This window comes from Molothrus ater, chromosome 1 (genome assembly GCF_012460135.2).
Source record: "Molothrus ater isolate BHLD 08-10-18 breed brown headed cowbird chromosome 1, BPBGC_Mater_1.1, whole genome shotgun sequence".
In the NCBI taxonomy this organism is placed as follows: domain Eukaryota; kingdom Metazoa; phylum Chordata; class Aves; order Passeriformes; family Icteridae; genus Molothrus; species Molothrus ater.
This window is the reverse complement of record NC_050478.2, coordinates 16,955,292-17,232,107: the sequence shown is the minus strand read 5'-3', so window position 1 is coordinate 17,232,107 and position 276,816 is coordinate 16,955,292. Positions and strand designations below refer to the sequence as shown.

At 40.2% G+C, this 276,816-nt stretch overlaps 5 protein-coding genes across 10 annotated transcripts; 2 read left to right on the top strand and 3 right to left on the bottom strand.

Annotated features, from left to right (window-relative positions):
- Positions 1–29,012: 29,012 nt before the first annotated feature.
- On the bottom strand, positions 29,013–40,569 carry LOC118694415 (uncharacterized). The gene is made up of 3 exons (XM_036395455.1): positions 40,515–40,569; positions 39,181–39,247; positions 29,013–34,408 (listed from the first exon to the last, which is right to left on the bottom strand). Exons 1-3 carry the CDS (start codon positions 40,551–40,553, stop codon positions 32,889–32,891), a joined length of 1,626 nt encoding a protein of 541 aa, XP_036251348.1. The 5' UTR covers positions 40,554–40,569; the 3' UTR covers positions 29,013–32,888.
- A 25,077-nt stretch (positions 40,570–65,646) lies between these two features.
- On the top strand, positions 65,647–130,976 carry APBB1IP (amyloid beta precursor protein binding family B member 1 interacting protein). The gene is given in 15 exon segments (XM_036379146.2): positions 65,647–65,729; positions 80,267–80,338; positions 82,341–82,428; positions 84,208–84,506; positions 90,117–90,194; positions 93,076–93,235; positions 96,828–96,949; positions 103,766–103,840; positions 104,998–105,141; positions 108,567–108,677; positions 121,540–121,549; positions 121,552–121,637; positions 122,597–122,714; positions 126,574–126,671; positions 129,256–130,976. Coding segments are annotated over 14 exon segments (1,998 nt in total). The 5' UTR covers positions 65,647–65,729; the 3' UTR covers positions 129,793–130,976.
- An 815-nt stretch (positions 130,977–131,791) lies between these two features.
- LOC118700873 (protein adenylyltransferase SelO-like) lies at positions 131,792–155,861 on the bottom strand. The gene is made up of 19 exons (XM_036405454.1): positions 155,687–155,861; positions 154,239–154,357; positions 153,893–154,021; positions 153,128–153,192; positions 152,969–153,025; positions 152,771–152,869; positions 148,681–148,748; positions 147,916–148,003; positions 146,995–147,064; positions 146,278–146,350; positions 145,630–145,713; positions 143,198–143,327; positions 142,618–142,662; positions 142,445–142,526; positions 142,263–142,355; positions 138,466–138,545; positions 137,577–137,620; positions 133,682–133,761; positions 131,792–133,365 (listed from the first exon to the last, which is right to left on the bottom strand). Exons 1-19 carry the CDS (start codon positions 155,859–155,861, stop codon positions 133,243–133,245), a joined length of 1,704 nt encoding a protein of 567 aa, XP_036261347.1. The 3' UTR covers positions 131,792–133,242.
- Positions 155,860–178,072, top strand: PDSS1 (decaprenyl diphosphate synthase subunit 1). 2 transcript variants are annotated; one of them, XM_036405492.2, is made up of 11 exons: positions 155,860–156,150; positions 157,696–157,760; positions 158,611–158,734; positions 159,127–159,257; positions 165,932–166,073; positions 167,093–167,204; positions 167,293–167,402; positions 173,050–173,130; positions 173,310–173,423; positions 176,800–176,880; positions 177,606–178,072. In XM_036405492.2, the coding sequence occupies exons 1-11, from the start codon at positions 155,860–155,862 to the stop codon at positions 177,744–177,746; spliced, it is 1,392 nt and encodes a 463-aa protein (XP_036261385.1). In that variant the 3' UTR covers positions 177,747–178,072. The 2 variants fall into 2 exon arrangements, with proteins under 2 accessions (XP_036261385.1, XP_036261393.1); XM_036405500.2 differs by lacking the exons at positions 155,860–156,150; positions 157,696–157,760; positions 158,611–158,734 and having other exon boundaries at positions 159,173–159,257; positions 164,330–166,073.
- Positions 178,073–179,192: 1,120 nt separating this feature from the next.
- Positions 179,193–256,474, bottom strand: ABI1 (abl interactor 1). Of its 5 annotated transcripts, XM_036405479.2 has the most exons (12): positions 256,222–256,474; positions 233,341–233,508; positions 207,390–207,566; positions 197,691–197,705; positions 196,867–196,967; positions 193,580–193,720; positions 191,478–191,578; positions 190,468–190,542; positions 188,708–188,884; positions 185,789–185,875; positions 181,499–181,684; positions 179,193–179,884 (listed from the first exon to the last, which is right to left on the bottom strand). In XM_036405479.2, exons 1-12 carry the CDS (start codon positions 256,336–256,338, stop codon positions 179,709–179,711), a joined length of 1,521 nt encoding a protein of 506 aa, XP_036261372.1. In that variant the 5' UTR covers positions 256,339–256,474; the 3' UTR covers positions 179,193–179,708. The 5 variants fall into 5 exon arrangements, with proteins under 5 accessions (XP_036261372.1, XP_036261371.1, XP_036261365.1 ...); XM_036405478.2 differs by lacking the exon at positions 207,390–207,566 and having other exon boundaries at positions 256,222–256,445; XM_036405472.2 differs by lacking the exon at positions 185,789–185,875 and having other exon boundaries at positions 256,222–256,444.
- Positions 256,475–276,816: the final 20,342 nt, after the last annotated feature.

Sequence of the window (276,816 nt, the reverse complement as noted above, 5' to 3'; positions counted from 1 at the left end):
AAGAGATGGTTGGGACTTGCTGTAAACATGTTTTTGTTGCTCTGAGAAGCTAAAAGGAAATGACTTGTATTAAAAGAGTCAGCTGCAGGCTCCAGCTCTTTAAAGGCAGTCTATAAAGAGGGATGGGGCTGTGTGGTTGGGGATTCCACACACCAGGATTGCCCAGCAGAGCTCCCCAGATGCTCCTTTCTGGGAGGCAATGCCCACCACAGAAAGTGACTCCAGAGCAGTCCCTGCCAAACAGCTCCAGCTCATTTCCCCATTCAGATGAGCCCCTGCTGTTTGTATTGCACTGGCAGCCAGTGGAAGCCCAAGCCTGGCAGCAGTAAAAGCTGTAACACTGTCAGCTCCAGATTGGAAAGCATGGAAAGGACTTGAGGCACAGAACCTTTCCCAGGACTTTGTCTCACATGATGATTTTTCTCTTTCACCAGTATTTCCTTCTGACCAGTAGAGATTCTGGAAATAAAATGTGAAGTTTTTAGGTGATTCTCTGTTTGGATTCCTCTTTCAATGAAGTTGACTTTGGGACATAGGTAGTTTCTTTTCACCAATTCCCAGATGCATGACTGCCACCAGCACATTTCACCAGCATGACAAACCCTCCTGGCTGCAAAAAGCTCAGAGAAACAAGGACAGCATCTCTGCACAGTGCCTGCAGGGAGGACTCCTGGGGCAGGTGGGACTGTGCACCTTCCGTCTGCAGCAGGCACTTTCATCACTGCTGGGATCAGAATATACAGAAATGACTTATGAATCCCCATCCCTTGTCCTTATGAATCCCTTTCCCTTATAACCCTTATGGTTATTGACATTTACGCCAACACTTTGGGCTGCTACTCCAAATAAGTCTACCTATATTAAATTTGGAAGACTGAGAATTAAACTGTATTAATAGTGATACTAATGAGCAGGACATTAATAAAATGTAGAGTACCATAAGTAAGATCCTGTTATTCAGTGAGATTCGTGACAGTTCTGAATAGAAGCTTTAATAGAAATTTTTAGACCTGGAGTTTATCATTGTGTTATTTTCTGTAATAACTTTGATTAAAAAAAAATTGTTTCCTGATTTAAGACTACAGACCCAATAAGCTGCCTCAGGACTTCATATCCAACAGCAAATGACAAACAGCAGCATTTGATATAGTGCAAGTGCCTCCATATCTCACTCTGTCCTTTTACCTTCAATACAAAGGAGTTGCAATGCTGACTCCTACAGAAGTGTTTTCCTTGCTTAACTAAACAGATTACATCTCACATTTACTAAAATTTCAATAGATGTCAGTAACTGAAAGAAATAATCATATTGAAGTGAAATACAAAATACATACAATTTATGGTAGTGGTCAAAATTTTCTGTTCAGTCACACACGTAAGGACTTGTTTGTGCATATCACAGTTCAGTTTGTGTTGATTCATTTCTCCCTTTGCCATTTCTCTTATTTCATGTTTTTATGAGCTGGTGTTGCAGAAAAATCTACAAGCAAATCATGTATTGTTGAAATGACACTGACACCCAAGAGGTATGCACAGATCATCTCACCACTTTGCCATTGGTTCTGAAACAGCCTGCCCTTTTTTTGTCCCTGTGACAGACTTGGTCTTCTACAGATGACAATTTGCAATCACTTTCTTCTGCTAGTTTAGCTACAATCATTATGAATGAAGAGATAAAAATGATCAAACTCAAAAAGCCTTACAGTGATTGGAGCTGATTGCAGATGCCTCAGTTGTAACACAGCTGAAATTACTGATGTATTACAGTCCTTGAAAGCAATTTAAGGGCAGTAACTCTTAAATGAATTGCAGCTATTGATCAGTAGCCTTCATATTTCCAAAGCCTCCTTTTTGCTCACATTGTAGGCAGCCTCACTTGCATCCAGGCTTGTTTTAAGAGTGAACAAATCAAACCACATCTATGGAAAACCTGGACACATTTGGCAGGACAGGTCACCACAGGGTCTAATCCAAGCAGCACCAATGCTGCAGCAAGTTGGACTTCTGCATCACAGAGGACATTGCAATTTAAAAATACCCCTGCTCTCTCTTGGGTACACAAAGAACACCCTTGAGTAATGCACAAAGACAGCATTCTGCAGGCTGTAACAGAGCTCTCTTGGTACTCTTGTTTTGATTGGAAAAGACCTTTAAGATCATTTATTCCAACAATTTATTCACCTCACACAGTCAAGTCCACCACTAGACCAAGAGAGAGCATTGTGCTGTCCATCATCCTTGGTTGTATTACTACGTAGTCACTGAACATGGACTAACTTGATGCTCATGAACAACTGCTGCAAGAAGAGGAACAGCAGAAAAAATAGTCTGAAGACCAAGAAAGGTTCACAGAGAAGGTCTCCTCTCTCATTCAGTGTTTTGGTGGTTGGGACTTTCAAAAAATAGCACCATGAGGTCTCAGGTCCAAACCTAATTTTGTCAAATGAGATCTGAACCCACACCTGCACTCCAATAAAGTGCTCGTTGGTGCATATAGGGGTAAGAAAAGCTCTTAATCCCTTCTGTGGACATGTAATCTGAGTGAAGCTGTGATGGGGTTGGCACAAAACTGGTTAATAAATGTACCCAGAGAGTTTTCTGTAGGTGGCTCAGAGAACAGCTCTGCATAAGTCTGTCCCAGACCTGACTTTTGTCCAGCTGCTCTCTATTGACTCAGACTGTGAAATACAGACTGTCAAGTGACTTGATGGTGTGGTGCCAGGAGGGGCAGAAATCTGGGAAGAACAGAGGAAAGGTAACAGCTGAATTCAAACCAATCTTGACAACCTGGAAAAATAAGATGAAAAAATAGGTTGGGTTTCAGTAAACACAAGTGAAGGGTGTCACTTCAAGCAGGACTGTGGTGAGTTGACCCTGGCTGGACACTGGTCTCTAAAGCCACTCTAGCACTCCCCTCCTCAGCTGGGCAGGGAACAGAGAATTTAACAAAAGGCTCATGGGTTGAGATAAGGATGGGGAGAGATCACCCACCAGTCACTGTCACTGGAAAACAGACACACCTTGGAAAAATTACCTTCATTATTACCAATCAAATCAGAGTAGGATAATGAGAAAATAAAAACTTAATCTTAAAACACCTTTCCCTCCTCCCTCCCTTCTTCCTGGGCTTCGCTTCAGATTTGCTCTACCTCCTCCCTGCAGTAGCACAGTGGGGTGGGGAACTTCGGTCAGTTCATCATGTCATCTCTGCCATTCCTTCCTTCTCAGGAGAGAGAGAATTCCTCACACTCTTCCCCTGCTCCACTGTAGGGTTGCACACACAGGAAACAGTCTTCCACCAGCTTCTCCAACTTGAGTCCTTCCCACATGCTACAGTTCTCCATGAAGTGCTCCAGTGTGGGTCCCTACCATGGAACAGGCTGCTCCAGGGTGAGTGTCCCACAGGATCATAAATCCTGCCAGCAAACCTGCTCCATGGTGGGCTCCTCTCCACAAGTCAACAGGTTCTGGCAGGAGTTTGACCCAGTACTGGCTTCCCACAGGGTCACAGCCTCTTTCAGGGGCATCCCCCTGCTCCAGGGTGGGTTCCTCCACAGGCTGTGGAGGGATCTCTGCTCCCCCTCTGTGGGCTGCAGGGACACAGCTCCTCACCATGGCCTCACCACGGGGCAGGGGAATCTCTCCTCTGGCTCCTGCATCACCTCCTGCCCCTCCTTCTGCACTGGCCTTGTGTCTGCAGCGTTGTTGCTCTCACATATTCTCACTCCTCTCTCCACTGTTTATCCCCTTCTTAAATATCTTATCCCAGAGGCTCTACCACCTCCACTGATGGTCTCAGACTTGAGCAGTGGTGGGTTCTCCTTGGAGCCAGCTGGAATTGGCTCTGTGAGACGTGGGGAAGCTTCTGGCAGCTTCTCACAGAAGCCACCCCTGTAGCCCCCCTGCTTCCAAGACCTTGCCAGTAATCACAGTCATAGATTGAAGGTGCTTTATGTAACAGCCTTTCAAAAAAGGGTCTCAATTATTGCTGAACAATGTTTTATCAGAGAGAAAAAGTACATAGTCAGCCTGGAATATATGAGTGGGAAAATGGCTTGCACCACAGACTGAGTCATCCTTCAGACCTAGTCAACAGTGAGGACTGGCACAGCCTCAACAAGGACATAATACTCACTTTTAGGCATCACACTTCCAGGAAGATGCTAAGAAGAGAACAATAATTATTAGCTATCTAAAAACATATAATCTTCAAAGAAATCATGAAAGTCGAACTGTCTGCCTAAAAACCATGTCAAATTTATGATGAAAGTCCTCTAATATGTAGAAGACTGCTGTAGGGAGGAAGGGATTTTTATTTCTTTGCGGTCACAAAGGCTCAGAAAAGAAACATTGTGTTCAAACTGCATCAGGATGATGCAAATCAATACTAGAAACAGCTTTTCAGTGTTAAAGCTAATAAAGCCTGAAAGCAGATTACCTTGGGAAACCACAGGGCGTTGGAGGTCTTCAGAACAGGGTGGACAAATGTTAAGCAAGAAACAGATGAGCCCACTTGAAGCAGAGGCAAGGATCAGGGACTCTCTTTGAGACTCTCCTGCTGTATTTTTCTGTGCCTCAAGGCAGCAGCCCTGGGTTGATCTGTGACTACCTGCAGTGCCTTTCAGTGACAGTTTCCAAGACAGTCTGTGCTGTGGATCAGCATGAAGTCAATTTTTCAGAAATCCACTGTAGCAAGAAAGCTGTAGAGATCTCAGGTAATGGGTGTTATAACAGATGTAAGGAGCTGTATTTATTGCCCTCCTTTGGCAAAGGCTGACCTGCCTGCTGACCTGCCAGATCCCCAGACTGCTGTTACCCTGCCTTAACTATAGAGTTGGTTGTCTCCTAGATCATCAACTGTTGCAAAACGCAGCAGAAATTTCCTAAAAAATTCTCAAATCTCAGTACCATGAGACAGGTCAGAACCAGAAATCTAGATTTTGACTGAAATATGAATGTAACAAAATAAGTCAAAGAGGGAGAGAAGGGGGTGAGTTTGAATTCACTCCCAGCAGTTCTGGTGGAGGAGTAGCCTGGCTGCTCATCTTGATTCTTTAAAACCAGGAGCAGGGAAACAAACTCAGTCTTCTGAATTTGTTTCAAATTTGCCAGTTTGTCTTGCCTATGTATTCTGACCACACTAACAATTTCTTTACATAGCTACTGTAAGATTTTAAGCAGATAAAGCAGATCATTGGGTTGACAGTCTCCCTGCATTGGCTTCAGGGCACTGGGAGGGAGAAGGAAGGGATGGGTGTAGGACCAAGGTAGCAGGACAGGGTGTACAATTCCCTTGGGTCTGGAGAAGGGGGACAGGCATTGATACTGCACATCAAAGCACAGCCCTGGTCTAGTCTTGGATGAAATACAGAAGCCAGATCCTGCTGGTGATGACTCCAATTCATATTTCCAGGTGGATGATCTTGGATGCTCTCTCACCCTGACTCACCTTGAAAATTAACCCAGGGCAGTTGTGAGCAGGTGATAAAATGCCCCTGTAGTGCCAGCTACTGACAGATATGTGTTGAAGGAAAGTGGCTGTGAATCTCACCCTTCTCCACCCACACAAGCTGAGTTTCATCCAGCCCTGCCCAAATCTATGGCAAAATTCCTACTGACTGCAAATGGACTTGGACAGAGTCTATGAGCTACACGATTTACAGGGTGTCTTGGCTGCCTGAGCTAATGTACATTTGTTTCACCTAACAAATGTCATTTGCATTTGTGACACCTAACAAATCAGCTGAGCCCAGAGACGAGGCAAGGCCTGACAGGCAAATGCCAAGGAGAAACCTGGATTGTCACAGCTGGTGCAAAGCACCTCCTCAGCCACAGCCATTTCTCAGGGAACTCTCCCAGGGCAGGACTCACATGTTCACTTTTCACCTCCCAGCCAAGGGGTTGCCCAAACAGGGAGTTGCTTTTGGGGTCAGCTGGAGTGGGAGGAACCAGCTACTGCCCATCCTTGCTGTATCCTGCCAGGTCCTCATGCCCTGTGGCAGGTGGTGCCCAGTGTTGGGTATTTTTCTGCTTTCTAGATAGGCAAAGTGCTGCCAAACCATTACAAATCACTACAGGACTAATGAAAGGGTTCCTGACCTGAACACGTTTTTGGAGGCAAATTTTGGTTTGTAGATATGACTATCATACATTTAAAGAGGCACCAGGAACTGGGTAACTGCTATGCTCTGACAGTCCAAATAAGAAAACATATCTACATCATTAAAACATTAAGAGGAAAAGAAATAAGAAATAAAAAAAAATGAAGAGACTTAGATGAGGAATAATGGATTTTCAGTTCAATGATATGAGAAAGTTTTTTAAAAAAATCTATTCAAGTTGACTTGAATGAATTTGTGTTGAGGAAACAAAAGCTGGCTCTGTGTCCCTCCACAACTTAATTTCTGATCAACCAAATCATGTTAAAACTAATGTGCTTTTCCTGGGGACTAAATAGTCTATTGAACTTGCCATTTGTACACAGGTAAGCTTCTCAACAAAAACTTGAGAATTAATGGCCCATATTCATCTGAGAAATGACATATCGCAAACATGTTGAGATTGTAACCACACTTCTGTCTAGCATAGCTAGAAGATCAATTAAAGCTGGTTTGATCCAAGCTGTATTTGAGCCCACTTGGCCCTTTTCTCCCTCCATACCTCACTTCATTTCTAGCAGAGTTCCTCCTTTGCCCCAGACACTTGCCAAGCCCAGGGAAGAGTCCATCACAGCCAGCCAGGAAGCAGCTGGAGATTGAGGTGCTCACACACTGCCTCCTGATGGGACCTTGTTTGTGCACTGAATACAGCAACGTGAGTCAGCTCTGTCTTTTTGTACCCTTTTGCCTGTGACAAGTAGGTGAGGGTAAGGCAGCTTAAACCTGACCACTCATCAGCCACTGCACAGTGACTAAAGCTGAGTCTGGAGTCCTCTGCAAAGGATGTGGCTTTTCCTCAGTATAAATTCCCTCATTTCAGTCTCATCAAGTCATAAATTTGTTTCCCACCCTGTGTGACAGTTTCCTTGGAGGTGTGTTTGCAGAGGTGGAGGCAGCCTGGCAGCTGCCCTGCATCACAGAGAGGATTTGGTGAAGCAGTGCAGTACACTGTGACCACCCAACCTTCCTTCCACTCAGACCCTGGAGACCAGACACAGCTCTCTGTGGCTGAAAAGAAGTGAGAGAAAGATGACCAAATGCTGTTGGTTCATTTCAAAACACCAGTGAGTAGAAGAGATCAGAGGTGGGAGCTGAAATGCACAGTGCAGACACAACCATGGCAGGAGGCAGGAGAGAGGGCAGCAGGCGCTCCCACACTGCCACTTGTTCATGCGTTTTTAACTTGCTGTCATTTGCTTCTTCTAAATTGAGAACAGGGTAGGGGGGGGAAGATGTCTGATTTTCTGCAGGTGTCTTCCACTGACTCTGTTTAAGAATTTGTCTGAAGGAGTAGGAAGAAAAGCTCATATTGCACAAAAAATGCTGCAATATCACATTATGCTGAGATCAGTCATTTACCATGGAAGAAAAAAGTCCTCCCCTCCCAACTGCAGACTGTAAAGTATTTTTGAATTGTGCAATGAGACAAATGGTAGCAATTGCCATGTGTTTGCAGCACTTGGGTGCAGAGGGAAATAAAAGGTATCATGTGCTGGCCCTTCTGAACTTGATGGGTTTTTCTCCATGGAAAGGACAATGTTTTCAGACTAGGTAGTTGTTTTCTACATCACACAATTGTGATCTGGTTTTTCTCACAAGACCTTCAGTGAGTGGCAGGTTTGACTGCTTAATAGAAGCCTGAATTTGACAGGAGAAGGGATAGAAAGCTGATATAAGAACCAGACATCAATAATGGAAGAGCTGAAGGGTTTACCTGACACACTGGTACCCATGCGGGAGGGCCACTAAATGTGACATGATTAAGAAGACGGATTTCTTTGTTAGTCTTTCCTGTAATTTCTCTGCATTTCTGTTGCATTCAGAGGACCTTAGAGTTTTGCCATGGTGAATCATTTAGTAACATGAAATTATTTGTTTCATTCTCACCTTCAATGTCATTATTTTTAAAAGAGACAAGCTGATGCAGGACTGTCTAATTAAATTGTTACATTTGTAAGCAGACTAACAATATCTTGGTAGCAGCTGAGATATATTTCACCCTTCATTGCTAGCTATCTGGAGAAAGCTGCTGGTACAGTAAAACACTATTTTATATATCATTACAGTGATTCCTAATTTTTTCCTAGTCACATTTTCATGTAAGTATTTTAATAACCAATATATATAAACTCATTAAATAAAGCTGTTCCTCTCATTTTGTTTTCTTACATTTCTAAGGCATGAATATGTGTCTATTCTCAGTACCTGATTTTCTTGTATTTCTTTTTCCTCTCATGTTTATACTTACATCATACTTCATTCACATTTTACTACTATATGTCAATAAAGATAATGTTTTTATCAATGAGGCACACAACAGAGATAAATAGCAATGTGGAATTAAATATGCTAAGCTGTTAATAAAACCTTAGTTGAACTTTGAAGTTAACTTTCTGCCCAGAAACATTTTATTTTGTGCAGAAGATATTTTACATAATGAAGCTTTAAAAAGAAAAGCTCAAAGCATGGGTACGTGGACTGGTTTGGGGATGAGTGAGTCAGAGAGATTAAGGCAGGGCATGAAGTCAAGCTTTCACATTTCAGGCATTAATTGCCTGCAAAGGAGGAGTGGCTGAAGCATAGGAGGGATGTTAATTTTGGTGGAGACCAACAAAGAGAAGAGAAATTTCTCTTAATTTTTATTGGAGCAGGATTGAGAAATAAAATAAAGCCTGTGAGAAGGTTTTTTTAAAAGTCAAGGCAAGCTGATGTGAGGATGCTCTGCTGGAATGAGGAGAGTGCACTCCCACCACCTCCAGCCAAGCCTTCTGCTGCAAATACCACAGGCAGCACAGGTGAGCATCTCAGCACACCACAGAGCTGGGCAGTGCTTTCCTCCAGATCAAGACAGTGTATGTCAGAAGATGATGTTAAAATTAAAAGTTGCAAGTACAGGAGGTGCTTTCAAGGTAACTCCAGACAAGTTCCTACAGCCTGCCTAAGTTGATTGGTGGTTGAAATTCTGACTGTGTTGAAGTCAGAGACAGAAGTGCTGCTGGCTCCAGAAGTCCCAGGAGCCAATGGCCAATCTCTGCTGCTTGGTGGCCCTAGAGCTGGTTGGGAGTTTTCACACCATGGTCCCAAGCCCCAGTGACAGAGCGGCTGCGTTCGGCAGTGGGTGATGTGGAACCCACCTCTGACCCTGTATTTATCAAGTAATTGCCACAGGCTGGCAATTTGGATTTTTACAAATCAGCTTTAAAGCCATCTTGGGTATGCACAAAGGATAGAAAGGAGCTGAGGCTGTAAAATCAACTGCTTCCAACCTGCTGCTCCCAGCAGAGTGATGGGTGGAAACCTGCAGGCAAGCACAGAGGTGGACAGATTGGAGATCCATGTACTCCAGGGCAGAGGCTGAGAGGAATGCCAGCCACTCTCCAGAAAGCTGGATGCTGATTTATTCTCCAAGGAAGGCAAAGAGAAACAAGAATTTGAACTGTGTATGTTTGCCCAGCCCCTGGACAGCACAATGAACCATTGCCCCTTATTCTGGGTGAACTGTACTGTGACAAAATAATTCTTCACCAAAAATTAAACAAGGAAGCTTGTGTTTCTGAATATAAGAGTGCATGAAATGCCTTCAAATTACTTATAAAATGATGACTTTCTAATGTTTTAAAAGCATTTGGAAAATTTAGTCAATACAGAAGAACTGCACTGCTATATTAAAAAAAAATAGAAACTGGAACATTCATTGGAGACTGTGAGGTCCTGCCTGTGTTTTTTGAAGCCCCATAAAGGCCTCTGTGGCCAGGATTACATTTTCTGTTAATTCTGCAGGGTGGTTTATTTCCTACAAAATTCCATAAGGGTAACAGAAGTCTTTTGAAAATGTTTCATGAATAGGTAACAGCACTGCTCAGAGCCTAATGATATATATACAAAACATATATATGGAAATCAAGTGTTTGTTGAAAGTAAATGGAAGTAAAGTAACTCTGCCAGGGTCAATGAAGCACTGTCTTTCATTCATTACCCTAAGCTGATGTTTTCTATTAGAAGAGCTTTAGATGGAATGTGCCTGAGATGTTTTAAGCAGAAGGACAGGGATCAAGAGAAGATTAGGGTGATGAAAACATTGGAGTACGCATTAGCCCATGTGTCTTCATGTATAGAAAAAAGTGGATTATTCATGTATGCCTTATTATTTAACCGGCATTAATGATTGTTAGCATTTAAAGAAGCTCCAGTAAATCAGCTGCATTTCATGGCTACTGGCTGATCTGCTACTTTTCTCTATATCAAAATAACTATGGAAAGAGCTTAGAAGTATGCTGCAGATTTCTTTCTCTTTATGAGCTACTAAGATTACAAGGACATCTCCACATTTCCTAAGTATGAATTAAAAGAGAGCAAGCGTTGTTTTTTTTTTCCTAGCTGCTACTTTCTTAAAAAAAGAAATAAACACAGCTGTCTTTAGTCATAATATTTAGTAAGCAACAGGCCATGCTTCACAGAGATGAAATGGGGAAAAAAAAAACCAAATAAAAACAAGAACTGTAGTTTTAACTACCTTCTAGTTCCAGTATTCTGAAAAAAAACCCATGTGTTTCAGTTTTTAAATGATGGTTTTAAACTCATTATAGTTTTCTGTAAACTCAGTGAAGACAAAGGTTTTTCTGAAGTGGTTATGACTCAGTTTTCAGATTACTATGAAATTTACAGGGATTTGGCTGCATATGAAGTTACAAATGGAAAGTACTTTGTTAGTCTGATTCTAGTATGGGCAATTACTTTCTTAGACATATGCTTGTTATTTTTTAATAGATTTCAGTTTGTTTTATTTTCTTTGTAAATTAAACTATCATGAAATGGTACAAGAGAAGTATTTATTTTCAGATCCACCCATATTTTACAGCATACCCTACTGTATTTTTCCCCTACTTCTTATTTGGATAAAGTGCCAGAAACAAAATCTTGCAAAACTCAACACTTAGTAATCATGTGGCCATTAGAGTATTTGCTATATAGTGCCTAGTGTGTTCTGAGCACTCACTAATCCTCATTTTCTATCTGGTGCTTCACAGTCTTTTAATATTCTTCTTCAAATAGGAAGCAGGTAACTTCTGCTTTCCTTTCAGTACAAGTGGCCAAATGTTTAAATGACAACATGTAGCACCATACCCCAAGTTAGCAAAACACTATTGATGCTTCTCCCAGCTTTCCTCTGCCAAGCCCTAAAACCACAACACACTGATCATTAAAGTAAATGGGACATTTTAATATGAAGCAAGAAGTTCTCCAGGATTAACTTAGCTCAGTCTTTGCTTCTGGAGTTACTGTGGGTACTGCTGCAGTATCTGTGGATCCTCTAAAAGGTGCCGTGGCCCAAGCTCAGGTGTGTGTTCCCTCTCTCAGCCTTGCAGAGTCACCAGCACTGTTGCTCATTTCAGGATACCAACCAGAAAAGCTATTTCTTCTCAAAAGAACAGGCTTTCCTGTTGGAACAAATGTCCATTGAGATCTGGGCACAGGCACGGATCAGTGAGCAAGAAAAGCAATATCTGGGAGCAGCCAAGGGCTGGAGTGAGGCCAAGCTGGACCATTCCAGGTGGTCCCTGCAATGCCACCCTGCTGGGGCTGAAGTGCCACAGGGTTTGAGCAGCCCTGCTGTCCCTGCTGTGCTGCAGGCCTGTAAGGTCTGCTTCCATCATGTGCAGAATGAAACCATGAGCACCATGAGCAGTCTGCCCCTGGCTCCTGAGTTATAACTCTATTGCATTACAAATGTTTACCTAAGGGGCCTATCTTCTGTTTCTGCTTCTGAAGATACCCCCCTTTCATTAAACATCCCTCTCAAGCCTCTTGCAGTTTTACCCCTACTGTGATTTTCACTCATGTATTTTCCTGCAAATGAATGTGACAAATGGCTGTGATCTGGACATCAGCTTTTTTCCACTGAAAAAAAAAAATCCTAACCATTTCTAAATTTCAATTTCTCACTATTCTGTTTTAAGCAATGGTCAAGCCTCTCTCCTCTACCCAAACCATTCAATCATGTGACATTTATTTCTTGTGGTTTTCTTTTCCTAGGATAGATCCTTAAACATGCAGAGAAAAGTACTGGAGCTTGGATCCTGCAGTACCACATCCTCAGATTTTCAGGGTCTTTCCATAAAGGTGTGGTTAACTGCCAAAGGAATTGCTTTGCAGACCTCAGCACCTTCTGGCTGTTTTCTCCCACTGGTTGCTGAAGTTGACCACTAAAGCCAGGTTTACTTCCTGGTGGGCTATTTCAGCATTAGAGCAAAAGACACCTAGAAAAATGCAGTTGCCAGCTTTACCAAATCATTCTGTCAGACTTATATAAAGCCATCCTACCAATAAATTTAATGAGAATGAACTAAATAGCTTTCTACTGATGTAAAAGGCTTATATATCCAGACACAACAAGGACTTTGTCATACCACACTGCTGGCAAGCGTCTGCTTTTGTCTGTCATTTTCCTTCTGATTTTCTTATTATACTGCTGTAATGAAAAGCACAAATCATCTGGACAGCAATGGCAAGGAGCAGTATCTCACTGCTCTGATGTCACCAAATGACTGTATTTCAGGGCTCCATCATTATACAACTTATGTGAAAAATGCTGACTAGCATTGAAGAGTAGCATGCAAATGAACAGGAGCTGGCTACACAGGTCCCCTCTGAGTCAGCCACAGGGATGGATATTTCAGCCCTGGCTTCACTGGTCCCCTCTGAGTCAGCCACAGGGATATTTCAGCCCTGGCTACTTGGGTCCCCTCTGAGTCAGCCACAGGGATATTTCAGCCCTGGCTACTTGGGTCCCCTCTGAGTCAGCCACAGGGATGGATATTTCAGCCCTGGCTACTTGGGTCCCCTCTGAGTCAGTCACAGGGATATTTCAGCCCTGGCTACATGGGTCCCCTCTGATTCAGCCACAGGGATATTTCAGCCCTGTCTTTGCCTGTGCCCTTCACCCCTGGCTGCCTGCACAGCTCCCTGTGCAGCAGCTCCTGATGGAGCCTTCTGCCATTCTCTGTGAGGGTCAGGGCCAGGGCTTGGGAATTCCCCAAGGGAAAAGTCAAACATTACAGCACAGCAGGGAAAGTTCTGTTTTCCCTGCAGCTTCACAACACTTGGACAAGTGTTTCTTTGCTGTTGCTTTATTTGTCATCCAATTACTTCATGCATCAATCTCTCCCACCTGACAGCAGGAAAATATGCTTTCTGAATTGCACACATTTATTGGGACTTGTATGCAAAATTCCCACAGGAGAAATCACGCTATGATATTGTAGCTTTTTTTCAGGTTTAATTCCCTTTCCTTTAAATTAAGAAGACAGTGGACTGGAGCACTATCTCAGCATTGTTTCCACTTTCTGTAGATACTCAAATCAGCTCCCATCAAACTACATCCACTCACATGCTAAGCAGCTGTGAGCAAGTCTCACTTGGGTCTTTGTGTAAAAAGTCACAGAATGGAGACTGAATCAGGAGAAACTGAGTGACCTTGCTTTAAAAGGCAGATCAACTTTATTGTCTTTAGATGAAACATTCTAGAGAGGGGTAGTGATTGAGCTATGTAATGTGATATCTGGAAAACTGACCCCAATTTCTGGTTACTGACCCTCATCTTTCCTGCTACTGCTGTAGAAAGCTCGAGGAGCTGTGCAAAGGCAAGTGTGAACATAGTCAGACTCTGCCAAAGGTAATGATACGTTTCTACCAACAAAAAAAATTACCTGGGGAAAAACTGATGGGCTTTGGTTTGGAAAATTTTGCAAGTAATTGTTTCTTTTTAAAAAAAATTCAATCCAAAATTATACAAAAAAAAGCCAATGCAATTATTCACTGCAAACTCTTCTTAAATATACTAATATGAAAATGATATTTTGGGCTGAGCTTTCTCCTCTTCCATGTTGTTATTGGTGCATGTAGAAGGACATTGCTGCTTGTGCTCCTGTTCTGCTTCAGCAGCAAGATGGAGTCAGAGGGGCACCAAGAAATTCTCACCAGTGAAAAAATGTAGGGCAAGAAAAGCTGTGAGAAAGGGCAACATAAAACATTCTACTTTCTCACCAGAAGCTGTAATAAACTTATTCCAGGGGCTCTGTGCATCCACAAGGTATGTGCAAGCCTGCCAGCAACAGCTGCTTAAACTGTGCTTTTCTTCAAGGGGGTATCTTGGATAATCACTGCAAAACTGTAATATTCTTATCTCTTATAAAGCAAAAAATTATCATGTCCAGACATTCATGACAAGAACTCTCAGAGGTGGGTTTTTTTGTGAAAAAGTGTCAGGGATATTTGTATATTTAGCTGTCATAGCAACAATTAGAATTTGAAATCTGTGTATACTTCTGTGGCCAGTTCAGCATTGCAAACTAGAGGCTTAATTTGGACTGAGGCATGGGACAAAGCCAACTAGATCAAATCATTAATACAGCTTCAAAATCTGCAACCCCACCTTGAGACATGAGAGACTTTGAGGCACAAGGTCCTCAGTGTGGCCAGGGGCTGTCCTGAGCCTGGCTCATGGAACTGCATGTTGGTGTGGCTGTGCAGGGCAGGTTTCACTCAGTGCAGCCCTTTCTGGACAACAAACTGGATTTCTTACTCTCTCTTCCACAGACCCCTCCCACAGATTTCCTTCACATGCAAAAGCCAGACATAGTCTTGGAGATGCTGTTCTGTCTTTTATCCAGGCCTCCCCCATCAGAGATGGGGCAACAGCATTTCATTCTCTCCTCTGCTGCAATTAATGCAATCTCATACCTCAAGGAAAAGTACATTGCACTATAATTTTTAGAGGCTTATTGTTCAACCCTTTTTCTTTTTCTTTGTTTTTCTTACCACTGAAAAATATATAAGGGTTTTGAGTACAGCAATGTTAATGAGGCTCACTCCACAAAGTTATACTTATCCTGGGGGGAAATATGCTTTCTTCTAGTTCAGAGTGATTTGTATGTGTGCCCATTTCCAAAAGATAATTAGCAACTGCTTGTATCTTTTCATTCACATGTTATTTTAATATATACACACACATGTTGCATCTCTACACACACCTGCACAGAGAGCTTGCACTGTATTGAATAGATACAGGTATTGACAGCCTTCTTTCATTTGCTTACCCATGTTACCCTTCGGAGTGCAACAAAGAGAAACAGTAGCAGTACTGGTAATTCAATTTCATTGAACAATGATATTTGAGTCATTTTTCTAAAAAAAGGTTTGAGAAAATACAATTTAATCAGATTCTCCTTTGAGCAGAGCAAATGACATTTAATTTTTTTCTTGTTGGTTCTTAATTAAGTACAAGGAGTATTGAGTTTCTTAGTTCCTGGATGTTGTACAGCAATTCTAGTGGTTATTTTTGGGCTCATTATATTCACTGAAAAACTCTTTGCCTTTAGAAGACAGAAGGTCAAGTACCCAATGTCAGATTCTGTCACACGTGTAGTCAGTGCCATTGGTTTTGCTGGAAGCAGAATTAAACTTTTATGTGTTGCACTATCTTGCTTGTGAATGACTAATTACCAATTTGTTTTAGCACCTCTTTCAAAACTTACTGAAGAAAACTAAAATCTTTTTATAAAAAACAAATCTCTCATCACATTATTTTAAAAGTCTATGGAACTACCACCATCCACTTCTTTACAAGATACCCTGAGGAAGCTTTGGGAAGCAGAAAATACAAGTGTGAGGTGAGTGGCAGGCAAACACACAGCTGTGCCTCTGAGGCATGTGTCTCCTGAAGGTCTGACTGAAAAGGACCAGTCAGAAGAAAAGGCAGATGGAAACACAGGACTATCCACAAAGCAAGTCTTCAGACTCAGAGATTTCAACAGCTCTTTCAGGTATCTTCTGTGCCCTGATGCAGCTGCCTTTTAGGTGAATGAAGATGGTTGCCTATATCTGAATGCAAGAATTGCACTACAAAGGATAAGTACAAATACACAAATACAAGAAAAACATGGCTTGTGTGCTTAAAAAACAAACAAAAAAAAGGTTAAAATAATTTGCTGTGTATTCCTGTAATACCATGGAATCTGGACATTTTCTAGCAGTGCATCAACTCATGCAGGTAATATTTTGGGTGTGTATTTTGATTTCTTCCCTGCTACCACTCTTGTTAGGGCTCTGTGTGTTTGTATCTGTGAATGTGTGTGTCCTGTATGTTTTGGGATGCTACATGACTGGGCATTTAACCTCCTTACTGCTCTATGCCAAATTTAGACAAATTGATTGAAGAAACACCCAAACTGAAACTCTTCATGACTGTCTATCTTCAGACTTGTCCCCAAGAAAGTTCAATCTTTGTCTTTAAAGAAACAAAATGAGTTTTTGCTCCCCTCCCTATTGAATTTTTAGGGTACTTCTCCAGAGACAGTTTCAAACAGTGCAAATATGATTAATATTTTGGAGGTTTGGCTTTGGTGAAGCATAAAGCATCATTTATGTGTTAAACAGACTCTGCAATTCAACTGAAGAAAGTTTCTGTTCCACTTCATTTATTTCAAACAAAAGTTCAGTGTTGTCTCCTTCTGATGCCTGATGGTCACAGCCCAAATAGCAAGTGTCTGGTTTGAATCTCCTAAAGGCAGAGATACACTGTCCTTTAGTGAAAGCAGATGGGACAGGCTGGGATTCCAGGCAATTACCCACACACAGGGATCCAGGAATAGAGCAGATGATGGTGTTAAACTCTGTCAGCCCCCTGGAATGGATTCTCTTTAAGAATATTCTCTTTAAGAATAGACTCAAAGGAATAATATTTTTCAAAGTCACAGATTATAACACTTGACAGTAACTGAAAAAGAAGATGAACTTATGGAAAACATAAGCTGAAGGCAATACCTCTTGGCAGATGGTTATATTTCCATTCTCAGTGTGCCTGAGATGACCCAGCATAGTAACCAGGCACACCTACAGTGACCTGAACAGCCCATATCCCACCTTCATCACACCCACTAAAGTCTCTTGGACACATGAAGTGATTTTTAGCCCCGCCAGCAGCAAATGACTTGTGTTACTGCTGCATTATTGCACCTTTTAAAGGTGACTTCTGGTCCAAGGTAATGCCCACACACAGAGACTGAACATTGGGTGTTTTGGCATGTCCCCAGTGAGATTGTACTGAGGGATTCTTGTTCTGAAGGCAGATAGAGATTTTTAACTTCCATGCTCCAGATCTGCTTGAAGGGGCAGGAACTCAAGTGAGAATGTTCCAAAGCTGCTTCCAGTGGACATTTCTAGCAGCTTGGCAAAATCTGCAAAATCAGAGGTCTGGACACTATGACTACATTCCTAAGCATTTGAGGGCTGCCAATAGGAAGGTTGCTATTACAGATTATTATGCTGAAATCATAGGTCAAAGTATAAGACAATGTATTAAAGATCACTGCTGGATTTGCAAGAAGAAGTTTTCTGAAAGAAGAATCATTGGGGTCCATATAAGGTTCTACATCTGGTTTTAAGCCACTCCTTCCCAAAACAATTGCCAAAGTGTATCAGCAGAAGGGTGAGGATGAACTGGGATGAAATTAAACACCTTTTTAGATGTAAAGTAATTTTAAATTTGCTTGTTCTTTTTAATTTTAAATAAGTTGAAAGAAGCATTTTAATTTATTAAAATACAACTTAATTAATTAAAATACCTTTTAATAAAAATTAAACATTCCATTTGGAATAGTCAGAAAAGAGCATCATGAGAATAATCACATAGGGGCTTTTCCCACCAACAGTTCTAAAAGTCGAGATGAAATTCTGAAACAACTGCAGGTTGCTAACAAATCAATAATGTGGTGTGATCAGATGTGCTGCATATAACTAAACCAGGGGCTGGATGCTGCTTCTTTTCCTGTTTGCAGCTGTGCCCAGCAGCTGTTCACCATGCAGCTGGAAGGCAAGGGTAGACAGCACTCTTCATTCTTTATGTGCTTCCATGGATTTCCATGTTTCTGCTGTGGACCTGGACTCAGCTATGACATTTATTGAGCAGTTATGCAGTGCTAGTGCTGATGACAAAGCTGCCTTCAAATCCACCTGCCCTGGAGTTTCTGGTGGCTATTTTAAACATTTCAGTGACCTGGTTTACAGCATGGCCTCAAAACCAGCCATAACTTCACACCTTGGAGGTGGTAAACTTTGGCAGAGCATTACAATTCTTGTTCAAGGCTGTTATGAAGGAAGAAATGAGTTTCTTAAACAAGCTTTGCCACTGAAGGCAGCACACAGGCTTGACTTGAGTCCCTGCAGACTGCAGTCCATTGGCACCATACAATCAAGAAGCCTGGGTTTTTTCTGATTGGAGGCAATACAGAAGTTCAATCAATGTGAAATATGGTGCACAGCTATAATATGAACTATAATATGAAAGGCTGTGCTTCCTTGATTCTCACACTTTTACCATGACCTAAATATAATGGTCTAATTGCTTTTTATTGAATGTGGGACTCTGTTTCTTGTTAGAGGCAAGTCTACATTTGCTTTGTTAATCCCTTGCAGCAGTGCCTACTGAATCCTGAAGTTTATTTTCACTGAGATTTCTGTCACACTTGAGCCTTTTTCCCAGTACAGGGAATTACTCTGTTCCCCATATGGCTCCCATATTTCTGAGGTATATTTTTGTCTGTATGTATATATATACACACATATGTTTATGTATATATGTTCTCCTACCCTGCCCCTCAGTAAAGTAGACATGTGTACCATAAAACCTCTTCGTCACATAGGCAAAGCTTTCTTGCTATCTACTCAAATGCAAAGAACATTCTACTGTTTTCTGTACCCTTCCTATAGTACAGCTCTGCTGTGTCCCTGATCAGCTATTTAAATGGGAAATTTAAATATGCTGGGAAATGCTCTAATCCTTTAATAATTTTCAGAGAAATAGAACATCCTAACAAAAATCAGTACATCTGATTGCATGAAATACTAAGAAGTGGGTAGAAGTTCTATTTTTTCCAGGAATTTGAATTCTTACAGGAGAGCTGCAGAGAGTAACTACTCTGCCAGAATTAAACATCTCTGTTAGTGCCTTCTCACAAAAACACATAAGGAGATTTCTGATTTTATCCAACAGCCTACTTAGAGTGTTTTAGAAGACTTGGTTTCAGAGGAGTCTTACATCTAAGGGGAATCTCAATCAAATCTGGCCAAAAGACCTAAATCCCCATTATTTTTTACTTCCTCTTTATATGTAGATACTATATGTATGTGTATCTATGTTTATGTAAAAACAAAGGCAATTAATTGACTCACAAAATACACTGAGGTAAGAGCTCATTAGAATCAAGGTAAATGATGTTCTGTAAGGTATTGGCAGCATGGAATTTCAGAACTGATTTATGTCAACATTAAAGTATGTACACTTAATTAGCATTGATTTTAAAATGGAAAATGGTCTCCCAGGATACTGTAGAGCAATTCCTTATGCCTTAATTTGCAGCAGATATTGCTCTAGAAAACAGAGTTTAGTAGAGACCGACCCATTTTAGGCAAGGGAGATGTATAAATATTAACCTGTAAGCAGGAACTGCTAGGATAATCTTCCTAGATCTCACAGAGAAAAGTCTCCTTTATCTGTCTTCAGAGCTTGCCAGAAAAAAGGAAGATTCTCATTTCTTTTGTATATATTCACATTCCAGCTTTTAGAAAATGGATGGATGGAGGTCTCACTCACACTAAAGATATAATTGTGGTAATATCATGCTCAGATAAGCACTGAATGACTGGGCAGATTTACAGAACAGGCTTTGTGGCCCACATTCTGTGCTTCCTTTTCCATTTCTTAAGCAGAAATTGATTCCTCTGTTCAGTCTTGCAACACCTTAACCCTTTTGTTAGGCATTTTTTCATGGTACATTACCCAGCACAAATGTACAGAGCTGCAAACCTGTTCATGAGCAGAGGTGAAGGCAAGTGAAGTAGTGCCCAGAGCAATGGATCTCAGAGAAATTGAGTGGAAGAGATGCAGGTGCTGAGAATAAGCAGAGCATGAGAATTTGAACTTAGGTGTGTTTTCAACTCTTCTTTTTTCCTGTATTTCCCTTTTATCTTTACATGGTAATTGGGCTAGACTGACAGCGAGAAGAGCCCTAAAACCTGAAGTTTTTATTTTGAATTGGTGACAACAGTTCGAACATGACACATTTGCCTTTCTCCATACATAGGATTGGATCTTTGGCAGCCACCACTCAACACAGAGCAGCTGAAAGGAGGACACAGCCAGTGGCTGCACTGGGAGGATGAGGCTGCACAGTCTCCAGGCTGTGGTGAGCACCTCCTCACAGGAGCAGTCCTTGGGCTTCCATGGGATGTAAACTCTCACTGGCCTGGAAGCAGTGACTGCACAGAGCTCAGAGCAGCAGATCTCTGTGATATTTGTTTTATGTAAAGGCATTGATACAACCATGACACACCAGGATAAAACTGCTAGATAATATCACATAACTCTACATTGCAAAAAGAAAAGATGTTATGGAAAACATAAGTGAAATATACACAGCTCTTTCCAAGAATGTGAGCACAAGGTTACCATGTACATCTGCTGACAGTAACAGATGGCAGCACTAATTGTTGTTCAGGAAGTTCATGTTGTTTTAATTTCCTCAAGGGCAGTGCATGGACATGTACATGATGTGTTTCCATATTACCCTATTTATGCACTGCTTAGAGAAGTGCTGCTGCTTCCCACCAAAGGTGGGGTGACCTCAAGGCTTCTGCTGTAAGCAGAAGAGAGGGCTAAGCTGAGAAAAAGGGGGGCTGGAGGGAGGGAGGTGCAGGGACACAGAGAAGGGAGACACAGGAATAGGCCTGCACCATTCAGAGCCCACAGTGTCAATGTAACAAACAGAATTTTTTTAATAGCAGAATATAGATGGAGCAAAATGTGAGCATGATTCAGTAATGATGCTTGATATTTCCACATCCAGTGGAGAGCAGCTACAATGGTACAGATGCAGAGGTTGCCAAGGAAACAGACGTGTTTTGCTTCAGATGTGCAGTGAAGCACATACTCCAGACATCCATATAGCCTCATTACCACTGCCTCTGAATACCTCACAGGCATTAAGAATGAATTTTACCCTCATAACACCCTTGTAGCGGTGCACTGGTCCTTTATCCCATTTTTAAAGTAGCAAAATCAAATAGCTTGAGCCACCAGCCCAGCCACCCCAGCAGTCTCTGGTGAGATTCCTGAAATCTGAACAAGAACAGAGCATTTGTAGCCATGATCCAGCCAATGGCATGATTTTATATGGTTCAACAATAAACTGCCAGGGAAGAATGTAAAAGTAACAAAACCCCAGCTTATGATACAGGCCAGGGAATGATTCCATGTTCATTTCAAAGGACATGCAACACTTCCTTCTCAGGATGTAGCAGGGAAACATGGATGTAGTTCAAGGCTCTGTACCTCAGAATCAAGTAATGGTACATGAAAAATCTCTTCTCATCTGCATATCAGCAGTTTTATTACAAAATTGGAAAGGTAAGAGGAAATGATAAGGAAATGAGCAGACATTACCCATAAAAGTCTGACATTTTATCAAGCTCTGTTCACTTCTGCCTTCAAACCAGCACAGCTCCCTGTAATCTTGGAAGAGAAGAAAGGGGAAAGTCTTCTCAATTTAGGGAAAATGAAGGAATGGCCCAATTATATGGAAATAGGCCATCTGATATCTACCTAGCGCTCAGGCTGTATTTTCCTTTCTGTATTTCAATTTTTTTTCTAGTCTATCACACATCTAGCAAATTTTGTTCTCTTTAGAACAAAGAAACAATTAGAACCCATTACTCTTATAGTAGAAATTGCTGTGCTGAGACACACATTTGTTAGATTTCTAAAGCAGAAGAAAGAGCACAGGACTCTCAGGGCATGCTGTGGATGGCAGGAAATGCACTGGAAACACAGGCTGTGGTGATGGGCTTTCAGTCCTTTTTAAGAAATCTGGAGATGGCTAGAAAGAGCACCAATAAGAGCCAAATAATCCTCCACAGTGCAGAGAGTAGTCCCTAGTGATTTCAGGCTGTGTGATGGGTTCAGTGTCTCTGTTCTGAGCTCTGAGTGTCAGAACCTGCTCTGAAACCTCCAAAAGCTTGGCAATAGCCTTTCTCCAAACCAGGGGGTTCTCTAAACTGGGGATCAAAGCACAAGGTGAGGAGTGGCAAGGGGAAATGGCGCCTCCTGTCCTGCCAGTCTTTGGCTGGGTTGTCAAAGGTGCTGCTTCCTTTTTGACTGTCTGGTCGGACAAAATAGGCAACTGGCCGTTAATTCACTTTGATGTTTGAAGATCACACATTTGTCTTTATTGATACAGACCTTGCTTCAATAGTTCTCAAAAAGGAAAAAATAAGAGTGTACTAAAAAAATATTTGAAAATCTCTCCTGCCTGCTGTTTTTTAAGAAACTTCTTCATCTGCTCATGAGAAATATTTTACTCAATTTTTAATCAAATTTAAAATATGAACAAGCTGCAAAAAGAAATCAAAACAAATGAGTGTCAAGAGGAGAGAATCCCATCCAATCTACCTTTAGAAACACTCTTAAATATTTCTACCCTTAAAACTTAAGTTCAAAAACATTTCCAAGGTCTTTGATGGAGGAATTCCCAGTTTTCTTCCCTCACACACTCTTTCTTTCTAATAAAGTACCAACACATACTGTTGCATCAAATAAAGTTTAAGTTTAGCTGGAATCCACAGAAAATGAGGAAAGGGAGTGACTGTGACCTTCTCTATTTTCATTCTTACAGCTTCTGCTCTGAGTATTTTCTTTTGTCAGAATAATTTCGTCTTTGAAGACTCCACTGTTGACCTCAGAGCACCTAAGTCACATCAGCTTAGATCTCACATCAAGAAATAGACTAAAGCCCCCAAAATACCTACCTGAAACATTACATTTTTTTGCAATTATTTGTTCATTCAGAAATATGAGAGGAGAAACATAACAAATCTGTACTGCTCAAAACTTCGTACAAGGCAAGCTACAGACAGTTTGTGTCCTTTTGAAAGGGACTTTATGGGGGTTTAACACACAATTGCCATTCATCTAAATCTGTACAGAAATTTTTGACAAATGATTACAGTTAATACCAGCTGATACCTGTTGTGATACACTTAAGGGAATAGAAAAGACAAAAATTTTTAAAAGAAAGGACTAATTCTGTCATTAACTGATTGCAAGTCCGGAGCCCATGTCACTTGCAACAAAACAATTTGGGGCAAAGATTTGTCACAAACACACCTGTTTAATGCCTGGCACCAAAATCAAGAGACAGCCTTTTCTTTGTGCCTAGAGAGTTCTCTCATCCCTCACTCCCTGATCTCCTTCTAAGAAAAATGAGTTAGCTATGAAGGCAAAAGATGCCAATGGCAGATAAAGAGGTTGCTGTAATGACCTCAGCCACACCTACAGTAATTTCTCTCATTTACCTGCAGCATTACCTGCTTACAGCTGATGAGCCCATCTGTCTCCAAGCCAGCAACACCTCCAATCCAGTAAGCAGTCATTTGTCAAAACCTTCCCCAGGGCTGGAAACCTGCCTTTTTCCTGCTCTTATCAACTACCTATTATTGCCACTTTTATGACTGCTCAGCCATGGCAGTGATAAATAAGACCTTGCCCTGCTCAGAGTATTTCATTGGAACAAAATAAAAGTCCTCTCTAGTGGACAAACCTCTACTAGCAGCCTTAAAGGGCACAGAAACACCTCAAGGGTAACATGAGCACAATCAGCATTTAGTGGCCCAGAAACCAGACTAATTCTTTCTTGTCTCTGTTCCTCAGTGGGCTCCAGCAGCCCCCATCCACAGCCTTTCCTGCTTGTAGGGAACCCCACTGCCTGGGCACATACTGCAGCCAGGGCCTGGCTTGTTTCTAATGATGTAGTTTGGAGAGATATTCCTGCACACAGGCTGGGGCTGCTGTAGCAGAGGAAATGTCAGTGTTGGGTGAGTGAGTTTCTGCTTTTGAATGGGTACACCAGGTGTTCTGGGGTGGGGATGGGCCTGGAGCACCCTCCTGGTGGAGCAACAGCCACTGCCACTGCTCATCTCCAAAGACACTGTTGTCAACAGGGCTACAATGCTCCTTTGGTGATGGGTAAGGGTATCCTGATCTTAAAGTCTGGGCTGGGAGCTTGAATACAGACTGAGTATCTGCCCCTGATCCAGACCTCAGTGATCTTGTCAGTAACCATAGCACTGCTGGAGTAAGGATTTTCAATTTACCAAAAATAGTAATTCAAATCCCTGCTTCACAGTGATTATTTATTAGAAGAGAGCAGATCCATGTGGATCTTTCAGATAGCTGGAAGGAATGATTGCAGAGGAGATTTCACGTTTCACTCCATAAATCCAGACACATGTGACCAGGAGCCCTCAACACTTCACCATCAGTGTCAAGTCCAGTGAATTTGTATCTGCTGGTTTCCTGGGAGGCTCTGTGATATGGATACAGATGAGGTGAACTATAGCACAGACAGAAGTCTTTAAGTCAGAAATAGTTTTTATTTATCAGCCAGGAACTACCCACAAGAATACCCCAATCCCTAATACAGACCTTAGCCTGGATACTTGCATTGGGTTTAGCATGTTTTGAAAGCACAAAAACCAAGGGCAACTGTAACAATTCCAGCTTAAGTCTCTATTATCAAGTGATGTGTCCTGTGCTCCTACTGATTTGTGAAAACTCAGCCCATTTCATGAAGACCTCCATGCCTCATCATCTGCAATTTCCAGGCATTTTGTTCAGATATTCAAACCAGGATGGGCTTCTGGGACAAATTTCCCTTAAGTTGCTGTTAGACACTGAATACAGGCAACCTTAAAGGAAAGTATTATCTACCCATAGGAGTACAGCAACGAGCAACAAAATGCTACAACAGAAAAATAACCTCAACACACCCCAGCCATTCCTAAACCTTGGCATGTCCTGGGGAATGCTCAGGTCCCACAAACTCGTTTCTGGAGGGCTGGGCTGCAGCAGGACCCTCAGTGATGTCAACTCCTGACTTTCAGGAGGGGTCCCTCTCCCACAGCCAGCCCGACCTCTTTAATCAGTATTAATATTAATTAATATTAATTAATTAATTAATTAATTAATTAATATTAATATGTGCTCTCCAACCTGTTTCTTATCAAAGCATATTGTGCCCAACCTGGACAAAAGCAAATCTTCAAAGACTTTGATACCTGCATTGTAATTTAACTATGCCTGCAGAGCTGGCCAAATTCTGAGACTGTCAATTCTTAAATATATTTTGTCAGTAGCACACCAATAAAACTGTAAGTATTTACTATCTAATATGCAAGGTAGGACTTGTGTTCTGGCCTCTGGAAACCAAAGAAGAAGACTGGATGAAAGCAGATCTTTTCCATACAGTTGGTTTTGGGAGGAATTGCAAAGGTAAGACAAAAAGAGGTATTCCCTCTCCTCCCAGGATATAAGTGAATTCCCAAGTGCATATGGAAACACAGAACCTGAAAGAAGTTTTCAAGCACATCAATACTTCAAGAGTAAGGGGTGATGCCAAAAGTGTGAAATGCTGCAAGAGCACTGTCATGGAAACAGGTCATCTCTAGGTATGAAAATGCCACCTCCCTGTCTCCTAGGGCTGTACAGGTCCAAACAGGACAAATCACCACTGGTTATGCAGTCTCTGAGCTTTCAGAGGTGTTTATGTGGGGTTTTTGTGGTGCCTCACAGGTGAGCATGAGAGGGAAGCCTGCCGACACAAACCAAGAACTGAGACCCCTGTCACACACCAAAACCTGAGAGAGCAGAAGTACAGGTGCACATCAGGGGTGGAGAGGTGGGAACAGTGGATTTTCAGCCTTATGGCTAACCATGAAAGGAGGATGAAAGGCAGAATGGATAAATAAGAGGGAAAAAAACATTTATAGCAAGTCAAACCCAAGTATTTGCAGCTTCCCACCCAATACAGCTGTCACTGCACACCTCTAGCAAGGACAAAAGGTGGGGAAAGACTTGACCACCCTGGGACAAGGGCTTCAGGAGGCTGAAGCAGGTGAGGATAAAAACTGCTGCCTCAGACAGCATCACAGAGCTTGTACCTGTTGGGAGACTTGCAGTATTGGACACTATTTTTCAAGGACTGGTCAGTGCTCTTTGAAACATATTACACTTGTCTGGCACTTGGGGGAAAAAATATCCTCAAAGATCTTAGCACAAATCAAGCCTGTATTAAAGTTACTGATGTGGCACTAGTTTGAAGCAAAGGTTTAAAGAAATCTAGGTGCTTGTTCAAGAAGAAATGAAATATAGAGCATTTTCAGGCATAAAGGCATCTTAAGCAATTTGTCTTCTCTACTTGGTATAAAGCACACATTTTCATTCTCCTCTCCTAATAAAACCAACAAATGTATTCCTCCTTCAACAAACAGTGTATTTTACAGTATATACTAAGACTTTTTATTTTTTTACCTCCTGAGTAGAGTATGAGTTTTTTGTTTGAGTTTGATGTAAAGCTCCTCTGGCTCTTTACTCAAGACACCTGCATTTAATCTGTGAGTATTCTCAGATGTTTTTTTATACTCTGCAAGAGAAGGCTGCAGTCATGCAACTCAGATGTGATCACCAGTCTAAATCACTCACCAGGCCAAACTTGCTTTGAAAGCCCATATGTATCATATGGACTTCTGAACTGAATACAACTTGTGATTTAAAACAATGAAGCAAGTCAGGAAAAACCAACTGTGACCAGGACACTCTGTCAACATTCCAAATGCACAGAGCTCCTGAAGACACTTAAGTACATGTCTAGATTATTGACTATAATAGAAAAATACCCAAAGGAGAATTAAAGGTACCAGTCAAGTGATGATAACAGGGAGCTCAGAGAAGGCTCATTTATCTAATGAGAAGCAGTTCCCAATATAAACATAGCTAAAAGGTAATGATGAAAACTGAGGTTTTCATGCCAAAACCCACAAATATATCCAGAGAATTCCCAATATAAACTGGTATTTAATTAATCAAATTACCCAACCTAATGTTCCAGCTGAGTAAAGTACTTTAACATATTCAGGATACTCTACTACCACTTTAGTTTACAAAAGTTGACGGGTGGGAAATGCTTCAAAGAGACAGAAAAGAAGCCAAATGTGATGGAATTTTCAGTTGAACAAATGTTTAAATACAACTGATTGAAAGCCCAAGAAGTTCTGACAAAAATTAGTTTAAGTTCCTATATATGGAATTACCTAAACACTGGAGATTGCTTTTTCCTTCTTCCACTTTTCTCCCCTTCTATCTCCATCCCCCCAATATTTTCTTTTTAATTTCCCTTTAATTCCTCTATGTTTCCAGTTAAAAAAATGACAAAGGCAAAAGTTGAAGACATTGATTTTATAAGAAGATGCAGGAACTTTCAAAAATGCTTTTCCACAGTTCTTCTTTTAGAGAAAATACTATTTAACTGAGACCAAGATGATTATATAAATATATACATACACATGTATTGGTATATATTTATGTATGCATGTATATTAACCAAGACTTTTACTTCAAGGTTCTGCTAAAGCCAGGCATTAACACCCTTCTAGCAAGGGAATCACATGCAGCCTTTTAAGGCTACTTTCAAGAGATGCCATCTAACTGGATTGCACTAGAATGTCTGGAGAGCAGCTCATTTCCCCTTGAAGAGCCTGTAAAAAAAGATGCAATCCTGAAGGTCAAGAGGTGCCTGCAGAGCTCCAAGGCAGGGTGAGGAAAGCTCTGCAAACTGCAGCTGGATAAGAAACTCTGGTTTAGCAATAACAATTTTATTATTTAATGCAAATGAGTTTCTTGGATCCCTCTTTTACAGTAATTTGGCTTCCATACAACCAGAACTAGACAGTGAAAGACAGGTCCAGACAGGGAGATGCTGAGGTCCAGCAGATGGGCAACTCAGCTATTTTGGGGCTCACTCACTATTATTTCTGCCAGGCAGCACAGCAAAAGCAGCACAGGCACTGCCACTAACACAGCTGATATCTTCAGAGGAGGCAAACCCTCCAAGCAGAGGAAGGGGCTCCAGGCTCAGTGGCACAGTGTGCTTCTAGACCTGCACATGTGGATGTGGTACAAGGGAACATCAGGCCCCTGAAGAGAAATGTAAGGTGACCCTGAGACAGTCATGGTGGGGAGCAGACAAACATCAAGATGGTTTGGGCTGTTAGGGAAAGGGCTTAAACAGTGTCAGCTGCTGAAGGCCAGAAGAGAAGAGGCAGTTTTGATCCAGCCTGGAGGAGGATGGTCCTACTTTCAACAGAAGTATTTCACAAATACTTCTTTTCTCCTTCCTCTGAATGTTATCTTTGGGTAATTTAGAGTATGTTAATGATGTCTGCAATCCCTTTTTGACAGCACCTCTCTTTCTGTTCACATCCAATAAACAACAGCATCCCCAGAAAGAAGAAACAGATGTACAATCTAAAACACTTGTAAAGTTTCTACTGAGAACACATGAGTTTTAACTTGGCCAGGCCCTGACAGAAGCACAGCTGTGCTACTGCAACAGTCTGACATGGACCCACCCTCCAACACCATAAAAGCTTTCACATGTAACAGAGAGCCTATGAAGCACCAAGGCAGGACAAATTTGGTTTTTTCCTCTGTTACTGGGCCACTAACCATGACCAGGACAAACTGCACTGCTCTTAAGACAACTTTCATCTTTCTTGCTGTTTCAACCATGGGAACAGAAGGCAAACAGATTTCTAGAAATGTCCACTGTTACTGTTCCTGTTTAGTGCCACTTCAGCAGGCACAGGTGACTAACTCAGACAACATCTGTGAAATGCTGACCCCAGGAGAGTCAGTGGTACAAAACACAAGAGCCACCATTAGTCTTCCTCAGAATAGAACAAGAATACCAATGAAGTTTTATTGTTTTATTTATCTCAGTGAAGTTCTCTTAAAACATATTACAATATAATATTAACAAAGGAAAGTGTCTAAACAGTATTTTTAAAACAAGGTAATATTTCAAAGTAGAAATTTTTTTAAAAAGCACCTCTAGAAAATAGTACAGTTCTCACAGTGTACTGCAATCTGCAGAGACCACAGAACAGAGGAATATCCACAATATTAAAATAGACTTCACATATTCTGCCCAGTTTTGACTTGACAGAAAGCATAAAAAATTTGCATAGGTAATAAATATATTCAGGTAAAACCTCTGAACTTGCAAAATGTTTCCCAATACAAACCAATGCAGGTTTTGTAAGCCAAATCTTTTTTTCTTTTGTATAAGCAGCACTATACAACCTAAATTATTTTCCTCCTGTAATGGTCAAGTTTTCTATAACAACAAGTTGTCCATTATCTTCATAACACAGTGAAATAACCACCTGCTTCCCTGTATGTATTAACTTTAACTCTGTAAAGGTAGTATCTACCAGCCTCATACTTACTCTGTTATTTTGTGAATTCTTCCTTTGGAAACATTCTCTGGCAGAAAAGATTGAAGAGCCTGTCTCCAGCTATTTTAACCATATTCATGAATGTGGTATCAAAAGATGCAAAATTAAAGTTTTTATATGAATTCTGTACTTCACAGTATTATATTGTACTATTAATAGAAAAAAAAAAGGAAAAAAAGTTCTAAATTTGTAAATATAATTAATAAGATACCTGTCAACAAAACATGCAATTTACTACAGCAAATGGGATAAGTGCCATAAGATTAGCATTCATTGTGCATCAATTCCTCTTGAACTCTATCTTATTTAGGACATAGTGCACCACTTAATGTTGCATGGTATGAGGCAATATATATCATTTTCATGGATGCAAAGGCTATATACTATGCCATTAATTAGGCTATCATAAATCTGTACTGATTCCAACACACTCAAATTCCTGTTGTTATAACTGAAGTCTGAGTGCCCTCAATGACAGATCCAGGTTTTTCTTTTTTTGGAAGGGAGAGATTCAAAAGAAGCTCAATGATCAGCCTTCTGTTGCTTGAAATAAAGCTAATCTTTCTGTAAACTGCAATTAATAATACATATTAGATAAGACCTTTTCTCCACTCTCTGAGTGCCTTATCTCAGATGACATGAGTAAAACATTATTAGATGCATTATCACGACCAGATGGAGGCAAACTACTGTGTTTCTGCCACTGTGCATCTAAAAACTTACTCTGAATTTAAGAGAAATTATGGGCACACCCAACAGAACCCTCCAAAAAGTTTTATATTGAAGAATTTATTCTCTGGAACTTCAATCAGTTGTAATAATGTTCACTTGTACCTTCCTTGTACCTTCTGTATCCTTTAATAACAGTGCATTTAAATGCAAGTACAACCAGCATGCAGAATACAGGATTGTAGCATCATTCTCTTCCCTGTTTAACTCCACTAATCTCACAATCCCACTCAAATAAAGCATACTCATACAAGTCATGCCATTAGATTTGCTATATGCCACATATAGACAAATATTTATTATATTCAAGTAACATCTGCACTTTGCTAAAGATGTACCAGATTATTTCTAACACCAGATTCTGACCTCTGCTACACAGGTTTAAATCTAGAATGAGTCTTAAGCTGTCATTCTGGTGAGAGACAACCTTCAACAGAACTGCAGAGCACAAACCAGCAAAGGATAACAAGGGGCTCTGTTTGTGCGGAAGTGGCTTCCTTAACTTTTCTAAAACAAAAACATAAGCCTATAATTTTTACCTTTCTCTAGCATTGTCTCTCCCTCAACTCTTACCATAAAAATACCCAGGTGCTCTCTGCAGATCTTCTCCTACATCACATGCACCCTTGTACAGAAAGCAGAATGTCAGAAGAACTTTTACTCCTGTGTCATTTCATCTTTGTTCACTCTCAGTAGACTCCAAGAGTGAAGTTCCCAGAAAAACTGCTCTGCTCCTAGGTAACACAGCTCTTCTGCACACAACAGATAAAGATGCTTTTCATTCCAGAAATCCTTCTCTACCACTACAAAGTGTCCTCTGTAATGATAACAGTATTGTGCAAATGTTGAACACCTTCAGTAGCAGTTTTAATTCATCCTTCCTTGTGACCTTGCAACCACGAATGAGACGCTGGCTACACACAGGCACTGAGATCTCTGTCACTGACAGGCTTTGGGGACACCAGGATTACTGGTTTGTGCACTTACACTGGCTGCAACACAATGCCCAGGGAGGTGTCCTCTGACAGGCTGCTTGGATTTTGCAGCTGAAAGCAAGAAAAACTACTCTTCTCTATTTGGAGCAAGAGAGCAGTTTGTCAAAAACGAGAATCCTTGAGCATATTCTTGAAGAAAAAAACAATGATGGAAAGATAACTTCAGATGTTAAGGACACACTTATAATGTCACAAGTTAAACCAATGACCAGGTAGAAGTCTTGCACTTGGGTTCATTCTATTACAGAAAATTATAGGAGGCCATTATACAGCAAAAACAGTGTAACAAACCCCAAAACAGATTAAAACACAGCAATGTACATATATTTTAGCTATACATACTCAGGCAGACACATTAAAGCCATATAGTGCATAATATTTCTTTTCAGTAGGGTTAATTTAAAGCAGCCTGCAAGTGCATTGCTTATTTCTCTCTTCTGTAGTTACATCTGTGACACAAACATGTATCCTTTTGTAGGAATGCTGAAAGAAAGCTGGAAAGAGACAAGGTTTGTGACAAGGCTCGTCCTTTACTCCTAAAAAAAGAAATAGAGAGAGTGAAAAAGCATTTGTAGAGGAGACAGAAGAAAATGGGATAAAACAGTCTATACAGTTTAGAAAAAGAAAGAATTAGTTTGATGGATGAGTTGGAAGAAGATAAAAATTAGTGTCAATGAATACACTATTTCATTGAATTAACTGACTGATTTGACAAAAAAAAAGCCTTTTAAATGTAAGTACCTGTTTGGCAAAGTAAATAGACTTGTGAATAATGGGTTTTTTTGATCAGAAAAATATTTTGCTGTTTAAAAGTAATGGAATAAAAATTTGCTTAATTTTCAGAAGTCTAATTTTCAAGACATTCTTTTAATACTTGTTTCTTTTTGCCTATGTACTCTTCCTTGTTAGAAGAGACTTCCTTCCTTCTCATTCGGCAACTTTTCACTAGCAAAACTAAAAACAGAGAAAAGCTTTCCTAAATTACTTAAATGCAGATTACTTCCAAATGAAATTAGAGCAGTCATTAGTTCCACTGTTTTTGTTGTAAAAATAATATCCTGGTTTTGACCCAGTCTCTTTCCACAATATTAAGAATGTATACTCCAGTGTTGCCACATTATCACCTATTTGAGGCGTGTTCTCTCAATTTATGGAAAGCACAACTTTTTGTAAGATGTAGACAAATTAGCCCCAAAGTACATTTAGTCTCTTTATTAGCCTGTTGCATGAAAAAAATTAAAGCAGGTTTCAATTATTTGGCTGTGCTCCTTTCAGTTACAGTACTAAATGCTATTTACCCTCAGCTGCAATTTTTTGTGGTCCAGAAATAATAATTTTTTTTATTAAAATAAGGGAATTTGATCTGAATTCCACATTCCCCTGTATGAAGATGGTAACAGAATTAAAATCTTGACTTGAAAGCTCTTGTTTCCTTTAAATAGTGATAATTCAGTTAGGATTATATTTAAATATTCCTAAAATTGAGAGCATTTTGTGGGATGACCTGCTCAAGTCAACACAGTACAGTGTCAAATATGTATAGAATCAGAGCAGAATCCAAGTACAGTTGAAACCCCAATTCCATGCTAACTTCACTGGGCAGAAATTAAGATGAAATCCATAAAATAGATATGCTGGTTCCATGTTCATGAGTGATCTGGTTGATCCTTCCACGCACACAGTCAAGAGAAACTGATATCAATGTTCCATTATGTACTTCAAAAGATGCACGGAGGGACACACTGGTCCATATGCTTCCCTCTGGCATCTGACCTCCAATCTGCTGAGCAACTGCTGTGGGTTGCATGTGATCCATGGTCAGCTGATTGAGAGTCACTTTGAGCACATTGCACGAATGGATCAGCTTTAAGTTAAATGCAATGCTGGCAACTCCCTTTTCAGTAAAAATAAAATACTTCTGAGCAAGCTGTCCAGAAGAAACCAGCTGTATCTGTTTCTCATTGGATGAGACCTGGGTGAAATCCAGTAGTTTGTTTCTCACTGCTCCAGTAGGGAGACCTGTAACAGAAACTGTGGCTGATATGGCACTAGAAACCGCTGAAGGGATCCAGATGAGGCTGAACATACTGATTCCAGAACTATCTCCAAAATAGCGAACATTACACTGCGCAGGAGAAAGTATCTCAAAGCTAACCAGATCTCCAGCATCAACCTTTGTGGCCCCAGAAGCAGATATCGATGTGTCCCTGTAATTTACCCCAGATTTAAATACATTCATTAATTCTCTGTTGGTACCATTCCTATTGATATAAGAAATTAAGGAGAAGCCCTCCCGGACACAAGTATGACCCATGGAATACAATGCTTGATGAAACACAAATTTAACAACGCCAGTTTCAGTGAACTTTATAGCTCTACTATCATGAGATAAACTTAGCATGTAAGGGTCAGAAACAGAAATTATTTTAAAGGTAGGTCGATAGTTGGTTTGGTAATGCATGGCTGTTGACATCTGTGCACTGAGTGCCACAGCACCCGTGTCGTGGGACAACCAAAACAAACTGAGTGGGGTATTAAGGTCATAAATATTTAAGTCTTTGCTTTGATTGCAGAATTGATTAGGGCTCCTCAAATACACAGAAAGAGTTTGGCTGGGCTCCACTTCAGCAGCACTGCTTAAACTAGTGCTCTGGAAATACTTTCCTTCTGGCTGCTCGATCCGAACACCACTCAGTTCATGGTCTTCCTCGCTGCCATTAAGCTTTAAGGAAAGCTGCAAAAAGTTCCTGCAGTTGTGCTTTACTGCAAAATTTAGGTCAGTCCACAACAGACCATGTTGCCTGAATACCAGGCTGCTCTCTTCAGTGGAGAGGATATCACAGGGGAGCTTTCCTTTTATCTTCAAGTTCAAGCCAGAGTAGACCTGAGAGATGCCAGACTTTGCAGAGGGTAGAACGATGTTTGCAGCCCAAGACTCTGAGAGCTTGTTTTCACTGGCTGCTGAGCAAACCGTGTCACTGACAGTGGAACAAGGCACAGCCACCATTCCATCTTCACACTTCAAACATGCTTGGCACTCCTGCATTTCCTTATTAAAGAAATACTCCTCTCCACACATTCCCAAAGCTGCATCTTTCTCAGCAATTCCAAGGCATCGGAAACCACCTGTTCATGGGAAATGGACTATTTTTATTGTCATGCCTTTAAAATACTAAAAATAAGAACTCTACAGCTTCACATATCAAGTATCTTTGACATATATGTAATCATAAGTGAGAAAACAGAAGACAGTTATGATGTTAGATCACTTTATGCTATTAAAGGAACCTTGATAGATTACAGAGGAAATATTAGGCATAACTCACCTTGTCCAAGGCAAGCACAATGGTTTGGAGTGAAAAAGAAGCTACACAGGGGTAATTCTAACCAAAACCTGTAATGTATCAGATACAATGATATTGCTCCAAAGACAGTCTCTTCCTTCTCTGATGTAAAGGCACAGTGACTGGTACACTGAGCAGCTCCTTTCAACTAATGGAGAGTTCCCCTCCACAGGCAGAAATGTGCACTGCCTGCCATGTGCACTGCCTGCCTAGCCATGCTGCAGGGTAGCCCTGCTGTTGCTGTGATTGCTAAAGCAGTGCTTTGCAACCCAAGGGACAAGGACCTCTGGTATTCACTCCATATACAGTTTTTAAAAAACGTGCAAGGGACAAATAGGAAAACCAAAACTGTTAACAGCAGGCTTAAAATCATTATGCAGTAGCCCATGCATTTAAAAAGTGGAAAAGCACTGCCCTAAGACACAGGACACCAGTGGTTGTGATCAAGCTAAAGTAAAGCGCTGCTGCAAACAGTGAGGAGAATATACATGTGCTGTTTGAAATGACTTTGTTTGACATAAAGCAATTTCATGCTGTTAAATGGTACAGCATGACCTCAGTGGATCAAAGAATGCACACCAAAAAACCAAGTTTTAAAAACAGCCTGTAATTTCCTGTGGCAATTTTCCAAGAGCACCACCAGCTGCCAGTGCTTCCACCTGGAGCAACCAGAACCCAAAACCTTTGTACATGGAGATCTCAGGATCTGAATCAACACACAAGATCTGAGGCATCCTAAAGAATAACCACCTGCAGCTTGTGCCTCAAAACTTAATCACTAATGAAGTCATTTATGCTTTTTTACCACCATGATCAAAACTCAATAATCATCTTTCTAATAGATCTTCTTAAATATCGTTTGGTATCTAGATCCTATGTCATACACTTGCATTATTCTTTAGGTGGAAACTTCCTGTACCTTGGCTGGGATTTGCTCTAAGACTGGGAGTACCAGTATTTGATGGATCCCAACAATGGATTCTCCCTTGCTAGCCCAGGGTGGGGCTGGCTATGCTAACTGCTGATGTAGACAGAAAAGCTCACCACACTTGCTGCAAACTGCAAGTACACATGAACCTGGCCCACAGGAGAGGTCAGGATGTTGGCTAGAATTCACTTCTGATACTGCATTATTCAGCAGAGAACACCAACACTGTGTTAATTTATACAGACTTCATATATTCACCCTCATATCACTTTGTCTATTTATACTTCATTCACTTAAGTGATGATTCTCCACTAACACCAATATGTAGGACTGTACAATTTATGATATGAGAATATTCCTTCTAAGATCAGGTACCATTTTATAAAGAGTTCACTGCAGAACAGTAAGATTTTTTCCATTTGAAAAAAAGTCAAGAGAAACTTAACACTTTGCTCCTCTCTGAAAGTGTCTTGTTTTCTTATGAGAAACAAAAGCCAAATAAATAAGATTACATTTCTTTCAACGTTATAGAGGGAGTATAGAAAAAAGTCCCAGACAATCTTTCCCTTTGAAATCAGTTTTAACCATGATGTATTTATTCACACGGTATTTCTTAACCACTTCTGCTTCTCATATCAGTAGCTCCACCATCACTGAGAAATACTGGATGAACTAAATACACACATACAGCTGGTTCACATGGCACAGAAAATCTTCAGTAGTGCCTAGGAACACTTTTTATGCTATTCATTTCTTACAAATATTTTAGTGTGTATTTGAGTGTTGACCAATATCATGTTTCACAAATACTTTTGATGGCTATATGCACTAATTTACTGCCTAGTCTTTTATTGGTTAGAACTGCAGCAGGTGTTCCCCCAGGTTTACTTCAAATAGGTGACTTCAAAGCAGCACCCAGACTGCTCCTTGCTGTGGCCACAGTTGCAAGAGCAGCACCCTACCCTCTGCCCAGAAGAGGTGCAGCAGCAAATGATAGTCAAACATCAGAAACCAGCACAGCAGCATGCTGGGACTGCTTCCTACTGCTCTTTATCACTTTACAACCTCTGCCACCTCTTCCTGGCTCCTTGCACTGTGCTCTGCTGCACCTGGTTTCACAGTGAGCAGTCCAGCGGCACTCAACCTGGCTTTGTGAAATTGAGTCTTTCTGCAGCACATTCCCCAGCCCTTGGCACTCACAGAGGCCAGGTAATTGAAGGCAATTACAGTAAGCTATGCACATATTTATCTGCTGCTACTACTCACAACTGCCCGATGCAAAGGTTAAATTGGCAGATTAGGTATGAGAATCCTTCTCTTTTTAAACACTCTATGTCAGATTTGGATCATCACATGTGGTTCATTACAAATCAGGACTGTCGTCAAGGTTTTCATTCATCTTCCCCCTGCATCCCACAGTAAGTTCTACAGTAAGTCCTCTTAATTTTGCATGGCATTCCAGGGAGAGTGCCTTTGGCTGATTCTATTTGTTGGATAAACCGTCTGACTACTCTCCTATGGTTGTCTAAGAAGGAAATGATGCACCAAACCCAATTTTCACTGATTACATATCCCTAATTGTTAATAACTAGCCTTTAATCAAATAAATAAACAATTCTCATCCCACACAGAAGTGAAAAAAAGCAGTAGGGGAAGAAGGTATGATGTAGAGGAAAGTGAAAGAGTGAAGAAAGAGAGGCTCCTAGTTACACGATTCTTTTCTGTTATCTGCTCTGTCTCCCCTCATACTGCACATTGAACAAGAGCTGCTACAGATGCAACAACCTTTGCGTGCAGCTTGAGAAACCACATTCAACATCTGGAACTCATATGTCACATCACATCCCTGTGTCACATCCCATCCCCTTCTTTACCCAAAACAGACATTCCGTCTCAGCCTTTCTTTTGCCACATTAGTCACACTTGTGTAAGATCATGAGCTACCATGAACAGACAGGCTGAAAGTCACCTCTAACAAAAAATAACAGGAACACTCTCTCTTCCATGACAGATGGGAACAACATTGACAGGACACCAATTCCTGTGCAGGTGATGGGTAATAACTTGCTTTCACATATCTACACACCACCATTAAAACTGGGAGAAGAGGAAGAGAGGGAAGATTCCTTTCCTTCCAAATACATTGCTACTGCCTTTCTGTGGTCTGACACACCATCACTACCCATCTGTTTCCTGGCAGTATTCTGCCCTCACTTAGTTCCTCCTGCAGTTGTACAGACCCTTTTTTGGTCTGTTCCCCTCCACGGAACCCACTGAATAAATTCAACCTCTCCCAAGCCACAGACTAGAGCAACACCAAATTGCTACCACATTAGTGGCTCTCTTTCCTAGGGCTGAGGCCTTGTGGGCTTCCATCCAACAAAACACAAACAGGAGCAAACACAATGTCTCAGTAAAGACAAGGCAAAGCCTTACACCTTTCTGATGCTCTGACTCAAATTTTGTGCTCTAAACTGTCTTGCCTCCAACTGTACACCTCTAACACTCTCCAAAAATGTCTTCCCTCTTCTTTTGTACCTCATGTGCAGCATTTACCACACCAGGCAACACTAAGTGCTCTCTTCCTCAAGTCATTTCCAGGTTACTGCAGTGTTTGTAGTAACACCATCCAAACCAACACAGCTCCTGTCCAGAAGAAGTAAGGACAAAGGAAGAAAACCCACACCCTCTTTTAATCCTTTCCTAGGCTCCCACATTTTTCTCCACCAGTGACTGGGTAAAAAAGGCAAAAATCACTCACAATCAGCTGAAAATAGCCCTTGCCCCTCAAAGAGGCCACCCCTTCTTACAAGTCTAGAAGCCTAGAGGAGGAAAATCATAGCATCCAATGAAGCCCTTCCTGGGTTATTTGACTGTGAGACCTCAGGTACAGGTCACAACTGATGAAAATGCTCTATTTGACCACCGAGTTCCTTTCAAGGTTTTCTGGATGACCAAAAATTCAACCAATATAAAGAAACTTAGTACCTGGATAAAATTTGCTCAGTATGTCTATTAATTTTGCTCTTTTGTGTCTGACTGCCATGAGAATGTAATGAAATAATGAAGTCCGCAGTGCAAAATACCAGACAGTTCTTAAATGTCTGAAAAACTCCCCCAAAGTGTCCCCAAATAATAGAAACTGTTGATCTTTCCTCAGTATTTGACAATATTGTTACTAAGGAGAATAAGATTAATGGAGGGAGGTCTTATAAGAGTCTTCATTAGATCAAATCAGGTATCTACCCTAGTGCACCAGAAGGAAAATGACATCTATTTTTCTCCAAATAGGAATAATATCTTTGATTTGGGCCCTATTTGCACCAGCATAAACAAGAAGGAAGTCAGGTCATAAGAGAAAATGAAAAACAAAGCATATAAACCCCAAGGAAAATAACGTAAAAGGGACCATCCAATGCTTCCAAAGGATATTAACGTCCTAAATACCCCATTGTCCACAAGAGCTGCTATCAAATTACAGATTAGTATTTTTAATCCCTTTGATTCCAGCAAGCTGTGCATGTCATTACTCATCGACATACGAACCTGAGTCCTTATCTATTTCTTTGGCCTGTTCCTGAAGATCTAATTATCCTCATTCTTTATTATCAGAGAATATAACTTACCTGGAGTATTGAGGCATTTTATCCTCTCACCACAAATGCTTGGAGATTCAGTGCACTCATCTCTGTCCTGTAAATCACAAGAATCATACTGAAACAGTTTAACAAGACAACTTAAATTTGAAACAGGCATTTCAGGCTCTGTGGCATCCATCTGTCCATAAAAGGTGTATGCAGGGATGGAGAACAGGTTGATCCCATAAGCATGCTAGAGCAGGACTATTTTGATTTAGATTTGTTACCTGTTTTAACCAGGTATCCAGAACCACTGTGTGATGCCACAGAAAGCAAACAGTGTGCAGATGAGCTGAACAGAGGGGTTGGACATGTAACTCTTGTCATGATGCACATCCCCAAGAGTGGGAAATCAATCAATTGATCTTAAGGACATTGCAACAATTGAGACAGTGTTAGGAAAGGCTTTTAAGGACATTTCATCTGGGAGGAAGCTGCTAACCAAAACACACATGAAAAGTAAATTAGAAAGTAATATTCCCTGCCAGCAAGCCCTCCTTTCAGCCTACAGCAGGCAGAGGGGAAAGAAAAACAGCATACATTTGCCTTTAATGTTAGCATTAAAGAAAATTGAGACTATCAGAGAGGGAACTGGACAGACACATTCAGGTTCTCAGTATCTGGTCCAGCTGGTCAGGCTCACACTAAGCTAAGAACTGGGGGCAACACTTAGCAAACAAGATACTGCTTTAAATATCAAGTCGCCCATTTATCTTAGGACTTCTAAATGACAGAAAGCAAGAAAAGAACCATCTTATTTTGCTTGCATGCTAGTTTTGTGTTGTATAATAAAATGTATTTTATAATAAAATGTATTTAACAATACAAGTATCCATGTTCTATATTTGTATGTTATGTTTAAGAAGGAACCAGTTCTTATATTTATTTTAACTGACAATTTCTATTTCCAAACTTTAAAAGAAATGTCTGACTTATGCTTAATAAAGTTTTCCTGTGCTTTTCAGAGATGTCTACAAGCTCCTGTAGACTCTAATGGAATTAAATAAACAAATTTAGCATGGACAAGTCTAAATGTTTTAGGATGTCTTTTCCTACCACAATGAAAAGAATCAAAGTCCTGCCAGCTGTCAGGTTTGGGGAAGTGTCACACCCAACAGGCACAAACCAGTGCCTCATTTAGAACACTAAATGCTAAAGAGAAACACACAAAAAAACCTTCTGGCATAGACCCATTCAGTAAAACACATGATTCAAGCTGAATTTTTCTAGCTCTCCAAGTAGTTATTTCCAGAATGTTATCACAATATGTCCAACACAATTCTTCATAAGCAGTAACTGAAAGACACAGAAAGATGTTTCACCTGGCAAATCCGATCAGAGTTTGCAGAACACTCAGCCATTTGGAAAAAACCAGCAGGACACAACGTGCACTTTTCACACTGTGAAGGTGTCTTTTGGAAATTGCAAAATTCACCACTTTCACAAAGGCCACAGTCCAGCAAAGCCTCCCCAACGTTAATCACTTTTGCATCCACTTCTACTTTGTGCACAGAGTATGACTTCTGGAGATGATTTCTGACCTGGTTCTGAAGTCCATGAAGATGACTTTCAAAATAATTTTGAATATCTTCTTGCAAACTCTGAAATGACATTTGTTTCACTGTATCAAAAAGCATGCCATACTGGGCTTTGATCAGATCCATTTGCTCATACATTTTTCTTTGCTGTTCAAGAATCTCCCGTTGCTGGCTAACCAACACGTGCTGCTGTTCAGCAAGCTTTTGCTGCAAATCAGCAATGATCTGCTGTTGGCTTTTTAGCATTTCTGTGAATTTCTCATGCCCTTTTGCAAGGTGCAGTTGTAGTATTAGGGCATCTTCAGATGGAACTTCATTTTCTCCTGAAATACAAATGATCTATTATTGTTCAAGCTTGTTGTATTATCTCTTCAAAGGCATTCAAATTTTAGCAAATTAATGGAAAGTCTCACTAAATTCAAGTCATCATTATAAGGTCAGTTTCCTTTACTATCTTTGTAGCCCCTTCATGGAACTACAAGGTTTTCCATTTCATAAGCAGCTCATTAAATCATCATTTGCCCCTGCTTCAGGGTATAAATTAATCACCAGATCAATAACAGATTAATCATTCTTATGTACATGGTCAAACACAGTAAAGAGTAAATTGCCAATTTTCACTGTAGAATTGATAAAATGAAGTGATAAAACTTGCTGTGAATTTTAAGCTATTAAGGGTAGTAAAAGTAAGGGTCAATTGCAAAGAGCTGCAAAAGGAGTCTGTGATACTGAGCAGCAGCAATAAAATGAAAAAAAAGAAATTCAGAGGAGATAAAGGTGAATTGGGGTTCTCACTGAAAAAAAAATCCAAGTTTTTTTTAGATCAAATGTCATACTTGTAGATTATTATTACTCCTTGAAAATGGTCTTGAAGTAATATATCTAGATATAGATGTTGGGCTACAGAGCCATGTAATCATCAGCTGAGTGCCCAACAGAGTTCAGAAAGGCAAATAAAATGCTGGGACTAATTAGAAGAAGAATATAAAACAGAACATAATATATCATTATGACATTACATTAATCAATAGAGCATCTGAGTACAGAATGCAGTCCTGGTTCCCCACCTCAAGTGGGGAGTATAAAAGAACTCACAAGTTCACAAAAAGGCCAGCAAGGAAAATCTAACATATGATACTGCTGCAATATGAGAAAGTAGATAAGACTTTTTAGGATCAGGAAAAAAAAAAAAAGAAACCAAACAACTGTGCTGTATTACAGGTATCCTAGAGCAAGTAAATGTGGAAAGACTCTTCTTTCTTCCAATACAAGAATTAAAGGACATTAAATGAAGGCAGCAGTTCCATAAACACTAAAACTTCAAAAATAAAATCAATTTGGGGTTTAAAGATAGACATGGATCAGATTCAGGAAATCTAAGCAACAAACTGTTGGAGCTGGGAAAATTATCTATGAAAATATTGTGTTGTACTTTCTACAGTATCTGCTGCTGGACACTGCCAGAGAGAATTCTCAATCCATATAATCACTCATCTGTTCTTAAGCAGCACTGATTTTTATTCTTACACGGAAAGAACATGAAGGATGACACAATGAACAAAGACCATATCCAGTTCTTGTTTACAGTTCCCAAATATTTTGCTGTTTGGTTAGTTTTACTCACAGCATAAGGCACACATTAATTTCTATTTTTCAGCATTAACTTAAATATTAGAGTAGTTTGCAGTATACTGGATTTGAGAAAACAAAGACCAGCATAAGAAAACAAAATGCAGTTTCTGTGCATTCCTTCTTTTGGGAGGCCAGTCTTTCATCTGAAGTAAGGTGCACTCACGGTGCTTCTGAGAAATAGCAGGGACAATGGGCTCATCTGATGTGAAATGGGACTACATGCACTCCAGCATCTTCACCTGGCCAAAGTAAGAGGTGGTTCAGCTGCAGCTGGCAGGAGTCTTCCAGACAGCAGGTCTGTGTAACCCCACAGATGGGCTGTGCTGGCTGTGACAAATTCACAGCTGCCTCATGCAAACATGGACACCAGGCTGGGAATCAGCTCGAGTCCCTGGTACAGGCCTGTACACTGGAGGGCTGGCATCAGGCATGGCCTCAGCAAGCATCTGAGTGGACTGCACCTCATATGAGTGGGGCTTTTAACAGGCTGAACAGACTACTTGGTTCACCAAAGCACAGGTTTTTTTCCAGCTGGTTAACTAGAGCAGGGATATTTTAATTACTAAAGAATCACTGCAAATCTATTCAGGCACTGTCACAAAGCTGGCAGACATAGACTGGGGTGGGCCACCCGGTCTCCACCTGTGCATAGCAAATTAATGCAGGGAGAAAAATGGCCTTTGGGTCACCTAGGCAGTATATTCCAACCCCCCTGCTGTCTGAGGAGAGGTCAATGGCAAAGGAACATCTCATTCAGCTGGTATTAGTGATGTGCTGAAATGGTACCTTGACAGAAATGTTCCTCTAAAAACACAGAAAGACAGGAATAGTCACTGACCTGTCTCTTGAACCATTGAATAATGGACTTGTGTTGGAAGAGTTCATCTTCCAATGAAGATGGACTTAGAGCTCATCCAGTTCCAATGCCCTGCCGCAAGCAGGGACACCCTGCACTAGACCAGTTTGCTCAGAGAACCATCCAACCTGGCCCTGAACACTTCCAGGAGTGGGGCATCCATGAACTCTCTGGATAACCTGTTCAGTGCCTCACCACCCTCACAGTAAAGAATTGTTTCCTAATATCTTATCTACACCGACTCTCTTATAAGTTGGAAGCCATTCCCCCCTTGTCATGGATATTCCACCTGTTTGAGTTGCAGCTCTCCTCAGACAATTGTCAATGCATTTCTCCCAATTAGAGATCTGATTATCACATTATTTGTTCTGTTTCAGTAGACAAGCCATGCTGCAATTGCTATACAAACCATGCTCATTTGCAAGATTTGACTCCAGCTGCCAATGTGGATTCCTCTGCAATGCTGTAGGAAACCCACTGACCTATGTTCAAAAGAAGGTCTTAGGGAAACACAGGGAATGCTAGAGGTCAAAAGCAGAGCAGAATGCTGCATGCTTGCCTATATACACTGACTTGAAGGAAACCAAAGACAGGCAGAATGCCTTATTTTTTGTTCATGATGCCAAATATATGGAATTTCTCCTAGATGTTGATAAATTCAGTACACTGTTCTTCCACTCCTAGGAGAGAAAGCTGCCTTATGAAGGTCTGGGTTGGGTTCTGTCTTTGGAATGGGCAAAACATTTATGTATGTCCTCTGTCCAGTCAGGACAAAAGCATGTCTACAGCAAGACTCCTTCACACCAACTGCAGCAGTGGGCACAAGGCAATAGCAGTACAAGAGGAGAATTTCTGAGGGTGCAGTGGTCCTCATCTAAAATCTCACATAAAACCTTGTGTGCTATCATGAGGAGAACTTTGTGGATAATTGGCTAGCTGAGAAAGGCCACTTTGATGTGATACCGTTGGATAAGGATAGGGGAAACAAACTGGGGATTAAGTAATCAATGTCCAATCACTGACAAGGGTCATGGTTGCAACATGAAGATGGGGGAGAAAATCTTTTGCCAGAAAAATGAAGATAGCCTAGGTAGAATAGCCAAAAGAATGTAAACATAGAAACAAAATAATTATTAGAGCATAGAAGTAGGTGTGGTTGATTTAGGTGTGTTTTAACCAATAATGAGCTCAGCTTTTGCAATATGTATAAGCTTCATTAACACCAATATAAATATGTGTGAGCTATCAATAAACTTTGAGATTTGCTGTTCACGCATATTGTGTGCTGCAATTCTTCCGTCGTTCACGACACTATCAGAGGTTTGCTTGCTGTGTGTTCTGTGTCGACAGTGGCCTCCATGAGATTACATGGCTAAGTGGGCAGTGTTGTACACTGCTTTCTCTCCAATGTATAGGACACTTCTCTCTGCCACAGGAAGAAGAATGCACAAATCCATGATCACCACTGCCCATAAGCCATTCTTGATGCATTCAAGGATTTTGTTATGGGCAGCTTCTAACCACACTTCTCTTCCTCCAAAACTTCACCCAGCATCAAGCCTGCAAAGAGCATAAAACTGAAAAAGCGAACTCTGAGTCTCCAAACATCCTCATCCTTTGACCCTTTAGCTTTAATTCCTCTGACTCACATCAGAGGGGACAAAGAACCCAAGCCTAAGGCCCTGGAGATGAGAGGTGCATGTAACTCACCATGTTAGCTGTAACTGCCGATCGTACTGGAGACTGGGCAGCACAGACTGACCAGAGACAGCCAAAGAATAAGATAATGTTTGGAGAAAGAGGTTATGCTGAGCTGGATGCTCTTTGAAAGACTTGAATGGAGATAAAACATATCTGTTTTCAGCACCATCCAAAAGTATTACTCTCTTCTGTACAAGCAGAATGCTCCTGCTATTTGCTGAGGCTTGTATAACACAGAGAAGGACTTTGGTATGGACAAAGAAAATGCAGATATTCTGGGTTCTTCGGAAAAACAGAGGCATGGTATTTATGATAACAGTATGAAGAAGAGTATGCACAGAAGCAGAGAAAAGGGAGGTTAACCATACTGACTTGTTTTCTGTCCACCTTAGGTCACTGAGCATACAGAGGTTCTCCAAGACATCTGGGAACAGTTTCAGGCAAGATGAGGGTAGACAGTGTCACTGCATTATGCACAGTGGAGCTTAAATGTCAGTCCTGGGACTGGAATCACCAAGTGCAGAAGACTTCTTTGGAGGAGATGTCACTTCACTAGGTAGACCTTGGTAACCTAGTGAAGTGACATCTCCTCCAAAGGAGGCTTAGCATGTGCTCTGGTGTCTGAAGCAACCATGGCACTCATTTGCCACACAAATCTGACAAAGCTTAAATTACCTTCTTCATGCTTTTCATTAGCTTTTAACATCAATGGGAAATAAACCACCCTAATATATTTGCTATCTTTCAGACGAGACATGAAACCAGAATCTAAACTGTTTTGTGATTATTAAAGACCTGTTGGTGCTCTTCATGTCAGTAAATGCACAAATCCCTGACCATTAGAGACATCTTCTGCTGACCCATGAGTATAACCACAGACGTACCTGGCTTCCTACAGGGATATCGAATTCACCAGAGCTGTGCTTGTCAATGGACAGGTTCAGAACACTTGTCAAGTGTTCTGAACAATGCACTGCAACAGACACTTTACCACTATTTCCCCCTGGCTATTACAGCGAGACAGTTTGGCACCAATAGCAGGCTTCTTACCAATGGCACCAGCCTGGGTATGGAATGCACCCCATGGAAGCTTTTCATGATAGTGCTATAAATTAAGAATACCAGAAGTACCAGACTGCTAAGAGGGACTTAAACTTAAAAACTGCACTAAAAAAGATTCTGCCACGTTTTACTCAGCTCTACGTCTCCTAGGTGCAAGTGTTTAAGGAGGGGAGATGAAGGGGAGCAGAGAGAGGAGCCACGGCAGTAATTCCCTCACATGATGCGAAGACCAGCGCCGGGTTTTCTTCCTAACTCTCCCAAAACAAGGAGCTGCGGTGCAGTCGCTCAGGTGCCCCTGCATCCGCTCTCAGAGGCGCTGAAGCCCCTCGGCCCAGCAGACACCTGCCCGGCCCGAGGAGACCCAGCACCCAGCACCCAGCACCCAGCGGCTGCGGCTCTCCGTGACCGCACTGAGGCTCCGCGGGCTGCAGGAACCCTACGTGCCCCGGCACGGCGGAGGTGGTGCGGGGTGTGGGGTGTGCCCTCCCGCCCGCGGGTCCCTCATGTCGCCCCGCACCTGGCTTGACGTCGCAGGTGAGCTGCACCCCCGGGGCGCCGCCGCCTCGCTCGGGAGCGGCGTGGGCAAAGTCGTCCCCCGCGAACTGGGCGGCTCTGTCGGCGGCGCGCAGCAGGGCGGGCTCGGGGCAGCCCTCGGCGGGGGCGGCGCAGGCCGGGCCGCGGGGCCGCGGGCGCAAGCGGGGCGGCAGCAGGCGGCACTCCAGGCCCTGGCAGTCGCGCTGGGTGGCGTTGGCGGCGCAGTCCCCGCCGGGGCAGGCGGGGAGCGGGCCGGCGGCCGCTGCCTTGCCTTGCGACGGCCGCAGCGGCGCGGCGCCGTGCAGGAAGGAGCGCGCCGGGCGCCCGGCCCGGCCGCCGCAGCGGGGTCCGCGGCAGGGCGGCGGGGGCGCGGAGCCGCCCTCGCACGGGGGTCCTTGGCAGGGCTCGGCCGAGCCGCCGCCCGCGCCCAGCAGCGAGAGGCAGACGCCGAGCCAGCAGCGCGCCCACCACAGCCGTCTCCCCGGCATCTTTGGCCGCGCCTGCAAGAGAAGAGAGGCCGCGGCGGGTCAGGGCAGATGCCCCTCGCTCTCCGCCCCAGCCCGGGGTGCGCAGAGCCGCGGAACCCCGCCCCCCACACCGCTCTCTCCCTCCGTTGTGCAGGCACCGTCACAGCATCCCAAATCCAGAAAAAACTTTTCACCCCCGTCCCGTCCCTCCCCGGAGTCTCCCGGCGTAACCTGCGGGAAGGTGCGGGGCGGCGCCCGAAGCAAGTGCGGCCTCGGGGCCGTGCTCCTCGGAGCGGCTGCCCGCAGCGGGGACCAACCTCCTCCGAAAGCTGGAGGGGAATGGAAATGTGCAACATTCCTGGGGCTTCGTTAGCATCAGATTTCCCAAGCGCCTCCCTTTAACTCCTTCGCTGCTCCAGCCCCTGCCGCTGCCCGGGGCGGCGGTGGGACGGAGGCGGGTGCGGCCCCCCGGCTCCCGCAGGCGTTCTCGGCTGTGTTATCCCGTGGCGCCCAGACTGGGATATGTACATGTCTTAAAAGGCTGGCTTTTGTTTTTGAGCGGTTTTACTGAGCCTCAGGAAAGGAAAGAAAAAAAAAAAAGGGGGGGGGGGCACCCCAAAAGCCAAACAACCAAAACCTCATACCCAACAGGAGCGAAGTACACGCGCGACGCAGTTTTCAATAAAGAAAATTTGACGCGGCTGAAAAAGTTATGAGTAGTTTGGATTTCTTGGTTCCCACTTCGATGGTCAGGAACCTCCATCGAAGATAACCACGACCGCAGCTGCCGTTTTCTCGGAGGATACCGAGGGCCGCAGCAGAACCGGAGCGAAGGATCGATTTTGAGCAGAGCAGCCTTGGGCTATGCCCATGTGTGTTTGCTTTCCGATAAAGCAGCTTCTCCGGGCTGTTTCTGGCTGCGCTCACACCGAGGTGTGAGGATCAGCATACCTTTCATGTGCTCCGAGGCGTGAATAACTCCCCGCAGCAGGAGCCACCTCGCTTATCGAATCTCTTCCACATGCTGCCGCGGAAAAGCGACACCAAGTATGTGTCCAGCTCAGCACTAACTGCGACGCCGCTTTGGGAAGTCGGCCGGCACAGATACGATAGCTATGAACAGAAGAATTACAGAAAATTCTATTTATTGATTCATTAGCTTCAGCTTCCTTCCATCCACGGGCTCACACACATATAAAACCTCTTCAGAGTATCTTTGCAATGCTCTCACACAGTCCCTTTGCTATCACTTATACAGGAAAGAGGAGAAACAGTATTGTTTTGTTGGTTGGTTGATTTGTTTCAGGGTTTTTTTCCCTACAAAAACTGTTTGAAACTTCTTGAGAATCTCCTTTGTTGATGTTTTTGTTTGTTTTTAATTCAGGGTGATTCATTTACTGTTTCCCTTGCTACTGGGAAAGCATACCAAATACATCACTTGCAAACTGGCTCGCCATTTTTTGACCAAGCATTACTTATGTTGAAAACACTGGCTTGTCAAAACTGAAATGCCCTGTGCAGCAGCAGCAGTAAAGGCTCCAACAGACAGGGGTTGTAGCCCCTGCTGAATTCTGCAGGGCCGGTGACCTGCCAGGTTCTAGAACACCTGCCTGGGACAGGGATGCCTGTCAGCTCAGATTCATGAAATGCCCAACAGCTCCTTGACTCTTTGCCTTGACCTTCAACAGAAATAGATTTCCAGGGTCAACTGCTCCTGAGAGAGCCTGTGTTTTCATATGGCTTGCAGTAGGTCTATAAAAGTGGAGATAAACCTCCACAGTTTGTCCCTCTGGGGAATCCACAGCCCAGCTGGACCCCAGCTCCAGTATGGAGCTTTGCATGAGCTAATTTTTTTTTTCTTCTAAATGAATACTTGTGTGTTTTCTCTAGTTCCTTGATAGATTTTGCAGCCAGTACATTGCTACCACAGCTGTATTTTTGGGGGGATCTGTGCCAGTACATATAAAGCTACATAAGATACAAATTCATCTTTGGATCATCTTCAGAAATGCCATAAAAAAGGCTATAGAGTTGGGGATGATTCCCAGAGTGGCTACAACTTCAGGCTAATAATTCATGAAATAATATGAGACACAATGTTCTCAGACACTACACAGATCAAGAGCAACTCTTCTGAATTTGAGCTCTTTATATACCAATGCGAAAAATAAGAATAGAATTTACCTTCAGACCCGAGCCTTAATAACAAATTTTTTTCTGGAAAAAAAAAAAAAAAAGCTTTTCGATAGTGCCAACAAGAGTATTGATTCACACATTTGACTTTGGGACTGTCTATAACACAGAATGCAGTAGTGAGAAATGCTGCCATTGGTTTGACAAGTAGCATAAACACGTGGATGCCATCCCTTCTGATTGAAAAGCTGTGCATCAATTAAATGGAGGGGGTGACACATGTAAAAATGTATGTTCTGCTGATGTCTAGCATAGGGCTATATATAGCTATATGACTATTTGTAGGTACAGTCTGCAGGTGCATAGGTTTGTAAATACACATAAAGCTGTACCTGTTGTAGTCTTGCTTTCCTTCCCTGCATGGGCACTGTGTAAGGAGGGAGAGTCCCTACTTCATGAGTTTGAAAGATGGTTTGGAGCAATGCTTTTGTTTTTCATGGCATTTTTCAGATTGGCTGCGTTTGCTGGCACAAAAGAAGTGGCTCAGATCAAAGAAATAAGTGAAGGGCTCCTGCATCTACACTAGTTGCAGTTTGGGGAGTGTTCTTCAGACCTGGCAATAATTAAAATTCATACAGAACTGGTTTGTACAGCTACAGCCCCGGTCAGGCACTGGCACCTGTTTGGTGTCTGTCCAGGAAAGAGCATATCCTGTTAGATTCCCCCAAAAAGCAAGCTCTGCAAGTGCCGAAATTGAATGTGACAGGCAAGAAAGACTGGGCTAATTGCTGCAAAACTGCCTGCTGCTCTGAACCAGCACACAAACCCAGAAAGAACCCAAACCAGATTTTCTTAGCTCCACCTTCAAGCAGAGGCAGCAGCTCTCTCGCTCCCCGTGCAGCAGCCGGTGGGCTTTGCCCCTTTCGAGTTCCATCCTACCGAGGCCAGGAGACCCTCGCGGGAGCATCCGCATCTCCCCAGCCGGCGCAGCCCCGGGGCGGAGCGGCCCGAGGCGCTGCCGGGCCGGGGCGGCAGAGGGCAGCAGGGCCCCGCGCCCGACTGGCCCTGTCCCCTCCTGTCCCCTCCTGCCCCCTCCTGTCCCCGGCCCTGTCCCCGGCCCTGTCCCCGAGCCTGTCGCCGTCCCCACCCCGTCCCGGCCGCCGGTGCCGGCGAGCTCGCCTCGCTCTCCCCCGCCGCTCCCGCTCGGGCTCGCTGCCTTTGGGCATCGGGCGCGGAGGGGACAGAGACCCCGGCGGGACGCACCGCGCCCTTAAAGGCCAGCGGCTTTGACGAAAGCTCAGCGGGACGTTTTCTCTGCTTGTTTCTTTGTTGAGGCAGCTGAATGAAGTAAAATGTTCTTTCTCGTGCGCTCTGTGCATGAGCCTTTTTTTTGAAAAGTCCAGACAACCTGCATTAAGCATTTTTGAATAATGTTTGGAGTTGGATGATATTTTGCAATATGGATGACAAAAAACATCCAAAGCAGTCATACGTAACACATTTTATCAATGTGATTTACTTCTCTTTAATTTCTAGTTTAACCATGCAACACTTTTGGAAAAAATCCCTGCCAGGTACCTAAATCTAGACCCCACATTGTTTTCCCACCTTTCACAATCTTTTACAATAGCAATGTTGAACAATTATTTGATCCTGCAGGCCTTACAGACATACTTAACTTAGCAATTTGAATTACTACTTCATCCAGCAGCACTGCTTACAGTACATAGCTTTCCAGATACGCATTTTTCTCTAATCAAAACCCAACCAGAACAAAATAAATATTTTTTGTCTAGTTGTTTTCAATTATTTATTTTTTACAATACTATTTTTAGGCTAAAATTCCAAGTATTGCTGTCATTTTTAGTAAATGTTGTTTACCAAAGAAGACTGATAGTTAAATCAATACTTATTCCAGATGAAAAACATGGGAGCAGTTTTGAGTCTTGCCATTAAAGCTAATGGGATTTTTGCATGAACATTAGCTAAGAAAGAAAAAGAAACTAAGGAGAAAGAAATCCTGCCAGAATGTATCTAACTTGCTATCAGGCAGCATTTGAAACACTCTAATTTTGTTCAATGCCTTGTATCCTTCACTGTTTTTCAGAAAATTAGCAAATTAAAATCCTGAGGTGTTTTCAGTATTTTCAGAACTGCTAAGTTTTTTGTTTAGAAATTCTTTTAAATGTCCACTAGTCTTCAGCACCTTATTTCTAGGTTGGATTTCAAAAAATTAATTCCATACATTGTAAACAGATTCCTAATCAAAGTATAGATGAACTAATAATAGTTGAACTGGTAATAGTGCATGTCAAGGGATTGACAAGTTTTCCCTAAAACAGCCATTACAAACAGTTTGCAATACAAAAGAGATAGACCTCAAACTTTTATTCCTTCCTTCCTTGAATGATTTTAGGTCTTGGAAAATGGCATGCAATGATATGTGATGACTAATTTGCCTGTAACTATTCCTTAGATGACTGAAGCACTAGATGAACAGAGCAGAGAGCTGTGGCACTGAAGCAGTACTTCTCTCTGCTATGTCCTCCATCAAGAACTAGCATCCAATCCCACTAATAGTCAGCCTCCCTTAGATGTCCAGACTGTCAGCCTTTTACAAGTAACAGTTTACCATCTATTTGACATGGGGAAAGAAATGGAAACTCACAGCTGTCCAAAGGGAGAAGACACAGAAACTCCACTGAATAATGACTCTACTAAAACAACCCCCCCTCCCCCACAAGATTTCAGGGTTTCTTGAAAACAATAGAAAAGGAAAACAGTATAGTTCAAGGGACATACTTTGCTGTTGTTAAGCTATACCCAAGAAGAAGTTGTTACCTTGGCATATGGATACGGAGAACTGGAAAAAAGAAGAGCTATTCTCTGTGAGAGGATCAATGCCAAAGATCTCAGATAACACATATTGTCAATAGCTACCTGCACAGAAGCAGCAGCAACAGCTCTGCAGTGTAGCTACAAACAAATGAAGAATCTCCTTTTCTAAGTTTGGGAATTACCTGTTATCCAACCAATCCAATTTTAGGGAATCACCTGAAATAATTTTTGTGAATGTTCATAAAAAAAAGCAGATCAAATTAGTCTGGTAGTAGAAGTTTATTATTCTGTGGTTTCTACATCTATGGTCGAAATAGACCATAGACAGGGAATACAAATCGTTTTGCTGAGAGAAAACTAGATCCTTTTCACAATTTAGTTCTTAATTGTACTAAAACTGAGCAGGAGAATGCATACACTACAGCTTGAAAGTAACAGCATTTCATTGTTTCCACAGCCCAGTGTAATTTCTCTGCAAAACTGTCTGCTGCCTCATATCAGTGTGTCACTGTGCTTCACACTGGCTCATAGGGCTGCACACAGCTCTGCAGATCTGCTCTGTTGTTGCAACTGCTTCCTCCAAGTGAGCTCTATCTGCCCTGTGGATAAGCCTTCAGGCTCTCAGACTTCACATAATCTAGGATTTTACAGCTGGAGTGTACTATGAATACTTTGAATTGGTCAGAGCTAAGACTGCGTTTTCTGAGAAATCTTGCCAGTTTGAAATTTTAATTTGTCCCAATTTAGGAAGAAAACCATTAAAACATTTCCTAGGAAATGGACATCTGCTAACAATATTATTTAGGAAACAAGGATCCACAGCATTTCAAAAAGCAACAATTTTTTCCAAGATCAGTGGAGCCCTGAATACCAGGAGGTCCTTGTATTCCTGGATTCCTGAGACAAGGAAGAGGCCATCACACAGGAGTTGATCTGCCTGAATGGAAAACTGGCAGCTGTCCTGCCTTGCAGAGGACTATCAAAAGTTATCTGTATTCCATTAGAAGGCTCACTGAGATAAGCTTTCATGAAATGTTTCACTCTCAGTGAACCAGCAACTTCTGACAGAAAACATGCCAACAGAACAGTGTTTCCAAGAGATGCACTCATAGCTGGATGACACAATGATAAAAATATCTCAGACTTGGCTAGACTGGCTGGTCAGCATTAGTTCAGTGCTACAAGTCTCAGCCTCCTGAAGTAATAATAATCTTTGAGTCACCTTCCGTTCCCCTAATTGCTGACTGCACTCCTTCAGTAATGCCACGTGAGCATTAGAAGCACAGCACAGAATCCTTGTTAATGGTTTCATACTTGGTTAGAGAGAATCTCTTTGACAGATAATTTTGCATTCTACTTTGAAGGCTTGTAGTTAAACATGGATTACCAGGCTGCCCAGAAATTCTCCTGATCAAAGCACCTTAACAAGGAGTCTTGTCTCTTTCCTCAGGGTCCCTATACCATGGCAATGGGAAAAGCATGCAAATGATGAGGGAATATTTCTCTTGTGTGGCTGTAGAGCAAGTTTTGGAAGACTTTATTGTGTTCCCATGTGTTCCCTTCATACAGAAGATCTGCTAAGAGAAAGTGTGCTTGAGGTACATCACATCAGTGTACATTCAGGCTACCAAGAATTGTGAGGCAGGGTCCCTAGCTGGACAAAAATAATGTGTTTTAAATCAATGTCAGCAAGTGCAAGAGATATCTAACTTATCCACTTTAGCTGCTGTATTTCCTTCCATATACTGTTTCTAATGGCCAGAGGACAACCTCAAATCTAACCTGTTGTTTCTCTTTTTCATTACAGGAGTAGCAGAAACTGTCATTAGCTAGTAATACTCTCTCAGATTTTTCCATTATAAAATCTGGTCTGAGTTTTTTTATACTTTTGCCAGTTTTTAACTGTTTGCATCAATACATTCTCAGGTGTTTGCAAAAAATGTGACAGATATTAATTTAAATCGGCAGCCGTAATTCTTGCATTTCCTAAGTCATGAAGGTTGTATTTTACAGCCTTGATAAAAGGCTGTACATACTTGTATGTTAAATATTTGGTATAAAAATATACCAAAAATATAATATAAAAAAATAATAATATACCAAAAATATAAATTGTGGACAGGTTACCACCTATCAAAACTCCATGGCCCCTGCAAAAGTAAACATATATAATGGTGTAGGTCAGATTAAAATGTACCAATTACTCTTGGAACATCAAAGAGCCTGAAGGGAAAATGGTGCTTAAAGGAAATAACCACCAGAAAAAAGCTAATATGAGTGAAAAAAGAGGAAAAGGTCCTGGATTCACTAGAGTGAATGGTAAAGCAACCACTGCTATAAATGGTGTCATGCAGAAAATCAAAGCAGAAAAAAACCCCTGAACCCTGCAAAATCAGGAACTGGTTGAGTGCAACACTGGATTCATTATCTTTGAAAGTCTTCAAATCACAAAACAATGTCTTTTGAAACAAAAAAATATTTTGCGTACTACAGACTGTATGTAGAGCGGATTTTGTCTTATGTTATAAAGAACAACAGACTAAGAAATCTAAAATTCTCTTCCAAAACTTCTGTACAGGACTTGCCAGTATGGAAGTAGGACAAGATGGTCCTGTTTATATTTTACTTTGGTTGACAGATTCTGTTAAGATTAATTTTCTTGGAACTTAAAAAAAAAAAGCCCAAACCAAAACCAACTGTGTTTGGAATTATATACTTAATATTTTGAAAAGTTTTTGGCAATGTTCCTTCTAATTGATTTATGTCTAACAGTTAGAAACAATTACTATGTCAAGCACCAGCCAAAATGAAGAAATTAAATGTAACCTATGTGATATCTTCCAGTGGACATTTCAGACCAGAGACACACCAGGTCTGAATCTGATAATCTTTCTGTTTGTTTTTCAGACATACAGTCACTAAATGTATAAAATGTTTAAAATGGGGACTTGAACCTGGAATTGAAAATCACAAAATCTTGAGTGTTTGTCTATATTTCACTAATGCTGAAAAATATCACCAGTCAGTCTGGAGGCTGCCAAAGAGAACAAATAAGAAGACAGCTAGATAATTTTTATGCACACAACTTATAACAGTGTAATTTTAAAAAAGCCAGACTGCAGAGCTATGAGAAAGATAGGAATGCATCTTCGTGCCTTTTGCCTTCAGGGTGAAAAATGGAAGAAAACTTCAGTTGTAAGAATTATTAAGACAAGATTTTTTCCTTTCTTTCTTTCATTTTATGACAATTTCTGATTTTCCAGACCAACAATGGGAGAAACAGCACAGGAGTGATGCTATGGAATGCTTATAGGTTTCCAGTTCTTTATCTTCATTCATCCAAGAACAGCTGAGGTTTTTCGTGTAGAGGAAAAGTTTTTCAGACATACCCAAAGGAAAGGGCATAGCTGTGAATAGTTTCTGCAAAGACAGACAGCATTATCGATTTAGATCTGTGCATTTCCATATGCAGCCTTGAAGTTTTAAGAACAGGGGAGTTATTCTTGCAAAAATGAGTAAATTGTGACTGTTTAGGCTACTAAATACTGTAGACTTGATCCTCATTAACCTTATGTGAAGGAGCAAATGTAAATCAGGTGCTCTGTGTTTTCCTACAAATTATAAAAGCTCTTGAAACAAACATCCAAGATAAGCTTCTCTTTTTGCCTTTCTATAAATAAAGATTCACTTTCTCCTTGAGAAAGGAAGTACACTCTTGCTGTTTAAGACAAGCAAATTAACTTCTGTGGCTCCTAGGGCAGAAATCTGCACACCAGGCTCTACTCAATAGTGCTCCAGTGTCTGTTGGTCTCTCAAATACCCTTTGTAAAGAGTTTATGTTGATCTTTGCTCCAAGCTCTGAGACATTTTGGGATCTTTATTCAGTATGGCTATTTGCCCAGCATCAAGTCCTTATTTTGGTAATCCCAAAAATAGGCTAGGATCAATTACAAAGATTTTTCCTCAACAATGTAGTTCTAAAATAAATTTAAAGCCCAAGATTTTGGCAAAAAATTACATTAACAGTCAAACTGGAGATGTTTCAAACACTGAGTGATCGAGACCCAGCTGAGTTTATTCTACTCAAGATAGATTTTCATTAGATAGTCCAACAAGAGTGTTTGTCTTGGCCTCTGTTTCTAGAAATAATATTAACCTAGCAAAAAAAGTTGTTTTCATAAAGAAAAAGGCTGTTGAGCAGGCTAAATATCTGTGTCTTGCTTCTCATGTACTACATTAGTTTCACTTACATCCTGTGTTTGTATTTTCAGGAGCTGCTTTAGAGTTTGAGGGCTGTGGCTAAATCACCTGTCTAGATCTCTGAGGTACTTACCTGGCCAGAGTTTGTGAGAGGGTCACAGTCCAGTGCAGGTATGTTCAGAACACATCTGAGACTTAAATAAGTGTTCTCTCTCCATTATGCCCCATAATGATTTGATTCCTAGACAGTTAAGGTGCAAACTTCCAGGCATTCAGGCACAGTCACAGAGCTAATGGGGCCCAAATATTTTTCATAATCTGAGGCAACATTTAGCTCTTTTGACATTTTTAGGTCATTTTTAATGCCACTAGTATCATGGTTACAAATATCCAGTGGCAGACTTAAAAAACCTCAAGCTCAGGTCTTCCACACCCTTGTTTAGGTCCTTCACTTTCATCTCCCTTGCTTTATTAGCAGTTTATATCCCTTAAGGTAAAGAACAAGCTTCCTTTAGAAGGAAGGAGTGTGAGACCCACAGTTACTAGAGGAAAAGAAGCTCATTAGAGAGATTAAACCTATGGAAATTTTCCTTTTTAGTTGAAGAGGATTATATTTTTTATTTCATATGATCCTTGCAGAGAAAAAGTGGTATATAGTGTTGTCAAGCAAGACTATCTTCACTTCATGAGACAAGAACATATTTGCAAAGTTATAAATGTTGAAGACTTTTTCTGGAGCATGTTCACATAAATGGATGTTCCTTTTGTATGCATGCATCATAAGGCATGGAAAAGGAAAACGTGAATACAGAAGAAAATTATGATTAAAGATGCTGCATTGATCTCTGAAAGTCTTATAACTTTTACAGCAATTTACCACCAAGGCAAAGTTTGCTTTACAGTCTTCAAAAGAAACAAATCAAGTACATACTATGTATGTGACAATACTGACTGCTTAAAAAAGCCAGTGCATGCCAGTTGCTGAATTTACTTGGAATGCACATTTATATGTTCCAGGTTCACTTGCAATATGTGTTTTTCAATTTTTCTCTTTATCCAGCTGTAAACTCAAGCTCAAGTTGAACCTAAGAAGATTTAAGAAAATACTTGCTTCCACAAACTTTCCCTCTTTGCTGTAAACTGGGCATCATCTTGGACTCAGATTTCCAGGCCAGCTGTGTCTAGAGATTGCTGATTATTTTCTTGCAGCACCTCTAAAATAGGTGCTCTCTTTCCATATGTCAAAGCTTGAAGCAAGGCTTTCATTTCACATCCTTATCCTGATGTGGTTTCCTGATGTGGTCTTTCCCTTCTCATTTATTCTTTCTTGCTCTGAAAATTATTTTCTAGGCCTAATACTTTCATTGTTTCATTTTGTCTCTGCATTCCTTAGCTGGCACTGGCTTCTCACTTCTATCAAATAAAAAGTACTGATCTTTTTCAAGTTCCTCCATGTACTCTCCACATTCCACACCATCTCTCTTTCATTATAGACTCATAAGCCCTCATCTCTTCTTTGCCCATTTATTAAAATTTAGGACAGCCTTCACATGTTATTTTTTACATCTAAAACGTCTAAAAAGTCTCTGCAAAAGGTTTTTTTTTAAATCCAGGATAATGTAGTACACATAATTGCCATTCTACTACAGCTACCTGTACTTAGAAAAGTTTCTGGCAGCTGGGGATAATCTAAATGCTATTGCAAAGGATTTTCATTTGAAAATGAGCAAAAACACTATTGAAGAGTGAAATGTGAAGAGTACACAATCTGAATTATGTTCAGATGTAATAGGAGAGATGAAGACTAATGTCACTGTGGCAAAAAGAGAGCAGAATCAGAAACTACAACATACTTAAGAGCACAGCACATAAACACCAGTCATGGTGGAGTGATCATGAGTTGGGACAAAGCACTTCCTCAGCTGCTTTGCTGAAGTACAACCATAAACTACCCCTTGTTCAAGAAGTCCTCGACAAAACTGTTAAAGATATTGAAGTAGTTAAGTCTGTTTGAGAAAGTAATCTCCTTACTTTCAGAGAAACATTATCAGCCAAAGATCTTTCATGCTTATTTTATTTTTAGAGCAGAAGGAACAGCTTTTTCAAGCTCAAGATATATTATTTGACATACTTTCTTCAAAAATTTTACCCCAAAGCCGCATCTTGCCTTAATGTGTCCTGCAACAAACTCTTTAAATTGCACCACGTACATAGCTAGTCCATAGGAACCCTCATCCTCAGGAACAGTAAAGCATGTGATTCTGGCTGAAATACCTAAGCTGTTGAATGATTTTAACTTCTGTTTTTCCTTATTCTCACAGAAAGCTCTGTTCTGGTCAGCAGATGGCTGTATCATTGTGCAACAGTAGTATTTTTTGTTGACAAATGGGCACTCAAGCTATCATATGAGGGAAATATGACAGCATTTAATATATTAGTTATAACCATAGTCTAAAAATAATACAAGTCTATATTGCAATAGTGCAGTGTAGAAACATAAGTTGTTCAGTTAAAGAGGAACTGAGAATTCACTGCCTTCTCCTAACATTAACAAAAATAAAATCTACCAGAGGAAGCACAATGCTATTGTCAAGGTCCTCTTTTAAACATTATTGATCATATTAAATTTCAAAGGGAGCTCATATTCAACTTGTATTGTATGGAAAAACTATATTGCCAACTTCATCTGGAAAACACAGATTATTAGTTCTATCCCAGTAAACCTTTCATTGTCTTATGCTCTTGTGAATCAAGTGAGATGCTTCTTGAGTAAAAGTGACACAATTGGCCACAGCTGGGTTATTGTAATTTCTTTGCACTGTTGAAGGAGAGTCTCACCTTGACTCTTGCTTGACTCACAGACATTTGGTTACAGACCAGCACCAACTACAGGCCATAGAAAGCTGAAGAAAAAAAGATAGAAAGCTCAAGGTCTCCAAATTCTTAATAGAAATATTCAGAGTTCAGCTGTACATTACCTGAACAAAGTAAATACTACCCTTCAGAAAATCTATAATTCTTTTGAGCAAATATTTTATGAACAATAGGGAAATAAACCAGTTCCCTTGCTATCTTATTTATCAGCAGCCATGTAAAGCTGAGATCACTGCTGCAGTGTGTTAAGCTCTAGCACATAGCTTTTCTCTCAGGATTCATCATACAACATTGTGGTAGGGTGGAAACTAAAGAATATTACTTTTAGTTTAAATATTGTCTGGTATCTCACACAAATCTAACATAATCTGAGCTGGCCAAGACAGGTCAAAGCTGCCATGGTATGACAAAACTCTTAGCCGATAATTTTTGCATTACATGTACTTTTTCTGTAGACTCAACTTGCACTTCTAAGACACCCCTTGGTCTGACTCACTGGGACTTACCAGGAAGGATTGAATGTGTAGCCAAATTCCAGCTGTGAATTTCATATGCATGAACTAATTTCATATGCACGAACGAATTTCATATGCACCTCCTTGTCGCAGGCATCTTTTTATGAAAATCCTTTTCTTAGGATTTGTCTTCCTGAGAAGCTGAGAGGCTCCAGGAACAAAATGTAAACAATGGTTATCTGCTGCTGTGGAATGCAACAGGTGCATCTGTGATTGGCCCATCTTGGATGTTTGTAATTAATGGCCAATCCCAGCCCAGTTAGCTTGGACTCTCTGTCCGAGCCACAGACCTTTGTTTTTTCATTCCTTTCTATTCTTAGCTTAGCTAGCCTTCTGAGATGAAACTTTTCCTTCTATTCTTTTTACTATAGTTATAATGTAATATATATATTATAAAATAATAAATCAAGCCTTCTGAAATATGGAGTCAAATCCTTGTCTCTTCCCTCATCCAAAGACCCCTGTGACCACTGTCACACCTCCCTTTGAGGTGGGGCTAGAAGATGAAACTCTTAAAAATAGGTTCCCACAGCTGCTGCCATGTTTAGTATGTGGTCTGAAAGCAAGTTCTGCTTTCTAGTTTCCCCCTTATGAGCAGTAAGTGCCACATACTTGAAATGTTTTTTGCAGGAGCTATCAGGAACTTCGTGGGTAAAACATAGTTCTGATGTCTATTTCTTAAGGTTTCCATCTGTTCTTTGCAGACAGTGTTTACACAGATGGGAAAGAAATGATTATGCAAAAACTCTACTTTGCACTTCTGCACACCAGAAAGAACCATACAGGTAGTTTATAGTGCAGCTTTCCTCATGCTATCCCTCATGCCATATGCACATTACATCTGGACAAATGTCACACACTACACATTTGCTCTAAGCGACAGACACATGGCTGAAAACTTTGCAGCCTAATACTGACATGCAGCTACAGCAAATCAAAAGTGCAAAAAGAGATAACCTAGCATTTGTACTTAAAAATACCTGCTGAGAGGGAAAGGAGGATAAATTCATACTCCGATTTTGGAGATGCTTTCTGACAGAAAGAAAAATGCTGACAATTATCTCCTCAAAGAGTTCTGTGATCACTGTGAAAATAATGGATGGCTGGGAAGTGGGCAGGGGGTGAGCAAATTTATTTTGAACCCTGAACAATAGAAAAAAAATCTCAAAATAAAGTTATAAAATTGTTTGCAACTATTATTGTGTTGTCAAAAGAAGATTATTAACTGTTCCTAAAGCTTTCCCTGGGCCTCCAGGAAATGGGGAAATATTCAATATTCATGTGAATGTAATGAAACAGTCAATGTGTAGCAGGTAATGGAGAACACTTAAACTTTATTTTAAAAAGGTGAAAGTTTAAACTGGTGTGACCAGAGGACCAAATTCCATGCTTGCTCTCACACAAGCTAACACATCCACCTTTGAATTGACAAAACTTCAAGAGAACATTCTACCTGTATAAACCATGCTTACAACATTTTAACAATCAGGAAAGAAAAGTGCATAGGGAAATAAATCCCAGAGGAAAGAAGTGAGTAAGGAATGGGTTGAATAACTTTAAATTAGTAAAATACATAAATAATTTCTTTCTATTAATAAAGTAAGATAATTGTCTCTCCCTTTGTCTTCAAGTACCTTATATTTACTTCAGTAAGAAGCTTCAAAACCTTACTCATTTCACACTTAGTTTAGCATTTGTAAAATCAAATGCTCAGTTTAAAATGATACTTCTCATTAAGCTAACTTTTGCACACATTGCTCTGAGCAATATCAAAAAGCCTATTTTGTACAGCTAAAGAAATTATATTAATAATAAATGCTGACATTTTTAAATGAAGACCCTCAGGTTACAATTTTCTAGTTAATAACGAGTATTGGAACAAGTTAGATAAGATTTCAATATTGCATGCTATGACATATACAGGTTTCCTTTTAAGGGTGCAGCTGATTTCATTTATCATAAGATTAATAAAGGTAATAAATGAGATGTATTGGTCAGGCTTTTCCTGCCTCAGCTGCAATTTATGTTAGATGCTCAGCTCTCACAAGTGAAGAAGGGGGCTGACTTGAACAGATGTCTACAAGGAACAGAAAGGGATATATATATATAGATATAGATATATAGGTATATATAGATAGATATCTGCTATGTATGAACAGTTAGAAGAAATATGGATGTACACAATGATTTTTATATGTGAGAGCAGGAAAACTTTAATCTAAAACTCATTGAGTCCAGTGAAAAAGTCTCTCTCAGGCATCTCTGACTTAATCAAACCTTAAAGAAATTTTAACAGTGTAAATCCTGGATATGTAAATAGTTTCCTAAACATATTCTACATGCAAAAATGGAAGCCATTGACTAAGTCAAGGCCCTATCATACACAGAAGAAAAAGAAAAATGGAAATACATCTTAAAATTGTGATGGTGGATAGAATTCTATTAACTAAGATTTGATCACAGACTTTTCAGAAGTACCTCTAATTTCCTGCAGTTAAAAGTGTGAGTTTGCCAGCTTCACTGCTAACATTTTCAGATTAAAACATCTTCTTCAACTTTTCATCCAGGTTAAGATACTGGTTTGTTTTGCTTTTGGTTTTCCACTGTAAGAACCAATGCTTTTCTCTTAAGAGTAATCGAGAAATAATTCTATTTTTAGTTCTGATTTGCTGAAAGATGCCTTCAAAAGGATAGAAGAGAAGATGGGCACACTTTAGCACACTGAGTTTCAGCTTCTTAATTTGCTATAATTTTAATGAACTTAATATGATATTCTTGTTAACTAGCTTCTGTATACAATGCAGTTGTACTTAAATTTGATTTACTGTGACTTTTTAAATGTTGCTTTTGGTAATTTCTTTGATATAAGCTCTTAAATGAGAGCTCTCCATCTTTCTTGTAAGGAAGTTTTAGGGTTTACAGGTCTTCTGCTGTATTGCACAATCACAAATTTTTTTTTTAAAACCCACCCTTAAATTAATACATATTGGAAGAAGATAAAACTTGTCATTACTACTTCCTTATACATATACTTTTTACTTTTGGCTTTATAAGAAGATACCAAACATTTTTCCAGAATGCTCTGACATTACAGTCTGATGTGGTGATGTGAGTCACTTTTCACTAACTGCAATCTCCTAAAGCTTTCTGGAAAAACAGTGTACTGATGAAAGAACTTATCTGATGTACCCTAGAGGAACATCCAGTCATTGTACCAAAGATTTTCAGTATTTGCGTGGTACTACTTAAAAAGAGGATACTCCAGCTTTTAGATATCACTTCCCTTAAACACATATTCTTAATCCTATTTTGTAGCTTGTATCTATGCCTTTGTCCTCTATGATCAAAACTTCCATTCTTCCACCTGAAAGTTATTATGTTTGAATAACCACAAAACAAACAACCCTTTCAATTCTCTGTGTTTTGCTATGACAAAAGTTCTAATTAATTACACTGATTTATTTTTCTCTTTTTTAATCTTGGCCAGGGGCACAATGGCTTGGCAGTATTTTACATATCTGCACCCTCTCCATTCATAACACTGAGGGCTATGGGCTGATCCTGCATTACTCTGGGCAGGTAAGATCTTAGCATAGTGTCTCATTTACCCTGTAGAGAAAATTAAGGTCAGTCTCTACAAAGTCAGGTGATTATTGTCAGGGTATAAAGTGATCTCAATAAAATTTAAGGGAACACATTTATGGTAAAATGTTTTGGTTTTTTTTCCAAGGGATTGTTGGTTTCCCGACACTAGAAAAATATCTATTTGTTTCCTTTCAAAAACAGATGTTCTGCTTTAATTCTAAATTATCTGCTGCTTTATAGAAACATTACTAAGACATGCAATCCAAAAGGACTGGAGAGGTCAAGAAAACTCTTTTCTTTCTTCCCCAGAATGGGAGTATAATGACAGCATATCCACCCAGTGATCTACTCACCCAAGATAAGAAAAGAACCATTTCTAACTGCACTTGAGTCATGCAACTGTTGAGAAATGCCCAACTGTAACCTGGGTGGAGTGCACGTCTCCTCTCCCATTAGAAAATTCAAAGCTTCTGGAAGAGAGCAGGCAGAATGTAGGGCTGGAATTCAGGGGAAGGATTCTGCTGCACATTCATTTCATCTGACAGAAAACAAATTAGGAAGTTTTACTTATTTCTACCTCCTCTTCCCACAAATTTTGTTTCTCTCTAACATTAGAACACACACTGTTAATCAAGACTGTATCTGCTGTAGCATTTCCCCCACCCTATGAATATGTGATGACCTCCACCCATCCCACTGGAGCACAATCAGTCATGCCCAGATGATGAACACAGACCAAAAACTTGAAATTTTCTGGGGTTTCTGTTCTTTTCCTTTGCTTTCTAGAGGTATGCTGTTCTTATCTCCACTGTTCCTCTTATAGGCAATGCCAGGTGAGCTTTGGAGAGCTGCAAAATATATGCAAATATATTGCAAATGTATGCAAATACTGCCATTCAGCTCTCAGCCTTTTTCAGGATACTTGGAGAGGACAGGAACAACTCTAGAGACAAAGCAAACAAAGGCTACTTTGTACAAGCAGAATACATGTTTTCTATATTATCTTAACAAATATTTTTGTTATGTATTTAACAACAGCTAAATAAGTGTGAAACCACCAGTGTATTCAGGGTGTGACCATGTTATTGGTAGGTCACATACAGAAATAAAAATATACTTTCTGACAACAAAATGCACATCCAGTATTACTCCTTAATACATGCAGAGTGTTCAGTGCTAAGTCCTGATTTAAAATTTGACTTTGGGATAAATTTAAAAAATAATTGCCAATGAATCTTTTGAAATTACATCATTCTTTGGCACCATAATGATACCAAAAAATCAAAAGGAGCAACTGCAAATAAAGTCAGCAAAGACAATATGCAGTATCCATGGAATCTCAGACTCCCTAGTTCCTCAACAAATAACTAATAGTTTAATAACTATTTCCATGATTTTACAAATGTTGTTTGCCAAATTTAGATGCACTTTCCTGAGCCTGGCCAAAAATGAAGCTCTGACCTCACTAAAGACTCTAGTAAATTTTAGCCAGCTTGTCAGTGAAATAATTTGGGCAGAACAATGCACTATTTCCTAAATGCATTCTTAAATATGGCTGAGCTATCTCAGCTGGATTTTTTCAAAGCAATTACCCCTTAAAGCATTGAAACTTATTTGCTGTGCAAAACACAGTGGTAGTTTAAAATGCTACCATCCTTCTGCTGTAATTATTGCATCTCCAGCACTGTTGGAGGAATGAAACACAGGATTTCTTGGCTACTTTGGAGTAAAATCTGGAATTTTAATATAAATTTCCAATAAACACAAGAGTAAGCTGAACTACCTGGTGACTTCTCTAAACTGAAGTAACAGAAGGAGGCGATGGTGACATCTTCACCTTTTTTCACTACACTTCTCTGTCATTGCTTTAGGTATAGAAGAAAAAAAATCTGCGAAAAAGCATTGTTTTGGCAAAGTTATAGGTACCGAAACCAGGATTTTGAATCAAGAGAGAGTTCTATTTTCACGTGGCTTACAGTATGCAAAATCTCTCTTAAACTTGGTGACATCAGAATTTTCTGACACTGGCTTTTTTAACTTCAGATGGAAACGTCTCGATTATTTTTTTCATCCCCAACTTTTTATGGAATATAACGCGTTATAAAATCATTCCTTCTCCATCAATAAAATCTAAGTACCCTTCAAGGCAGCCTTTTCCAAAGGTACGAGGTGACAAAAGAATGCCATGAAAGCAGTTCACTGCCTTAGATGTAGAGTCACTAAAGGGAGGAAAGAAACACAATTCTGTTCGACAACCTGAGCGCGCCTGACAGCGCTGTCCAGCCGAGAGCGGCCGCGGGAGGGGAGCGCAGGGGCCGGGCCGGGCTGGGCCGGGCTGGGCCGGGCCGGGCCGGGCTGGGCCGTGTTGGGCTGCTCGGTCCGGCCGGGGTTTGCCCGGGGGACTCGGGCAGGGCAGCAGCAGCCGCCGCCTCTGGCGGCCCGGGGGCGGAGGGCGGTGCTGCGAGCACGGCGGGGCGGCCCCACTTCCCTCCGGCAGCACCGGGCTCCGCTGAGCCGAGCCGAGCTGAGCCGGGCCGGGTCCCGCAGAGCCGCCCCGCGCCTCCTCGCAGCCTCCGGAGCCGCTGCCCGCCCGGCCGGCAAGGTAAAGCGGGCAGGGAGGGAGTGCCGGCCCCCGGGGGCTCCCGGCGGGGTGGGAGGTGCGGCAAAGCCCGCTCTGGGCAGCGCGGGGGGAGCCGCAGAGGGGACAGCGCCGCGCTCCCTCCCCTCGGGACCGGCGTGGCCTCGGCGGGCTGTGCGGGACCGTGCGGGTTCGCGCTGCCGTGCTGGGTCCCGGTCTCGGTCCCGGTCCCGGTTGTTCCCCTCGGCGGGGTTACCCTGGGTCAGACCTTCCCTGTGCCCCCTCCCTGGGGGAAGTGAGCAGGGGGTTGATCATTGGGATCTGGCAGGGGTGCCAGAGCTTCCCTGAGGCCGGTGGGAAATCCCGAGGGACGCGCAGTGCCCGGTTTCAGGGTCAGCGTTAGGAAAGGGAAGGCAGGCGGGAGAGAGCTGCGGACCAAGAGAATACACCGTGTGAACATTCTAATCAGTCTGAAACTAAGCGTGTAGAAGGTGGTGGGGTTGTGGCCAAACAGCCAGTACAGACTTCCAAGGAGCACAGTTTACATCTCTCTGCTGCTGCTGGTCTTTGGCCACGTGGTGTAGGGAAAAACTCTCAAGTGTCGCCTGATTCAGAGAGCGTCCATCCCGCATAATACCCTCAGCTGAATACCCCGGAGAAGTAACTGAAATGCAATCTCCACAAGCTTGGGGTGGTTCTTCAATCCCTCGTGCACCAAAAAGAGAAGTTATTAAATCCATTCATTATCACACTGGGAAGAGGTATCCGGTGGTGTCTTTTAGGCGGCATGCGATCCAGCTGCCTAACTGATCTTAACTGGCATTAAAATAGTTTTTGCAGGAATACAGCCTACAAACAAAATAAGCAGGGTTCCACCAAACTAGCAGCTTAACTTTTTGACTTTTAAACTTTTCACTTTCTGCCCGAGATGACTCTGATTCTGTGAATAATTTGGCTCCAGTTTGTCTCTCCCTCTCAGGACTCCTGTTTGCAGAACTTGGGCAGTCATTTTCCCTCTTTGGTTCTAGTTCCTCTTTATGAATTACATGACATATGTGTTTTCTCATCTCTTTCAAACCTGCATCCATCTTATTTCACACATGAAATTTGTTGATTTTACCGTTGATCAATTACCCTGCTGGTGCAAACAATGCAGTAAATGTAGTTGGGCTGGATGTAGTCCATCTGTGTCATTAGAGACAAATAGGTGAGCCCCAGTGCTCCCGGGGGCTGTACTATTGACCTGCTCCACCTGTGCTGTCTCCTAATAATTTGTCTCCACTAAATCTACAATTTTTTTTTTTTTCTGGTAACTTTGTAAAGAGTATGAATTTCGGTTAAAACTTGATGTCTGAAACAGAATGTTTAAGTTTTTGCTGAACCTCTATGGTTCTGTTTTCCCCAGTGAGCTTTCTAAGGAGACTATTATATTTAATTGTACTTAATGTTTTGTGCAAGCATTGCTTAAAAATTGAAATAATTTGGTTTGAAATATAGCATACAAATGTCTTTGGGAGGTTGAATCAATGGAGTATTACAAATAACTGAGTTGTCCTTGTTTTATTCTCAGAAAATTCTGATCCATCTGAGAACACAACTGAAAAAATGTACTATCTCTGAAAGGAACATTTAATCATTCCCTATGTCTTCTCTTTCTTTTAAAAATACTTCCTGTGGGTATTACAGACTGTTCTGATGTTTGGAGGCATAATAACTGATGGTTCAATGTAATTATTGAGTAAATTGTGTTTTAATTGTTCATGCTGGAATTTGTGATTATCAGTGAATAGTATCTTCAAGCAGGGTATGATGCTTTTGAAGTGTTTTTTAATTTTGTTATCAAGTGTGTTTATTACAGCAAAGTTTGATTTTTTGCAGATCAAAAGTCACTGTATTTGGGCAGTGTCTAGTAGATCACATGCCATAATTCACGTGCCTGTAAGTCAGGTGTAACCTTGATCTCTTTGTAATTTATTAAGAGACTAACACATTTGGTAGGGTAGCAATTTGCACAAAAGAGGCAACAGTATGAGCAGATGGGCCTGTTGGGTGTTGCAACAATTTAACTCAGTACTGAGCCCCAAGATTTCTTACAGGTAAAAAGATTTACCCAATCCATTAAGATTTTGCTTTTGCTGTGTTTCACCTTTCCTGTTAGAAGAAATGTCTTAAAGCAGTAAGAGGAAGAAGAGGCAGAAAGCTTTCCTTCTCTTGCTCTGCCCTAAGTGATGAAGAGAGAGCTTGGACTTGGGCAACCTGTGGATGGAGGGATAAGCTATTGCATCTCTTTGGCCCTGAAAAATATGTGAGAAAACTACCAGTCTGTAGCACTGCTGCAGATGAGAGAAGGGGTTGCCTTGTTCAAGAGAGGACCTGTCTTTCTTGCAGATTCATTAACATCTGACTTTTGATAAGATGATCTGGGAACATGAATTTTCTTAAAAGCATGCTTCTGTTTCAGAGGTTGCTTTACAGGAATGTAGCTCAATTTTGTTTTCCTGTATATCATTAGGATATCAGGGCCCTTATTCTTTCCTGCTCTCTTTGCAAACTACATGGGTTTTCCTCTCTCACAGACTATTTTTTCCATCTTTGGTTGCAGTATGTCTTGATTGTTTTGTTGTAGGTCAGTCTGACCTGTTCTGATGATGACTTCCCATGGTCAGGTGCTGATCTGGGGTTAAAGTGAAAACAAGAGCTCTTATTTGCCTGCAGCAATATGGAAGTTTTAGCCTTCCTTTGGAAGGTCTCTAGTGACAATGCTAACGTGCATCCATGCAGACCTTCCAAAGCACTTCTTGGGCTTTAGAGGCAGGACTCTCCTCATCCAGCTGTAGACATGAGCATCTGAGTCACATGAGGCTTTGAGTCACCTTTACAGTCTCTTACACAGAGAGATAGATACTGCTAAACCTCGCTTTGGCGGCACGGTTTTAGGCAGCAGCCATGAATCATGCTCTATAAAATTGTCTTCCCTTCATTGTCTAAAAAGAGCTTAGGACAAGCGCATCAGATGCAGATATCATAGAAATGCTATCATATGTCTTTCCATGATTAGGAGTGCTCCATGGCTCTTGGAAAAACAGGCATTTGGGGCATTTCCTTATTGTCCAGCCTATTGATCCATAGCTACCCTAGATATTACCAGTAGAGCTACCAGTGTAGAAGATGTATGTTGTACTGTGAAAGAAACTGGGTGCTATGTTCTTCTCAAGTTTCTGTAGGACACTTTTGAGCAACTACAGCAGCATATATGTTCCTCACACCCCTCAGTTTCAATTTATTGTATTGCTTCTGGGTTTTGAATGAAAAGGAAGCACAGATGACTTTAATCTGACTTAAAATTTTACTGTGCAAATTCACAAACTAGTTTGGTAGTGATAGTTCAAAAATTTTAGGTTCGTCATTAGTTTCAAAGACTTTCTTCCAGTAAAGTGACCTTTCAGATTTGTGGCCTAATTGCTCTCAAATTTTTTTTGCTGCCAGGAACTACTCCAGCCTGCACACATTGATTCAGCATGCTATGAATTTAGGCTCAAATAGATAAGGACTAAAGTCATTAGAAGTATTAGGAGTATTTTGGGGACTAGATGCATTATGAATCCTAGAAGAAGGATGACCTTCAGTGTATATACAAAACATATTTTTCTCTGCTGCTCCATTTAGAAATACAAACAAAATCACATCTGATAGAAGTTTTGCACTGGGTACATCTCAGTGCATTTCCATTTTTGCTTTCACTCTGTATTTGTGATCTAAAGCAGTGGATGTACCAGTGTGCCATGTGACATCAGTATTGAGGGATAAAACTCTCTGGGTCTGCTATCAGTGATGAGCACACCCTGCATGGTTGGTGTCACTACCAACGGAAAGTCCTCAGTTGTCCTCAGACAATCCATCTGATAAAGTAAATGTTATGGTGAAAATCTTGTCATTGTACTTGTCAGGGAGAGTGAGGATGGAAGGGGAGCAAATCTGCCTTTAGCAGCATTGCTGGTCCATCAAGCATAGAGAGAATCACTAGAAGCTAAAATCAATCATACAGGCACTCACTGGATGCTTTTGCTGATAAAAATGGCAAATTACCATTGAAGTCCCAGTTTTAGGCAAAATGATGTGTCTGCTCAAAGGCAACTCACCAGGAAAGTTAAGAAGCTGAGCAGAATGGTTATTTAAACTGCTGGCATCAAGGCCTTATTGGCAGCAATGAAAACATGCTCCTTGGTGGCCTTAGTTGATCCATTTTGGTACTCTCACCGCATCTTCAGGTAACCCAGGCTGCAGACACATGATTACTTTACTTCTGCATCAGAGCAAGATTTTGATGTACTTTGAAGATTTTTCTAGTATTTTCTAACAGTACTGGAAGGCCCCATTCCCTCACTTGCTATGGGGATTTCGTTGAAGCACATAATAAGAAGGATTATCAGCACAAAAAATATTTTTGAAAGGTGATGTGTTTTTTCTGTCTGATTGCAAATTAAAAAGAAAAAAAGACAAAAGCACACACAAAAATACCCCCCCAGTCAAATAGACATTACTGTTTTCTTTGCTTTTTTTATGAAATATTGTATTTGAAATATCTGCTGTAATGTGCCTTGCAGGACATAATACCTGAGATAGCCTTGACCAAGCAAGAATATGTGCCAAAACAAATAACATTCACAAACATTTGTTGTGGTTACAGCTTAGTTTTGTCCCTTAGTGACCATGTCCTCATAACAGAGGGGAAGGTGACAGACCTAATGTTTGAGAGAGCAAATACTAACGAGCCAGTGGTTTTGGATGCCAGTTCCAGGAAGGAATCCATCATAAACATAATTGCAGTTCTGTCCCATGGGGACTATGTTCTTACATGGAATCCAGCAAAGCCTTTCACATCTGTCGTTAGATTGGCCTCTTTTGTCTCCCCTGTGTCATGATGGAGTTGTGTGACCAGATCAGCATTGTTCCATCCCTCCTCCACTTCTGAGGGAAAAAAGAGGGAGGCAGTGACATTTCCTTCTCATGGAAAACCTTACAGAAATGTAGGAATGGAAATGTCACAAGGTTCTTCTCCTTCTGGTGCATTTTCTTCTCATGACTGTTTCTTTGTGCAGTTCAGGGCTCTCTGGGTTGTGACAAAGCAACCACTGCCACACCAATAAAATGTCCTCTCTGTGGGGACTCCAGGCTGCCACTTTTCCTTACACATCTTCATCTGAAACCTGCTGCTTAAAGCTGCATGTAATCACTGCATTGTATAGAGTGAAAAAAGCAGATTTGCTAGGTAAAAAGTTTGCAGCGGGCCTTGGAATTGTACCTGACACTTCAGTCAGTTATAAAACTGAGATTTGTAAAAAAATCTTCATTTCATTTTTCTACTACTCAATATGTTACTGAGCAAGGTACATTGGTGAAATATCTTTAAAATCCATATTAAAGCATTACTTGCTTTATTTGATTTTTTATATGAACTTTATACTAAATAAACAGATGGATTCAATACATTTTTTTACAAATTCATCCATTTGCTTCACTCTTACCGTGAGAGCATTTTATTTAGTGTCTTTTCCTTTTTCAATGTTCCTTTCCCATGCCGTGTGTGCCATCCCTTAAGCTTTTCTGGCAGTAGTAAGAACATGTGATTATAGGAAAGAAAATGGTGATTTAGAACTTTTGCCAGTGATAGGTCATAGGAATAAGTTATTTGTATGGGGAGACAGTTGTGTCATGGACCTTTATAGCATATCTTGTGTTTACCTAGTGGCTCACTGTGGGAGGAAGTGAGAGCTGGAAAAGCTGAGCCGTTGGCTATCCAACATAGCAGTTCCTGCACTCAGATTTGGTACTGTAACTTTTCTTTCTTTTCCTCTTCCTAAGTTTATGCTATTATTTTCGCTATCCCACACTTTTAATATGTCTTGATTCTTTAGGGAATTGAGGAGGGGAAGGATTTTCCCCTCATTTTACCCCCCTGTATGCCTTCCTCTCTCATCTGTGGGCTTCCTTGTCTACTGTTTTCTGCTTGTTGGACAATCTATTAATGTGGGATCAGCCTACTTCATGGATTGTGAAGCTAAACATCAAAATTACATTATTTTGCTGGCAATTGTTTAAAGTACAAGACAGTCTCTTGTTGTCGTCTAAGTTCTGTACAGCAGTGTTGGGTAACAGGAAAAAAAAAACAGGAAGGAAAACATTGCACCAACATCAACAAACTACAGATTATGGGAAGGAATGTGGAAGCTATAAATTTCTGTTACTCAGGGTTACATTACTCTTTTGCTATTCTGCCCTGCCATCATGGCAGGGAACGGGGGAACCTAAAACTGAGGTTCTGATACTGAGTTCTGATAACTTGTATGTCTGAACTTGTCTATACCTGAGTAGAGCTGAAGTCGACATGTTATCAACTCAAAATGGATGAGCCTGAGTAAGCTGGTGGTTCATGAGCTCAGGGGACACACTTCCACCCAGCCTTCTGCCTTTTCCAGGAGAAGATATGTTAGTAGAATGGAAATATTGTTCCTGTGTGCCATTAATCTGGCACAGAATAGGGAATTGGTTTTTTTACTAGTCTGGGTGAGGGCATAGGGCTGAAAGTATGTCTTCTCCTACCATTTTATTCTGTGCAGTTTGCCCTGCTTGTATGGCTCATGAGGAGAAAGTCCCCAGTCTGGACCATTCTGCAGTAAATAATTCTGTGACAAAAGAAAAAAAAGATGACCAAAACTGTAGCTGTATTTCTATAATGTTCTTAGACAAGCCAGACTGAGGCACATTGACTGATGTGAGGATAGTGTATAAAAATGAACAGAAGTGGCACTGTTTTGATTTCCATAGAAACAATTCCCTTTGGGAGCTGACAGGAAGGTACAAAGTGCAGTTCTGGTACACAGAAATTGCTCCCAAGCTTTCTCCTCCTTGCATATGTGCTGGGTTGGTTTCCCCCCCCCCCCCCCCCCCCACCTTTCATAAAGTGCTTTTAACTCCCAGCTCCCCAGCTGCTCGAGTATCTTTGGATCACATTCTCTGGAGCCCAGGATCCAGACTGTGTGTGTGCCTGAGAGTTACTGGGGAGAGGATCTTAGTGAGGAGTCTCACACCCAGCCTTCATGCCCTGTCCCTCTACACCCCTTTACCTCAGCCATAGGTTAAATGTTCTTCCTGTCCTCTTGCAGAACAGGAGCTCTTTGCTAACCCCCTCCTCTGGCCTTGAGTAACTTCTTCCTTACATACTGTGAGTAAGCTTTTAGGTAGTCCCTTGTTCCTTTCAGCTTCACTTAAGTGAGCCTCAGTGACCATTCAGTAATCTTGCCATCCTGCCTCACCCTCTGAACAGGACCCACAGCTGCTTCTCACAGACACCACTCTTGACAAGGGTGTTGGAAAAAATATGTGTTTGGGGCAGTGCATGGGGGGGAGAGGGGATGGTGGGGATGGTGGGGATCCATCACAGAGCTAATGGATGCTGAGGCAGCAGCATCTGGAGGATGGCTTACACTCAGCATCCTGTGGTGCTTTACAAACATATTAAATGTCTGTCCCTCCCCACCCTCCTCACCCCTTCTGTCACTCTCACTGAAAATGGAGTACTCAAATATCACTGGAAAAGATGGCATAGGAATTCCTGTAGTGTTTATTATTATCATCTTGGCAAACAAGTGTCAAATACAACTGCTGCCATCATTTAAGTGAAACAGTGTAGTTTTCAGGTCTGCGAAATCTGGGACTTTTAGACTAATAAAGACTTTTTCCAAAATCAGTCCTCACTGCAGGTTAGTTCCTGTTTGTGAATTTCCAAAATGGCAAAAAAATGAACAAGTTTTCAACAGGTTTAATTGTACAAATGACATAGTTAAAATTTATGTGAAACATGAGTAGGATCTGTGAGTTTGGGGTGCTTTTATCTAACAATGTTTGTGTTTACCTCTGGGTGGGTGATTCTGGAATTAGTAGAATATGAGCTCTAGTACCTACCCCAGGTTAACATTAGAGTAGGACTCTCTTGATTGTATTTATCTGCCACTTTAATGTTAATCCAAAGCCAAATTTCATTTATTTATTATCTAATAAGGTTACTTTGCAGTTGTACAGTCTTCCTGAAGCCACTTGTGTTTTTGTGTGTCACTTTTATTCCCTCATGAATGGAGTCACATGTCACACCATCCCTGAGATAAATATGCAGTGTAACTTCAGGTGCACATAAGCCTACAGTTATTGGCACACCACATTTCCCAGAAGAATAGCGAATATTAGCAAAAAACTGCTTTCAGAATTATCAGTGTGTGCAAGCTTTTTATTGAAAATACACTGCTTATCAATGCTAGGCAAGTACAGTGCTAGAAGCAGTCTAATTGCTTTTGATCCATGCTTTTCAAAATATGAGCTAGTGTTAAAGCAAAAGAGAGTTAAAGCAAAAGAGCCATGTCATGTAGGTAACAAAGAGGAAAGTCAACATGCTAATTACCAAATCTGATTGTGATTTTGAAACCTTGAGGCCAGCTACCATTTCTGTTTTATCAGTCCAAAACTTCAATTTCCATTTGTAGTATCTACTAGAATTAGTAACTAATTGGATTATGTTCCTCTAGACTGAAGTCTGCAGAGACAGATGTTCTCTTGTACTTTACTTCATAAAAGTGAGCCTAAATGTCTGTTAAGGGGTTTTTACTAGATGTGATGAAATAGCTGGTTGAGGAACTTCCATCCTGGCTCACTTAGGAATATGAGAGATGTGGGTAGTATGAGATTTTCCTTGACATCTGCTGTAAAATCACTGTGAGGAACCTAGTTAGATCTGTTTCAGACCTGCAGTCCATCTGGCCAGAAGGTTATCCCCAGCAGTGGCTAGCATCATGTACTTCAGAAAGAGGCAAGAAATCTCGTGCTGGAAGGTATAGTCTGTCTGTTGTGAAAGCTTTACTCTGGCTCCAAATCGGTGGAGTCTTTATTTTAGGTCTTAAAAGATGAGGTTCATCATCCTTGCCTGAAGCTCTCTGCTATGCTAGCACTTCTAGCTGCAACTGCACGTAAAGAAAACCAACTCCTCGTCTTGCTTACTCACCAGTTTTGATGATGAGTTTCACAGTTACACCCTGCATGTTTCCCTGGGAAGGTTATTTGGACTTTCATTTACTACCCCACTGAATTTGTGTTGTAAGTCAGGATGAAATGGTGCCTCAGTACTTTCCCTTAGGTTTTGGTGCATTTTTTTTAATCACACTAGTTTCACACCTGCTTTCTGTGACAATCAGTTACTCTCTTTCCAGCTTTTCACTTTATGGTGAGACTCTGTCATTTTCATCCTGCTTCCCTAGTTTTCTTCTATCTTTGCTGTGGGAGGATCTCCTTTGTGTAGTCTGTAGTACACAAGGGTGAATCTCTGGTTTGAGCAATTTACTCCTCAGGGAGTCTCTCTAAAATAGTAAAGATTTTTTCATTCCACTCCAGAAAGCATTTAAAGCATTAAGCAATAGCATGAAGTTGCTGTGCTATTAGCAGTTGTCTGGTTGGTCAACAGTGTTCATTTTGGTGGTCCTGGTACTCTGACATTTACACTCTGTAGTGCAGAGACTAGGACCTGAAGGTGTGCTTTTGATGTTTCTGTGTGACTTGTCAAAATATACTTCCTGCATTTTTATCTCTGCTACTTACGTATGTAGCAGTTTAAGAATAGGAACAATACTTTGAATGTAATGATAGTGCCTGTAACTGTGTGCCAGATCACTAAGTGGGCTGGTTCCTGATACTGTTCATAGCACGAATCCACTCTAAGTCTTCATCTTCTGACATCATGGTGTTCCTCATTCTTTTTTTGTTGTTTAAACTGCTGAGACTGAGTGGCAGAGGTGAGCATGTTGTTGGTGTTTGCTGCTCAGTTTCACGGAGCTTTGCGCTTCATCAGTGCAGAAGCCTTTTTACCATGTAACTTCCTGTGTAACTTCTCTCTAGCTAGTAACAGGGACTGGCTTTGAGTATTTCTCAGAACTATCAGATCCTAAAATACTAACAGTTCAAACTCTGCTTGGTATAGTACCATATCTGGGGGGGGTTTATGTACACTGTATGGTCACTTTTTCAGATTTCATTTCATTTTTAAATACGTTTTTTTTTGGTTTTGGTTTTTTTTTAAGCAGGATGAATTTTGTACCACTGTTTTTACTCTTCCTGTGGAGTGTTAAAGATTCTATCAAACAATTCCATTTCCTATCTAAATTGGGAAGGTAAAAAAAATTATTAGATCCAGTAGTTCTGCAGGACTTCTGTTAGATAGTAGGGTGAATTAATGAGTCAATATTTATGTATTGCATAAACTAAAAGTGAGACTCATTGGTAGTTAGAATAGGAAGTTGAAGAGAAAATGTCCCAATCTCTTAGATATGAAAAAGGTAGGAGTATTAAATAAAGTAAAATTTTAAAAAAAGTTTTTTATAAGAGCTTAGTGAAGATTTGAAAATGTGAAAAGGGGGGAAATAAAAAACAAGTAGTACTTTTAACTGTGCTACTGTCCAGAAGGCATCAGTTTAAAAACCAGTCACTTTAAAAATACATTACATTTTACATACATGGCTTCCCACAAGGAAGTGGGGTTTTTTTTTGGTTTGGTTTGTTTTTTTGGGTTTTTTTTTGGTGACAACCACAATTTCTTCATTTTATTTAAATTCTGGTTTTTTTCCTCTTCCTTCTCTTTTCTCTTTCTTACCTACATGGCTCTGTAACTTTTTTTCTCCACTTAAATCTTATGCATAGTCTGGGAAACTTAAAGTACTGTTCTGTTTGGTTAGGGGTTTTTTCTGTTTGATTTATTGTAGTTAGTAGTGATTTTAAGAGTTCTTAATATGAGTACAGAATAAAGAAAAACCTGATGGAAAAGTTACAGTAGAGTAGGACTGGATATGAAGCTCAGTATTCTTCTGGGCATTTTGCTAAATTTTTTCCTTTGTTTTGTTAATGCGCCTACACATTTCACCTTGAATTTCTGATTTGAATAAGTTCAAGGCTATTTGTAAAATTCAGAAAGAATTGCTGATCCAAAATGCAGCAACATCCAACAGGATAATTTCCAAATCTGCAAGTTTTCCTATCTGTTTCTTTCTATTGTGGCAATCAAATAAAAGAAATGGATATAAATGGAGAGAAGAAGAGTGTATGGACGGTCTTCTGCAATTCCATGTTGTGGTGGACTCATATTACTTTCTTAAGTTGTTCTAGCTCTTGGCAAGATCTTTGGTGACTATGTAGAGTTCTTATACTAATTTAATAGATCATTCAGTGTAGTTTAACATAAAAAAATTCAGCATATTTGTTGATTATGATGACAATTTTGTCTTCCTAAACCAAATCAATAAAAATTCAAGAGAAAATAAAATACCAGTACAGGCAGTGGCTTGACAACATGGCTTTATCTTTTTTGTTCATGTTGTTAATTACTGAGGAGGGTCCTCAGGTTTGATTTTTACCTTTTTAGACAGTTCTTACTACTCCTCATGATAAGAACTTGCAACTGGTTACAACTCAAGTAATTTTTTTGCCATTTTTATATTTCTATTCTGTAAAAATATAGTAAAGGAGGATTTCATTTGTCAAAAAGAACTTGTATGAGGATCTTTTCCTGAAAGCTGATGTAGCTAGTGCTTAAAAAATCTACCAAAAACATACAAATAACTGGAACTGATAGGATTTCCTTAGAAGATATTTTGATCTCCTAAATCAGAAAACAGGAAAACATAAAATTATTCAGCACTATTTAAACACTGATGAGATACTTGTCAGTATGAACTGCTGCACCATTTTTTGTCACATAACAAATGTATCTTCACTCTGCCTGATCAAATAAATACCATTTGATCTAGCCTTTCTATGAAAATTGATTCTCCAAGTGCCAAGTGTGTAGGAAGCTACACAGTTGTTGATCCAAATAAATGAATTAAGATTCAGTAATCATATGCCACCAGCATAGAGCTGAGTCTACAAAACCAGGATGTTTTGTACAAGGCTCTGTGTGAGAAGTGTGACACAGACAGAGAGAGTGAGTGAGCCATCCAGTGTGGATGTGTCAGCTGGAAAGGAAGCAGATAAGATGACTTTAACTCTCCACTCACTCAGTCCTGTGTGATGTCTGTTCCTTGGGCAGAGCTGTACAATTTCCATGGCTGGGCTAGGATTGCCCTCAGCTCTGTCAACCACATCTATTAAAATGTCTTTAAGAGTATTCACTTCCCAAATCTTTAAGTCTTTGATTTCTGGGATATGAGAGAAATTGAAAGTTGAAAATTCTGTCCTTGGTTGCCTGTGCTTTGTTTAGTTACATCACAATTCTCAAAAAACAGATACTGATTTTAGGGTTTAGTGACCTTTATAATTTATCCATTGATTATGACTCAAGATGCTCTAATTAAATGAAAAGCATAAGACTGAAGAACAGGAAACTTGCTAGTTTTCTTTTCTCAGCAATCTTTATAGTTGTTAGAATTGTTCCTGTCCTCAGTTGATTGCTTTCTTGCATCAGCCTGGTTCTCATCTTGTAAGGTGCTGTGTTTGGTTGCCTTTGGCTGGCTACCAGGTGCTTACCAAGGTGCTCTATCACTTCCCCTCCTCAGCAGAACAGGGAGAGAAATTACAATGAAAAGCTCATGGATTGAGGTAAGAACAGGGAGATCACTTGCCAACTACCTTTGAGCAAAACAGGCTCAACATAGGGAAATTAAATTAATATATTGCCAGTTAATAAGATGGTAGGATCACGCAAAATAAGAAGAAAACTAATAAGATCTTCACCCCACCCTTCCCTTCTTCACAGGTTCAGCTTCACTCCCAACTCTTCTACCTCTTCCCACTCAAGTGGCGCAAGGGGATGGGGAGTGGCCCAGGGGAATGGAGTTTGCAGTCAGTTCATAATGCTTTATCTCTGCTGCTCCTTCCTCTTACACTGCTCCAGCATGGGGACCCTCCCAAGGGAGACAGTCCTTCATGAACTTCTTCAACCTGGGACCTTCCCCCAGGCTGCAGTTCTTCAGCAGCAATTCCAGCCTGGATGCTTCCCACAAGGTGGAGTCTTAGAGCAGCAGCCTGCTCTGGTGTGGGTCCTTCATGGGGTCACAGGTGCTACCAGAAAACCTGTGCTGTGTGGGCTCCTCTCCACAAGCTGCAGTTCCCCCCAGGAGCCTGCTTCAGTGTGGCACACCATGGTCCTCATCTTCATTCAGGGCATGTCCACCTGCTGTGGCAGGAGGACCTCCACAGGCTGCAGTGTGGATATCTGCTCTGGCATGGTCCCTCATGGACTGCAGGGGAACAACCTGCTTCACCATGGGCTTCACCATGGCCTGCAGGGGAATCTCTGCTCCAGCATCTGGAACATCTCTCCCTCCTTCAATACTGACCTTGGAGTCTGCAGGGTTAGGTCACTTACATTGTCCCACTGCTCTTTTACAGCTGCTCTGAAGCATTCTTTACCCTTTCCTAAGTGCCTTGTCACAGAGGTGCCACCAGCATTGCCAATGATCTCAGCTTTGGCCAGCACCAAGTCCATCTTAGAGCCAGCTTGAACTCCTGTCCCTGTCTGACACGGGGACAACTTCCTTCTCACAGAAGTCACCGCTGCAGCCATGCTCCCCATCCCCCAAACCTTGTCACAAAGTCCAATACAGCTGCACACAACCGCAGAGAACTGATAGGACTACTTACTTGTTTAAAGTTTGGCCCTAGTTTGAACCCTGGTTTTATGTGTTTAGTACCACAGTTCTCAGTCCTTTGCAGGCTTGAGCCTCTTCATAAAATGTTTCTAGTCCGTGTCTCTGGTAGCATTCCATGGCAGATACCCTTTTACACTGCTTCTTTCCCTGCAAAGGAACAGATTTATGAGGAGGAGGATTATTACAGAAGCTGTGCCTTCCCCATAGCTGAGCACCACTGGTGTGGGATCCTGTCCTCACACTGCCCTCTTGCAGCAAGTGCTGCAATCGATGGTCATGCAGCATGCACCCATTTTCCTTGTCTCAGTTCCTCACATCTCTTGAGATTAGGTAAGACTGCAGTTCTCTCAGTGCAGTAATAGTTGAAAGAAAAATGGAGAAATACTGAGCCAAAAAGCTGGTCACATACCTAACCATAACCTGATTTTGTACTAGATAACACCCAATAAATTCCTGTAGTATTAGTTATCTAAGCCAAAGAAAAAAGGCATTCAAGATGAAACGTTCAGGAATTTCTCAACATCAAACTTTGTTTCCCTCTCTCCCTCTCACAGGCTGCATTTTTTCTATGTTTAAGATACAACCATAGTTTATTAGCAGGTGACTTTGTATGAAATGTAAATTATAAAAGGAGGTAGTTGGAACTTCTTATAAGCATAGATCTGAAGTGTGTGTTTTAGCATATACAGCATAAGGGTCCTGAACTGTTAGTAGATAATTCTAAGGTATAAATTCAGGGTTTTGCAAGTCATGAGCAATTGTTTTAAAGTTATTTGTGAGCACAATATAAAAGAGCATTGTGTATCTTCTGTTTTTGGCCATTACTGGCTTTGAAATGAACTGAAATGAACTTCTTGTTTGTGGTTTGTTTTTCTTTATCAGATGGAGCAAACCTGTGATGATATAGATGAAATGTTCAGCAATTTACTTGGGGAGATGGACATGCTCACTCAGGTAAATAATTATTTTTTTCCATCCAGATTAGAAAAGTAGCTATTATGTGTTAGAGAAAAGAGGGAACTGTTCTACATTTTTCATGCACTTCCACTCCAAATAAATGCAGTTACGTTATTGTGATAAACCTTCAACTAAATTTCTCTGCTTGAAAGTTAAAACAAGTGGCCCAAAGAATAAGGTAATATATCAGTACAGGGTAGGTTGTTAAAGAGATCTAACTGCTTGTAAAAGACATTTTCTGAAAAAAAAAAAACCCAGCCCAGCAGTTTAAATTCCTCTGGATTTGATCCAAAGAAATTAAAGGATTCTATGAAAGCAGGAAGAGTTTGAGTCTGAATTTTCAGGTATGAAAGTTTAGCATACATGGGTAAATGGGACGTAGCCTGATTGTCAAATGTGAACTTTGGAAATGAAATCAACATTTTGAATATATGTTTAAAGGATTCTTTAGATATGGCAAAATATTAAGCTGCAGTGAGGGTGGCATTCAAGAATTCATGGAGATTTTGTTCCCAATGCAGAATACACTCTTGAGAGTATAAAACAGCATGGGCCATTTTCTAAAGCTCTAATCATGAAATACTTCCTGCAAAAGCTGATGAAAGGAGAATTTTTATTTCTAGAAAAAAAAATCTACAAAGGGAATACATTTGTTGTATTTTAATAAATGAATGATTGAAAACACTTAAGTTGTCATCTTGGATGTATGAGTTTGGTTACAGCTCCTGTTTGGAGGGGGTCTTTCTTCTTGGTGAATGCCAGTGCTTGACAAAATAAATACCAATAATTCTGAGGCACAGAATAGAAATTGTGTTTAAACTGGGTGAAAGCCAAGATTTCACATGGTGTTGTTAGCTGTCAAATCACAATACCTTGTTCCCTTGGTAGCCTTTCTGCTCTTTAGGGCTTTTTGTAGATGTGCATATTTATTTTATGTATTTATATATCTATGGAGGGATTTATGGTGATCTCATTTCATTATTATGCCTTCAAAAGAACAAAAGACTGCTTGTGATAAATTTTACCTCCTCAGACTGGACACAGCAGTGTTACAAGACCAGCGGTGCAGAGTGTAAGAGAGCGAGTCTCTTGTCTCTGAGCTCCCCGGCGCAGCACTGGGTGGGATGGGGTGTTCCTGAATTTGGGACAGGCTTCTCCTCCTCCCTAAAGTTCTGGCATCACATCTCACATCAGCATGGTGGGGGAGAAGCAGGCAGGGGTGTCTGAAAGCCTGAAGACTTTCAGTTAACTGAACTGGATCTGTTAATTCCCTCAGACTCTTAACTTTCAAAACAAGACTGTAGATAGTTTTTCACACTTTTTCACCAGTCTATCAGTTCCTAAAATAAGTGTAAATTATAGAAGCATGCAGAGATATAACAGGACTGAAAAAGAAATGAAAATTCAGAATTGGCTTTTTCTGCTGCAAACTAGGAGTTCTGTATTTACACAAGTTTGCAGTTTACATTGCAATAGCATGGGGTTTTGTTTGTTGTATTTAGGTTTTGGTTCTTTTCAACCAAGAGGACAAAGCAACAGCTAAGTTTCATTTATATTAGTAAATAAAGCACTCTGGAAAGAAAATAACACTGTGGCTCAAATGTGTACACAGCTAAACTCTTTCCACACCCCCCTTCAAAAAACCCAAGGAAGCTGAAAATCAGTCTGGCTTTGCCCACTGTCTCAATTAGAAACAGTCCAGTTCTCTGCTGTTCCCCACACCACGCCCAGGTGTTGCCTGACAGGAGTTGCTGCCATCAACATTGCACTGAGAAGCAGCAAATCCCTTGCCATGACTGTGAGACCGTGCTTGAACCCTTGTCCTGCCCCTAGTTAGTCTTCCTGTCCAACATAAAAAACCAGTGCATGCCATTCTGTTCTTGAAGAAGAATTTATTTCATTAGCTAAATTCTGGTAATTGGTTTTCAAATGTTAATGTATGTAATAGTAATTACCATTACAGTATCATCAGATATCTGTTTTTCTTCTACCTTAACAGAGTTTAGGAGTGGAGACTGTACCACCTCCATGCCCCAAAGTGTCCAACAATGAATATAGCTTTACAGTTGGTTTTAAAGATTTAAATGGTAAGTAGCTGAATGGACTCTTTCATGGCTTTTATACTTACTTAAAATACCTCACAGCAACAAACGAGAAGTAAACCTTTACATACCCTTGATCAAAAACCCCAAACCAAAGAACCCTGTTTTGCTGGAGAGGGAGGTATATTTTTGTGTCTCAATTTAGGAAACTTCAAAGGGAACAATTTTTTGGGCATTTAAATAGAAGTTTAAATAGAAGTCAGTTTAAATAGAAATCAGACTTTTAAAAATGTCTGAGTGTAGAGGAAAACAAACTTGAGAAGTCTCCCAAATAATTTTCTGAAATGTAATGTTTTTAATGTAAGGATTTAACTTGGTGGAAGACAAAGTTCCTCAGTGTGATGTCAAAGCTGCGTAAGCATTTCTGTGCAGTGGAAGTATCAGCTTCAGCTGCTTCCACTTTTCAGTGCTTATTCTCATTTTGGTTTGCACTGCCACTTTTGCATGTACAGCTGCTTGCTGAGGCTGTATGGCAAACCAAATGAGGGGATTTGTCTGAGTTTGAAGTAAAAACTCTTCCTTTGATTTTGTTTGTGATTGTGTTTTGGGTTTTTTTGGGGGGGTTTTTTGACTGGGGGCTGGTTGTTTGCATTAACCTGAGTTGGTTTTCTCCCAGGATCAGTTCCTTGTTGGGCTTCCTAAAGACTCTATCATTAAAGTGGGTAGAACTATGTTAATAGAGAGGATCATAATCCAACTTTCCCACCGTAAAGAAAAACTTTTTAAATACTATATTGACATAACAGGGAGAGCAGAGTAAACTGAGATGGCCTAGTGACATGTTCACACTTTGTCTCATGAATTACTATTCTTTATTGGACTAGATTAGCATTTTTGAGTATCTAATTCAGTGCTCTCCATTTCTCTCAAAATCTCATTTAAAGGTTTTTCCAGTTATTTGTTTATTTATTTCTTAACTGAAATCTTTAAAGAGATTTAAACCGCTGACTCTGTTCAATCTTAAAGAATCCTTCTCTTCTAGAAAGCTTAAGCATCCTACAGGGTTTTACTCCACAGTATCTCTTTACACCATGGCTAGTTCAAACAGCCACAAATTTCATGTGGAGTTCTGGTATAGGATTTTATTTTCTACTCTGTCAGTAGAAATCAGAAAGAAAAAGTTACAATGTTTCTATCTGGTTTATTAGTCACTTTTAAAAGAGACTTTTTTGTTTGTTCCTTGCTTAAAGGAGCCTCAAAAGCATGTGTCACAGATCACACAATTACTGCTGTGCTGCAGATGATACCATGCAGTTTCTTGTCTCTTAACATTCTTTGATTCTGCTTCATTTTAATTTTTGGGTTGTAGAATAGCAATAATATGTGGAGATATTCTTGATCTAGGCCTCAGTTACATGGTTTGTTGTGTGCTGTTCCAGAACTTGCTAAGCATTTATGTATGTGCTTACAGTGTGATGGGAGCTCATGGAATTTCTTGCATTCATATCACTAAGCATGTACCCAGTGACCTTGCTGGATCAGGGCCGTGTTTGTAACATCATAAGGGCCTTAGACTGTGTGCCACTGGAACTGAAGCTTCCTGTCCTGTTTAGTTTTTATTCCTAGAGTTCCTGGTACTCTGAACTTGTGTGACCAGATTAATGGCTGCTTTGAAAGCACGTTTGTTTCTTGAACCCATGTAAAATGTTGTTTCCTTTCCTATGACCCTGTAACCATGCCTTCTGCAATTTAATCTCTGCTGAACTGGAAACAGTGCTTTGCATTGCTCTCACTCTCTGACACATTTAGTGATTTTCTTTACAGAATCCCTAAATTCTCTAGAGGACCAAGACCTGGATGCTTTAATGGCTGACCTTGTAGCAGACCTTAATGATGTTGAACAGAAAACTTCACAAGCCCAGAAAGCTTCTTCTTGCAACCAGCAAAGCAGAGTCACTCAGCCTTCAACAGGCTTGAATAATGACATTTATTCTAAAGTAAGTCCCTATGTTACCATTACTGGACAGTCTGGGGATGATTTGCCCCCTCCACCTCCACCTCCAGACCCTGAACCGGAACTTCTGCCACCGCCGCCACCACCTCCTCCTGAGCCCCTTACTCAGGTAAGTCTGGGTCAAACCTTATTTTAAACATTCCCTAGTTCTTGTCATTTTGCAAGTGGTATTTGGCACTGGAATACCGGTGGATCTCCCAGGTAGATGCATCCTGGGAAGGTTCTGCAATGATGAAGCGTGCGTGAAATCAGGAGTGAAACTTATACTGTTGTGGCCTCAGCAGTTTCTGCCTGTTCCTTGACCTATTGCCCATTCCTTCATCTTTCTAGTCATTATTTTGATAGCCCAATGCAGGCATAATCATTGCAAATGGTTTATTGTAACAGAAATGTATCACTGAATTCTTTTAAGAAGCACTGATCAATTAATATTTTCTTATAGAGAGCTTGGTTTTGGCATCAGTGCAAAGCACGGCCAATGATCTCCACTTAGTGAAGATGTCATTATGTGTGTTCATTGCAGTCTGTGCTATTTGTACTGATGAGAAAATTCTGTGGATGTTTCTCAGCTCCATCCCTGGCCTAAGTGATTTGTTGCAATAGGAAAAGCAGTGCATTTGTGGAAAACTCAACATTTGCTGTAGATAGTTTTGCTAGGTGACCAGGTCCAGGGACAAGCTCAAGAGGTACCTCTCCTGGTCCTAACACGGAATTACTGCTCTTCTTGGTTTGCCTTTGAAAGGAAGTAATGAAGACTATCTGCAATGGGGGACGTATGCTCTTAGAAGGTGTCAAAGTTATCAGTAGGTAACTATTTATAGCTATTTATAGTTACAAATAGATAGTTAGATAAATAGTATATAAATAGATATAGTTATAAATAGAGCAACTGGTTTACCTGTATCTAAAATTTCAGATTTACCACAAGCTCCTTCATGTTAGTGTTTCTTGTGGAGCTGTTTTTACAACTGAAATAAAATGTGATATTTGTAGTATTTTTTTGACGTGGGGTTTCAGGGAGGCAGATAATGTGAGAATTCTGCCCTCTCACAGTCCTGTGAGAAGAGAAAGCATTAAAAGAGTGATGCAGCCCCCCAAAAAATGAATCTGAAATCTTGAAATACACAAATACATCTCTTTCTCAGTATATGTTCACAGTAATTATGACTGAGAGAAGGTGTTTACATTTAGGGAATGGAAATATTTTAGGGAACATGAAAAGTGTCAGCTGGTTTTCCTTAAAACTGTGGTCAATTCATTGCTGTTTAAAAGCCCATGTGAACTGAATATGCATCACCTAACATCACTGCTGCCCCTGTGTTTAGAATCATACAGCAGACATACTCAGCAAAAGGAACAGAAAATTGCATAGGAAAATTGGATATGTCTGATGACATAAAAAATGATTCACTAGATAAAGCTTCATTTGATGCATAGAACCTTTCAACGCTGTTTGAAGAATGAAACTCATAAACATGGGAGGAGCTTTGCCATTTCTGCATCTCAAAGATAATAGTTCACTTCCTGTCTTAAAGGAATATCAGCATTTGCAGAATACCAGCTAAACAGCTTCAAAAGTTGAAGTATTTTATATAACTAGTATGACTGATATAGAAGAGATGCTATCAAGATGAGTTTTATCCATTTCCTTCAAAAATTTCCCATCTTGATTTAGACTCGTGGTCTTTAAGGAAGTACCAAACTTCTAAGTAGTCTGGTTTGTCAGCTGACAAGTATGGTCTGGAAGGGTGGGTAGTTAGGTGGGCTGAGACTGGCCATTCAAGGGCTAGTAAGTTGACATTTGCTGGCTGGTAGCAAGTGGGATCAGCACTGGGGTTTATATTGTTTAATGTTTTTGTCTGTGATCTGAGTGATGACATAAAAGCCCACCTGCAGCTGTGCTAAGGATGCTTTTAATTAAGGACACTGAATATCAGGATCAGTGGCAGACCTTCAATGCAAGGGGACTTAAAACATGAAGACTGAGCCAGCAAAATATTCAGAAACCCAGCAAGGTACAGGGTCTCACACCTGGGGTGTAATAACCATTTGTACAGTTTGGGAAAGGACAGGCTGAGCAGCAGCCCTGCTGAAAAGGAGATCCTGCTGGATACCACAGTGGATAAGAACCTTGAGTGAAAGGTCATCTCAGTGGAGGAGACTGGCCTCTGTTGGGAGGAGTATGACCAGCAAACTAAGGAGTTATTGTTCCTTTCTCTTGGCACTGGTAGTCCCACTGCTGGCATACTGCACTCTGTTCTAGATGTGTAGATTCTGGAGAGTGTCCATCAGAGATCTGGTGAAATGGCCAGAGGCCATCAGGCAGTGATCAGGGCCAGCAAGGACAGGCTGAGGGTGCTGTGCTTGTCTAGTCTGACAGAGGAGGATGGGGAGTGATCTAATGACAGCCTAAACATACCTGAAGGATAGATGCAAAGCTGGTGGAGCCAAATTCTTCCATGGCAGTGTTAGGTCATCAATGTGGAAGGGGCAACAACTACTTATTGTAGCTTTGTAGTTTCAGAGGGGACGTTAGGAAAATTTTTTCCACTTCAGATGGTGATGTAGCACTGGAACAGGTGATCAAGAGAGATCCCAGATTCCCTTTCTTTGGAGGTTTTCCAAGCTTTGCTAGGCAAAATCATGACTGACCTGATCTAATGTTGGTGGCCATCCTGCTTTGGGCAGGAGCCTGACTATGGACCCTCAGGCCTCTCTTCCAGGCAGCATTTTTATTGATGCTGGAATCTAAAGCTCACTGAAATCAGCCATGATGAATTTCTTTCCGTTGAATGTTGCACTGAGATAATTCTTTATTAACTGACATTGTGCATTACCTGAGAGTCAAACAAGATTTTAGAGTGGGAAGAGTATACACTTGCTAAACACAACTGGAATTCTATATGAAAAATATGTAGCCACAAGTCACTTCTCCCTCAGCTGAACTGTTCCTCTGAGACTGATCTCTAATGATACTCTGGTCTCTTTCCAGATTTGGGGAGTGTCAGAGAAGGATAGGAACAAGTTGTAGAAGTATTTCTAAGGAATATAACAGCAGTATTTTATTTCCTCATTAAGGCATTGGTTTGGCTTTTTCCTGCAGCCTGTGCCCCATTTTATGATACAGGTTGTATTCAAATACTAATGGCATACTCACTGTGGCTTACTGCCCACAATATTGCTCACAGGGCTATTACACAGACTGCAGTGTGAATGATGGAGGTAAGAACCATTTAAAATTAATATGGAAAGAATCAATTTCAAATTAATATTCATTGTCTTGATTAGTATTTGTTTTGACATGACATTTCGGCTCAGTAAAATGAAATTCAGCTGTAAGTGGAATGTATTTTGCATCATCAAAAACCACGTTCCTGTTAGCCAGATTCTTGATAAGTGATTCTTGAGCCAATCAAGGCTGAAGTTGTGTTTAACACTTCTGGTTATCCACAGTCAAATAAGAACAGTGTCAGTAGCTCCCAGTGCAGCCATGATATTAAGCTCCTATTTTCTAACCTTTAGGTGTGCCAAAATAAAGAAGTACAGCCTTTCTTTCAGGGAAGCATCGAGCTGTCTCATAAGTTTCCATCAACTCTGACATTTCTTTTTAAAACTGCCCTTAAGCTAAATAAGGGCAGTTCTTATTTTCATTTGCTATTGACATGATGACTTTATGTGCTTCTGTTTAAAGAGCCAGAAAACGTGGTGGTGATCCTGTAGCAGGAAAACAAATCCTGTAGCTTGTCAAAGCATTTCTGTAACACTGCTAAAATTTTGCATCTGATAGTTTATTTCCTTTTTCTGCATTAAGTCAAAGCTTATGAAACCAGAAAGGCTGTCAGGTGAGAGCTCTGTTACACAAATTATACAATGTGAGAACTCTGTTCAACACATGCAGATGAAGCCTGAATTATATCTGCCTAAAATTTTCATCAGCAAGCCTGCCCACACCACACTCAACCACTTTGGTTAAGATGCTTTTCCTGCTTGCTTCATACAAGTGGTAAGGGGAGGGTCAGAGTGTGAGAGGCTGTGTGCTTTTCCCTCTGTACAACCATCAGCCTCACTGCAGCAGCCACCTTTGTGCAACTGCTTGTGTTCAACTACAGAGGCTTTTTTTGGATTCTCTAAGTTAAGCACTGCTGAGCTATAGCAATGCAAATTTCCACACCTGCAGAGAAAAGAAAATGAGATATTTTTAACTGATTGCATGGTATTTATAGTGGAGAATTTGATAACAGGAAACATGCTTGAAGCAGTGAGAAAACAAAAGATGTTTAGTTCAGCAGGAGGGATGACAGTCGGGAGTACTTTAGCTACTGTTGAACATGCCCCTCAACTTGGGATGAATAAGATAACCTTCTTTCTCTTTCTTTGCTATGATTTTATGATATCTCAGTAACAGGGAAGTGATGGCAATGCTTAGTTAGGCTTAGTTTCCTGCAAGTGCATCTTCCATGAGTTGCAGTAAGTTCTCTTGGTGCAAAGACCACTAAAAATTAGGACTTTAGTGTAGCAAATGGAGGCTGAAAGTAACAGAAATCTTGTGTGGAAGCAGAACAGGAACTTTCTCCCACAGTCCTTGACTGGAAGTTGGTAGCCTGTGAGTAGTATAGCACAAAATCCTACCCCTTTTAAACAAAGGAAACTGTAAAAGTAAGAGAGCAACAGGGACAGCAAAAATCAGCAGAGAGGCAAAAAAGCAAATACAAGACAGTCTTCAGTAGAGGCAACAGGGATGTTAAGTTGGAAAGAAACTGAACTCTCCAGTAGTACTGGAGGAGTCCAAGGCAGCCCCAGGAACCACATTCACTTGCTGTCCAAAATGTGCTTTTCCAACTCCAAATGTGACTGGAGGAGAGTTCTGGAGGAGAGATGGCATAAAGGAACAGTCCCAATCTGTGCAGCAGTCACAGAGGCAACACCAGGCAGCTAGTACTACATTTGGTACATGTAGCTAAAATTCCTAGCACCTGGGGATCCAGAGTCTTCTTGGATCACAAATGTCATTGATATTAAGAAAGAGGGATGATACTCATAGAGCTGCTTTGTAAAAGGAGAGCTGGGTGATACTGAAATTTTTGGGATTCTTATTGTGGAATGAACTTGTGTGCTCTGTGTCTGTGTTAATATGAATAGGTCCATTCTTAGAATAAAACCCGACTAATGGAGGTGTTCCTCTCAGTAGGTATCTGTGCAGTAAGAGATCATATGTGGCAAGTCAAAGAATTCAAGTAAATTAATGTACTGAACACAGAGTATAAAATTATAAGTGGTGCAATTGCAAGCCAAAATTTCAGTAAAATCCTACAAACTCTAGTTCTCTTAACTTGATTCTCATTAGGGTTTCTTCCAAGCAGCTGCATCCACAATGCTATTTTACTGGGGCTAGATCTTCCTTAACCTTCTCTTTTGTATCAGCTGTATGTACAGAAACATAGAAGAGTCCTGTTTTCAGGCATTCTTGTAGCATTTGAGGAACATGATCATGTAAGAACTATATGGCTGAGCAGCAGCAGGGAGCATTGGACTTGTAAATCAAAGCTTTGTCTGAAGGATATTAGGTCAAGGAATGATGGAAATTATCTGTGTGTATGAAGGTTGCTGTGACAAGCCTTATCTTCAGGACGTAAATAACACGAAACAACCCTTTTCAAGTAAATGTAAATTGCTGAGATTACTTAACAAGAAGTATACTAAATATCTTGTGTCTTTTCAGGAAGAACTAGAAGCAAAGGCTAAAGCTGACAAAATTAAACTTGCACTGGAGAAATTGAAGGAAGCCAAAGTTAAAAAGGTGAGCCATAAAATAGTAAATGCTACTATAAGAGCTACCACCTAAATATCTGTTAACATTCTTCTTAATAATAAATTTCTTACTAAAATGACTAGGCTTTTCCATATTTTATCTGTTAAGATACTCTGTGGAGTCTAGTCATCCACCTCAAGAGAAGTCTGGGTGAATGCTACTGCCAAGGGACTTAATTTTTACAGGACTTGGAAAGCGTTGCATCTTCTTCTTTTTCAGTGTTGGAGCAAAACCCACTGTTCTGATAAGTTGCTTTAGAGAAAGCAGAGTGTGCATGAAAATGTTGTGCTGATTCCAGGAGTATTAAACTTTTCTTTATAGTGGATACAGTGGATTTAGCTAATCCCTATTAAATTGATGAGGGTCTTCTTGCTAAATCTTTTCACAGAAGTGTAGTAATGTACAAGCATAATAGAAATTATTTTAGACCAACAAATTAGAATCTGCAGGTGTTCAGTAACTCTGAGTAATGGATGTGAACTAAAAGCAGTCATAACCTTTCAGTCTGCTCAAAGAAGACGGGGGGTGTTGGAGCCTGCAGAGCTTCCAGGAAGAATGGAAGTTTCCAATAAATTTGGGAATGTCCAGTCTTGAGGTGGTTCCCACAGAACACTTTACCTTCATGTACAAATGCTCCTCTGAGAGAATCTCTTGGGAGGATTTCACCGATGTTGACTTTGTAAAGCTCTGTAACTAAAGTTATGACTGCTCACTGGTCACCCTCTTTTCCTTGTAATGTTAGCAATTCTCCTTTGGAAGACTTTGTCTTCCCAACTTCTTTCCCCCCTCAGAATATTTGTAACCATACAGTAGAAGTAAGGTTCAATCTTGTGACTATGTCACTATAATGGAATTACTGTGTCATTTTTGAATTCTAAATTGCCTAAATATTGTCAAGAAAGCTGGTTTTCTCTCTTTTACTAAAAGCAGAGGGCAGAGGGCAGGGATGATGGTGAAATGCAAGCTCACAGCCTTGGACTTCAGGAGAGAAGACTCTGGCTTCTTCAAAGATCTTGGAAGAGTCCCATGTGGAACTTCCTGATGGAAGAAGGGATCAAGAAAGCTGGTTAATATTTTAGGATCACCTCCTTCAAACTCAAGAGAGTTCCATCCCAGTGGAAGATGATCAGAAAGTATTGTGAAGCTGATCAGGAGTATCTCCTGTGAGGAGAGGCTGAGATTGCCGAGGGCAGAGAGGGGTCTGTGTGGTGCTTGTCTATCTCTAGAAAAACCTCAAGAGAGGGTGCAAAGAGAATGGAGCTGGGCTCTCTTCAGTGCTGTCCAGTGATGGGGCCAGAGGCAACAGGCACAAACTGAAACACAGGAGGCTCTGAACACCAAGAAACTCTTCTTCCCTGTGGGGGTGGGTGAGCCTGGCACAGGTTTCCCAGGCAGGTTGTTATCTCCTCCCCGGAGATGGTAGCAAACCATCAGACAGGGTCCTGGCCTTCGGTCTCCAGGTGGCCCAGGCAATGATGGACTGATGGACCACCAGAGGTGCCTTCCAGTCTCAGCTGTTGGGTGATTCTGTGAAGATGGAAGCTGCATGCATGTTTCTGAGCAGTCAGTTATAACCAGACATAAATCCCCTTTTCCTTAAACATGTTAGATTATGCATGTAAAACACCTCTTTTTTCTGTTTAATCTGCACTACGGCTCAGATGCTTATTTTACAGAAGATTCTTACAAGGATTGGAATCAAAACAAGTTCATGGCTTTTGTTACATTTGTTTCTGCTTTTCAGAGATAGTGTAGATTTTCTCTTGGGGATCATAACTCTGCTTCTACATGACCTTTTACACAGAATGTCTCTACAGAACCAAAGCTTCTTTTGCACACATTTTAAAATAAAGAGCTATTTAAACAAAAATATGGTAAGTCCTCCCAAATCACCAGCAATATACAGACCTTATAGAGAATTATTGTACTGTTTTCAGTACTAATGGAGCATTTTAAGTACTTTCTTATAATGTACTTCCAGTTCTTTATCACGTTTTAGGTACTTCAGCATTTTTTTGCATTGTTCCTCTCTGAAGAAAGTTCACTGTGTTTCTTGTTTAACAAATACTTGACCATATAAAGAAGTAATGAGTGTCTTAGGTTAATTTGGTCAGTTAGTAACTCATGAGGGGAAGAGGAGGGGATCTTTTCTCTGTGGTGGCCAGTGAAAGAACCCAAGGGAATGGCCTGGGACAGGCCCTCCAGGAAAGTGTTCACAGCACCAGGCCTGACAGAGTTCAAGAAGCATTTGGTTCAAGAGGCTCTTGGGCACATGGAGCAATGCTCTTGGGCTTGTCCTGTGCAGGGCCAGAGTTGGACTCAATGATCCTGATGGGTCCCTTCCAACTCAGCATATTCTGTGAACTCATCTGTTTTCTTATTGATGACATGATTGATTGGACTATGGCCCATCTTAGTACAATCCAGTTCCAGGTTATTTTGTTGACATGGCAAGATTCTTCCATTCTTTTTCTGCTTAAAACTAAATTTTCCACATTTGTTGCTTGCATTAAGGACACTCTGTCCTTTTGCACTTGGTTTCCCTATTAAGCATTTTCCTTAATTGCACATCTAGTAGATTTAGAGAAGAGATTAACTTCTGCTTTTTCTTCATAGCAATTTCACCTTTCCTGAAATCATGCATAGGACAAGGCTTAATTTTATTTTTAGAGAAAAGATCTTTATTTTTGGGAAAATTATAATGTGAAAATTTTGGAGCTGTTTTATTCTCTCAGCTTGCTGTGGGACAGGATGCCTTTGAATCAGTAATAACCTTCAGCCTTTATCTTTCTTATCTGTGTTAGCAGATTCAGAGTAGTCCTTTTGCTGCTTCTGAAATTAACTGCCTGTTCTGTGACTTTGTTCTCAGCTTGTTATCAAGGTGCACATGAATGATAACAGCACCAAGTCCCTAATGGTGGATGAGCGCCAGGTGGCACGGGATGTTCTGGACAATCTCTTTGAGAAAACCCACTGTGACTGCAACGTTGACTGGTGTCTGTATGAGATGTACCCTGAGCTGCAGATTGGTGAGTGGTGTAGTCACATAGCAAATAGATAGAGGGCTGGTAATCTTAAAAGATCAGGTAAGTGTTGGTAATCATGAAGAGATAGTAACATTTCTCCTGCCCATGTGTCCCCCAATGTTGGAACATCACAGACTCTAAGCTGAGGGATGCTGGAGGAATATGTTTGGTGTATTTGTGCTGTAGAAATGAGTCCATTCAGCTGTGCTGGGACCTGCAGAAGGTTCCTTGCTTTTCACCATTTCCATTATTTTATTTTACACAAAATGAAGGAGCCATGTGAATTTCAAGGTGATGACAAACCCAAACACACCAGTACTCAAATACACTTTTTGAAGAGAGGATGCAGTGCTGGAGTGCTGTCAGCAGGCATGTATTACATACTGGCTAAACAAATGTCATTAAACAAGACTCTGTGAGAAGTGTTTCAGTCATTTCTAATGCTCTTCATTTGTGGTAATTGTTTTTTCAAGTGTAGCTGTGTACAGGGCACTGCTCTGTGATGGGGCTGCAGCTCTGCTGATGGTAAGTTATGACTGCTGGAGTAATTAACCTGGCCTCCAGGTACTAGGAAACAGCTGTGCAAAACTTAGGAATTGTTCTGTGCAACCTAATTCTTGTTTGAAAAAGGCTTCAAGGTTTCTTTCATTAAGAACACAGTATTCCCTAATTGTGAAATATTTACAATCTTTTTATTTGCCAGCCTGAAAAGGTATTGACATCAAAAGGAGAAGAAAAATTGCCACTATCTTTCAGAGTCACATTTGACCTAGAGAAATGGGAAGTTGTAAAACAGCCTTTAATATTCTCAGTTCAGTCTCCAGCAGAGATGGGAAAATTCTCAAATAAAGTCAAAAATCAATATTGCACTTTAAAAGAGCCCCAGGTGTAGTCATTCTGCTAAATTAAACAATAGAAATTCAAAAATAACTGGAAAAAAGCCTGACTGGTCATGAGCAAGGAGATGCTCATCTGCTTGCAAGAGTGGTGCAGAAATTTACTGCCAAACTATTCTTGCTACTTGATTAAGATAATGGTGCTGCATTCTTTTGTAGCTGCTTATCTTTACTAAGAAAAACTGGAAATGTCATTTGACCCTAGAAATCTGACAAAACTCACTGAATAATTTTGGAGTGTTTTCCTGTCTTAGAAAGTTGCTCCCTTTTTGTCCAGTATGACTTGGACAAACATGTCTGAGTATTAGGATGACATCACAAAAAGATTGTTTTCTGAATCTCCATAGTCATTAAAGCAAATGTACTTGTGTTTCTGCATAATCTGGATAGATATTTGAATTTCCCATCGTGCAATTAAAACTGAAGGTATCAAGGAGATTGTTTGCTACAAACATAGGGGTAAATGGTTGGAATTTTTATGTGAAAATTAGTTGTGCTACTTTAGTCCCAGCTAATGCTAGGTGATTTTGGTTAGTGTTAGGCTATTGGTATAGTAAGGAATTACTCTCATAATGAATAAAAATTATTTTAAAAGCCAGGACAGAAGAAAAATACTAAAGGAAGTAAACTTGTATCTTGTTCAAGAAAAAAGGAAAAATCTATTAACTCCTGATGCAGTGATCTATTACCAGGTCCAGATCTGATGAGGATGGAGCCTTTTTGTTTGCAGAAGGCAGTTTCAATATGAATGGGGTGGTACATGTTCTTTCTTCTGCATCCAATGCACAGCAACATGCAGTTAATTTTGTTCAAAATCAGAACAATGTGAGCCATTCTTTATTTTCATCAGTATACTTCTTGGCTCCTCTAGATAGCTTTATTACTATCAGCACAAAGACAGAACTTTTCTGCTCTTCATCTTTCTGCCTGCTTTCCACATTAGTATTAAAGAGAATAAATTATGTTTACTTAAGGAGCAAATCTGAGCAGCAAATAATTCTTGCTGAACTGAAGGTCCAAGCTACTTCTGTATCACAAGATCCTTACAGGTTGTCTTACATATGTGGTTATTTTGAAAGACTATCATTGTAAATAAAATAAACTACAGTTTAAAATTAAATACATGTTAAATATCACAAATAATCTCAGTAGTGAGATGGTGATGTAACACTAGGCTGTAGGTGCACCAGAATCTATTGCAATAAAGACTATTGCAGTCTTATAATAGGCATCCAGATTTGACTTTTTTTAGGTAAATTAATTATTAAAAAGACCCCCCTGAGGATGATAAAGTCACATTTTTCATACAAGAAAATCCTGGTACAGCAAATGAACAAACAAAAATATATGTGGCAAAAATTAGTGTAACTGTCTGAGAATTGTTTCATGCCTGTCTTGAAGTATAAGGTACTGGTCACCCTTCAAACCATTACTGGGGTTTTATATAGTGCTTCCTATTTCCAGTGCATTGCAGAAGTACCAGTTGCTAAATGAGGAGTGTTATCTTGTTGGTGTTAAACGTTACTGGGTACATGTGAATGGGTCTTGAAGCTAATCTCATTCTGTGAATTTAATTAATTCACAAGATAGAGGTTGGATGGCATGTATTAAACCCTTGTCAAAAGTAACAAGTGTTAAGAAAGCCTACAAAACGTTTGTTTTGTTACTTCCTCTGATGCTAGGCCAGTCTAGGCCATTGAAAGATGTGATCACCAGGAATGAGAGTATGGCTGTTCCCAGGAAACTGCCAAAATTCTACTGAAAATTGGAGCTGGGTGAATTCCCTATCTCAGTACTGAATTTGTAGAAAAGTACAGGTTGGGACACTCCAAAATTACCTGTCAAGTTATGCTGAATTCCTTTTACTTTAAAAGGAGTTTTATGTTGAGCAATTTATATATTTTATCTAAATAAAACTGAAGTGGTTTTAGAGTTAACTCAGTTAATCTCAGCACACCCTGTGGCTTTCCTGGGTGGAGGAGTGGAGTTCAAAGCAGATCAGGAGGGGGCAGAGCTGAAATTAGGTCTCCAACATCCCTGGTAAGGTTAACTACAGAGATACTGGGTGAACCAATATATCTTGACATTAGTTCTATCTTTGTATTTTTTCTACTTCGCTATTTCTGGTTTTAAATACAGTTGCTTAAAACCAAACATTTTCTTTTCAGTGCATAGAATTCTTCCTGCTGACAAAAAGCAAATCTTCATTGTAAAGAAGTAAAGTAAAAAGACAAATAAATTAAGTCTTTACTTTTCTTTTTTTAATTCATTAGCCAAAGTTTATCTATATCACTTCTTCCATCCCCCAGTCTGCAGTACTGCAAGCCTTAATAAACCCCAAAATCAATCAAAAGCAGAAAGCCATGAAATACATGGGTGTAACTCTCTGTTCCTGGTGGGCCACTGCTTCCATCCCTTGCAGTCTTCAAGCAGCAGCACAGAGATTCAGGAGGAATCCAGGAGCATGGCACAGCTACATAAAGTGTCTTCTGCAGCTGCTTTGCCCTTCCATGGGACACAGTTTCCTGTGGTGTGTGACAGGTTCTGCTCCCATCCGTGCAGTGGAAAAGAGTGCTGGACTGTCCAGCCCTGAGTGAGGGAACATCAGATAATGATTACATTCTTACACAGGAATTTCTGCAGCCTCAGGAGAGGGCAGAAACAGTTTGAATGTCTTACATTATCTTCTCTCTCTCCAGAAAGGTTTTTTGAAGACCATGAAAATGTTGTTGAAGTGTTATCAGACTGGACTCGAGACACTGAGAATAAGATTCTGTTTTTGGAAAAAAGTCAAAAATATGCTTTATTTAAAAATCCCCAGGTAAGCTAACATGGTATTTGGATAAGAGTCTAAACTAAGGTCATTTAGTCTGCATGTCGCCTATTACATTAATGATTTCTTTCAGCTCTGTCAGTTCAGAGAAAGCAAAACTTATATTTTCAACCAAAAAACCCACCAGAATTTTAAATGCAAGGATTTGAAAATCAGAGTTTTCTGATTTTTTTTTCTGATACTTTTTTAGAGTCCTGTCTGTAGAGGCAAAAACTGAAGCATGAAGTTCACCTCTGTAGTACAAGCCACTGCTTAGGTACAGCTCTTAGAACAGTGTGAAATGGCACAGCTGTAAAAACCTTTGGTTTTACTACAGCTTCTACAATATTTCTGCTGATGAATATAAATTGAAGGCCTTGAAGGCCCAGTTTTTGCCAGTTGTACATAAAACTTCATAAAGGGTATACTGAATGCTACAGAAGATTTACTGGATTTTGTTTATACTGAGAAGAATTGGGTTATCAGTAACTTGTGCACTTTAACTTTGTAAAGGAGGGTCTGCACACTGCATTGCATCAAATTATTCAGATAGGTATATACACAAATTGTTGTGTTATGTGGTCAAAGCTGTATGTGCAAACATCCTGGAACATGCAGTTGCTGGATTCTGGGACAGAATCCCCATGTCATCTGACTGTTAGCTCACTGAGCATCTGGTTTGTTCCTAAGGGCAGCAAGAGATAAATGAGCAATTCAGCATTGACGGAAAAAAAAAGTCAAATATGTAATTTGGCAGCAAACCTCTCCAAGCTGCTCATTAGGAAATTGTTTTTTTTAATAGAATGAGCCTGTATTTCAAATAAAACCTATGGAAAAGAAGTTTCCTTCATTGATATTAGTATCCACAATCAGGAAAAGGAAACGTATCCTGCAGTGTACATGGATTAATGTTGATTTTTAATACTAAACAGCAAAACCAGGTTTGGAAATACAATATGGTGGCTCAAAGTGTCCTCCTTTCTAGAGCACATAAACTTACCCAGCAGCAGAGGTTCAACTCCACCTTTGATTCATACACAGTAGTGTTTTTTTGGGTAAGTGGTTTTTTACTTCCTCAAACAGGAAGTAAAACTTTGATGAATATTCTGCTGTGAGCAATACTGCATTTCAGTTGCAATGAAATTTAGCAATAAACGTGACCTAAACCAGAACCAAACAAAAGTGTAGGTCTGTCCTTGTGTGTCAGCTGGATCTGGACAAGTCTGCAGTCATTGAGCTTTAGCCCCTCTGTGTAAGCTCTAAAATGAACAGTCTGAGCAAACTGGATCAGTTGTGGCTATCATACTCTTGAAATATTTTGCCAGTAATAAATTCTGACCATCTGTCAGGCGTGGTAAACTCAAATATTGTGAATGGGGAAAATAGTACAGACGTATCAGCACTTTGTGGCAGAAAGTAGTCAGCACTGTACAGAGCTCACACTAAATACTGAAAGATGGTAAAATACACATCTGCAGTGAGTCCCTGAACAGGCAAACCAAGCAGAAATGCTGAGCTGTGGGGGGGAGGGTGTGTGATTGCCTGGCTAACTACCTACAGAAATTGTGGTGTAACCAAAGGGAAACTGAAATCTTGGGCTCTGGGACTGTGTGCTCAGTATATTCAGCCTCCTCCTGGCTCAGTCAAGGCTGTCACATAAAACTCATTTTGGGAGTACACAAATTGCAGAATGCTTCCTTTGACACACCCATAGTGCTAAAGCAGTTGAATTCCTTGTTTATTTCATGCTCATTCTGTTGGAAGGGTTTTGTGGGGATCTCACAGGTTTTTAACTTGCATATCTTTTTCTGGGAAAAAAAAGAGGCGAATCCCAATGGTGACCAGGTGCCTACAGTTTATTCTTAGACAAATTAGTGATACAAAATTTTCTTCATAAAGATTGGACACAATTAGTGCTTTAAAAAAATCATATAAAGATGGGCAGATGCTTTCCTAAAACAAGTGGACCTCTGAAGAAGGTCTGTGTGTGGCCAATGTTTATTGTTTCTTTCTGTGAACTAGTTATAGACCTATTTAACAGCATTTAATTAAAAGTCTTTCATTTTCTGAGGGGGAATTGAGGTTCTGAAATGCAGGATTTATTCTCTACATGCTGGCAGTATGTTGCTCAGTTAATGTCTGTGGCTTTTTTTTTTGAAGATTGTAATTTTTGTCATGCAGCACTTGGTAGTTTTTCTGCAGCTTTGTTTCTGAAATATTTTTTAAGTGTTTGGAATCTCTTTTAGAAAAAGCTTCTCTAAAATTCTCAGGTGTCCCCCTTGCCACGAAGGCAGGCACACTTTTGCCCTCTGCTCACTGTGATATAATAGACCCTGCAGGGAACTTGCAGTAAAAGACTATTCCATGAGTGCCATCAGTGACTCATCTGCAGAGAGGGAGCATCACAAGTCTGTGACTAAAGAGTGAAACAAAAAGACATTCTGGTACATGGGAAAATAAAGAGAACCTTTACAACATTGGAAAGGTGATGCTTTGTCATATGGTTGAGTGATGTTGGTTTTCTCTTGAAAAAAAAGGTTGTCAGGTCCCAACGCCTCTTTTAAAAAAACTCAAAGAATAATTCTCAGCTAAAAGATACTATAAAAGAAAGAAAAATGAAGGAAAATAGTTGTTTTTAAGGTGTAGCTGAATCTAAACTCCTTGCTGTAAATGCTGGTCATGCTCTTTGAACACTATCTTTTAGTTCTGTTTGCATGAACTTCCATTTCCTGTAGTTTTTCTTTTGATAAAATCAAACAGTGCAGGCAATGCCACCTACATGTGCTTTTTTTTGTTTGTTTTCTTATTATTGGACATTATTGATGACAATTATTGATAGTCTGTACTGTGAGTACTTCATGCTTCTGCTCCCTCATATGTAAGCCAAAAGCTAGATCTACACCTTCCAATGAGAACCCATACACTGAATTGATATTTTATTTCTTCTGAAGAGCAAGAGTTCCCAACAGCATTCAGGAGGAGGTGGAGTAAGGGTTTGTAACAGCTTTCATTACAAGACAGCTATAGCAAGTTTCATGCTTGAATATTTATCTACTATCCACCAGGTGACACTTTTGTTTTTCACCAGCTTGGCCACATTTATGAATCAAGGTTTTCCTTTTGTCTCCACTGTTACTCAGTGATGGAAACATAAAAAGGTGACAGGGAACCTGGTTATTGAGTATGCTGGCAAAAGTGCAAAGAAATAGAAGTGAGAAAAGGGAGGTGTTTTTCACTGTACTCCCATTGTTCTGTTATCTTAATGTCTCTCTCTTTTTGGGGTTTCAAAAGAGCTTTGCCTTTAGCTTCTTGTATTTCATTACTGTTATGATCTTCAGAGCAATTATAGGTATCTTCTAATATTTTTAATGTGCAAGTTCCTAGAGGATACACCATGATATGAGTTGCAGATATGACCTTGTTCTGTTTTGTTTTTTCTGCACAAACCATGCTGCATTGAGTAGCAGTTGCAATGATCTGAAATGGGATGGGACCTGGCCGGTTCTTGCCTCATATTGGGTGCAGGTTGGATGAGCATAAGCAGGCAGCCCATTGCTCCAAGAAACTAGTCATGAGTATGAAGCAGCTGCCTTGTTTTATGCACACTGTTTGATCTGTGCTGTTGTGGATTTTTCAGATCTGGAAAACCAGTCTCAAGAGCTTGAAAGCAAAAATACAACTTAAGTGTAAGAGGAGGCAGAGGGAGCATGCTGTCTTGGACCACCTGTTTTTTTGCCATGCAACAAGTAGTTGTTGCTGCATTCCCACTTGGATGGGTCTGTGAATGAAAAAAAGTGAAAGGTGTGAAAGAGGTGCTATTTAATTTAGGAAATTCATTATCTTGAGTATAGAGGTATGAACACCAATCAGAAAGTTTGATAGTGCAGTATTTAAGTACTGTTTTATCATGATCCAGGTTTGCTTTGCTTACATGCCAACACAGATGTTCTTGGACACTACTGAAAACACTTTCTATCTTCCACTGTTTGAGCATTATACAGTGCAGAGAGATACACCCTGATTATTTTTTTACCTACCTTTCCACACAAAAGGAGAAGGGTATGTCCCTAAGTGGAAAGGTTGTATGCATAGCCTTATCTTTAGAATGTAAGAAATAGTTAATTCTCAAATCTGTAGATATATGTAGGAAGTTGCCCTGCAGCTACATCTTGTCCCGTTAATGACCTGACATCCCAAACCAAACATGCATTTCCCAGTGGTGTCCTCACACAGGAAAGAGCCTGCCTTTTATCATGGCCTTTGGCTACTGGACTTGAAATGACCTCTTCTGGACACATGTGGTTTGCCTCCTCTAGGATGAATGCTTCTGATCAAAAATAGCAGACCACATGTAATGAAACAAGTACAGTGTTCAGTCTGCTCCCCAGTTTTTCAGCCACTGACAAATATGTATATATGTACTTCCAGATTTCAGGAAAGAGACATAAAGGAGGTAATCAGTAATAAATAAAGTGTGTGTTGACTGGTGAAAGACAGCAGTGTACATCTGTGTAACATTGGGTTAGGTGACAGAGCCCCTAATGAAAAAGCTGTGGCATTAGAGATCCAGCATGGATATCCTTACAAACTTTCTCTCTTTAGGATTGATTATTTCAGTACAGGGTGGTCTGGGCTTCTGCCAAATAAATGCCAGATGCCTCAATGTGAATCAGTTGTAGTCAGAGGAGCTTTGGTTTTGTATTATCAATCCACAGAAGGCTGACTTAGTCAGATGGATGCTCTCCCCACTAGTAGTAAAGTTGATGAGCCAAGCCTTGTTGAGACAAAGTGTACTTACCTTGATAAATCTTCATTGTGTATTTTAGTGGTTGTACTATGTCTTTATAATGATCTAGAGAAGAAGCCTTACAGCTTGCATGTCCCTGTACTTTCCAAATCCATCCCCAGGTCTGGAGGCCCAACCCAGCTTAGCAGTGCCCTCTGCAGTGGTGCTGCCTCTCAAGGAGAACTGTTGCACAAGCACAGATCACTGGGCTGCAGCTGCCCAGAACTTTTAAGTGGGTTTTGTTTTGAGCTGATTTTGGGTTTTTTCCACTCTGAATATTGTCTTTAGATGTGACTGAAGAGCTGTGGTCCTTAGTGCTTGCTTACCTACAGCTTTGGACTAAAATTCTGTCCGGGCAGTCTGAAGCCAGCTGCATTTCCTAGGATAACTGTCTATTGTATTGAATGTTAAAGTTTCTCACACGGTAGACATGGCATCAGCATAGGCCACATTGCAGGTGTCTGTGTTTCTGAGCTCCCATGACTTAATGTGAACTTCTAAGAAGGCAGTTTTTAAAGAACTGGTTTTGAGATCCAGACTCTTCTGCTTCCTCTCCTGGTGCCCCTCCAAAAGCGGTCTGCTCTGAGGTTTGCATTCTGGCAGACATCTGTTCACAGCACTGCTTGGAAAAGAAGATGTGGTTGTGTGGAAGAGCAGTGTTTCACTTCAGATAAATTGCACAGCTGTAAATGTGGTCTACTGGCAGGGCAGATTTGCTGCTTGTTTGTTTCTTTGTTATACTATAGCAACAGCCTGTTCCTTTATTTACTCACTTCTCTCTTGTATTTTGGTACTATTTGGTATTTTTGGTATTTTTTATTTTGGTAATGTTTGCATTGATGTTGCAGTTTAGGTGTTAAAGAGTTCTAGGCATGTAAACATGTTGTCACTTTTTCATAGTCTTAAGTCATGAAAAAATACAGATGAAAAGTCAGATAAATTGAAAAACTGTAAACCACAAGAACTCTGAGTGTAACTATTCTGGCCTCTAGGCCGTGGATCAAGTGCTACTTCCATCCTTGATCTCCCTGCTTCCTTCACTGCCTTATAGTCTGCAGGCAGCTAGCTCTGCTTGTCTGGCCCTGGTTGCTGTGGAGCAAAGCCACTGCACATGCTCCAGCACACAAGTCCTAACATCCTTCCCACTTGTCAGAATCTGCACATAAGTCCAAGTGCTGTCCTTTTGTCCATCTGTACAATGCAGATGAATGCAGACTGGTTATTGCTGTTTAACAGTGGGTGAATTTGTTTTTATGGGTGAACACGTCCTTGAGGCTCTGTGGCTCCTTTTTTGTGGGGCAGGCAGGCATTGAGTTTTCCAAGGGCAGCTGCAGTGTCACACAAACAGAGGAGTGCAGGCTTTATTTTCAGTAGGCTGAAGCACATGTGCCAAGATATCATGGTGATCGCTTCTTCAGATTTCTTCTAGATTTTTGAACAGTTTCTTCACTGCATAAAAGTATTTTGAAGAGGATGAGCAGGGATACAAAAGTAGCAGGTAGTAACTTTGGATAAAGGCTTTGGCATATAAGCACTTTAACTAAAAACTGACAGCTGAGTTATATCCAGAATGTAAGATACAAAGCATGCAAATTACCAGATTGGGTTGTAGGGAAAATGCTTTCTAGCCTTTTGATACTGCCTTACATTCATTGTATAGCAGCATGCAATCAAATGTTAGGTTCTCTACAACCTGTAATCATATAGGAAGCAATGAAAATGGGAGTGCTAAAACCCAAACCCATCGATCCAGAAAAACAGCCAAAAACATAAGGCACTGGTTTAAATTTTTGGAGGCCATATTTACATGGGCAAAACCAATCTTGTATTACCTTTGGATTATATTCAGAATAAAATTCATGAGCAGCAGATGTGATTAAACTTATCTGTTAGAAAGTCCATAAGCAGCTGTCTCTAGCACCTGCTGATTGGTACTCAGTATTGAAAGACTCAGTAACTACTGAGTGAGTTTGTAGCAATCTAGTTACTTGTATTGCCAGCTTTATAATGAACATGAACTTCTTTTGTGTCTTTGTCAGAATTTCTACCTGGAGAACAAAGGGAAGAAAGAAAGCAAAGAAATGAATGATAAAAACAAAGAGGCTTTGCTGGAGGTAAGCCGAATTATTGGGCTGCTGATGCAAATGTCACCAAAACTCTGCCACCCTTTGCATCTGCTCTGCAGTAACAACATGTAGTTCTTTGTGGGAAATAGTGTAACAGCAGTTACACAGTTCTGTGATCACACAACAGTTCTGTAATCAGTGGTGTCTTTGTATCTCGGGTTTAATATGTCGACTTTCCTCTGCATCAGCTGCTCCTCGTTAAAAATGCAGGTTATTCACTCTTAGGCCAGCCCTTGGGACTTTTTATTGTTAGTAAGGTTGATCAGTACCAAACAATTACCTTTAGGTTAGAAGTGGATTTACTTCTCAACTTATTAGCTGTACTACAACAGAAAAAGACACGCTCACTTTTCCAGGAAGTCTGTTTAATCTCTTGCCTTTCCTGCTCAAGTTTTGCTTCAGATGTACACTTGAAAGAGAGAAAACCAGAGTTGTTTGAAAGAAAAGATTACTGCAGTTCTCCAGGCAAGCAGTTTGGTAAAAGCTCACAAAGGAAATGCTTTTCTCAGGTGACTAAGGACTCACATTGCAAAATGAGTGCATCACATGAAGGCACCAGATGTTAACCAGCAGAAGTCCTGGTGAATTCTAAGTGAAAACATTAAGTGATAAGTGTGTTGGCATTAAAAATTACCCAACAGTGAGTCCTTCAAGCAAACAATTAGTATCTCTAATTAAATAGTGTTTTAAACACTAGCATGTATTTGAAAGTGAAGGCAGAGATTGAGCTGTTTTTAGAGCTCTAAGCAGTCTCTAAAGAATCTCTCTACCAAAGTATTTCTCTACAGAACGTATAAACACTGTAGTAGAGGAAAAAACCCAACAAAAGTATCAACCACTCTGTTCTATAGCCTTCACTGAGCACATCTATGTCTAGTTAAAAGCCTTTCTAGGTTTTTGCTTGACCCTAAGGCATGGAGGTTTTGCAAGCCTTCTTTATCAGTGTGTGAGCACCCAGCATTAGCTTGGAAAAGTTTCCTTTGCCTGTCTAAGGTGTTCATCTCCCTAGTAACTGTACTCCCCATGTTCATATGTTCACTTTCACAAGACATGTCATTATTTTTCAAGGGAGCATTTTTCTGCTATATATTGATAGGATTGTGCTTAATGGATTTATTTTGTGCATTATTATTCTTGTTGCACAGGAAAGCTTCTGTGGGACATCTGTCATTGTGCCAGAGCTTGAAGGGGCCCTTTACCTAAAAGAAGATGGAAAAAAGTCCTGGAAGAGGCGTTATTTTCTTCTGCGAGCTTCTGGAATTTATTATGTACCCAGAGGAAAAACCAAGGTCAGGAAGCCAAATAATCCTTTTAGCAATAAAACAATTCATGGAGGTGAAAGTGTAGAACTCCCAAAGTGACATTTGAAGAGCACTGTCTGGTGCATCTGAGAGGGCTGAGATTTCCATGGTTCAACTTTGACTACACCTCTTGTGCAAATACTAGAATGCAGTCACTGAATCCTCTCACGTTTTTCTCCTTTTGATTTCAAGGGATAGATAAAAGCATTGATAAAATAGAGCTCCTCTGGAAGGCAGGAGGGGAAAGAAAAACAGCATAGCATCTGTCAGCTGGTGGTGAGCTGCCAAAATGCTTCACTGTTATATGGGTTCTCTGTGAAAGAAAACCTTAAAAAGTTGACAAGTAAACTATTTCTTGTCACAAAAAAAGGTAGAATTTTACTTTGTTTGATACAGACTTTCTGCACCAGTAACCAGCATGTGAAATGCTGTACTTTTTAATAGAGTGTACCTAGAGAATGTGTTGTGTCTTTTATGGCTTTTTAAGACTGTCTTTTGTGTAGAAAGAAGTGAGTCAGAAGCATCTACCCGGCTGAATCAAATTTACTTACATTTAGTATTACAGAATATCTAAAGAGTCTGAATTGCCAGCACTGGATGTATTGCACATAAGGGCAGCTTTTCACAATATTGCACATAAGGCTTTTCATTGCCACAGTGATGAGATAGAACAGTGAATTCTGGGTCTGGTGGTTTTTTGTTTTGGTTTTTTTTTTGTGTTCTGAAAACCACTTCTGTTACCACTTACAGCTCTGCTAATGCTTCATATTTAGAAATGCTGCTGCTGGTGAAGCTTTACTGTTAGGATTTGTGCTTTGAAACTTAACACTTCTGTTATTTCGTGACTAAAGTACGAAGGGGCTGAAAATTTTATCTTGTAAAGAGATGTTGTGCTGCTGCTCCAGTGACCTGTTTGTAACTGAGCCACAGTGAAACACAGATCACCTTGCTGCTTTCACAGCAATTTATTTTGACTTTACCTGACCCTGAGATAATGACTTTCATGCCTCACATTAGGTTGTACACACAATATCTTATCAATTAGGATCTAGAATGCTATTTAGAAGGCACTTAAGGTGGAAAAAGTGTAAGAGTAGTCAAATGCAGAGTCCATCTTGGACATTTCCTTGTAGCATGCCTCCAACAATGACCAGTAGTACAATGCCAAAGCAAGGCAAGCATGTTCTGAGAGTTACTCAGCCTTTTTTCATCATCAGTGATACCTGTTCCAGTGACCTTTCATCGTAGTGCAAATGAGGGAAGTGCTTTCTTTTTTCAGGTGATAGGCTGTAAACATAGGCTCAGATGGAGCAACACAGTCCCCTTGTAACAGCTGTTTAACACTTTACTGCCTGTTTGACATTACAGGCTGTGTGCCACCCTGCCTATAACTGAGCAGTTTTAGGATTGTGTGCTTTAAAGTCACTATATTACCACCATGAATCTAGTTCTTTAGGAGATAGTCACAGCTCTTTAAAATGGTCACACAGTCATCTGTTTGCCCCTGCACCTGCAACAGCCTTCAATAAAAGGATGCCCATGTCTTAGCCATTGGAGAGAAAGTCAAATCTCTTAGCTAAAGTCTGTGCTTAGTGGTGATCTAGTGATTACTGCACTCTGTATTGGAACAGCTGAGGATCAGGTACACATGTCTGTTGTGGAGATCCAATCTCTGGGACATGAGCAGGATGCTGTGAGGGTGTTAAACATCTCAAAGCACTGCAGTAGAATTCAGTAGAGCTCTTCAGTTAAAGCCATTAAATTATGAGAGTTCATCCCTTGTCAGAGTAGCATGAAAAGTGCACGTGTACCTTGCACATCATTCAGTTGTGGGCAGAGCAGCCTTTCTTTGAGGTACAGAAATGAACAGTTGGCAGACAACAGTATCTTCAGCTGCAGCTGTTTTAAAATTCATCCAATATATTCCTGTTTTCGGTATTTACAAAAAAGAAAAGACATCTGGATTACCTTTGGCACTTTGTGCTGGCTGTAAAATACAGGTGAAATTGAAAATACAGGGGCACGTTCAGATAATTTTATACACATACTTTTTATACACATACTAGTGGTGGGTTTTGTTTCAGGGTTATTTGTTAACAAACCAGCGCCAGTCAGCACTGCTGTTTTAATTTGTTTTTTTCAGCATTGCTCTACTTACATCCCATTCAAAAACGTGCTGTTAATTGGCAGGGTCACAAAACAAAAGCATCAGAATGACAGATAATTAAAAAATCTATTTCTGTTAATTGTGTTGCTTTGTCATGTTAACTTTGCTGTGTCATGTTAACATTGCACAAATACTCACATTAAGCGCCTTTGTCCTTTCCATAAAAATCTGTTCCTTAGAAGATAATAACAACTGCATTCATATTGGTCTTAATCACTATTGCCTGGTTTCTAAAGGAGAGGAACAACACATTATACTGGATGGATTTGAGCACATTTAGGAACTTAAGGATGTTTGAAAAACCGAGGTCCACACACTCACTGACAAATCTCTGGCATCATCCGCTGTAGCAGAGACAGGAGAAAGAGAGAAGTCCTGTCTACATCTAGTGGGAAGTGTTTCACCACATATCTTACTTGCAAACTCAATTTGTAAATAAAGCCAACTCAAGGGCATATTGTAATGAAAGTATCATTAAGAATGAGAACAGGAGACAAGAACCATCATATGCATATTATAACATACCACCATATCATATCATACCCCATTTTTAGGAGTAGAGGGAGCTTGTGGTTTGTTGTTTTATTTTTCCTTTTTTCCTCCACAATTTCCTGATTTCTCAGTTTAGCCAACAGTGAGCATGTGAAATGGCTATTTTTGAATTTCCACACAAAGGATTGCAAAAGTTACTGGAGGGAGAATTCGTCACTGAGAAACACCCAGCAACAGAAACCTTGTTACTTTAGCAATATATTGTGAACAAGCAAGTGTTATGATAAACAGAAATAGAATGATGCCAAGAAATCTGAAAAAATTCAAAGCAAAACAGATTAAACGTGTGCTTATGTTCTGATGAGGTTTGTTTGTTATATGTACAAAAGAAAAACAAGCTCCCAAAGCAATTTAGAACCCCAAACCTTCTTTCTCCACTCAGAATTTTAAGGGTGTGGTTTATTACTGTGGTGTTCTCTTTGTCATATTAGACATAACCTAAAATCTCCACACAAAGCAGTGAAGCACAGCATAACCAGAACAAGAGCAAAATGTTGAACTGTATTACAGATCATTCATAATATGTACTGACCCTCTTCCAATTTTTATTTTAAGAAAGCAGACACCTAAAATCAATCCTTGTTTTTTCAGTCAGCTTCACCGGCATTCGTGCATTTGATAAAAGTTCTATTAAAGAATTTCACATCAAAATTCAATTTGCTCTAACAACGATGGGCTTGGTTTTCATTTGTAGACATCACGGGATCTGGCGTGCTTCCTTCAGTTTGAGAACGTGAATGTGTATTATGGTTATCAACACAAAGTGAAATATAAGGCACCTACAGACTACTGCTTTGTCTTAAAGGTAATGTACAAAAAAAAAAAGTTCTCCAAATGTCACACAGTTTCTTTTATATGCAAACATGTTTAAATTTGAATCTCCAAGGATCCTGATAAGATAGAGTAACTCCTGCAAAATCATGTGCAATTTCTTCTTTGCTTCATTGTTATCAGCAACATACATTTAGGACCTTAATTTTATTACTGACAGTTCTGTGATATATATCTACACTGCATCCTAAAGTTGTCTTCAAAACAGGGTTGAATATGTGTCATAGACATCTTTTTGTGAAAATCCTTTCTTAGGATTTTTTTCCCTTCTGAGAAGCTGAGGCCTCAGAAACAAAATGTAAACAATGGTTATCTGCTGCTGTGGAATGCAACAGGTGGATCTGTGATTGGCCCATCTTGGATGTTTATAATTAATGGCCAATCAAGGCCGAGCTATCTTGGACAGAGTCTGAAAGAGCTGCCTTTTGTTATCATTCTTTCCTATTCTATTCTTAGCCTAGCTAGCCTTCTGAGATGAAACCTTTTCCTTCTATTTCTTTTTAGTATAGTTATAATGTAATATATATATATCATAAAATAATAAATCAGGCCTTCTGAAACATGGAGTCAACATTCTCATCTCTTCCCTCGTCCAAGAACCCCTGTGACCACTGTCACAAATATGCTGACTTTTCAGGTGACTGGACACATTTGGGCAGATGACACTCAGGGCAGATGTATGATGAGAAGTCTGGCAGTCTCTAATTTTGATGTTTTGAGCACTATGGATTATACACCAAAAAGCATGTCTGCATTTTTGTGGTCTAGTCATACCTGTTGAGGGGTTTGTTGAACTGAGATGCAAAATTTTGCAGGAATAGGCATCTCATTTTTCATATTTTATTGCACTGCTGTTTCTGGCAGGAAGGCAAAATACGTTGCTCATCCACTCATGAAAATCAATGCTTGTTCTTGAATAAGCATCTCATTGCTGCCTCTCCAGGTAATAGCACTGCAAATAGGCTGGGAATTCTTCATTCCTCTCAGGAAAGGAAAAGAAGCCCATGTTTTTCACCGAATTTAGACAGCAGAAATGAAGCTTTGAGGTTGTAGCAATTTGCTGTCTGTCATATCACTGTACAAGACAGAAGATAATCTTGTTGCTGCTTTTCTTTTTATATGTGTGCAGTGGGAACAAAGTATCAGAAAACACAGTATCTTGCCATCTCAGAAAAAAAAGTACAGGAAACATTTGCATCAGAGTGTGGTACTTGCAGTACCACATTTCCGGCTACAGTTGCACACCTAAAGCACTTTTAAATTCGGTTCCAAAATGTCTGCTAGCCTAATTTGCATATGGCCAAGCAGAAGTGGTTTATTGACAGATTTATTTTTTGAAACAGATGTATCTAGTTAACACAGATGTACAGTTTTAATACTATAGTCCTCCACAAAACACTCTACAAGAAACACAGCTGAGCTTTCAGAAGTTAACAGGTAAGCATAGCTTCTGAGAAGTGCAACCTTTAATGAAAAAAAAAGGAAAAATGGAGCTGATGTAAAAAACAAGGGGAAATTGATTTTCTAAACAGATGACTGATCTAAGAACTATCTGAATAATTTAATAACAGTTATTCACATTCTGTTCAGATGAAAATAAAAGCATGATTTTTGAATGCATATAGCAATGTGTTTAAGTGTTCATAATAGTTGGATAAACTTTCTGGACTTACTGCCATCTTTTCTGAAAAGAGGTATGCTATTTACAAAGTCACACCTCAACTAAAATTTTTGCTTTATTTCATGTGTAATGTTAGTGCTGTCCCTTCAATGTGGAATTGGAAGAACAGTATCAAAAGCTTACACAGGAAAGCTTCATGTCTAATAGGTTTATAAACGTATGAAACCTACTTAGCAAATTGTGTTTGCTCTGATGTTTCTAAAATGTCTTTGCAGTACACTAGAAAAAAACATTGTATCAATAATTATTTCTGAACAATGTAACTTAGTGATGAATAGATTATGTTACAGTGCTTGTTCTTCCTTTTAATTACTACAAATCATTATTGGGTAGATTCTTTACCCGCTCAGTTTCAGACTTGGCTTTTTTTAATGGCTGACTTGCAGTGGCTGGAGTTGGTCAGGAAGTACAGACAAATACTGATGTCTTCATATTTCTGTTGTTTTAGAAGTGAAAGTCTCCCACTTAGGGTGGCTTTCTGAGGGTGGTGGAGAGTTTAATATTTATTATAATTTCTGTATATTAATTTGAATTCTATATATAAATAGAGTATTAATTCTACTTTTTAAAACCATGCTGCTGAAATTATTTCTCTCATATCCTTGGCTTACCTTTGGAGGCTGGAGCTGAGGCTGTAATACATCTTGAGATCTGTGGGCTGAGGGAAAGAGCAAAGTTAAATGTCAGTCTCTCTGATTGGATCTTTGGTGACACAGAAGTGTGTGGACGGTAACACTGAGCCATTTATCACACTTAGTCACATTTTTGTCCTGTCTGGTTTGATCTGTAAGGCTCCCAGAAGAAAATCTCTCTTGCTGGGAGACACTTGTCGTGACATGTCAAAGGAAAACAAACCATCATTCTTGAGATATTTCTCATCCTGCCATATTTTGCAAATGAAGTCCTCAAGAAGAAATAACAGGACTCTCACAGACAGATGCAGTGAGGAAAAGGCAATGCATTTAATGGGTAAACATTTGTTTTTATGATACAGGAAGCCTAGTAATTTTGAAGGAATTTGGATGCCCAGCTCAGTCCAAGCCAGTTGGAAATTTCTCCACAGCCAAGGCTCTGCTGTGTTTTCACAGCTCTTCCATTCCCCTATGTGTGCCTGGCCACAGAGAGCAGGATAAGATTATCTGTCTTATTATCTGTCTAACAAATGGGGGAAGGTAACTGAAAGAGTAGCAGCCACAGCCCATGCTAGCTGTTCACTGAGGTGGCTGTAAGCAAGGGAAATATCTGGGGAAAAAAGAGTCTGGAAGCCATTATTAGCTCTGGCAAGCTGTAATGCCACTTGCAAAGTTTTGAATAGCATGCCACTACATTTTTTAAAGAATTAAAAAATGTTAAGAAATTAAACATTTCTTTCTGAGGATCCCCTTAAGAACTGCTGTGTCAAAACTGTGTGCAGTCATCAGCCAAGTTACTTGCTCTGCTGTGTTTCAAACATAACAAAAGAACCTGCCCAGCTCAGAGGCAAGAGCTTTATACTTTATAGTATAGGAGAAATGCAAGGGTGTAGCAGCTTCAGCAGTACCTTACTTCTGTGGTAGGTGGAAAATCCTGCTGAATTCAGAACTATATTTTCCCAGCTTTGAGAACTGAGTTGAAAGAATACCATATTCATTTCCCAGTGGTTAAGCTATTGGCATCTTTACTTCAAAAACAGGGGCATGCCCTTTGTTCATTCAAATGGCAGCTAATGGCCAGTAAGATAGGCTGGTTTGGAGCTGAATATGGCCTAATACTTGAAGGAAGTGTTCTTTCTTTTCCTCCAGTCCCCAGTTGTATGATGAGCCTTCTAAACAAATAATATATGTATATTTGTAGTATTTGTTCCTGCTTTGAAGGTCTTGTCTCACATTAGCAGGGAGAAAAGAGAAAACATCTCCTTTTTCCTCCCCAGCCTTGGTCATCTTTATGCTGTGTCTTTGTGGAGGGAAGAGCACTCAGGGAAAAATTTAACAATGAGCAGAGCATTCTTGCCATTTTTACATCTATGTTCCAGGCATTGCCAAGAATGTAAAGAGAATGTAAACACTGCAACTAATGTTAACCACAGTCCTGGTGACCTGGTTTTAGCCAGAATGAGATTTTTCAGGTTGACTGGCATAGCCCTGAATAGTATGGGTATTGCCTCAAGGTCTTCATGACATTTCTTCAACTGTTGTTTCACTTTGATCTCTCTAAATGGGATGCGGGCTTTTTCTCCAGTTTTTTCACCTTGGCTACAGTCAGGTGTGGGGCTTGCAGAGACAGTGAGCCTTTGGTCATAGTGCCTGTCCCAACTGACATGCATCCAGTCACCAGGAGCTGCTCCCTCTGTCCTGTTTCTTATATAATCTAGGTGTTTCATTTCAACTTCAGTGATCATACCTGGGTTATGTAGCTGATGCTGGCTTGGGTGCTGGTATTAGTCTAGCAACAAGATCATGCACATCATGGGCAGGTTGCTTTGATACTTAGCCTGAAGCTGTGGTGGTTTTTGCAGCCTAGGAGCTGCACCTAAACTAGCTCAAATATAAGTATTCTTGTCTGCAGATCCATGCTGTAGGATATTCCTCTTTCAGCTAGAGAAGCAGGATGTGTTGTGAGTGCTCCTTGTGGATCGTTTGTTCCCATTATGTCAGCACCCCACTGTATATGCTATACCTCAGCACAAAAATTGGATGTGCTTTGCTTATTTGCTAATAATCAAGACACTGAGGAGATAATGGGCAAAAGGGTGGGGTGCCAGAAGCAGTTAAACATCACAGTGTTTACTAGCAAAAGAGGGAGCATTTTGCTGAGCTTATTCAGAAGTTTCCTTTCAGGATGATTCAGGAGACAACTGCAATAACAGAACAAAGCAACTACTTCCTCATATGAGGCAGCAGAAAGCCCAGCTGTGACCAACTAGAAGGGGCACAGCTGCCTGGTTGGAGGGGAGAGCAGGACCACCTTTAGCTCTGTGTGTGCAGCAGACCAGGACTGATGTGCCTGGGTCCTCAGGGCAAGACTGCAGCCTGGCACAGAGCTTCCAATGGAGCTGGCTTTCAGGAATCCTTAGGCTTTGGGGCAACTGAAAACTTGAACTGTGCTTTATTTCCCAGTGGCTATTTGGTGCTGTGCTGAGCTTTAAACTTTTTCAGTGCACTTGTTCTATTCCACTGCTTAACAAACCTTCTCCCTCAAAGGAAGTCCCACATTTCAAAATCCAGGAACAACACAAAGAACTCCCTGAATATTAAAAACAGAGCCTCTGAGTATAAGAAATACTTTTTGGACATCTGCTTTTGTAAATATGCAGATTCTTCCTATTTTGTACTCAGCCTAAGTCTTATCCTTTCATAAATTTAAAGATCCCACCCTTCTCTTTGACATCAGATAAAGAGAGTCTTTTCCGAATAGAGATCTCCATATGCAGAGAAGAGGAAAGGAAAGGTCAGCCAAGTTTGAAAAAAGTCCCATCACTCAAACCTGCATCTCTCAAGTTCTCCTGCCTCTTCTGCTTGGAACAGAGTGGCAAATCTGTTTTGCCACTCTGTTCCCAGCAGAGGAGGCAGGAGAGGATCACAGCACAGCTCTCTGTGCCACCCCGCACACAGTGCTGGCCATTCCTGGAAGAGCAGTGGTGAAGGAACAAAATTCTCTCTGCTTTCCTGCAAAGTTATATTCACACACAGCACACAGCAAGTAGGAATGGTTTAGTTCCTCAGAATCAACTTTACATTTACAAATGTGTGATTTTATATCTAGATTACCTGCAAATTTTCTCATTCGCCATCTCATGTTATATGGGAAATGCTGTGGAAGTAAATGAGACCTTTAATGATTTATTTTATATTCTGAAACTGAAAGCCCACAAAAATAAGGTATTTAACCAGAAAGGAAGGGATCTGCCCATCATGCTAGCAACAGCATCCATTGCACTGAGTAGAAATGGTGACTGTAATGTTCATTTTGTAGATTGTCTCTGTGTGTGCATGCGCACGCCTGCTTGTCCAGGAGCTGATTTTGTCACACCATGTTGAAAAATCTTTCAAAGCAGACAAATAGCAAGGTAATCTATATGCAAATTTGCTGGTTTAGTCAGTCTGATGTGCCTTTGACAAAGAGTGGATTTAATTATAGTTTATTGGTGCTGGTTATGCTTGAGTAATCTGGAGGTAATGGTGCATAATGCTGAATTAATCTAGGATGAAAAAAATTGGTTTCCTGGGGATAAACTGAGACAAAGGGAAATCATCCTCTATTTCTACAGCTGGGTACATTTTCCTGTGCAGTCAAAACAGTTAAATTTTCCTGGCATCATTTGACGCCATTATTTTTAAAAAAATCTAATTGTCCAAAGAATTTTGGAAGTAAATTTTCAAAAAGAATGGCTTGTTTGCAATAGCAGCATCATTTTAGCAGATGATTTGGTATTTAGCTGCTTCTTTCCTGATTCCCTCCTCCCTCACACCCTCTGTGCTCCATGCAGGCTGAGTCATGTACATAATACATTCAACACAAAGACAGTTAAAAAGGTAGAAGGTCAGAATTAGAGTGTTTGAGATAGAAAACCCTAGGAATAACAACTATGTAGAACAAATGGCTAGTGCAGGAAACAAAGGTAGAAAGCAGGAGATTTTTTTTTTTTTAATGGAAAAGATGTTTTAGTATGAGTGCTTCAGATAAGTGTTTCAGAGTAAATTCATTGCTAGATTAACTGATAAAGCAGAAGTAGAAATACTTTTTATTGCAGAACACTTTCAGGTATGTGGGATTACAGTCATGTACATGCACAGTTTTGCTAGATTAATGTATAAACAGCAGGGTGAATAAGGACAGAGAATGGACAGGGAGAAATTGAATACAATAGCTTTGGAAAATATTACTTCCTGCATAAAATAGACTTCTTTGGTTACAATGGCTATTAAATATATTTTTTTTAATGATCTGAAAATTTTGCCTCAAGTCATTAGAGAAATATAGGTCAAAAGAATAATTTTCTTAATAATAGAGCAATTACTCTTTTATACATAGAGTTCACACATCTTCAAGAGATCAGTTAAGTATGATCATCTTCATGCAAGGGGTGCATAGCATCTGAATTTGACCATGATGAATAGTACATTGCAAATCTGAACCATTTCAATGTGACTTTAGAAAGGTAATGACTATTAATTCTACTTCCAGCCATGGGAGCCAGAGGAGTCGCAGCTTTTCAGAGAAGCTAGTTCAATACAGCACAAGTTCATTGGTGGTAGTTTAGGCATCCAAAAGCATTGAGCATTTTGTAAAAATTCGGCCAAAAGCCAAAGCTTGTGATCCAAAGTTAGTCACTCTTTATGCTTCTGGCTATTGTTTCTGCCTCAGAGACTGAGCAATGATCCATATATTTTGGGGCAAGGAATGCAATGAGATGCCTGAATAACTTCAGTTTACTTTTCATCTTCAGTGTTGGAAGAAGGCAACTCAAAAGAACATTTTATTGGGATAATCTCCAATTTCATGCACACATGGCCTTCAGTCATTTGTTTTGGCAGACACCACAGAAACCACATCATTCAGTTCCCATTTCTTCAGGTTTTCAATGTGTTTTATCTTTTTTTCCTTAGGCAAAGAGTTTACTTTATATCTGAAAATGCTATCTGTGGACAAATATTTTTTTAAACCTCTCCAGAAAACAAACTCTTTATATTCTAGTGCTTCTGCTTTTTTTATCTCCAGACAGTTGATACTTATAGAAGAGACAGTGGGACAGGGGAAAATATGAGGTTCTGTTCCAAGCCTCTTCAGTGCTTTTCTGGGTGAAACATGGCACATCCTTTTGCAGCCTGATGTTTGAGATGCTCTCATCTTAGTACCTACAAAATCAGGCTCAATGATGTGACTAATTCATCATTATTAAGAGTTTTGACATCGAAAGATGAAAGTTCACTATAGTCCATATTATTTCAAAGCACTATTCAATTTTTTTAATTGGAGAAAAATTCTGGAGAGCCTTTCTACTTGCATATTTCCACATTTTTTTTAAACTATGACTTCTAGAGTTGTTACTGTTTAAGGAGTTGTCTTTCAGAATTCATTTTGGTGCTGCATATTTCAGAGGCAAAGGTGCTAAACCTTCCAGAGAAGATGTTTTCACTTTGCTGTCAGATGATTTTAATGATCTTTTCAAGACGTGGTATGCACCCTATAGCAAAATAAATTATCTATGTATGAGGTGTGGTATACTGTGGTTGGTGGTTTTTTTGCCTTAAAGTGCAGTATTTCTCACATGGCTGTTATTGATATTGTTGATCTCTCTTGGTCTCACAGACAAGTTATTACAGAGTCTGAATCTAGTTTAGTAAAACCAGACTTGCATAGTGACTATAGCTGCTGATGTCAGTGTGCTGGACTAAACACTCTCATGAGACACAGGAGCTGTGAAAGGAGGAAATTGGTCCACACAGAATCATAGAATCATTTAGGGATCTTCATCCCAAGTCAGCATTTCCAGGCACTTCCAGTTGCCTAAGTTCTTCTTCAAATTGCTTATTCTGAGCCACCATGTTAATGCACTATGTAGTAGATTTTGTGTGAAGTTTTAAGTGGAAAATTGAGCTTGTAAAGGTCAGCATTGAGAGCCGAGACATCTGCCATTGTACTGCCAAAGCAATTCCACTATGATACAGTTCCTCCAAGTGAGCAAATGGTGGGGTGGGTGGGCTGTGACAATTCTTGGCTGAAACATTTTACCTTCCTACCTAAAGTGGCAAGCTTCATGCATCTAAAAAACACAGGAAGCCAAATGTCTCCGTCTGAGCCAGCTGCAAATAATCTTGTATGGGTAGAAACCTTCAGGGCTAAGCTTGGTGCTGCTGGTGTTTGTTCCTGTGGTCTGGCCTTGCAGACAGCTGCTGCAGGCAGCCTCTTTACTGGCAGCCTGGAACAGTCCTCTTAGGCCTGATCCAAAGCTCTTGTGAGGTGAGGGGGATATTTCCAGTTGACCTCAGTGGGCTGTGGATCCAGTAATGAGTTAAGCTTTATGTGTCATTCATAAGGTTACATGTAAAAAGAGCCAGTGCTGCTGCTGCTTCTTGGAAAATGAGATACATTACAGTTCTCAGCTGTAACAAAGAGATTATAGAGGGTGCCTGCATGGCTCTGAGGTGTCTGACCTTCCTTCTCAGAGCTGGGGGTTCAGCAGCCTGCTAGTTTGGTCCCTAATTGACAGCTCATATTGGTGACTGTGCACTTAATCACAGTTGCTGATTGGAGTAATTTAATCAGCAATTTGGAATAGGTCCCACTGGTGAATATCAGTAGTTGAGATGGATTGCCTGGTGGAGACAATAGCCAGCAAATGACAGGGTAAAGGGTAGCCAGTAAGTAACTCAGGTGTTATCTAGCAAGGGACACTGTCACCTTGTTCACTGACTATTCCCCCTCAATTTCTTAGGATTGTGAGACCCCCCAGTCTGAAAATATTCATAGGCAGGGTAAGGAGTGAGTTGAGGAAATTTGCTGATGATATTATATTATTCAGATCATTGAGGAAAGAGCAGAGTGAGGAATTCTGGAAGGCCATTTTGAGGCTGAGGTTCAGTGCTCAGTAGTTGTCAGATATATAAATCAAGCATTAGGAATGATTAGGAAAGATATAGATGATAAAACAGCAAATGTTGCTTTACCATGGCATAAGTTCATGGTTTCTGTTCACCTGTGCAGTTCTGATCCTCTCATGTCAAAGAGAATATATAATAAACTTGTAAAATATCAAGCACGAGCAACAAGGATAAGCAGAGGTAAGGAATTACTTTGACTTGAAGAATGACTGAAGAGACCAGAAGCCTGTGGGTTAGAAAGGAGATACAGCTTGACACGAGTATGATGAGGATCTCTAGGCTCGGGAGTGGCATGGAAAGGTCTGGCTAGGGGTCAGGCATTCAGTGTCTCTTCCAAAACAAGAATGTTACACAGAGCTAGTGGCAGTCAGGTTCAGAGAAGGAGGTAGTTCTTCATAGAGTGTGTGACAAACTTGAGAAAGTTGTTGCTAAAAGGTGTTGTGGATGCCAGAACTCTCTTTGTGCTCAATAAAAACTGAAGAAGTACTTGGAAGAGAGCCTATTTATGGAGAAACCCCGTGATTCTCAGAAAACCACCAAAAATCATTCTAGACAGAGAGCTACAGAGAAAGAAGTATCATATGTGCTTATCTTGTACTTCTCTTGCCCCATTTCTGGCCACTGCTGGGTTCAGCTGCTGGGTTCAGGGACCTTTGATCTGACACAGTACAGGTGTTCTTCTGAAACTGGTATTTCCATAGGGTGCCCCAGGGCAGAGGTCTGCAGCAGCCTCTCTTGAGCACCCCAGAAGCAGATCCCAGTGGCAGGGCTGTGTGTATGTGCAGCACCATCACCTAGCTTGCTCCAGGCCTTGACCTCCTCTGCCTTGTTGTGCAGTGTGGACATTCTTCCAGATGTTTGCATGAACCATTTGTTAAATTATGGAAGTCTTCTATTTTTGCTTGTAATAAAAATACACTCTGGTAGGTGTTTAAAAATGGAGGGAGAGGGGGGAATATGTAGATGCAATAGATCTCTTGCCATGAAAACGAAGGGAAAGGAAAAGCTCCCTTTTTTCCTCTTTTTAAAGGTTTGGGTGCCATCTGGTGGGCTCAGTAGGATCTTACACACTGAAGCAAAAATGCTGGTTGCTGGTTGAGAAGTGCCTGAAGAACTGACTTTACCGAGGGTTGCAGTGTCTTTATTTTCACCTCTCCTGGTTCTTTTGTCTCCATTGGTGATAACATAAACCAGGTATATGGGATATACTCTGTCACACAAAAAAGGGCCTGCTGACAGTTCCCTTTTAAAGGTACCATTCCATTCAGGCTGAATTCTCTGATTTTCACTGTGTTTGGTCACCTAATGGAGAAACAGTGGAAGGAAACAAGGATTTTTGGGCATTGTGTCCCAGCCATGTCTTGTGCTAGCAGAGGCTACTCTGAGCAGCATTCAGGCTCTCTGAGGCTGTGAGAGACAAGGACAGGCAGATGCTGGGAGCTGGAGCAGGCTGTTTGTCCAGGGGCCTGGTTACTGCCTTGGTTTGATACTTGGCAGAGGTGTATAAAAACAAGATACAGCCCTGTACACTGAGCTGTATGAAGGGGTGATGTGTGAGTGTACCAGGTGGGTGAGGGTCCACGAGGAGGCCCCTGCTCTGCAGTTAAGGCACCTAAGTGGTGACAGTGAGCTGGCACCTCTGGGCTTGCCGTGGGAGCTGTCCCTTGCTCTCAAGCTGGGAGTGCCCCAAAGCAAGGTGATGGAGTAAGGCAGCCATGGGCACTCCAGAGGTGGAAATAGACCCAGCATATTCATTGTCCAGGGGACATGGCCAGCTGTGCATTTGCAGACTGGGACCTGTGTGAGCAGGTGACTGCAAACATGCAGGGACTTGTAACATGGTTACAAGTAGTAATAAGGGTAATATTCCTTTGTTTTTCTCTTCCTCACAGTTATCTCCATGGTATGTTCCCTCTCACTCCATAATTTGATGATGCAGGGCTTTGGCAGCTATAGTGGCTTGTGCAGTCCTATCCTCTCATCCATCCCTTGCTACTCCTTCTCTCCCCAAGCCACAATATTCCTTATTCCTTTGCCCTATGTGAGGTCATGCTGTGGACTGCTGGGTTTAAAAACAAATAAACCAAAACTACAGCATGATAAAATGGGTTATATTTAACCCAGACCAGTTCCGTTTTTGGTTTTTTTGTTTTTTCTTTTAAATCAGAATGTGGCCTCCTGAGCAGCTGGGTCAGCAGAAGCAAGGGAAGCCTGGTGTCTGCAGTGCTGAGCAGGGAGCAAGGGACACGTGGCTGAGGAGCAAGTCTGCTGTGTTTGGCTCTGCTTTGGGGTCACCCAGCTGTGGGCAGGCTTGGCCTCTGCAGCAGGACATCCCAGCCAGCAGCAGATATTTGTGAGGAGGTGGCACCTGCATGAGCCAGAGGCTGGCAGTGCTCTGTGCTGGGAGGGACCTTGCTGAGTTCCCCATGTGCAGCACTGCTCTGCTTTGGGGGCTTAATGACACCTCTAAGCCCAGTGTCCTTGCCAGGTGGAGGTGTGCTTTGAATTTTTACCTGCACAGGCTGAAAAGAGAGTGAATCCATGGAGCATATTTAGCTACTCTTTGTGCATTCACAAAATTCCACTAACTGTACATTTAAAATTTTTAAGAATATAGATAGAAATGAACACATAAATAAGGGATAATGAAGCGTTTTTCCTTTGGGTCCATTCTTTCCTTTGCATATCAAGAGATGGCAGTATGTTATTCCAACCAAGTTACTAAAGACTTAGATCCTCCTCTGCTTTAGCAGGGAAACCAAATTCCTTCTGAGTCTTAGAGAGAATGTTCAGTCCTAGGCAAGTAGGGAGTCTGGCATTTTGATGGTCTTTGAGTTGCAAAGATATGTCAAAACATACCCATACTACCTTGATCAGTAAAGGAAAGAGATACTAAATTTTGTCCAAAATGAAAAAAAAAATCTTAAAACTGTAGAGGTTTCTGGTACAAACAAATTAAAAAGAATACTTCTGATGGTGCTGGATTTTGAATGATCCTCTATCCAGAACATATAACAGTTTTTATATATAATTTTTGCAAAACCAGCAAGAGTAAAGCAGAATAAAAATATATAAGAAGAAAGCTTGAATTGAGCCCAAAGAAAAGCAGTCAGTCAGGACGAAAAACCTGTTTCAGCTGAAAGTTTATACTTAAATAAATTTAACATAGTCTTTGAAAACTAATTGTGTTCAATGTTCAGTCTAAGTGCCTCACGTATGACAAACCACAAAATGAGAAACAGACTTCCTTCTAGTGATTGTACATTGAGTGTTAGACCCTGAACCAGAACAATTATGGATTTCATTGAACTCTAGATCATTGTTACATTTCTGAAACCCTTGAATTCACATTACAATGCATTTAAATTATTTTAAGCAAAAGCTGCCAGTGGCAACTCATGTATTGTTCATAATCACCATATTTTTATATTTTCTTATACTCTGTTTTTGCTGCCTTTTTTTCTCAAGTCACCTTTATGATGGGTTTTCACAGGGTCATTGTGTGGTTCCTTCAGACTTTCATATAGTGATTTAATTTCTGTGTTTGTCTTATTTTATAAATTACTGTCTTTCAGCATCCCCAGATTCAAAAGAGTCACAATATATCAAGTACTTGTGCTGTGATGATAAAGCAACCCTGCATCAGTGGGTAACAGGAATAAGAATTGCCAAGGTGAGATTAAAAGCAAATTTACTTTAATATATTTTCTGTAAAAGCAGGTCTTCCTCAGGTTTCTGACTGTCATCACCTCAGCTGGAAATGCTGTGACAAGAATGGACATTCATGCTAATTTCACCACAGAAACAAAGATCAGAAGTGCATGATGAGGATGGATTTGCTGAATGTCCCTGTACCTTAGCTATCAGTATGTTTTTCTTATTAACACAGGAGTTCAGTAGCTATAAAACTCATGTACTCATAAAACTTACTGCATAGTCATCTGGCTCAATAATAATATACTGTAGCTAAAGTGTGCAAGCTCTGGCCACTCCAGTTGTGACATTTTTCAGACAGTCCTACCCAAATTGTCTACCTCACTCTGTTTAAAAATATCCTAATTGACAGCCCATTTTTATTTGTACAAAACATGAAGGTAGATGGATTTATACAAAGCCCTGGTATTGGCTGTATTTTCCCATACAGACCTACTCCTCTTATCTGTTAGTTTGGGCTTTTTCCTGACAGTTGTCCTGGAGGGTGGCATATAACAAAAGTGGGGAGAGAACATAAATTATCTTACATAACATAATTGTATCTTACACTGACAGAGCTGTTTGCTTTAGAGCTGGGATTCAGTGTCTCAAGTCTCCAGTTTGAAAATGTAATACTTGGGAAAAGATACTGAGAACAGTTGATTTTGAAGCCAGGATTCAAGAAGTTTACAGATACTGAAACGAATGTGAAATGTAAGAATGGTAACAGTAGGACTGTGTCTGGTCATGGGGATTCATGTCTTAATGTGCTTTCCACCTAGCCCTACACAGAAAAGGCACACAACTTCTAGAAAGACACCTTCTAACAAAACTAGGTAGGAAGAAACAAGGTCAGAAAAGTTGTCCAAGAGCAAAATGAATGCTTGGCCTATGTCAAGCCAATGTCAAGCTCATGTTATTGTTTTGATTCTTTTGCAGTATGGCAAGACACTCTATGACAATTACAAATGTGCAGTGAAGAAAGCTGCCTTGTCCTCTCGGTGGGTAAATCAAAAAGTGGTGGAGCCAGCTGCCCCTGCAGGATCCTCATCAGCAGGTACTGACACTGCCACTGCAGCAGTTGAAGTCACATTTATTGCCCCTTTCTATTATCATCAGTGTTGCATAGAGTCTTTGTCCAGAAAACTTTCCCATGGATTCAGCAAGATGTCTTTTTATAGACAGGCCAGTGTAGCAGCAAAGCTCTCACTTTACAGTTAGAACTTGGAGGATACAAAGACAGTTCACTGAAGATCAGTTTAAATCTGCACAACTTAATAATGCATTTTTCTGTTGGAATCTGAATCCTTTATCCTCCACCTACATTTTGCAGACTGATGATCCATGTCTTGAAACTTTCTGTTTGCCCATCTCTACACTGGCTGTACTGGAGTTTTTCTTCCAGTTAGTAAAAGGGGTGAGTGGGATATTCTGAGATTGATCATTATGGAAAGATTAGAAAAGATGAGAAATCATTATAGAAAGGGTGAGTCACTCTCTGTCCTAGCCTTTCACTCATTTGCATGGTAACAATGTGGGTGTTAGGACACAAGTAAGAAAGGACTACATTATTTTCTAACCTTACTTTTCCAGTAGCTCCATCATACTGCTGTTACTGATCTAATGATGATACCAGTACAACAGTGCATGATAGTATCTGTAACTTGCATGACTATTTTTAGTTTACATGCTTAAGATATGCTTTATAAGGATGGGCATGCTGGCCAAGTACTAACTGTCAAAGGGCAGGTGAGGTTGATATTACTGTTGGAAGTTAATACTCTGTCTTCTCATGTAGACAACTCAAATACCTTTCCAGGGCTCCAGTTCAGTTCATCTTTTTTGAGTACATGGAGATAGAAGGTGGTCTTCCTACTATTCCTTGGAGACAAATTATGTTAATAAATATATATATCTGGCATGGGGACACCCAGTAACAGGCTGTTTTGAGATCAGGGAGGTTTCTGATGGGGGAAGGTGTTTTTAAGGGCTTGTTTTACTACTCATTATCCTGCTCTGATTTTGTTAGAAATAAATTCACTTTTTATCTCTAAGTTGTGCCCTGTTTTGACCTTGATGGCATTTGGTAAGTGATCTCTCCCACTTCTTATCTGAGTCCACAAATTGTTAAATTTCTCTCCTCTGTCCAACTGCAGAGAAGAGTGAGTGAGTAGCTTTTGTGGGTGCCTGGCATCTGACCAGTGTCAACCCTTGACAGGAGGAAGTTTACTTGAGTGAGAGTGGGTTTGACAGTCATAGAACATTGGTGTTTAGGTGCTGACAGCAGTAGAGAGGAGGCTGGCCAGGGGGGCTCCATGCTGGTGCTGCCATCTGTCCTGGACATGGGCAGGACTGAGGCCCTATAAAGGCTGTATATACATCTCTGAGACTTCAGCTCCTGACTAGAATCCAGGAACACTGCATGTGTTCAATAGAATAGCTGCTAAGTTTAACTAATGGATTGCATTAAATGGTTAAGTAGCCTGGAAAGGTTTTAGTCATGTATACTGTCTCTATGGAATTAACTCTGAAGGATCATTAGTGTTGTAATTGAGGCAAATCACTGTGATTCTGGGTATCTTACACCTGTCATAGCTGCCCTATATAAAGCCTGGGGTCTGACTATGCTACTAAAACTGCCTAACTGAGCAGCTGTTGGTTTGTGTTTTGGAAAAGGTACAAAGGATGTTCACTTCTGTTTTCAAATGGCTCCATAGCCATTTGTATGAGCTGACTTCAGTATAGGCTAAAATCTGCTATAGAAAACTACAGTCCTGTGTGAACTGTACTCTGTTAACTTCATTGGCAGCCAAGGAAGGCAGGTGAAACTTTGTTTCTCACTTACCATGTAGCCATTATTCCCTGGACACAGTGCTGTAACCAGCATTGGTATGTTCACATGTACCCAACCTGTGTTGTCTGTGGCTCTGAAGTGTCCCGGGTGCACCTCAGTCAAAATATTTTGTTTCCCTCTCTGCCTTTGTGCCTGTGTGCCTTTGAACACTAATAAAATCAGTGTATGTAGTGGTCCTGCATGATATTCCATCACAATATCATGATGTTTGAAAGATGGAAGATGTTGCTTTATGCAGATGCTCCTTATCACTACAAGGATAAATATTTTGATTTTGGGTATCTATATTTTGCATTATTTGGACTACCTTTTTTTCCTTAAAAAATACTAATTCGCTATAAAATTTTGAAGAAATTAACTTGTAAAAATACTATAACATTTAAATTAAAAATAAATCTTGATAATAGAATGCATGGGCTCACATACTGTATTGTCTGGGAGTCCATTAGCTGGCTGGCAAGAGATGATGTTTTAAGTGTTGCTTTCAAGTCTTGCATAGTTTATGAAATCCATTAACAGAAGAGGAAACAGATTCCTGTTCCAGCCTTCTGTTATGTAATTTCTGCCAAGTAGAACACCATACCTCACTAGATAAAGTGGATCTCTCTCTGCTCTCCTTCATTTAGTTAAATCTCAGTATGACTGAGGGCAGCAACATCTTTGAGCAGTATGAAAACCAAACTCCTGCTCTGATGAATAGCAGACAAAGGGAGGTGAGACTAACTTGCTCTACTTTAGGGAGCATAACCCTCTGGGCCACAGAACCCAGGGATTTACATCTCCTTCCACTGAGGAAGGAGAGCCACAAGATTGGTTTTATCTCTTTGTTGACTCCCATGTTAGTCCTTCAACACAAGACTGTAGTTTGAATGATCCAAATGGTACTTTGGATTAAATATGCTGAACAACATGCAAGCACAATTATAAAACCTAAGGATGTTAAACCACCTTCTGTCATCCCTTGAAGTTTAAATAGCCTTAGTAAATTAGGCACACTGCAGAGTTTTTCTTACTTCTCTGCCAGTCATGGGATTTGCAGGTATGGCAGTAAAAATACTTTATTCTACTTCTTATCATATTCCTGGAACCTCTTTGCTGATCAGTAAAGTATGTGTTAAGATTAAAGCCATTGTTGTGCTTAGTCTACCCTGTAGACAGCTAAGGGTTCACTAACATCTGAGAAATACAGGAGTGGAACTCTACTGGATCTCAGAACTGTAAATTATAATAGAGCTAAGGCAGTCATTAAGGTTTGCCAATGCAGGTCTCTAGGCACCAAACACTGTCTACTGCTTTGACACATACAGCTTTCAAAAATGCTACACTAAACTGGAGTATTTAATCCTCATCAAACTACACAGGGGCAGGGGATTTTTTATAATTAAACTTGTAAATTTGTTCTTTGGTCTCACATTCACTTACTCCATTTGACAGTACTGGGTTATTTATGCATATCCCTTGCACAAGCAGAAATGGTGGGCAGATGTTTTGCAGAGCTTTAACTCAGCCAGCTTCCAGGTCTGCACTAATCTGAGAACACAGTGAAGTTCACAGAGCTTTGTGATTCCAAATGGGGCAGATATTTCAGAGCTAGGGAGATGTTTTAGCTCATTTACTAAAGAAAGTGGATCAGCCCCTCTGTAGGATTTCAGACCTTCCACTCCAATGACTGATTGATATGAAACTATGGTGCTTTTTGTCTTTAACCTAAACTAAACCAAAAAAAAAAGGCAATAAAAACTGGGAATATAGTAATACTGGTAATACTACAGCACACTGCAAACTTCAAAATGCTGTTATGAAACACAGGTATTTTAATGTAAGGTGCTTATGGATTTTAATGTAAGGCACTTTATTTTCCTTAAGTAAAAAACTGAATAAGAAAAGTAACAAAATGAGCATAAAGTAGAAAACAGATTTTACTGAGTTATGTATACAAACCCTGTAACAAGTGTTTCCTCATAGAAGTTGTAAAGAAATTGTTATAGTTGGGTATTCTCTGATCTGGTTAATATCACAAAAATGTAACACTCTCTTCCTCTGGCTCCTCTCCTTCTCACAGGTACTGTTCAGTCAAATGGACAGATTCCCCAAAGTGATCATTATTCCAGTGCAGAATGTCCAGACACTCAGAAGAAAGTGGATACAGCTGAAGCACAAGTGAGCAGTTACTATAGCTAAATGTCATCTGTGAACGAGTTTTCCAAGTTTGTTTTCCTTCACCTACTGTCTTTCCCCTCAAAGAGCCAATGAGAAGGATTAGGCTCCTGGGAAAGGTGGCTGCCCCACACACTGCAAACAGTGTGTGTGCTGTGCAGAACCAGGAGCCTCCAATGGGAGGTGAAGGCACAGCCACCCACTGCTTTTTTCCTTCAGAACAAGCAGCCTTGAGTTCATGTATCAGGAACAGGAATGTGCCTGCTGGGATAGTCTCAAAGTGTGCTGCCAGAACCTTGGTGCCATGGTTTGGTCTCCGCCAAAAAAAGGTCTTGCCTTAGAAACACAAGACATACAGAGTGTTTTCAGTAGGGAACACTGCACAGCTGAACATGAGTGTGTAAGAAAGGAGAAACTATGAAGAACTGAAGGCAAAACCTTACATGTTTTCCTTCTGCTCTAAATGCATTTCTTGTTAAGCTCCAAATTTCATGTAATTGCACCAAATCTGGCTGTAAAAATATCTCAAAGGGTACACTAAGAGAACCTCAAGAGCATCATACAGAAAAAGTGTGCATTTGTTTGCAGTTCATCATTCGATCTCTTCATCATGTATGAAGTGCACAGGACAAATGAAATTAAATTCCTAGGATTTTCCTGTCACCAGCATCACATGTTCTACACTTCTTGTTTCTGTCTTTGAGTTCCTCCTGTTTCTCTGTTCTGAACCTTACTTCCTCTGGACCAGATCACATTCTGAGAACTCAGCCACTGGTTCCCTCCTCCTGTGTCTCATTTACTTCCATGTTTGGAGGCAAGGAGTGAGGAAGAGGAGGCATACATGTTATAATTAGCTCATGCTAGAATTAATGCTGCTGCAGGGGTGCAGAGCACTTTTCTCTAGAAGCAGCAAACAGGAGGAACTAGAGATCTCCATGCAGCCACTGGGCTTTGATCCCATTGCAATTATGGACATGGTGGGATAGCTCCTGTGACTGCAGTGTTGTCATGAAGGGCCACAGGCTGTTTAGGAGAGACAGACCAGGAAAGTGCAGTGGTGGAGTTGCACTCGATGTGAAGCAACACTTGGAGTGCGCCGAGCTCTGTCCTGGTGAGGATAAAAGGGCGAGCTAGGAAGGGTGACACCATTGTGGGTGTTCGCTACAGGCCGCCCGATCAGAAGGAGGGAGGGGATGTGTGGGAACCCAGGACATCCCTCTGGCTGTCCTGAGCAGCCAAGACCCCTGCCAGGGGTTTTAGAGACCCTGGCACAGAGCCCAACATACCTGTGGTTTTGATTATGACCCGTGGAGCAAATTACCAACCTTATATGAAGATCAGCAAGCCACAACAGTTTAGGTAGAATCATAGTGAAGTTATCACAGAGTGGAAAAGTAGATTTTAGGGTTTCTGGTATGGGGGTTCAGGAGGCAAGATGGAGGGAACTGGGCATGCCCAGCCTTTCTCCTTCTTCTTTTTGGCCTCCATCTTCTGCTGTGATGTTGGCACCTTTAGATTGGTTTAGAGTAGAAGCTCAGGTGATAGGTATTGGAAAGTAATTGTAAACATTGTACACGTAGTTTTTAGTATAAAGACATAACACCACCCCTGGGGGCAGGCAGAGTGCCTGGAACTGTCCTGCTGGATGGACCTTGGCAGGGCAGGAGAAAGAATTTTATAGATAAGAACAATAAACAACCTTGAGACTGAGAAATGAAGAGCCCTGACTCCTTCCTCCAGTGCCAGGCTGGGAAAAGAGACTCAAACTCTTCTCGGGGTCACTCTGACCAGCGAGAGATCCCAACATGGATGAGGCCTTCTGCAGGCAGCTGGAAGCAGCCCCACAGTCACAGGCCCTGGTTCTTGGGGGGGCTTTAACTGCCCTGACATCTTCTGGAGAAGCAAAACAGCAAAGCACAAGCAGTGCAGGAGGTTCCTGGGAAGCACTGATGACAACTTCCTGTCCCAGATAGTGAAGGATCCCACGAGGAATGCTGGGCTGCCCGACCTTTGACTAACAAACAGGGAAGGCCTTGCTGGACATGCAGCGCTTGGGGCAGCCTTGGCTGCAGTGACCACGAGACTGTAGAGTTTGGTATTGAAGGAAGAGGCAGCAGGACAGAGAGATTTCAAACAGGGACTCCAGGAGAGCTAACTTTAGCATCTTTAGGGATCTTGGAGAATGGGAGAAGGCCATGAAGGGCAGAGGGGTCCAAGAGAGGTAGTCAATATTCAAAGATCATTTCTTCCAGGCTCAAGGACAATGAATCCCAAAGGTACTTCCTTGATGTTAGTCTTACTAACTGCAATTGCTTGAAATTTTAAAAGCACTCATCTTCTGTGGACAGCATTCAAAGAAGCACTATGAATACTGTCAAGAGGGAGGGTTCCACTGTCAAAACCTCTATGGGCAGCTTCAGAAAGAAAACAAAATACTCTTTTCATGTTTCAGGCAAAATGCACTCCACCTAATTTCCCTGTCTACTACACTCATGTATTTTCACATCTTTTTATGTTCTTAGGCAGTGGCATTAGTTTTACACGTTTACTGACTGTGACTGTCCTTTTATTTTTCTGCTTATTAAAGGCTGAAGCAAATAATGCCAGTGCACCTGGCCTGGCACAACCATTGCTGAGGCCACAGAAAATCCAGAGTAAGAGGACCTCACTGCAGCCTCCTCCTCCACCTGAAAGGCGTTCATCTGCTATTTCTACTTCACCAGTTCTACCCTCCAAAGTGATACGAGACAGTGGCATTTTCCTAACGGATCCAGAGAGCTTTCCAGCACCACCACCTACACTGAAGATTGATTTTCCTCCTCCACCACCACCATCTGATTTCTGTGAACCACCTCCTGATTTTGTGCCTCCACCACCACCAGTGTCCAGCAGCAGTAATGGAGATGTGCCATTACCCCCTCCACCTCCACCTGTCTTCAGTAAGCCACCACCACTTCCAGTGAAGAAACCTGTACCACTTCCTCCCAAAAGGCTGGAAAACACAGAACAAGGTGGAGAGCCACAGTCAGCAGGGCCACCTCTGATTACAGGGGGAGGCAAGCAAGCAGATTTCATGTCTGACCTAATGAAAGCTCTTGAGAAGAAAAGGGGTAACAGCTCGTGAACTCTGGGAGTGCGTAGACTTTAGACATAGCTGGTTCTGTGAGGTACCACAGAAGGTCAGGCTGGATCAGGATTCTCCAGGAGGAATCCTCCTGCAGAGTTCCTTTAGGTCTCGAGAAGATGGGGTACCCTTTGTCACCCACTTGGTCCCTGTAACCTTTGTCCTTTCCCCCTGCACCTGACCATCCCCTGCTGTTAACTCCCATTCCAGCACCAGGCCAAGGCAAGAATTAGCTGGAGAGTCTTGCTTCCCTCCACAAGAACAGCCAGGGATGGTGGAGCAGCACTCTGGAGCCAGCCATTTCAGAAACTGAAATTCATCTACTCTGGCTGCCTTTTTAGTAGAATTGGAGTTAAAGGAAAAATACAATGTCCTCATGCAAATTTTGAGAAGTGGGAAGGAAAATCCCTTTTCACAGAAATGCCCTTAAAAGTTTTTTATCAGAAGAGTTCCAGCTGTGGGGGTTTTCTTCCAATACAAAGATGCTTTTACAATTTTTTTAAATAGTCTGTCTTAAAAATTAAAACCTCAGCTAGATTATTGTGAGATGCAATTTAGGGCCAGAGCCATTTCCAGACAGTGTCACCCCAAATGCTGTACACTCCTGTTTCTATATGCAACTACGTCATACCTGTCAGCATTCACAGCTGCTGCTTTGAAATCTCATTTATTTGGTTAACTTTGACAAAGAAAAAAGTTTTATTTTGAAATCATGTATGTTTCCATGGTAAGCAGGAATTTTTTTTCCCTTGGTTAAGATTGTCTTCAAACTGTACCTAGAAATGATCTGTCTTGTGAAAGACTTTTTAATTATCTTGTACCTGATAGGAATGTCTCCTCCCACATTTTTTTTTATTTGTTCTCCCCATTTAATTCTCCCTTTTTAATGTAGGAAGCATTCATTGTTAGCTCTTAAATAAAAATAGCTTCTATTTTATATGTGTACAAAGTGTCACAGTTAACGAGCAGCCATTTTACTAGCAATTGGAACTTCAAATGTTTTAAAAAAATTTTGCCTATACCTTCTAAACTTTGTTTTTATTTATTCTGGTCTTTGCCTCTTCTTATGCACACCTGACCTTCTAAGATACCCTCAGCAGTATGTCTCTGTATTTTGAATTATAAAAAAGCATAAAAAGCAAAGCGTGTGGTCTAAATAAATAAATGCATGAAAGCAGCTGACAGAGCAGGGGGTGAGCCTGATGTGTTTGTCAGAATGGATTCCTAGATCCAGAAGTGGTGGTGGAGTCAAGATAATGACAAGCTGGTGGCAGTGCCACTGTCTGTGTTTTGGGTCATCTCTAGTCTTATTTATGGCTTAAGGTTGGTTTGTCAATACTTAGATACCTGCATTATAAGCTTAGCAGAAATAAGAAGGCTGTAACCATGTCTTCATAAAGAACCTTTCCCTTTGAAATTACTACTTTAAAAAAATTCTTTTTTCTCTTTTCTTTCTTTCTTCTGAAAACAGTGTTTGAAACCACATGCATTTCTTCCTGAAATAATTTTGCTATAAATACCACATTAAGCTGACAGAGAGAGAGTCCATCCAGCTCTTACTGGTTTTCTGAGCTCCCTTGCTTTCAGCTGAACTGAGCAAAAAGCTCTCATCAAGAGAACTGTGCCTACCATTAACAAAAGTGTCACCTGAAGTCTTGAATTTACATGCTGGGACATTCAAAAGGTATCTAAGCACCTTCAAACTGCCAAACTGAGAAATGCCCTCGAGACCAGTGCAAGGCTCATACAAGCCTCAGTTCAAAGTGGAGGGGGAAAAATACCAATGGCCTAAAAGTAAGAGGGCTAAAACCAGGAGTTTAAAAAAAAAAAAAAAAAAAGAAAAATGAGGAAAGGATTACTGTTTCCCAATCCCTTTCCTTATATAACTGAAGGAAGCATTATGCAGAATCCTTGAAGAGCTAGGTGTCTTTTTCTGACTAGGTATTAGGAGTGCACATATTTGACATACTTAGGTGACAACAGCTGTCTGCAAGTCAACTGTTTTTAAATCAAATGACTTTTATGAAATATACACCCAGCATCAAAATAAAGCAGAACATGTACTTGGAAAAATATTGCACAGTAAGGTCACAAAGCACTGAGACTTTTACAATGGCTTTTCTAGCATTCACTCTTCTCACCAGAATGCTTAGCCTCCCACCCTATTTCCTCCCTTCTCTTTTGTTACAACACAAAAAAATCAATTTTAATACATTTTACATCTGCAGTCGATCATAATTCATGCACTTAAATCTTACACAAAAGAAGTTGAACTTTCTTCCAAACAAAAAAAAAATCAAAGCGTACAGAAAACACAAAAAAATCAAGTAAAATGCTGTGATGATTAGACCTCTATCAACTATTTTGTGTAGGTACACGGTTACATGGAATTTTTTCAAATGTAAGATTTAAATCTTACATTTAAAGAACTTTGTTCCATTCAAAGAACAAAGCTGCCTCTTATTGATGCACAATTATCTGGCTTGATCTGGTACCAAAATATGCTGCAAAATACAAAAAGTTGTTCCAAAGCTGTAATTCAAAGCATTTGTAAAAAGAAATTAATCCTTCTACCTCTACCTAACCTATTGTCTTTTAAATGGTCTGCACATCACTAGACCTTACAGTATTTTAGCCTGAAAATATCTGAAATTGCAGCATGTCCTTTCTAAGCTTCCTCCATACCTGAAATGGAAGCAGTCTCAGCTGAGATGCTCCCAACACAGTCCTTTTCCAGGGCCAAACAGTGAATTTTTCCTGAGACTTCATATCTATGCACCAATAATCTTTCTACTCCTATCAAAAGATACTTTCAAAGAGAAGTGGTCCCCTGGATAAGCACCTGACACCAACAAAGACACCAAAACTTACTCTGGAGTAAGACAGACATCTTTGCTAACTATTTAACTCAATTTCCTTTAAATCTTTTGTCAGTGTAATGGGACAAAACATAATCAGAATGAGAAAAAGTGTCAAGGTCTAAGATGATCCTCTCTGCTAGGTCTGCAAGATTTAAGAACATTTATGTCTGCAGAACACAGCTAAATTTGATGGGTGTGTAACAAGAGGAAAATTCATCAAAATACTGTATTATTAAAACTAGATAGATTTTAAATTGATCTGTCACTAAAAGAGGTTAAGACCCACCTGATCAGCATGAATTTTGAGAGGTCAAGTGTTACAGTTTGGCAGAACTTAAATATTGGGACTCAAAGTAAAGCACAGCTGAATGTGAGAGGCAGAGTTGTCAATGCCAGTATAATCTGCTGATGCAACCATCCATGGTGATGCACTTCTTTAATCTTGAGACTTCCTAAATTGGTCAAGAACAGTAGCAGATTCCAGTCCACAAAGTCTAAGGGAGGAAAGTTCTTGTGGCTTGATCCATTAGCCCAATTTGAAGGCTTGAGCTTTGACGTTGATCACTCTTCTTGCTTGTTTGAATTTCCCTCAGGATGAACAGCTGACTTTGAGATGCTTGGCCCAGGCTGGGGGGCGCAGGGAGTACCCTGCTCTCTCTGCAGCCTCCTGCCTCTGAAAGGGCTGCTGCAAAACCTGCTCTAGGAGCTGAACCTGGAAGCAATTAAAAATGGGTAAGTTTTTATATCAAATGTTTTCTGGTAAACAAGAAAGTCTTTTCCTCCTGACTTCAGGAACTATCACATGAATTGCTTACTATTATTTGTACTACTATTAATACAGTCACTACTATTTATCTTATAATTAATACTATTAATAATTTTGTTAATACTTTAAATAGCAATTTGTGTTACATGGTACAATTTTGGTCAAAATGTAGTACAGTTCAAAGTGTAAATGTAAAAATTGTTTCATTAGTTGTTATGCCAGTTATTATTAAATCTGTCCAGAAAAAAAAAGATAATTTTACCTCCGAGAAATCATTCAAATTAGCTTTTTGCACTGCTGATTCTGCCATCCAATTCCTAAGTATGTATCTAGGATTAACAGCTGAAACCAAAAGTAAATAATGTTAAATTTAGTTAGACATATTAAACAAAAGGAAAACAGTCATTGAAACATGTCACTGAAATCTTCAAGAGTTACATTTGCAGATCAAGAAAAAATACATAAAAAGGAAAATGAATTTATCAATCTACTTAGTTCTTTGAGTTGCTAAAAGAATTTTTTAAACTTGCACTATCAGTAGTGCCAAAATGCCAAACAGAAATAGAGTAGCACAGAACATGACAGGGATAGAGGAAGGATTTTCTGTCAGCAACACCAGCAGGCTTTTCAAGTGCAATGAGTTTACCATGCCCTAGGCTCCTGCTGCGTTGATGGAAAACATTTCAACACTGTCAATACCTTCCTGGAGATCACAAAAATGAATATTGTATTATTTAATTTAGAAAGTAATTACTAAGATATCCTTTAAATTATATGTGTATAGATACTCCTTCTATGTCATGTAACAAAAGTTTAGCCGTAAAAGCCTTTAATGTTACATTTCAGCTGTATTTTTTAGAAACTACTTTTTCAACTTTCCTTTTAATCTCCTGGCTGGGGGTAGGCAGAGGTTACTCAGTTTTTTCCACAGCTGCCTGTTGTATTCTTTGGAAACCCTCATGACAACTGCACTGCTTCCCTGCCTTGTTTCAGGCTGCTTTTGTCTAATGAGCAGTAGAGAGAATGTAGCAACACTGGAAAATGAAACTGCTGAATTAGTAAACCAGATACATCCTACAGCAGAGCCACTCCCAACTTCCAAAAGGAGCTTTGTCAAACTATATGCCAGGGACAATTCTAATAAGCACACATGGCTCTCTAAACTTTCTAGCAGATTATGTCAATGAAATTCTTATTTTTGTTCTGCAATTAAAGGCTAGAATTCTACTTCAGTAAGTTTTCCCTTTATCTAATAATCAAAACAATGTTACAGAATAATTGTAACACTTCAAGCCTGCTTTGAAGTCTTAATTTGCAATTGGTCTGTATATTTTCCCCAATTCAAAAAGCATTTATTACATTAAGGCATTAGTGATACCAAAGGCATTTCACTCATGCACTTGAAACCAAAAGTCTGTGATTTATGGACATACACAAACTTCATCTCCTTCTCTTTCCACTGATGTCCCATAGGTTTTGTATTAATAAATGCTAGGTTTACATATTTCTTTTTAAAAACCCATGGACCTTTATAAAATATTCTTATAAATACCCTTACAGCATATTTGAAAGAGACGGATTATCAAAATTGCCATCTCAAACTTCCCTCTACTCAAGTCCTTTAACTAATTAGTTATTAAATTATTTTATTTACAAATAATATATTAGAAGGGGTCACAGACATTTTTCTTTTTCACATCCCCACTGTCTAGTATGTATTTACATATTAAAAAAGCCAATAAATACAACTGTTTACTGGGAATCCTGATAACCTCTACACAGGCATAACACTCTGCCCTAACTGCTAAAGAACAGTGTTTTACACTTGGCAAAACAATTTGCTCTGTCCAAGTATTTGATTTGATCCAGTAAATGGGTTATCAATTTAAAGTGTGATAACTATTTAAAAAAATACTTTTAAAAGGTGAAAAAGTTAACATGACTCATTCAAAAAATGGTAATTCACATTAGAGCTGTGAGTCATTTTAGCAGGAGAATATTTGTCCCAGAAATAAATTCTTAACAATTGCAAATTGACAAGTTTCACAGTGGTTTTTAAAATGTCAGTATTTAACACAAGTGACAAGATAATTATGAAAGAGTAATACAAGCCAGGTAAGAAAAGGACAAAGCAAAAGAACTCTTGTGCCCTTATGAGCATGATCTGGTCTACTTTTTTTACATGCTGCTTTTGTAAAGAAATACAATTTTAGACCTGGATTGTCAAAACTTTTTGATCACCTCCAGAGGAACTAAGTTTAGGCAGTACAAGATAAAACACTACTGAGAACAGAAAAAAAAATAAAAATAATTAATAAGTGATGACTTTAAATGATTCAAGCTAATGTACTTTGAGAAGTGAGATTTTTTTTATGACACTAACTATTAGGGAAGGGTGATGAATAATGAGGTGTTAATGCCAATATATTCAAGGTCAATCAAAGACAGCAGTACACAATTTAGTGGAACTTCCTAACCCAGTTGAGAATCTGAGGAGCCAGGACAGATTTGTCTTCAACATGAAATGCTGGGTAAAAATGCAGACTTGACTGAATTGAGCCAGATTTCTGCTGGAAGTTGTGCTGACAAGGACAGCTGTTACAAGCAAATGCTCAAACAAACAATAAACAAAACAAAAACTGAAATAATTTTTAAAGAGACCACAGGGGCATCTAAGTAATCTATTTAAATCCATGGATGTAAAAATGTAAAAAAGAACCAAAAAAAAATCCCTAAAACCTCTGTAAGAAATTTCAGTCGCACTGTAATATCGAGCAGCTAGCAAAGTCCAACAAGGGGTGTTGATTTTAAATAAAGCAATAACAAGCTAACACCAGTAGCCTATTATAAATTTTTGCAGCTTTGCAGTATGAATAGAGAGTGATGGTTGATTATATGGAAGAAAACTAACTGAACCATGAATCTTTGCAGATCAGGTTTTGACTGCTACCAAAACTAAGACCATTAGCACAAGTGTGATTTTGGAGGCAAAAACCCTTTTCCATGTTTCATCTGTCTCCTGTACTATGGGATCCTCTGAGGTGCATGTAGAAAAACATGACGATGGTTTGCAGAAGATCATTGACAAATTAGAATCATTTCTGATTTGGAATAAAACCTCAGAATTTCTCATGATTTTCTCTAAAAGCAGATTTAAAAGATACAGAAAAATAAGATACGTGTTTAGACAGTTTTCAGCATTCAATTTTAGCTGAGGAAAACAGGAGCTTGAAAATTCAAAATGATAATTGAGTGAAGGGCCTCAGAAACTCACAGATGAACCTTCTTAACCCTATCAAAAACCAATAAAATAAATATTTCTTCTTGGTAGCTCTTTTCACATTAACTTTCTAAAATACATATATAATTTTAAGAAGCGTTCTTTAAAAAGGATAGTGCCTTTGTTAGAAAATGGGGGTGCAAACCTGAAACCATAAATTGTGCCCTCTGTAGTTTTACTACCTCATTACTGAAAGTCAGTGCCAGCTCCAGCCATTTTCCTGGCAAATCAATTGGAGCTTTAGAAGAAAGGGGCCAATCAATATCTAACAAAGAGTGCAGCCATTTCCATCCTGCTTTGCAGGAAGCACCTTGCAAAGCAGTGTAACAGTGAAGCCTCTTGTGCAGAGTTTGATCAGATCTTTTAGTTCCTTTATTCCCTTTTGGCCATTGATTTTCAGTAGCTCATTTTCTCTCATAAGCAAATTTCACAAATTTACCACAGCTTACTGCAGATCAAAAATATCTCCCGCTGAACAATTCTTGGAGTTTCATATCCACTGTTTCTGCTGTGATACCTAACTGCAGTACCTTTGCCATTTTGTCTTTAGAATAACTTGGAGAATCAAAGCACCTTCCTTTGCCTCCTATGACCAGATAGTCCTTTATCAAGGAGTTTTTCCTCTGGGTGACAGAAAGAAAAAGTGTGTCCCTATCAGAAATCTGAATTCTGTGTAGCATGTAGAAAGGGCAGAGACAGACAGAATGAATGCATATTGTTACAAGATTTGGAGCAGCATAATGAGAGCTTCTCCTCTTCAGAAAAATACTGTATTTTAGGTCTTCCCAAAAAGAAAAATATCTAACACGAAAGAAACATATGTAAATAGATATTTGCCATCTGCAAACAGATGATTCCTTTGGATTGTTTTACTCACTTGCCATTCTTGTTCTTCTTTTGGCGTCTGAGTCACCATTGTTACTACACATCAAAAACAAACAAAAAGAAGAAAAACAGAAAGCACTTTAGCTAGTGAGGATTAAGCTGATTTATTTTTAGAAATATCTTATTTGACTTCCATTAAAATCATTAAGTGCTCTGCTTTTGTATTTGGCAGAAGTTGGTGTGAATCTCTATGAATAATTAGACTTGGAAAAAACTGCACACTTTCTTGTAGGTTTTGTGCCTTGTATTGACTTTTTCCCCTAAGAATTTTATTGACTGAATAAAATTTCCAAGTACCTGATATGTACTTATTTTGACTACTATTAGCCATGCATACCATATATAACTAAGAAAAAATGTTAGATTCTTTATTGATTTAACACAAAAGAGTCCTGTGCATTCCTATCTATGCAACACCATGGCTTCCAAACACAATCTGTGTATTTGCAGCTGTTCAACTTTCATCCCCTCCCACCATAAAGCGATGTTATTACATAGTAAATATATATAAATAAACAGTAATTCAACACTATTCATTCCCATGTACTTGCAAATCACTGTTTGTGATTCTTGGACTGAACCTGTAGGATTGCTATTTGAAGAAAAACTGTTAACCAAAGAAAAGTGATCAGGTGCTCAGTGAAGGACAAAGAATAGAAATTACTCCTACCATGTCATTTTTATGTACCTGAGTGTCAAAACAGAACTACAACAGTAATTATTGTTGAATCCAGCAGAATGTAGAGCCAAGAAAACAAAAAAAGCATATGAAACCATGTTTGGGCCAGTTTATTAGACCCACTAAAGACTATGCAAAATCACTGCAGATTAAATTTGCCTGCTTCTGGCGAATACACACTTTAAACTACAACCAGACTTACCTGTTTAATCTCAGGAGGTACATAGTAACCCATTCTGAAAATAATTTGTGTTTACCCAGATCCTGGAGAGCCCAGAATTCCTAGAGAGAAAGAAACATTAATTGACAGATAATCAGAATTATTTTTCTGTTAAGCAAAAACCAAAGTAAGCAACAAGTACTGTGTTTTAGCCCAGCTGGCAACTAAGCCTCACATAACCACTTGCTCATGCTCCCCCTCAACTGAAGTTTAAAGTAAGGTTAAAAGTAAGAAAACTTGTGGGTTGAGATAAGATCAGTTTAATAATTGAAATAATTTAATAATAACAATCATAATAGCAATGAAAAGGAAAACATCAAAAGGAGAGAGAAATAAAACCCAACATAAACAAGTGATGCAAATGAAAATCAATTGCTCACCAACCTATGCCCAGCCAGTTCCCAAGCAGGGTATCCCCCCGAGCTCTCCTCTATTTTATTTGCTGAGCATGGCACCAAGTGCTGTGGGATATCCCTGTGGCCAGTTTGGGTCAGCTGTCCTGGCTCTGCCCCCTCCCAGCTTCTTGTGCACCCCCAGCCTCCTTGCTGGCAGGGCACCATGAGAAGCTGAAAAGTCCTTGACTCAGTGTAAGCCCTGCTCAGCAACAACTAAACCATCACTGTGTTATCAGCATTACTGACAATCTGAATCCAAAACATGGCACTCCAGCAGCTACTAGGAAGAGAATTAACTGTTATCCCAGCTGAAAGCAGGACAATGAGCAATAAAAAGATTTAAAAGGCAAATGTATTATGACCCTTCAAAGAATTTTCTCCCTAAACTTTCTACTAGCATCTTTTCCTCTGTATTCAAATGATTTATTTTTTGCTAGCATGATACATCCACATTAATCCCTCTCTGTTATGACAAATTTTACCTAAACACCTCTAGCACTTCACCCCTGTTCTTCCTTGGCTTATTACCTGACCTATTTGATTTTTTAAGCTACATAATTACAGTTTTCACTCTCTTCTAAGACTTGTACATGGGTCAGATATATTCATAGAGTTGTTTTTCATCAAAAATTGTGCAATAAGCAAAATATATAAACAAATAAAAGGTGGAGAGATAGAGAAACTAAAGTCTACAGGGATAGGAGAAAACTGAGGAGAATAGAGACAGCAGGAGAGGAGAGAGAACTTGGAGGATACTGACAGCAAGGAATCAGAGCTTGGGGTAACTGCCTCCAGTGATGCACAGCAAACACAGACCAGGCCTCCCTGGCTGATTACACTGATAACAGCTGCTTCAAATTCCTCAGCTCACAGACAAAAAAATGAACTTCAGAGAAACAAGAGATTAGGAAGAAATGGACATAGATAAAAGGAGCTAAACAGCACATATTTGAGGGGGAAAAAAAAAAAGTAAGGGAAATTAAAAACTAGAAGAAAAAGTTTTGATCCCATCTGGGTTTTTGGTTTTGGGTTTTTTTTGAGGAATGAGAGTAAAAAAATATATGAAAACTATATTTGATCATAAAAATGAGCACAGAAATGACTAAGAGCTGGGAATCAGGCAGGTGGATAACAGGTGAGTATGAGAATCAAGCATTTGTTCAAAGATGTGCAGAGTTAGGCTGCTTTAGGAGGAATTTCAGAATGTTTTCAGTTAATACTAAATATAAGGATTCCTGCAGTGTTCCCAGAGGATTCTAGCATTTTTAGGTCAATTTTGGTATGCAGCTGAAAAAATCTTAAGTGATGTACAAATCAATATGAAATCTTTCTCATAAAGTGTGTAAATAAACAGAGGTGAAATTACTTTAAAACTGAATTTTTTTACAACAATGAACACTTTTTACCAGCATAAAATTGTACTTGTTTTTCCACATCAGTTTTAGAACTCAGAATTTGTGGGCTAAATAATTTCATTGTGTGGGGAAAAAAAAAAGAGCAGGTTGCTACCAAGTGAAGGCTGGAAATGACCCTTGGTGTAGCAGCAGGATCACAACTACACCACTGTAGGGGAATAGAATATAGGCAGCATAGAAAGTAATCTTATCCCCTAAAGAATTGCAGCTGAGCCAGTCACTGAAGATTAGGAGCAGGCCTGATGTTAACAGGCCACAGCTGTAGCCAATAAGAAGAGTTATAGAAGAGTGGATTGGTTGGTTGAGGGGGAACTGGAGTCAGTTGGCTGCTGTGAGGACAAGGAGGAGTCAGTGCCTACAGGAGCTACCTACAAGAAACATCAAGCAAGTACAAAACTCTAGCAATATGGAACCTTTGCAATATAATGACAACAGAACTCTTGCAATGTAATGACAACACACCATAATTGCTGGTTCTCAGCCAACACCTTCAGAGATGGGAAGATGTAGTTGCCATAAATGGAAAAATCCCTTGGGTTCTATGACAAAAATACCTTCTCTTACAAATACACCCATCCTCTTATCACCGTCCTGAGCAAACAATTAATTCCAAAGCCACAACCCCTGGGTTTTTTTGTTGCTTACCTCTAGAGTATCTAAACTTTTAAACTCTTAATGGCTTCAAGTTCATTGAGAAGGTCAGGATAGACCTCTTACTTAAGAGAAGAAAACAAGGAAAACCAGAAAATTTGCTCAAAACTATTTAATTGTACTTGAGAAAGAAAGATCAACTCCTCATTTTCATTCAGTGTTTTACATTGTCATCCTGCTGCCTAAAAACAACCTCCTAAGTCCACCTGCTCTAATTTTAAATTGGCTTCAAAAACAAACAGACATAAATCAGATGTTTGGGGAAGGCAATGAAGTTTCCCAGGCAAAAGGAACAATATTCATCACATGGAAATACAACACTGTATTAAAGAATAAAAGAAAAAAAAAATTATTTTGGCTCTTGCAAAAAGGCTATTTTCTTTCCAGTTCAGGTTCATTTTTCAGAACCAGATTACAAGCTTCCTTTTCAGAATTTTCCTTTTGCTTTTTTATTCAATTATGACTTGCCTAGCATCTCAGTCCAGTTCAAATATGTCAGCTATATTTCCACTTTCAAAGATTGCACGACATCCAGGTAAAAAATTTAAATACTCTCATGTGTTTCATATGTGGTTATACTTGGTCCTGAAGAATAAGTTTAGGCTAAGTTAGCAGCAACACAGGATGAGACAGCAGGCTGAGCAGGACACAATAGCAAAATGTATCCTTATGCTTTAAGTTATATTTAAGACCAATCTCAGGGCAGAGGCCACTCTGGGCAAAGAGTTGTAGCAGGAGTTTATGTTGAGATGGAATCTCACTTATCATTAGATACCAAGACAAGCAAATGTGCCTGAGAGCAGAGTTTTAGGCCACCTGGTAAACCCACATCAGGAACAGTCTGGTTGACCCGAGGCTGAAATTTTCCTAATGAGCCCTGTGCAACTTCACTTGTTGGACAAAAGCTATTCTTAAACAAAACAACAAAAAAAAACAGGGAGATGAAGGGGTAGGAGGTTCTTTGTAGCAGATCCACATTAAATGTGACAAAAATCACATTCCCAGTTGTGTGTATGAGTAGTTATGACCACTCATATTGGACCTGTACCAAAGGCTGAAAATCTGACTTGAGCATTTTTCATGAATGCATCTTTCATTAGCACTTTTCATTAACATATCCATCATTACCAGATACAGGCTTAACAAGGGGTAGCCTGACACAGGTGTATTAGTCCCTCTGTCCCTTAATAATGACACGATAACATATTTCCCAGACAAATCATGGCTTGAGATAGCCTCTACTATATCAGAGTTATGTGCAACTTGATTTTATCTTTTTATATTAAGTATTCCCAGGACTGGGTGGTTGTATTTATACCTCAGGAATATGGAGCGCCTTTAACTGGTCTGCAGTAATTTCACTCAGCTCTCGGAATGTCATTGTAAAATCAGCCTTTGTATCTTCCATAATCTAGTGAATAAAGACACTTCTATGAGTGCTTTTCAAGTGTGGGATGCCAGTTCAGATGTTTGCCAACAAAATTAGCAAAGGAAACTCACTTTTAAGAGGAAAGCAATCAAATAGTTATCATTCTCATTCTCCCCAAGAAGACCCAATTTTGTTTTGAATAGTTCTGTGAAACTGAAAATAGTAACAAAGTATGGAAGTTGTGAACGTTATTATATATTTCATAGTATTGTGACTAGAAGGTTTCAGTTCTGAAAGTGCATACCGACTGTGATAGTGCTCACCATACCCCTCCAAAATCTGGGAAGCTCTGCAAAAAAACAGAAGAAATGTCAAGTTGTAAGGAACTAAAATGCTGCTGCAGGTATAATCCTGCTGTACACTAAACAATGCAAACTTCTGCCTGCTATCTCAGAAACACTGATATTCTGAATCATTTGGGATCTGTTCTTCATATAAGAATCTTTACAGGAGGCTATTAAAATACTCCTTCATTACTTCAGGACGATGCATGGTCTTCCTAAGTAAATGCCTTACAAAACAAGCTAGGCAAACTTAGAACACAAAACTATGGGCAAAAGTCCTACCTTAGTGAAAGGAAAAAGGATCACACAACATTTAATAGCTCCCTATAGTCCTATTTTACTACTATTTCTGACCAACAAAAACTTTTCTCCCCACCCTCCAATCTTGTTCTGGCCAACAACTAATCCAGAATCAATTGCCACATAAAAAAATAAAATATTTTAAAAGCAAATCGCTTTCTTTCCTAAGCATATGGTGATTATGGTGTCTCTCATCTCACTAGTTCCTTTAAGCATTATGATATTTTAAGGATTACTTACAGCTGCTTTTGCCTGGGATCCAATAAAGGTTTTAGAGCTTGTAACAGCTTGCTCAGATTAAACAGCCCAACACTTGCCTGATTTCCTATTTTATACCTCCTTTCATCATCAGATGTGTTTGGAACAAAATCTGTTTCAAACAAAACATTACTTTTCCATAACAGAGTAATTACAATAAAGAATCAATGTTAAAATATTGAAATACATTCATTTTTATACTTACACAGCAAACTTACAGAAGACTTAAAACTACTTAAATATTTAAAATTAGATCACAAGAATACTTATGTAAAGTGAATTAACTCAAGATCTATTATTTGCAAATCTAAGGAATACATCCTTCACACACAACGTCACATATGTTACAAGTGACATTTTCCTACCTGAAGATACAAGTTAAATTCAGATGGTTACAGAGAAAAATAAACACTTTTTCATTAAGACAGTCTTTTACACTGAAATTCAGTATTTGTACTACTTCTAGTGCTAGTATTTAGCACATAGATCAAGCAAACAAATGTCCAACTAGACTCAGGATTTAAGTGTTTATGGAAAAGTCACACATATAGTAAACATGTATTTACCTGTACAGTAAACATGTATTTAATAGGCCACCTAAGCAAGATTTGTTTCAATCGGACAATCGAGCTTTGTATTCACATTAAAAATAGGCCTAATGTGTTCCAGAATGCAAATTCTTTATCTGGGAGATAGCCTGTCATGCAAGTTCCAGGTATGTGGATTTTATATCCAGAATTAAAATCTATCCTATATACAGCAGCAGCCTGTGAGGGGATCAGTGGGAGCCCCTCACTCAGATCAAACCAGACAAGCTGATCAATGCACACAGCATCACCTGAGTCCTCAGAGGACACTGACAGCAAATGGAGCTTTAAGGAGGAGACTCCCAACTCATCTGTCAGATCTGGTGAGTGGTTCCAATCTGAGTTTTGACTCTAACACCTCTCATCTGGCTCTAGGGTGCACTGTCTGGCTGGGACAGAGTCAGTTCTCTTAACAGCAGCCTGTCTGGAGCCATGTGTTGGATTTGTGACCAAAGCAGTGCTGACAGCACAGCAATGTCAATGTTCGCTCTACACACTGCTCAGCAGGGCTGGCCCAGCATCAAGGGCTCAATTCTCATTCTGCAGCCCCAGAAAATGAGGCTGGGGTGGGCCAGATAGGAGGGGATGCAGCTGGGACAGCTGAGCTCAGCTGACCAGAGCGATATTCCACACTTACAACGTCATGATCAGCAATAAAAACTGGGGGTAGTTTTTCCAAGGCAGTTGTTGCTTGGGAACTGACTTGGCATCAGTCTGGTGGTAACATATGGTGAGTGATTCTCTTTGCATCACTTGCTGCTCACTTCTGCCTTTTTTTCCCCTTGACTTATACAAATGTCATTATCTTGACCCATAAGCTTTTTCTTAGCCTTGCTTTTCCAATTGTCTCCCTCAGCCCACAGCAGGGAGGAGTGAACCAGTGGCTTGTGGATCCTTAATTGCCAGATGGGTTCAACTCACCCTATAAAGAATGATCTAAAAGCAAAAAAATCCCCATTTTGTTCAATACAATAGAAACAATATGACATTTATTCTCATGACTTTTCCTTAATTTGAGGCTGCAAGCATGAAAACACATAGCAAGATAACCACTGCTGATTATGAAGTTTATTCAGTTGCAAACTATAAACAATATTTTAAGAATACACATTTGTGTGTATACTGAACCTGTACCTATCAATCCCAGACTGACTGAGTTAAGACTTTCAAAAAAAAGGTTACCATGACTGTGTAGGTCTGATTTCTTTTCTTCCAACATATAATTAGCTGCTGTGAGTGTAAAACTAAAGCTGTCATGCATGCAAAGTTACTGTATTCCACTTCTGCTTTTGGCTGCTTCCAGCAATACACAATTTTTAGTTTTCTAGGCTTCTGTTGTAGTATCTGTTGAACTAATGGTGTTCAAGTGGAAACACTGTCATGGAAATGGGCTTAATAGTAATATTTTGTAATAATAGTAATCATTAACAAGACTTTTAGTCCTTGAATGCAACCTATATAGTGTATCATAAAACTGGTCACTAATGCAATTTTTTTTCCTAAAGCTCTTCAAACAGTACACATGCTTAGGGTTTTTCTGCTAATAATGAAAGGAGCTTTCATAAAATGGAAACTATATAATTTAATATAAAAGGATTATTTTAAGTAAAAAAAAAAAAAAACACCAAAAAACAAAACAAAAAAAAAAAAACAAAAAAAAAAAAAAACAAAAACAAAAAAAAAAAAAACAAAAAAAAACCCAAAAAAACAAAAAAAACCCCAAAAAAACCCCACAACAACAACAACAACAAAAAAAAAAAAAAAAACCAAAAAAAAACCCAAACCAAAAAACAAAAACAAAAACAAAAAACCAGATGCTACACTCACCTGGGTCATAGGAGTCCATAAATCCAAATGGACCATAATCTATTGTTATGGACAATAAACTGAAGTTATCTGTATTGCACACACCTACAGTTAAACAGAAAGGAGAAACAAAAGTTAAAATTCCACCTGAACTCCAGTCTCAAGGCAATTTGCTGTGAAAAAGGTGCACTGAATTTAGAGAGTTTTCAGGAATCAGACTCTGGAGAATGGCTCCATCCCTGTGCCCCCAGCCCATGCCCCACAGCACACCCAGGCTCCTGCTCCTGCTGCTGTTTTGGGGTAAATCCCACAAATCTGTGGCAGAGCCAGACAGCTCCATGTCCTGAGCACTGTAACAGGCCTGGGCTGGATGTGGAGGGATCAAATTCAGAGCAGTTAAACTCTCACACATGGCATCAGTACCCTGTCTTTGTACCTGCACTGCTGCAACAGCTCTGAGGATTCTTGCTCCCCTATTCTCGTCCTGTCAGAGCTGTGCTCTGAGAGACCAGACAGTGTAGCTCTGTCACAAAGGCCCTTGTATGACAGATAAAGCTGTAGGTGAAGACATCAGCAGAACAAAATACCAAGGTGACAAACAAAAGCCATTTTTAAGTACACTGCTGTAAAGTGTCCCTCCCCTAAAGCCAATGCCATCTGGCACCTTACCATGTGCAAACCCCACAGACATCCACAAGGAAATGAGATTTGCAGTCTCTGACACGACCGTGGAGAAAAATTCCTGAAATCAAAGATATCTTTTACTTCAAGTCCTCTGTATCAAAAATATTGAACTACATAAGCATTTTATTCACTTTAGAAATATGTAATACATTCTATTTTTCAAATTTAAGCATCTGTCTGTCAGGACTTGTCATTCCCATTCTAAATTATGTGAATGCATAATAACCTTATTCAGCAAAGACTATAGTTAAATAAGTATACACAGATCCCTTAAAGAAATTAAGAAGTAAAATTTAAAAATCCCAAAACAAAACATAAGACATTATATATACTAGGCAGTGTACTAGAATATACTATATATACTACATTCACATTAGCAAAAGCACATTTCATCACAACATGACCACTGATCACCAACAACCTCAGCAGTAAGAGAACAAAATACAACAGAAAATGGAAGCTTCACAGTAAACATTTCCAAAATGGAAACTGGTAAAAAATATTCACATTTGACTTTGAGAAAACAAAAAAAAATCAAGAAGCAGATTTTTTACTGCAGAGAATTAACAAACTTTTGCTAATAAAACCTGGAAGCTCACTTCAAATTTTAAAATCTTGTAAAGCTTGAAATTGTAAAGATCTTCCTGTAATTTTTGTTCACATGCTTGTGGAAAATAAAAATTACTCTTAAAAAAGACTTACCAGGTATCTGTTTGAATCATTCATAGCTATTGATGGAAAATGTTCCTGGATGATAAAGTCTAGCAATCTTCTGTAATAGCAGAAACAGAATTCTTTAAACAAAACTGGTACTTTGGAACTGATCATTAAAAATTCTTGTTTTCAAACAGCAAAATGCTGATCTACTGCTTGCCACAAACAGTTATTAAAAAACTCAGTCTATTTAGACTTAGTCTATTTATTAGATTAAGCTCTTCCAAAATGCTTTGAGATAAAATCTAAGGTTGTTGTCATAAATATGATTGGAGACTGCCACACAGAGTTAAAATTATCCCCACATTAAATCTCCAGAGCACACCAGGACACAGTTCTGCATGCAGCAATATCCAATTTTTAGGGGAAAAAAAAGAGTTTGGTTTTATAAAAAACCAGTAGAAGATTACAAGGAATAACAATTCTACATCAGAATTCTCACAAAGAAAATGTTATGGCTGAATTCTTATGGAGTAGGGTTACTTCCACAGAAACTAGCCATTCTCAAAACAGTTCTCCACATTCCTACAAGACAGGCTTAGGGAAATGGGATACATGCATTGAAATTTGCAGGACCTGTCACAGAAAACTGAGAAATGTAGGAACTTACACTTTCAACTTACAAATCTTTCCAAAACAACTCCTCCCTAGTGCTTAGTTACCAGAAGTACTTAGGTATAAAACTTGCCTCATTTTGTAAGATCCAGGCTTTTAGAACATCTCAAGGGTTTTACCCTTGTGAGGTAAGATCTTTGGTATGCCAGTATAAAAATAGCAGGTTACCTTTCTAAATTATGTAATCTCACTTGCTAAATAATTGATGTCTAAATTCCAACTGTATACATGAATTCTAATGTAATTTGATGCTTGAGAAAACTATTTCAGTTACTGTGAAGATTCAATTCAAACCTTAGTAAGTCCAGTTCCCCAGAGTGAGCTAAGATTTCCAAGGATCCTATACGAAACCACGACTTGGCAAGTCGTAGCACTATTGCACCTTAAACATAAAGACAAGTGTGTTTAAATGTAAACACAGCATCAGCAAAATAAAACAGTTCCATAGCAAAAGCCACCATGTGTTGTTTCTATAGACACAGAGTTTGTAGATACACAGTTCAAATGGTATTTTTGTAAGTATGCCTAACACATAACAGATGAATATGTATAAAGTCATTTTACTACACATGCATTTTAATGATAAAGCTTGATTTGCTATACCAGCAACCACAGGCAAAATTCTGTTAGTGTATTAATACTAGAATCACTCCAGAAATGCCAGCCTCAAAAAAAGAACACAAACAGATTTTTGCCCATGCTGTGCCATCTCTCTCTTTTTCAGAGCAGGTGTAGATGATGTAGCAATGATAGGGCCACAACAGCATTCCACCCATCCTGGTATTGCCATCAAAACAATGGAAAACTTCCCTAGATTTCAATATCATTTTTGTAATGGGAAATGAAAATCAAAATTATATTGTTTCAATATGTATGCCACAATCATAGAAGACCAGTTCAGAGGGCTTTCTTCAACCAAGATATGTTTCAGATTAATTTTCTCAGGAGGGGTTTTATATCTTAATAAATTAAATTAAGCCAATTTGTTACTTTTTATTAAACATTTTTTCATGGAGAATTAAGTTAAAATGTTGTAACATTTTAAAATATGTTCATTACCTCTTTCTTTCTTAATATTTCCATTGTAAAACTGGTCTCTCCACACATCATCATCACTTACAACTAAGCTGTAGCAAACAAGAAATTAACGTTAAAAGTTATCTCAGCAAAAGTAATTAATATTGAAGATCAAAGTGATATTTTATATAAATTCATTTCTTAATAAGATGAAAGATTGTTTTGGTGGCATAGCTTTGTATTTACAAATGACACAGGCAAAGAAGATGAGGCTTAACAAGACTTTTCTTGGGGAGATATCTGCTCTCAAAAAGAGCAGTGCATTCACTTGGAACCTCAGTGACAGATTAGTGTGATTGTAACATTAACTAAGTCCCAATTTCCCTGGGGACAACATGGAAATTTTGAGGAGAGAGAAATTAGAAACCAAATTGTTGCATCAGATGGAGGTTACCCTTTACATGAGCCAAAATTATGTCAGAAACTTCAGGGACAGATCTGTGATCCTTAGCAATCACTGCTACTGGAACCTAGATTTTTAAAACCGATCTCTTCCTTTCATTTGCCTTAAAATTCTGCACATCCTTTCATGTTTATCCAAATATTGAGGTTTGTGAGAGTTCAATATAATTTGCTTTAAGATATTGCATTAATTTGTTTAAATAAAAGATATAATTTCCTTGTATTTTCTGTTCTGTCACTAAAAATCAATCCTCACAAAGTCACAATCCTCATGAAGAAGGGCATCATGTTCCTCTAAGGTTAACAAGTAGGAAGTTTTCTCTCCAAAACACTGACAATCCAGCTTGGTGCCATCTTCTGAAAGAGATTTTATCCCCTCAATAGGCACAGAAGACTCCTTGTTCAATACTCTAGCTGGAGGATAATTTAGCTCATTTTGTATAATTCTTTGTATAATTCTTCTTTATCTTTGCTTGTTAACTGGAAAATATTCTTCTACTCAGGAGAGACATGGACCTATTGGAGTGGGTCTGGAAATGGCCAGAGAGCTGGAGCACCTCTCCTGTGAGGACAGGCTGAGAGCTGGGGCTGTTTGTAGGAGTAAGGGGAGACCTTACAGCCCCTTCCAGTCCCCAAAGAGGCTACAAGAGCTGGACAGGTACCCTTTACCCCTTTACCAGGGCCTCTAGCAATAGGACAAGGAGGAATGGCTGTAATCTGAAAGAGGGCAGGTTTAGATCAGATACTAAGAAGAAGTTTTTTACGCAGAGGGTGGTGAGACACTGAACAGGTTGCCCCAGAAAGGCAGTAGATGGAATATTTCCATCCATGGAAATATTCAAGGTCAGCTTGGAGGGGGCTTTGAACAACCTGATCTAGAGAAGATGTCCCTGCTCATTGAAGGGGAATTGGACTAGACCAGTAGAAGTCTCTTCCAACCCAAATTATAATTCAATGATTCAAAATATAGTTGGGTGGCATGCTATTTGATATTTAATGCAGTTATTTATATCTGCTATTAGATAGTTGACGAGAGCAGAGAAGACAGAACCAAACTTTTTTTCGAGGTACACAGCAAAGAACAAGAGACAAACCTATTATTCCATTCATAAATATGAATGAAGACAGCCACAGTGTTAATTCCCAAGAGTTTCATTTTGGAAGTACACTAGATTCTTGTTTTACATACTTGAGCATTGAAATTTTAGAAAGAATTCAGTTGAACCAAAAATGTGGGAAATCTATATAAACATAAATATGTACAAAAAGGCCATGAAAAGAAATAGCATGAAGTCTTACCTAGTGCATTTGCTTGCAACAGTAACTGTGGGTTTGAAACTAAATTATTGTTATTGTATTCAGTATTTTTCAAGATACCTAGTAGCTATTCAAACTGAATGTTCTGTTAACTACAAAGAACAGGCAGTGAATTATTTCAGGAGGGGAACAATATAGAGAAATCAATCTGCTCCTTTTATTGGAGCTGTACTGATACAAGTAGAATTAGGTTTTGGGTTTTTGTTGGTTTGTTTTTTTTTTTTAATATTAATTTGAAACCAATTGGTATGGCCATAGGAGTAAGTACAAAAAGCTCTGATGTAAATGAGATGGAAGAAGAAAATCTTAATTCTTCAAGAGAAAACAAAAAAACTTAGAGAAGGAACCTCAGACACCTACAAAATACCGTGTGCAGCTAAGCACTAGGGGACAGAAGGCACAAAAGTTGTGCTACTAAACTCTACTGTTTTGAACAGACCTCTGCCAGAAAGGTTGTTCCCTTTTTACTATGCAACTCTTAGCAGGCTCTCTGCAAAATTCCTACAGAATACCAGCACTTCTACTGGAGAGAAAAAATCCATGGAGGCATCAACATTTAGTTAGTACAGACGTGCAACACTTGAGAGCTGGCCAGGTAGCTGAGCAGCCACATAGACACACATTCCCACTCTGCAATGGCCCCTGCAGTTGGTAAGTACCATCACTGGAGAGAAGGCAGCAGCAGACCAGCTGTACACTCACCCATAGGAAACACAGCACTGAAATTGCTCTCAGACCAAAGAAGCTGCAACAGCACTCACAGAAGGATTGGATGGATGGATGGATGGATGGATGGATGGATGGATGGATGGATGGATGGATGGATGGATGGATGGATGGATGGATGGCTGATATCCCTCCCTACCTGTGTCTCACTTAAGGGCTTGACTTTACACTCCCAGTGCTCTGCCTGCTGTTCTGCATGAACATCAAGCCCTACACAACTAAAGCCACTCAGAAAACGATGCATATTGGCTCACTCTTTTGACTTAATGGGTAACACTGCTCACTGGTAGTCTCAGTATGTGACTAAAAGGGTACTGTATGAAGTATTCTGTATCTGGCAGTATAGTCATAAACTGGAGCACTCCATTGGGAACACAGTACTTAAAATTAATAGAGCAAACCAACCTGCTGGGTGTTCTGGGATAAGCCATAAGGTTTTTCCTCCCACTTCTGCCAAGACTTGACAAGACCTCTGTTAAGTGCATCCCACCAGCCCCAGTACAACAGCTCCCCATTGGGAAGAATATGGCTGTCAGCTGGGGTTTTTCCAAATTAAGTCTTGCAAACAGTCTGCAGAGCTTGTACAACAGTTAAGAGAGCCAGGCATTAAACCAATCTGCCAGCAGAGAGCTAAAGCACACAGTGTGCTCAGTAGAATCTGTGCACAGTAAAGGGGTAATTTCATACTGGTTTTGCACTGAACAATTTGTTGAGACGACAGCAAAGAGAGGCTCTAACCTGCCAAATGATTTCCTGCTGATATTCAGACAGATTTAAAGTTCTGCATTAAGAGCCAACAGCAAAGAGTCTCAAGATGAAGTCAGTGAATAAACCATCAAAAATGTCATTTACAAACACTGCACTTCAACAGAGCAAATGAGTTAGAACTAATGCTAAAGAGATTTGCAGACACTTTGCAAATACAGACACCTAGCCATGTGGCAGCTGAGGACAGGCCTTTTCTGCAGAACATTTGCTTTCTTTAAAGCCTGAAACATTGCAGTACAGACTTCAGACTACTTGGAACACAAAATGAACTTGGTATTTCAAACATGATCATCTGAAAATATTCAGTTACTTGATTCTGAGAAAATCATCCAAATGAATGAGTGTGTTAGTCTCCTTTGGATCACACAGAACTAATTTAAATTTTTTTTTTTACAAACTCTCTCTCTCTGCTCAAGGGGTGTTTGCACAGATAAAGAATTGAGAGTAATTGCCTACATTCAGTTCTACCTCCAATATTAATATTTGTTCATGTGACTGACAATTCTCCCCAGCAATCTTAAAAATGACAGTACAAAAATAACCCCTTTCCACATTTTCCTAGGTGGCTAGATTCTAGAATTTGAATTGACTTTACAGAAATGAGTCTTTACTACACTGAAGTTAAGTTGTATTTCTAGAATCCAGCAAACTATGTGATGCAATTAATTGCTGGAGTTTATTATTATTGGAAAGTTTTATCCAAAAATCTGTGGAGAATATAATTTGTTTTGATTATGTAAATATATGAAGAGATCTTTCATCTTGGAAACTAACTGCCCTGCTTTATTGATGTTCGGTGAAATTCAGTCACAAAATTACCTGTAAATTAGTATACTCTGAACAAAGGAAAGAAAAATACCTAGCAGCTCTGCTTGTAGGAATTCCAAGATGGTGCATGGCCTCACTACATAAAAACTCTCGGACAGAAGAGCGAAGCACAGCTCTCCCATCACCATTCCTATGGAGAACAGAGAAATAAGGAACAGGTCATAAAATCAAAGTAAACTTCAAAAAGAAAGCATTCAGTTTTAGAGTACACAGAGTACCTGCAACTTACCTGGAGTAGGGGGTCTTTCCTGAGCCTTTTAACTGCAGTTCCCACCTCTCACCATGCCTGCAAAAATACCATTGGCTTTCTAACAACAGACCTCAGGTTAACCATGAATCAGCTAGACTGAACACAGAGTTCAATCAGACACTCAAAAAAAAGTCACACCTGTTTGTATATACTCCAATCAAGTGGGCTCTTCCATCCCCCAGCTGGCCTGCCCAGCTACCAAACTGACAAAAATTAAGAGCAAGTTATTGTTCTCTATCATTTATAGAAGTTATACTTGAAACAATACAGATTAAATCTAGGTCCTCACAAAAGACACATGTGCTCACATTAAAATGTTGAACCCTAAAGCTGTACTTCCATACTCACTCCAAAAATGAATCAGAAAACCACAGTAACACCAGTGTTTTTTTTACCTTCCAGCTACAACATACAGCTACAGACCTGTCTTTTTTGTATAATGAGCCTTTAAACCCACATGGCTAGTTTTGGTTTTTTTAATTGGAAATTACAAATGAAATTCTAGCATTCTTCTCCATGAATAATCATAGCCATTTCAATGAAACTTGAACCTTAGTAATCATGATGTTGCAGTGAGGCTCTGTCCTTCTCCACTCCTCTGAGCTATTAGTATTAGATACTAAGAGCTGGCCAGACTGCTGGGGTGCTAATGAAACTCAAGCAGACTCAACAGCTAATGAAAGTTAAAAAGATAATTTGCTTCAGGCATAAACAAAAGCAGAGCAAGTAAACAGGGTACTGTGGAAGGATATTATAGTTCTTCTCCACCTGCAGCGCATTACGAAGAACAAGTCTGCAATCAAACTGTTAGTAAGCACTCATGTACTCACAGGTATCATCCAGGTGTAATTCACAAGGAAAGACCCACACAATTCCACCTGGAAGAACGAGTGCCATACTTACCTGGTGACCCCCATACCTATGGGCCAGTGGAACAGACCCAAATATCACTTTCCCACCACTGACAAACTCCAGAAAATCAGATGATCCTTTGACAGATATATCAAGATCCAAAATATGTTCAAGAACATCCTGGAGAAAAAAAATAATACTTGAATATGATCAAATTGTCAGTGGTAATGAACATGTTTCTCTACAGATTTCACCATTAAAAGACATCTCACAATATGTTTTAAATGCTCTGTTTAAACTATTTATTGAGAAGATGTTTCATGATAAATAGCATATAAATAGTACATGTAATAATAATTTCTACTAATTAGAGAGGAATAAAAAAACAATAGCCAACCTTTGAAACAGCTACAAGACGAACTCTAGATTTAAAAGGTGTAGGATAGACAATTGAAAAAATGCAGTTTCTCACATTACGGACATAATTTTCTTGGATCACATCAACTGGAAAAGGATCTGTAAACATGAAACAGACAATAAATGCTGCATAAAAAACAATTAATCATATTATTCTTAATATGCTTCCTCTTAAGTTCAGCCAAAATGCTTTTAAAACAATTAAAACTTGTAACATTATAACTTTACCAATGTATATTAAGCCTTCATGGAAAGCAAGCCCAAATAAATTTAGGATTTTATTGTTTGGAATTTCTGAAAAGGACTGAGTTAAAGTTCCGCAGTTAAAGAATCTACCAGGGCATTCTAGTTTTAAGATCTAAACCACATCTAAGAATAGATTGAATGGACTGTGACTGGAACAGTCTCAGGGCAGTTTGGTGTTGCACTCAATTATAGACACCCTAAAAGACATCTGTAGGAGACAGGGAAGTTCAGCTTTCCCCACAGCTGAATAATGCAGGGCAACATATTTAAGTCACTGTGCACCAGTAGCTGCTGTGTACAGTCCATATACAGCAATGATCACCACACAACCCAAGAAAACAGATTAATCTTTTCTGAGTAATGTAAACAATGAAGGAATGGGTGAGAAGATGTAGCTCCTGCTGTAGCATACATGTGTACTCTGAAGTTGCGCTTCATTCTTCCTTCAGACCTACTCTGTGTCCTTTTCCATGGCAACAGAGGACAAATATTGTTTTAAAACTGTGTGGTTTACCATCTTTATGAACTTTTCTTGCAACAATCTTACAATTCCATATTAATTATAAAATCCCAGTACCTCATAGACACTGTTTTGCAAAAATTTTAAGTTAGTTAGCATCTCTGGAGCCCTGCTACTAGCCATGTTTCTCACTAACTCTGATGACAGATCCTGTTATAGCCAGCTGCCACATTATTTATCACTGACGATTATTTCTCAATGCTCACGAGTAATTGTATCACCTGATGAAATTAGTTCTGTATTGTTATCATATCAATTAGCTCTATGATTACAAGCAGTTTTGTATGCCCGAGAGCTAGAATGCTTTGTGTACTTCCAGAAATGTGTCAGGTTATCAACTCTGCACTAATACATAACTGGGACCCGGGGTGCGGGGGGGTGGGGGGAAGCTCATTATGACCAATCTAGTTTTAACTTTAAAACTATATTTGACTGTGTGTATCAGGTCTTAGTTACTGCTTCAGGAGCTGCTACAACTCAACAAGCAAAATCGCCGAGCATGGCAGGAGTACAGAGCCCCGGGACAGGGCAGGGCTGGAATACAGAGCCCCGGGACCGGGCAGGACAGCAGGACAGAGCCCCGGGACCGGGCAGGGCAGGAGTACAAAGCCCCGGGACCGGGCAGAGCAGCAGGACAGAGCCCGGGAGCGGGCAGGCCGTACCTAGGAGGCTGTCGGTAGACAGGGCCCAGGCGCAGAGCTCCGCCGCCCGGCGCCGCGGGCACTGACCCGGCTGAGAGCGGGAAGCGTTCGGGGCCGGGCAGAGCCCGCGGGAGCCGCACAGCGCGGCCACACAGCCCCAGGCCAGGCAGGCGGGCAGCCAGGGCCGCCACCACATGTCCCCAGACCTCGCCTTCCAGAGTCACCCACGAACCCAGCCTGAGGTCTCCCGCCCCCAAAGAGGGCGTTGGGCTGCCCGCCCGGCACCGGGCCGGAGGGCGGTGGCGGCGCGGGGCTTCCGCGTCCGGGTCGCGGCGGTGCCGGGAGGCGGTGCCGGCGCGGCGGGGCTGGGGGACACCATGGCCTTGCGGTGGTGGTGGCGGAGTGGCGCCTGGTGCCGCCGGGCGCCGCTGCTGGGCTCCGTGCCGAGCCCCAGCCCCCGCGTCCCGCCGGCCCCCAGCGCGGCGGTGAGTGCGGCGGCGCCGGGCGGGCGCGGAATGAATGGGGCGGGGGGCGCCGGGCCGGGCGGGCACCCGCGGCCGCCGCTCCTTCGGCGTCCCGCAGCCTCCGCCCGGGAAGCGCCACGGCCCGGGGGCGGTTCTCTGCCGGGGGGTCCTTGCTGGGGGCAGGAGCGCGCTCGGTGCAAGGTTAAATTCCGGATTAGGGGTTTTCAGCGCTGGTCAGTGTCTGAACCTCTCGGAGCCGGCCCTAGGTGGGAGCAGGGGATGTGGTTCTCATTATGTGAGATTTTGAAGGCGTTTGTGTGTGTTAGCGTTGTGAGCGGCAACGGGGGCAGTTCACTCACTGCCTTTGGTTTGGAGCTTCTTCACAAGGCCAGGCTGCTGTTCTGAGCCTTGCTGAGGTGCTGTGGCTGTCCTGACCCAGGGACGGTGCTCTAGCGAACGTGTCCAGCATCCCGCAGCAGCCGCTGTTCCAGGGTCAAGCGGCAGTGTGAGGGAGGGAGTCTGTGTGTGCCCGCGCTGAAGGATCAGCTATTTTTAGCAACAGAACGCGGTGAGAGGTCCGAGAGAGCGACTTGGGATGTCTCAGCCATAGGGCCGGACACTGAAGTCAGACAGCAGTGATTGCAGGTCTGTGATGAGTTTGGGCTCTCGCCTTGTCTCCTTGCATGGCCTTGTGTAAGCACGGAGGATGGAGGAGTGCCCTTGAGCCATTACAGGGCTTTTGTTTGTCTCCCACTGTCCAAGGAGAGAGAGGCTTTACTTTAATCCACATCTGAGGAGACGCTGAGGCACGAGGAGCAGGAGCAGGTCTCCTTGAGCATTTATGTGTGAGTTTTTCCAGAGGCAGTTTGGTGAACACGTGGATTGCAGTGATTTTAGGCTGGCTCAGCCCAGCATTGGGCAGGGCTCGGTACTTCCTGGCAGCATTCCCAGGAGCAGAGTAAAAGCTGTACTTCCTTCCTCAACCTGTATCTGCTGGAATCTTGTACCTGGGACTGTGCCTTCCTTCCCCCATGCTCCTGGGCTCTGCCTGCAGGGAGAGATCCTTGGAGAGATTGCGAGATTTGGAAGTTAGGTTCTGGACATTTAGCAGGGAAGATGGGCAAGTGTAAATTATAAACAGCAGGCAGAATTGAAATTGCTTCGGGGAAAACAAGGACATGATTTTCTGTTAGTGTACTGAAACAGCTCGTCCTTTTCTCTGTGCTTTGATTGGTGCCAGGCAGGGAATGTTTGAAAATTGCATCTTGCTCAAGTGCAAAAGCAAGGTTTTATTGGAGCAGCTTTGGTAATTTAAGTGATAAGCCTCCTGGGCTGGGCCAGCGAGGGGAGAAAGTCCAAGGCTGTGGAGCGGAAGAGTCAGTTCAGTGTTCCTGCTGAAGTGTGCACTCGTGTCTCACGTGGTGTGCAAGGGGTTATGAGACTCCCTTTGCTGCTGGGTTAAAATGGAGAAATAGAGCAATGATGATGAGTACTTTTTTTTTATAGTCAAATGTTTTCTGGCAGTTTAAAGTTCTGATAAACTGTCCCTGGTTTTATTTTATGCAGATGTGTCACATTACCCAAAGAAGTTCAACTTTCTCGTTTCCAAAAATATGTAGTATATTTTGGCGGTAAGTTGGAGATTGACATTGTTGTGTAGTGGGTAAGGACATAGTTATTGGGTGAACTGGGTAGTTACACCTCTGAGCTGTAAACTTTGAAGATAAGGTAATTTACTCCAGTGTAGACTGCTGCTGTAGTGCCGAGTTTGAATCTCAGTCGTCTATCCTGGAGAGTAACGGGCAAAGCAAGAATGTTGCAAGAAAATACATACGGTTCACTTTGGGAAAGGAAGCATTAGAAGAAGAAGAAACTTCAAATCCTGGAAACAAACAAACAAATCTCCTAAGCTAAATGCATCTTAATGCATCCAGGTGGAGCTTTCACCTAGGAAAGTTCTGATGAACTTTCCTAGCTACCTGGAAGTACTGATTTAATTTATTATGTTGCTGGGTATACAAAGGAAAAAATATCAAATCTAAGTCAGGAATATTTTTTCAGGAGTTTACCTGAGAGGGAAGAAGGTAACAGAACAGTTGGGTTTCCAGAAGTGAGGGCTCTATCTCCAAATGTAGGCTACACTATCCATGGAGTATTCAAAAGGAATAGATGGAGAGTAAGGTGGTGTTCTGGGTCTCAGAAGATCTGGGATCTGTTAAGGGCAGAGTGTGTATGTGTATTTGCCAGATGCACTTTGCCAAGTCCCAAAGGTTTATGATCATCAATACACAGCTTTTCTGTCCTTGCACCTTACTGTCTGTCTGAAAAAGAGAGTTTTGATGTCTTCATATATTTTAACCATTTGTTTAAATGGGTTGTGAGGGGAGAGGGAGAAAAAGAAAACCTTTCAGATGTTTCTATATGGGGAATCAGGGGAACTTGACTGCTAACAAGACTATTCTTGAAAAACACTGTCACCAGGTTTCATCATACAAGTACATCCCACTGGTGCAGCTGCAGTAAGACAATTAGTGATGAAAAATACCAAGACCCTTTTCAACTTGGTAGAAAAGACTTGAAGAATCTCTATGAAGATATTAAAAAGGTAAGGGATTTTGGTGACTATGGTGGCATGTAATGGTGATTGTTTTTAATAACAGCCATCAGTTTGGATATTTGTTGAAATATATTCATTTATGGATATTTATTGAAGTAATGTTATTTATGTTTATGAACTGCTGTCTGAAACTTAAACTGAAGGCAAATGGAGCATTTCTCATATTTTATAGAACCAGAATGCAATTTTTTCTTCTGATTTGCAGTGCTGAAATGCATCATTTACATTTCAGATTACTCATACTAATTTTAAAAATAACTTGAGCTTACACTGGATGGAATGAATGCAAGCAATAACCATATACATACATACTGGTTTACTTACACTAAACAGACTGACTTTGTGACTTCCATGCTGAAATGCTCTTGTCCTTTTTATAGGAATTGCTGGTCTCTGCAGCAGAACTTAAGGAAATGTGTGATTATTACTTTGATGGGAAGGGAAAGGCCTTTCGACCAATGATTGTGGTGCTAATGGCTCGGGCTTGCAACATTCACCATAATAATTCCAAGTGAGTTGGTCACTTTCAGATACACACATCATGCTTGAAAGTTGTCATTCTTGTCTCTCTGAAAAATACTTTATGAAAATAAAAGGCTCCTCAGTTAAAACCTGAATGTAAGTTCTATCTTGAAGCTGTATTTTTGTAGTTGTCAGTGCAAAAGGAGCTGCTGGGTTTATTACATATTTCCATGTATTAAATTGTGGACTATACTGCACTTGTAAGCAGGGTGGATAAATAATGTTGCTGAATTAATATATTTGTAAAGCTTTTAGTCAATTCTACCTTCTTGCATAAATGCTTTATTAGAACCTTTAATACTCTTTGAAACTATATAGACTTCATGAAGTATTTTCATTTGTAACCAGTCCTGTTCTTATTAAACTCTGGTCACAGGTAAGAAGTTTGCTGTGATAAGTTTGGTGTGAGATTTTTTTTAGTAATTGTGCAGAAAAGCTATTAAAGAGGTGGTATGATTACATTCAAAGCTGTGAGATTTTGAAAACAGTAAGAGTTTTTTTCCCACCCTCTAGTAGCAAGTTTCTACGCTTTATGTAAGATTCTAAGCTAATTAGTCTGGTGTAATCCTTATCATCTCCAAGTTACTTGAAAGCAGTTTTAACTGGGCAGAAGATCATGCTTGGCCTGTATTCTCTATCACTCCTGAGTCTGGCTCGTTGCAAATGCTTCACTCCACACGTTCCTGTCAGCTGCTATGTTTGCATTTTGAGGAAAGATGTTGGCTGGAGTGTTCTCCAGTTGCCTTCCAGCTATGCTTCCAGTCTTGCCTTGTATAGAATTTCAAGTATGTAATCTTTGGTCCCTTTCCAGAAGTGTTTCTAGACTAATTTGTCAGTCTTAAGGGATTTCTCTGAGCTCTTGCACCATTTTCTCTTTGTAGGACTAGTTTAATGCCTTGTTGGACTTGATTAGTACCTCGGAGCATGGCATGTATTTTGTTGCATGGATAACACCTCCCCCTGTAGCCCCTTCTATGTAAATATAATTATGAAGGAGAAGGCAAAACCGAGCTGGCAGCATCCTTTCCTCTGTGTGCCAGTTCCTCTTGTTTTAGGAAAAATTATCCAGGATTAATGAACTTTCCTTCAGCCAGATTCTGTTGTCAGTTCAGGACTGCTTCTTGTCATTGACTCTGAGATAGCAAAAGGAACCATATTGGTTGTGCAAATCCTCAGGGATACCTTTTGCCACAGACTGTCTTAATGTATTCATGAGTGACCTTGACATGAAAAAAACAGGAGCGCGAGGAGGGCGCTTTTTGACGGCAGAGTCATTCTTGATGATCATCCATCTGTGGTGAAATGTAAGGAAGCACAGCAAACCAAAACTTTCTGCTTGAGCTTGTAGGGTCTTAGGTGTCCCATTAGGGCATAACCCCAGTGTGGTTTGCAACCACCTTTGTTATGAAAACCCTCAAAGATATCCTAGCATGCAGCAGCCGTCCAGTTCAGCTACGGGAGTGTGCATCACACTTCCTGAAATCATCAGCGTGCCTGATCCCTGTGCTCAAGATAAGTTAAGTCCAGCTGGCTTCAGGGGTGGATTGCAAGGATAATCATGAAGATTGAAGGCTTGTGGTCTACAAATTTATCAGGAACAGAGTGAAAGAGCTACTTAAAACAAAGCATTATGTTTCTAAGAGAATGGAAATTTAGGAGGAGATTTAACAACAGGGACAGTGAGTTTTTGGGGCATCTGTGGAATCAAAATAATGGTAAAAATAGTTTTTTCTCATTCTAGTGTGTAGCATGAAAAGCTTATGAACAAAATCATGTGTGCAGTGCTGAGAAGGCTGGAACTGATGTCATACAGTGTGGGAGTAGAGCAGTGAATCAAAGAGAGGTAGCAGTAGAAAGCCTGAATTTGCCTATATGCTCAAAGCATATTTGCTGTCTTTTGACATTTGTACATGCTCATGGACATATTCTTGTCCACATGTTATGCTGTCTCAAAACTGTCAGGACCAGTTTTGAGACCTGCCCTATGCCTGTAAGAAGGTACCACATATTCCTGGGGTGAGTGTTTGCTTTGCAGTAGCCAGCCCTCAGCATAAATCCTCTGATTTCTAGATGCCTATGTCATTTGGCAGTGTTTGTACATCTGTTGTGGTTCTAATCAGCACCTCCAAAATATGTTCATTGTTTCAAAGGCCTCCTCAATAACCTGAACTTCCTAGTACAAAGCAGTCTGAGTCACCATCTTTGTCATGTTGCTTTTAGAATGAAATTCTGAGTGGCAAGAACAAAAGTGTGCAGCAAAGGAATGGAATGAAATCTCGGGGTATTTACCTTCCTGTTCTGTGCCCTGTGCCAATTTTTCCAGGCCTGTGATTGTAATTAAATATCCCTTATGTTGATACAAGTCTTCACTGTACTGCTTGTTGGCTGGTGCATAGTAACCAATGCTTTTGAGGGTTGGCAAGGCCATGCAAAAGGAATTTACATTTGTACTGTGGATAGCCAGTTCCTGTGAGCTGATAAAGTTTTATGGGTGTTCTCTTCTCTTTTGCTTTTAAGCTGCTTGAAGCTGGCTATCTTACACCTGCTCTGGTATACATATACTTCAGTTCACATTGATACTATGATTGATTCATTATTGTTCTTTCTTAAAGCAACGTTGTCTCCAGGTGGCAAATGGTTCATCCAACCTTTTTATGTTTGTGTGGAAAATTGTGTATGTAGAGAAGTAATACTGCATATTTTTAACTCTGCTACTCTTCTACAAACCTGGGGGGGAAAAATACTTGCCTTACATTCTGCTTCTCCCAGTGTTTTTTAAAGATGTTTGTCCACTTTCAATTTGTCATTTCCCTTCAAGCATTTTATCATTCTTTTCCTCAGTTAATACTGATTCTTCTCCCAGGCTTGTTTTTCTTTGTTGAGGCTTTGGTTCCCACATGTGAAGAGACTGGCCACAGTATCTGTAGGTTTGTAGGGTGAGCCAATATCCTGTACTGTTCATCCCCAGCATTTTTTTTTAACTTTTGCCTCTGGGGTTTGTATTGCTGATGTTCAGTTTCTGCTTCATCTTGCTGCCATTTTCAACTGTAATATAACTTGCTGGATCCACCATGCTTCTGCCTGCTTTTTCATTTTCTTTTCTTCTTTTCTGCAATTTTTGTATAAAAGGTAATACTTTTCCTTATTTGGCTGTTAAAATAACAATTTAGGAAGGCTACAGGTCCTGATTTTACAAGGCAGTCCCAAGAGACCTCTTTCTCTTCTCCTCCAGAATAGCTGAGATTTCTCAGGAGAATGGAATGGCCAGGTGGCTTTGCTTGCAGGTTAGGTGACATTGATCATTTATGTTTAGGTTTGAATGAAGTGAGGTATTTACTATACCCTCTGCAGGTTAACTGTTTTTCTAGAGTGAGGTCACTTTATTGTGGTCACAATAAGGAAAATGATAGTTTTATAAAGAATTATCTGAATTACTGCCAAAAAGGTGAGTGACTGAAGTGTGTTGCTTCTTTGCTCTTGAAGTTTTAAGTGTTTTAAGTCCCACCCTGAATCTTTAAGTCCCTTGGGCAGTGGCTTTTTGCTTATTGATAGCAACTTTGCTTTGTGTGGGAGTAAGAATTGTTGTAAATAGTTTAAGTTGGGGTCATGCAACCCTCAATTTCACACATCCACTGCCTAGATTTCTTCACATGCCTGTGAAGAGCTTCACAGAATTATCCCTTAGCCTGACAGGACCTAGTGTTTCTGTATTCTCCAAAGTGTTCACAAAGGAGAGTTTTTATTTCTATAGCTACAACCAACAAGAGAGAGGCAAATAAGAGAGGGCCAAAGAAATACAACAATAATAGGTAAAACAGTGAGCACAAAAGTTTGGGGGGGGTGGGTGGGGAAGGGAAATAAATTCATCAGAATAGTGTGAGAAACAAATAAAATGACAGTAAAATAAAATTGAATATTTCCTAAAGATAGAACCTGCCAACAACCTTAGTTCGCTTTTGTTTCCCTCCTCCAAACTGTTGTTGTCAAAAGCCCGTGGTGCCAGCTGCTCTGCAGTTTTCTCTGGTGTTAGCACATGCAGTCTCTGTGCTTCCCCTACTTTGCAGTGCCCTTCTGTGTCACAGACTCTGTTTCTGAGATGGTTGCTTCTTTCAGCCCTAGGGCCTTAGCAGGAGAATGATGCTTGAAGGACTGTGGCCATAGCACAACAATGTTGCAAGTTCTTATGCTCATTTCCTGTCCTTAAACTGGCAGTGTTTACTTACTGGCAAACACACTGCCTCCAAGATTTTTGTTGGAGAGTGTAAATACTGGTTTGTGTGGTTTTGAGTTCAGCCCTCACCATTGTTGGGTGGTTTTGGTTGTTTGTTTTGTGTTTGTTTTGATTTTGGACGGGGATATTTGGAGGGAGACATTTGGGGTTTCTTAACCTGTATGGTCAGCATTGGTTTGTTCAGTGTTCATGAAACAAGTTCTGTAATGGAAAACACCTCAGGATACAGCACATCTATAAAACCTTATCACTGAATCAAGCAGAGGGTCCTATTGAAGAACAGAACATGATTAGTTGTATAAAATATCTGTAAATATACATCATCTCAGGGCCTCTTTACTTTGAGAATGAACTAAAAATGGCATCTTTCCACTTACTGGATTTGCTGTTATCTACTGAGTTACTGCCACATTTTGCTTTTGTTTTGCAGGAGAAGCTGAATGAAAAATGGCAGGGGATGAGAAAGATCCTGGGGTTTGTGTCTTTTCCCCTAAAAGCGGGCATGCACCGATCTAGAATTAGGCTCACAAGATGCATGCAAGAAACAATTGCAGAACTTTTTTTGCCAGCACTGGGTAGAACCTTGCTTGAGACTTTGTGGAAATAGTAGTTTTAAAACCTCTTCAGATGAAATTGTCACATTTTATACAACATTCTGGAAACCATGAACATTGCTATGCCATTTTTAGTCATTGTCAGAGATAAGATAGAGTATAATGCAGAACTTTTCAGAACCTGCTTGTGAAATAACTGGTTTTATGCTGTCTTCATACTACTGAAATATTTCAGTGTGTCAGTGAGTGTTGCCATTTACTGCTGCTTCCCAGCAGGAAGTCCAGTCTGCTGACATAATTAATGAAAAAGGGAATCCCCAAAAGGAGAACAGTGCATGAAAGAGGCTGGAGACCTTTACAGTTTTTTGAAGGTAAGTTTTCTCCTACTTAGTAAGAGTAATTTGTTTTGGAAAACTATTTACACTGAACTTGCATTTGATTAAATCACTAGTCCACATTAAGACTTGCCTCCAAAGAACCATAAAGGTTTCCAGCTCTTATTTTCTGTTGTGTAAAAGCCATATTTTCACAGCCTGTGAGCTACCCCAGTCATCCTGCTATTGTTCAGGATGTAGAACTCCCACTGACAGCAGTGCAGAATTCTGTATAGAGGTAGGTGTCAAAATGCAGTGTTATGTCAGCAGACTGCAATATGTTCTTTCATTTTGTGATTAATCACTACATTTTAAAGGACATAGGCAGTGCAGGAAAGTTTTAAATTCCCTTACATGAGGTGAAATTATCTTCTGTTTCGGTTCTTTTTCTGTTCTCCTGTAAAATAGTATAATTTTTCTCTCTTGTCTGTATACCAGAAGTATACAGACAGTTATTTATATATCAAAAGTAGTTTCTTTCTTATGTTGTGGGTTTTGGGGTCTTTGTGCTATTGTTTTGTATGTGGGGCATTTTAAATGTCCATGTGGAGTTATTACACCTATGAGTCAGGACTGACTGGGATAGCCATGTCTGGGATCCTCCATGTAACCTATGATGAAAACAGAAAAATACCAGAAGACAGTGGAAGCTGGATACTAAGGGAGATGGTCCTTTGTGTGAGCTAGGTTGGCTCTTTTATGTGCTTTTTGCCAGTTTTGTTCTCTAGATAATTGCTTCTGTGTTCTTCCCTTACCTTCTTTTCACCTACTTTAAAAAAAAAGTAGTGTGAACTACTGAGAATTGAATCATCAGTGTTAGATCTTCCCAAAGGCTGAGTTCCAATATGTGTTAGGTAGTTGGTGTTTACAGTCCTAAAGTGCTTGCAGTAGAATTCTAGTTAATTCCTCAGGCTTCTGAAGAACCTCTGGGGTTTTAAGGTAATCAGGTAACATCAAGGATAAGATCTATGAGTTATGTCTTTCAAATGTAGAATGCAGGTTTCTGTTCCTTCTGATCTCTCCAGCTTGCTGCTTAGAGTTATCCAGCTGTAGAGAGTTTGTGATGCCATATTTGTAGGTAGAAAAACAGAGATAAGGAAAACTTAAAACTCATCTACAGAGCTACCTGTCATTCTTTTCTCTGCTGTTTTTCAGACTTCAGTCTTGGAGCCAAGCATCCTTGATGCTGTGCTGTTTATTGCAGTCTGGATTTAGAGGGATTAAAGTCAATAACACAGGAGTTTTGCAGTACTGTTAATGCAGCAATGTAGAAATAGGCCTCATGAGGATGGACTCATCCCTCTGCACTTACTGTACAAATGTGATCTTACTTTCTCTTGTCTTCCTAATTCCAGGTTTGAAAGAAGAGGATCAGACCAGGAAAAAGCTGTGACAGCTGTTTTCAGAGGAGCATTTTTTGTTTGGTTTTTAATAGACATTTTGTAGTGTACTGCAGCATATATAATTGATTTAATTATTTGACAGTTCTTGTTTTTTATTTTAGGGAGGTGCAAGCAAGCCAGCGCTCTGTGGCCATAATTGCTGAGATGATCCATACAGCCAGTCTAGTTCATGATGATGTCATTGATGATGCAAATTCTCGCAGAGGAAAAAGGACACTTAATCAAATCTGGGGAGAGAGGAAAGTGAGTTTGCTAATACGTGCAAGGCTTGCCTTTGAATTTCAGCAGAGCACAAATACCTAGAGGTTTGTAACGTTACTATGGCTAGGTCTTGGAATGTGTCAGAAAACATATGAAGAGGTGTGCACGGTTTGTGAGTGAGACAAATGTGTTTTCTTTTTCTGAACTGTTGGAAGCATTAGATAATGAATGGTTGAAGTGTGTTAGTGTTGCACCTGTCCAGCCTCCAGAAGAGATGACTGAGAGGGGCCCTCGCTGTACGTATCTGAAAGCAGTGTCACAAAGATGGATCCAGGCTCTTCTCAGGTAATAGGACAAGAGGCAGAGGACAAAAACTGATGCACAGAAGTTCCATCTGAATGTGAACAAATTGTCCAGAGAGGCTTTGGAGTCTCCCTCACTGGAGAGATTCAAGAATCATCTGAATGCAATCCTGTGCCATGTGTTCTGGGATGACCCTGCTTGAGCAGGGAGGTTGGACCAGACGATTCTGGCCCCTTCCAACCTGGCCCCTTTTGTGATTATTGCTGATTATTACTGATTTTGGCATTGAAATACTTTTAACTTGTACCTCATCCTGAATGCTGATTCAGTGGTGAACACAAAAATGTTTTCAGTCAGCGGGAATTTTTTTTTTAAATTGGTGTTTTCTTCACAGAGCATTACAAGAAAGGTCTTCACCAGAAAATACAAGGAAGGAACTTGGGGTAATTCAGAGTTCACATGGCGTAACAGCCACAAGAGAACGGTCAAATAGAGAACTAATGTTCAAAAAAACTTCATAAGCAAACACATACTGCATACAGGGGGGACAGTGCATATACAGAGAAATATCACCAGTACCATTTGATAGGGACTCAAAAATTACTCAGATGTCCATATTTGGTTATGTGTTTTTTCGCTCTTAAAATGAGATATCTGTGCTTTATGTGGGAAAGTTTTGTAATGTGAGTAGATTCCTGACAGTTAAAGGAAATTGTATGGTCTGTAGTAACACAGGATCACCTTTTTGTTGTTGTTAGGCTGTTCTAGCTGGCGACTTCATCCTCTCAGCTGCTTCTGTAGCTTTAGCACGAATTGGAAATACCACTATCATCTCTGTTCTAACTCAGGTGATTGAAGATCTGGTGCGTGGTAAGGTTTTTTCCTGTTTTTATCTTCCAATTTGCTTGCCTAAGCAGTAAGCCCACAAATAAAACCTCCCTTCTGTGCAACTTTTTAGGTGAATTCCTCCAGCTGGGTTCCAAGGAAAACGAGAATGAGAGATTTGCTCACTACCTCGAGAAGACTTTTAAGAAGACGGCGAGTCTGATAGCAAACAGTTGTAAAGCAGTATGTACGTCTGTCTCTTCTGAAGTTAACATACCATACTGTAAGCTTCACAGCTAAACCAGTATTGCTCTTTGCTCTGGAGACCCTCCAAAGCAAAACCCTGAAATGGTATTCTGCCAGAACGTGAATGGGTTTGAGATTGTGAATTTTATCACAGTTCAGCTGTGTAGCCTCCAATATTGGTTTTCACTTTTTCTTTGCGTTTTTTATTTATACACAGATTTATTGTTATTCTCAAGAATGAAAATAAGGTTCAAATAATCATAACAGTGGCAATCTTCAATTTATGAAATTCTGGAACTTTGATACAGTGGTTTTAAACTCAGTTGATCATTTTTGAGCCTATAATTTGATTTTAAATCTTCTTTGACACCTGGCCCTACTCATTGGTGCTGAGTGAGACCTTAAGTGGTAACAGTGGGAGGAAACAATTATCATAGAATCAGAGAATAAGCTGTGTTGGAAGGGGCCCATCAAGGTCATCAAGTCCAACTCCTGTCCCTGCATGGGACACCCCAAGAGTCACACCATGTGCTGAGAGCACTGTCCAAACACTTCTTGAGCTCTGTCAGGTTTGGTGCTGTGACCACTTCCCTGGGGAGCTCTTTCCAGTGCCCAGCCACCCTCTGGGTGAAAACATTTTCCTGATATCTCTACATCACATTGTAAAAAACCCGAAGCATGTACTTGATTTGTCTTGATTTGTCTGGGGTTTTAATTACCAATTACTTTATCCAGCCCTGTCACTCAGTTCTCTTACTTGATTACAAAAAGATCCAATTCAAGATTATATTCTTACACAAAAGTAGATGTTCAGTTTTAGTGCAGAAAATAGAGGTGGCTAATAATTTCACCCTCAAAGGGAGTTTGGTTTATTCTTTTTAGTGAAAGGCAGTATAGCTAATGGATTCTATAACAAGCAGGAATTCTTAAAGAATTAGAGTAAAAATCTGTGCTAGTGTTAATCATCTTCCTTTGTTCTCAGGGAACTGGTGCATTTGTGCAACAGACAGCAGTTGAAAATTGCTTATATCAAAATGATCACGTAGAATGAGACACATGGATTTCAGGGGAGGGAAAATACCTTTTATTCTAGTTGGAGGAAAGAAATTAAGTCTTCTGGATTGCTCATATTAATGGCAATATGACCCTGGCAATTTTCTTTTGCAAGTCTTGTTTTATATCAGTAGGCACCTAGATTAGTGAAGAGCATGACATTATTCTGCTACCCCAGAAAAAACATACCCAAATTTTAATATTCATTTTGACAGTCTGCCTAAAAGAATCTTTGCAGATGGAAGAAATCACATTCCCACTGGGTGGATTCTCCCTACAGATGTGCTAATTTAATCTTTTTCCTTTTCATGACTTGCAAGAGTTAAGGATTTAAGCAGTTCCCTCAAGACTGAGGCTGTGATGCTGGTCAGGGGGGTGTTTGGCTGCTTTTCTTCTAGTGGCTGGTCTGAGTTGTTCCATTGCTGAACTGCTGGAATTTTATATGCTGTAAAATTTGTGTTAGAAAGGAAAATAGAGAGAGAAGGTCTCTCTTCATGGCAAATCCTTATTGCTGCACACAGTACCAATGAATTGAATATGTATCTTTCCCTCAGTTTCTTTCTGCATGGATTAGGAGAGCTCTATTGATAGGAGTTAAAAGGGATTTTTTTTTTTGGTGGGAGGGATTTGGGTTTTTTTTTTTTGTTGTTGCATGTGAGTGAGTGTTGAGATTTTTTGTTTAGATGGCTTTGGCTACTGAAGAAGTGGAATCAGAAGGAAGTTCTGTGTTCTGTAGCAAAAATGATAAGCAGGATCATCAGTTCTATCTTGAAAGGGAATTCAGTTAGGGACTCAAGAGTATTCAGATCTTGTTTTCAGGGACAAAACTAAGAGAAGAGACTATGGGTTTTAGAAGCAGTTCTGTTCCTGTTAATGATAGGAAAAACCTGATTAGTTGCTGTGATTAAATAAATACAAGTATTAATTGGAAAGAAGATGTCAAACAGGTTCAGGTGGCACCTTAGAATTCCATTGTGCAATGCTTTAGAAATGGAAGAGGAGGGTATTCCTGCAAAAAGGTCTAAACAAGACATACAATGTAAGTCATACATTCTGTACCACCAAAGCATTACTGCATTTAAATCAAAATTCTTTAAGTTAGGACTTAGGGAGAGAACAGTCTGTTCAAGATGTTAAGAGCCATCCCAGTCTCCAGTTTATTTCTACAACAGTTCTGCATGGGAGAATGTAACCAAAATTTCAATTAAAGTGTATTGTAAAAGGAGGCAGTGGCAGATGGCCCAGAGTCATTGAAACCTTAGTTACTGCAAGGCATTTTTCAGAGAAACATGAGGTGACTTTAGTTCAAGAATTCAGAAACAATAAAGCTGGAGTGGAATTTCTGTTTAGTCATCAGGCCAGCTGGAGATAGCAAAATAACCCGAGCAGATTTTCTGTCTTTTTTAAACCCTGCAGTAATGTGAATTCCTGAGGCTCATAAATATATTTATATTTTGTATGGTATACTTTCAGATGAAGGATTAAATCCTGCTTGCTTTGAGTGTAAGGGTGCACTAGAGATTGTTGATTTCCATGTTAAGGGAAGCTTGTGTCTCTTGTGTAAGGCAGGGCTGTGGAAGGGACTGAAGAAACCAAGTCTAAAGCTCTGGATATTCCTGTAAGCTCCTGCTCTGACCAGTCCCTAGTTTGGTGTGTGCACAGGGCTCCATCAAAAAACCCTACAAGCATGTGCAGCTGCTGCCCAGGAAAATAAGACCTCTGACTGTGAAGTAGACTCTCCTTTGAGCAGATGACTTTCAGAGTTTCCTTCCACCCTAAACTATTCTGTGGTTCTCCTGGAAAGAGGAACACTGCTCCTGTCTAGAAAAACAGGGATGGATGAGCCAGGAATGAGAAGGCAGGAACCTGACTGCTTCTGGAGATGGGCATGGAGAAGAATAGCTGGAAAAGGGGAACATTTTAGAGCCTTTTCCTTTCCATGGAGTCCACAAATCTAGGACTACAAGAACAAACATCTCTTGTAGTGTTTATTTAAGCAAATTCTGGCCCAGCAGCAGGTTTTCCTCTCTGATCTAAAGAGCACTGGTAGAGATGTGCAAATGCTTTCAACTCCAGCTGCCATATTGTCACATATTAAACATCAGAGCAAGATGTATCTACCCAGAGCTGATAATGTATTTTATGGATGTGAAATTCAGTAAAGAGGCAGAATTGGTTTATAGTCTCTCATATAACATAACACAAACAGCTTCTTTTTTTGCAAAAAGTGTGTTTGAAATAACACCAAGGAGATTGTCCTGCTTTGCTGAATTCAAAGAACATTTCTAAAGAATTTGTTTCACTTGGTATTAGGAAGGATTTTTCATCATGATTTAGTGGAGGACAGGCTTGAAGTCTTCCAAGATTAAATTTGTCATGAGCCAGTCCTTCCTATCTGGGGAGCTCTAGGCTGTTTTCAAAGGGGGAGTTTTATAATTTAAACACACATCACTGTATTGAGTTGGTAATCCTGATTTGTATTTGCAAATGTGGGTATTATCCCCGAGCATTACCCCAGGACAGCTCCAGTTAAACTCTGTGTGGGAGTGACAGGCAGCCTGGCTGCAGCCCGGCCAGTGTCCAGCTGGGGGCAACAATCCACAAGAGCAGTTTGAGCAATTGCATCCTGAAGGAACTCCCTGATAGACACAACCCAACTGCAGGTTTATTATGTGGTCATGGTCAGAGGGTGGTTCACTTGAGGATAACTGGCAGAAAAAATCTCCCGAATTTTTAAATTTTTTTTTGTCCTTTTTTTGTCTGTGAACAAGAATTGACCTTTCAGGTTAAATGGAGGAAGCTCTTTTCTTTACACAGCACTTCCTCTCACCCTCTGCCAGCTACTGCCCACTCCAACCCTTTGCCATTAAGCAGGATTTTGTCACTGAATTCTGTATTTTAATCCTCCACATGGAAGGAAATGTGGAGGTAGGTAAGGATTTCATTGGAACAGGGTGGATGCAGTCCCCCTGCCATGCTGGCATTATGTGATTTGTATTACAGAAGCAACCAAAAGCTTGCGTGGTACAGCAGTAGATGTTAGGTCTTCGGGCAAATACTGCTATTTAAGAGACAAACATCAAAAGGAGGATAAAAAGGCAAAATGTTCTACTGTGATAGTCCCTAGCAACATCTATTTAAATATCTCATATTTGCAGTTCTCTCTGTTTAATAGCCTTCAGGATTTTGTATGATTATTAGAGATAAGTAGCATTATTTTCCTGCTATATTGTCCTCTTTTAAGTAAAAGTGGAGAATGTATGATGCTGTTAATTTCTCAGTCATCCAGATTCCTCTGGGGTTTAGTTATTATCAACAGATGCAGGTTATGACTGGGAAGTGTTCTGATGCTCAGATATGAAGTGCACTGCTGCATAAATCGTCTCTCATTTTGTGCAAGTTGCATCACATTTATTAGGATATAATGTTGTTTCTTATTTCCATCTTCACGTTCACCTCCAAAGCTACTGCTGGATTTGTTTGGGGTTGGTTTTGGGGTTGGAGGGGTTTTTTATGAACCTACCTTACACAGTCCTAAAGAGGAATACATATACATACACACACACACACATACTTATTCTTTTATATTGTGTTTTCCTAGCATATATTTTTAGTCTAAAGTAAAATGTATTTTCACTCCTTGCATTGGTCACAGCAGAATTGGATGCCTGCAATAAACCAGGGTGGATTTTTGTCCTCTGTTCTAATTGGTTTATTGAAAGTTGAAATCAATCTGAGTATTTAACCAACCTCATTTTGCAAAATGTATAATCAGTACATAAATGCAAATAGCATAAATGCCCTTACTTCCAGGCAAGATATTAATTCTCAAACCTTAGTTAACGTCGTATATTTTAGTTTTGTGGAGTTTATTCAGCAAAATTTCTGTCTTTCAAGTAGTTGATTGTACATTCACGTAAAATGTTTTATCTCAATTCAGTGATACCTTTGTGAGCTTGGTGTGCTTTCTTCATTTGCTGTCTTTTCTTTGCCACTAATTATCCCTCAGTAGCTTTGCCTGCAGGCTAATCAAGTCATCTTCCTGAGCAAGTCAGATACAGTTAACATCACCTTAAAAATAATCATCCTTATGTCAACTGCCCCTGCTGTACCAGGTCCAACACATCCAGCTTTGTAATCTTTTATGAGACATGTAATGTCCATTTATCTGCTATCTGACCTCCAATTATCCCCTGGCTGATTCATGTATGTAATTAGTTTAATTTCCCCATCACTGGACTGGATACAACTACTACCCTCCCTGCATGTAAAGTGCATCCACATTTCTTCTCTCTTTATCCTTGCATTGTAATTTCTAAGCCTGATAAATATTTAATGAAGCTAATCTCTTTGCAGATGTGAATGTAGTTTTAAGGCTGCACTGCTGTTCAGCCTTGTTTTCTAGTAAGCTTGGCCAGTTTTGTGTCTCCATGAACTGAGATATGCCAGAATGTGCTCAAGTCAGCTTTTTTTGCCTTTCCCAGATCCCTCCAGCCTGTGCTGGCTGGGTCACACCTATGGTCAAGGGCTAAAAGTGCTAACTTTTAGTTAACTAAAGCTTTCTATTTACTTGGGGTTTTTGTCTTTTCAGGTTTCAATTCTAGGCTGCCCTGACCCCAAAGTTCATGAGATTGCGTACCAGTATGGAAAAAACGTTGGCATAGCTTTTCAGGTAGTGTTTTTGTTGAACTAAATGGAATCTAAAATCTAAACTTCTCCAAAGTGTTTTAGAAATCAAAGTGGGCTGTCTTAATCCTTCCTACAAATCTTGTCTTTAACAAGGATTAGTCTGTATTTAGCTGTAATACTTAAAAAAGAAATTTTAAATAATCTGTATGTTCATTTTTTTAGTTGATAGATGATGTGCTGGATTTTACATCATGTGCTGACCATCTGGGGAAACCAACAGCAGCAGATCTCAAGCTTGGATTAGCCACAGGCCCTGTCTTATTTGCTTGTCGACAGGTAAGTCAGCAGGAAGCTGTTTGCTCAAATTGAGAAGTGTAAACTGCTCCTCACAGGACCAGCTGAAACACATCAGATCTCCAGTGTCAGTGATGAGAGGGGCCTGGGCACATGTGGCAAATCAGTAGGTTCAGTATCAGATGGATTCTGTGCACATGTAAGTTCTGAGAAACACCTTCCTGCACAACTCTACTTACTGTTAGGCACTTCTAGGTATTGAGAGTTTTAGGACATTTTGTGTAGGTTATTCCTAAGTAGCTTCTTGCTTGTGTTTTCTCCTGAGACATCCTCTTCCTGGGCTTGACTGTGTATGTAGGCTTTTTTGCCTTGTTCTGGGCTTTGTATCCATCTGGGGCCAAGAATTGAAATCCCTGCCTTGCCTTTAGGTGGGTACCTTTATTTATTGGATTTGATCTTTTCTTTTCTTTGTCCTCAAGTATTATCCATTTACAAACATGAGTAGGTTTCCTGTCTGCAGGTTGGGTAAGAGAAAAGGGACTGTCATAAATAAAACAGGCTTAAAATTGGTCAAGATTTTCAGTGCCTTGGAAATTATTTGGAGGAGCAAAATGAAAATGGAACTGTGAGCAGCATGAAAAACATTAAAATTTGTGCTAATCCATAAACAGGAAAGAAACTGGTTTAATTCCTTGCTCTAGTGTCTTGTTCCCCAGAGGCAAGCAGATTTGGGACTTAAAAAGCAGTCCTTCCTACCAGGCTCCACAGTGTGATATAAAAGCTGGCACAGTTAGTTCCAGCAGAGCTCTCATCTATGATCTCTCAGTGGAATTGCTTAGAGCTTGACATGGGAAAAGTTCTACATCATTTAAAAAAACCCAACAACTTTGACATTTACTTCCCCCTCTAAAAGAGCCTGTTGTGGGGGCAGGTGGAGCATTCACATCTGTTTGCTTCCTTATCCTTTGGGCATTTCCAAGGATCTGTATCTCAGAACAGACAGGAGCACAGAGTATCAGCCAACTGACAAAGCAGATGAATGCATATTGAGAACAACCTTCTCTGTGTCCTCAGTGTCTCCCCATACTCATCTGGGGGCTTCACAAGCATATTCTTGAATCATTATTTCAGAACTGTGTCATAGCAATTGGAGCTGTCCAAAGAACAGTGAGACACTCAGGCAGAGAGGGAGGATGGAGTTGTAAAACTGTTTTTGTGTGTGCTAAAGCCACGTGCAGAAGGAAACAAGGCATGTTGCAAATACCCAGTTTTGGCAGAGAATGGGTGACATTGATTGTCTTGTGGGTGTTGAATATTCCAATTTTTAAATTAAAACTATTTCTTATTCATTTGTTTGGGTTGTCTGTCTCTGACTTTGAACTTCATCTGTCTTTTAATTAGCTTTACTAGATAAATTAGTTCATAACATAGAAATAAAAGAAAATAAAATCTGTCACTCCTATTGTAAAATCTTGTTCTTTGTAGGCCACTTTTTCCTCATTTGTATCTTTGATAGATGGGAAGTGTACATTTTTGCATTGAAATGTAACTTGACCATCTTATAAAGTTTCCTGCATTAACCAGAAGGCTTCTTTGCTGCAAATGTCCTGCTGTTTTCAAGAAACTGGAACAACAGCACTGCAGACTTAACTGATATATAAACAAAGCATGAGTGCTAAAAAATGTGGAGCTTCAACCAACACTCATGATGCTACTAAAAGATATTTCATATATTTGTGTCTGAGAAAAAACCCTATGAGCCAGGACTTGAAGACAGTCCAAAGTGTAATTATTAATTATAGGCTGTCTTTTCAGATTAGTATTGCTGCTATCCTTTCATGTAGCTGGTACTCTTCCAGTTGTCTTCCTGACAAACATTTGTTAGTTTTTAATGTGCTCTGGATCTCCAGTGGCAGATGCCTTTTCTTCCTCTCCTCTCCCCTCCCTCTGAAATACACCTTTGTGCATTAGAATATTAAGGAGAAAAAAATGTTTACCTTGATATAGTACCTATTTATTCAGTATTTAAAGTTAGCTCACTCAGTAAAAAAAAACAACACCCCATTTATTTTTTAAGGAAATACACTAGTGTATGCTAATTCTAAAGCTCCTCTTAAATGAGTACAGCTGAAGAAGGAAGGTTTATTTTTATTATAAGCATTCCTGTTAAATGCTGATGTGCTGCCCACTAAATAGGCAGAATTGCTAATAACAGCTCTGCCTTACAAGTTTGGGGATCTTCATGTCCTTTAATGCTTAAATATAAAAAGTGATCCCATATGCATCCTATATAACTGTAAATATGAATAATGTGAAAACTGATTGCATGAACACTGCAATTAAATTGTCATTACCTGGCAAGGAAGCTAGGATCTAGAAAAAGCCATGACTTTCCTCTTTTAGATGAAGTGTGAGTCATCACTGAACTTCTGAATGCATCTCCAAGACTGTGTATGAGTAATAGGAGACTGTCACAGCACTGAAGGGTGCTACATGTTTGTACCTGAACAAGGCTGTAAAGCTGCAGTTGCAGGCCCAAAGGTGTGCAAGGAAGGCAGATCATTATTTACAAGTATATGGCAATAACATCATCTTTGTTTGACTCTAATCCTTTCAGGCAACATGAACAAACAGCTCTTTCTTTCCCTTAAAAAGAATTCTTCTGTGGAGTAGCTGCCTTGAGTTGTAGCCTTATTTTGTTAAGCACTAGGTTTTTCTGTTTCTAGGCTGTCTTAAGAAAGAGGCTGCATATTTACCTAAGTGATGTGATTTTTCTCAAAACAACTGACTTGAGTTACCTGCTTGATTTGTAGGGAATTGAGCATGCAGTGCTAAATACAAATGCTATGTGGCTGAAAACAAAATACCTTATAGTTGTTGTTTTTATCTTACTAAAAAAAAAAAAAATCTGTGTATATAATATACCAGCACAATGGAAAATGTAAGAGAATGTAACAGCCAGTGTTTGCATGAGGGGATTTTACAAGTTGAACTATACAATATTGCAACAACCAACATCCCAGGTTCTTTTGTATGTGTGGGGGCAGAGGTGCTTCTTCCAGGAGTGCCAACACTGATCATCATCTGTGATAGAGTATCTGATGCAGATTATTCACCAGGCAGTAGCCACATCAGAAGTTACCACACTGGAACATCTGTTTAAGATGCTAAAATGGCAGGTGCTGACTTCTGCTTCCAATTGGCTACAGCCAGCAGAGCCAGAGCCAGGTTTCAGTTATAAGTGTTTGGGCTCTGCTATATTCCTGTGCAGACTGCAAGTACAAACCTAAAGCTGTAGCTGTAGCAGCAGTGACAGGGAAGAGGGCTGCACTTTGGTGGTGTTCTGACCTTAGCATGGCAGGCAGCTACATGGAAAACAACTCAAAAGCAAGTACAAACCTTCTCCCTTTGTGCTTAGTTTCCAGAAATGAATGCTATGATAATGAGGAGATTCAGTAAGCCAGGAGATGTTGAACGTGCATGGAAATATGTGTTGCAGGTAAGACTGATATGAAATATTTCTGCTCTCCCTGCTGCTCAGTCTGAAATTCATTGCCTCTCAAGTAAAATAGCAAGGCTGCATTGGAAAATACCTTCTGTGTAGCATGCAATGTACAATGCCAAGTAAGAACAACTCAGGTCTCCCTCTGGCACAGTATTTTAGCAGAAATGCTAGGTACTGAAGAACTTTTTTTTTTTTTCCCTCCAACAGCATAAAATCTGTGTAAGTAAAAAGTTCACACATGAACTCAGTTCTTCAGCTGAGGCATAGCTGTATTCAACAGCTGGTATAAATGGCATGTAATTTCCAGTCAGTCTTGTAACTGCAGTGCACACCCTATACCAGTTTTAAATTACTCTGGTCTAAAAAGACTGAGAAATGGTCTGTGCAAAATTATTACCTATTTCTCAGAATAGCATGGGGGTTTTGTACACCTCTATTTAGGGCAGGAGGGGAAGGGATAAACCATTAGTTTCTACTTTGTTATTAATACCAGTGCTGTTTTGTAATGGCTGAGTTGCTATTTTAGCATGGATGAGTTTTAGTACTTGGACAGTTTGGGGCAGGTAGGTGGGCTTCCCCAATTACAGAACGAATCCTCTTTCCCCATCAGAATATAATGTATGAGTGTACTTACTGACCTTAGAACCTCCCCCTGTGCCTGGATGAGGCAGAAGGCAGCAGGAGGCTGATCAGGTCCCTGCTTTTGTCTCTTCCCTCAGAGTGATGGTGTGCAGCAAACCACCTACCTCGCCCAGCGCTACTGCCATGCGGCCACGCGCGAGATCCGCAAGCTGCGGCCGTCCCCCGAGAGAGAGGCCCTGGTGCACCTGACAGAAATGGTTCTCATGCGGGACAAGTGAGAGAGCTCCTTCCACTCCTTCTGGCAGCTACTTTACCAGACTGTGCCTACATTTATTTCAAAAGTTTTTGCTTCCAACACAAGCCACCAAAAATTATTTTTTTAAAAAAAAAAACTCCTTTTTTTTTTAAGTTTTACTTTACTTTCTTTTTTTTTTAACTAAAGTTTAAAGTGTTTTACTGAAGGAAGCCATGCAATTCAGAGCAAATCAAACAGTGCTGTACAATTGTTTTAGTGGGGGCTATTGATTGTGGGTGATGGGGAAGATGTTTACATGTTGATGCACAAAGGCCACAATGAAAATAAATATAAATCAGTGTATGAGAACTGAAGCTGTTCCAAATTTCACTTGTTTACACTAATAAAGAGAGCATGCATGTACAGGAGCTGGTAAACTCCTCTGAAGAGAGAGGGTTTGGATGTTTCCCTGGCTACTTAACAGAAGCACCTGGCATTGTATATAGCTAGAGATACTGGTTTACTGTAAAAGACTACAAGTGGATTTTAATTGGTTATTCATCAGTGAGTTCAATTCATGCTCTTGGTGGCTACCTGCTAGCAGTCAACATGATGCAGAATTTGAGATTGTTACCAAATGAATGTTTTTGTTCAGAAAATGAAAGGCTTGGTATTTCTAACTCAAACTAAAAATGAATGATTCACCAGCCAGTCAAACCTGCAACTCCATCACTTTCATCACTCATTTATAGAATATATTGTGTAGCACCCTAGAAGCTGCCTTTGAAGTCCCAGACACATTCCTCTCACAGTAATTACCCAGTACTACCACATTCCTTCTCAGGTTATTTCAGCCACAGAATCTGTAGAGCAGGAAAGCACACCCTCTCTGGCTATCTCTGCCTGTGATCCCTTAACAATGGCCAAGTTCCTGTCCCTGAGTTCCCCTGGGTGCTATCTGGAGGACAGCCTGCTCCTGTCCCAGAGCCACACAGAGAGAGTTCCCACACACAACTGTCAGCTACAGATGGTGTCCAACTCACTGCATCCAGGTAACTGGATTCAATCAAGAACCCTCACTGGAACTAAGTGTTGGCAGAAAAGAACTTTTAAGAGTATGTATAAGTGTGTAATTCAGGTTTCAGATCTAATTTATTTTCCCTCTGTCAGTGATAAAGTCATGTTACAAACATTTGCTTTTTAGTACATTGCCTGGGATAACACAGCCATGATTTTGCTACCTTAGCATTCCCAACTTCTTCGCCAGCCAACCAACAAAGTAATGGACGAGACCTTTGGTTCACTTATATATTTATGAATGGAAAAAGTCATAATGTAAATTTACTCATTAAAAAAACTTGGGTACAAATTACACATACATAAGACCACCCATTTTTTGAATCACATGGACACCTTAGACCCAAACAACTCATTGTAATAGACTTTAGTGAGAATACTCCAGGTAAAGATTACAACAATTGGAAGCATCTTGGATTTTTAAAAAAGTATATTTCAATACATAAGTTTGTATGCATGCTTTAAACAAATATAATTCAAGAATGAGCAAAGAGTCTAAACAAAAAGTAATATGACCAGCACTAACATTAAACTTCTCATCCAGGTTTTAATATGTTAGTCTAACGTAGTGTTAGTTACCATGCTGTACTGAAAAATGTAATGGCACAATCTGATCATGGTTCATTAAATATTATACCCTACTTCCCCATAATAATTAGGCTGGTCATAAAATTAACAATGCATAAGTAAATAAGTATAACCAGTTATAGACAGTTGCTTGTTTTACAAATTGCCATCAGGTAAGACATACTGTCCCCAGAGACTCAGAGATGGACATTCAATCATACCATTAAAACAGTATGGCCTGAAGAAATGGGCACAATTTTTTGAAAGTATATTAAGACAATTCTGTTAGCTTTTAGTTACCCCTTGTAAATAATCATGGTATGACTTGAATACAAGACCAAACTTTGAAAAGCAAAGGATTTTAATCGGCATAGTGCATGATTGATTCAACATAATTCCCAGGAAACAAGCCAGTTACTCGATTGCAAACTCCTTCATACCAGCCATCATCGTTCTTCTTTATCACATAAATGATTGCACCCTCCATAAACGACAGCTCATCGTCTTTGTCCTTTGTATAGTCATATATAGCAACAACTGTGGAATAAACAGGGGCACATTTAGCATTTTATTAATAGCAACAGTATTAAAAAACAATTGTACTTCAGAAAATATTAAAAGATTAGTTTGCTGTCGTGGGATTTTCAGTAATGAATTCGTGTGCTTTTCCTGTTGAACACTAAGCCCAGAAATTAGAATTTCACTTTCCTTGCAACATTAGCTAGCACTAAGAAGTGTGTGTTGACTAACTAGACACTCAGTTAAACTGCTGGCAGAGAAGTACATCCAGCTGTGACACAGTAAAGTGGGGCTTATGGACACTTAAAAGCTGAGTTAGGGAACACCTGACTTGTGTGGTACCCATTTCTGACCAGATTACCTCAATAGCATGTGGATCTCTTAGTATGAATCTATTGATTAGAACAAAAATATTGTACAAAAATCATTCCACTGAGGCCCCTGTTGGCACATCAGTGTGGCCCTGCACACCTCACTGCTAAAGCCATTGCACACATTGAATGGGCATTCCTACAGAGCTTTTGTGTCCTCAGGAATTCTGGCACTACTTTTCAAGGAGCTGCACTGAGGGCAAGTAGGAAAGTTGCTGAAGAGTGTAGAAGCAACATCTGCTATTTCAGTACCATCTTAGTACTACCTTACTCTTACCAACCTCCAACTTGCTGTGTGCCATTAACAAAGCAAAGATTTCCCCAAGGAAAGAATGTTGCCACCACCAATGCTGGAGTTAAAAACTACCACTGTGAATATACAGACTTCAGACATCCCAGCCTTACCCTTCCCAAGTTAATATGGATTTATGCAATTGATCAGCTTTATGAATTCCAAGAATCCACTATTTTACATCTACATATATTCCCAACTATCTGATGTCTTAATGCCTAGCAATGCTGTGCTGTATCAGTTATTTTCATCCCATGGGTATGTCCTGCACACAGTCCAGCTCAAGCGAAGAGGGAACACAGGAGCTCTGCCACAAATACCACAAGTACCTGGCCCCATTTTGTACTCACTGCAGCACCAGCCAGCTCATGAGAAAACTGGCAGCACTGCTGCTGACAAAATGGTCAGTGCTACAACACAGACAACTCCGCTGGCAGGAAATCTGCTTGTCCATTATTTATGGGAAGAGATGTTTACTACGTGACTTCATACCTAAGCACAGTTCACAGTCTGCTGATCTGGAGTGACTGATAAATCTCCAAGGAGACCTCAACACATTTTCTAGTTCAAAGTTTAATAATCCACTCTAGTAATCTAGTGTGATGAGATAAATACAGCTTGGAATTTCTGTCCATTTTGCAGCAGTCTGTAGATGACTGCCCAGCAATCCTGAGGTAGGTACAGTCCAGCTTATCAAAGATGAAAGCCATCCAATTTACACCTGCTTCCTGTGAAGAAACTTGCTTTTTCACCCATTCTAGCATGCCTGAAGGTATGTTATAATTTGTCCAAAGAAGGATTATGTCTTCCCACATTAGGTGTGGACACAAACTAAGGAAAGCACAGCTTGAGTTCTGACTTAGGAGGGACAAAGTGTGGGTCTGATGAAAACAGTCAAAGTCCTTCATTCCCTCCTGACACCATTAATGCCCTGATACTGCACTAACACAGCTGCAGTGCTTCTCTTACCTTTCTCTATGTAGTTTTTAGGTGCCCAAGCAGGATCTCCATCTGCATAGGGATCGCTGTACTGCACAACAGCAGCCTCCTCATCCTCATAATCCACAGGTGGTGGGGGTGGAGGAGGAGGAGAGTCATCGAACATCGGCATCTCATCGGGAGGCGGCGGCGGGGGAGGAGTTGGGCTATCAGCAACTAGAAACATTTGGAGATTATTGTTTTCTCTTAAATCAAGACAGTGTGGAGATGCAAACAAACCTGAGGCTGTACACTGTAAATAAAAGAGCTGGGGGGACAACACACACAGCATGCACTATAATACCATGCACTGATTAGAAACAGAGGCTTTGTATTAACAACTACAACACACAAGTCTATTTGTTATTAGTGGTCCAATCTATGTGTAAATGCTACTAGAGTCAAAGCACATGCTGCGGGGCATAAGCTGAACATCAGCAGAGAGGAAAGCTTCCTGCTCCAATGTCCATGCGCTGCAGCGATAGCTATGGAGGACTCGAGTGGCACCCTCTGAGCCAGGCAGCAACAGCCTCTGACTGGGCCAGCAGCTTGACTGGCTTTTAACAAATCCTTTGTCTGTAACAGTCACTTCAATTTACTTCTGAACACTGCTTCCTTGGATTCCTTCTCTCTCAGAGCTAGCATTAGGGAACAAAAAGATCTGGTCTCTTCCCTTTTTTAAGATTTAACCAGGTAAGAGGAAGCCAAGTAATCCTTCTGCAGAAGAAAAGCTTTGTAGAGATCCTTATCTTGCAGACTAGTTTGTGTGTGTGACATTCAGGAGTCAATTAATAAATGAAAAACAGTGACAGGCAGCTGCTGCTCTGAGAGAAAAAGTGCTCAAGGAATTAAATGTATGATCCAAACTGTCAAATCCCTGCCCTGAGACTCTCCAACCAGCACAGTTACAAGTTGCTTTGGGAAAGGAAAAAAGAGAAAGGCATTATGGTACAAATCACTTTTAAAATCAGTTCATTAAATTAGTTTCCAGTAACACTGACAGCAGCTGGTAGCAAAATAGGGAGATGGCATACTCATATGCAGGACATCAAGTCACTTATGCTATTCCTAGGGAGATGTGGTCCACTATACATGGCCCTGGTGTAAGCACTATGGAGCCACAAGTTACTGAAAGGAAGCTACTGTTACTGACAGCAATTTGGTTACATAGCAACACAGATTCATTTTCAAGAGATCTGGGATTCTGCACACTGAAAACACAGCCTGAAAACTACTGCTCTAGGCAGGATTTGATGGAACAAGGCATCAGGCCTCAGAATATGCAGCTCCAGCACACAAATTTTGAAAAGAAAGCCAAGCAACAGAGAAAGACCAACACTGCACTGAATGAAGCTTTAACTACTGATAGTTACAATGGCACTGGAGATTAGAAATAGGGGTTTTGTTTACTTAAACACTTTTTACTTTTGGCTGGTCACTACTCCAGTGGTGACTTAACCTTTGCTCTTCAGCCCCATGCCCCTGATGAGCAATTTGGGCACAGCTCCCATGTCCTGTCTGGGTCAGACTGGCTGCACTGGGACAGGTCTGGCACCTGCTGCCAGGGGCAAAACAGGGCAGGAACTGCTGGGGCAGGGACTGCCTGGCATCCAGCCTGCTCCCTTCCCTTGAAGGGCCAATTCTTCACCTGCAAGCCCAGCTCCTCTTCAACTTGACCAGCTGAGCTCAACACCCCACAGCTCTCTCCATCAGTAAGACTGGCTGCCACTGTATTTATTAGTGATTCCTCTCCCACACAGAAGCCCATTTGTGTCACTTGGAGACAGACTAACAAAGTCTTTGGTGGAGTGAATGCTGCGTCCTGCCCGTTACTGAATAGCACTCACAGACAGGCTTCATTAATCCACCAGAGACACATGACAACACTGTTTATGAATGGACTGGTTTTGTGCTGCAGTTTAGCACATCTTCCACAAATGTATTTCTCCCCCTAGTTTCTGTCTGCAGCCAGGGGGAAAAAAAACAGAGTTGAAACAACAATCATTTGAGATCTTGAGAAATCCTTACCTTAGAAAATTTTTTAAAAAATTTAAGTGCAAAAAAAAGTTACATTTATTCAACAATGAAGCTGCATATTTGAAAAGGAAAGAGAGCAGGAAATGCAAGTGTGAAAGCACCAAGACATACTCTGAGAGGCAGTGCAGGAACTGCAAGCTTTATGGGAAACATTTAAAACAATTCAACTTTGCATTTAAACAAAGAGAGAATGGAACAGAAAATTAGACAAGTGCCACTGCACTGAAGTATCCCCTCGCCTCCTGGACCTTAACCTAGACTTCTTTTGGTTCTAAACTGAGCCAGACTCTAAGACAGCATCACTTCTCCTAGGGGAGGGAAATAAGCATGCACAAAGCCACTTTAAATGAGAAAGGGTAAAGGGATGAGTATTTATATAGCTCCAAACTGAGATCTTCTCTTGTATGCATTCCCATCCTTGCTCTTTAAACAGGGACCAGCAGACTCCTTGTGAAAGGACTGGGTGTGAGAGTACAGCAACTCAAATCAGCTGTCCCTGAGCACCAGACACACTGGAAAACCTCTCTGGAGGAGATGCTCACAGTTTGGTCACAGGAAAAAATGAAGAGGCATTGCATAGTTTCTAAGCCCTCTATGTCCTTGTCCTCTGAAAGAAGCCCACAGGCAGTCTGCTTTCCAAACCTGCAGATCTCTATGATAAGGAAAAGACAAGTCTACCCACGTCTCCCTAACACCAGAGACTTCTTGAGAAAACAAGACTGATGAAAGTCCAGCACACAATGCCAAAACCCAAGAGCAGCCTCTACAGCCAGCTCTGCTGAGCGTATGCGCAGGCTGCCACACGCATCCCTGCCTCTGGAACGAGGCAGCAGCTCCAAGCCATACTCATTATAGAACTTTCCAACCCAAGAGACTATTAAAGGAAATAAAATACAATTCCTATGACCAGATTTCAAGCTTCAGCTGGTTTTGCTGCAATCTCATCCACAAGTCAGCTTGCATTCTGCTGTTGCACGCACAAGCCAGTCCGTCCCTTTCACCTCTGCTCTCCCAAGGGCTGTGTTATCTCCAGGAGGACAATACTCAGAACAATTCAGTAGCAGGTGTCAATTTCCTCAAGTTTATCTGCAAGTGAAGATATTCTGTAACCTTCATCTTCAGCAGGTTTACCTCTACACTTACTATTTAGGAAAAGTTTTCAACAAAATTTTGTGGCACACTACTCTACATCAACGTGATTCTTGCTGTTTACCTAGCACAGCACCAAAATACCTTCTTTTTGAAAGAGAACCAGAGAGATGTCTCTAATCTCATGGGGAATGCTCAGAACATGACCATTTAAAAGCTCTAATGGAAAGCACAACAGCAACACTACTCAGGCCTGGGGTCCCTAAATGGATGCTGCAGCTCTATAGCCAACTGTGTAGTAGTAGCCCCTGAGATCCTAGCAAATCTCAAAATGGTTCCCAAACACTTTAAAAGCATTTTTTATTTACTTCATACTCTATCTATATCACATTTAATCTGTTGTTTACAGAACTGCAACAAACTCCAACTGAAAAGGATATCTCCAGATCAGGAACACGACTTTACACTTGCACTAGCACTTGAGACAGTAACACTCACCTGAAGGGAATCAAGCAGTAATGGTAAAAGCAGAGTTACCAGTATAAACACAGCACAGCTAGAGAGCACCTCTCACAAACCTAACAAGCAGAGCTATGCTGCTAGAAGCTCAGCAGGGAAATAGGAGAACACAAAGAAATGGAGAATGAAAGGCTGCTGAGAGGAGAGATGCCTTACAAGCTCCTTTGTAATGCATTAGATCTTAAGACTGCATGTTTTTAATTGACTGTACAGCTGGCTGAAAAATGCTACAGTATTGGAATCAATGGTTACACATTACATGTTCTGACAGTCTACATAAGCCCTTTTAATAAAAACTAATCAATTAACCCTACTGAAAAAGGCAGGGTGATTCAACATGAAATTACTATTTTCAATTAAAATACAATTTTATATTCACACCAAACATATGCCACATTTCACGCTGTACTTCTGTAATAAATTTGCAGTTCAGGACTTAAATGGGTCAGTAATAATCATGCACATGTTATAAAATATTGAAGAGTGTGCCCTTCAGCTCCAATAGCATATTGACACTAGAATGCAAGATGGTATTAGCTTCTGGAAAAGGAAACAAAATAGAGTCTGACTTGCCAGCCATGCATGCTAGAAGAGAGTAGGCTCTACCCTTTAACAGCTCAGCTTGTCCAAACTTACTGTTTTCCTGCACCCTGGCCACGAAGCCTGTGAGAGGTATCTGTGGAGTCAACTGAGGCATAGGGGGAGGGGGTGGAGCAATAGAAACTGGTAGCAACACACACACCATATCGGGAAAGTCAAATGGACAAAGGAAAAAAAAAAAGGGAACAAACAAAAGCAGCCGTCAGTAACGAGGACCACAAAACAAAGTATGTAAAGAACAACAAGAACACACACACACAAGAACCTTCTTCAAGCTTGTGTTTCCAACAAGGCTGAATTTGTGGTTAGCCAATGGAGGATCAAAAGCAAAGCATGCCCGTGTTCAGCCAGGGAACAGCTGAGTGCAGGCTGCGTGGCTGGAAGCTCCCAGGGTGCACGTGAAGGTTCCTGCTCTGTCACACATTTTGTGTGCTCACCTGGGGAGCACAGAAAATTGAGCTTTTGTCTTGCTGCTAAATAAGGATTACTCAATTTAGCAGCTCTCTTTTCAAAGTGAGCTACTAGAAGTAGAGGTGATGTTTTGCAGGATTCTGGACTCCCTCTAAAATCAAAGTGGAGCACTGTATCAAGTGCAGCAAAGCAGCACTGACACAGAGCAAATACAACTTTTGCAAGGGGCACAATGTTTTAGCATCAATACTTCACAGTCACACAGAGAGCACCTCCCACCACTGTGCTCTGCTGGGACAGGGGCAGTCAGCTACCTTACTCAGTTTTGTTTTTCTCAAAAAAAGGGACCTTGTTGCTTGCTGGCAGAAAAAAAATAGATGGGTCTAGAGTGGAGACTTTATGAAGTCTTCTGTGGTGAGAGGGCACCCAGCAACCTAAAAGGCTGGCAAAGGCTTCAACAGCTCAGAGTGGCTACAGGAGCATGCAGAGCTCCCCAGGAAGCCCTTGCAAGCTCACCTTCTGTGAAGTGTGTGCCTGTCTGGTGAGTAATGAGACCTGTGACCACACCTGTGCTCAGAGACACTGGGCCAACAGCCCCAATGCTCAACTGCTCCCTGCACAGGTAGGGAATGGGAGCAGTAGGGCAAGCCACTCAAACTATCAGCTCTGGCAGGACATCTCCCCCTTAAGTGCAAGGAATGAAAAGCATAAAACAAAACTCCACCCAGAAACTCAACAAAACATCAACTCATTTGTTTATACAGTGTCCCTTCTCAGTGGAATTTCTCTTGCACTGGAGCAGAGAAATTCCTGTGAAGGTGGGAATTCAGCATGGTAATAAATCCAGTTGGAACCAAATTTGAAAGAGGTTCTGTTCTTCCAAGTAAGCAACAGTTTTAAATAAAGCTTTAACTAAGATTAATGTCTGATGAATTAAAATGAAGCATTTAGTTCATTACAAAACCAATAATCAAATAAACTGTATGGGATAAATGATGATAAAAACAGGAGAACAAACAGTGTTTCACAAAATTGAAGTAAACATCTAAGAAAAACCAGAGCATTTGTTAGCACGAAAAGTAAAATCTTAAGGAAACATGGGACCTGGGTTTAATGTCAAGACAGTAGCACTAAAAAAATAATCACCAGTTACAGAAACAGAGGAAAACAGTTTCAAGTAGCAAAACACACCCATCAAAATACTGTTTAAAAAATGCTGACCATCAGTATTTTGAAAACACCAGAGAGGCTAGATTAAGAAACAGCACCTGCATTTGAGCAAAAAATTGCTTTGGACAAATGTAAACATTCAGAAAAAGTGGTGTGCACAGCATTTAAGACAACTGAACTATTCCCAGAAGTAAAATCCTGTTTATTTAATGAAACTCAACTGTTCAGGCAGGAGGGAGTTTCTGTTGTTATGGTGAATTAATTTGGAGGGATGAGAATGTGGAGGAAAATGAAATGCTAGTATGGGTGAGCAGGAGTAGGAGGAAAATCAGGTTTGGAAAAAGAGAAAAGATAGATACTGTGTCTGCATATAAAAATACTTTCTGACAAATGTAATACTTCTAGACTACTCAGAAAACCCTTCACTTTGGTGTCCCAAGTATTTTAAAAGCATTCTTTTCTTAAGAGTAAGTACACAACAGCAAACACTGGTCTAAAGAGATCTTGAACACAAACATCAACATTTCGTTTCAGAAGAAATATTCCTCTGAAGTTTAAAGACTTGGCATTCTGAACACTACCAAGAAAAAAACATTATACAACTACCACTCCTCGATGTGTACTTGCTCAAAATTTATGGAAATGGCAAGGAAGAAGTTTCCTGATAGAGCTTCCTACCAGCAGCCAAGATCCTTATTTTGCAGATCTTTCTGCAGTGAACCTTGTTTGCCCTTCTGGGGCAGGAAGGCAGGAGGCTGCTGACTAAAACCTGCTCACTTGCCCATGGCATCCATCCCTTTCCTCATCTCCTGCAGATGCTCCTACTAGTGTGAAAGCAGAGAAGTTGTCTGCTAAAAGAGAGAGACTGAGCTCCTTAACAGTCAAGCTTAAAGAAAAGAACAAAGGAGAAACTTGGAATCAGGAAAGGATTTAAGAAAGACACAGAGACAGGGAGGAACTGTGTGACAGGAACATGAACATTGTGCTCAGTATTCTTTTGCCACCATCCAAATAGTGGGGGAGTGTACTCCAATCACGTTAGGTCTCCCACAAAAAAACTGACCCTTGGTTTAGTTTATGTTCTCCAAGCACACCTGAAATGCCAAGTATAATGTGCTTATAATTAGACAGGCAATCCTAATAATTTCTTGTCATGAGTAACAGCAAACAAGTCAGGGGGGAAAACAGTATAATTGCATATAGTGCAATCACTGTGCAATTTCAATACGGTTTTTCTTGTTTGTTTTTCCTTCTATTTCAGGAAAGAAAGTAGCAATCTCATTGATGCTTTTCATAAATGAATTAAAATGCCATGCATGCTTTTACAATCATTTTGCTCAAAACAGTTTGTGATTTCAGAGCTCAGCAGCTTACTTGAATTTTGAGAATAAAGAGGCCCGCCATTAACATGAGGTTGAGCAGAGAATGGGGCAGTCACAGAAGGATTCCGTCTGTATCCACCAGAAGATGCTGAAGAAGTGGTAGAGTTGTGTCGTGAGATTTGCCTGGTCATTGTGCCATACTGGGAACCAGGAGCTGAACCAGGAGCAGCTGAAAAGCATTAGCCAGAGGAACCAAGGAAAAGACTTAAGCAGAGCATAACTTGGGATAGAATGCAGAAAACAGAAAAAGTCCAGAACATGGAAAATACTTGATTACAGTTCTCCAATAATTTAAGATCAGTAACAGGCAATTAACAGAAAAAACAAACATCCCCATTACAATCAATAATGAGAAAAAACACACAGAACATAAACCAACACTCATATAAAGGGCATTGAGAAATGCTGAGAGTACTTTGAGAGACTGGATTGAACTGGAAAACTGAATCCAACTCTTAAGTGTATCTCAATTATACTACATGCAATAATACCCTTTATTAAAAAGCACACAGAAAAAAATTCCACATTCTGCTCAAAACAAATTATTTCAATTGCAAAGCTGAACGTGCCTCCAATCTAATATAAAACGACACTCTAACAAAACAGTGAAACAAATGTTATGAGCTTCAGACATTTGGCACATTTATCAATCATATTTGCTGGTTGTGCTTTTATATTGATGGAATTTGTACTAACAAATCAGAATCACCAATTCCAGCTGACAAAGATGTCATTCGTTCTTCATGATAAACACCCATATTTACCTTCCACCTACTGGCTGCACAAACTTCAAGGTTAACAAAACAGTTTAAGTTCTTTCAGATTAACCTCTGACAGAAGGAAAATCACACCTTGCAAACTAATGAAGCTCACATATTCTGGTTGCACGAATTAACACAATTCTCAAATGCAAAAACTAGTTTGCAATAAAGTGGTTTGTGCTTTTATATGCATATAATTATATAAGACACAAACAGCAAGCAGACAGAAGTTTGCAGTCCTGTGATGCTATCCAAAGTAATTTTCACTTAACATTTCAGTAAGGGAGAGTGCAAAGGGTTACGTGGGTCAAAGCCTCCAAAGCTAGTTTCATAACTCAATCAATTATTGTCATCAGCCTGTGACAGGAAAGGGTGGGGTATTTTTTCCTGTCTATTTTGAAAAGTACTACTTTTAGATCCCACCCTAACTGCTGTATGTAGTGCTTGAAGCAATTTCTCAAGAACTGCTAGTTCATATCCTCAAGTCTTCCAGTTTGACACCTGCCTGCAGCATTATGGAATCAAGGCCAAGCTACTGTGACAGACACTTGTGCTTTCCAGTCACTTTGTGCCCACAGAATAGAACACATACATCACCCTACACATAAACTACCATTTCTGAACTAGAGTGCAACTGCTGTGACTTAGTTTCTGCTGCAGGAGTTACACAATATTCAATATTCAAGCAGATTCTGAGATCTTATAGATCAAATTAATTGGATCTTAGCTTAATTGGGAGCAGATTTCAGACAACTAGCAGCCTTTTTTCCATACCTAGTGCATTTAGCTTCAGAGGCTTTAACCACAGGAAATTAGTGGAGATTAGATTTGTTGAAAAAAAAAAAACCCAAAAAATCCCAGAACTGATTTTTGTAATAAAATCACGTAGTCCCACTACAGAAGAAAAAACACCCTCACTGAGTTCATTAGGAAGAGGTGATTATTGATTATGCAGCATGTCTGCAATCACTTCAGCATTGTCAAGTCTCACCTATCAGACTGCCCATCGGGAGAGGTGGAGGCAGTGGTGGTGCTGGCGGGGCTCCAGGAGGAACAGAAATGTGTGCTAATAAAATAGTTTATATTCCTAATTAGGCCATATTATTAAAAAGTTTAAAAAAAAAAAAGTACAGGCACTTGATAGGCTTCCCAAACAAATATAAAAATTCAACTTCTGTTAACTAATACAAATTCAGACCCTGATCCTATCCAGGGCTCTGTACATGCCAATCTTTATTCTCATTGACTTTTACGGGATGCCAGACGATAGTAAGATTTCATGCCTATTTATACCACTGCAGGACCAGAAAAGGTCCTGGAAATGGAAAGCCTACATGTATATAAGGAAGTGAAGACTTGTCATCCAAGAAACAGAGAAATCTCTGCAACAGCAAAATTACATTACACCAAAACTCCACTATTTTCTTTTGTCTTACGGGCTTGCAAAACACAAAGTAAGTGACTGGGCTGGTTTGTTACTAAGATAATAATAGTAAAGAAGGACCCTACTCAACCTCACCATTCATCCTTCTTAAACATAAGGGAGCGTACCTCCAACACAGAGATCCCTCATGGTTCTTTCCCCACAGATGGCAAAGTTAGCAGAGTATTTCAGAAGCCAGTATTTCCCATTAAACATGTACATAGTTGCTGCTGCTCTCAGGGCATCCAGAAATGCCAAATTGTAGACACATTCAAAATTACAGTTAAGCTTTTAAAGGATACATTTGCCTTTTACTCCTCTTGTACACCCTTGATTGCCTTGTAAAAACATGGACCAGCAAAGCTATTTTACTCATCCATTATTCAGTAACGGACTGAACTAACTACTCTTGGTAAAGAATTAAAACTTTAGAGATCGCTCAGCACTCCTAAGTGATTTCCTGAGTAGGACTGTACTTCAGGACAGTTTGTAGCCCATCATGTTCAGTGACAGTCCCTGTGCAAACACAAGGAAGCAGCAGGCAGCCTGCAGCCACAGCAGGAAGGAGTCCCACATACCTGGCCCGATGGTTGGCGGCGACGGGGTAGGCACGGCAATGGGAATGCCAATACTGCTGCTGCCACTGTTCTCCCGGCTGCCACTTCCTCCACTGCTGCCACTGTGAGGAAGGATAGAATGTAAGAAAATAGTGCAGAAGGTAGTCTCACACCTGAGGAGTTGCAGCTGCACTAATGACCAAAGATAGGAACAGCCCTGCCTTTAATAGGCCAGAGCTGTGTCCAATAAGAAGACAAGTGCTACAAAAGAGTGGGTTAGCTGGATGAGGAGAGAGTTGGAGTTTGTTGGCTGTGCTGTGAAGGAGGAGTTAGTGTTGTGAGGAGCTGCCCATGAGAAATCACCCAGCAGGTATGGAAGATTTACAATAAGGCAACAACACCACTGCACAAGAAAAACACAAGTATGAGCATCTCCTACAAAAGCATGTCAACAGTCACACTTCTTGTGTGAGCTCTTCCAGCCTAACTAACTCAATTACAGACTGTTGAAAAACTCCCTATTAAATGTCTCTGTCTTCACCTACAATTGCATACAGATAATAAAGTCTGGATGCATTACATTCCTAATAAATGGAATTAGCTAAGCTGATAAACATCACTATGAATAAAATGTGCAATTAAATGCTTCAAGAAATTAAAAGGTAATCAACCATGCAAGTTCTAGGCAATGGAGTAACAACTGCAGGAGTAGTTCAGGGGCCTTGCAATAATTGAAAGTAGTATGCTGGGGCTGGAAGACTTCATGGCTAAACTCTAATTATTTAAGATTAATTATGCTGTCAGCTGAAGGAACATTTCCTCTACTCAGAGCAGAAGTTTAGATTCTACGTTTTCATCTGAGAATGGATATGATAAACCACCTGGGGAGGGGTATGGGGCATGTTGTGCTTAATTTTCTGCGTATCTAACGCTCCCCACTACCCATGCTTATGTGTAAGTTTGTTTCTAAGACAGTCTGAAAGCTAACAGTACAGCCAGCTCAAAATTTGTCTAATGTTATGTGATATGCAAATCAGAGGCCAGCAATGCAAAACATAGTAAACTATTGGATAACATTTCTAGACATGTCTTTGGAGGCTGTAACATTTATTTTCTTAGAAGGAAATGAAAAAGAATCAAAATTCAGGCTGAATCTATCCTTATTTGTATCTAAGAGCACTCCTCAGTTTAACTCTTGAATTTATATGCATTAAATGGATAATGTAAAGGTAACTAAGCACATAAGATGTTTTGAAGCCAAAACTTCATTTTAGTTCATCCATATTAATTAAGAGTACTCAGTGAAGTACTAGTTTATTTACCACTCCTGCATAGCTATAAATCAGTCAAGAGTCAAGTGCAAACCATTCATTCAAATATATCTCTTTAGAAAATAACATTACAAAAAAGAAAATCGGTGATCTGAAATGGAAGCCAAGATAATTCCTTCAAAATTAGTGTTCTGTCTGCTGAAGACCTTGATCTTGTCACCATGGTTGCAGCTGAATTTCTAACTGCAGCCTACATAAAGAAGATCTTGTGAGATGGGAGTGAGGAGCATTCACAGTAGCCAGCTAAACAGACTAACGAGATCCTCATGCAGCGACATTTAGAAATTATTTATGTCCGACAGTATTTCATATCACCAACTGTGTCTAAAATACTCTCTCAGTCCCTGTTAGTGACCTACCATGTTTAAGTGCCTACTGGGAGTTTTTAAGATAAGAAAAATATTAAGAAAGAAGCTCTCTAAAATACAAGGTAACCTTTTAACTAAATTGAATTCTTTGATCTGTTTTTTCCCCTGCAGTTTGAAGCCTGTGATAAAAATCAAATTGAAAAAAAATGAACTCACTCAAGAGACTCAGAGAAACATTTAGCCTTGCAATCCAAGAAGAAAATAACAAGTTTTAAAAAGCTACACTCAGAATATTGAATATGAAGGCACTTCTTCATGTTAGGAAGTCAGCAATGCAGTAAAGCTTTGCTGATGCAGTGGTAGAATAACTCACCTTTTTGCCTTTCAACAAAAAGCCAAGAGGCATAAAGCTTCAAGGCTTTTCTGTGACTTAGTAAGCATTGCCTTGCTAGGCAGGAGAGAGTTACTGTGGCAAACAGCCTACCTGTGTGTTCGTGGTCTCTGGTTCAAGGAAGCTGTCCTGCCTGGACTGTGCTGACTGCCCAGCCTGGCAGGGCTGGTCATGTAATCATTCGGGACTGTTGGCGGTTTGACTGGCTCCAGGGTTTTGTAAGGAGTATTTCGTCTGGTCGAGGAAAAAAGATTTGAAGACAGAAAGATAAAGAAACAGAAGATTAAAAGGATAAATAAGAGAAGTTGTAAATCCATTTGCTTTCTAAATTTTTTGTTAAAGATCATGGCAGTGACCCTCACTGCAACATAGTAAAATTCCAACGGGCAGGGTAGACAGGTCACACTCAACAGCCCAAAGTACTCTTACACAGATCCATAGAAGTTGGCCTACAGCATACAGACTGGTCAAAAAAGCCAAAACTAAACTATCCACCTGAAATACATTATTTGAGCAACCTAACACACAATAGCTACATCTGCATAACACTCTGGGTAAACTGTCAGGACATGACAAATTTCCGCTGTACTAATCTCTTCTTCCCTCCCCCCTTTCCCTTGCCATCAGAATCCTTTCCAAAAGTATTCTTGGCTAAAGGTATTCATCTCATTAAGACATGAGCAAGGCTGAATCAAGATTCACAGAACAAGTGACATTTCAATCACCAGGACTTCTCCTAGGAGCACTGCTTCACACAGTAATCAAGCAACCTCATCTCACATAAGCAGATCTGAAAGTGCCTCATAGATGAGCTTCATTGTCTCCATTTTGTGGCCCAAGAAAGCAAAGCCCAGAGAACTCCAACTGAGCAGGCTGCATCAAGTCAGAAATATAACAGATTTTTCAAGATGTATTTACCAGACCCATTACTGCCATAAAAACAGCGCATTTATTGCACTGAATCACAGAGCTCTTCAGTTCTCAGCAGTAACTGACAGGTCCATTGCAAAACACAGAATTTGGCAATGCACCAGAGCTAAGCAAAACCAAAAATACTGAACTGCTGGCTTTTAATAATTTGTTCAATTACTGGGTATAACAGAGTTGCTAAGTTATACAGCTTCCTGGTATTTTAAGAAACTTACTGACTTTCTCTCTACAGTATGAAAAGCAACAGTACTAAACTTACTTTTTCAAGGTTATTTCAGTTGGAAGCACAGTAACAGTCTTCCCTGCTTATCATTTTTATTTGGTAGTCTTTAGATCTCTACTGCTTACAACCAGAATACAAAATTTCTTCTTTTTTTGACAACTGATCTCTTTTGGCAGATCTATAGGTGGTGACACCCTGCATATTAAAATCATCTAGAGTTCTTCATATAGACAAGTTAATTTACAAATACCACAGTATCTGGAAACAGTTACAGTATTTCCACTTTTTTCTTTAAGAGGTTTTAATAATAAATTGTTATAGATGGAAGACAACTGTTACAGATCGAAGACTGTTCAGAGCTCCCCACCTCACTGTCCTCCAATGTTTCAGGGTCATGCTGGGAGCCCTTGCCACCAGGGAGAGCTTCAGGGAGCCCAGAGCCTTGCTTTGCTCCAGGACCCTCAAGGAATGACTTCAACTACTCCCACTACATCCAGTTCCAGCAATTCACTTATTCTTCCATGGTACTTCAAACGAGAGCACCCAATGATTTCCACAATCTCTCTCTGGTCCTGTGGAGAGACCCCTGCTTACTTCATCCCCTTTTGCTTTTCACTTTTTCATATTTCCATGCAGGACTCCCTTTAGATAGTCCTGCCCTGGAGGGACAAGCTGCACAACAGGCAGCAACTACTTAAAGACCGATGTTGCACACTAAGCTCATTCTGGTTTTACATACTTATCTCTGTTTTCTGGATCAAAGGGAGCAGAGTAGCATCCTTGCGGTTTCTAGCGATTTTTTTCTGCATAAATTAGGGTAAGTCATGCCTGTGATATTTCATGCCTTGGCAGAACACGGCTGCTCAAGACAAGAACTGTACTTCCTGAACAAGAAGGGCAGATAGAAATCTCTCTTACAAACCCACATTATTCCTCCCCCTCAGCCAACTGCTGCCACTTGTCAAGCTCATCTGGAAATGACATTCAGCTGATTAATCCTTATCAGGCATCAGCCAAGGCAACCAAACAGCTCGGGCTTGTTCAGGGGGGAGTATTGAGAGAGGCAGCTCACCAGTACATCAACGCTCCTGTTTCACTAGAAAGCATCCAAGAGGACATGAAAGTGCTACCCAGGTTCCCAGAACTGATAAACAACTCTCTCAGCTGGGATAAGAGACACTATTGTAATACTGATTTCATGCCCTTGAGCAATGGGAATTTTCAGAAAACGTGCTGAGGAAACCTCTAGGTTAATTTCTCTGTGGAGTATACAAAAAATGCTACCACCAAAGCATCAAACAGGGATTAAAAATCACTCAGTCCTCAACAAGGAGTTGCTGCTTCTAATTTTCCTGGACCATTGCTCCTGATCTCCACCCCGCTCCATCTCAGTACTCTTCATTTTTCCAGCTTCCTGCCTCTCTGAGACAACATACCTGAAGCCACTACAACCATGCCAGCCACCTTTACAGTGCCTCAGTCCCCCACAGTATAAGGAGAAGGCTGAGTGTGACAAACAAGTAGAAGGTCATTTAGGATGCCTTTTGGAAGATGTTGCACAGTTGGACAAAACCATATGGCACGTGCACTGAGTTTCTCAAGTATTAAAGTTTTGGTCTCCAGGAACAACTACTTGCTGGCACACCAAGATAAGCAGATTTCACTCCCCACAGGTCCACAGCAGCAAAACAGATGCAGGGAACTCTGCTCACAGTGGGACTTGGGAATAGCAAGTATATTTAAGTATAAAAATGAAAATGCACAAGCCAGCAAGAATCGATGTTGCCACTGTGTTCACAATGCCATAAATTTTGCTTAGATAATGCAACAACTACAGCCCAAGCAGCCACTTCATAGCTCTTCTAATATTAAGAAATGAGTAGACAAGAACTTTATGAGTAAAGTCCTTCCCCCACTGAAGCTAAAACTTTAAGATTTGTTTCTGTCAATAAGGATTTCTTCCCAAAATTCAGGAATAACAATTGCCTCCTCATTTATCCATATTCATATTAAATCCTTCCCTATGAAAAAAATTCTTGCAGTCATCCTGAAAACAGAGCCAATGCAGCTGAAGGAGTTCATACAGAAAGGGATACTGTGATTTTTTTTTTTTTTTTTTTGCTAAAGGCAACCAGAATTTCCATCTATCCATGAATTTAAGAAACACCAACACTGGCACAATTAAAAATTTCTATTACACAGGAGGGACCAGCTAGTCCATTCTTACCCCAGAGTTCCCCGGCCTGACATGGGAGGACTTGGTGGTTTTTGTGTAGGCGGATTTGTTCTTGACAAGGTGCCAGTTCTTGCAGGCTGGTTATTTCCATGCTGAAATAAGGGAAAACATGATTTTATTTTTATAACAGTGCAGCTCTATTACTGACAGCTTTTTTTTTTTCAAGTGTAAGAATATGAAGTGAGAATTCCCAGACAGCTGTCAAACAACAAGTTTTCAGCTACACACGAGACAGACACCAGTAAATACAAAGAGTCTAAACACAAGCTTAATGTTATTTTCACTATTAATTAACAACAGACATCAGAAAGGTAGGCAATTGACAAGTTCATGCACAAATGTCTTCTATCATTTTTTTCCTTAAAGGGAAGCCACATTTGTATTCATTGTCATTCGGATGTTAATAATTTAAATCAAACTTTACCACTGACTGTAAAATACAGCCAGCATGCCCCAGAATTTCTCAATCTGCCCCTGCTATATGACTAGCAGAGTCATTCAGGTTGTCTGGGAAGTCTCCTGCAAAAAATGTAAGTGAAGGGAATCAAGGCATCTACTGAATTCAGAGCAAAGCACTAAATGTGTTAGAGAAATTAATGTATCTATGTATAAATGCAGATGTCAATGTATCACAGATATATTGACACGCTAAATGCTGTAAATGAAAAAAAAAGTATAGCATGTTTAATCTAGATATCCTATGGAAAGCAGAAGAGAGTGTAAGAGAGCGCTAGTTTTCAGTTTTAATGGCTCTGCAGCCTCTACTATCAGTCACATGAGGCACTGTGGGTCAAAGGAGAAATAACACTTCTTACCTTGGCTTTTAGCCACTTAACGTTGGCAAAAAAGGGGGGGAAAAAGGTAGAAATTAATGGCAGATCCATCACAACTGATATGACAGGTTAAACTAAAGATAATTACATTTTAAAGAAATCATTTGTGCCTACTGATAATTAGCTCATCCCAGTACACTAAGACAGATTCTGCTATGTCAGTTATTGAAAATTCAGTGTCTGACAAAGTGACCACAGGAAAAGCACTCGTGTCAAAATTAAGTTTAGCTAAGCTTTGCCAGATATGTCTGCCAGGTTCCTCATGGGCAGTAAAGGGTTGAAAAGCCCTCAGCTGACCATTCAAGCCCAAAACCACATCAGTGCTATTTCAATGGCAATATGCACTTAAGAATTCGTTCACAAAACCACAGTTTCAGCAATATGCAAAGAATTGACAGGCCTGTTGCTTTTACACTTAACCTCCATATGTTTTCAAGAAATCCTAGCTGCTGCATTGAATGGTAAATAAAGAAAAGGGAATTTTTAAACAGGATGAGCAGCAGTGCCTTTCACCTCTGGTTTATTGATTGAAATCTGATTCAAGCCAGCACAACACTGGCTGCTCAAAACTGTTTTGGCAGGGATATAATGATTGTTTTTCTGAAATTTTAGCTCCTAGAATCAAGTCATTATATGACTCCACTGTATCATTTTAACAGCCTTTGTGACTGCAGAGGAAAAAAATATCAAAACTTGGCCTTGTGAGGAAAATGTAAGATTTTAAATAACCTCAAGCCATGTTCTCTCATTTTTGGGGGGAGCAAGGGGGTCAGGGGAGCATGGGTCAGGGGGATAGGCATTCATATTTTTGAAAGGGTTAATTTCACCAGTTTAAAAAAAATAAGGTAAATACAAATACCCAAACCAAAATGATCCCAATGCTTTTTTTGAGGCTGTTTGGAATTAAACTGTTACTTCCAGAACAAGCCTTCTCAGGCAGAACATTTCAAACTGTGAGTTTGCATCTTCTCCTCCTCCTCCAGGAAACACAGACTAGTGTAAAGGCATCCATTAACTCAGTAAAAAAAAGTAATTAAAACATGTAACAGAGAAAACATGCATTTGAGACTTCTGACAGGGTCTGCAAAACCAATGTAAAACAGCTAGCTTACAGCTGAAAAAGTTTGGTTTACCAATCAAATGAGGTTGAAGGCCACTGCCCTTACATTATTCATATTACAAGAATAGAAACATAAATCCTGTTCCAAAATTCAGAGTAAAAAGTTTAGCTCTGGTAAGTAAATTTGAAGGTCAACCCATTTACTCCCAGCCTGGGCAAAAGTTCATCAGCAGAGTTCACAGGCATTTAAACCACCTCTGTCCCCACATACTCATTTCATGGATAAACATGCAGATTCAGTTCCCAAGATGCCAGAGTACTCTCCCAAGTAGTGTATTTTTAAAACAGGCCTTTAGTAATGAAATTTGCTTTCTCTTCTCACAGGAATATATGACCCTTCCCCTTACTTCACCAGCTGCCAACAGCAATGGCATAATACAAGGAATTTGTTAAAGGAGGCCAAAAAAAGGAAACTCTTGGTTCTGTCCTTCCCCAGCAGACATAGCTCGAAATCTTTTGGAAGGCTTAAAAGGAAGGGTGGCATGGTTTCTTATCCAGCCACTACTACTAAATTTGCCTGCCTCAAAAAAAAGCAAAAAGCTTCCTTCCTTTCCTTCCCATGTGCAGTGTCACTCAGCATTTATGGTGAGTACCTTCCATCCCCCTCCTAATCCCTGTTGTATTCTGTCTCCACTGCAGTGACACTATGAATATCAACATGTAGCAATGATTCCCTTAATCTTCCTCTAATTTCAAACCTTTCTACTGCTAAGTACACCAAACATTTATCTGAAGTCCAACAGCTCTTGACCTTTATTCCTCTCTCTAGGACTACAGCAGGTGAGTTTCATCTCTTTTGCTACCAGTTAAACACTATACAGACAGAAATACACATGATTGTTCAGAAGAATTAGAAACTGTTGTCATACTGCTTTCTATATGTAGAAAGGTCTGTAGATGTCCTCTCTGTTGTTGACAGAGTCATACAGGCAGGAAAATAGAAGGCCAGAACACAAAAGGAACTGGGATTCACAAGGGAAAGCAACTCCTGATCCAAAAGACTTAAGTAAGGGGGGGAAGCAAATGAACCAAAGCAATATGAACCATATGGCTATTTAATCATGGTTAACAAGCTAATTAATTAGGAGGATACTTTTTTTTTTTTTTACTTATCGGCTGAGCTTATTAGGTCAACATTGCTGCATTTCTTGGTCTGAAAACCAAATGTGATGCTTTCCAAGCAATTAAAAAACCTGCCTGGAATTGAGAACAGTTTATGCAGCAGGGTCTAGACTCAGTGTGATTTGAAGAAGGTGAAAAAAGGCAGCAGAAAACCTACAAGAGTGGCAGGTAGGTGCTTAATGTATATGCAAGCATCTCTCTACAAATGCCTCTAGGGCAGCCAGCCTGTTGGGAGGACATGACCACCACCAAGTGCCTGATCAGTACCGGGAAGGTCAGAGCCAGGAAGGAGGGACATGCAGGGCATGAGGAGGAGAAGTGGTAACATGCACACAGTTCACAGCTTGAAGAGGGAAGAGACTGTTCTGAGAGGGTATAAAATAAGAGACAGGAGGTGTAAAATGGAAAAAGCTTAGTCAAATGAAGAGCATTACTGAGAACTCCAGCAGAAGCTGAGAGGAGCATGATTCCCTTCTCCTCCTGCTACTTGTATTACTGCACACACAGGAGACAGTTCTCAACCCAGTACCAGCATCCTGGGTGACACACATCAGAATAAAAACAGTTTGTAGGCTTGCTGGGGATGTTTGTGATGCTGAGGGTGAGAACTAGCAGACCAGGATGTTCCCAGAAAGGAAACAGGATAGGCAGCAGTATTGGTTGGGGTTTCTTGCAATGATACAGCAGATGATGTTTTAAGGAAGCAAGCAGAAAAATCTTGCCTTTCCAGGGAAAACCCAACAAGCATGTGGCTGTCCTGGATAGAGCTTTAAGGGCTGTCACAAAACTAGGAGAAAGAAACCACAACCTCAGGTTTGAGAAATAAGAGTCAATGCTGCTCATTTCCAAAATGTTACAGCTAGGGCAGTGACACATCCATAGGGTTTGGACAGCATGGGAGAGCAGGCTGGCCTAGGACTGAGAGCCAGCAATGGGCTGGAAAGGAGCAAAGCAATTAAAGCAACAGGCAGAACAGGTGTTTGCAACAGCCATGCAAGGCATTTATCAAAGCCAAAATTGAGGCTGCTCCTGTAACTCATGCCAGGAATTCAAAGCACCTGGACTTCAGAACTTCAGCTGTGGGTTTGCAAGGGCAAGTAATGACTGCTAGTACCAAGAGACTTATTTGCTTAAGGCAACTCTTTTGGCAGCTCCAGCATACTCAGTTCTGGTGGTCTGAAGAGTACAAAAACACCTGCTGCCAAAGGCAGTACTGCAGATTGCTACACCTGAGGTCAAAGGGACAAGACCAAGATTGGCATGAAAAGGGTGTGAGGAGATCAAAAGTAGCCACTGGTAGTCAGAGGATGTCAAGACATCAAGGGACTCCACTGGCTGGCCTCAGAAGGCAGCAATTTAATGGTTTTTAATAGTTTTCATGCCAAGTAACAAGTCATGGGGGAACATTAGTCATGATTCAGGGAACTATAAATCTATCATTTGAGCTATAAACTGTGCTTGGAAAACTAGGTGTAGGGATGATAGCAAGTAACTCACTTATGTGAGCAAATTTATCTGTAAGGACACAAAAGACCACCTGCACACAGAAGCAAAATCCTTATCATGCTGATATTCAGCAAGTTTCTCCTGCACATTTCAGCTATGAACTCTCCAATTTCAGAGTGCAAAAACTTCAAATCTCTATGCAGGTTGTACTTCCCCTGCTGTATTCAGTCATTATTTCTCTGACTCCTGAATTTAAAGAGCCAATTTCACTCTGTATCCTGCCATATCTAGGATGACTGAAAGAGGTCATTAAAGACCACCCAATATAAATGCTCTTCAATGGAAACAAGGCTTTAAAGTGTACCAGTCTGATCTCCATTAATAGTAAGTATCTGGCAAACTTGAAACTTTTATCCATGGGGTCTGTAGAAGCAATATTCAGCCTAAGACAGGTTATCTTTGACCAATAATCACAGCTGTCAACCACAACAGAAAAAAACCCCACTTGGTCACTCTTGACTCTTTAGTCAACTTCCCTTTTACTTAAAAAGGTACTTCCTTTATGAGTCATGGGAGAATGGCCCTACAAAAAGGTAGCTGCCAAAAGACCTTTAGAAATGCTATTGTGTGTGTGCAGCAAGGCAATTTTGCACAAGACTGCCTCTTCTCTCATTGGTGAGGCAGTTCTGAAATATGACATGATGACACAGAGCAAAAAAAACCAGAAGCTGGAAAGGTGCTTGTATGTGAAGGTAGGGATTGCCTGAGGAAATGATAAAGTACCAAGCCTAGAACATGATTTCCTTACAGAAATCAAGATACAGAATTTGGTAGAATATGCAATCAAAGATGTTCAGCTGGCAGATTGTATATGGGTGTCAGACTCAGGGTAAAACACTTCTGCCACACTAGTTTTGTGCAGTTTTTAAAGAAATTATGCCTGTGTCAATTTTCTTATCAGAATGTCTATATTTCCTTATAGTCTATAGTAAAGCAGACTATTTTCAGGAAAGGCAGGTTTTAAATTAGTATTTCTTTAAAAATTGAACATATGTAGGTAACTCTCTCTTCAGGGAAATTTAACTTCTCCTGCTAATATTTGCAACCTAGTCATCAGTCTTTGTTAACAGCAACCAGATGTATTTTGTCAGTATTGCTTCTCTCCTTTCTTTTTTTTTTCTTTTTTTTCCTTTTTTTTTTTGTTTAACTTTCCAATTAAAAAGAATTAGCATACAAAAACCTGTTGTGGATGATAGACAAACATAACATTGTCCTCTCAGCACTCACGAGTCTTGTTCAGAGAAAGATACCTAGATTCCTGCTTTTAAATCGTTCAAGATTTTTCAGTTGAGTTGGTGACATTGAATCTAACTACAATAAAGTAAGACTAGCATAAAAAAATTAGAAAATAAAGAGTTTCTTTTGCAAGCTGAAAGGCTTGAAACCTACATTATGTCAGATGACACTGGGCACACTTCTGACTTGCCAGTAGCAAGTGCCCTATGGAAAGCACACAGTGTTAACACTCACAACAGAGTCATTAGAGTTGGCAACAGGAAGTTCCTTTTCCCCCAGAGAAGCATTCTTTACCCTACAGCAATATTTACTGTTTGGCCTGACCCAGAGGGATGATGTGACATTAATGAAATTGGCAACATGACATCCTTTGAAGCGTGAATGTCTGACAGAGGCTGGGAAGGGGACAAAGGCAGCAGCAGCTCCAGCTCAGAATCTCTATCTCACTTGGGTTTTATTGGAGTGAATTATTTAAAATTTAATATTCCAGCAGCTACACATAAAAAGTCTTATCCTAAAGGGTAAGTAAGCTTGATTAGGTAGCCTTTCACCCTCCCGTCAGCATCTCATCTGCATTTTCATTTTGCACTGACACAGATATAAGCATGGACTGCAGACAAGTAGGACATGCTGAGAAGGGTAAGACAAGACTCCCTTCTCCAAGCTTAGTGTTTGTCAAGTTCTGACCCAATCCCTACTTTAAGGGAGTCCTTCCAACTTCCATTTGCTTGAGAAAGATTTCTGAATTATTAACTCCTGTTTAAGTTTCTGGGCACAAAAGCTTCTTACAGCTTTCACGTGCCAAATGAAAATTTCTTAATGGTGACAAAATTACAATTTTTTTCCTTAAAAATAAAACTGAAAAGGGATCAATCTTCATATACAATTGAAGTTTGGTCTTGAAGAACTATTAGTTCCATAAAATAAACTTGATCCAATTACAGCTATTGGGCATTTCAACTAGGCATGCACTCAACATTTTATCTGCCTTTAACCATAAGGCATCATCACTTCAATTTCCTACTTAGCTGCCATTTTACAAATTGCTGCAATTCCACCTGCCTTCTATTCAAAAAGAAGATTATTATAAATTCAAAGGCCAATTTGAATTTGGTTTTTAAGTGGAAATTTAAGGTTTTTAAGGCAGCTCCCAAAGCTTCCTCCTTCTCCCCGCTCTTAAACTAAGGATTTTCTGTATGAGTAATTGTGTTTGACCTATTTATTTGCTGGCACAGTATTTTTTTCTTTCCTTTCACAAAAGAAAAAAAAAAAGGAGAAGAGGAGGAAGGAAATGTTAAAGTAGCCTCTGCCTAATAATTTTGAACCAAGCTCTACACAGGAAGGTAGATAACAACACTTACTCTTGTTTACAAAGAATTACTTTAGCTGCATTCCCCTATGCCTGAGGGCGACAGCTGAGCAACCATTTAACAGACCAGCAAAAATGCCTCCCTGTGTGTTTCTTGGAGCCATCAACATATATTTGTATTGCAAAGGAAAGCCTTCTTGCTAGCAAACCAACTTAAAAAGCCCTCGTGATTTGGACTGATGCCAGCCTCAGCTTCATAGGGATGTATATTAAAAAAAAAAAGCAACTTTTGGAGACATTGTCTGTATTGGTCCCTGCAAAGGGAAGGGGCAGGGAGTGCAACAGCTGGGGCACTTTGGGGCTGCCATGGAGGTTTCAGACTGAAGGAGAAAGCACCTGTGATCCTAGGATGCTCCACAAAAGCTTTTCAACCCAGATCCTGCTGGAGGAGGAACAGCACTGCCTTCCAAGGAAGTGTCTCCCATCAGTGAGGAAACTGCTATGGAGAGCAGCTGCTTACCCACCACTGCCACCTCCACCCTCACCTGCCCCCACAGAAATTGCTGCCGGCATGGGAGACACAGGGGGGGCCATGCAGAGCCCTTCTCCATGCCCCAAGCACATGCATCTGCTTTTGCATCCTTTCTACACAGCCACGACAAGCAGAGACAAACAAAGAAAATGAAGTGTGAATATACACACGAGGTGGTTTTGCATTTGCTCAGATGGAAGACATATGGTGAAGACAGCACTTACCCTGAGGATTACACACCACCCTAATTTCATTATTTAACTCTGTGAGACATTATTCTTATCTACACTTTCCATATGAAACAATTCAGGATCACCCTATAAAATATACTGCATATTTAAACAACATTTTTCCTAGGATCAATATTTAAATACATAAAAGCAGAAACAGGGTATAATCCAGTTGAATCCAATATCCTTGATTTCTCCTCCTTGTATTTTTCCTTTAAGTTTCTTTATCAAATCCTACACCAGAACAGAGTCCCACTAATAGCAATAAATTGTCATCTACAGATTTCAAAGTGTTGTACAATTTTTATTTAATACCTAAATGCCAATATGTGAGTTGTGCTGTATCTTATTGACAGTTGGTGCAACAGAAAACATTCAAGGACCTGCAAGTTAGTCAAACTGACAACTGTTCTAAGCAGACCTCAAACTTCTTTTTCTCTAGAAAAACATGCTTTCTAAGGCCTTATTGAACACTTTGCTGTCCAACTTGGGGTAAAATCTTTGCTCAAGAAAATAAGAATTAACAGAGACTGAAGCATCTTTTAAGACCACACTCTGGACAAGACAAGTTTGTAATTCAGTTTATTGTATGTTCTCCCCTAACTGTAGATTCAAGAGGCAACTCAGATTCTCAGCATCATCTTTCTTTGTGCTGACTTCCAACAGGACTTGATCCAGCTTCTGAAGTCGTTTTGGTTTGATTTTCTGGTAACATCACTGCCTACATCTAGGTGACTAAGTAAGCCACTTCCGTCAGAACCTTGATGCGTGTCACACTCTTGGAACTCAAGTAATAGGACAGCTAAAACATTTAATTGTGTCATTAACTCAGCACACTCTTTTCAATAGTGTCTCTAACAATGGCAGCCACCTTGAACTACATACCTGACGTCTGGCTGGCAGTTTATTTCATTTGTGGATCAAGTCTACATAGAAAATACCAACTGTTTCATGCCTTTGACAGGTGTAAAACAGACTTAGGCAAGTCACTCAAAGAAACAATATCAAGATAAAATTTGCAGCTGTCTTGTAATTGAGTTGGCCATTTGGTTATTACTAGAGGCTTTTTTACCTCTGAAAAGACCAAGCTTTCAGTATAGAATAAACAACTAATCTTCAAAAAAACCCTTTACCAAAACCATTCCATAAGAACTACCTAGAAATGAGTAAACAGCAGCCACTAAAAAAAGAGGGTCACATGAATAAGGGCAGTAGTACTCCCAAAAGCAAATACTGATATTGGAAGATGCAACAGCTAACCCTTAATAACCTCAGCCTTCATGGATCAACCTGTTTTGAGTCTGCATAACACAAGTAGTTCAGCAAAGCATCAGTTTCAGAGACTAACAGTAATTATTTGACTTTTAAAGTCTTCTACAGCACTTGATCCCTGGAGCACTTAAATGCAGAAACCAATGACCTGACATTGAATTTCTGTACTCTCTATTCCTAGAACATTCTCCTCAAATGCAGGCTGTACTGAAAAATCATCAGTTTCTCTGACTCAAGTGTTTCTATTTTATAGCAATTCAGAACACGTCTGTCTGTGTCAGGCTTCTACACAAGACTTATCTATCAAGACTGGCTTAATTTATTACTGAAAAATAATCCTGGGTTACAGGTTTAATACAGGTTCACCTATAAACAAAAAAAAAATCAGGTAGTCTAAAGTCACTACATTAATTCATAGTCTACAGCTGTCATGATATAGAACTGCTTTGTAACTTGTGTTGGAATTAGACTCCTGTGGACATTTGGAGGGCTACTATGAAGCAGGAGGTTCCCTGGTCTCTGCTGTGCCAAGTCATTCCAAAGATCCGTTCAGCAAGCTCAGCAATTCAAAGGACACATGATGGGCTGATACAGCTGCACAACTCACTGACCAGAGCACATCAAGGGATGTGCTATCCTTTAGAGGATACACAGGTTTTGAATTAATGCCATCCAAGAGAAGACACTTGCAAACTGAATAGACCTTGAACACCTGATCTAGAGGGATACAAAAGTATTTTTTACAAAAAGATGACCAGGGAGCAAATGGTGTTATATTAATTCACTCCAACTATAACCATTTCAAGAGAGGTAGCCATTATTTTACTAAGGTTTTTATTTAGAGAAAAGGAAAGTTAGGCTGTCCAATGGAAGTAAGACATCAAATGCCACCGAGATTTAAAAGCAAACTAGCTGCCCCTTTTTCTTCTGTTCACCTACCAAAAAACCCCAACCCCAACAGCCAACTTCCCCATAAGAGATGACTTCCTTTATTTCTTTAGTTATTGAGAAAAACTGAGTGGCAGTGATAACTTAAGGCAGAGGAGGAAGTAGTGATAATTTTAAAAGTCAGTCATGGTTTTTTGACAAGTCATTAGCCTAAGATCATGAGCCATTATTTCCTGACACTGTGACTGTCACTTACAGTCACAAGTGTAAGGAAAACATTGCTCAAAAAACCCTCACTGTAAAACAATCCATTATGTTACTGAAATGTTTGTATGTGGGAGCATATCACACCCATAATCCTTCCTACCATAAAGGAGCTACACATTTTAGTACCAGTAACATTCTGCCCCGACCCTGTCTCCTGGTCTGTGTTATTTTGGGTCCTCAAGTGTCCAGGAGTTCTTACCTTCACGCCATGGCCAACATCATCCAGCACCGTGTAGTCTATAGGTTTTCGAATATACCTTACAGGACGTTCCATGTTCGCTGGTGCTATAATTTTGTGAGTTCTTGATGTGTTCTTATTGGTCGTCAAAATGCCTATCTCTCTGCGAGCCACCTTTTCTTTATGGATGTCCACAGTCTAGATTAAAAACAAGAAAGTATGGGTTTCTTTAGGCATTTGCTGTTTTCTTTACAGAGCTAGCTACATGTTTAGGTTTCACTGTTAGACAAAGAGTCTGAATGTTAATGCTGCTGGAAGAATGCCAGTTTATTGATGAAATGAGTTTAATCTACACAAACCTTGTAAGAAAATTACACCTTAATGAAATAACCAATATTAATAATAAAATTACAATTATATGTTATTCCTTTGACACCCTAAAGATACTATGCAGATACAGTCCTCACAGATTAACCCTCAGTGTCCTTATGACTGACACTGGTAATAAATTACTCCAACTCCACAGCTGGGAAACCAGGACAGACAAGCTAAGCAATTTGCTCAGAGCCCCGGAGGGGACTCAGCTTGGGAAGTCTGTGTGGTAATTTCTTTCAGCAAAGCCATCAGTGCATATCAGAGTGAGAGTCTGCATAGGTAGGGACCAATTTCAGCACTGGGGCTAGTTTCAGTCATACCGCTCATAGCAGCTTTACTGAAAGAATAAAACAAAGCTTTAAAGATGCAAGTAAAGGAATATAAAATACGCTGCATTTTATTCAGAAAAAAAAAAGGAGATAAAGATCAGTCCAGTAGTCTGTGAAAAATCAAACTAAGCTTCACATAAAAGACACATTCTTCTACATGGAATATAATCACAGCTTAAACCCTAGCTGAAGAACAAGTGCAAATCAAGCACTGGATGTCACAGAAATCCCATTTCTAGGAAGCCTATTTTGAGATTCAGGGATTGAATGTACTGGTTTAAGTACCTACTAGAACCTCAGGATCTCATTGAAGGAGATGGTATCTGACAACAAAATGCCCCTTTGAGCAAAACCTCTCAAGCCACCACTTTATCCACTGAGGAAAATCAATCTTAGTCTATAAGCATAAATTCTTCCTAGAAAGGCTATTACAGAAAAAAAAGGTGAAGGTTCAGAAAGAAAGAAAAATTCTCGTCATCCTAACTCCTACATCATTTTGATAGATATCTAGAAATGGTTTAATCTAAAATGAATATTGTGATGGGCAAGGTTTTGTTTAGTGAAGCAAAGTCAAAGATGAAGGACAAAATTAGCTGATATTTCTGCTCCTATATGAGGCAAGATAAAAAAAGCAAGATTAGTATTCAGGAAATTAACATTTCTAGGAAAGCCAGCATTCAGCAGTCACTGTGAAATGTCTCCAGCTGAACTGTTTTTTTCATTAACTGGTGCACATGCTCAAATAATCTTAAATTCTCCTGACTACACAAAGACATAAAAAATAAAAGACCCTCCCTTAACAGTTCTGATAGGCAGCATTACAGATTACAAGCAGGAATCAGGTAGAGAAGCACCTAAGAACAGTGATACCAATCAATCTTGTTTTCACAGCTGCAAGCTAAATAACAGAGTACTTGTAACACTGCAAAAAGGTTCTTTTACTTTGAAAGCACACAGAATCTTAATAGAAATAAGAGTTGTAATTTTCCAGAGCAATGCAAGACATTAAGTGTGTATGTCTGCATTAGCTTATATGGAATAAATTAATTAAATATCCCAGTAAAACTTTGGAACAAGCTTTATTGTTCTAAATGCTCACACTCTGAAAAATGCCTAAGTCAGGAATTTTAAAAATGCCTTTTCAAATAAGACAGTCCAATACATCAAGTATTTACCTACATCAGCATCAGGTACCACCCCCTGCACCCACGTTTTCTCCGGCAGTCAATTTCACAGATGACAGAATGAAGACTAAAGAATGAGATTAGTCTAATTTTTTCAAATGCAGCTGTTATTTGTTCTTTTCCTTTCAGAGACTGAAACATACATATTAGTTCTGCCTCTTCGGTGTTTTCTTGATCTTGCTGAAAAATTATGAGAGCTGTGCTACATGTTCATCTCTCTTCCAGTTTATCTGCACAACCTGAACCTTTCTGTTCAATGATAACTGCAGGTCTCAAACTATCTTACAAAACTCTTAAATAATAAGCAAGTCTCCATATTTTGTAATATATGAGCACTGCATGTGAGAGAAAAAGCATCAATTTTAAAGTCCCCTGAATTACACAGCAATTTAGGAGGCTGAGAACATCAATTTAAAAAACATACAACACTGTTTGAAAGTAGGGTTCTTGAAAATACAGCTAGGTCCCTAGAAATAAATCCATGCTTCTACTTAATCCTCACAAACCAAACCTGTTGTTACTAAGAAACTCATTTTTCGTTCAGTGGATGGACAAAAATGCATCTTTATGCTAAGAGTTCTCTTAGCACTGACAGCAAAAGAAAAAAAGACAAAACAAGGCCCTTCAGAGTACAAAAAAAACCATCTTCTTCTAGCAGGTAGTCCATGAAACTGACTTTTCCTCCCTTCAATGAACAATGAAAGTTCTGTAAGTTACTGGAACAGAGGATGAGAAATTCCAGGAACAGATGCTGTACCATACATGCTTTGGAAACTGACTCAAGTAATATTGCAACAAATTGCTGTTAATGAAAATACCTCTTAGAATAGGAAAATACTACATATATTAATTTTATCAGAAAGCTTATCCAAAATTAAGTATGGAACAGTGATTTGTAAGGTCTTGGCATGAATTTCAGTGAGCAAAAGAAGAGTATCTGTACCACAGAGCAGGGCCAGCAACAGGACACATATGTAAATCCTGAACGGCATTCAGATGTGCCTGTGCAAGAGACTAATTTGCTGTTCAAAGCAAACAAGACTTTAACTCCTACCACATCTGGTGCACTGGAAAAGCAAGGCAGGATTTTATCCTTATGCAAAGCAAAGGCTCACAGCATATGCTTTGCCCAGAGCAATAGGCTGCCTGTCAGAGCTACTAGACAGCATCTTACCTCTTCAAGAAATTGCTGGGCTTTTTTTAGATCTGCATATTATTAAGTCTTATGTGAACATTATGCAAAAAGCACACAACAATTGGTCATTCTTCTATTTTCATTTCTATCTGATTGATATTCATGTGGAAGTTTATTGTTTAGTCATATGTGATATTTTTCACTTTCAAAAGAGGAACAACTCAACACACAAGCAATTTTTAGTAGGACAGCAAAGCTTTCCAGTCAGTCAACAGTTAAATTTCCAGGTACCAGGTAAGCCTACCAGGTAACAGCCAAAACAGACCATTCCCAAAGCTCTGGTCACACTTGACATCTGCAGCTATGAGTGTTTGTTCTGATATGGTAACAAGCCAGCTGAACAGTAGTTGGTTTGTGATTTCATGCACAAAATCTACTTTTAGATATCAAAGATGGAGAGGAGCAAAGTATGGCTAACTGGCATGGGTTAGCACAGGCTAACAGGCACTTGCAAGCAGTCAGACCAGCTTCAGGTATCTCTGACCTATGCTGAAACAAATACATAGCATAAAATTTGGGGAAAAGGGCAGGGATTTTCACTCCTAGACAACATAATCCAGTGAGACAAAGCCCAGTTTTGTATTGATTTGGAGAAGAGAGAAAAGACAGTCTTTCCAGAAGCACAATGTGTTTCCTTTGGGAAGCAAATTTAAATGAACTCATGAAACAAACCCCTTTGCCATTTCGACTGAGTGCCAGGGACTACACCAGCTAATCCAGAAGCTTGGTTGAAGGAACTGTTAATTATTAGCTGACTCCACTATTTGTCTTCTTTAAATCATATAAAATGAAAAAAAACAACAGACAGTTGAACAACAGGATGTGGAGTTAAAATTTAACTGTTTGCTTCCTTAGAAGTAGCCTCAAGGCCAAGTAAAGCACAGCAATGATACAGCAAAAAGTTGTTCTTTTATTATCCTGTGCTGCAGACACCACTCTACTCATGTGTTAGGGCATGCCAGCCCAGAACAATTTACAATAAATAGAGACTGAAGCTCTATTAGCTGTGGCCAAGGTAATATAAGGGTATCTAGACATTTTAATAAAGCTCACACAAAAAGGGGGTATTAAAATAAAAAAAGGAAAAAGAAAAACAATTAAAATCCTTTTACTCTTGAACCACTGAAACTCAACTTTAGGAGTTTAAGGAAGAGCAAAAAGTCACTTCAAGGACTTTCCCTAGGTCTTAAAAATCTAACATTCAAACACAAAAGACCAAAAAAAAATCTTTAGGTTACTTTTAATGACAGCCTTTCAGGCCATTTCATGCAATACTTTTAAGAACTTTCACATCATACAAACAAATACCCTGTGCCACATAGAGCTGCAAGCCAGTAACTTCAATTTTTCCTTAAACTCACTCAGAGAAGAAGGAATGTAGGATCACAATCCACAGACTTCCTTAAGATGCCAATTTTTCTAAAGCAAGGAGACAAGGAAGACTAAGCAAATGTTATTGGCAACAGCTTTCTGTAATTCTGACATTGTTTCTCTATGTTGCTTTTTCAGTTTGTGGTTAAATATAGGGTTGGGTCTCTTACTAACACTTTATTTCAGGCAAGTAGAGCCCTGATTACAGGGCATCAGTGCTATACATACCTAAATGTCAGCAGAATAGATTACAATTACTTTATACAAACAAAACCCAGACATATCAGCCATGCAAGCAGCATGACCTGCTACCACTTGGCACCCCCATCTTCCTACTGCACTGGCTGTAATCACATGTCCTGAGGCTCAGCAAACTGTTCTGCACAAACTTGGTGCTGTACTGCCCCAAAGGAATCTGCTCCACATCTCAAGTCCTGTGTGCATTTTGGTGCAGCTCAATGCAAGAAGGACAGACTAATATCAGAGTGTGTCCACAGAAGGGTGACCATGATGGTGAAAGGTCTCAAGGGAAAGCCATACAAGTGGCTGAGGTCACTTTGCTTCTTCAGCCTTGAGAAGTGAAGGCTGAGGGGTGCCCTCATCACAGCTGACAACTTCCTCAGGGAGGGCAGTGCCTCAAGGGAAGGTGCTGATCTGCTCTGCTGAGCAGCAATAGGATATAAGGAAATGGAATGAAGCCATGTCAGGGGAATTTCAGACTGGACATTAGGAAAATATTTTTCACTGAGAGGGTGGTTTGTCACTGGAACAGGCTTCCCAGGGAAGTGGTCAGGGTCTCAAGCCTGTCAGAGTTCACGGAAGCACCTAGATGACACTAAGTCATATGGATGAGCTTTAGGAAATTGGACTCAATGATCCTTATTGGTCCCTTCTAACTTTACATGATTGTATGCTAAACACTGCATCACTGAATTCCAAGTTAATGGAGAGAACAGAATTTCATCCATTCTCTACCTGAACAGCAAGATTCTCTTAACCAAAGGGAATTGCTGCCACTACAAGATAAAAGAATTGCATAAGGAAAAAGAACCTCAAAGACCTCTAGTCAAAGACAAGCCAACTGGAACACTAGATTTGACATATCACATCACAGCAATCTATCAAATACAGTATCTTCTTTCAGCAGAAACTGTGCCTGATGTGACATAAAATACTGGGCAAAGGCACAGGTGTCAGACTGAACTTTGTCAACAGAACTGTGCAATGCATGGGACAGTGAGTGGTGCAGAGAAAGTTTTGTATCCTTCCTCAACCTCTGGTACAACTGTCTGATTCCAAGCTTACCTCTTTATATTTCAATATGAAGGTAGCATCCATTCTACTGTCCACAAAAAATTAGTCACAGCTTCAGATTTGATTGCTCATACATAGCAGTAAAATATATGTAGTTTAAAACTTTATAACACAAACAAATGTTTTCTACAAGTTCACACACCCAGACTATAAAGTGTACTAACCAAAGGAAACAACTTAAGAAACAAACGCTAAGGTGCTTTCAGCATCCCTTAATAAATAAAACTACCTAAACCCCCACTCTTTGCAATCTGTTCCTAAACCCAGCTTTAATATAGCCCTAATTGTCATTCTCCAAAACTAGAGATTTCATTGTCTTCCTATAGTTCATACAATAAGCTTCCCTGAAAGGAAAATAAACTGATGAGAATAAGAACATCAGCTTGCTCTGTTTTAGAAATACAAGTTTATTCCACTGCTACTTCCAGAAAGAAAGCATATTTAGTAAGACCTTTTAAATAAATGAGTTATGGTTGAGTAAAGGCGCTGAAGAGACCTGGACAATGCACATTGCACAGGCCACCTGCAAAGAAGTCAGTTTGACCTACAAAAAGAACAGTAAAATCCCCAGCTTTAATGAGCTCAGTCAGACAGCTGACTTCAGTGAGAGCACCATTTTATGCTGTTATTTTGTAAAGAAAATTCAACACATGGAAATGTGAACATATTTAAACTGCAAATAAATATTCTACAGAGAAGAACAATTACGGGCTCAAGGCACATCAGGCATGAAAAAGCTCAAGCGAGTAGTTTGGGGTTTTATGACATAATGTATAATCAGGTATCTACACAATATGACAAATTGCATATTTCACCAACTCCTGATGAAAGCACTAGCAACTCAAGCATTTGACTTGAAACTATTGCTTACATATGGTCTGATCCCACCAAGATACTGTTCAAGAAACTCAAGAAGTTTACCTACAGAATTAAATAGTTTACTTCCCTCTCTTGTCCAGGAGAGCCCAAGCACTAAGCAGGCCTGGCCTCACAGGACACACGGAGAGCAGAGTGTGGGCGCCACTGTGCACACTCATTTATTCCATGGGGATCTCCCCCAAAGTATGAGGCTGTACTGGCATTGGGAACTGTAACCCCCAATTCCATTGACTAGAAACTGTTGGAATAGCCCCAGCTGTGACCACACCAACTCAGTTACAGACCAAAACTGGTCAGTTTGGTGAGCATTTGCCTCTTCCCAGTTCTTCAGCACAGACACCTAGTTAAGTTAACCAACAACTGAGAAGCATATAAAAAAACTGAAAGAAACTTTGAACTACTATTCTTATCAGGGACTGGGGGAGTCAATCCTGTCTCTTAAGGCAGAAGACTGATGCAATCTTCTATTGTGCCCAGTTGGCTATCAATTGTGTGAAATTCAAGTTCCTAGTTAGCTCTGAACAAAGGTCATATGAAGGCACTGTTCTAGAAGCCTTATATTGGTTGTCTTTCACTTTCATAATAAAAAGGGGAGTTGCCTTTCTTACAATTCCCTCTTCAAGAGACCATCTTAAGGTATTTTTAACAGCCTCTTGGACAGTAACCAGAATCAAGTCTGCTAAAGCACTGTCTATTTATCAATTTATCAGTGAATCCATAGAAGAAACCCAGTGCTAGCAACAAGCAACAGTTACTAGAGGAAAAGAAAAAGGGAGATGCTTTTTCCAATTCCCCAAATTCCTTTTAGAATACAAGGATTTCAAGATCTTTTTATTTCACATGAACAATCCTTCAATCCAATTTTCACTTAGGCTAATAGTTGCCTGAACACCACTACATAAATTCATTTGAGAACCCTCAGATTATCCTGCCATGTCTTTTGAACCCGCACCATGAAATTGAGGTTTCCTATCACTCTGAAGCATTTGGACATCCGAGTTTCACCTTGTGTGTTTGTTTTGTATGGGGTGCTGGCAATGTAGGAGGCAACTGAAATAGATTTAAGAGTTGTATTTCCAGAGCTGGAAACCCAGCAATGTTTTTGGTAGGTTTATAGAAGTTTCTCACACATTCTCGTCAACATACAGACAAGTGACACAAGTGACAATAGTAGGCCAGGCTCTCCAGAAAGCTTCATCTCCTGAAGTCCTGGTAAATCCAGGCCTCTTAAGGTAAAAGGCTAGAGGAGCCAGATAAGCCCCAGATATCTCATGTAATCTGATACACCACCTTCCTTTTCCTGCACAGAGGGCTCACATTCAAGAGCTTTCACAGATTGAGATGATGAACTAAGGCCATCAACACAGATATATACAGCAACTTTCATGGTCCATATAAAACGTCTGTCACCAGCAGAGGGGGAAAGGCACTAGAGAGATCAAAGAAAAAATAATGAGAGAAATACTAAGTCCCACTTCCAGAAGTAACTCATACATAAAGGTACACTTTCAAAATACTTTCCTATACATAAAATATAAATATATATATAAAACTTAAATCACAATGCTAATAATGCATTTTACTAATATTATCCAATGGACAGAAGGATTTAAAAAGTGTTGACTGTGGGCCTTATTTTGACTGTCTATCACTATTTCTTCAACTATGTCTGAACACAGATTATATATCAGTTTAATCCTGTGGAGCTAGCCCCTGATTTAGAATTTACAACTTTTTTATATACACTAGCAATTCTTTCTCAGATTCTCTTAGCAACTCACGTTGGCATAAAGCAAACCAGATTTCAGCAACACTTGAAGATATTTTATACCTGCACATAGATTTTTCTTTTTGGGATATCAGGACAGCTGTAGGGGGGGAGTGGTCAGGTAGTGAAGTGTACCACAGACATCTCATTTACTCAGGACTGTATGTTTTTAGAATTCAGAAGCACAGAATGTAAAACAATAATGCACACAGTTGCATAGTAAATTTAAGCTGTATTCATTTCAAGGCATACTTAGCAAAAACCTGATTCCTGACATGTTCCTAAGAACATGTGCTTACAAGTGTTTAAAAAAGAAAAAAAGCGTGATTAAAATCAAGAAACTGAAAACAGAAGCTAGAGAAACAGGCTTAAAGATAACTAGCCATAGACAAATAGCCCCACCATTAGCCTTTCTTCCAAAAGGAAGACTAGGATTCACTGAGAATTGGAACCCAACTGGACCCCAATTTCCACAACACAACCTGTGGAGTGGCATATACACCTATACAACAGCACAGAAAAGGAAAAAGAGAGACTTGTTCAGTTGAAGGATTATTTCTATAGATGCTTTTCAGAGTATCCTATTGGCAAATCTAGTCATGCATTCTGCTGGAGAAGCTGACCAGAAAAGGGACACAGGGCAAGGACAGACCAGAGGGGCTGGGAGCGGGTACACAGCATTCTAGGACAGGAATCAGAGCAAAGAAACCATCCCACTTGTCCAAGAGCCAGACTTGAGTTCATGCCTGGTTTTTCTTTCCTGTTGCCAAGTGCAAATGGGAGGACTGCTATGGAGGATACATACTCATCCCTCAGACAGCACTGAAGGAAAGAAGCTTCTCACATTATTCTCTTAATGGTTATTTCAGGCATGTTCATGTTACATTCTGTACATTCTCTTAATGTTATTTCAGGCTGATCAGATAAAATGGGGCACCTGATGGAAGCCAATAGGTCTCACCTGTGAAGTGCCACCTCACAGAATTAGGGTCTATGAATGAGAAACATCTTTGGAGAGACACAAGGAAGTCTCATCACACCCTCACCCCCTGCTCCCTACTTTCCCCAACTGAGAGGAAGATGATGTCAACACAGAGCATAAGGAGGGGAGGTCCACAGAGCGTGTCTGGGAACAGGGAGAGGAATGTGGGAAGTAAGACTGGCAGATGGCAACTGAAGGCAAATGGAGTTTGAGTCCTGCAGAGGAAGAGATTTTTAACAGCTCTAGAGAGGCCCCTCTTATGGAAAGAAAGAAAACAGTTAAGACAACAGCCCTCCCTCCTCTCCGCTGCATTGGTGAAATGCCAGAAGCACTTTGCTAAAGTTCACATAAACATGGGGGAAATGGAACTTCAAACATCTGGAGTATGGAGGTCAGACAGCACTGCAGAAGCAGCTGGCCCCGCACGCAGGAGGCGGCCGTCTGCCAGCATGTCAGCCAGGGAAGAGGTGGGATGGGGCTGTGCCTAAAAGCAAGAGCCTGGAAAACAGCAGATTGAAGTTCTATTCCTGGCTCTGCCAGACTTCCTGTGCTATGCCAAGCGAGGAGCTTTGCTGCTTGGGCTTGGAGCTGTGCACCTGCACCAGGAATAGACAGAGTACAGGTGGGCACAGGGACAGGCAGCACTGCCACAGCTGCCTGCTCTGGGCACAGTGACACACATGACAGACAGCCCAGATTGCTCTGTTAAACACTTTCCACTGATGTTTTTAATTGCTAATGAAAACACACAAGTGAGCTACAGATAAGACTTCCTGAGCTTTGGCAAATCCTACTATCAATTTTAACCATTTGAGCAAACTAAATATACATACACTGCAGTAAGAAGTGTGTTATGAACATTATTTATTAAAAAATAAAAACCCACGCTAGCTCTCCAATGACCTGTGATACATGTTTATATGGAGTACAACAAAGTTTTTGTGTTCTAGATAACCTTCTTTCAAATGCAACTGCTATTTCAATACCTTCTTCAAGAGCTTGAGTATAATAAACAGAAAAAATGCATCACTAATGTAAATCTCTGTGGGAAGACAGAGAAGAGGAGACAAGGCATTTATCTCCACTTGCCTCCTGAAGGCTGTGGCTTTTCAGCACCCAATGTCAGGAGTGGGGGAAGAGAAAGAAACAGCTTCCATGGTGTTATTCCCTGTTCTGACACAAAATCCCTGATCACTCTAGAATATGGTTTCCAGTATTTGCAGCAGATTGAGCTGTGGCTGAACACCACATCCCACCACTTCAGAAGCACAGCATAACAGGAAGTACAGACCCAGCTCTGCATCAGATCAAAACTACAGCACATAGCAAATTAACAACTGGTAACCATTCACTTGAGTTTCACACTGCTACAAACATATTTCTGAATGTCAGTTCTTTTACTCAGCCGTTCCTCTGGCCCACCACTTCCCCTTCACCAAGACAGGGTTCCAATAAGAGAACTCTCAAGGTACACCCCCTCTCCTCCAGTGCTCTACACAGTGAACTGAAAGAGACATTTCAATGCTTAACTAACACCAGTTGCTGATTAAAATCAGTCTTTAAATTGGAAGACACTTCAAAAGAGAAGTGTTTCAACAGTACAATCTGATGGATTTTTGACAGAACAACATTTGGTTTGTGTAGTCATGTTGCATTTGTATTCAGCCCTAAAAAGCAGATAAATGCTTTTGATTATGCAAAGTCAAAATTCCAGCTGTATGTGTAAGTGTATTTCAGTCTGTGAAATTAGATATCAGTAACTTCAATTTTTTTTTTCTGGGTATTCCTGAAGATGTGCATGACTAAGTCAATTCAAAAGAAAAAAAGAAGAAAAAGAAATATGCTTATGCAAGCTTCCACATAAGAGTTCCAGCATCTTAAAGTAGCTGATTGAGTCCCTCTTTTCCTTACTGGAAGCAATGCACTTGTCTAAAATTAAACAAAACATACAAACCTAAATATATTTTTGACTGTAGGAAAGCACAACAGAAAGGAAAAATTAAATGGCTTCTTCAGTAGTTTGGACTCACTAAAGAACCACCATGGGAGTAGAACAAAACTGTATGTCAAACGAAAAGCATTTTGTGTGCCAAAAAAAGCAACTTCATAGGAGATGAACATGTGCAATTGCAAAGAGCACTGCAGGTGGCTGAAAAGGAAACCATCTAAAAAAAGCCTATGAAAAATAAACTCAACAGAACAAGTCTGAATTTTCTGAAAGTTTGTCTGAGGTAAGAGGCTGATAAAGCTGTAACAATGATGAGTCAGAACGCTCATGCCTGAACAACAAATTAAAAAAAAGCCCAAAGCCCAATACTTCACATTTAGTTGTAAGCTGGCAAGTCAAATTGAGAAGAGCATGGAACAAAACCCACGCCAAGAGAAAGTGAGTTAATATTGCCTTAGCCTTAATGCATCATCTCTTCAGTGTTTTATTTAATCAGCTCTAAGAGCAAAAATAAAATGTTTTCCAATAATAAAGGTTATGTTATGTGGATGGGATAGTGGACTTATTGTGTATTTCAAAATAATTATTATGCTAACGAGTAAAAATCTCACACATAAAAGCTATTCTCATTTATCACATGTATTTACTTGAACGTGGTCTGGATTAATTTTCAGACACATTTTTCTTAAAACAAGAAAATCCCAACCACCAAATGACCTAAAACCAACCAAAAAAATACACATACACACACAAATACATAAACACATACACAAAAACACCTCTCCCAAGCATCCCCCTTCTCCACATGAATTCAGGGCCTATGAGATGTCTAAGGCTGACAATTCTCAGACTGTTACCCGCACACATAAAACAAGGACAACACGTTGGAATGACGATATATATCCTTTAGCTACCTGCAGACACAGTCTGATTACAAATCACCCAAGGCACAATGTTCCTTCTATCCCTCTTTGATCATATGTCATCTGATGGCAGTGATACAAGCTAGTGGAACACGTACTGGTTCTCAGCTGGGTCAGCACTGCACCAGGACTAACTCAGTAGTATTAATTCACCAGCCATTCATGTGGCTAAAGGCCACTCTATCTACACCACAAACCCTCTTGCATTAGTGCCACAAAAACAGCTTACCCTATATGAAATGTCTGTTTCTCATTTCCTAAATGTTCAAGGGTTGAATGTTCCACTTTGTCCAGAAGAGAACTACTAAAGTTCTGGACTTTTAAAATATTTTTTTAATAAGAAAGTAGGCAAGATACTACAGCAAACGACTTTGTTGCAGCACTACGAGGTGCTACTCCAGTGGAGTGATGACCAACAACAAGGATTTGTTTCCTCTTGTCCCCCTGCCCATCAGTAAAATAGGGTGGCAGGAACAATCCTCAGCCACTATAGATTCCAATCTAAAGTTTTCAGTACACATATTTTACTTTACAGTTCACTTACTACTCATATTACTGTCTTCTGCATATTCTTGTACAAAGAGCTCTTCCATGTCCCTTGAATACCAAAACAATCTAGGTCTGACAAGTTTCTTCCTTTCATTTTCAAAGACAAACATAGAACAAAATGGATCAACTTCCTTACTCTGCCTGTCCTTTCTCAAACCCCCTTCAGCAAGAAGGTACATCAACACAGGACAAGATTAGAAGCATTATGAACTTCCATCAGCTCAAACTTAAGATATTCAAGCAAAAAAGGAGAGTTGACAAAACTTCCCTCACATGTTTCCTAAGACTGCGCTACTATTTTGGACTGAGTCATACAGACTTCTTGCAATTTGGGATATATTAAGTAAAAGCAAAAGACAGACAAGCAAATCACAAGCATGTATGACATTTACCAGTTTAACAGAGTGGGAAGGAAGGGCCAAGGCAGAGATGGAATTGCTAAAGCTGCTCTAATTCTCCATTGCCATTTTTATTCCCACACACAGCTTAAGCAGGAAGTTGCACATTGTTTCTGTAAATGCATTTCCCTTAGCCTCCCAACCCGTGGCCACAACTGATATGAAACACTGCAGTTCCGTCTCTTGGTAACATCCAGATGGCCTCAGCAGTCCCAGCAGCACTTACCCCATACTGAGCCACAGCCTTATCCACCCTAAACTTTTTCTAAGGCAGGCCCTACTGGCAGAGGGAGCCTGGCCCAAGAAGAAGCTGTGCTATTGTTCAGCCCCTCCATCTGGATCACACCTCAGGCACATGCACACACCCAAAATTGAGATCTTGACTTTGTCCTGTGCAAGAGCACCTGAACACAAACACTGCAGCCTGATGGCAGGTTAAGAGACAGGGCAAGTCTTGAAGAGAAGTCTTGTGTGTAGACATAGAGACACAGGCACACCACTACGTCCCTGCTGCTTAATGTATCATCCTACTATTGCTACAGTCAATTCATTAGACTGGTAATGTGCTCAGAAATCAGCAATTTCCACTGTGCAGTTATTAGCATATTGATTAAATATGATTGCAAACACTTGGGGAGAAGCAGAGCATTAGCCACTGGAGAAGACAGAGAATGAAGCCACTCAAAGAAGCAGCTGGAAGTCTGCAGTTTTCAAGACCTTGTCTCCAGGATAATTAAGCCCACAATTCAGGGAACAGGGGGCAGAGAACAAAACACTGTTTGTCACAAGATAATGACAGGAAAAAGAAGACTGGTCATCTCCTGCTGTCACTTTAGGCAGAAGTTATACATATGCTACACAAATATTGACCATTGAAATGTTTACAGCTAACTGGTGAGGATGCTACAAACTCCATGGTGAGTTATAAGCCTCTGAATGGCACCACAGAGTTTCAAAAGGCAGCTCTTCCACACCACAGTAACAACCACCACAGACATGTGCACGACTGGACACTGACCTGTGCAGTGCTGGACAGCTAAACACACACTCAAGAGTCACTGAACACCTGCAGGAAACCGGAGTGCACAGCAGAGTGGTGGGGATTGATAGACAGCTACCTCAGTCAGGGAGGGAGGTGCTGCTGACTTCCCCAAGAGATGAAGGGTACATCACAACACTATTTCATGGGCTACTAAAGACAGCTGTGCAAACTTCTGTGGCCTGCCTCCCCCCATTGCTTTGGTAGAGTCCGGGGAGGTCAATGTACTTTTTGGATTTAAACTGTGTATATCCACTCAGCAATGCAGAGTGTGTTTATTCCCAGAAGTATACAGCTAATATAAACTACAACTACACATTTGTTTTAAGAGCTACCACGACTAAGGAATCTCATCAAATGGGAAGGAGGGGAAGAGCACACAGGAAAATTATCCAAGTTAAGATCTGCAGACTGCTCACAATCTGTTTTCCCAGGATGTTTGCTTAAGTCACATAATTGTTTGCAGAACCTCTGCTTTCTAAAAATGCATTTGAAAAAATTAATTCCACATTTTCTTAAATCAGTTGCTACTGATTAGATGATGCTTTTCAATATTCTCAAAGTAGGTGACCAGTCATTATCCAATAATGACCAGTTAGCCGTGTTCTCTGAAACATATTCTAGGCAAACATTTCACATGAAAATGAGTCTTTTTAAAGTTTTCCAAATATTTTTTTTAAAATGTCAGACATACTTAGTCCAAATAGTCAAGCCAGCTCTAGTAGAGAGCACCTCTGAAGAAATTTTTGCATTGACTGAAGAACTGACTACACTATTAATGCAGCTCAAGGAAACAGAGTCTTAAAGTTACTGGGCTGAAAATAAGATGTCAGTAACTTGGAGTTGTGGTCCCCTCACCCTCCTTTTGCTCCCACAAATGGAAGTCAGGTATGAAGCAAGCTAACTGGGAGTGAAGCTTGATATTCTTGCTGCCAGCCCAGAGGCACACTGCACTGCAGGAGGAATTTGCTGCTTAAAGCAGCAAAATCCTCAGTGATTGAACTTGAGTTTTGCTCAGTGAAGGCTTATGGAAACCATCCCCCGCTTCCTGAGCTTTTTGTTATTTATTCATGTGCCACAGCCTGAGCTCAGAAAAGAGAAAAAATTGTTATTTTAACCAAAGCACCATGAACACCCCCAGAAATTCTCTCCTCCAGTTTTAGCATTCAGATTCCTGAGTACCATCAAACACAACCACTACATCATGAGTGCTTTGAAACTGTAATAGATGCAACACTTCTGAGGCCAGCTGTCATGCTACCAGCAAAATAAGGCACTAGCAGACATACCTACAGGTCTGAATACCATCCATAAACAAAAGCAGATATGCTTATTACACATCAATTTAGGATGAGGCTAAACCAGGGATATGGAAGTAGTGCAATGGCTATCCTCAGTGTGAAGAGTGGAACAAAAAGAGTAAAGGATGATCTGGCTCCTAACAGCTTATAAGTGATATCACCCTATGGGTGCTGGCTCTTAACTTGAGATTCAAAATGCATGAGGAAACTAAATCAGAATACAGCGACACAGGTAAGAGATTAGATAGCTGAGAAAGGCTAATTTGTTTCAGGCCTTTTGACTAAAGGACTTCTCTCTTTACCTTAATGACTCATAATTACATGAAGTTAGAACAGTTCTGTTATGATTTGGATGTTCCTCCATTTCACAAATGGAGATTGTCTTCAATTACTTCAGCATCTCGCTCATCACCACAGCAGGCAAAAAGTGCCATGAGATGGAGAACTGAAATAATATAATATTTCTACCATTCTTCAACCCTCAGAAGCCATGATCTGCTAGACACATGCACAGGTCAACTGCATCGTTTCAAGTTACGTTTCTTTCTTGTTTTTAATCCAAGTTTTAACTAAAAGAAATTCAATAACTATTTAGAGAAATACACAAATTGCTAGTCCACAACAGCAGGCATTTATTAGCTTATCATACACTACCTATGAGCTATTAAAGAGCAAAAAAAACATGTACCCTGTTCAAAAACTTCAGTTAGCATCTTTTTCAGCCTAGCTTAGGTGACAAGCCTTTTTCACAGTACAACTCATCTTTTCTAGTCTTGTACTACATCTGGCCATTCCTGCATCTTGCTCAATACTTGACTTAACAACACACGGAAGAAAATCCTATAAACGGACAAAGAAGGATCAGCTTCCCAAAGACGACGTTTATCTTCTTTCCAGTCTGATAAAGGTTGATTTGTGGTTTGAAGGCTTATCTTGCAACCTTATAAAGCCCAGTTTTGAACACAGTTCAAAAATAATAACTTAAAATGAAAAAAATAATCCTCTAAGACATTGAGTTCAACCTGCAAGCAGAAATTCCTACATTCAAATCAAGCCCTTCAGTCATTATTCAATTTCCTTGTTTTTATATTTTCAAATGAGGGCCCAACTGACTCTTCCTGAAGCAATTACATGTTTTATTATTTCTATCATGACCCCTCTCAACTCTAAGGTCCCCATCCTACTTGTTCTTAGTTTATATATAGAAGCCTAATAGCTTTTAATCATACCCTTGCTGCTCCTGGTCTTGCCACACAGAGGAATTTGAGATAGCATGACAAGATCAGGTTGATTATTATTTCTCTATTGCAAGCAAGGACAGAGAAGCCAGTTAAAGAAATAGCAAGCCAAGCTTCAGTACTGGGGTGAGACCATGCTGAATTGTACCATTGGATCCACTGTAAATAATCATCCTGGGACACTGTGTGAGGGGAAGAAGCAAATGCTTTTAGGCATGAACAGGTGAAGCTGCATTAAACATTAGCACTCATACAAGGATACATTCATTAAGTCACAACTACTCAGCAGATTCTCAAAGAGGAAGCAAACAACATACAAACCCATCACAATCAATATGTGATTCTGTGGTCACATATTACTTACATTTTTATGCCCATAAAATAGAATTAGGTACAATATTAGCCAAAATTATAAAATAATCCAACTATTTGTTGGAACCGGAATTTAATATTAGAGAGGGAAATGACAGCTTTAGTAATCTACATTTTGGAATTGAGAAAGAGGCACACATACTTTCATGCTGGTTACTTCTACATGCATAGTAAACACTCCAAACAGGAATGACTGAAAGAGCAAATGATGGCCTTAGCTAACTGTCAATCAAAGTGTGCTCATTCAAAACCCATTCTGTGTTTTGTTAAAAAAATAAAAACCCTATATAGAGTACAGCTTTTAAACAAACAAACTTACAGTTTTATTTCTATTATGGCCACAATGCCCCCTCTGTGATGGCACTTGCAGCAGGGTCAGGGGAGAATTAACAATATTCTCCAGCAAAATAAGCTGTCCCAGATAAACAACGTTCAGGGTAACCTATTTAGGTCTTTAGCCACAAATTATATCACCCAACACCATTTTGCATTTTTGTGCAGTAAAGGGAAACTTCCCTTTGTGGTTTGTGACTGCCCCAGTGATGCAGAGATGATGCTGGGGAAGGGAAGGAATTCCCACTGGGGCTCCAGAGCCACACAAGTGTTTAGTAAGACTAACATAGTTGGACAGATTTTAACACTTCATACACACTCTTTCAAAGTTACAAAAACCAACAGAAGTTGTCCCAGCTTTAGAAGAGTAGCTACCAAGTAATTCACAGACCTCCCAAGAACTAATGAAGTGTTCTCTGTGAGTATATGACCTGTAAGGGGGCTTTTACAAGACAGGCATAACATGTATCAATGGGCCCCAAAAGGCTACTAATAAAGAGAAGAAAGTCAAACCAGCAGCACCATAAAAAGTGGCAGTGTTATTACTGGCTGATAAACACTCATGTGAATCATTACTTGGTGTTTCACCTGCAGATCAAAGTTAACTAAGCACTTATTACCAGCCAGAAGAAAATACTAAGCAATTCCTATCTGAATGGCACAAGAAGTCCAGCCATAAGCACCCAGCAAGATTTTTTTTTTGAGTGGCAGCTTCAGTGATGCTGTACAATGAATGCTGTTGCTCATCTTCTCCACAGTAAGCTTCTTGTACTCGTTTTTCCCCTCAATTCCCCCAAAAAGAGTCAGCTAAAGCACAGCACTACCCAGCTGCCAGAAAAAGCAAAATTCCAAATAGCTGCACTGGATGGCACAGGTACAACAACTGAGTAAATGCTTTGGTAGCTAGCTACCTGCTGTTTTATTAGGCACAATGTTCTTATCTCACACACTGCATTTATGCAATTAAAACATTGACACAGATAAAACTTTAATTTTATCTAAACCAGGAACTATTCATATGTGAAGACTGATGGGTTACTAAGACTTGAAACAGAAGAAAAATCACTTTCAGGCAGCAAGCTAACCAGATGCATCTGAAGAAAAAAACCCAAGATTCCTTGGAAAGTCCAATATGTGACTTCCTATCAGGTCAGTGACGCATTTCGTCTGTGTGGTGTATCTCCCAGATATGAGAGGCTTTCATTAAAAAGACTGCACAAACACTGATGTCTCCTTTGTTACACAAAAACGTCCAAAAGGCCTTTCAGAGTCATGTTCACAGTCCTGGATTTTTGGCTTTGATTTCAGAAAACAAGAGGCTGCATCAGGCCTCTTAATTTAGTATTTAATGAGGTATCTAGAGCTTACAGCAAAATAACCACTGAGCAGAAAGAAGGTTTTAATGGTCTAAAACACATTGAAAACTACGCATTCAGATTGCCCTTCTAGCAGACAGTGGAATGGAAATAAGCATATGAAGGAATTCATGACAGTCAATGGCTATTAAAGTAAGCAACTTTGCTCATTCCCCAAAAATATGTTCAAAACCCTGCATTCCAAGGGGAAAAAAAAAGTGCAGAACAAAAGTTTCTGGTTCAGTTTCTTCATCAAAGCAACTGCTCTTCTCCCTCACAGAAAGGCTGACATTGTGGTTGCTCTCTCATAGGTGTCCATAACTGAGTATCATGGGAGGGCTGCTTTGATTTGTTTGTTGCTACTGTGCTGGGGTTTTCTTTTTGACTGCATCAGCTGAACTGCACTGGGATTACAGACATCCTACATGCATTCATTTGTGGACATGAAGGGAATTTCTCAGCTGAATGGCTGACAAGGCAACTCTTAAACATTACACTATTTTCTGAGCAACTTATATATATCATGTAGAAGCTGATATGCACAAAGTTGAAAACAATTTTCATAAGCAGACAGATAAACAGAGCAAGCACAGCACAACTTCTTGGAGCCTTGGCCTCTCTCAGGGAGAGAACAGGAAGAACAGGATGTGAAGCAAAGGCCACAGATAACTGTCAGCACTTTATTAGGAGACAGAATGTCACCCAAGGCAAGCTTAATCTAAATAAAAGGTGCAAGTTTCTTACCATATTTAGAGTATTTGTGGCTGCTGACAGACACAGGCAGTCCAAGAGAACCAGACAGAAGACATTAGCTTTCTAATATATACAACATTCGATGATGCACTAGTTCCTGCTGATACTTTTGGTCTCTCCACACACTTCTGAATGTGTGGAAAGTTTGAATGGAAGTGGAGCTTACAACATTTATAGATATGTGATGGCAGCTTCTCCCCTGACTTTGTAATTATCTTCCCCCCTCCATCACCAATCAGTTCCTATAACTTATCATATGCCTTTGAAGGATACAAAGTCAGCTTTTAGGATACATCCAGCTGCTGCAGTGTAATACCAAAAAGAGTCATGGCAGAGATCCAGTGCTGCATCACACTCCAAAATAAAAAGGCTTTTCCCAGCTCCATGTACTAATCTGCCAAGCTTCAGCTTATGGCTAGCTGTTTAACATTACACTGTCACTATCAGGCAAAAGACTAACTGCAGAGACAGAAACAAACTTAAGTACTACTGGGCTACCATAACATCACTGCTTTGCTTTTTCTTTATCAGACCAAACTAACACAACTCCTTCAACCTCTCCTTGCAGGCTGCATGCTCCATGCCCCCAACCATCTCTGCATCCCTGTCTGGTGGACTGTCTCTGGTTTCCCTAAATCACTCTTGAACAATGCAGAGGTGACAAAAAAAAAGAAAAACCAACAAGCCAGATCCAGCACTCCCGATGAAATCACATCACTGCCTTTGATCTGTCAGCCACAATCTTCCCAAGGCAGCCCCACCACACTGCTTCACTTATTCAGATAGCCTTGTGGTGTTGGCTCATGCTCAGCACAGCACCCACCAGCACACCAGCTCCTTTCCAACCCACTACTACTCACATAGTCACCTCCCAGTGCATACAAATGCACGTTGGGCCCTACCCAAGGGTGTAGGACCTTGCACCTTGCCCAGTTTGCCAAGGTTTTTGCTGGTTCAATAAGAGTCCTGCGTACTGAAGCTCTGCCATTCAGCGTATGAATCACCTTTCCTAACTTAGAGTTAGTCCCAGATTTGTTGAGGATATGCTTTATGTTCTGAATGGTCTCCAAAGAACATTCTGAACACTGTGAGCTCCAGCACTGACCCTGCTGTTAGTAGCAGTCAACCATTTGCTAGTTCTGGCTAATCTTCTCTCCAATTAACAGTCCTTCCATCTAGCCCATATGTTCTTTAGGCCAGAGAAAAAGGTCAGAGGTCTAAGCATTTACTTCTTTTTAATGAGGCAACTTCAGCATAGAAGTACCTGGACAGCTGTACTTTGCAAGCACAGTCACCATTAAGAGGATCTGGAATGGTCTTTTGCTCCCATCTGTAAGTGTACTAAAGTACTTCATGTAATTGCTTGTTTCTAGGCATGGCCATCCACATTCATCAGCAGATTTGTCACATTTTCTACCCTGTTTCTACTTCTTGGCCTTCAAAAATAAATAAACTGTGTTGTGATCATACACCGCAATCCCTAAATGCAGTATCACATTAATCCAAAGCACACACACTCTGAAAGCTCTTTCCTACAAAAACTCAATCATAAAGAGTCACCACTGTACCTGCACTGCCTTTTGCCTCTTCAAACACCAGAGATGGGCTGAGCATGTAACAGCTCTTGTGTTCCTCTTCCCTGTCAAACACCAACTTGCTACTGCTTTGGAGCTCACCCCTTATAGCCCCAGAAAAGTTCAGCAGGACTTCTCTGAAACCTAATCCACATCAGTCCTGACTGGTAGCTAACCCAATGGAAAGGCCTTAGGATTTGGCACTATCTATGTGTGATTCAACACAGGCTACAGCTGTGGAATTCAGAAAGTCTAAAAGACTTGTGTATCTGCACTTGTGTATCTGTGTATCTGCACTGTTGCCCTGACTTTACCTATACATCCATGGCACAGCAACATAAGGAATTGGGCATTCTGCTTGCATACAGCACTGGAATTACACATGCAATTAATTAGACATGGATGGTAACAGGCAAGATGCTTCTGAACTAATTCAGGCGAGTTTTTAAATTATTTTTTTAGTTCTAAAAGCTTATAACTTTAAATGGCAACAAGAAATGTGTGTGTATCTTTTTATGCTGAGAGTGATGTTTTCAGAACACTTTTTTTGCAATAGTCCCTATTTTGTATTAGAGGAGAGCTTCGGATGCAAAAGAAAATCTTCACACTGAATGTTTAAGGGGGGCAGTGTTTCCTGGTGAAAATTATAATTTCTTTAAAAGGAGACTATTGCTTTCTTCATGCTTGGATTTAAATACTGAGCTATTTAAAAACTGTTTATGTAGAGAGAAAAAAAAGGAATAGTTGCTACATCCAGTGCTGCAGCTCTGACATAAACATGAGCGCTGATCTGTTACATTTTTCAGTTTTGACACAGTAAACAAGGATGCCCCTGTCAACCTCTCTCCTCTGAGAAATCTGGCTGCCCCATCTTCATTCTCTCAAACTTTATGGAAATGAAGCAGCAAAAGATTTATCTTAAAGTACATGTTTTAAGTCAACTTTCATTTCCAAGAAGAGGAGAGGAAGAGCTGAGTACAACCAAGAAACAGTGCTGAGTACAGAGGGATGATCACTTCCCTAGTCCCGCTGGCCACACTACTTCTGACACAGGCCAGGATGGCACTGCTGGTCTTGGCCACCTGGGCACATGCTGCATCAGGTTCAGCTTCTGTTGACCAACACTCCCTGGTCCTTTTCTGCTGGGCAGCTTCCCAGATACTTCTCCAAGCCTGGAATGCTGCATGGAGTTGCAGTCCAACTGCAGCACTTGGCACTTTGTCTCGCTGAACCTCAGACCATCAGCCTCTTCCATTCCATCCAGCCTGTCCAGATCCCTGTTCAGAGCCTTCCTACCCTCCAGCAGACCAACACTTCCACCCTACTTGCTGTGTCTGCAAACTGACTGAGGATGCTCTCAATCCCCTCATCCAGATCATTGATAAAGCTATTAAACAGGACCAGCCCCAATACCAAGCCCTGAGGAACACCACTGGTGACCAGTGACCAGCTGGATGTAGCTCCCTTTACCAACACTCCCAGGCTTGGCCATCTCTAGAGTTTTCTACCCAGCAAAGAGCACACCTATCCAAGCCATGAGCAGCCAGTTTGTCCTGGAGATGCTGTGGGAAATGGTGTCAAAGTCTTTACTAATGTCCAGGTAGAAACATCCACAGCTTCTCTCTCATCTACTAAGTGGGTCTCCTTGTCATGGAAGGAGATCAGGCTGGTCAAGCAGGACTTGCCTTCACAAACCCATCCTGGCTGGGCCTGATCCCCTGGTTTCATGTGTCACATGTTAGCACACAAGATGATAAGTTCCATGACCTTCCCTGGCACCAAGGTCAGGATGACAGGCTGGTATTCCCTGGATCCTGCATTTGGCCTTTCTTGTAGGATGGTGTCTAGCATATTTGCTAAGTTAATGCCATCAGTGAAGTCATGATGCTCGTGTTGGTGCCAAGTATACACCTACTATCTTTTTCCTCCCAGATCTTGCCTAACAGGCTAACTAGGATCCCTTATACCAGACAGGTTTTCAAACTTCTCCAGAAGAGTGACCAAGTCTTTGCCATATCAGAGCAGCTTCGAAAGGTCAAGTCAGGTTGGCAATGCTCCAGGTCAACATGAAGGATTTAAACCAAAGAGCTGAGCTGTATGTGCACAGCCCCCTGTACTGGGTGTAGTAAACAATCACATGGCAGGTCACTCCAGACCCAGGCACTACAGCTTGAAAGAACTATAACTACAGAAACACAGATGCAGCTGGGCAGGTTTTTGCTCTGGCTGCTATGAGAAAGCCATTCCATTGCCTCCACCTCAGAAAAGTGCTCCCTCACCACACTGTGATTACTCATGTGAAGCCTCTGTGTTTGTGCTCAACCGGAAACCAAAGCCAAATTAATTTTTTCCTATAAAACCAAGCACAATTTCCATCTGTAAAATTAGGCTCCAGTAACAATATAACACACTAGTCCATCACCTAACTTTTCATGAGTGCTTTTTCCAGTGAAGAGGATACAAAGCTAGGAAAAATACCAAGTGGCTACTAATCAGGCTTAGCTATCCAGGGATTTAGCTTAGAGTCATTCTGGAGAACATGCACAGTGAACTGAAAAACAGTATGGAAACAGAAAGCGTCTGGACTCAGAAGAGTCACAGGACTTTCTTCCTTAGAAGAACTATCAAATTGTATCTTATTTCACAGACAGCTGCTCTTTTTTGCAAACCCCAGAATCGAGTAATTGACCTGGCAATGCCTCAGTTCTGTGCTTCTAGGCAATACTTCTTTCATGAAAAAGAATGCCATTTTGAGAATTTGTTCATCCTCAAGCTTTAGTAACAGGAAAATATTCACAATTGATACAGGCACAGGGAAGGAGCCTCTGGAGATCCCAAAGCATTTCACAACAGTCTATCACAGCAATTGTACAGCCGATTTAAGAAAGGCAGTTGAAGCATTTGAGCAGAAACACTTCAAAGCAAATAGCTGAGCTGGTATGTGTGCATTATCTGTATCCAGTTTAATTCTACAAAATTAGTCTGCAGAGGTTCATTTATAAGCAAGGATTAGTTTCAGGCAAGACCAACCAGGACAGAAACTACAAGCAAGTGACCTTGTTAAACACTTCTCAAAAGCTTTACAAAGCACTGATTGTTCACAGCCTTTAGCAAACAGTTCATGTATCAGGTGACTCAATAGCTTTCAGCATAGTGCCTTCAGTCCAAGCAGCAAATAGTACAGTGGGTTAACACCTTTTATGCTAGTATCAAACATTTAGGCTTTTTCCATGGTTAGCCATACTAGTGGCCAACGAGAATTTAACAATAATCACTTCACACACACTGCAGCTCTCAAACATTTAAGAAAAGATGTGCTTAGTATAAGAGGGCATCCAATGCTTGGGAAAATCTGTAGATTCAGTTCTTTTCTCAGCCATTTCTTAAAAGGTAGTCATAATCCCAGCATCTCTGAATACTTAACATAAAAAAAAAGCTTATCTACAGCAATTTAATTTCCTCCTACTTTCCTGTTTCAGTGGCAGGTACTTTTTAAATACTTCACACAGCTTTTAGCATTGTTTAGTTCTCAGCACATGTTAACCTCACATGCGTTTTTGATAGGTTTGTTACTAAGAGGGCCCTTCCATATGCACTGGAATCTTCTCCCTGCTGACATACTTTTGATAAAACCATTGTGCTGTCATTTCACAAGGATGTTTAGAAACCACAACTCTAAAAAAAACCAGTAAGAGTTAGCAGGGCTGGGAAGGGAGAGAGCAGGGACCATAAGAAGCATTTTCTTTCACTTATTTGGTCTAAGGTGTACCACCAACAGGATGCTGGTTGACTAAGGTTTTTAATTCACTGGCTACACTGAAAAACGTTTTAGGTTGCATCCTGTGCTATTTGTTTACAAAACATCTCAAAGAGACATAGGACAAAGCCCAGTGAAGATCTGACTGAATTTCAGTAAGAGCACAAGAGAGTGGATACTGGGCTTTTAACAACTCCCTCAAGCCCATTTCAGAACAGCAATGTAAGGGTGAAATAACTGAGTCCTGTCCCTGCCTGCACTGGCACTAAGATGGCACACACCTGGTTATGCAGCAAGCCACTTCCAGATTAAACACAGCAGACACTTTTGGCTGAGTTAGCATACAATCAGGCCAATGACCAGGTACAAGGCAGGCAGCAGCAACAATGCTTCCCCCCCACAGAAGCAAGCAGCCAGGGTGAAGCTTCAGCCAGGGAAACACAGGCTGCCACAGAGAGGGATAGACCTATTCTTTCCTGTCATCTATTTCCATGTGCTCGATGCAGAAACTCCAGTAATACTGCAGTCACAGTTCAAGTCAGGTCAGCTCACTCATTCAACTGCCTTGGCTGGGAAGGAGTTTGGCTTGAGCAGGTAGTGGCAGCATGTGAACCCCTCTCCCCTTCCACACAGCACATGAAATTATATCCTGCAAGGCTATGAAAACAAATGAACTCACTGCATGTGTTAAATAAAATACCACCTCCCATATGGCACTTCTAACTAGATTTCCTTCTCAGAAACAGAATCCTTCTCTCTACCCCTCCGTCAAGCACAGCTTCAGATCTTAAAATCTTAATAATTAATTCTTGCTTTAAATCAAATATAATTCCAGCATTCTTGATACAGGAACTATTTTATTTTGATCATGATCTTTATCACAAAGCATGTTTCATAAATATTAGAAAGAAAAAAGTCTTACCATTTTCTCTCACAATAAAGAAGTCAACAAAAACTATCCAACTCAATAATAAGAGACACAATAATGCCTCCTCCAACATTGTCAGTCCTCCATTAAAAAAGAAAAGAGATTACCTGGGAGATATGGTTGATGGAGGACTCCATCCTCCGTAGCTGGGACGCTTGGATGTCCAGCAGTTGTAATACATTGTTGGCCAGTGCATTGATCTGATAAGCAACACTGGCTAGAGACTGAGTTGTGTAGGCTTTGGTCTCTTCTAATGCTTTCCTTTTATCTGGAGCCTGTAAAGCAAAACAACAAGACATCTGGTTTAGGCCAGGAAGTGGATGGGGAAAAAAGGACAGGAACAAAAATTACAACCTGCATTTGGAAGAATCTGTAATCAAGAAGGTCTGGCTGAGCAGCCATAGTACTTGATCTGCATGAGATTTTTAAAATCTCAATCATACAGAGGTGAGAAAGTGTTTGAAAAATATTTAACAATAATAAATTTAGATGCCAAGAAACAATTCATTCAGTAGGAAAAACAACATTACCGTGATTTGCTGGAGTTGATTTTTTAAAGCCTGTTCAATCCCTCATTTCTCAAAAAGCCTCCAAATCCCCATGACCACTGAAATGCTCCTTTTGCCATTTCTTATGAGGTCATGCAGCCCAGGCTAATTAAGACAGAAAAATATTTTCCCACAGTTGGGTGTCCCCTATTCCACATGCCATCTACAAAGCCCACCCTCCAGCTATGCTGGCTACTACTGCCACAGACCAGAAGGAGGATGAGCAGAGCATCAGGATGGCATGCACAGAGGCCTCCTGCATACAGGAGTACTTGTGAAATTATCCCTCCTCACACAAAAGCTTAATAAACTTTCCTTGACAGCTGAGAAAGTTCATCACTGACTGAGAAGACACCTATTTTGAGGTATCAGAAGGGAATATATGCTTTCCCCTGAAGGGTAAAAAACAGGGAAAGGGTAACCTTCCCACTGAAATCCCATCTTGCTAAGGTAAAGTCCTCAATTTGTCCTGAGGGACGGCTCCCTAGTCAGAGGGCAGGTTACTGCCCAAGATGAGGAAATGTTCACATGACTTGAGTTGCATGGCCCAAGTAAGTTCCTCCTCTCTGACAGGATGGGAGATACCAACAGCACCTCTACCATGAAAACACACAGACAAAACCTCTTTTGAAGTACTCCCTGTATCACACCTTAGGAGATGGCAGTGGAGGCCATGTATTTCATCTGTTAGCCAATTTGCAAGCTGCAGCTATCCAGAATTTCCTTCCACTTGCAATAGAGATGCACCGCATAAGGAAGTTTGGCGTACACAATGACTCAGTGCTAATTTCTTCCCAATTTTATTTATTTGTGGAACAAACAGTAGACCTCAGCAACCAACAGAAAAAGTCCATATTAATAGCCCCTTCTAATTAGACTTCTATTTTTATTGTTGATTTCTTTGAATAACACTCTACACGCATTGTACGCAAGAGTTACAATGTTAAGCACAAAGCAAGGAAACAAAGACATTCCATTAGCATTCAACTGAGCCCTACGTTTTCCAGTTTCCAAACATTCATTCATTTTTAAGTCTTGTCTCTTACTTTTAAGAAGAAAACCAGAAGGCAAGCTGTTCATATACATTATAAAAGTTGCATCATTACCTAAATACTGCAACATGTTATGCTATGCTACATCTTGCTTATATATTATTTAAACACTGGTGAGTTCCCCCCAATGCAGGAATTGTGGTCATATTCATGACTAACATTCCTAGCAATGTTTGACACTTATTGGTGACACCTGACACTTGGTTAATGCCATCCTTCAAATGGAATTCACATACAGATGCCTTCTAAAATGTGAAGCAGCAAGAATGGTTCAATGTAATCTGCTGCCAAAAGACAAAACAGCTATTGCATGTACTAAGGACAGACCATGTAAAACTCCATTTTTTAGTATTTCCAAATGCAAACAAAGTTACTTTTCATCTAAAAAAAGAATTGACATTTCTAGCTGTCAGGAAAAATTAGTAAAAGTCACTTTGCTTCTTCAGAAAACATAACCTGCAAAACAACTACTAAAGGTTCAAGAAACAAATTTCTGAAAGTTGGCTTTCCAAAGTGGCATTTTAAACTTCAACTCACAACTAGCAGTGACTTTAAAAACATTGTCCTACTGAACTACAGCCTAAAGAAAACAACGGATAATTTTACTTGAACTTCTGCCACTGTGGAAAATGGTAAAAATGCAGGTAGCAGATCAATGGTGTCTGAAATAAAAGGTTAACTGAACTAGATACAACCAATAAAGCAGCAGTCAACATTAGTGCAACTTCATATAAACTCAAGTGGAGATCTGCAGCCTTTACACAAGCAGTTTTCTTATTATGAAGTTTCAATTAAATACTATTAGTCTAGACACCAAGAGGTGACAAAGCCACAGCACTCCATTACTGAGTGTTGTCAAAGAAGAAAACTTCGGTGTATTACAAGTTTCTTTTCATCTGTAATGAGTCGTTGATTAAATGTCTTGCTCTCATTTGCCTAAGCACCAAACGTTTTAGTTATTTGCTCAAATTACTACTTTGGCAGCAGGATTAAATGAACATAGTTGAGATGTGGAATGCATTTCATGTCCTGTAAGAACTAGATCAGGAACATTTTCAAGCCTTGCAGATAATTCAGGCAATTTCAGTTTGCCAATGAACAGTTTAGATTAGAACTAACTTGACATCCAGTCCTTTGCATTATTTTAATGCGAACTGCTGGCACCCACAAGATATAAGCTAAAAGCTTCACAGACAGCAAAGGCAGGAGGGTAGAGGGAGAAGCCAAGAACTGTGTGACAGAAACAGGATGGAGCAGAGAGTTCCAATGTTCTTCAACTGCTACTCTCACATCTCTTTTTAAGCAAAAACTGAAAGCAGACTAGAAGACAGCACACGTGTTTACATTCAATGTAATACATAAGCACGAGTTAACTACTCAATTTTGAGACAACACAATACAAAGATTGTCATCTGACTTCTTTCCTAATGGTTCAGAATTACTTTGCAATCTAGTATTAAAAGCTTCAAAGAAATTGTTTTTTCACCAGTTGTCTTTGATATAAACAAAAAATTGATCCCCTTTGGTAGTAAAGTGGATATTCTTTACAGAACATCATAACTTTTGAAGTTTCCCTCCTGTAAACTCCCACCTGTATCCCCAGTTCACCTCTAACAGCCATGTGACTATGACAAAATTGCTGTTTGAAACTGCCTTCACATAACTAGATTTAATACTAAAGACTTTTTAAAAGAAAACCTCTCATATCATTTCATGAGGTACATAAAGAGTTAAAACTGCATGGTACTCCACACTGCATACCATGTATTTTTGTCAAATTAAACTTCTTCCTTGAAGAGTTTACATAAATACTATTGTAAAGTCAAAACTGGTTCTGCAGCCAAGCAATTGACACAATAAAAACAGAGTAGAAGCTTAATTACTGAGTCTTCAGTTCAGTGACATGTCAAGGTCAAATGATGAGGAACCTCTCCATCACTCTACAGCTGATCTTTGCAAGTCTCATCTTCCCCCTCTCCAAACTGCCACCCACACAGGCACATCCCCACAACACTGTGTGTGCATTGTTCAAGCCATCTGCCCTCCCACCTCCCTCTCTCTCAGCTAATTCCCACCATGTGCCAGTTCATACAGCACACAGCATGTACAGGCTCCCTCTACAAATCTCATCAGCTCACACTGAAAAATCATCTTCAGAAGTCAAACTTTCCCCTGCAAACACACCAGTCCATCCCCTCAGTACCTGCTGTCCAACCTCTCTTCTCCCTCTTTCAACTTCAGTTCCATACCCTCTGCTTGAAACTCCCTGTAAGATAAATTCTCCACCAGAACAACTGGTTCCATTTGACAAAGGTCAGAAAGCAGCTTATCAGATCACACCAAAGCTGGCTGGCCTAGCAAAAGCAAATCAAAATGCCTCCTTAGTATGTGGCAAGGGTTGCTCCACATTTCTCATCTTCAAGCTGTTGGAGTATGTGCAAATTCAAGCACAGAAAAACTCATCCAGGATAAACTACTAACAGAGAACTGCCCTAAAATAGCCCAATAATCAGTAAGTGAAATAGAGCTCTAAAGTACTGAGTGCTCAATAGCTGTTCGGATGCTTGGAGTTCTGTTGCTAGGCTTGATCACTCTCAGCAATCAAGCTACAAGAACAACTTTATACTCAGTTCTATTTGCCTCTGCTGTCACTGCTTATGCACCTTTAAAATGCAACACTGCAATACATTTGCATTTGTTTCACAAGCAAACACAAGAAAATTGTTCAGTTTTATGCTTTGGTCTTTTTGAAAAAGAATTCTACCTGTCATTAGTTGATTAAAGATAAAATTAGGATTACTACAATCAGTTGCCACAGGAATTCAGCAGTCTCTATCATGCATCACAGAATGCATTCACAGAATGCAATTATGCAAAGTCATCAATACATTCATTAGTATTCTCTTTTGTTCATCTCATCATGTATCTATCTTTGGTATTTATAAAATGCTCTACACAAGCACTCCAGTCCAGGTTTCCAAGTCCTGTTTTCTTCACTAAGGTTTTGCCATTCTAGCTCAGAGATCCGTATCAACCACTCAGACAAAATTTTTATCTTATGGGCTTATGTTAACTTCAACCTACAGCAACTAATTTTTCAAGTCAATAGGAAATACTTTTACAGAATGGTGAAGAAGTACATTCTGGAAGTGGCTTGGAGACTCCTAGACATCAGTACTTTAGCCTGCCTGAGAAACACCTGGGGACACTTCAAAATGGAAGGAATGGATTTCTGAAAAGTGGTTTCCACACTCAGAAAACAGGAACACACCTCCCTAAAGCGATGGCTTGTAACATTATGTGGAGCTTCAGATATATGAGTCTGAAGCTGCAGCTTCACTGATCTGATAATGTTTTTAACAAATCAAAGCCAGTCTTGAGAGCTTATTTGTTACTTCTGACTGCTAATTGCAAAAAGTTTGGACATCTCTAAACTATTCACAATATATGTTTTTAGACCAAGTATTTCACATCTAAGCAGTAGTAATGTGTTTCTAAAAGGTTTAAATATGCCATATACACTAGACTGGACTTTTGGCTCAGGAGCTAAATGTAATTTATGTTGAATACCATGTCCCAAGATTACTGCAAATAACTGAGGAGATACATACTGAAATAAGTAGGTACCCCACAGATACAGGTTCTCCCTTATCTGTTTTCCATAGAGCTTGTCAGACTGCTTTGTAAACACACTGCACCACAGTAGACTTTTTGGCTGTTATGGATGGTTATTACATCAGAGTATCAGTTATACATTAAAGGAAAGAGAAACACTGACAAGTCACAGCAGCAAGTGCCACAAGTTTCTATACTCTGAAGAACCTTCAGGAGCCAAACACCTACCTGGAAGCCATCTAAGAAGATTACACAGACTGTGGTTATTAGTAGCAGGTACTCAGCAGGGAGCATTCAGGGTTTTTATCACCACAGATACAGCCTTAAGGGATATATGATACAGCATTCCAAAGTGGCATGGAAACTAAGGTTTCAAAATTTACAAAAGGGGTTGCTTTAAATTGCTTTACATTACATATGCCATGCAGGTTAGAAATAGCAGTATCAATCAGTATGTCAATTGTCTCCTGCAACAGGTTTACAGCACTTGTGCCATACAGCAATTCCACTGAAGAAATTCTCTCTGCAATGCATTAGGCTAGGCAATACTTCAAGGGGATGGATGATGTGCTGAGTACATGGCAATATCCACAGAGTTATATCTGGCCTGGAATTTACCTGCCTACAACTTGGACTGTTCTTCACTGATCAGCAGCCCAATTCCCCCACTAAAAAGTGAAGCAAGCCACCAGAAGGGTTAGCTCAGAAGTTCAAGCTCAACCCTTGTCCAATGTATTAGGACAAGAGACACCCTCCCATAGCACCAGATAAGGCTGTAGAGAGTCACCAGTACACTTCACCTTATGTCTCTGATCAACTTAAGCAGATCCATATTCTTGTTACTGAAACCCCTTGCTCTGCCATTCATATCATTATTATCATCAGTAAAAACAACTGTGGGAAATTTAAAAAGCAAGCTTTGTGGGGACAAAGAACAGGAAGGGACTTAATCCAAGTACAGCCTGTTAAAATGACAGGACCAACCCAGCCTCCATACGAAGCAGCACTAGAGCCAAAAGCCACACACATTCCAGACCACTGGCAAATCTCAAGTAAAATTCTGCATCACAGAGATCAGTACTAAAGTTCATGCAATACAAAAATGTTCAAGGGTTTTACTAAAGTGATTTTTAGCACAACTTGTCATGTTGTTGTAGTTTTCCACCATTCCTGAATTTGTGTCATTTATGCAAGTAAAAGCTCAAGATTTTAATTACCCCACAGCCTGCAAGATCTTAATAGCAACATATTGCAGTCACTGAACATGTCCACCTCCTGTCCAAGGCCTCTCCAGGGGGCTGGCAGTCAATCCTTCACTGACAGTGAAAACAAGAAATAGAATAGACTATTCAGCACACTTCTCTCTTCACATAGCGAGAAGTAGTTCAAACAGAAATATCAAAGCTCTCAATCACTTAAGTAACTAATTGTTCCAGGAGTATGGAGGAATCTGAAAGCCAGGTAAGGTACAGAAGGATGCCTAACCATTAAGAACAAGACACCTCTCACTATGGAAACCCCAAAACCAGCACAATTAAAATTCTTTCAAGTTCATTCAGTAAACAATAATTCTTTGCATCTACTAAGGCAGAAATCCTCAATAAACACAGCAAAGCTAGCATCTACCACTCAACTCCAGAGAATTTCCTTCCAGCATCTAAGACAGAAAAACCCAGTGGTATGAAATAATGCCTTGTCTGTTGAGTTTCTCCAGATAAGATGAAGTAACTCAGCTATACAAAACACAGAGAAACTGGAAGAACTTGAAATCTCTTCTCCCCAGGTAAAGACCTTGCACAATAAAGCTGGAATTCATTCAAGGCACCAGAACATGAGATGATCACCACCACCACTACACTGCAGTCCACAAACAAGATTTCAGTCTGTTTCTTTTTAGAAACACTATCTTGACAAAAAACATTGACTAGTCAGCTTCTCTATCTCAAGGGTCAAGACACACACCAAATTACTGTTTAACAAACACATACAGCAGTGTAACCAGCAGTGCCTGTAATTCCCAAACTCTGTTTCAGACAAGCCCTTCCCCCAAATCCTGTATGCAGGAGACAATCAGCTAGAAGCAAATCCTTCATTTCCATCAATAATATTCCCCTGACCAGTCCTGAATAGCCTTGATAGCAAATTAGCATTTCTATGGGCTGAGACAAAATTTAGTCGATCTCACTGTGTCCCTGATTTTCTTTTACTCGAAAGTTGTTTTCCATTCTGTTGATTAACTATAAATAGAAGAGTCTCAATTTTTTAAATTATCCTCTTTTTTGAGGAAGGTAGAGGGAGAAAAGCTTCTTTATTAAGGGGAGAAGTTAATTCTAATAGAAAGTTTAAGGGACATATATCATTCATATATATATATATATATATATACACACACACACACACTTAAACAATAAATAAATTTTAAAAACAACAACTGAGGAATTCCATTTTAATCCAGGCTGCAAACATTATAGCAAGAAATAAATCTCTCCAGTAGGAATGTGATTTATAAAGCAATGCAGACTCTGACAGATGGAGCCTGGGAAGGTACATGCCAGCTGCTCTGTTAGTAGCATTTTCTGCCCAATGCAACAAATAAGGTTCATTGGCTCTGGACTAAGCCACTCCTCTTATTAAAAACTTAATATATATATATATATTATTTATATACAATATATAAAAATACTGTTGAAAATGTAATTTTCAGTTCTTCTGCCAAATCAAATCAAAGAGACATTTCAGTAACTATGTTGGCACAATACACTGTTACTGTCAGTTGTCACAGTCTGTCTATACAGCCATAACTGCATGCCACACTGAACTCAAGTGACAGGAGCAGACATGCCCATGTGTCATTTTCACACAACCCTTGTACACTCAATTAGTAAGGCTTCAAGGCTGCACACACAGCAAGGGTAAGAAATTTGGTTCAAGTCTTACATTCTGTGTTTTACATGATTTAGACAATATAAGCTTCAGTACAGAAACCATATTATTTCCTTCCTGTAAAGCACAGCCCAATAGCTGCACATACAGTTGCTCCAAAACTACACCTTGAACTTTCTTGCAGTGTCTGATTTGCCTTATGACATCAAACACAACTTTCTTCAGAGCAGACATAAAGCAGGCTCTGACATCAGAGATATCAGCCAGAGCTCTACAGTGTTTGATTCATCATCCCTAGATGCATTTAAATGACGTGCAGATGTGGCACCTAGGACATGGTTTGCTAATGGACTTGGCAATGCTGGGTTAATGACTGGACTTGATGGCCTTAAAGTCCTTCTCCAATCTAAATAATTCTATAATTCTGTGATTCTAATGCCACCCTTGGACTGTCAGACAGAAAAAGAAATCCTTGGCACTTCCGTAGCAGTCTTCTTCCTTCAACACTAAAAAAGCAACCCAAGGCTTTGGAGCATATGATTATTTTGGCACACCAGACAGCAGATAACAGCAAATTAGAGAACTTACAGTGCATAGAGAAACAAATAGAATGTCTCTCAAATATTGATTTTATTTTTGTAATAGGGCTTGAAATTAAAATGGCTTTCTGTTTACTTTCTTAAGTGATGGTACCCATCCTCAAACATTAGCTCATCTAGCAAGACATGCTCCTTGATACATCAGAGACTTATTTTTCACTCTTTTTTTTTTTTTTGTGAGAATAAGAAGAAAATACTTCAGTATTTATTAGTTACTTCAATATCCTCTCTGTGATATAGTGGCAGCAACATAGAACCAAACTCAAGTTTCTCCAAATGGAGAGAAAAATCAGAACTTGATAGACTTTAATATCATGCAAGCCTTTGAATCCAGATAGCTCAGTCACCTGCTTTGGGGTACAGCTCCTCAGTTCACTCTGTGTCTAAAAGTTTCCTTATTACTGAAACAATGTTTGCTCCTATGGATTTTGCTTTACTCTTCACTTTACTCTCAAGGACTGGTGACTGCTGACATGAAGTCTTTTATTTCTGTTCTGACAAATCAAACTGAGGGTCTAAACCCAGAATACAGCAAATCTTTATCTGAAGACAAGTAACATGCTAAAATTTGATAGCTTCACAGGTATGCTTTTTTTTTTTTTCCTCCCAGATTCTTACTCTCTAGTCCTCCCTACCTTATATGCAGGCCTGGAATCATACTGGATAGCATTGAGCAAGAAAGGTTAAAACAACGAGATTTAGCAAAAGGATCAAATTACAGTCTCATCACAGCATGTCCTGGTATCACACATTATTATCAAAGACATTCTAGCACATTGAACATCAGCATCCACTAAAGGATTGGCCCAAAAACAAGGAGGCTCAAAGCTACACTCTGCATTGCAACAGGTTCCTCCCCATGGAGATGTGAGATGTTGCAGGACAACAAAGCAGCAAGGGAAGTGGGAAAGGAGAGCACAGAAAGTCATTAGCAGGCCTGTCCAGCTCCAGGGAGAATCTCAAGGCAACAAAATGCAGAGCCACGAGTTACACTGGCTTTGAGACAATCAGCAAGTTTCTGGATTGCACGTGTTCCTAATTCAGGAACAGTTCTCATGTTTAAGGGAGTCACTTTAGACACACAGCTGCTGCCCAGATTTTACAGTTCAGGCAGTTCCCAAACATCACAGTATTTTTAAAACTAAGAAAACAATGGCCATTATAGGATCAAATTCTCTACTCATGCTTTGTATCACCTCACTGCTGACTATTTAGAGTCTTGAAGATGAATATACTCAGTCCAGCAGAAAATCATCACATATCTCACCGTACTTAGCAGTGTACTTAGACCAGAAACTAGTGGATTCCCACAGTTTTGTAGCAGCTTATTTCCCAGCACAAGGCATATTCTCACATAGGACACAGGCTATACCGTGATCTCATGGCAATAAAGTAATGGACTGCAATACAAGGAATGATTGTTTTTATAAGAACTTGCATGTAATTGGAAAAAAAATCAACCTAGTTTCTGTTTCTATCTGATCACATAAACAAATACTACTCAGACTTTGATGTACTCCTGCACCTGGTGGTATGATTTTTATTCGATAGTGGCTGTAAGCACACTACATCCAGCTTCTGTTTACATAATTATTTTTATTATGTTAAAATTTTATCCTACAGTTAGCAGCAACATTCCAAAACCTTACACACAGAAGCTCACTTACGTAGTGGGTTATTTAAATTGCAACAAGTAGAAATTTATCTCCTCTAAAAACCACACACAACAGAGCAAAACAGATGGCTCAGGAGAAAGGAGGAGAGGCAGTAGGAAGGGCGAGTCAATTTGGCAAGCCGTATCTTTCTCCATCAAAAATGTGAACAGAAGAATAGATAACCAGAACTAAATAAATATGGTAATATTTACATCCAGCATTAGGTAAAACCTAACTTACAGAAACCAACAGAAGAAAGCAAGCAAATTCTTTAATAGGAAATACAGCATCAAGTTCAGGAGTGAGGGAATTGCTTTGTTTGGCTTTTCTAAACACAGTCCTTGGGTGAGACAATTGCTGTGCTATTAGCTACTACAGCAGTAGTTCAAGTGAGTAGCTTTCCCTAGAAATACAGCTGCAATGCCTCTTGCAGACACAATTACAGGAAAGTTTCCTCATCAGTGTTGAAGTTGCACTGGTGGTTTTAAGATGCACCTTCACATTATTTTAAAGATAGCTTCCCCTTCATGTACAACGTAGAGGGCAGATTTAAGCATATGCAGGAGGTGCAGAGTCATACAGGTGACAGTAGAGCTGCATTTCCATACAACCAGATGCATAAGAACAGCATATCCACATCACTCTGTCTCCCCCCCTGCCAGCAGTAAAACAAAACCTGAACTATTCTCTTTCAGCACTTGTCATAGGGCCATCTCCTTTGTCATCAGCTTGAGTGGCCTTATTACAGCTGCAGAGGAGCTGTGCTCAGAGAAACAGTCCCCTGACAAGAGGAACACATCACCACAGCTGTGTATCCACCCATATCCACACTGCCACTACCTCTGCACCTGAACAGCCTGGAGGAAGCTGGGCTAAAACACAGGAGAGGCCACGTGAGGACATGTACAGCACTGGAGCAGCATGTGGGATGGTGGATCTGTCATTTCCAACTGCTTCAAAGCTTGGGATGGCCTCTCTACACTGCAAGAGGCAGAAGTTACTACTTCTGCCAAAAAATTTTATGCCCATTAAGTCTGCTGGTAAGGCTCACTATCAGAGATAAGATTCTCACTATGATACTTGCAGACACTCACATAGTGTAAGTCCAGGACTGGAACACTTACATTTCATAAGCTTTGTTCAAAACTCTAATTTAAAACAGCAAGAAGTGGCTGTGTCAGTAAAGAAAAAAAAATGCAGCTGTACTCTAAAAACATGCTCCTTGGTTTTACTGAAGAATACACAGTATTTACATGTAAATTAAATCCTGGATAGGGGGATAGAGAAGAAAAAACTTTTTCTACAAAAAGAAATGACATTCAGGACCAAAACCAGCCTAAACACTGAAGATATGTCCAAAGCAGAACTGGAGACTGGTCTTTTTACCACCTCCCCTCCCCACCAGCTCTTGGGTTAGGGAACTGCTTTTCAGCTTCCTGCCTTGTTGTTTTTCAAAGGAAACTGCAAATTTTCAAGCACAAAAAACCAAACAGACCGACAACAAACATGCTTTCTGTTCAACAACTAGAGAAATTAATTTTGCTATTCACAAAAAGAGAATTTTCTTATCATAATGGATCGCCACAGTTTTGCACTCTTTATACTTAAATGATGATGCATTTTTCTTAACTTTCACAATGGTTGTTTGCATTTAGTCATTTTCTGAGGAGGCAAGGAGCTTAAATGAGTACCTTTGCTCATTATTTATGTTCTCTATTTGCATAACTCCTGCACAACTGCTCCATTAAACACCTCTTCCCCTCCAAGGCCAATTTTAAAAAGCCTCCTGCTTTATGGGACTGACAAGTATGACTCACAGTATTCCCCACATTCATTCCCCCAGGCCTCGTGGGATGTTATGCAGCCAGTAAAAGTACCTGTTCCAGTTCATACTCCCCCACTCCCACTGCTGCTGCAGTAAGCCCTTACAGCAATCTGGGGGAAAAGTAAAGCTATTTCTCTCTGCTGTAGGCAGGAAACAAATAGTAACAGTATTTGCTTTTCATATTGTCCTTCTCAGCACCACAGTTAGCAAGAGAGAGCGGCTGAACACAATGAAGGAAGTTACACTCTCTCTTCCTCACTCTTCCCGTGCTCTTATTCCCACCAGAAATTTGGGAGTTTCTCAAGACCCTCAAACTGCTTTTCAACAATCCTTCAAACCATTCCCATTTTCTATCAGCAACGCAGAAAGTTATCCAACATAGATTATCTACTCTTAAAGTTCCTTCCATGCCCAAGGAACACATTTAAATACTCCATACATATGACATTCAGGACCAAAACCAGCAACTTCTCTCTCCAGCAGAGAAGCAAAAATCAACAGGTACCATACGCCTGCGTACTTGGCTTCTATCCTCAGTAAACAAGCTTCTCTCATAATTACAAAAGTACCTCCCTCAGTCTCTGAACAGTCAATATTCATTCACTGCAGAGTACTAAGAGCTGACTTTACAGTTTGTGTTGATGGACAGTAGGTTTTCAAAGAGGGAATGTGTGCTAGAAAGTTTTCCACTGGCTGTTATCATTCTCCACTGGTTTAAGGACAGACTGATAAAGAAGAATGAAATACACACTTAGAAATGACAGTAACTTCTGAAGAGATACAAGATTTCATACAAAGCAAGCTGCCTTGTATGAGCCCAAGCTCCAAATACATCTATTGCAACAACGATTTCTCTAACATTCAAAGTTAAAGACACCTTAGAAATTAGATTAAAAATCTGTTGCCATTTAAGCCAAATCCCAGGACTACTGTGGCAACCACATCATTTCAGTGCTGGGAGAACATATGGTGTGCTGCAGCAGGAAACACACCCACGGTATTTGAAGAGAGCCCTTGTAGAGCCAAGCACTTCCAAACCAGACGCATATTTTATCGAATGCAGCCAGGAGTTTGCATCATAGAAACAATAGCTCCTCCCAGAGATTCAGAAATCCTGCAAGTCAGACAGCCAAGCAAAAGCTGAACAATCCCCAGCCAGGTCTCAAAGATCTTGCCACTGTAACTGCGTTGATCCACTCTATCTCTACTTGTTAGCCTGATACTCTCTGGACCTTGACTGAAACACCATCCAAGCCACCTGCCACGAGGCTTCTCAGTGGAAACCTTGCAGGTTACAACCATATTTTATAAAACCCTTTAAGGATCAGGTCCATCTCTGCTTTGTGGACACACACACATATTAAGAGAACACCATTCCTCCTGCCACGTTCACTTTCCTTCACTGTTAAGAGAACCAAAGCCCTCCAAGCAGAGGAGTTTCATTATGACCATTTTACTCCTTAGACTCAAAAGGGTAACAAAAGGACCAGTTCCCTGAAGAAGACAGGTTTCTCATAAAGGAAAGGTCTGGCTGCATATAAATATAAGAGGTTTCATAAGAATTTTACTAATAGGGAGAATCGTGTCAGTTCCATTCCACATTGTCTTTCCAGCTGCATTCCATTTCCTCTGTACCCTGGTCATCATGGCTTCCTTACATAGTTAGAAACTACTGGAGAGATAAGGCTTTAGTCTCAACTCTGTGCCAATAAAGATAATTTTAAAAAGAAATGTGTATAAATGTCTTTGGTAGCTGCAGATTTCAAATTGCTAACAAAACCATGCTAGTAGAAACTGTTTGTCAGAAAGGCATAATGAAAAATAGCTACATAAGTTGCAAGGCAGTAAAAAATGCAGTTAAATAATAGAAAGAGATTAATTAAAATAAATAGGCAAGAGAGAATAGGCTTTCAGATCAGATCTGAAATGAGAAAGTCAACAACATGAAAGTGAGACAAAAGGTCTAATAAGCAATCTGCAGCAAGCACAAGACTTGAGCAGGAGAGAGAAATCAGCAAATTCACATGAAGATCCCAGCCTAGGAGAAGCACATGGAAAGAGAGAAACATCACTAGTAATATTTAGTGACATAAGAGCAAACAACATTACTAGGTATGTGAAAAAACAAGCCATGGCATGGCATTCTGCAGCTACTTAGATGTTCATGCAGTAATCTGATGCACCTGCCTGGACACTTTGTTCTTCTCTTGCCTATTTTTTTTTTATGCAGATGTTTTCTTATCATGGGCTTCAGAAAACGCAGAACTATTGCATGAGGACCACAGCTCAAGTATTAACTTGCAGCACACCTGCTACAACAAAGTTAAATAAGATGCACAGCTGACAATGATCGCTGCAGGACAAATACTGCTTGGCAGATTTGCTGACCCCAAAGTACAACAAGGAGATCAGAAAATGAAAGTGAAGATATGCATCTGGTAAAAGATTATCCATGAAAAAAAAAGAGCCACAAAAAACCCCACACTTGCCTGATAAGGCATAGCTTATAAAAAGTATTCTCATGTGAAACACTGGTGTGAAAGTAGCCAACAGAGTCTACACTTCAACTCTTTTCCAAGAATTGTTATGCTTCAAGTGGTAAACAAACATTTTTTTTCTTGGAACTATTTATAACTTTAAGACCACCCAGTAAGAACATTACATTCAGCTCTAAGGATGTCAAACCAACATTTGTTTTAGTAAGACTCCTCTGTGTGAGTTCTGAGAGGTCTTCCTGCTCTTAACAAAAGTAGGAATGGTACCATATTTTCCTATTTGTCTTTGAGGTTACAATAAAGTTAGGACAGGGATGCAGAGTCTCTTCCTCATGAGTTCTTTAATTATACATCACTACAGTATCAGAGCTTTCTTGCACATGGAGCAGCATGCTTGCACTTTAACTTCTGCTGTATAAGGAGCATACAGAATTAATTATTTTGGGCTCAGAGAGGGAGGGATGACACTGTCACAAATATATCTGCTATAAGAAACACGAGAAAGATGCAATCTCATTGTAGAAGTGACAACCTTTATTGTTCTTTCAGAAGATACATCATCTCTGGAGGTTATGAAGAGGCTTTATCATAGGAGAGGCTCAAATGAAGGAAGTTTTGATTTTCAGATACTTTTTCAGGTTGCAGAACCCCAGCACATATTTTTAATTATGAGAGAAGCTTGTTTTCTAAACCTATTTGATCTGAAACCTTTGACAAGAATATTATTAAAAATAAAGTCCCCTTTTAAGTAGTCTTTTTCAGAGTTAAACTAACCTGCTTCTTTAGCTCAGCCAGCAGGTTACCTACGAATTCCAACTCATGTTAATACAAACTGCTGAATTTTACAAGTTGCACCAGAAAATGCTATACTTATGCTTCACTCCAAGTTGAAAGTCTCAAGTAGGACTCCCCACCTTTCCTTTTCTTCTGAACTATCAGCATCATAGTAACAAATATACATTCTGCAAAGCAAGCATGCAGGGCTCCTGTTAACAGCATTAAGGGCTTGCATAAGTAACGAGCAACATTATTAGCACAGTCTCAAAAGGTGGCATCTACACTCTTATTAATTAACCCACGGAAAGTAACGCATTCCCTCTAAAATCAGGAGGAAGATTTTAGAGTTCTGTGTTCATCTGCTGCCTACAAAATTGATTCTTTCAAGAGCCCACCTGGTAGAAATGCTGTATATTCTATTTCAATACCTGGCAGTAAGCTGATGAAACACTTGACTGAGCCTACCTTCAGCACCATCAGGACAAACTGACAGGCTGGGGGTGCAGGAGGAAAGGCACCTGCAGTGCCATCTTACTCAGAGCTGTGTTCAGGAGCACACCGAGACCTATTCTCCACAGCACCCTGGTCTTGGCTCTCAAGGCTCTCTGCAAGTTTTGAGGTGCAAAGGGCTATTTCTGCAACCCACAGCAGCCACCAAGTCTGTCACGAAAAGGGAGGAACCAGACTGAGGCACGGTATCTACCATTTCAAATTCTGCAGTTACTTCCCTTTACATAGGGGTCAGGGGAGTGAGGATCACTCTGACCAAGCCCAACCGCCTCTGTCACCAGTGCTCAGATTTGGGACTGGGGTGGGAGGAACAGCATCAAAGGAACACCACACTAGGGAACACAGATTCTAAAGAGAGCAAGAATGCTCAGGTAGTTATGAACAAGCCTGGACACTGAGTAAGCAGCGTCCCACAAGCAATTTCCTACCGTGCAACAATAAAAACTACACTACACTCCTTTAGACTCCAAGTCACTAAATAAGGACTGAAGACAAGCAGAGAGAGCAAGATATCCCCTTATCCCTCAAGGCTGCCTTGCTATGCCAGGACTGACTTTGTCCACACAGCTGCCACCCCACCGTTCTGTAGCTAAGCAAGATTTCGGTCACCAGAAATGTCAAACACAGACTGCTTTCACCAATGAGAAATAGAGCAGCATCTTCTCGAGCCTCTGCCAAGACCCACCAACACACAGACAAACAGTGCTGTGAGCCTTATGTAACTCCTGACGTTGGTAAAGCAAAAAAATTAGAATCTCAAGGCTCTTATGAGAGGTGATACATTAAATTCTTAACAAGTAATTGCTGCTAATGAATTCAATGATGGTTTCAGGTGCATACTTTCCTGAAAGAGTCATTACACTGCCTCTGTGCATACTGTCTCTGTGTTTCTGTGGATACTCACTTTTTGCTGGGTTGCAGTATAACAGAGGCAGTCTGGAAAGGGGTGGGGTGGCAGGGGGAACAGCACTGCAAGTCCACACAATCAGGTTCTGTTCCCAAATCTGACAAGATGTCCCTATATGACCTTCCATGAGCCAGTTACAAATTCCATGCCTCCACTTATGCTTTTGTAAAATGAAGACACTTCAAAATGCCAAACAAAGATACTGGGAAGTTGCATCGGTTCTTTTGTTTCAGAGTTCAGGCTTTTTTCTTCTGTTAAACTTAGATTAGATACTAACAGGAACTTTGCCCTCAGAAGTAGAACACTTCCTTCTTGTACTCAGCCTGCTCCTGTACTCTTACTTTCATTATAATTGCCTTCATTCTCCACTTTATGAGACCTTCCCAAGGCTCATCTTCCCAAGGCTCTATTTTCTCTTTACCAGAAGAGCTACTTACTGTAACAACCTCCCAGAGAACCAGGGGAAGTATTAGATTGTTGCCCCACTTAATCATACTTCTTTCTTCCTTCTAACAATTCCATAGGACTGTGCAAAGCAAGAGCAGCACAGGGAGCAAGGATCACACTCGGCATACACTGACTGCAGACACCCTGCAAGCTTCTTTCCAATGATGCCCAAACAGAAGGGGGTGGAGAGCACTTCCCTTGTGCAAGAAACAGTTCACACCTGTAAAAGCTTATCCCAATCCACTTTACTGCACCTGATTAAGGTAGCACTTAAGAAAAATGGAGCAGGAATAGCAGACAACATCCTTCTGGTATCTCAAACCAAATATACCGAAATTAATGGAAACATTTCAAACTTGGAAAAGCTCATCTCTTATCATTTACCTTCTCTGGACACAAATCAGACATACAACACCCTGGGATTCATCTTCTTTAAATTCAGTGTAATCACTTGCTGATTCAGTGAAGTTGAGCTACAGTCTTATTGCTGCCTATAAGTTAAAGCTTTATTTTCCAAAACACAAAGACATTTGCACAGGCACAGGAGACCTACACGAGGCACAGAAGAGCTATAAGCCTAACCCACCAACCTGTACCTATATTATTATTCTAAAAAAAAAAAAAAAAAAAACCAAAACCACATACAGAACAGCCAGTGTCTTTTATACTGCTGGCAAACATTTGCTTAAACTACCTTAAAAAGAACATTATTTCAAAGTATAATGCAACACCTTTTTTAAAAGAATATTATTTAAACCTACAAAGCATAAGAGATACATTTGTATTTTATCTCATTGCTCTCTAATTTTGAACTATATTTGGTGTTACAGAAAGTGAACCAATTTGCTTTTTTTGTTAAATTTTCCAAATTTAGCAAGAAAACTCATGGAAGAAAAAATATTACTGTATTTACTCTCAAACTAATTAACCTATGAACATAAAAGCATGCAAGTTCTAACAGCACATAAAGGATTTGTATTAGTGACAATTTAAGAAGTTTATCCTTTTAGAGCAGCTCATTTCCTGAATTAGACATTCTGAGTAAACTTCTTTGTACCGAACTAAGTTAAGCCACTTTCCATGTGCCAGGCAATGAAATTGAGTGTCTGACCAGCTACCACTGTTTAATGAAAAGCCACAAAAAAAGGTTCGTTAGTGTTGGAAAGGAAATATCTACATTATAGAAGTGTTGAACATCCAACTTATCAAGCAAAAATAGTCCCTCTATGCATCTTGGAAGATAACACAAATATTTATGAAACTTTCTGCATGCAACACTTCTGCTCAATGCCACACATTTACTTTTCTACCAAATGGAGACATATCTGAATTTTTTTGCAATAGCAGTTAAACTGAAATCTGTCCGTGCTTTTGCCTGTTTTACCCAGAATAGCTTGTTAATTCACCATTCAGTTTCCACATACCAGTCAGAAGCTACAGAAGGAAGTAACATGACACAAAAACACACATTTAGGCAACACAGCACTTACTTCCTTAAAAGGTCTCTCAATTTATTTTTCTAAAGCTGCTAAATCTACCCACTTGAGACTATCAAGATGAGAATTTATACAAGGATGCAAGCTATTTGTTTAGAGATTCTCACAGTCGTATTAAAATTATATTTGAGCTTAAAAACAAAAACTACAAATGGATCTTCACAAGTGGTTTAGAAGCTTGAGACTGACAAAAACTATGTATATCTGCATATGTATAAACAAGGTAATAAGGAACACTTGATTTAGACAGCAGGAGAGTTGTAAGCAGTGTTTTATAGCACAGAGAGGCCTCTCTGGGATACACCAGTCAACTGAAGTTGTTCAAAAGGAAGTCATCAGTAGAGTAACACTGCACAAGCTGATTTCTTGTGTCATTCTAATGCTTTATAAGCTAGTTATTGTAAATAAGTTCCTTAAAACACCAAAATAACTCAATACAGCTAGAAAAAGTACTAGTAGATCTCTATCGAAGTTATCAGCTGAAGAATCATAACTACAACTGCAAATGCTTCAACTCCTTGTTATTTCTGCATTAAGTAGCACTGATCAAGTTAATACTGTCTAGGACACTAGAACTCCTCACTACATCTTCAGCTTTATGCTACAGATTTTCAGATAGCCTTTTGGTTACAAGCACATCAATAGGAGTAGTCCCAGAATATACCTGCAGGCAAAAGGATTTGGGGAAGACATCAACTATGGGAACTTACATTTTGAAAATATAAGAAAAATTATTCCAGGAGGCAAAAATATGCCTTAAAGATTTAAGGTTCAAAACCTGCTCTTAAAACCATTCAGAGTTTAAGCCTCTGACCTAAAACAGGGATCTAATTTTCTACCTGCTTGTTATAGAAGCTTCCAAACAGAAACATCACGGATTTTAAATACTGTCGGAGATTAAATACACCAATGTACTTATAATGCCCTTTTCCTTCTATTCAAAGCCAAAATCACCACCAAAACATCACAATGTTCTTCAGTTACTATTTCTACATTTGGTTTTCTTTACTTTTTTCTGTCTCCCTTTTTCTCCCATCCCCCTCAGACTGCCAGCACACTGTACTTTGCTTTTAGCACTGCAGGTCTTCCTTAGAAGCTTATGTGCTCCGCTTCTCCTGAATTCTTTTCTCTTCCTAACAAATTAACTTCCTAGATAACTAGAATACATGATGATCTGGAGGGCAAACTGTTACCAGACAGCATTCTGACATAGTCACAGTGTGCCTTAGCAAGCAACTGCTTCCTGCTTTTCTGAGAGCAGCAGTTTTCAACAGGAGATTCCCGAATGCTGTCATATTTCCTAAATGCTCCAGTAAAAGAATACTTACTCTCCACACAGCTACATCCACCATCAGGCAGGCAAGTCCCAGCCACGTGAGCTTCTCCCCATTTCTCTCTTTTTTATTCCCCCCGGAGGAATCTCTAAAGACATCGAATATAAGTTTTCCTCAAGAAATCAGCATCACTGAAATTTTACCAGAATTATTCTCAGCTTTAGTAAGAGAGATAAAACAATATTCCTGTATTTTCAAATTATATATATATATATATATATATATATATATATATATATATATATATATATAGCTTGAATAGAGCAATATTAGGGGTCAGAAATTACTTTCCTGCTTAAGTCAAGTCAGTGAAGACTATAAACCAAAACACTGAGAAAGTCATTCTATCTATTATTACAATCACTATAAATTGTTAGTGCCAGCACTCAGAATAGTCTGACAAACCTGTTTCACCTCAGTGGCACAACTCAGAGTGGGTAACAGCACATGGTAATTTTTACCACAATGGAGCACTTTGTTTTTTCCACAGAAGAAAAGAAACCCCTCCAAATTCAAAGTGGCTAAACTGAACCAGCTACATGCTACCAGGTAAGTTACAATGTCTAGCTACTAGTGAAGTATTTTAACATTCACTTCATGGCCAGGCTCTCTATTGTGGTCTGTCTTCTTTATAAAATGCTCAATTACATTAAACACATAGATTTTGTATTGTATGTTTGTTAAGCCTCTTCCCTTCCTTTTCTCCCTTCCCACCCCACAATACTCATGCACTCAAATCTCATAACCCAGTGCCCTGTGTCATATTGCCTAATCCAGCAGTGGCCCCACCACATGCACTGGCAGTATAATCTGTTCAGTAGTCCAACTGGACAGCAGATGGCTTTGCATCAAGTGCTGATTAAAAAAAAACCACCTCCATCAAACACTTTAAAAAACACATAGTTTTATCAATACATTTATCATTTTTACTGAGCAAATGTACAATACATGTAGAATACAAGCGAGGTATATACATTTTCCAAAGCTACTGCACAAGCCTGCATTAGGAATTTTAGAATTCCGGATTCCTTTCAAAAGGGGTAAACACAGCTGTGCAAAGATAAAACAGACCCCACCAATCCCACATCCAGCTGACCTTGATAGCTGAGGTGAAAATGAGCTACCAAATTAAAAAAAAAAAAAGGAAAAGGAAAAGCTACCCCAAATGACCGGATGGGAATTTGCTCAAGTGTTGTGTTTATTTGGTTTGTTTGATGAAAGTAAGAAAAGACAAGTTTCATGACTCTGAAGAAAATTATGTGACTGAAAATTCTCTGCACCTTTCTGACACAGGGAAAAGTCAGGAGCAGGAGACACGTCAAAACTTGTGCTGCAATTACCATACTCATGTATTTGTCATATTTCCCATGAGTAAAACCAAATGAACCTCGCCTCTTAGAAGCATTTATATCAGCAGCTTTCTCTGGGTGGAGCAAACAACTCGGAAGCATAAATAGACATTAACTCATACTACCTCATATACCACAAAAAATCAAAACTTAAATATGGCTTGTTAGAGCAGTTTTAATTCAAGTATCTCATAAAAAAAAATCAGTTCGTATTATTAAAGATGCGCTTCCATATTTGCCGCTCCATTACCAAAAACAGTATGATAGCTTACCAGCCATGACGGATACCGAAGATGTTAGCAACCTGTATTAAATACTTATCACAGGTAATCTAGTATTAGATTCAACATGTTCACTCTACGAGCTGTCTAGTAAATAAACTTTATTTGCCTTTCCCCTTCAAATTTTTACGGAAAAAAAAAAAAAAAAGCTGAGTTTCAGCATCTCTGGATGGCTCTGCATCCAGAACAGCATGACTAAAGACCGAGACTTAGAGTCACGTGATGTAAATCCTGAAAAAATAATAATAGTAAATTGTGCTTAAAGTAGCTTCATAAAAGCAGACTTAAAAGAAGGCCAAGAAGCACTAGCAATCTATGGGATGGAAAAAAAATCCACACCGACCGCTAGAGAGACGCTACAACCAATGGAGCCTCTTCCCGCATCAGAGACCTGGTCCGCAATCACTGTTGTAGGGTGTCGGAGCCGGGCAGGCTGCGAGAGGCACAGATTGCCATTTTGAAACACCGCCTCACGCCCGCACGGCGCTGCCAGCCCACGGGCAGCCTCCTGCCCCCGCACGCCGCTCACGGCAGCGCTGCGGACTCGCAGCGCCGCGGCTCCCCCAGGACCCGCTCGCCGAGGAGGACCCGGCGCGGGTCCCCGAGCTCCGTGATGTCACCCGTGTGCGGGGCCCCTTCCGCTCCCCGCGCCGCTGCGGCGGCGGCCCCGGCGGAGCGCGGTGCGGGGCCGCCCGGCACCCGCGCCCCACGTGCGGCGCATCCGCCCCGGCCACCGCCACCGACCGCCGCCCCGAGGCCCGTCCGCGGCCCCCGGAGGGAGCCCCGCCGCCGGGAAGCCGTGGGGAAACCCGGGATACCGGGTCGGAGCCGGCCGCACGGAGAGGCTCGGGGGCCCTCGCGCCTCCCTCACCCCCACCCCAGCCCTGGGAGGTCTCCGGGATGTGACTCATGATAAATAAATACAGAGGGGGGGAGGAAAAAAAAAACGAAAAAAAAAAAAAAGACACACCCTCGTAGCCGGACTGACATAATAACCCCCTCCCTTCCCCTCTGGAGCGGGGGAAGGGAAGCCTGGCCGTTCAGCTGGGAAAGTTGAAAGAAAAGGCAAACCCGAGGGACCGGCTGCGGGGCGGGAGCCGCGGCGAGGGCAGCCAGGCGCCGCTGCCCCTCGGGCGGCTCCGGCCCCACCGCCCGCACCGGAGAGCCGAGCCCTGCCGAGCGGCGCCGCCGGTGCGCTGCCCCGCCGCCCCTCACCTGGATGTAGTTGTTTTCGCAGTAGTCGGCGACTCGAGTAAGGTTCTGGTAGCTCTCGAGCAGAGCCCGCTTGCCAGAAGGGATTTCCTCCTCTAGCAACATCTGCAACTCTGCCATTTTCCACCCCTCCGCATCGCTTCCTCTTGCATTAAAGAGACAGCGGCAGCGCCGGGCTCGCAACCCGCCTGGTATTGTGGGATTCCTCCTCGCCTCGCTTTCGTGAACGCTCGCTTTCCCCACCCATCCTTCCCCTCCGAGGGGAGGGGAAAGAGAAAAAAAAAAACAAACCAAGAAAAAAGAGGAAAAGCCCGCCCTCATTGTGCGGAGGCAGCTGGGAGTTGTAGGCAGCGCCGGCCGCATGCGCGGGGCGGCCGCCGCTGATGGGCACCGCCCGCGGGCCGGAGGGACGCGCTGGGGCCCGGCGTGCTCCGGCCTGGCTGGCTCCGGTGGGGGGGGACCGCCAGACCGTCCTGCTGGGAGCCCAGAGACGAGGGGAAACAGTGATGTCCATCCCCCGCCCCGCTCAGAAAAGCCCCAGGCCCACAGTGCTGCCCAGAGGCAGCGCCTGTGGAGGAGAGGCCAAAAGGGTCTGGGAGGGAAGCACTGCTCTCGTTGTCTGCCGTCTAGCAGGCTAAAATTTTGGAAGATCGCAGAATCAATTAGGTTGGAAAAGGTCTCTGAAATCATCGAGTCCAACCCATGACTGAGCACCACCATGTCAACTAGACCACAGCCCTAAATGTAATGGCCAGTGTTTCCTTAAACACCTCCAGGGACAGTGACTCCACTGCCTCCCTGGGCAGACCATTCCAAAGATAACAAAAGACTGATAAGATGTTAGGATGATCATGGTTTGGGGCAACTAGTCCCTTCCAGGGAATTACCCCCTGAGGGCGAGGGAGAAATACTGAATCCAAACTGTGTAGATCTTAGTCAAGGCCTGCCCAGTATAACTACTAACAGTTAGTGACTGCCTGGATTTAGGTTCATAAGAAGATCTCAAATACTTGGCTGAGATAAATACAGTATTCCTGCCACTCATTTACCTCAGTTGTTAATCATTGTTCTGGGTTTCCTCTGGCTGTTAGCAAAGGTATGGAAGACAAAAGTCTGGTGATTGCTTAGTACAATCTCTCTTGTGTTTTTAGTAAGTAAAATCCTGATTTTGCAATCATGCCAGAAGAGAAGCCAGTAACAGCAGGTGACTGCTCTGCTGAGATGTCCGTGCCTGCTCTTGCAATGAGTAACAGGCCCAGAAAAAGCCATCTTCAAGGCTCTGCTGTTCATAGCATGTGCTGTGTGTCTGCAGTCACAAACACAAATGCAGTTAGTCCTTGCATTTTAGTAGTTGTCCTAGAGAAAGCCACACAGTGGTAAAAAGTCAGCATGTTTCAGAAAAAAGCAGTCTCAAGCTCACATTATAGTAAGAGGAGACTGCCTCATCTCTAAATAATCATGTGACATTTTACATGTTCTCTGTAGTCTGTCTCCTGTTTGCAGTACTGTTCTGGTCAGGATGCTTTGGTGTACTTGTTGATCTCTCTAAATCAAGGTGGAGAGGGACAAAAATAGATCTCCCTTCACCTCTGTGCTCAGCAAAGTCCAGCATCTCAGCCCAGAACTGCAGAAGCAAGGATGAAAGGTAAGGAGCCTGGAAAGGACCAGTGGGCCTGGGAAACTCTTTGCAGCTGGAGTTACAAAAAACACCCCCTGTCTAGGAACAGCCAGACAGGTACCAAAAGTATTTGAGAGCTCTTTGAGGAGCAGAAGGAGCTGGTACGTTTGCAGCACTTGCTGTGGGATGAAAATGCATCTACATTGCTATCTTCTGATGGTTAATTTACTTGGCAGCTTACCAAAATTGTTTCCAGAGGGGTTTTAATAACTCTCTTTAGGGCAGCTTGTAATGTCCAATAAAACACTTTATTTTGGGTTCCTTTTAATTTGTTTGTGTTGTAATTGTTAATTTGTTGATTTGTTAATTTGTTTGTATTGTTAATTTGTTAATTTGTTTGTTTGTATTGAGATATTGGTGAGCTTTAAATGTGTCCCAAGACAAGTGTGACCAGAACCCCTGATGCCTCAGGTTTTAGCTTTTATATTTTTCAGATTCTGTACTGCTTTAGTGTGTAGTTCTGAGCTTCATATTAGGGAATAGTTAGCTCTCTTCACAGAGTAAGGAGACAAAACAATTTCTTCTCTAGCTGGCGACCAAGCTAGAGAAGGACAAACGATTCAAATTTCAGAACATAAACAATGTGAACTGAAGAGAGAAAAACAAAAGTATGGGACTTCATAAGCTAAAGCTATAACTGGACAATTAACTCCAATATGCTAATGGAGCAGAACTTATAAAAGTGAGAGACTCCGTGACTGGTTGTCCATTTTGTGACCATTTTGGGTTCATCTTGGGGTGTAGCCCTGGCTGGGCTCTTGTACTGCCCAAGGTGTATCCACTGAGGTCTTCTAATAAATACCTACTTTATTCTTTAACTCTGTCTAGCCTCTGTTCTAGGGGATGCCTTACAAGGCATCACCCCTCTTGGGCACTGGCTTCTCCTTGTTTCCAGTACTGACTTCTTGTTTCCAGCTGTATATTAATACAAAGACAAATTCGATTTCTCTATTCACTTTGGCTGCAAATTGCTTAACACCCATTGGCTTGAATGAGTCTGTAATTGCCTACAGATCACAGACTGGCTTCATGGAAGCTGTTCACATCCTCAAATGTAGCACAATTGTTGTTGGCTCTTCTTAAAATGTTACAGCTGCCCCTGTAAAAGAAATGACAAATGTGTGGGGCCTTGCCCATCGACTTTTTTCAGTAGGAGAAGAATGAGTGGCACGTGTTTTGCTAAATGTATTGTGCTTCACTTTGGTGAGCAGGCTTGTCCTGCAAGGCCATGGCAGGACACTGCTGGGCAGGCACTGGGGCTCCCAGGGGATGCATCCACCTCGCACAGTGGAGCAGCGGCTCCAGGAGGGCTTGCAGTCCTGTGTCTTGCTGCTGCCTGAAAGGCCTTGCACAAACCCCACCAAGTGTATTCAGAATGTTCTCACAACGCAAGAACACCTCGGAGGAGCACATCAAAGGTCGCCACCTTGTGACAGCTGCGTTGAGACTCTTCTGCAGCTGCCGTGGCACGGCCAGGCGTTGTCCCCATGCCCGTGGGTTGGACCTGGGGTAGATAATCAACAAAACCAGGGCCATTCCTGCAGGACCTGTCATTTGGGTGCCATACAACCATGGCAGTGCTGCTGTGAGGGCCACACAGTGTAAGATGTGCTGGGAATTGTGGTGTGGATATGGCCAACTGATAAGACCAGCAGGCCTTATTAGCTTTTGCCCCATGTTAGCCCTCTTTCTCTCTCAATAACTCTCTGCAGGGTCCCTTGAGTGTCTTTGTGTCTGAGGCTCTTGGATGGTGCATTGACTCAGGTGCAATAGATCAAAGCTGGCTCCATGAGTCTGCATGGTGTGTACACCGAGTGATTCTAAAGCACCTGAAAGAGTGCAAATCTAGCAGAACTAGCACTGAGCCACAATCAATAAACCTTGGGCTTGAGCTGACATTTGCTGAAGATAGTAGTGTGCATCTAAACTGCATTCACCAGGGTTTCTTTTTAGAAACTTTTATTTTGTTGTTCTTGTTATTTTGGTTTATTTTGTTAGGTTTGGGCTTTTTTGCTCTGTCACACTTTCTCATTGCACCAGCAATAAACTGCTAATTAGAAAAAAAAAAATTCCCTAACTTACACAAGATACTTCAAGTGTGCAAAAGAGCTGGGAATTAAAATTTTCCTGGCTTGGGCTGCTGGACTGGCAGAGGAAAACATGTAATTATGTCCATCAATCTCCACCTAAACAATCACCCAAATGAGATTCTATCCAGAGTAAAATGTGCTTATATATTTCTCAATGTCTCAACTTTACATCTGAGATTTTCTCCTCCTCAGTGGGGCATGAGATCTCCAGGGGCAATCCTGTGTTTCTGGGACAATAGGCCATTTTTGGCTGGGAAAGAGAAATGTGACTATATTCTAAGTGCTGTTTATAACAGTAGCAAAGTAGTAGTATCACAGCAACTTCTCCTGCACTGTAATTTTCGTAGCTCTGTAACTGTCTGTTCCCTTTCCCTGGCCATAGATTGGTATGTGTCTTTGTTTTTTCCCTTGGGAACGAACAGTACTTACTTCAGTAGTGTTGATTGGAAAATAACCCTTTATTTTTTGTTGGACCATTTCTCAGCTGGATTGATTCCTGTTTCGGTTGTTTAGCTGCACAAGCATTTCTGACAGCGCAATGGAAAAGGAGATGAGGGATCTGAGGGGGCAGCTGGAAGCACAGAGGACACAGGGCTGTTCAGATCAGCCACATCAGCTCTGCTGCCAAATGCCAAGTCTCATTTTCTTGTAAGAAAATTTTTGTTGATTGCAATGATAGTTACACAAGTATGGCTGTACGAGGACAAGCCTTTGTGAATACTTAGTACTCCTAACAGGGTTTTTTTGGTATTTCCTCCGCCTGTTTAGTAGCTGCCCAAGAAGGTGCATAGCAGCATTGGGTTGCTTTCCTTTGCTTTAGCACAAAGCCTTATTTAAGAACCAGAATAATTACTCATCTTGATATTTCGGTTGTCCTCACAGGTTGTCTGAGTATTGCAGAGATGAATGGGGCTGTTCCTGCATTTTGGAGACACTTTGTCATGCACTCTGCACTCTTGTGGTCACCTCCGTGTGCCCTTTTTCCCAATTAATATTTTTAATGTTTTCATCAAAGCTGTTAACAGCTTTGGAGGAGATGCTGCCTCCTGGCTTGCCAGGGGAGCAGGGGTGTTTGGGGCAGGACTGCATCCCTGAGCTGGTCAGAGACCCCAGCACAGCCCCCTGGCAGTTGCTAGGCAGCCATGAGCTTTGTGCAGCACAGCCAGCACAGCCAGGCATTGCTAGGCAGCCTGAGCTGCTGGGGAGCACAGAAGTAATAAGATTCAAAATTGCAGCTTCAAGAATGCACAAGATAAGAGTGGCAAAAAGTAAATAGTTTTACTGTATTTTGACATGACCTTTCTCCTCTAATATATTTTCACTTGCAGGATTTGCCTTCTGTCTCAACCTCATTTTTCATAAAACTCTCTCCTCTTCATCCCTCCTGCATGCTTATCTTTGCTCCTCAGCAGTACTCTGGTGTCAGCAATTCTCCTTTTCCGTCACCTCCGCTACGCTTTTCTCCATCCGTCATCTCAATGGTTCTCCTCCTGTGTTCCACTGGATCCCTTGTTCCTTTGGCCTCTTTAATTTTGCATATTTGTCAGCTCAGCCTTTGGCCATCAGGTTGTCTCCTGATGTTTCTTTCCACTTTTCAGTGCATCAAGGAATTCCTCTCCTATTTTCCATTCCCAGCTCCCAGTCTAGGTCCCTTCTGCTTCTATCATTTCCAACAGCCCATCACAAGGTAGGCTTATCTTCTTAATCCCTCAAAATACTGTCAGGCATCCACTGCCCTAGGAACATGGGAAAAATGGGGGATCTAGACCCTGGTGGTGCAGCCAGAAACATGCAGAACCTCGGACAGCCCATTTCCTTCTCCTAGACCTACCTGGGAAGGTGGCTATTGTGTGACAAATGCCAAGATGACTTGCTTCTTACACCACTAACAAATGGAGCTAAACTGTTTTGTTATAAGAACATTTTGAGGAAGGGCTGACTTTAGAGCAGCCACTTAAAGCAGGAGGTGGGCTTCTGGCAGTAATCCTTTTTATTAGCATTTTTTTTCATTCTTTTATTTTATGGCTTTGGAAAGGTAATTTAAATATGAAAAGAGCCATCTTTTTGCAAGGGGTAGGCATGGAGTGAAAGTCAGCTTTTTGAATAGACCCATGCAGGTTTGGCATACTCATTAGAGGGTAGGTTAGGATTTCCTGAGTTAATAGCTGTTTGTTGGAGGATGGCAATCCTTTAAAATGGAAGAATTTCTTTGATATGTACATACGAAATAAAAATTTTCCTGGGAAAGGTTTTTTCACCCTACATGGAGCTTCTGGTCAAAAGCAGACAGACACCTTGCCCAGGAAAAAGTAATAATTTGCATAATTAGTAGAGAAGGGGAATATAACAGACCCAAAGACAAGTCTCCTGTGACTCTGAGTTGAAAGCAGGCACTGAAAGGGTAGATAGCCCATATCAGCAGTCCTACTTGCTCAGCTCTTTGGAGTGAGCATCCCTAAGAGGAAGAAAAACACTGCTTCAGGTCTTGGAAAATGTTTTGAAGTATAAAAACACCTTTTGCACCATTTCTGTTCTGTTTTGCACTGCTTGATAAAGGCTATGAGAATAGCATGACCAAGAATGTTCCTGGGAGAATGCATATAGAGCCAGGCTTAATGAGACTCACAGGCTCAGACATGGTTTGCAGAGCTGTAACTGCTTACTTGAGAAGCAGAGCCTAAGATGGCTTTGCAAATTCATGCAACAGTGCAAACAATGCCTTGAGACCACTGCATAGTGCTGAACACAGAGTTAATAAGCTCTTCTGGACTACATTACCACACACAGAACTGAAGTGTCTCTGGTGTTCCTTGGAGCAGCTCCACTACCTGTGTTTTTCTCTTCTTCATCAGTTCCCAGTCTTCTATGATCCCAGATAATTGAGTGGATGGTACTATGCTATCACCTAGTTTATCCACACCTCAGAATTGATTACTTCACACTCCTGGCTATGCCTAACTTACCCTATATATTCCCAGACTAATTTATTTCTTATCCTCAGTACTTAGTTTCCGTGTTTGGTAAAGTGGATGAATAAAAACCAGAAAACAGTAAACATCTGTGTCTCAGAGCTAACATTTGAGCTCTCTGTGGATTTTTTCTTAACAATTAAAATTATTTAAAAAAAAAATTAAAGGCTTTTCAAAATGTACTTAGCATAATGCAAAGCTTTAAAAGAATTATTGTGAAGATATTGTGAAGATAATCTAATTCCACAATTGCAATTTTTCATTGTATTTGAGGAAATCTGAGCATGGATAGGAATTACTTTTATGTTCTTTCTATTTAAAAGATTGGTGTTTTTCTAAGCGCCACCGTTTTTTTGATGCAGATTAAAAGCATTCGTATTCTGTACTGATTAATTGGTGTGCCTCTTTTGCATTTAAATATATACTTCATTGAATTGCAGTTTTCCATCACAAAGCCGAAAAGAAAAAATAATTAAATGATAACATCATGCTACTACAGAAGGAGCACTATTTCCCCAATAAAAATAAATATTTGACAGCAATTTTGCAGTGATAGTATAACCAAGCACAGTATTTGGATGGCAAAATAAGGGACAACATAATAGGGTTTTTTCAGCAAGTGAAAACACATTACAGTTCTTGGGTCTGTTCCAGCTCCCAGTGAAACAGCAAAGCTTCAACTGGAAGCAATGCTGAGTCTGTAGGGTTGAGTGGTGTTTGAAAAAGACCATCTCTTCAATAGCACTGAAGGCAAAAGGGATTTGACTGGATGCACAGCAACCTTCAGGTGCAGTTGTATACTAGAAAATCACTTCCACACTAAGGTAACATTGGCATCCTCCTTGGTATTGTCCCAGTCAGAGCTCAAACATAGACTGTGCAGAAAGGAGGGTAAAAAGTCATTACACATAGACTGAGGCTATTCTCTGTTGGGAACATTTAAAAATAAATCAGGCCACCTAGTGTATTCCAACAAATTTTAAAGGATAAGCTTTGGATATTCAAAAGCAAAAAAACAAATGGGAGGGGGTGTCCCTGCTACTTTTCATTACATAACTGGAATAATCTCTTGTGCCTCTGAGACTGATTGCATCTCAAACTTAGTTTAGATATTAATCAATCTCAGCAACCACTTCTTGTTTCCTGTAGAATAATGTGGTAAAAATTGTCCTTTAATTACCAGTAATGAAAGTTACCTGCAGTGAAAGTGAATATATGCCACTGGAAAATGACTTGGTTCAGAGGACAGCAAATGCAAATATGAACAATCTTAATGATGCATAGGCACAATTAGAAGTGAATATGTAAATTACTGATGACAGCTTCCTGCTGTGCTCAGCTATTTGCTGTCACCATTAGCTATGAATGTTTTAATTTATTTGGTCATAACCATAATAACTCCACAGTATCTTTTTGGCCAGTGTGTTTGCTAAAGGGCTGGGGACTTTTTAAACAGTGTCATTTAATAAATACCTACTTACTCAGTATTAAAAATATTTCTAACATTCTTTAAAATAATTCTGAATGTGAGGTGGATAATTATGTGTGCCGTCACTTCCCTTTAAATGTCTAACTCTTCATTCTGTATTTGACATGTTTGTACTTCTCAAAATTTCTTCAATATGGAAGGTAGAGCCTATCTATGTTTTTACATCAATTGAAAGATGTCTCACAACTAGATATCTTTTCTTACATGCTAAGAAAAAAAAGACTCATGCTGTTCTGACTGAAAAGGAGATCAAGATGTCGTTTTACATAGAAGATATATTATAGAGCCCTCACTGTACTGTGTGTGAAATTTCCAGTTGTTTCCCCTTGTAATGCTTTGCTTTTAGTTGCTTATACCTTTCTCAGTCTTAATTTAGCCCAAGTAGCACATATTTCTATTTCAGACTTTATTTTTCCCATCCAAGGAATTTGTGAGACAGGAAAAAGAAGAAATGCTTTCTGTAGCATCATTACAAATATTTCAGCCAAGAGGTTACACCCCCAGGAGCTCTGTTTTGAATGAGGAAGGTAGTTAGCAGAAGGTGGTTTCAGGGTCATACCTCCTGCTCTTCCTGAAAAACCTGACAACATTTGGTGAATTCCTAAAGTTTTAGAACTAATCTATTTGCATACCCTCAATAGAGTATATAAGAGCTAGAATTTATCCACAGAGGAACTGGGCTGTGCTGATAATGTTCCACTGTGCACTGCAAGGGTTAAGGGATTTTCTCTGCACTTTTTTTGGTTTTTCATACCATATAACTGTGATGGATAATGGCATAGAGGGATTGTATCCCCTGGCATCTGGAAGGTAACAGTATGATGAATTCTGGGAGAAGAAATAATGGAGGCACTTGCAAGGGCCAGATAGAAGGGGCATGTACAGGTGTGAAAGGGGACAAGAGGAAGAAAAGGTAAAGAGGAACTGTGATGAGATTGAAGATTGTTTATATATGTGGTGTCTGATCATAGCACAGAACAGGTGGGCTGTGGAAAGCTCCAAAAAGCTACAAACACTTCCCACACAGGATATATACTTGGACTCGGGACCTTATTTTCTCTTGTTTTCTCACAATAGCCAGAAAATTCATGGGACTCTATGGACTACAGTCTACAATCATTACCAATTACTCCTGCTGTGTAAAGGTCATTTGTTGTAGATCTGAAAAATCAGATCTCGGCGCTGGTACTTATGTTGGCCACACAGCAAACTCTTAACAAGTTTAAACAATGTATCTGTCAGTTAATCACCTAGGGGGTGCCATCATCTCTTGTGATCTTATGGATGCCATACTTGGCTGAGTATTATCATATAAGCTACTAAAGGGGGGAGGTCCTTTTTATCCTAAAAAGCTTGTTGAAACAGGCTCTCTTTTGAAAACTCCTTTGGTTTCCAGTGAAAGAAAAAAAATGTTTTGTGGAAAAAAGTTGGGCTGAATATCTTTTCTCAAGTGCCTAATACATATAATTTTAAATTATTTTTATTGTGTGGCCTAAAGGTTCCTTATCTCATTTCAGAGAATAGAATTCAGTATTCAAATGCTTTTTTGTTCTGCATTAGGAAAAGAGCAGCAAATCTGACATACGGTGCCTTATTCAAAGATATTATGTCTTCATAACAGAAAAAGCCTCATTTCAGCAACCTCTTTAAGTATTATTTACAATAGCCTCCTGCTATAATAGTCTATTAGAACAATAAATTGCTATCAAGTGATTTCCCATTGCAGTTCTGTGGTGGATATAAACTGCATGAACGTGTAACCCAAGCCTGTCGCTGACGCCATTCCATTCAGCAGTTCAGGAGGTGTTGGCTCAAGCAGCAGCGAGCCTGTCCCAACCCTGCTACCTTCCAGCAGGGTCAGCACTGGCCATCACACTCCAGGGTTAGGCTGGAGGCTGGCAGCTGCCAGGCATTCCCTTGGTGCATGGCAGACAGCTGCATTTTCTGCATTGGAGGATCACTTGTTTTTCTGCTTAAGCAATGTTAGTAAGAGTTAGCAAAGGACCATGTGAATATTGTGTATTATCAGTGCATAACTAAGATATTAATAGGAGGTTATCCAGTACATATGTTGAATATGGCAAAATTGTCCTCTGTACTTTATATCCAGCTTTTTATACCTTCTAATTTTAAATGTACCTACTGAGAATGGCCAGGAGCTTCCAATCCATCAGCTGTCAGGCTGCTCCACAGTCCACTATGGTACTGGACAACTTGTGCAATGCCATATAACACTGCCATATAACTTTTCACAGATTTGCATAGAGATGTACTTTTCAAAGGTTTAGTGAAGCCACAGGGGAATATATTTATTTATAAGTGCCTGGGAATAAGGGTCACAGCAACAATCTAACAATTTATGTATAATCCATTGCTAGTGCTTATTCACAAAATAGACTGTATAAATTATGCTATCTAATGCATAACCATTTTTGTATAAAAGGTTTTAATCAAATCAAAGGAAATGTCCAGAGAAGGTTAACAAAGCTGGTGAAAGGGCTGGAGAACAAGTCTTACAAGGAGCAGCTGAGGTAGCTGGGGTTGTTTAGCCTGGAGAAAAGCAGGCTCAGGGGAGACCTTGCAACTCTCTACAATTACCTGAAGGGAGGTTGTAGCCAAGTGGGATTTGGTGTCTTCTCCCATGTAACAAGTGACAGAATGAGAAAAAATGGCCTCAGGTTGCACCAGAAGATGTTTAGATTGGACATTAGGAAAAAATGTCTTCACTGAAAGGGTGGTTAAGCATTAAAAAAGGCTGCCCAGAGAACTGGTGGAATCACTGTCATTAGAAGTGTTGAAAAAACATGGGGATGGGGCACTTCAGTAGGGAACATGGTAGTGCTGAATTAGTGATCAGACTTGATGATATTATAAGTCTTTTGCAACCTTGACAATTCTAGGATTCTAAGTAATTTTTATTCATATGCAGAGTAATACCAAAACTATTATATCAGTTTCAAATTCATGCCTTAATTTATGTCCGAAATCTCACAATAGCAGGTTGGATTTTGTGTGTTCCTCCCCCTCCTCCCCCTGCCAAGCAGATTTCTCCTATCATTTGTTTTCTGAATTTGAGTAAGAGACTTCAAAGTAATGATAGGATTTGTTTTGCCCTCAGCGGGCATGTATTGTTATATATTAAAGCAATATACCACTATTGGATATATCTCATATTTCTTATCATTCTCTGTTGGTTAGTAGGAAGAGATTTAGTCACAAGAGGGTTTATTTTCATATGGATCAGTAATCTGAAAGCTAAAATCAGGACACAGAAGCAATAAGTCTCTGATTTTAGCTGGAGGGCTGGTATGAATTTCTTCCTTCTCACTATTTTTGACATTTTGATTTTCTGGTTTGATATTTGATTATATTACTCAATAATTAATCCAGAATAATTTAGCACATCTCCTGCCACTTAAAGTTATTTGGTGTTGCTCAACCATTTCTCAATATCATGCTTGTAGAAAGGAAAGGACAGAAATCTGAATACTATAAAACACTGCCACATCTATTATGCAGGGAGGGCCTTGTTACATGATGAAAGAATTAATCCTGTCTATCTACTTATTACAGATGTTTAGGACACACCTGACTTTTGTTCAGGGGTGTATGGATAAATATGTCTACCTCATAAACAGCCTGCTCCAGCAGGATAGAAATACCTGTTACTGTATTGCCAAAGTGCTTCAGCTCAGCTGTGGGAGCCTGGCTCTTCAGGGCAGCGTCACTAATCCCTGGCACAATCCCAGCTGTGCCATGACCATGGAGGTTTGCTCAGACATCTGCATCCATGCCAGAGGCTTGTGCTGGAATGGTTTTGTGGCCAAGATTTGGCCATCCTCACACTGCCCCACCAGCTCAAATCTGTAACAGGGCCTTGGTCAGCACATTTAAACGTTTGGTTTGACAGAACCTCCTTTACTCTGTCTGGAAGGAGAGGAGCATTAGGGAGAGCATTTCAGAGGCAGATCAGAGGGGCAGCAATCAGCACCTGTAGACGTGCAGGAGATCCTCACCTCAGCCTCTTTGAAGTAGCTAGCAAGGAATGTGTGAATGCACCCTGAAATTGTGGAAAGAGGTTTTAAAAATTATTTACTTTATTAAAATGTAACTTGCCTCTGTCAGTTAAAATGGGGCAAAGCTTGAAAATTAGTAATTTGTTCTCTTTGTTTTTCATTCCCAGCTTGGATTGAAGGGGGAGTTCAGTTACACTGCAGGGTGAGTTGACACCCTTGTTCTGGCACCATCCTGCTCTTTTGAATTGTGCCTGATCTGTGAGCTAATCTGATAAATGAGGACATTTTGTGCACACATGGTGTGCATTTTAAAGAGCTTCAGTGTGTTAACAAACTGCTCTGAATATGGTGGGCCCCACCAGAAAGCACATAATTTGAGGCACATGAGAAATAGATGCAGACCTGAGGAAGTAAAAAAGGTTCATTTGGAATGACTGAACCACCACCACAAAACTGCTTTCCAGGACAGGCATGAGCTTTCACTTGCTTTTACTACAATTATTTAAAATGTGTTTTCTCAAGTCATTCCCAATCACTTTATTATATCTCTTTTCAGTAATGTAAAATATCCAGAACCATTGATTTGGGGGCTTAACCTTTTTCTTTGTACCTTCAAAATTCCCATTTCAAGACATGTAAGATAGCTTCATATTTTCAATATCTGTGGTCAGAATTATAATAATTTTGTAATTTTTGTGCATATTTATTCTGTTATTGTTGATTCCTTGTACCAGTTATGCCACACATTCTTTAATGAAATATATTGCCATGATGCTTTGGTCATGCAGATGACAGCATCCAGCAACCACGAAGCTCTTTCCAAATGATTTAGAAAATATCCACCTCTGAGTCTACTGTGAGTGCAAATCTGAGTCAAGAAATAAGGGGAATGGCAGGTGGCAGGAAAATAAACCACAATGCCAGAATTCCTGACAGCCAAGGGCTTATAAATGTACATAGGACTTAATTTTATTATTACAAAATCAGTGGGATGCTCTGGATGTTGAGCTTGAATGTGTGCATAAGTCAACACAACTGATATTTTATCTTCAAAAGACATGTTTGGGCTGTGGTTGCAGTGGTTTGGTCTTTGATTTGTGAATGTCCTTTGTTCCTTCCTGTGGCAGTGCACAATTTTGGATTTATTTATGCAGAATAAAGGGGGAGCTGTGGTGGGAGTGGGGTCAGAAGGTTTGTGCAGCCATGTGAGCTACAAGTCACCTAATCCATGGGAGACCCTGTGGGCAGTACTGCATCCTCTGGGGTCCTGACTACAGGAAAGACATGGACCCGTTAGAGCAGGTCTGGAGGAGGCCACAAGGATGATCAGAGAGAGAGAATAACTCTCTGGCGAGGAAAGGCTGGGAGAGTTGGGGTGGTTCAGCCTGGAGAAGAGGAGGCTCCAGGGACACCTCGTTGTAACCTTTCAGTACTAAAAAGGGACAAACATTTTATCAGGGCCTGTTGCAATAGGACAAGGGGTAGTTTTTAAACAAAAAGGCAGTAGATTTGGACTAGATACAAGGAAAACACTTTTTACAATGAGAATGGTGAAACATGGGAACAGGTTGCCCTGAGAGCTGGTAGCTGCTCCAACCCTGAAAACATTGAAGATCAGGATGGATGGGGCTCTGAGCAATCTGATCTAGTTGCCAATGTGCCAGCTCATTGCAGTGGGTTTGGACAAGATGACATTTAAAGGTCTCTAAAACCTAAACTATTCTATGATTCTATGATTTTACCAATAGCTCATAATGTACTTATAAATTTTATATAGCACATCACTACTTTATACTCTATCATGTATGTACAAATATATATAGTTGGTCATTGCACTGTTCCCTCTATCATAAACCATATTCTCCAAATATTTAACTATTTTAAATCTTTTTGAAAAAGAAAGTAAATAATGTCTGCAGTACATTTATCCTGACAGACTGTGGAATAGAGAACATGACTAATCAAAAGCTTTAATCACAGTATTTAAAACCCATATTTTTATTTACATTAAAATGAAAAACAAAGGAGATCTAGTTATCTGCATCTTCTAAAATTAGATCTTCTTAAATAAGCACATACAGTTTAATCACATCCAAGAATTTTAAATGAGCTAGCATAGAGTGTTATGTACTGTTAATATTCATTTTCAGACTGTTTTCAAACACTGGAGAAGTTCCAGAGCACTGAAAGAAAGCAGAGGTTGTGCCAATATTGAAAAGAGATATATAGGTATTATAGTCCTATCAACTTAATATTGATCCCAAGTATATGGCAGGATGACTAACAGGAGATTCCACTAAGAAAAAATAAGTGAGAACAATTTAATTAATGCAAATCAATAGGAATGTATGGAGAAGTATACATATTTTCAGGATAACTCAATATCTTTTGGTGTGAGAATACAAATTGAATAGATAAATGCATTGTAGAAATGTATTTATATTCTGTAAAATATCTAACTTAATAAAACTTTGAGAAACTACAATTTAAAAACTAAAAATAAATAATTATTTGAATTGACAATCATTATGGTGTATATTAAATAAAAAAATGCTGAAAGACTACAAAAGTGGTCATAAAGGGTATATTGATCTTGACTCCCTATTGGACTTAGCTTATTTTGGTTAGCCTCCAAGAAAACAATAAAATCATTGCTGATAAAATTCCAACAGAGACAAATAATTGCAAGAACAGACTGGCATGATAGAACAATCTGATAAGCTAGTTTCACAAACAGCAAAAGTGATTGCAACCCATCTTGTTCCTACCACTCCATACAACAGCTTTAAGAGTACACACTTATAACAGGGGTCCTTGACTACAAGTAGGGTAACGAGATCCTGTGCTTTGAGGCCTTCACCCACCTCTATATCCAAGAGGGCCAACGAATTCTGGATTTAAGAGTGAGAACATTGAGTTTGGAGGAGGCAATATTTCAGTCTTCTATTGCCTCTGACATTAATACAAGTGCCCAGTAGTAGTATCAATAATTCACAAAAGATGTTAAAGTATTGGAAAGACATAGCAGTGAAAGAATGAATTCACTGGAGTGAAAACATTGTTGAATTAAATTCTAAATAAAAGAAATCCAGGAGCTGCTTGATTTCTATTAATACAGCTTCATAGGATTGTTGGAGAACCCTTCAGGAGGATAATAGGGAGCTTAGTATTCTAGAAGACATAGCTGCATAAGGATTAAAAACTGATATTTTTAATATTTTGCATGGCATTTTAATATTATGCAGGGCATATTTTACTGTTCTGTTTCTTTTGCATGGCAAAATGCAGTATTAATATTTGATTTCAGGATGTGTTAAAGTAATCTCTATGACACTGAAGACTTGGCCTCTTAACAGGTACATCTTTGGTTGGAGACTTATAATGCCTGCCAAAACTGCCCTCTGCCCTCTGTTAGATAACTCAGTGTGACAGATTCCAAAGTAATTGTTGTCACAGTGATGTGGCCACCCAGCTCCCCTCTTTACTTCATTGCTGCATTTGTGCCTTTATCTGCAGCAGACCTTTAAACACCTCTCTTCAGGTGCATTCAAAGATTTCTGTGGACTCAAAGATAGTTTTTATTTTGTGTAGCTAAATTGTCTCTATTTCTTGGGTTATTTTTAAAAACCAACAGTAATTCACTTGGAAATCTATCCAGCAAGTTCTATGATTTTTTCTGGTTTTTTGGAAACAAAAACTGACAGCTATCTTTCATCATTAAATTATCATTTACAGAAGATTTGATGTTAAGTTTCTCATGCTGAACATATTTTATAGTGATTAGAATACTTTAGTGCAAAGAAAAGTAAAAAACCACTTAAAACACTTGATTTCCTCACTTTTCCCCATCTGAGTGAACTGGACAGGCCTTACCATCCCAAAACTGTGAAGCAAAGACAATACCTTTATTTCAGTTGAGCAGAAATGATCTAACAGTATAAACTGAAATGTCTCCTGAATGTCAAACTTCATTCTCAATAAATCTTCCCAGATAAATTTTGTTAGAAATGTCTTGCTGCAAACATGATCTGAATATGAGAGTGAAAAATCCATGGTTCATAACTGGGACTAGCTGGCACTGATTTCTATGGAAGTCTGATCTCTACTGTGACTGGTACAGGAAAATGATGGGTGCTTATGGGGCTTGCAATGAAGCGAGGGTCCTGTGCTGAGACACTCAATTAAACTCAGTCTTAAATCCTTCTGAGAGCTTGTTGGAGTACTCACTCCAGTAATTCACCTATCTGCTGAATTAGGTTGTTGAAAGCCATTGACCAAAACCACAGTGGTATATTTTCTGCTGGATAAACATCCACAATGATAAACACAGGCCTGAAATACTTTAGATGTTTGCCAGTTATATTCCAGGCTCTGCATACTGATAAATGTGTTCCATAAACAATGTCATTAAAATAATCAAATTTTCACAAAGTCATTTTTCAGACTTGCTAGAAAGAATAATAAAATTATTTTGCTAGAATTTTAAAAGAACATGCATAAAGTAAGGGTGTTTTATTTTTTTCCCCTTTCCAGATACTGAATAGAAAATATCACAAGAGCTGTCTGGCTATAAATATGCCATTGCATAAGCACATTAATATGATACAGTCACAGTATTTTGTTTGCTATTCCCAAGAGGCAAATTACACAGGGATAGGCTGCTAAAACTTTAGCAGCAGTAGCTGAGAAGACAAGAAGCACAAATGTCAAAACAGGAAAAATATACCAGACACAGTTCTATTTTTCAGAGTCAAATTCTTACTCATTTACATTATGAAAATGTGCAACACCATAAATATTCCCAAATCAATCAAGTAATTCCAAATTTATATCGCTGTAAATGACAGCACAATTTGACCTCCAGAAATTCTGTATTTTACTGACAGGAAAGGATTAAGTATTTATTATAAGCTGTCTTCTGATGTTTATAATAAGACACAGTTTGTCATTGCTGCAAGATGAAACTACATACTTTTCAAAGCTCAGTTTATGGCTCTGTAAGGGAACAGGATTTTTAGAATGTTCTTTCTAGAATATGCAAAATCTGAACAATTCTCTTATAACTATCTGCTCTCTCTACAAGAGTAATACCTTGAGGCAGTAAGGAAAACTGAACTTTATTAAAAATTTCATCAAAGAGATGAATAGTAGCCTTGGAGAAAAAAAAAGAGGGGCTTAAGACACAATATGGCACTGCATTATGCTTTAGAACCTACAACAATATAAACCTGTAAAGGGTTTTGACTTCATAAGTGCTGTACACTTCAATGCAAAGTCAAATGCTGCTGAATAACTTTGGAAGTATGATCATATTTTGTTCTTCAAAGAGCATTTTATGAAAGGGATCTAAGCTTATACTCTTGCTACTCCATCTACTTTTTTGAAATATGTGTGAAGTGGGGGAACATGGAGGAAAACAAAAACACAGGTTGAAATACTGATCACTGAAAGACCTGAGATACCTGAATTGAATAGCTTAAAAAAGACTTGAAATGGGATCTGTTACCTAATCCTTAGGCTGAGAAGCTGGTGTTAATAATAGTTAAAAATAATTCCATTACTTAATCCCCAACTGTGAAATGAATGGGTATTTCTAGTGAAGTTGTTAAGGGGTGTAACTGAACCTCACAAGGAACTTCTATCCTCAAAAACATTCTTGTTTGTGTCAATCTAGTCCTTTGCCCAAACGGCTTTTGCTGAGGAACAGGGATTGGCCTACATAAGTGAACAAATTTCAGCTGTTTTTGCCATATTCATGATAAGCAAATCATTCTTCTTCTCCAGATCTGTTGATTTTGACACGACATGCTTCATGATTTCATTAAAAATCCTCTAAGTAAATGTTATTTGAAATATTAGCCTTTCTACTGTAAACATGTAGGAGATTGCTCCTCACAAAAAACTATTTCCTTCTTAGACGACATCTTTCCATTCTTCAACAGCTTGTAGATTTGACTGAGAAATTGTAATGCTAATTTTGTTCTTCATAATTATGACTATTAGGTTTTAAATAATTCATTTTTCCTCCCTGCTGGATTACATACTTCAAAAAGTAAGCCTTGCTAAAATTACATGCTCTTGGATCTGGGAGCTTACAGAACTTGCTCATAATGCATATGAGACTATGGTCCACTTTCTTGAGAACCATTTTTAAAGTATTCTGTAAAATAGACTGCTGTGATTCAGACCCTTGAGGGAGCAATAGGCATAATTGGTTCCAGTTTCAGCTTTTCACTTGCATAATTTAACTGACTCCTTTGTTCCTCAAGTAAAATGAAGGTACTCTTCAAGCTGGGGTGGGGAATAGCTCAGCACTGGAAGCAACTGCTAGAAAACTAATGCAGTAGGGTACGAATGAAAATGATACAAAGGGACAGTGGCAGTTCACAAATGGCACAAAATGAGGATTGTAAGGTAGGTCCACACATCAGACTTTGATATACTATCCTGTGGCATAGCAGCACTGAACTCAATAGCCCTCCCTAATGTACCTGTGAAGGATATGTCCCAGGTTACATTCAAGATCATGCTTGTCTGCCTTTATTCAGAGATCCCCTAAATGTATTCCTTCAGCAGCTACAACAGCATGCTTCCATACAAGATTTTATGTGTCTCAACACTGCCAGGAATGGCTCATATTAGTGATTCACAGGCTCTCCATAAGTAATTTGTGAAAGACCAAGTGAAGAGGAGCATGAGGACTGCAAATCACTCAGACATGTCAAGTGTCACATACTGCACTCGCTGCCAAATCACGCTGGTAGCAGAGCTAGCCATGGTCTGTCCTCTCTTGCATCTCAACTGATGGGCATCATTGGTTTCTCCTTCTGTCACAGTTCCCAAAGTTTGGCTTCTCATACACTGAATCATAAAAAAATAAGAGGAAGTCATACTTTTGATTACTTTGGAAACTGCTGTTGTGGAACAATAGAAACACAGCCCAGTTTAACACATATATAATAATTAGATTTTTCAAGCATGGAATATAATTGTGTTCCCTAAAGAATGGAGCCTAAGTCCTCCTTGAGATAAAGCTGCAGATCCATTCCTGGCTGTCTGTGAGAGATGAGAGGGTCTCCTTAATTACCTGTACATTTAATTATTGTTAACTCTTCATAGTTAACTTCATAGCAGCACTGAGGATGCAAAATACATAAAGACATCCATTAACAATGCCAATTAGTATTAAATATGATCATTAAAATTAACTAGTCATTTGTGATATGTTCTCACAAAATGTTCGTCAGTGCTCAAAATTTGCCTCTCATTTACTATTTCATGCTTGTGTCAGAGCATGATGATACTGATTATTTTGGGTTACTTCAATTACCTCATTCTGGATCTGCAGATCTTACACCCTCACACATCTTCAGTTCAAAGAGGGCAGCTTCTGTTTCTGCACACAGCCATTAAATAGGTTGTCATTTGCATCTCTTCTAAAGCCTACTTCCAGTGAAAGTCTGGGAACATTCATTAGAAAAATGCAGACTGTGTTTCTCTTAAATCAATTAAAAGGCAAACATCATTATAGATTGTCTTGGATAAACAGAATTTACACATCAGCTGGCTTCACAAAAGGCTCCTAATTTTTGTATTACTTTTGAAATTAACTCCTTGCATGCTCAAAGAATACAGAGACCCATTTATCTTCAAAAAGCACTTCCCTTTGATCTGAGCTTCTGTCATTTCTACCGTCATGGATAACAAAGATGATAGATCTTAGTATGAAGCTCACAAGTACTTTAGAAATCTAGCACTCAAAATGAAAAATGCAGAGAAATTATTCTGTAACATTCAGGAGTGGAGCAGTGCTCATAACATGGGTTCATCATTTGCCCAGTGTGGGGAATCCTATCTGAACACCTCTGGAAGTGTCAGCTTCTCTCCAGCAAAGCTCTCCCCAGGCCAGCTGGCTGCTGACCTTGTAGAATGCACTAGCTCAGCAGAGCTGGGGCTGATCTGCTCTAATTCCCTCTCTCTGGAGCTTTTCTCTCCCACCAGAGGGCATACACTGTGAGCACACAACTGCCTTCAGAGGAATTTAAAATATATATATTGTGAACTAGATAAATGAACTGACTGAAATGCCGAGTTTTTGGACTCAATTCCATTCAATGGGGCTGTTAGTTCATCCTGTTGCTCACTGGGTAAATTATTCCATTTGCTACAAAAGCAGTTGGTTTAGCATACTTTTGTGTGACTTTGCAGAGAGCTGGATGTGCAGCGCTTTTGAATAAGGCCATTCATTTATTAGCTACCGAGCTAACTGGTAGTACTGCGCTGGTATTCACCCACATCTCTGGATACCATGGAAATAGTTGCTCCCTGGGTTCTAGGCATGCCTAAAATTTTAATG

What these genes read in the sequence shown, in the direction of transcription:
- PDSS1 (XM_036405492.2), top strand. Translation starts at nt 155,860, where the DNA reads ATGTCCCCAGACCTCGCCTTCCAGAGTCACCCACGAACCCAGCCTGAG. An exon ending in ATATGTAGTATATTTTGGCG is followed by an intron (nt 157,761 to 158,610) that starts GTAAGTTGGAGA and finishes CACTGTCACCAG; the next exon opens with GTTTCATCATACAAGTACAT. An exon ending in ATTCACCATAATAATTCCAA is followed by an intron (nt 159,258 to 165,931) that starts GTGAGTTGGTCA and finishes TTTTTATTTTAG; the next exon opens with GGAGGTGCAAGCAAGCCAGC.
- LOC118694415 (XM_036395455.1), bottom strand. Translation starts at nt 40,553, where the DNA reads ATGGCTGAGTGTTCTGCAAACTCTGATCGGATTTGCCAG. An exon ending in ACTCTGATCGGATTTGCCAG is followed by an intron (nt 39,248 to 40,514) that starts GTGAAACATCTT and finishes TGTGATTTACAG; the next exon opens with GACAGAGATGAGTGCACTGA. An exon ending in AAAATGCCTCAATACTCCAG is followed by an intron (nt 34,409 to 39,180) that starts GTAAGTTATATT and finishes TCCCATGAACAG; the next exon opens with GTGGTTTCCGATGCCTTGGA.
- LOC118700873 (XM_036405454.1), bottom strand. Translation starts at nt 155,861, where the DNA reads ATGTGGTGGCGGCCCTGGCTGCCCGCCTGCCTGGCCTGGGGCTGTGTG. An exon ending in ATTGGAGTATATACAAACAG is followed by an intron (nt 153,026 to 153,127) that starts GTGTGACTTTTT and finishes GTATTTTTGCAG; the next exon opens with GCATGGTGAGAGGTGGGAAC. An exon ending in AGGCGCTCCATATTCCTGAG is followed by an intron (nt 138,546 to 142,262) that starts GTATAAATACAA and finishes CTTTCTCTCTAG; the next exon opens with GAATTCTGGGCTCTCCAGGA.
- ABI1 (XM_036405479.2), bottom strand. Translation starts at nt 256,338, where the DNA reads ATGGCAGAGTTGCAGATGTTGCTAGAGGAGGAAATCCCTTCTGGCAAG. An exon ending in CCATCAACCATATCTCCCAG is followed by an intron (nt 207,567 to 233,340) that starts GTAATCTCTTTT and finishes TTTTTAATCTAG; the next exon opens with ACTGTGGACATCCATAAAGA. An exon ending in TAAAAACTACATAGAGAAAG is followed by an intron (nt 179,885 to 181,498) that starts GTAAGAGAAGCA and finishes TTTATTCCACAG; the next exon opens with TTGTTGCTATATATGACTAT.